General features: G+C 36.7%; 16 protein-coding genes, 1 long non-coding RNA gene and 1 pseudogene across 26 annotated transcripts; 11 read left to right on the top strand and 7 right to left on the bottom strand.

Moving 5' to 3' along the window:
- The first annotated feature begins 6750 nt into the window (after positions 1-6750).
- Positions 6751-39966, top strand: cgnl1 (cingulin-like 1). Its single transcript, XM_067401936.1, has 19 exons — positions 6751-6872; positions 9194-10840; positions 10966-11060; positions 12968-13073; positions 13514-13615; positions 13929-14077; positions 14447-14588; positions 15360-15572; positions 26784-26990; positions 27270-27374; positions 28620-28772; positions 28986-29156; positions 31863-32021; positions 32131-32220; positions 35144-35227; positions 35369-35493; positions 35604-35712; positions 35941-36104; positions 38730-39966. The coding sequence occupies exons 2-19, from the start codon at positions 9242-9244 to the stop codon at positions 38881-38883; spliced, it is 3927 nt and encodes a 1308-aa protein (XP_067258037.1). The 5' UTR covers positions 6751-6872; positions 9194-9241; the 3' UTR covers positions 38884-39966.
- Positions 38774-53000, bottom strand: LOC137031196 (uncharacterized). Its single transcript, XR_010896508.1, has 3 exons — positions 52077-53000; positions 51776-51958; positions 38774-38899 (listed from the first exon to the last, which is right to left on the bottom strand). It is a non-coding gene; the product is annotated as an uncharacterized lncRNA (long non-coding RNA).
- Positions 49361-63378, top strand: myzap (myocardial zonula adherens protein). 2 transcript variants are annotated; one of them, XM_067401938.1, is made up of 14 exons: positions 49361-49871; positions 50680-50754; positions 55607-55702; positions 57176-57334; positions 57477-57569; positions 57951-58064; positions 58311-58463; positions 59443-59568; positions 59957-60085; positions 60167-60261; positions 61385-61490; positions 61600-61683; positions 62064-62125; positions 62215-63378. In XM_067401938.1, the coding sequence occupies exons 1-14, from the start codon at positions 49803-49805 to the stop codon at positions 62561-62563; spliced, it is 1710 nt and encodes a 569-aa protein (XP_067258039.1). In that variant the 5' UTR covers positions 49361-49802; the 3' UTR covers positions 62564-63378. The 2 variants fall into 2 exon arrangements, with proteins under 2 accessions (XP_067258039.1, XP_067258038.1); XM_067401937.1 differs by having other exon boundaries at positions 62019-62125.
- Positions 63379-64963: 1585 nt separating this feature from the next.
- On the top strand, positions 64964-74197 carry wdr93 (WD repeat domain 93). The gene is given in 16 exon segments (XM_067400704.1): positions 64964-64995; positions 65595-65864; positions 65974-66175; positions 66264-66328; positions 66414-66524; positions 66526-66678; positions 66920-67004; positions 67091-67280; positions 69079-69149; positions 69258-69335; positions 69450-69581; positions 69729-69936; positions 70021-70081; positions 70757-70913; positions 72365-72554; positions 73442-74197. Coding segments are annotated over 15 exon segments (2037 nt in total). The 5' UTR covers positions 64964-64995; positions 65595-65606; the 3' UTR covers positions 73518-74197.
- Positions 74198-77237: 3040 nt separating this feature from the next.
- Positions 77238-80237, bottom strand: gnrhr2 (gonadotropin releasing hormone receptor 2). Its single transcript, XM_067401152.1, has 3 exons — positions 79704-80237; positions 77888-78092; positions 77238-77737 (listed from the first exon to the last, which is right to left on the bottom strand). Exons 1-3 carry the CDS (start codon positions 80235-80237, stop codon positions 77238-77240), a joined length of 1239 nt encoding a protein of 412 aa, XP_067257253.1.
- Positions 80238-89181: 8944 nt separating this feature from the next.
- Positions 89182-106488, top strand: slco3a1b (solute carrier organic anion transporter family member 3A1b). Its single transcript, XM_067401935.1, has 10 exons — positions 89182-89663; positions 91176-91635; positions 96311-96409; positions 96557-96817; positions 99376-99540; positions 99652-99850; positions 100071-100206; positions 100491-100663; positions 100824-100888; positions 103769-106488. Exons 1-10 carry the CDS (start codon positions 89526-89528, stop codon positions 104143-104145), a joined length of 2073 nt encoding a protein of 690 aa, XP_067258036.1. The 5' UTR covers positions 89182-89525; the 3' UTR covers positions 104146-106488.
- Positions 106489-108645: 2157 nt separating this feature from the next.
- Positions 108646-124158, bottom strand: katnb1 (katanin p80 (WD repeat containing) subunit B 1). Of its 4 annotated transcripts, none has more exons than XM_067401929.1 (20): positions 123814-124158; positions 121644-121779; positions 121404-121534; positions 121204-121321; positions 120184-120284; positions 118659-118700; positions 118064-118147; positions 117848-117963; positions 117632-117703; positions 117403-117553; positions 116945-117129; positions 116798-116833; positions 115390-115541; positions 112932-113050; positions 112628-112846; positions 111114-111263; positions 110827-110903; positions 110649-110723; positions 109395-109511; positions 108646-108965 (listed from the first exon to the last, which is right to left on the bottom strand). In XM_067401929.1, the coding sequence occupies exons 2-20, from the start codon at positions 121681-121683 to the stop codon at positions 108830-108832; spliced, it is 2121 nt and encodes a 706-aa protein (XP_067258030.1). In that variant the 5' UTR covers positions 121684-121779; positions 123814-124158; the 3' UTR covers positions 108646-108829. The 4 variants fall into 4 exon arrangements, with proteins under 4 accessions (XP_067258030.1, XP_067258032.1, XP_067258031.1 ...); XM_067401931.1 differs by having other exon boundaries at positions 110658-110723; XM_067401930.1 differs by lacking the exon at positions 123814-124158 and adding an exon at positions 123622-123750.
- Positions 124159-124297: 139 nt separating this feature from the next.
- tmem208 (transmembrane protein 208) lies at positions 124298-126865 on the bottom strand. Its single transcript, XM_067401933.1, has 6 exons — positions 126679-126865; positions 126425-126520; positions 126252-126311; positions 125530-125666; positions 125330-125414; positions 124298-125232 (listed from the first exon to the last, which is right to left on the bottom strand). Exons 1-6 carry the CDS (start codon positions 126682-126684, stop codon positions 125089-125091), a joined length of 528 nt encoding a protein of 175 aa, XP_067258034.1. The 5' UTR covers positions 126685-126865; the 3' UTR covers positions 124298-125088.
- A 723-nt stretch (positions 126866-127588) lies between these two features.
- Positions 127589-129478, top strand: LOC137030713 (cytochrome P450 2K1-like; annotated as a pseudogene).
- A 1971-nt stretch (positions 129479-131449) lies between these two features.
- Positions 131450-136521, bottom strand: si:ch211-122f10.4 (cathepsin A-like). Its single transcript, XM_067400529.1, has 11 exons — positions 136175-136521; positions 135554-135665; positions 135191-135328; positions 134950-135111; positions 134689-134780; positions 134491-134575; positions 133327-133467; positions 133099-133235; positions 132850-133012; positions 132674-132763; positions 131450-132006 (listed from the first exon to the last, which is right to left on the bottom strand). The coding sequence occupies exons 1-11, from the start codon at positions 136360-136362 to the stop codon at positions 131923-131925; spliced, it is 1392 nt and encodes a 463-aa protein (XP_067256630.1). The 5' UTR covers positions 136363-136521; the 3' UTR covers positions 131450-131922.
- Positions 136522-137951: 1430 nt separating this feature from the next.
- Positions 137952-144938, bottom strand: slc38a7 (solute carrier family 38 member 7). The gene is made up of 12 exons (XM_067400528.1): positions 144800-144938; positions 143265-143707; positions 143105-143158; positions 141639-141783; positions 141417-141561; positions 141162-141260; positions 141016-141073; positions 140538-140652; positions 140283-140430; positions 139994-140193; positions 139846-139897; positions 137952-139173 (listed from the first exon to the last, which is right to left on the bottom strand). The coding sequence occupies exons 2-12, from the start codon at positions 143526-143528 to the stop codon at positions 139065-139067; spliced, it is 1389 nt and encodes a 462-aa protein (XP_067256629.1). The 5' UTR covers positions 143529-143707; positions 144800-144938; the 3' UTR covers positions 137952-139064.
- A 1218-nt stretch (positions 144939-146156) lies between these two features.
- Positions 146157-155176, bottom strand: got2b (glutamic-oxaloacetic transaminase 2b, mitochondrial). 2 transcript variants are annotated; one of them, XM_067401928.1, is made up of 12 exons: positions 155030-155167; positions 152166-152217; positions 152004-152029; positions 151605-151761; positions 151062-151190; positions 150864-150923; positions 150489-150650; positions 149331-149435; positions 149011-149161; positions 146938-147103; positions 146705-146855; positions 146157-146581 (listed from the first exon to the last, which is right to left on the bottom strand). In XM_067401928.1, the coding sequence occupies exons 4-12, from the start codon at positions 151737-151739 to the stop codon at positions 146459-146461; spliced, it is 1182 nt and encodes a 393-aa protein (XP_067258029.1). In that variant the 5' UTR covers positions 151740-151761; positions 152004-152029; positions 152166-152217; positions 155030-155167; the 3' UTR covers positions 146157-146458. The 2 variants fall into 2 exon arrangements, with proteins under 2 accessions (XP_067258029.1, XP_067258028.1); XM_067401927.1 differs by lacking the exons at positions 152004-152029; positions 152166-152217 and having other exon boundaries at positions 155030-155176.
- A 3258-nt stretch (positions 155177-158434) lies between these two features.
- Positions 158435-161788, top strand: bmp15 (bone morphogenetic protein 15). The gene is made up of 2 exons (XM_067400661.1): positions 158435-158857; positions 160247-161788. Exons 1-2 carry the CDS (start codon positions 158512-158514, stop codon positions 161047-161049), a joined length of 1149 nt encoding a protein of 382 aa, XP_067256762.1. The 5' UTR covers positions 158435-158511; the 3' UTR covers positions 161050-161788.
- A 5873-nt stretch (positions 161789-167661) lies between these two features.
- leap2 (liver-expressed antimicrobial peptide 2) lies at positions 167662-169942 on the top strand. Its single transcript, XM_067400527.1, has 3 exons — positions 167662-167795; positions 168413-168582; positions 168909-169942. The coding sequence occupies exons 1-3, from the start codon at positions 167727-167729 to the stop codon at positions 168946-168948; spliced, it is 279 nt and encodes a 92-aa protein (XP_067256628.1). The 5' UTR covers positions 167662-167726; the 3' UTR covers positions 168949-169942.
- Positions 169943-171738: 1796 nt separating this feature from the next.
- Positions 171739-189957, top strand: phka1a (phosphorylase kinase, alpha 1a (muscle)). 4 transcript variants are annotated; one of them, XM_067401923.1, is made up of 33 exons: positions 171739-171876; positions 172187-172322; positions 173372-173530; positions 174020-174067; positions 175304-175472; positions 177395-177477; positions 177578-177658; positions 178277-178375; positions 178495-178641; positions 178742-178795; positions 179001-179123; positions 179997-180092; positions 180218-180325; positions 181010-181088; positions 181194-181328; positions 181482-181591; positions 181821-181965; positions 182069-182147; positions 182238-182407; positions 184502-184672; positions 185490-185578; positions 185671-185816; positions 185921-186074; positions 186260-186339; positions 186425-186503; positions 186898-187027; positions 187113-187214; positions 187356-187471; positions 187990-188034; positions 188159-188320; positions 188585-188638; positions 188739-188939; positions 189042-189957. In XM_067401923.1, exons 2-33 carry the CDS (start codon positions 172245-172247, stop codon positions 189213-189215), a joined length of 3666 nt encoding a protein of 1221 aa, XP_067258024.1. In that variant the 5' UTR covers positions 171739-171876; positions 172187-172244; the 3' UTR covers positions 189216-189957. The 4 variants fall into 4 exon arrangements, with proteins under 4 accessions (XP_067258024.1, XP_067258027.1, XP_067258026.1 ...); XM_067401926.1 differs by having other exon boundaries at positions 171740-172013; positions 182238-182308; XM_067401925.1 differs by having other exon boundaries at positions 171740-172013; positions 182238-182377.
- Positions 189958-190146: 189 nt separating this feature from the next.
- On the top strand, positions 190147-215739 carry hdac8 (histone deacetylase 8). 2 transcript variants are annotated; one of them, XM_067400525.1, is made up of 11 exons: positions 190147-190330; positions 190671-190723; positions 190818-190948; positions 192360-192501; positions 192758-192870; positions 194753-194830; positions 196627-196735; positions 196854-197026; positions 197885-197979; positions 209145-209250; positions 215025-215739. In XM_067400525.1, exons 1-11 carry the CDS (start codon positions 190217-190219, stop codon positions 215045-215047), a joined length of 1137 nt encoding a protein of 378 aa, XP_067256626.1. In that variant the 5' UTR covers positions 190147-190216; the 3' UTR covers positions 215048-215739. The 2 variants fall into 2 exon arrangements, with proteins under 2 accessions (XP_067256626.1, XP_067256627.1); XM_067400526.1 differs by lacking the exon at positions 190671-190723.
- A 2193-nt stretch (positions 215740-217932) lies between these two features.
- cited1 (Cbp/p300-interacting transactivator, with Glu/Asp-rich carboxy-terminal domain, 1) lies at positions 217933-221247 on the top strand. Its single transcript, XM_067400668.1, has 2 exons — positions 217933-218154; positions 219658-221247. The coding sequence occupies exon 2, from the start codon at positions 219698-219700 to the stop codon at positions 220127-220129; it is 432 nt and encodes a 143-aa protein (XP_067256769.1). The 5' UTR covers positions 217933-218154; positions 219658-219697; the 3' UTR covers positions 220130-221247.
- A 2180-nt stretch (positions 221248-223427) lies between these two features.
- Positions 223428-229408, top strand: rps4x (ribosomal protein S4 X-linked). The gene is made up of 7 exons (XM_067401921.1): positions 223428-223485; positions 223960-224037; positions 224318-224498; positions 227510-227607; positions 227716-227887; positions 227978-228135; positions 229259-229408. Exons 1-7 carry the CDS (start codon positions 223483-223485, stop codon positions 229358-229360), a joined length of 792 nt encoding a protein of 263 aa, XP_067258022.1. The 5' UTR covers positions 223428-223482; the 3' UTR covers positions 229361-229408.
- Positions 229409-230684: the final 1276 nt, after the last annotated feature.

Here is a 230684-nt window from a genome sequence, read left to right as displayed (position 1 = left end):
GAAAAATACATCGCGGAGCAAAGACGACAACACATCAACAGACAAGAGAGCAGGTTACTTTTTATATGAAACAAAGTCTCACATTTTGTAATTTTTAAAGAAATACACCTGTAGCGTGTAACGTCTCAGTTCAAGCTTCTCGTGAACAGATCATCTCTTCCTAACAGTTAATTTATACCATCAAATATGAACATCAGAAGGAATGTTTTTTCATCCAGTCCATCTACATTAAAGGGATAGTTCACCCAAAAATGAAAATTTGATGTTTATCTGCTTACCCCCAGTGCATCCAAGATGTAGGTGACTTTTTTTCTTCAGTCGATCACAAATGATGATTTTTAACTGCAACCGCTGCCGTCTGTCAGTCAAATAACAGCAGTAGATGGGAACTTCAACTATAACAGTTAATAAAACTTGCTTAGACAAATCAAAATTAAACCCTGCGGCTCGTGACGACACATTAATGTCCTAAGACACGAAATGATCGGTTTGTGCGAGAAACCGAACATTATTTATATCATTTTTACCTCTAAATCACCACTATGTCCAACTTCATTCAGCTTCCTGTTAGTGAGGTCAAAAAACGCGTTCTGTTGACGGAAGTGATGTCTCGCCCATATACTTCAATGAGCGCGAGACATCACTTCCGTTGTCAGAGCGCGATCTGACCTCACTCACCGGAAGCTGAACGGAGTTGGACATAGTGGTGTATTAGAGGTAAAAAATGATATAAATACTGTTCGGTTTCTCGCACAAACCGATCGTTTCGTGTCTTAGGACATTAATGTGCCGTCACGAGCCGCAGGGTTTCATTTGGATTTGTCTATGGAAGTTTTTTCGACTCTTATTGTTCAAGTTCCCAATCACTGCTATTATTTGACTGACAGACGGCAGCGGTTGCAGTTAAAAATCATAATTTGCGTTCGACTGAAGAAAAAAAGTCCTCTACATCTTGGATGCCCTGGGGGTAAGCAGATAAACATCAAATTTTCATTTTTGGATGAACTATCCCTTTAATCTACTAACTCCCCTGACTGCTTTGTCAGACAAAACGGCGGATTCGGCGTTATGATTGGTTAGATCGCCTGTCAATCAAACTCCCGGCGACAGGTCAGTGTGCTGGAATTTTCAAAAGATTTTTATACATATAAAAATAACGGGTTTAGTTTACCTAAAAATGAAAATTCTGTCATCATTTACTGTTTTTTCAAACCTGTATTTTTCTTTCTTCTGTGGAACATAAAAGAAGAATGTGTTTTGAAAGAAACTGTTTTGGTTCCTATTATTGTATGGCCAAAAAAATAAAATGGAACTGAAACATACAGTTTTGGAAAAACATGAGGGTGAGTAAATGATTACAGAATTATTATTTTTGGGCGGACTTTCTCTTTAAGCTAAAGAACTGCACAATTAACACTGTGTTTATTCTCATATTTTCAATGTTCTTTCAAAAGCATTATGGAGCCCTTTTTCATTTTCAGTGTAGTGTGAAAAAACTCATTGCAGTATTTGAAGTATTATTTTGACTTTTGTTTCTGAAGAATTGTCTTTGCACTGAATGAAAACCTTTTCTTTTGGGAGTATTTCAGATTCTGTTATAGAAGTTCAACATCTGTCTTCAACTTGACCAAATGACAAACATACTTTGCGTTTCTTGTGAATGATCATGGGAAAATAACATTGGAGTATAACACTCTCGACTGTCACTCGTTCATTACAGGGTGTGTCGATATTCCCACGAATTCCCAGTCTTAATTGACTTTGTTTCTTAATTAAATTATTTGTTTTTCCCATTTATATGCCAGTTATGAAATATGGGAGCACCTGTTTTGTCCCAGTAGTGGTGAATGGTTTACGAGTCTTTCTGCGCAGTGCAACTTCCACAATACCTCATGAAACTCTTATAACAGTTCGCTCTGTTTATTTCTCATTTTTCATCTCATCCGTACATTTTTATGCAATGACATCAGTCCTGGCTGTCCAATTAAAAGACTAAACTAAATCCCAGAACTCATCTCCCTGGCTTACACATCTGCCCTAAATTATGTCTCTGTACATGTGTGTGAGAGATGCTTTCTCATTGGATTTGTCCTGTGGTGACAGGTTGGGCCCCAGATCTGCTCTGAGACAGGAACGGCACTGGGGAAGAGGTTGCTAAATGCTGGAGAGACCTCGGCCAATTCCGACTCTGTCAGCCCTCCAACACGACACCTCATCTGGAGAACGCTCCAACTCCGCTGGCTGGGTGGGAAGGCTAGGCTTTGTCCCATTTCCTCCTTGTGTGTGAGTGTTTTTGTGCGACTGTGTGCATATTCCTTCCTGCCTTTATCAAAACCGTGCCCTGGAGTGTTTACTTGCAGTCAACTAGAAAAATGGGCAGTGTTTTATAAGCATGGGACCACCATGTTTGCGAGCTAACTTCCTGTGGATCTGGCTGCCTGGGACAGCCCAGAGACGGAGTGTCATGGTGGGCTTGCTGACAGGAGCATCTTGGCTTCTGCTGCTGGAGCACAATCAAGGTTTTCTCAGACTGACATGCATTTGATGATCATGTTCCTGCTGACTCTCTTCCTTTCAGTGAAATTGCTATTGGGTTTAAACTTAATGGCTTTATATTTACACTTTACCAGATTTTATATCTAGAATACTGAAATTGAATTATTCTAAATAGCTACTACTGCAATACTATTATTAACACTTTTACTTATGTTACAGTAAACCTAAGTAAAAGCTAAGGTAGTGCTAATCAAACAGAGACCAGGTCACATTCTACAAAACCAGGTCTCTTTGGTGTCCTTGGTGACTTTCTTTTACTGATGTTTTTTTCTTTTCTTTTCTTTTCTTTTCTTTTCTTTTCTTTTCTTTTCTTTTCTTTTCTTTTCTTTTCTTTTCTTTTCTTGTGAGACCTAATAAATACACTTGATAAAATCTTATCTAATATAAGATGCAACCAGAAGTAGATATATTTAAACGTTGAAATGCCCCTTAAAATGGAGATTTTGGTTTGTCCAACTTCTGAGCTCTTGACCTTCTCGAGATAGTATCCAACAATTAAAACATACATAATACTTTATAGAATTATTATTCAGTTCACTTTAAGAAAAACTATTTTTAATTATGAACTCGCTTTAATGACAAAAAAGTAGCATTTAGTTGGATCCCTAACTAGGCAAGCTGGGCATACAGTAGGCCTAGTTGTTTTTTTATGTTATTTGTTTGTTCGTATTAATTTTGGTAGTTTGAACAGTCAATACACAGCTCATAACCGTTTGAGGCTGATGATCTACACTTTCTACGCACATCGTTGACACCATGGTTGATAGAAAAGCTTTATTTTTTGAGAGTTTCAAGCCCTATTTTGAACTCTATCCAGAAAGTGCCATTAAAATGGTGGAAACGTGTCGGACTCAGAATAGGCCAATATGTCCGTTTTGCACGTTGATTGATTGATTAACTTTATTTTGCACATTGTATGTTAGGGCTCTTAGGGCCTATTTCACTTTAATGCTAAAACTCTGTAACAATTACTTCATACATTAATAAAAAAATGTATATTGTTGCTATCGGGCAGAAGCTTGTATCTCCATATATTTCGTTTAATTTTTTACTTTTTTAAAAATAAATCATTATTATTGGTCACCATTTACGACCATGTTTATGACTGTCTGTGGGTTTTGCAAATATTTAACCAATAAAAAGTATTGAAAAGAGCTTGTGATTAAACCTCATAACTCCACTGGATCCTCAAACTGTCAGTCAAACCACATAACTCTATCGTAAATGAAGAGCCCCGCATGCAGTTCTCTGCTTGTTTGCAATGGTAAATATAGAAATAAATCTTTAACCTATGTAACAATATGAGGAAAATCACAGCATCGGAATGGGAGACAACGCAGGTTTCTCGAGACGCACTTTTTTAAGGAAACTCTTTTTAAAGTTGGCTTGAAAATGGAAGTAGCTGTGGTCTATATTTAAAAACTTACCTAGTGAAACGACTTTTCAAACAAGAAAAAAAATTAGGGCGGGACTTGATTTTAGTGACAGATCCCACCCTTGCAACGGCATTCTCACAATCAAATCTGTTCTGATTATGATGCGCAGTGTGCACGGATAAACTCATTTTTACAAAAAACAATTAGGGACTCTATACATTTTTAACAAATGTGCGCTAGATGTAGCTACTTTCAATTGGACATCAGTGTGTGGACGTCAAATTGACGTCAATTTGATGGGTTTTTTGTCTACATCAATTGAATATCAGTGTGTGAACGTCAAGTTTTTTACATCAATTTGATGTTTCTTTCGACATCAATTGGGACATCAATGTGTGGACGTCAAATTGACATAAAAACATTGACGTCACTTTGATGGGTTTTTTCAACATCAATTGGACATCAGTGTGTGGATGTCAAATTGACGTCTAAAATTGACATCAATTTGATGTTTTTTTTTCGACATCTTGTGACATCTGATTTTCTATTTAAGTCTCACGCTTCGGGTTGAAGAAGCCCTTACAATTAAAGTCACCACGAAAACAATATATATATATATATATATATATATATATATATATATATATATATATATATATATATATATAATATATATAAAATAAAAGATATAGGCTATATATATATATATATATATATATATATATATATATTTTTTTTGTTTTTGTTTTTTTTTTTTTTTTGTTTTTTTTTTTGAAAATGGGTTTAGGTTTGCATTACATTCTTAAAGTGAAAAATGAAGACGGGGCCACATAATTTCTGTATAACAATCTTCAGTATAATAACAACAATAATATCTATGTGTAAAGACGTTGAAATGAATGAAGACACTTAGTCTTTTGTAGAAAATACTGCAACGCCTCCATCGCTGGATCTCTGTTCACATCAGGACCCCCGGATCCCCAAACCGGGACAGACAGCGCTCCCTGCTGAACAAGCTGCTGGGTTTTTTTCAAATGGAGCTGCTTTTGTGTTTCCTGGCAAATCCACAGTCCTCACAGCTAAGACCAAGCGCACCCACATAAAAATAAAAACAGACCCGAAACCAAGGGTGGAGTCATCAGTACTCGCACAGATCCAAGTCGTCTTGGTCCTATTTGTCTGTACTGACAAATGCAATTCGTTCTGTTCTGTTACTAATTTATTGACAGGTTTAGAAACCACATGAGGATGACAGAATTAAAGACAGAATTTTCCTTTTTGGGTGATATCCCTTTGAGGACACTAAATTTATGCACCTTAATAAATAATCAAATAAACAAACATGGTTGATAAATGATTGTTCCAGGAGTTTTCACCCTGTAATGCACCTCTAGTCGGTGACCCATTTCCTATCTCATATTACATTAGGAGGCTGAAACAGGCAGATTTTTTCCTTTCCTGTAATAAATTTAGAGATATAGGAGAAACACTTTGGAAAAGCTTTTATTTTAGCCACTGCATCTATAGTTATTTGTTGTCTGTACAACGTTATTCCTCAATGTTTTGTTGAACATTTACTTTTTCCTGTTGTATTTTACTTAAAGTAGATATTCTGTAGATCTCTTATAATCGTTAGTTTATTAACATTACTGGCACCTTTTTATGTTAATATATTTATTTTCTGTCAGTTGTCTAACTATGAAGACACTACAGTAGGATGTTTGGCATCTGCAGTGTTCTATCACTAGATGGCGCTGTCAGTCTAAAGAGCTGCCAGGCCATCATTTATCCTGTAATGCTATTAAATAGCAGTTCAGTTCGCGCAGAGAACATATGTAATTTTTCTTATGTAATTTGTCATTTTTACTACACCTGTTTTGTACATCTTTCTATTACGAGATTATCTCTAGTTCTGCCAAAGCATCAGTAAACACAAACACGTTTTAATTGTCAAAAATTTTGTTTTGGATTCCCCCATAAAAGCAGATAAGTGTAAGTGTATTTCTTGACATTATTACTAAACATAAAGAAGAGTTAATGGTTCAAGTTTTGTTCACGTTTTTATTATTTAACCTATTGCATTTCACAAGTAAAATAGCAGGTTATTATTATGCTTCATATTATTTTGTTTTGCTTTGCTTTTTACACTTGTACCGCTTAACCTGGAAAAACAAAAATAAATCAATAGATAAATGTCATAGAAGTAGCGTGCACCAGATGAAGTTAACAGGGTTTTCTTTCAGGCCCTTGACAAATTCAATTGAACAAATGTTCAAAACAAAATATCAAACCATTTCATATTAAAGACGCGCATCCTTTCGATAGATAGAAGATTTAGTCCCTGCCTTGCAACACAAAATAACGATTATGGGTGCTGTGGAAGCTGTTACGTGGATTTTAGCACGAATGAAAGGTTTTTAGGAACTATTCGATTTATAATATTTAATAAAATAATAGGTTATTCATCACTATTATCACTATTTAAAATCTTTGGGAGTCAATGGTGTGTCACCATTTTTTTTAAAAAAAATGACCCATACTCTCTCTATCCTCTTCTATACATTATCACATGAAAACCCTTGATTTCACCGATACTGGAAGCACAAGTACTTGAAAGGCCTACACCCAGTTTCTGGCTGCGCCTTTGAGTCTTGAGATCAGCTAGTATGCGAAATGAGCTCCGTTCGGCAGTGGTGTTGAGCAGATCAGCTGATCGTGAATCAGGCTGCTGCGGGTGGGTGGAGCGAGGGATGGGATGTGGGCGGGGCTTGACGCTCTTCAACAGTCCGTGTGCATGAAGTAAAACTAGTCTGAAAACAAGACGTGCAACAAGTGACTTTGACCAGCTGAGAGGAGATGGTGCTTTCTCTTTGTGTCATAGCTTTTTATAGAGCTTAATCAACAAATCAACGCAAATTGTGGGATAAACGACAGACAGCGGTAAGTGCTTCTTTTGGGTTCATTTCTATTACAAAAAAGTGTGCGAAATTACCAGGGGCATTTGGGCGACTTTGTACTAGGTGAGCTTAAACACTGAAATTAAAGTTAATAAACTAAAATGAGCACCCAAACAGGCAATGTTCGTTTTTTGGGGAAACAGGCTATATTGTTAAAAGTGCACCTAGTGCTTGGAGCATCTGTTGGGATGAAGTTTGGTATTAATTACGCAAAACATTAATTATTGCACAGAAAGCCATTGAAAAACAAACTTTTGGCTAAATCATGTGCATATTTTAGCTGTAGGGTGCATATAAATGCAACCCCAAAAATAAATTGTTGCATTATTAAATATAATCAGATGTGCATTTACAGTACAATGTAAAGCAACATGTAAATGAATGCACCTAAGTAAAAATATATGAAACTAATCTGGTCTAATAGTACCTAGACACTCTGCCTGATGTACAGTATGTAAAAGCAAAAGAAAGTTCACTGTAGTATTCCTGAATCCCTCCTGACAGAGTTCTAGTGGTCATCTAGAGAATGATGATGATCCATAAACTTCTTTGTTGAACATTTTTTTTGTTGATACTGTAGCTGTAGTCATGTTTTTGGTCTGGATCAGGGCCAAAGTTTACAAGTTGGTAGTGAGAGACCGTTTCACCAGAAAACTGTTTTGAGTTTCCCTGGAAGTGGAATGCAGGTGGAGGCCATGCTGCAAGAGCTTACACAGCCTGTGTTAGTTTCCCTGTCAGAGCTACACATTTCCAGTTGGCACAATGAGAGGAAAGGAGCTGCATTAACACAATTGAGTTCCTCTGCACATAGTACAGTTCATTTGATACAGGAGCTGAAAGAGGCTATTGTGTCATATTCTTTTTTTCAGCACCAGAGCTCTGTTTCTTATGGATAAGGGGGCTTGCCGCTTTTTAACTCGCCCTTATTGTTCTTTCTCATCCCCCTCTATGGAGCTGGAAAGTTTGAGTCCCTTCTGCTCTCTTTGAGTGTGGCGGCCGATGAGAAGGACTTTTTCTTTTGACTTGCTTTAATATGATGTTCATTTTTGTGCTTTTGTAGTAGTTTTTCTTTAGGTCTTCCAATCTTATGCTTTCAACCTTTAGTTTCTAGTGTCGCCTTCTTTCTTCACTGAACGGATTCCTTACTTGCCCATTGAAAATGAACCAATGCCGTCTTTGTCTTCTTCATTGTCAAGCCCTCGGGGATCTCACAGGTTGCATGCACCGTAATACACTGCATGCTTTGGTCATACCATTTGCTGTTGCAACAAAGACATCAATATGACTTATGCAATCTTTTGTTGGCTTTGAGGTGAAAGGATGTTATCAGTGGGGTCCAGAGGAAACTGATAATAGCCTGTTGCCTGGTGTGAAGCCTGCAGTGGGATGATATTTTTGTAGCTTTGTGTTTTGCTATTCCTGAGGCACAATACTGATGCCCATTGCATGTCACTGAAATTCTTTGGAATTAAGCTAATTGACATGTCATTACATTGACAAACACAGTATGAGAGCAACTGGGTGTTTTTGATTGTTTACTGTAAAACTTTTTGAATTAGTTGTATTTGAAGAACCAGATTACATGAAAACATCTTTGTTGCTGTAATTTGGTTATTTTCAATAAAAGATACCAGCCGTTGACAGACAATTTAGTCACCAGCTGTTTTTCAAGACGATGGAATACAAAATCTGACTTACTCTCTGTTTTTTTTTTTTCTGCTTATCTTTCTAACACAGCCCCCATACTGTACAGTGACATCATTTGCTTTTTTTCCCCTAGTGCTTGTTTTTGTTTATATAACCCACATTGCAGTCTCTTTTAGCTTTAGTCAGCAATGTCAATGTGCTTAAGATTATAAAGTCTGCGACTAGGCTGAAGCTGTCTGCATGCTTGGCGTATTTTTATGAAGTCAGTGGTCATTATTGTACTGTATCTAATTGCGTAAAATACTGTAGGTCGTCATATAACTCAAGTGTTATTAGGAAAAACTACAAAGATCTTAGCCAACATCAGTGTTTGTCTCAAAATAAATTCCAAAACCTGAGCAAAGGATTTGTTTAAAAAGCTTTTAAGGTCCTAACCTTTGCTTGTAGTGGGGGATCATACTAAACATTTTACTTTGACTTTTTTGAGTTCGGGTTTTGCCACACAAGTTTAGCCCAGTTACATTAATTCAGGTAACTATATGGCATAATTAAATTTTATCAGAAAATTTTGTCTCATTAGGATCTTTTTGAAATGGAAGATACTGTAAGCAATCACAAACTTCTTGTGTAATAATGAGATTATGGCTTTGTTTTCAGGGGTGAGCCTTATCCACAAAGAGGGATTTGGTTGTTTCAGTGTTCCTGATGGAGTCTTACAGAGTCAGCGGCATGCCAAACACTGGACTATCTCAAGGCTATACGCAGCCTTCCCGCACAAAAGGCCAGAGCAATGGGACTTACGGCCTCAGTATCAGAGTTCAAGGCATAGATGGACACCCCTATGTGGTCCTCAATAACCAGGACAGAGGTCCGAACCCCTATGCGGACCCTCAAAACAATAATGGATATATGGATTCTGAAAGACCAAACAATTATGACGAATATGATTTCAAAGGAACCAGGAAGAATCTTTCCGAAGGCCCATATGTGGATTTTATGTCTCCGAAGCTTCATGGAGGTCCTCACAATGGGACTTCTGATCCTAAGAAGCAATCCAGTCTTTTAAACTTCCAGAAGCATCCAGAGATTCTCAAGCCGTATGATCCTGAGAGCAATACTCTTGATAGCTTTCGAAGTTTACCTGTAGTTGAGACTCGAAACCCCTACCCAGGATCCCTACCCAGAGCCAACTCCCCAATTGTGAATCAAGCCAGATCCTCCAGCCTAGTTCCAGAACCATCTTTTCCAGAAGACAAGGGACACGCCCAACCTCAGGTTCGTCCCCAGACACTCCCGTTCAGTGTCCAACCTCAAACAGGTCTGACCAAAGAGCATGTTCTGGCCCAGCCTCAGGTCAAACCCCAAGTTCAAGCGCAACCTCAGGTCAAGCCTTCTTTTAAGACTCCAGTGCCCTACCAGAGTCAGTCTCAACCCTCACAACGCCTTCCAGTTCCTCAGGCATCTACAGAAGCCAATAACCCCAATGACCAGACCAAGGTCTCTTCTAGACCGCCCAGCTCAGTTAGTAGCACCAACTCCAGTCTGGAACGAAGTCGACGTGAGCCAGATGTGTTGCCCTTGCGGCGTATTGACTCCAGTGGCCCGGTGCTACAGCCTTCCTTCTCCCGTGACTCCTCTGTGGACTCTACAACACCAACAAAGGAAGACCAGTTGGACCAGCTTTATGCAGAGACTATCAACCGCCATGAGAACAGGCGCTACATCCCTTTCTTGCCTGGCACAGGGCGTGACATTGATACTGGTTCCATCCCAGGTGTGGATGAGCTTATCAAGAAGTTTGACAGCAAAGAGACACAACAACGCAGGGGTCGGTCAGGGCGGAGGAATCGACTTAACCCAGAAGACCGCAAACGTTCCCGTAGTGTTGATAGTGCCTTGCCATTTGGTCTTGGGGGTGACACTGACTACTTGGATGAGGTTAGCAAGAATCGGGGCAGATCTACAGAGCATCTTCTTCGCCCGTCACTGCTCCTGCAGAAGGGTGCTGGAGTGAAGACCTCCCCCATGTCGCCAACTTCCACTACTGGACCCAGGATAAGCCTAAGAAATGCAACACAAGTCAAAAGTGCTCCTGGCTCTCCTCAGGGGACAGTCTCCAACTCTTCAGCTGCTATTTTGGGGTACAAGAATCCTCAGAGTCATCCCTCTGTAGCACCTGTAGAGAACAAAAGTGAAGAGGCCAAAACGTCACAGACTATGAAGTGCATGTCAAGTCTGAAAACAGGATCAATTTCTCGTCCTACTGTCAACAGTAAAACGACGAGCACTGAAGTGGATGCCCAGGTAAGAAAGGATGGACTTCCTCTGTTATTCCAATATATTCCCACCATTATGGGCCAGTCATTTGTTTTTATGTATGCATACATATAATGACATTTATTTCTTTGCTTTCTTTTTTTTATGCTCAGGTGACACCTGATCTTCTGAAAGGTCAACAAGAGCTTTCACAACAAACAAATGAAGAGACTGCTAAGCAGATATTATTCAGTTACCTCAAAGATGGGTGAGTGCACTTTACAAATAATTTTGTATGGGGTTTGTAATTTCAACAACTTCAAAAAATTTGCTCTATTTTTGTTCAAATCATTTAATTTCATTGCTTTTTAAATGGTCACTTACAAATGAGATTCCATGATAAGGAAAAGGGAAAATCCATAATATAATGTATTCACGTACAATTTTCTAAAAAAGTTTAGACTTAATGTCTGTGGAAATCTAAAAATATAATTTCAGCGAAAATACTGTAGATTGGTCATTACTTTAAAAACATTATTTTTTCTTATTTTTTATTGTTAAATATATATATATATATATATATATATATATATATATATATATATATATATATTTAACAAATATCATGAATTATTAATGAATTATTAGATTACGTTTTTTTTTTTTCTTAGGAAAAAAAGTTTGAATTATTTGATCATTTAAGAGAATTAATATATTGACCTTAACAAACAGTCATGAAGGTCTGCAGGCCTCCTCTATATGATATCATTTCCTCTGTTGTTTTCTGCCACATGTTAGTTTCACCACAACTTTAATTTGGCACACTAAAATATTTAATAATGGCAAATTATAACCGTAGCCATTAGTTTTGTGTCCTTATTGGTCTAGGCTTGTTTCTTACTCAATAGTGTTCCCTCTTTTTTTCTTAGAAGTGAGATTTTACTTGGAATTTGAAGTAGTTTCCACATAGTCTGGTATATAATGATAACTGTAGAAGAATTTTACCTCCCCTACATTTCTTCTTCATTTGTGTACAGTAGAATCATCCACTCACAACTCCAATCCCCACACATCTCATTCTTTCAGGGAAAAAAAACAGGTTCTTAATGTTCCTTCTATAAACAGTCAAATGGCAGATCATTTATTTAGATAAACTTAAAAAAAAGCTGCTTGCTAGATGTTTTAGACCATTCTTGGCCCAATATAAATGGTTTAGCCCATTGCCAACAACTAAAATCTGTTATTTTACTTGAAGGTCTAAATTTCCACCCAAAGCAGTGCTGTTTCCTTCTCTCGTCTAATCCTACATGATCACTGCACAGGTTCAAAGGCATGCTGTAGGTGCCCAACAGCCCAACCTGCTCTAGTGAATAGCTGAAACCGTGCCCTCTCTGAACTCCATATTTTTGATGTCAAATGTTCCGCCCTCTCTGCATTCCTCATGTGATGCGTGGAGGGAGGTGAGCAGATTAATCGCCAGTATCTGTGAACCTTCTGAAGCCCTGCAGATCTAGGATCATATATCTTCTGGTCAATAGCAACCATTATTAACCAGCCCTACAGACAAGACTTGTCCTGAGGTAGTGGTTAGTTTCCATTCAGTGGCACGTGCCATAGGGTTGTGTTGGTTGTTTTGGAGCAAAACAATATTGTCGCCGTCAGCGTTCTGACATGGCGACATCAGCTTACGTCATGAAACCGTTAATAACAGTCTGCTCTGTGGGAAGTTGTGTATGTTTGAAGGAGAGGCGGTGCTGGTCTTTTAGTTTCTCCACTCTTTGTGAAATGTAATGATAAGCTTTAGTCTGCTGTATACGCATGGCACTAACCCAAAGTTCTGTGCTTTTCCCTGATGCATCACTCGAGCGCCCTGGGAACATGCGGGCATCCGTGTCCCTGCTCAGACGCACATTCCTAGACATGTGACTTGTTAAAAGAAGGCAATAATTAGGGTGGGCAGGTCATAAGGTGACACATCAAAGCTTGAGTACTCTGTACTCTCCACACAGGCAAAGAGCCAGGCTGATTTTTCCCAGAAATGTCAGGGATTATACTCTGATCCAGTCCACACACACACACACAGACACACACACTATCAACACACACTTTGGCTGGGAGAAAGAGACTCCTTAAACCATCCAAGTGAATTAGGAGCACTTGTGTTTTGTTTTGCAGGAGCAATGATAACGATGACACTACCAAGAGGAAGGTCAACCTGGTGTTCGAAAAAATCCAGACCTTGAAGTCACGGGCTGCTGGAAACGTGCAAGGCGACAACAAAGTGAGCCGTTGTTGTGGCATTGTAATTGAGTTCAACAAACAGCTAAGACTGTGAGCCTCTTATAAGAGGGACTTAGTCTATCTCTTGGAGAAAGTATAAAGGCTGGCTGAGGTTATTTACTTGGCGAACGGCATAGTCGTGGCTAAAGTTTAAACATTTGCGAGCAAAATCAGACCAGAACCTAGTCTTTTTCACTCTATTTATTTATTTATTTTCATTATTTTTATATACACGTCTGCAAAATCATGAAATCTTGTATATGAAAAGATAAGCATATGAATAAGCGTTACAAATTCCCATCTTTTGAAATATTTCTGATGGGAATAGAGATCATTCTTGAGAACCTGCTGTTTTTATTCTGCTAAAATGCAAAACTGTATCTAATCCTTATCATAAATTGCTGAAAAGAGCTCTGTTGCATATAAATGTTTCTCTCTCAGGTTCCAGACCTTGCAGCCCAGGCTAGAGCCCTTCAGGAGCAGAAAACCGAACTGGAAAAAGAAATTGCTGATCTTAGGAAACAGCTTGAGAATGAAAGCAAGGTAAAACTCTCTCTCTCTCTCTCTCTCTTCAATAATACCTCTACTGCTTTAACTCATCAATTGCACCTTGGACCCCTGCTCTGTCTGTTTAGTCAGTCTGTTAGAAGCTTCCGTGTTGAGCGAAAATCCCACTTCTATCACCCCTTAAGATCAATAATCAAATTAACCAATTACTGGCTTATTAGAAAGACTGGGCCTTAAATCCAAAAAAAGATGCCCAGTGTCTCAAGACAGACAATGATTTTGAAGGTTCAGTAAGGTTACTGTCATTTCATGTACTCACTGTCATTTCTTATTATGTCTCTCCCTGCAGAAGCGCACTGATCTGAGCGAGACTCAGCTGAAGGCGGGAGCAGGAATGAAAGATTTGAGGAGAGAGCTGGAACAGAGTCAAGCCGAGTGCAGCAGACTGCGGGACAAGCTTAGTAAAACAGAGGCTGACCTGCGCACTACAGTGGATGAGTAAGATACTGTCTTGTAAATCCACTCTGCAGATTTTGCACCCAAAATCAGTGCAGAAAATGCCGGTAAAGTCCGCTTGGCTCTTCTTTTGCTTATTAATTTTACTTTTGAATGAAAAAACTTCAAACTTCAGCATTAGAATCCTTCTAACGCTGTGAAAATCTACACTACCATCAGATGTGCAAGTTTCTGGGATTTCTCCATCCCATAGCTAAGGTTGTCAAAATAAGGTGTAAATTATCCTTTGTGACATCATGGTTTGAATTGGCAGGAATTTATATGGACTCAGCAGATTACCAGGCATGTCTGCTTTTGCTCTTGTTTCTCTTCAGAATGCAGGTATTCTGAGTGTATTTGTACATGTATCAGACTCTACCAGGTAAAAATGGAGAAAGAGCAGTACCAGACTGAGATCCGAGACCTGCAGGACCAGCTCTCCGAGATGCACGATGAGCTGGACGGAGCCAAGCAATCTCAAACAGACAGCACAGACAAAGAGGCCATGATGGAGGTACAGCGTCAAAACATCATCTTAATAAGTCAAAACCAATGTCAAAAGATACGTGCCATAAATACGCAACCATTCAAAAGTTTGAGGTCGGTATGATTTTTTTTTTTTAAAGAAATTAATACTTTTATTTAGCAAGGATGCATTAAATTGATCAAAAGTGACAGTAAAGTCATTTGTTACAAAATATGTCTATTTCAAATCCTGTTCTTTTGAACTTTATCTAAAATTCATTAAAATTTTTCACTGTTTCCACAAAAATATTAAGCAGCACAACTGCTTTCAACATTGATTAAAATATAAGAAATGTTTCTTGAGCAGGATATCAGCATATTATAATGATTTCTGAAGGATCATGTGACACTAAAGACTGGAGTAATGATGCTGAAAACTCAGCTTTGCCATCACAGAAAGGAATTACATTTTATGTAATGTATTGTAATATATACAAATATTTTATGTTATGTATTGAAATAGAAAAGTGGGGGAAAAAAATATTTATTTTAAATTGAAAAAATATTTCAGAATATTACTTTTTTACTGAATTTTTTATCAAATAAATGCAGCCTTGGTCAAAAATATTTAAAAAATCTTACTGACTGCAAACTTTTGAACAGTAGTGTATAACTTCTATTTCGGCTCATGAAATGGAAAGCTGTATATTTCCCATGCAAATTTTACACTGCAGTAATCTATAACATAACTTTACATATTCAAATTAATTAATACTTGAGGCTGATGACAGAACCTCTAACCATGTGCTGTTCTCTCTAGGACTTTATGCAACTGAAACTAGACCTCCAGGATCTCCTTCTTGCCAAAGAGGAGCAGGAGGATCTGCTGAGGAGGCGTGAGAGAGAGCTGACCGCCCTTAAAGGAGCTCTGAAAGAGGAGGTGGCAACTCACGATCAGGAGGTGGATAAACTTAGGGAGCAGTATGAAAAGGAGATCCGTAAGCTGCAAACGGTTGTGGATGAAGCCAAACAGGTGATATATCTGTTTTTTTACATGTGAACTGCTTACAAATACAGCTTGTGTGATGTTAGAAACCTTTTCTGAAGGTTTCTGAACCCTGCTAAAAGTGGCATATAACAAAGGAAATGTGATGTTTAAAGTATTTTTATGTACCATCATAGCATATGTTGAGACGCACATAATAAATTATACTTTAATATTATGTCACAATATTATGATTTGCATTTTGATTCGTTTTTTACAAAGTATTGGACCACTTTTTAATATAAATTCATTTCCTAGTGACTTAAAGGTGCCCTAGAATTAAAAATTGAATTTATCTTGGCATAGTTGAATAACAAGAGTTCAGTACATGGAAATGACATACAGTGAGTCTCAAACTCCATTGTTTCCTCCTTCTTATATAAATCTCATTTGTTTAAAAGACCTTCGAAGAACAGGCAAATCTCAACATAACACCGAATGTTATGTAACAGTTCGGATCATTAATATGTACGCCCCCAATATTTGCATATGCCAGCTCATGTTCAAGGCATTAGACAAGGGCAGCCAGTATTAACGTCTAGATGTGCACAGCTGAATCATCAGACTAGGTAAGCAAGCAAGAACAATAGCGAAAAATGGCAGATGGAGCAATAATAACTGACATGATCCATGATTACATGATGTTTTTAGTGATATTTGTAAACTGTCTTTCTAAATGTTTCGTTAGCATGTTGCTAATGTACTGTTAAATGTGGTTAAAGTTACCATCGTTTCTTACTGTATTCAAAGAGACAAGACTGTCGTTATTTTCATTTTTAAACACTTGCAGTCTGTATAGTTCATAAACACAACTTGGAGCACTATGAAACTCATTCAGAATCAAATGTAAACATCCAAATAAATACCATACTTACGCGATTAGACATGCTGCATGACGATAATCTTGTAAAGATAAATTTTGAGGGTTATATTAGCTGTGTGAACTTTGTTTATGCTGTTAAAGGCAAGCGCGAGCTCCATGGGCGGGGAGCGTGAGCATTTAAAGAGGACGCAGCTTAAATCGGCTCATATTTAATGATGCCCCAAATTAGGCAGTTAAAAAAATTAACAAAAAAAAATCTATGGGGTATTTTGAGCTGAAACTTCACAGACACATTTAGGGGACACCTTAGACCTATATTACATCTTTTAAAAAGACGTTCTACGGCACCTTTAAAGTAGTTGATCATGATGATTTTGTTCAGATGAGGGGAAAGGGCTCAATAGAACAGAACAATTAGGAAGAGAAGGAGTGAAAGAGCGAGTCTGAGGGCAGATAGGTGTCCACAAGTAGGTGGAACTCCTTCAGCCACCCTCTTAGTTCACTTCCTTTTTCCAACAAAGAAACTTCCTGTCCAAAGGAGGCCATTGTTGTCTCAGTTTAGATGCATTTTAAAATAGTAAACAGACAAAGAGTTTAATCTTGGTCAGGTGCCACAGTAAACCTGGTTTGTGCGCTCATTGTGCTTATTTTGAAATAGCTGCACGAACGGATGTCAGAAGAATAATGGATGGTTTTGTTGTTGGATATTTGAGAAGTGGAGAAATAGACAGATTACAGATGTTGGCTTTCTGGGTGTTTTAGTGAGCGACCAAGCTGCCAGGCTAAAGCAGTGTTATCGTGTGCATCTTCTTTATGGTGTTAGTATTGATAGAAAGGCCCCATGTGGAGGAACACTGAAGGGTGAAGCACTAAATGGAGTTTAGCACTGCTTAATTGCAGTGGCAGGCCGTCACTAATCTAATGAGGCTCTGATGGGGTGGTTAGCTGGTCTCTCACTCTTTCTTTGAAAATGAATGATGGGATTGTTTCATATGCAAATAGCTGGGGGAATTGCACATGGCCAATAAGTGGGTCACTGTGCAGACAAGGGGTCTTACAGATGAAACAATGGGAGGAGCTCTGTACAAAAGGTTAGTTTGATTTGTTTGCCTTTTTTATTCTACAAAGTTTGCATGAGAGTTTAGACTACTGATCTTAGGTTTCCCAGTGCACCTCGTGTGGATATTTCTATGCATAACCTGATATTGCTGAGTTCAACATGTTCCTGGGTCAACATTTTTGTTGTTTTCAAATCAACCAATCAGATTTGAGGGACAAGTTTACAGTCATTATGTCAAGTTTAGGCTTAAAATCATGAATTGGTGCTTCTACATCAGTGTTATTCCTCTGTCATTTCCCTCAGATTTTTCGGATAACTTATGGGTAGGGTTAGGTTTAGGGGTAGGAATAGGGTTAAGACTAAATTTTCAGACTAGAATGTTGTTTCAGGATCAACAAAATATGTTGACCCTGGAACGCATCTAACTCAGCAAAATCAGGACATGCTTATTTCTATAAGGCTTTTGCTATCAGCAATGTAAAAATGTAGATGGTCAATATAATTCTGAGTTTGTTTTTGTACACTTTTACTGCTGCATATAAAGGTATTGCTCTGCCCCAGTAGCAGGAGGGGGGACAGAAAGGGAGTGGTGGGTCACAGTGTCCCCCTCTCAGCAAGAGATTCCTGATTCTCAACGGTTTGGTGTCCTTGTGAATGGATTCTCTCCCTGCTCCAATAGCTTTCCCTGTTTTCAATTCCAATTCATACTGCACCTACAATCCCCAACCACCGGCAACTGACACTTCGTCAGGTTTTATCAGATCAGTGTTTTGCCATTGGTTGGCACTTGTTTTTCAGGTGATTGGTTTTGAAATATATGCAAAGTGACATACTGTAATATGGTGATTGTCTGTGTTGGTTGGCATCAGTCAGTGCAGTGTGAATTTGCCTTTATTCGTAACTGGATTCCTTCATAAAAACCAGACCAAAACAAACTTTTGTTTTAGATATGATTAAGCTTTTTTCCATTATAAGTTTATAATTTTTTTTTTTACTTTAAAGTGCATTTAAATGTTTCTTATATCAAAATATGGCAGGTAGTAGTTTTTTACCAAGGTTGCATTGATTTGATCAAAAAATGATGTAAAAACAGTCATGTTGTAAAAAGAAAAAAAATATGATTACAATTTAGAATAATTGTTTTTTATTTTAATATTTTTAATATATTTAATATAATTTTCAGCAGAATGATTTTAGAAATCATTCTAATATGCTGATCTCCTCCTCAGAAATGTTCCTTCCTATTATTATTAATGTGGAAAACCGTTGTGCTGCTTAATATTTTTGTGATTTTCCTTTCTCAGAATATTTTTCTAAATAAAATGATGAATAAAAACAGCATTTATTTGAAATAGAAATAGTTATAGAAATACTGTTCATTGAGCAACCCGTATCAGTCAACCACTACTGAAAATCCAAAACAGATCTTGCAACGGTTGCTGGGATCAGGATGTATAGCTTTTGGTGTATTTGAGTGCAGCGCCGTCACTGTGCTGTATTTGTTTGTTTTGTGGGCTGTGGCTGATACAGAGCGGTAACCGTCTCCTTGGGGCTGTTTGGGGAGCCGACAGTCTCACAGGACGTGGTGTGTTTCCTCAGGTGATGATAGCAAACTGTTCCGGCCTGCTCTGTGGTGATTCAGCTGGATGCCTGAGTGGGAAAGGGGAAGTGGAGGATGAGATAGAGGGACAGAGGGAAGTGTAACAAGAACGAAAACAGTGAAGAACAGCCATATGAAAGCAAATACGTTCTTCAAAGAGATTATGTTCATCTGCATTAGTCTACATCTCACCCTTTAGCCTAATAACAACAAGCTCAGTCGGCAGCATTTCAGTGTCTTGATGGACAGTGACAATGATTATAGGCGATTACTGTGACAGTTCATAGTCTACATATAAACAGCAGCTCTCATGCGTGACGCACATGTAACTAGGCCATGGCCGGGTCCTCACTACAGGCTGAGCTCAGTCCAGCACTGGCCTGGATTCTTCTGCCATTGTTCTCACTGTCCCACAGAGCCAAAGTCCCCTGCAGTCAAGAAGTGTAACGTCCTGAAACCCTACAAACCCCCCACCGTGAGCTCAGCAGAGGGGGTCTGACCCTCAGACCTCCAGTCTTTATGGGATTAAACACAGAAGCACAAAGCTAAGGATTTAGCCCGGGCTTCAAATGAGTTCAAACTTCTTGGCTGTGGTTTTAAAGATGGGAGAGAGTGGAGCATGATGGCAGATATATCTGTAATGTTCATTGAAGGTAGTGGTATGTGTCTTTGTGTGTAGAAAACAATTGATGAGTCGCTTTAAGTTACAATCACACCCAGTCTCATGACACCATCAGAAGTGTTTATAAAGTGTGTTTTGAATTTGGCTTTTATTAAGGAGGTGGCTGGGAAAGTTATTTGCCCAACCGGCTGCTGTGTCAGTTACATGGTGAAGGAGTTGTTTTATTTATTTATACTAGCATTCAATAGTTTAGAGTCAGTACAATTTTTAATTGTTTTTAATAGAAGTATCTTCTGCTCACTAAGGCTGCAATTATTTGATCAAGAATAGCGTAAAACAGTAATATTGTGAAAAATTATTACAATTTAAAATAACTGTCTGATGTTTTAATAGATTTTAAAATGTAATTTATTTTTGTAATGGCAAAGCTGAATTTTCAGCATCATTTCTCCTAGGGCTGTGCAAAATTGATTTCTCAATTTTGATTTTGGCAGTGATTATGAAAAAAAACAAGATAATCTAAGTAAAACAATTATTGTGCTGCTGTCGCATTCCACCCTGCGCATCCCATCCTTTCCTTCACAGTGGTGCGCTTTCGTTCCTCCAGCCAAACTTAAAGGGTTAGTTCACCCAAAAATGAAAATTCTGTCATTAATTATGGCTTTTTAAAAAGAAAACGATCCTCATCTACACTAGTGTTTCCACAGCGTTTCAGAAACTACACTACACGTCCGAAAACGCATGTCACGATCATTCATGCACACTAAGCATGCGTGTACAAGTGTAAACAGTTGCCTCTTGTGTATGTAGGTAGCTGCAGTATTTAGAGTTTAACTGCACAATGGCTGCTAAAAATGCCTTAAATGAATGTAAACAGTTGAGAAAGAAAATGCATGTGTAACAGTATACTGGATCTGTTTAGCTCTTAAAGTGACAGCAGCCTAATAATTCTGCAGCAGCCTATCATTAATGTTAATCAAACAACAAAAGACAAAGATAAAATCACTCACTGCTCTTGAATGAATAACTTTTGTACTTTTAATAAGGATTAATCTATATTTAATTTTAGCAGTGTTATTGTACATTTGATTACGTTATTCAATTTCTGTTGTCATTTACTTATCTTAATACCACTGTTAGTACATCTTCCTGAAAAACCTAAAGCACTGTTTATTTAATTATTATTTTTGTTCAGTTGTATTTATTTGTCAAGTTTTGTTTGTAATTAGTTTTTGTTCTTATTGTATTGCTGACTGTTGATACTAAACTAAAACTAGGTTAAATAATGTAAGTAATGGACCTCAAAACAGTTACAGAAGTTATTCATATCATGAAATAAGACTTTGAGCATATCACCCACCAGTTAAATAATCATGATTTCAATATTGACCAAAACAATCGTGATTATGATTTTTGCCATAATCGAGCAGCCCTAATTACTCCAGTCATCAGTGTCACATGATCCTTCAAAAATCATTCTAATATGCTGATCTGCTGCTCAAGAAACATTTCTTATTCTTTACTTTAAAAGGAACAATGCACATTAATTGTCATGAGCATCATGTAAATGTGGCAGATTTAGCCATACAGGCTAATTTCCATCTGTAGTCCCTAAATATTATGATTGAATACAGTTGTACAGCTATTTTTGTGGAAACTGTGATACAGTTTCCTTTTTTTCACAATTTTTGAGGAATTGCAAGAAAAAGAACAGTATTTATTTCAAATAGAAATCTTTTGTAACATTCTAAAGGTCTTTACTGTTACTTTTGATCAAGTTAATCTGTCCTTGCTGATAAAAGTATTAATTTCTTTAAAACTGACCCCAAACCTTTGGTAGCTTACAATAAGCAAATGAACATTGTAACGTGCATGAAGAGTACATAGAAACTGAATGAAATACCCTGGTTCTGCTATAAGTCTCCTGGGATATGATCCTGATATACCACATCCGCCATGTTTGCATTGTTATATGACATCTGCTGTGTTGCTGTTCCCCACCATTTGTGAATACAACGACTTTTGTCAATGGCCTCCTTAGCAGTTTTGGCAGTAGAACACATTCCAGAAAGTTGTGGGATCTGGCCACTCTGATCACCAGAAACTCATATGATTACATTTGTAGTGTAATGTGTCCTAATGCATCCCGGGCCACATACTTTTCTAACACATAATCATTTCATGGTTTTAACCTTTGCGAACAAAGCACGGCTCTACAACTGCAAAAATTTGGAGAAGTCATGCACAAGATTTAATTTGCTCTTTCTTACATTCTCTGCTTTTGAAATCTGTGTGTACTTGAGCCACCCTCCACATTCAAAGAATACAGTATGTTTTCTTATCTCCCTCCCTGAAGGACGAGAGGAGGTTATTACAGGCGTCTTATGCAGCTGGAAAGAAGCCAGTGCTTTTCAAGCAGCACTTTTTCATTTCCAGCTTGAGCACCTCTCGCCCGTCCTTAGCATTTCGTCCTGCTTCGGCACATTCATGTGTATGTGCCTCTTTGTTTAGGAGCAAATCTATTGTAACGTATACCACCAGGATGCAGAAACAGACCCGGTGTTGTTTGGAGCCAGAGTGAAGCTTGAGTCTTTGGTGTTGCTGTGGTATTCAAAGGCTGAACACTTTGTGCCTGGCTGATAAAGTTTCAAGTACCTCGGATGACCCGTCGGTTATGTTTCTATGGTTGTGTATTCTTATCTTTCTGTTGAGTCACAGCGCTTTTATTGAGAAAAAAAAGTGCCTGGCATGTAAACAGAGGTCACATTGAAAGGTTGACCATAGGAATAGATGACTAATTGGTCTTGGCTCTCACAGTGAAAACACAAACTTGGTTGTGGTAGGTAAAAACAGGGCTGAATTTTGGAAAAAAGGAAAGCAGGATTTCCTGTGGTTTTGCACATTCTGAGTACAATGTGGATGAAATCACTGCTGAGGCATCAGTTAAGTATCAGTGCAGTGATCATCTCAGAAAAAAATGCACTTCATCTGTGTGGGCATTGAAACACTGTGCACAGTTATGGTTTGTTGTAACAATTTTGATACGTTTATTAATTTGATTCATTTATGATGGTCATGTGTTTTAAGGGGAAATAACATGTTTTGTCTCGTGAAAATGTATCTCGTGTTAAATATTATTACTGTTCATAGTCAATGGAAAAATATTGTGACCTTTTTTGCAACTTTTTAAATGTTTCTATTTATAATTTTTTTTTTAATGTATATTAATATAAAGATAAATGTAAAAAATTATATATTATATGCCCCTAAAGGGACACTGTGATAGGGAGATGGGAGGAAAAAATAGATTTCAATGCTTTTGCGTTCACTCGCAAAACTTTTGTTCTTTGCGAGCGAACGCAAAGTTTCTCAGGGGAACGCAAAAAAAAAAAATTGCCAGAGAACGCAAAAGCATTGACTTATTATTTCAACTTCCTTAAAAAATATATAATATTTGAGAAATGATATTGCCTCCAGAGCATCGCAGTAGGTTATATTTGTAAATGGTGTGATGATGGCAGTCCAATTGGTGCTGCGGTTGACCTGCGATTAAATTTTGGATGGCTTTAAGATTATGTTGTACCCTACCAGATTATAAAATTGACATGTAAACTTGAATGATTTGAGAGTGGATTAGAGAGGTTTAGCTCTTTGGAAGTACTGTGCTGCATGTGAAAGAGAAAATCATGGTGAATTTAGGATGGCTTTAGGCAGGTTTATTAGTTTCACTGATGGTTTAGGCTGTGAAGATTTAGGGCCGCAAAGCATCAGGACGCACCGTGTCCTTGCTTGGAGTTCATGAACTGATTGTGATTGTCCTGCCATTGTTATTCTTGAGCTTTTAAACATTCTCACAATGCTGGTTAATGCCCAACTATACATAAACAGCCCGAGCAAGCTGGAGCGCCATTCAGAGCACATTGCTTTCTCAAATCTTTCTGAGTCTTTGTAATGCCTCTGTCAAGAAACAAACATTGCTCGTCTCTGCCCTTTCATTTCTCTCTCTTTCTGCTCTTCAAAGCCCTGACTGCGGGAACTGGGGCTTGCAGGGAAAGTGTGAATACAAAAAAAGAGTTTCAATGGTTTCCCCAATGCAACAGTTTCTCAGCACCATTCCTGTGTCCTGTAGCTTATCAGCAGTAAAATGTCTCACTCCAAGTAAAGGGAAGAGAATATTGCCACATTTAAACTGTTGTAACCTTCTCTGAAGGACACAGACATCATGACAGCCACCTCATGTCGAGCCACAGCTTTTCTGAAGATAAAAATATTAATATTTACAATTTTAAAAGTTCACTGCTTACTAAACTTTGTCAGTTTATGTTATCTTCTGCAGTTTTGCAAGCATTGAGTATGTTGTCTTACGCTAGGTACATATTAGCAAGGCACCACCTTCTGGCCTCCCTAGTTTAGGGGTGGTGGTGTGGCGTAACAGACATTTGGATTTGTTTTGGGGCGGGTGGCCATGGTTATTTTGGGAGGTATCGTAGTTAATGAGTTAAGAATTACTGACCAGTGAGGGCAGCAGAGAAAGAGAGGGGGAAGGATTCTAAGAGGGGCTTCAGGACTTTGAACTGCAAGCAGAACTGACATAAATCCACCCTGCTAATGAGTCACTGTGTTATGAGTTCCTGTGTTAGGCTTGGAATGAATTTGTTACACACTCACTCACACACACACACACACACACACACACAAAGAGCTCTGTTGTCGTCCGGATGTTCACCAATCACAGGGTTTTCAGTTGTAGTTCCACTCCATTAGGGCACAGGTATTTTAGACACTGTCTGAAGAATCTAGTGTGTCTCTTACCTATTGCATGGTACATATAATCGTGATAAAGCATTTACCTGTGTGAATTTTAAAAAGCACATTAGAAATTTGTAGGAAATAAAATGTTGACTACAGGTAACATTTATCAGACAGAACAAATTTTGTTATAGTTAACTAAAACCATATAAAAACATTTATTGAAAAACCATTTATTGAAATAAAATAAACGTAATAAAATAATATATACTAAAAATGAATAATGAATGTATATAGACATTTAAAAAAGCTAAAAATGACAAAAACAACAAAATTACTAAAACTAACTAAAATTAAAATGGAAAACATATTTATAAGAACTAAATCAAAATTTAATTAAAAAAATATATATATATATATATATTTATAATATCATCTCAGGAATAGTGAAATAACACTGACTAGGACTTGGCTTTTTGTTTAGCTATAATTGGAGGATTGTCTTTTTCCACAGTTGCTCACAGTGGATGGTTAAACCAGTTGGATGACATTCTCTCATGCGTAGCAAATGATCTACCTGCTCATCCAGTTCTGGACCCATCCGTGTTGTGTGTAATCTTTGAGCTGTCATCAACAGGATATGTTGATCCTTTGTTGCATGACAGCTGTCTTGTTTGTTAGCTGAAAACCTCACAAGGAGTTCTGTATGTGTTGTTTTAGGTGTCTTTGGCCTTGGGTGTCTAAATTGCAGAATGAGTTTAAAATGGCACAATGCATTTACACATACAGGCAGCTCTACAGGACAGTCTCGCTTATTCATCAAACTTGGCGGAGAAGAACGCAGAGTGCTCTGTAATACTGGCCGAGCAAAAGCTCAAACCAGACAAAGCAGCAGCCACCAACAGAGCACAGCCTAATTAAGGAATTCATTCACGTTCGGAGACGGCTGCTGAACCCGTAACTCGTCAAAAGGCTTAAGGAATCAGGAAACTGTATATGTGTCATTGAGAAACTGAAGGAGACGTGCTTAGCTGATTCTGAATGGATGACGCTAAAAAATTGTACAGGGTCATTCAGTTTAACCTCACCTCTGTTGGCTGTGATTCACTGCATTTATATTGGCCCACATCATTTAAGAGGGTGTCAGAGGTCAGAGGCCTGTTGCCCAACACTCACTTTTCCATTAGACACATTCAGTTGTCGGAGTTCATTGACTTGATGTGTACTGCAGCTCCTGCACTACAGTCAATATGTCTCTTTTAACCAGCTTCAAAAATTGTATAAATTCAATGGTAGCTAAACTGACAACCATCTGGCTAATGAAGCTTTATTTTGCTTTGTTTTTTATATATATATATATGTGGCAAGTTTGTTTTTTGTTTTTTCTTCCTCATATTTCATTCTGATGACTTAATGCAGGAATTTTACACATGCACTACCATTGAAATGTTTTTTTTTTTGTTTTTTTAATAAGAAATTTTTTTATTCAGCAAGGATCATTTTAATTGATCGAAAGTAGCTGTAAAGACATTTATAATGTTACATAAGATTTCTATTTCAAATGCTGTTTTTTAACTTTGAATTTATTGAAGTATCCAGAAAAAAACAGACCTCGATTTTCACAAAAATATTAAGCAGCACAAACATATTTGACATTGATGATAATAAGATTAATAATACGTTTAAGATTAATACGTTTCTTGAGCAGCAAATCAACATATTAGAATGATTTCTGAAGGATCATGTGACACTGAAGACTGGAGAAACGATCCTGAAAATTCAGCTTCGCCATCACAGGAATAAATTACAATTTAAAATATATCAAAATAGAAAACTGATAGTCTAAGTTTAGTAATATTTCACAGTATTACTGTTTTAAAACTGTATTTTTCATTAAATAAATGCAGCCTTGGTGAGCATAAGAGACTTCTTTCAAAAACATCAAAAAATGTTACCAACACCAAACTTTTGAACGGTAGTGTACGTGGCGCTACTGGAATTTCTATAGAAAAGAAAGCTTAGATAAACCTTCAATATAATATTATATTATTTTCTTAAGTATACAGTTTGTGAAACTTTGAATCATCCACCTTGCTTGCTTATATCGGGCTTCTGTTCTTACAGTCCAGTGTTAACCATGTTGTGGTGCAGTTTCTAAAAAAGTTACTGGACAACTGCAAAAGCAATTTTCCTTGTATTTGGTGTTCATTTTGGAGACTGAATGAAACTATGTAGATTTACAATTCACAATTCGCACGTTTTTTAATATATATATATATATATATATATATATATATAATATATATATATATATGTAACACTCTATCTTTGTTTGTGCTCTCTAGAACAATGTCACAGCCAATAAGGAGAAGGAGGAAGTGGAGGCAGCAAAGAAGGTATCCGAAGGCCAGGCAGGCCGACTGTCTCAAGAGGTGGATAGACTCCGCAAGAGGGCACATGAACTGGAGAACGAAGTGGCCAAACTCAACCGCATCATCGATGAAGCCAAGCTGCAGGAGAGCAGGCTGGGGGAGCGAGCTGGCCGCCTGGAGGTACTTTCAATCCTCCCTTTAGTTTGAGTGTGTAAAAGAAGCACACTTATATTTATACACATTTATATCGATTACTTTTATATTGGTATTAGTATATTTACATTCTAATGGTTAGCAGTTTCCACAGATAAAGATGAAGATTGTCCTGTCTGAAATTTCATCAGCACTGATTCCCCATTAACTCTTCCCCTTTAGTCTGAGGACTAAAAGGTTTAATCTGTGTCTAGAAAAGCAGACACAGAGAAGTAAAACATCTGTAATGTGTTTGTTTGTAACTAGAAAGAGAAAAGGCAGTTGGAGGAGTCTCTCGCTGAGGTCAGGGAACAGGAAGAGGAAATGACCCGTGCAAACCACGCGCTTACCACTCGCCTAGAGGATGTGCAGGTGAGACTCGGGAAGCCCAACTCTGAGCAGGAGCTGAGATTGCAAGAATCACGTTTGGTTGAGTTATTATGAATTTGTTGCTTTATGCACACTACCATTCAAAACTTTGGGGTCGTAAGATTTTTTAAAATGTCTTATATAATTACCATAGATATGTAACAAATGTTATAAAGAGGTCCTCTACCAACAGAAGAGGAGGTGCAACCATAAATCAAAAAAGATATGAGCTGAACAAATGTGCAACACTCACTCTTCAAAGTTTAAGCTTTATTAATTAAAACAACATGATGTTGTTTTAATTAATAAAGCTTGAATTTTGAAGAGTGAGTGTTGCACCTTTGTTCAGCTCATATACTTACCAAGGATGCATTTATTTGATTAAAGAAATTGTGAAATATTACAGTTTAAAATAACTGTTTTCTATTTTAATGTATTTTAAAATAAATCATATTCTATTATATTATATTATTGTAACACAGTTCGTAAATATGGGAAGGAGGAGGCGGGAACCGGCGAACATTCAACAAAACTTCAAAATAAACAAATACAAAACGAAAGTAATGCGGACGTCTGCCGGCCAAACAAACATAATAAAACATAAAATAAAGTCCAGGCCTGGTCCTCTCTTGTCCTTCACGGTCGTCGCTCCTCCTTTTATGCTCCCGGAGCTCCTCCGTGAGAGACTCAAGGCTGGTGCGCCTCCCAGGTGATGCTCGTTATCACTTGCGTCACCGGCCTCGCGCCGTTCCCTCGCGGCTCTCGCCCGCCCTGGTCGTCACAATTATATTATTACAATATATTATTTATTTATGTCATGACAAATTTTCCTCAAATAACATTATTATTATATTATTATTTTGTGGAAAATGTGATTTTTTTTTTTTTTTATGAATAAAAATTTTCAAAAGAACAGCATGTGTTTGAAACGGAAATGTATTTTTGTAACAATATAAAAGTTCTACTGATACAGTTTTGATCTCTTTCTTCCATTCTTCCATATCTTCCATGATCTTTCCAACCCCAAACTTTTTAAAAGTAGTGTATAAGTCTGAATTAGAGGTGAAATAATAATAATATTTCTAAATAATGTCATTTTTACTGCTTCAGAAATGTATATGTTGTTTCATTTTGGTCACACAGTGTCTTTTCATCAACCCAACAATCAGAGTACCATTACTGTTTTTTAATAATTGGGCAAAGGGTAGTCATGTTTTACTTTGTTAATTGATACTTTGCCATCCATAGAGAAACTTGACCAAAATGACTCAAGAGCACCATGAGCTGCAGGACCGACTAAAGGAGGAGAAAAGTCAGAAAGAGCAGTTTAAAAACACCAAGAATGAGATTGAAGATGAGAGGAGGCTGCTGGACCGAACTGTGGAGAAACTCCAACGGGAGGTGAGAGAATGGAGTTAACCCTGAATGATAATATGCTTTGTTTTAATCTTGCTTTCAGTACATGCTTTCTTTTGGATTCAATAGTTTTTAGGCTTTTTTTTAGTGTGATTTGTATCACAGACACCTGAGCTGCAGCCGATACATTTTTGAGGAATTGAAAATTTGTTTTCCTCTGTCCTACTAGTTTTTCAATATCTCTCTCTGTCTATGTAGATGAATGAGATAGTGGAGGCATCTCAGAGCTCAACTCAGGAGCTGCAGGAGCAGATAGACATGTATAAGGAGAAGAACCGGAGGGAGATGGCGGAGCTGCAGAAACAGCTGAGAGAGGGAGGACTGGAGCTGGAGAAATCCCGTCTTACTGCCAAGACCCTTCAGGAGGAGGTGGGTGGGGGAGAGTGGTTATATCAACAAAGTTCAGCAAAAATCACCAACCTGAAGCCAAGTCTAAAAAACAAAGCAGATCATTTCTAAATCCTGAAATGCACAAGTTCACAAACTCAACTGGACTAAACCAGCTGGTCTGAGCTACAACTGCTTTATCAAGACCCGGTCAGACCAAGAGCGATAACCATAACTAGTGTCCAAACTAATGGACAAATTAGTTTTTTTAAAGGCCACTTTAAAAGCTCAATCTCTTTAAAATCTGTGCATTCTAATTGGCTGTCAATGTTTTTAGCATTTATCAGCTGGAAAAAAAATAGTTCTGAAAGTGATTCCAATGAAATTGTACCTCTCTGTCATTAACATTATAGTTTTGATGTGGACTTCCCTCTTCTTATAGAATCAGAATAATTATTAAAAAAATTATAGTTGTCGTTATAGTTATCGTTAAAGTCCTTGGTTGACATAATCCCTTAAAAACAGTACTGTTGTGGTGTTATTGTTGATGATATTAGGTAATACCATGGTCCTTTGTTACTCAGAAAATCAGAGAATGAGAAAGAAAGAAAGAAAGAAAGAAAGAAAGAAAGAAAGAAAGAAAGAAAGAAAGAAAGAAAGAAAGAAAGAAAGAAAGAAAGAAAGAAAGAAAGAAAGAAAGAAAGAAAAAAAGAGCTTTATTGCCATATATAAAGGAGGAAAGTGCTACAAAAACATAATGTCCAAAACCGTGGTATTACCATAGTACATGTTCAGAAATGTCCCCTTATTATGCAGATTGTTTGACTTGGAATGCAGATAGGAAAATCACATTTTTCTTGTCCTCAATTTCTTTGCTAAACATTTGAAAACGAAACACGGAGGAGCCTGTCAGTGTTTAAGCCCTTATGCTCAGAGTTTATGGTCTATTTATCCAACAGCACAAAAAAAATCATGTAAATATGGGAAGAGTATCTAGCCAAAGTTAAGTTTGCATTTCTTAAAAACCATGAGTTTCTGAAGAAGCATAACAGTCAGCTTGAATTATAATTGAATGTAAAATCCATCAAATGTCATGTTAAACATTTGCATAACTTCAGTGTTATTCAGTGGATCTCTGTCTCTCTGGAGATATCATCTTATCAACTCTCTCAGTGTTAAACGTCTGGAATGTTCCTTGCCACCATTAATCATCGGCCGACATTCTTTTGGCAGATCAGTTTTTTCAGTCACTCTAGTTCCTATTCGCAGTCCCTGTCTTTCAGTTTATGTACTCAACAACTCCAAGTGGGACTGACCTTTGACCTCTGCTGTTATGCGATTTAACCCTGTCACAGCACTTTGGCATTTGAGGAATGTTATTGTTTGATATGGGAATCAGGCATTATTGGTCAGCCCTGTGAATGAGGTCCTGTGGAACAGTGGGGACTGGACCCACCCCCCCAATCTCATTAACACTTTATGAGCTGAGAACGAGAGTGTAATCTGGCCCACTTTCAGCACTCAGTCACTGACTGACTGTAATTCTGTGCTGCTGCCTGTGAAACATCAGTTCATGAGCGGAGAAGGGAAGAGAGCGTCAGAAAAGCAAACAATAAAAAGAAGAAAAGAGATGGAACAGTGAGACATCCTCCTCTGCACAGCTGTGTGTGAAGGAAGAGAAGGATGCTGTGTTCCTGTGGGGAGTGTTGGGTCTGAACGATGACCTGCTGACACCTCATCCTCCCAGAATTCCATCGTGCACATGTTCTCCTCTCTGACACACTCTCCTCATACAGATCATGACCTCACTCCTACAGCTGTTTCCTCTGGAGCGATATACCTCTGCTGCTAGCTTCTCAAATCAAACACATCAAAACGTGCTGTATGCTTCTTACATGCAGAATACACAGTAACACATTTTATTCTACTTTTCTGAGTATTTGTTACCCAGTTTCTTTAAAGCACAAGTAAAGATCAAAAATCATTTGTTCATCTTGAAGTTTACACTTCACATGTGGTTAGAGTTCACTCTAGACAAAGGCAGCATCTTGTGGCCAAAAATGTAACTGCAGCAACAGAACAGCAAAAAGTTGAACTATATATAATGGATCATCTGATATAGAGCCTTATCACACTTCTGCTTCTGTGATAGATATAAATTATAAATAAATATTGTTTATAATATCATATATTATAAATCCTTCACCACTTACACTACTGTTCAAAAGTTTGGGGGTCAATACAATTTTTTTGTTAAAGAAAATAATACATTTACTCAGCAAGGATCCATTAAATTGACCAAAAGTGGCAGAAATAATCAGCAAATAATTTTATAATGTTACAGAATATTTTTATTTCAAATAAATTCTGTTCTTTTGACATTTCTATTCCTCATTTTTTTTTTCATCAAATAAATGCAGATTTGGTGAGCATAAGATTTTAAAAACATCAAATCTTCATGAATTTTATAAAGTAATGTCTATCCATCCATCCATCCAATTATAAATCCCTCACCACTTATGTATTTGTTTATTGGCATATTTAATTATGCTTTCAGATACCAATAAGAGTGTAATTCTGTCTGATCACATTTTTACAATCCAATTAAAATCCACTACAGAATTCTGCACATTTTCTCCCTAAATCAGTTCTTAAAATGTGAAAATTGTTTCATCTAGGCCTGTTTACAGCTATCCGAGTAGAAGGGTATAACAGAGACTACAATGTGAATGTGTTTGTGTGTTTCAGCTGGCTCATGTGCAGGAGGATCTGCGGCAGTGTCAGACAGACAGAGATGAAGCGCTGGAGAGAGTGAAGGACCTGGAGCAGAAGGTTTATGAACTAGAGGTCGAGGCCGAGACCAAAGCCCACTCAAACGACAAAACCAGACAAGTTAAAGTCTTAGAGGTGCAGCACTAATGTCTTCTTTTTACTGTCATCAACTTTTTATTGAACCATTGACTACGTTGTAATGTAAATTTGTTGTAACACAGAAGGTGTTTTTATCTATCAATAGGACCGTCTGTCTGCGGTACAGGTTGAGCTGGAGGAGGAGAGACAGAGTGGAGACATGCTGATGGAGAGAATAGACCGAGGAAGAGAACAGGTGAGATTCTTTTGACACACTCACTTTAGTTGTGAATATTTTACAATAATAAATAGTGAAATTATTACAACTATGAAATGACACAAACGGAAATTATGCAGTGACCAAAACTATCTTATATTTTGGATTCTAGATTACAGCTGTTATCCCATATGTTTCTCTTTATGAGGTGTATTTACATATCTCTAAGCTTTTAAACTGAAGGATTGCATGAACGCAATTGTGAAATATGTGCTGCTCATAATGTAGATTGAAGTCTTTTCAAAATCTCCATGAGCACTTTGTTACAAGCTACACACACACACACACACACACACACTGTTCAATCCTGGTAAAATACAAGTGACGGAATTAAACTTGAACACTTGATCCACTGTTGGGTTCTTCTTTTAAAAGTCGCACTCAAGATTCAGAGTTAATTCACACCAGAGTGAGAGAAAGATGGAGTGGGAGTGCATTGTAAAAGGAGCTTGCGTAATCGTTCTCTTTGGCAGCTTGCCTCTTGGTGAAAGAGCGCCTGTCTGAATTTCAGGCATCAATTAAGAGCTCTCTCTAAAGCTCCACTCTGGACAAAATATGTGAGCGGCCAGGCATCTCAAGTCGCCAGTGGCAAAGCTCACTCAGAAATCATTTTGGTGAAACGTCCAGAATCGCCCAAACAGAGGTTTAAAGCAAGCAGTCTTAGAGCAGTCTTCCTTCCTGACCGATAAGGCCGGAAAAGGGAACATTTCGCAATTCGAGGCAAAGATGATACAAGTTTCCTGAGAAACAAGCTCTGTTCTACAATGTCAGTCTTAAAGTGTTGCTTCATTGCTTTTTATGGAAGCAAGACAGACTTTTATATGTACTTGGAAAAGTTTGTTTTTTGATTTCAGAATCATGCATCATTTGGTTGGACCCATGACTTCTTGAACTTTCTTCACAAGTAGCCCAAATTTGTCCCCTTGCTTATTGTTTCCAAAAGCTAATTTGGCACGTTGGTCCGACTGCACCTGTCGCACTACATTTAGACCCCTTAAAAAGCGACAAATCTAGACCAGGGCTGAAGACGTGATTAATAGATTATGAAGGAGAGGAGCGTGTGAGCTTTTTTTAATTGTCTGGAAATAGAGAATCGAGGCAAACATAATGACACAATAGTGTTACGCTAAGGCCGAGGTGAGTTTCCGTGGAAACAGTAGAGGGCTCTGTGGAGACGGGGTGGGTTACAGAAGTGGGAGGTGGTGTCAGGATGGGCACACCTGCGTCCATGGCAGCAGGTGCATGAGCGGCTGTCTAAATGAGAGTAATCTCCCGCTCTTTGCTCACATGCTCTCTGGCTCTCTCCCTCTCTCTCTGTCTGCATTGCTCTCGCTCGCTTTCGTGCTTTGATTAGTTTCAGTGTGTTTTCTGCTCTGCTGACGCAGCGCCCTGCAGGGTCGAGCGGCACACACAACCCATCCCTCATCCCTGAGCCCCACTGTCACACGCTAATTGGCATAAAATATCATCCACTCTAAGTGCCTGGCAGCAGACAAAAAGAGCCATCTTTTCTCCTTCGATCAATTTCTATTTCTCCTTTTCAATTTTTATCCCTTCTTTCATTTCTGTCTTCACTGTCTTAAGGCAAGCCGTCTCTATCTTTTTAACAACTTTTGTGAGGTCCATGAGAAATATCGTCTGTTTGGAGAATTTCAGGCAGGTGCTTTGTAAACGTTTTGGAGGAATTATAGAAAAATGTGAACATTCAAGTTGGGTAATGAAAAAAAAAAAAAAAATGTACAGCTGTACATGATGTTATTGCTCCAAATATTATCCATCAACATCTAATAATGTTTCAACGTTCCAATTTGAGAAAAAAAACTTTAGAAAGGTAAAACCACATACACTACCATTCAAAAGTTTGGGGACAGTGTCATTTTTTTTTTTTTTTTTTTTAAAGAATTTAATATTTTATTCAGCAAGGATCCATTAAACTGATCAAAAGTGACAGTAAAGACATTTATGATGTTACCAAAGACTTCAAAGAATCCTGAAAAAAAACTCACGGTTTCCACAAAAAAAATGTTACATTGATAATGATGTTTTTTAAGCAGCAAATCAGTATATTAGAATGATTTCTGAATGATCATGTGACTCTGAAGGCAGGAGTATAGGCATGTTCGCTCTAAGAATGATAGCTATAAAGATAACTATAGCGATAATAACTATATTAGCATCCACACCAACGCTTGATATTGTTCTGTTTATTCTAAGCATGCAGTTTTGTCATCTGCTACTTTAAATGCTAGCTCTTTAAAGCAGGATGGATTCTGATTGGCTGTCAATGTTTTTAAAGTTTATTATCGTTTATCAAAAAATCATTCTGAAAGTGATTCTAATAATATTGTTTCTCTGTGCCGTTATTTTAGTTGTGTGGACTCTGCTATTCTTTTATATTTAGAATGATTTTATCGATATAAAAATCACTATCATTTATCCTTGGTGTCAACGGGCCTTAATGGTTGGTGAATATTCCGCTTTGCCATCACAGGAATAAATGTGAATTTTTAAAATATCTTCAAATAGAAACAACTACTTTAAATTGTGATAATATTTAGCAATATTACTATTTTACTGTATTTTTGATCAAGTAAATGCAGTCCTGGTGAGCATAAGAGTTTAAATGTTTAAAAATCATATTGACCATAAACTTTTGAACAGCAGTGTGTCACCAAATTATTTAGTTTTTAAAAACTATTATAAATTATCATGAAAATATGTCTTTTAATGCCTTTTAGGGCTCCTTTTTCCAAATTATATGAAGCAAAATGTAAAGAGCAGACGAGACAGGGAAAAATTCACAAACTGGCATGTTTTTAGTTGGGGAGGAGGTTGTTATTGTTGGTGTGTTGCTTTAGGGAGGTTTGCCATTAACGTTTGTGTTGCTGTGTTTGTGTGACAGTTGGAACAGATGAGGAATGAGCTGATGCAGGAGAGAGCCAGCAGACAGGATGTGGAGTGTGACAAAATCTCCCTGGAGAGACAGGTAAAAACAAACCCGTCTGACTCTGATCGATGCCTTAAACCGACCGTCATCTGCTCCTGTTGCTTTCGACCTCTGCAACTAGCAAAGCTGTAACCTTCTTTACATATAATTATACATTCCTTTTTTCTTTTCTGTGTCAAGAATAAGGATCTGAAGAGCAGGATTGCTTATCTGGAGGGATCTCACAAGCCTAGTAAAGAGGGATTGGTGGCCCAGCTGGAGAACCGCATCCAGGAACTGGAGGAAAGACTAGAAGGAGAGGAGAGGTAAACGAGGAAACAAATGCAACTGGTGTACTAGACATCAAATCAGTTAATTTGTGTAAAATGTTTGGTATTAAGTAAAAAAAAAAGTAACTTCATTAAATATTTAATAGGGAACGAGCTAACTTGCAGCTGGCGAATCGTCGGCTAGAGCGTAAAGTGAAGGAGATGATGATGCAAGTAGATGAAGAGCATCATTCACTGCAGGATCAGAAAGATCAGGTCAGTAAACATCCCTCCACTGAGAGGAAAACATAAAAAAAGACTTTTTAACCCACTTTCTTTAAAAGAGTCAATTTTCTTGCATAGATGGATTGCTAAAATCTAAAACTAACTTTGGAAATAATATTCAGTGGGTCTTTTAGGTATGTTGCAACACTGTGCAACAACGTTGAATTGTGATGAATCTGTACTCAATATTGTACTTATCTGATGTGTGTATGTGTGTAGTTGAACTTGCGCCTGAAGGCTCTGAAGAGGCAGATGGATGAGGCGGAGGAAGAGATCGACCGCCTGGAACACAACAAGAAGAAACTGCAGAGAGACTTGGAGGAGCAGCAGGAGGCCAACGAACAACTCCAGAGTCAGCTCAAAGCACTGCGCAGTGAGATGAGGTAACGATTCAAACCTTGCTGAGATAAATACAGTAATGCTGATCTGGGTTTAACTCTGAACACCAGGATGTCAGCTAAAGCAATTCATTACCACTGATGGAATGGCATCTCACAGACTATGTGCAGTAGAAATCAAGCTGTACTCTTTATGTCTGTCCAGGTATATGATACAATGGCTACTTTCATACTGTCAGTTTGAGATTTGGGTCTCCAAATGTCCTGTTCACACAGCAAATTATAGTAGCATCACGAATACTGTCTGTATGAATGTGCAATGGGCGTCAAGTACATATTCTCTTATCAGTAACCATACAATACACACAAATTCTGACCCTTATGGTTTTCAAGACATATCTCCATCACTGTAAGTTACGTATCGAAACTACACATGAAAACACTAGGTAGACATGCATTTGTGCAACGCAAAGCATCTCTCTCGCACCGTGTGACGTGAGAAGACAACTACTTGTCCAGTCTGGTTCCGTTCAGAGCGTAGGTTTTCCAAAAATGCAGTTGCGAGTCCTGAAAATTTCCGGATGTCACTCCCGTAAATAACTGAACTGGGTGTGAATGTAACTGTATTAACACTCTGCTGCTGTTCGGGTCTTTTTGACCCCAAATGATGATTTCTGAAATGTAAAAAAAAATTCTTTGTCCAAATGGCATGAGACTTTGTATGGTTGTCAACACTTTCTAGATCTACAAATAAAAAAATTAATTGGAATGATATATGTTTTTATGTTAGTGTGAAAAAAAAAAAAAAGTAACACTCCTGCTGTTCGGGGTCTCTGGAGACCCCAGGCAACAAAATGTAATTTTGTAAGAAAATACTTGTTTTTTTTTAAACAAATGTAATTTTACTCTGTTTATTAATGTTTTTACTCAACATGTATGCAGTTTTTGGAGGATTTATGGTATATTTTAAATTTATATAAATAAGTTAAAAAATATTTTCTACAAAAGCAGCTTTTTATGTAAAATTCACTTTATAAAAGACCCACATTTCTAACTTTCATTCATGGGGATAACATGGATAATTTGACATGGTTAGGTGTAAAATTTTGCCCATCTTTTGAAAAATGCAGTTTTAAAAATAAAAAAAAAATTATTACTTTATCCAGTAGGCAGCTACAGAGCTCCACTATTTGCTATGTGCTATTTGACTAACTAAAAGGCATCTTTCACAAGTTTTTTTCAGTTGGATTCATATCTAAATATTATGAAATCACAATTATAACAATAAAATTTTTTTGTACTGAAGAAAATCAGTTTTTCAATAATGTTACATTACATGATGTCTCCAGAGATCCCGCTTAGAAAATGGACAAAATTCATCCTCGAAATCAGAAACGATGCAACCTCCACAATGCAAAATGATCATGCTCACACGCACATGCACACACACACACACACACACATAGAATCCATGTGCTTTATTTGCTAATTTGTTATTGCTGTTCAGTTCATTGCATTTTGATGTTCATGTCATGTATTTGTACTTAATATGTAATATAACTGATTTTATTTTCAGTACAAAAAAATGCTAAACTTTGACGAAAAGAATTTTTTTTTTGTTATAAGTGTGATTTTATAATATGTAGATATAAATCCAACTGCAAAAAAACTTGTGAAAAGATGTATTTTAGTTAGTCAAATAGCACATAGCAAATAGTGGACCTCTGCAGCTGTCTACTGGATAAAGTGATCATTTTTTATTTTTAAAAGTGCATTTTCCAAAAGATGGGCAAAAATCTTACACTAAACCATGTCAAATTATCCATGTTATCCCTATGAATGAAAGTAAGAAATGTGGGTCTTTTATAAAGTGAATTTTACATAAAAAGCTGCTTTTGTATAACAAATAAAATATTTTTTAATTTATTTATATAAATTTTAAAAAATATCATAAATTCTCCAAAAATTGCACAAATGTTGAGTAAAAACATTAATAAACTGAGTAAAATTACATTTGTTAAAAAAAATACTTATTTTGTTACAAAATTACATTTTGCTGCCTGGGGTCTCCAAAGACCCCGAACAGCACGAGTGTTGACCCCAAACGAACAGCGCCAGAGGGTTAAGGACACAAATACAGGACTGACATCCGTATTCTGCTCTTGTGTGAATGTGGCCAATGTATTATAGAATATTTGAAGGATTAAATACAGAGCAACCACATAATGAAAGCCAATTGTAGTCTGTTTAACATTGGACGTCGGACTAATATCACAATATCCCCTTACAAATAACCGTGAGTTTCAACACACTACTAACACGACTCAACCAGGCCTTGCTCCTTTTTTCCATATTCCTTGTGCGGAATTACGTTGTATGTTGGAATTATGTTGAATTACGATGTGTACGTTCCTGGAAAAAACGCAAGACTACAATCGAGGCATTTCAGGGAGTTCAGAAACTGTGCTTACTGATATAGAGAATCACTCCCTTTGGTGCATACTTTGTGCTTTGTAACTTTCCAGACCATTTTCATGCTCAAACAGCAGCATTTCACACTAAAGAAAAGTTGAACATGTAAAAAAGCATAATAAGATACTTTAATACATAGAAAATTATACTTGCGTCCTTTAGACTAACTAAAAATGGCCATTTGTGTTAACCCACAAGGCGTAAGAACAACTCTGCACCAGTCCTGAACGCCGATGATGATGATGATGACGACGATGATGATATCAGCACTGATGGCGAGACATACTTCAGCTCTTCATCTGGCTACAAGCGCTCCAGCAGTCCTGCCTTCATCTCCAATTTCTCTCGGTGAAAACACGATTGAAAACCTGGGAAGGACATATAAAGAAAGATGGAAATATATATTTGTTATAAACTATTTGCCACAATTTCATGTAACCATGAGCCCAATCCCTTTTCCCCATGATTATATATTTTTGCTAGATTTTTGTACAAGTAATCTTTTATGTGTTCAACCCTATTGGAAGTTGTATAGCACTGTATATCTGCGTTAAATACAATGTTTCTCAAGTTTTTTTTTTTTTTTTTTTTTTTACTGTTAAACATCTTCACAGTTCCACTGAATACACTGACATAAACAGCCTTTTAATGATGCAGAAATGCCATTTGTTATTTAACTATCCGGAATGTGAAGGACTGATGGATCTTTTTCAAGGAAATTCATACAATACATAGTAAGGGAAGTATGTATGAGGGACTTTTTATACATAAAAACATACAGTTATGGCCAACAGTTTTTTGTTTGTTTGTTTTTTAATGAACATTCAGATATGTTATTTTTCTATTCATATGAAGCTGCTTTCACTTCTGTAAATTTTCAATTCATTTTCAACAATATTCCAGACATAAGCGCCTTGAAAATGTGCAGAGGTGCTCTGTTGCAACTGGCTGCACCAATCCGTACACCTGAAATGTTACATTGTGCTGAAACATTATGTTTCCAGGAGTTATCATTGCTTTCTGAAACACAAAACAGTGTTATGAATCAAATCGTATGAGCCTGTTGTATTATAGAAATCATTTAGAACTGGTTTCACTAAACCTTTATGCCACTAATGGGATGCTGCCATGTACCTGCTCAAATGTGAAAGCATCTGTGTGCCTGTTGTTTGAGAGGTGGAAGAGATGTCCTTCCTTATGCAAACATTGTATATTACTGTTCTGACAATCACCCTTTGGAGAACACTGTGATGATTTGCACTGTATGTTGAAGTGAACTCTTTGTGTGTCTGGTGCTTAAATGTTGTTTAATGGAACAAAAAGCACTATTATTAGACATTAGTGCATCTTTTTTAAGGTTGAAAAATGAATCCTGCTTCTACCTCTTTGTAAACATCTACATTTTAAAAAAAACAAATAAACTCCACAGTTATTCCCATGATGCTCGGTGTTTGTTTTACATTCCTTGCTTGTCTTATTTGTCCATTTGTGTACAGGGCGTATTGTTTAAAATATAATGGAAGTAAATCACCATCAAGAGTGTCATTAATGTGTATAAAATGAATTTCTGTCCATTGCGTATTTTGTCATTCCTCTAGTCCAGACGTTCTCAACCATGGGCCTCTGCAAACTTCAAAGGTGTACCAATAAGTCTTAAAATTATTTAAAATAATGTAGTTATTTATTTTACAATCTTAAAGTGTAAACACTAAAAAATAAATATATTTATTACAGCAGAAGTACCACAGGTAATTATCAGTATAGATTGGCAGGCCCTGAAATATTGAGAAAAGGGATCCTTGGAGTCAATAAGTTGAGAAGAACCACTGCTCAAGTCTAGATCTTGGTCCACTTGTGTCTTGAGCCAGAGAAAACAAACTTTTATAGTTCTTCTAGAAGAGCTGAGAAAAAGAGAAATGCCTCCCCCAGTGTTGAGAGAGGACTGCATATGTGTGCTGCTGTGCTGTCAATGTCTTTGAATGTCTCAGCTGAGCACCAGAGAAGAGGCCTGAGCCCCTCAACAAATCTACTAGGCTATTGTCTTTAGGTCTGATCTGTACTGTTGCAGCACAAAACAATCTAACCTCCTGAATGTGAGAGGAGCATCTTAGTCTAACGAGCAGAGATTCTTGGAAAAACCAAGACTCGTCAGGGTGGGGCTGTACAGTGAAGATCCATTCCTGACATTCCAAGCCCACTCCTCACACAAACAAATACACACACACACACACACACACACACACACACACACACACACACACACACACACACACACACACACACACACACATACATACAGTGCTTTGGTAATAAAAACGGGTTCTTTGGTAAACTATTATTATTATACAATTATATCTGTGGTAAATTATTTTAGGTCAGGAATTTTAGAAACAATTTACTTTTTGAACGTTGAGTTTTGGTGATTTACAGCTCTCTACTGCCCTCTTCCGTTTAGTTAGAGGTACTGCAGGTTTGAAAAATGTAAACAATGTCAACACAGTACCGAAGCAATTTTTATTAACTAAATCGTATAAATTGAATTAGGACTTATTATCTTTCGGAATAAACAAAACAAAAAAAAGTGCTAAAACATGTAGCCTAATGTTTTCAAAGCACTCAAATTTATGTAACTGATTTTTTTTTATTTTTTTTTCTAGCAGCTAATGTTGTAAATACTGTAACTATGTAATATCTCTTGTTCTTTTGGCATTGAATTAAAAATTTACAACCCTGCTGCCCAGACTATGACCTCAGCTACTGGCCATTAATCACAGTATAATTCAGGAACTGACTCCAACAAACAAACAAACAAACAGATTATAATGACACCATCTGGTAGTCAGAAAACCTTCCAAAATACATACTTACATAGCTTTCATGAACATTTCATGATAGTTTCACAAGCAGATGTACACCTTTTAAAATTATACAAAAAAAAGTCAATTGTGCTTTTTCAGGAATCTCACTGCCACAGTTCTGTGTTGTGAGGGATGTTTTAAAAGGTAAAGTGTCTTTGAAAAGTAATGTCTCCTCAGCAAGCCACACAATTTTATATATCATTTGTGTCAATTGTGCACCAAACATAAAGAAAAGGTATGCATATATAAGTTTACTAGGATTTGAATAGTGGTTTTCAAACATCTTAACTTGAAGCTGTCGAACATAATATAAAAAGACCTTCTTCTGGAATTTATGCTATAATTAAGGCAATGCTGCTATAAAATGAGCATTGATGTATTCAATTAATTAATTTAAACACAATTAATTTTCTGATTCTGTGTTTTTTTTTTTTTCAATAATAATAGTTATTGAGAGGGGAAAAAGGAAATATGATTTCAGAACTGAAATCATAAGAAACTTTACCCTAAGAATGAGCTATTTCAATTGTATGCATACTATATCAAACATTACTAATAAATAGACTTGAGATAAACAGGATTAGTGATGCTTGATTGAACAGTCATCTGGGGCATGTTTGTTCCTGTAGCGGGAGTGAAATTTTATGATGAGCAGACTAATGAATCCTAATGGTGCAGTGACCCCTAACAGACAGGCTCTATTAGGGGCTGGACCATCACCAGTCTGAATGAGAACAGGAAGTTGTTTGGCTGCCAGAGCTCGTTTTATATTTTAAACTCATCTATTCACATCACTGTTTTCTCATTCTGGGGGATGTCCTTTTCTTTATTGAAAGTCTTGAGAGTCACAAAGAGAGAGTTAACAGGGCACAGGATTTTCTCTTGCCATTTATGTTGTTTCTGTGGTTTTCCATTTTCCCCTCACTATCATGTTTTCACCACATTCATTCTTATTTGTCTTTAATGCAGTCTTCTTGAACTATTTTATTACTTCTGTATTTGTATACCAACACGTTTTGCTATATCTGCGCTTCTGTAAGAGATCTTGGCTTTTTCTGGGAGACTTGTTTGTTTCATTGCATTTGATGTGAGTTTATCTAATGCCATTATCCTTTATAACTTTTGTTTTATACCCTTAAATGCCCTTGAGATACTCTGGACTTCATGCTGGTTAATTAAACCCAATAATCCAGTTAATTTTAAGGAAATCCATAAATTCTTAGTTGATTTTAAACTGTTGAGAGTAGTAAAATACACAGTAAAAATGGTAAGTACACTACCGTTCAATCGTTTGGAGTTGGTATGATGGTATGGTTTTATATAATAATAGTCTTTAAGAATATTTTACAATATTATGAAAATATTACTCCAATTTAAAATTAAAATTTGAATATATTTTAAAACGTAGTTTACTCCAGTCTTCAGTGTCACAAGATCCTTCAGAAATCATTCTAATATACTGATTTGCTGAAAAATTTAATACAGTTGTGCTCCTTAAAATGTTTGTGGAAACCGTGATATATTTTTTCAGAATTCTTTTGATACTTTGATATCCAAAAGAGCAGCATTGATTTGAAATAGAAATCTTTTGTAACACGATGAATGTCTTTACTCTAACTTTTGATCATTTTAATGCATCATAGCTGAATAAAAGTATTAAATTCCTTTAAAAAAAAACGTACTGATCCCAACAGTAGTGTTTGTCAAACTGACTTTGTGTAGGCAGACTCAAAAAAAACATCTGCTGTGACAAAAAACACAAGTGGGTGTTCATCTAAAACACTACAGTCACAGACAACATTTTCCTAAGTGTTACTTATAAATGTCAAATAACCAGTTCTCAGAGCTTAGTCTTTGTCTCCTGTGTGGACATCATCACAGAGTATGATGTTGTTAGACAGTCAATCTGCTGTAATGACTCACCTGTCAGCCGCAGGTGAAACTGCTGTACAGGTCATGGCAAATGACAACAAGGCAATTATTCCAAGACGCCAGTGCTGGCTAAACAATACATGTTGTTGCTTATAACACCATGGAGATCTTTCAGGTGCCTTCTGAGATGTGTTGTTTTTAGTTTACTTTTTTAATATATATATATATATATATAATGTGGGTTTGAAAGTGAATTTAATGCCGCATTACATAACATCCATGACTATGTTTAGCTACTAATACAGCTCAGCCAACCATGTGCTGTTCACAGTCCATGTTAAAACCCACAGGAACACTATAATAAGGCAAAGCATTTTGCCATTATTACAGGCAGGATTTGCCATTTGTGTTGAACTGCAAAAAAAAAAAAAAAAAAGTATGGCAAAATTGAATTGTACCAACTTACAGCTCACCCGCCAAACCAAAGTGTTGGAATCAGCCTCAACAGAACAGAACAGAATTACTCCTATACAGATTTAGACCTCTTTCTATGGTTAAATGTCATGCCTTTTATTTGTCAGTATATTTGTTGATTGACTTTGTCTCTCTGAATAAGAAGCCTTAAAAATGTAAACGTTTCTGTAATAAGTAAGTCCACTCCCCTTCTCTGTACATAACCTCTACAAACAAACAGTTTATTTGCAGACTGTATTTCTGCCAGTTTATCTAGTCATCTCTTTTTCCCACTCTCTGTTTTTCTTCCTTTTCCTGTTGTCACTCCTCATCTCATCTCATCTCAGAAATGTGCCTGATCTGCACCTCAGAGAATCCAGCCCGTCTAGTAAGACCAGGTAAGAAAGGTGACAATACAGAAATAACACTATGAGGGAGCTGTATGTAGGCTCCTAGCTCACTTTTTCTTTTCCTTGTTAACTGGGTGCAGTCAGGCATAACTGTAGGTGAGGTGAGCTGGATGGATGGATGTAACAGTGTTTAATGTGTTGTGACTGAGTAATGATGGATTTGAACTTGAATAATATGTCACATAAGGAAGACAAAGCAGCTGTGTTTTATCTTCAGATCAGACTGAGAGAGAATTCATCTGACATATGCTACATCCTGTTTTAACATTAATGTGGAGAAGCTCCACAGCCAGTAAAATGGTCTAATGTGTTGTTCTTTAAAAACATCAATAGTTCCTTCGCATAATTGATGCAGTTACTGTAAAGCCATTCAATTTTATGCAGGTGTGCTTTAGTAGTACCTACATGAGCACTGTTTACAAGCCTGCGGATAGTAAAGCATTCAGTGGTCTAAATCTTAAACATGCCTGACAAATTATTGCTGTATCAAAATAAAACATAAATAGTAAATTAAATAATTTGTAACCAGTAATTTGTTTATATTGTGTTGATTTTTCTTGGACTTATAGACTTAGACTGACACCTAGTTTTCAAGCATATACTATATAAATCGAGCAGTATTGCACAAAAAAAAAGGTTGTCAGGGTGGTTAATTTAGTTTTTTATTCACGTTTTTAGATTGACGTGTGATTCCTTTTATTTTTAATCAGTTCAAGATCGGTCATACAAGACTACAGTTAACTTATCACACTACATCCAGCCTACTGTAAAAGTCACCATGAAATCAAAATGGACAATTTTATTTTAAAGGGATAGTTCACCCAAAAATGAAAATTTGATGTTTATCTGCTTACCCCCAGTGCATTCAAGATGTAGGTGACTTTGTTTCTTCAGTAGAACACAAATGATGATTTTTAACTGCAACCGTTGCTGTCTGTCAGTCATATAATGCGAGTGAATGGGAACACAATCAATAAGAGTCGAAAAACCTTGTATAGACAAATCCAAATTAAACCCTGCGGCTCGTGACGACACATTGATGTCCTAAGACACAAAACGATCAGTTTCTGTGAGAAAACGAACAGTATTTATATAATTTTTACCTCTTAAACACCACTATGTCCCGCTGCGTTCAGCACTCGGTTAGTGAGGTCTGATCGCACTCTGACAACGGCAGTGATGTCTCGCGCTTATACTTCAATGAGTAACCTGAACGCAGTTGGACTTAGTGTGTATTAGAGGTATTCTCGCACAAACCGATCATTTTGTGTCTTAGGACATCAATGTGTCGTCACGAGCCGCAGGGTTTAATTTGGATTTGTCTATGCAAGGTTTTTCGACTCTTATTGATCCAAGTTCCCATCCACTCGCATTATATGACTGACAGTCTGCAATGGTTGCAGTTAAAAATCATCATTTGTGTTCTACTGATGAAACAGAAGAAGTCACCAATGTCACCAAAGTCATCAAATTTTCATTTTTGGGTGAACTATCCCTTTAAGGAATATTGCAGTATTGTCACAACAGGGAAGAAAAAAACTATCAGAAAGTTTGTTTCATGCTGACTTTAAAAGGGGTTGTCACAAGAAACAGCTGGGTCAAGAAAAAAATATATTTCATTGTCCAATAAGAAGTAGAGACATCTTGAATATCCATGAAGCCAGGAACAATTTGTCAGCAAAGCATCACAGCAGTTAATCTGGACTAAACAGAGTGTCCCACCCACCCACATGGTTTGCCATCTCAGGTAGGAACGCAAATTCACTGGTTTAGCCAATCATCATTCTTTTCAGATATAGTCGTTATAACAAAAGAATCGATGAGAGCGATTGGAGAGCAGAAGGCTCCTTTCGAATCGCTCTCGCGGTACTTTGAAGTCATACACCGCTGTGCCGCTTCGCTTCAAGTCGAACACGCATGGCTTTCGGAGTCGACTCCCCAATTGTTTTCAGGTAACGTTACTAATACCATTCGAGAAATTCGCTCACACACTGTCCGAAATAATGAATTTATTTAATGAGCGAAAGTGTCCGATAATAGGGCGGTGATAGCTGGTCAGGACCCCACGACGCATTCAGCGTGGCCCAACTTTGTTAAATAACCCAGCGTTTATCTCCTAATACGACTGGAGTCATTTCATGTGAGTGAAGATGATTTTAAACTTATATCCAAGTCCAACAAACAAACACGTTCAGGTGTGAGAACAGCATAATCCATCCTCCTACATATTAGGCACACATTATTCTGCAGGTCATGTCATCTCAACAAGAGGCTCACACGACGCATTTAATGTAGCCCAACTCAGTAAAATAACCCAACATTTGTCTCCTAATATGACTGGAGTCATTTCATGTGAGTGAACATGATTTTCTGCTAAATGACTAAATAATAATAATAATAAAAAAAAATGATTTCAGGGATCCAAACCACAAAATATTATTTCAAATAAAGACAAATATGGGCCTACCGCCTGTAGCCATACACAGAAATTGTTGGCATGAGAACAGCATAATCGATCCCCCTACATATTAGCGCACGATTTAAAGGGGCCGCAGCCTGAATCGGTGCATAAAACGTGAACTTGCGATGGCTGACAGTGGACAAAACCAGCTTTTCTGACAAAATGGATTTAGGGTACAGAACGTGCTATATATGGAGAATAATGCTCAGCACTTAGTTCTTTTTTTAAAAAATGGCGTTTATCGGTTTTTGCAAATTAACTCTTCACTTGCAGTCTGTATAATGCATAAACACAACTTCATTCTTTATAAATCTCTCCAACAGTATAGCATTAGCCGTTAGCCACGGAGCATTCAGAATCAATGTAAACATCAAAATAAACACTGTACTTACGCGATTAGACATGCTGCATGACGAACACTTTGTAAAGATCTATTTTGAGGGTTATATTAGCTGTTTGAACTTTTTTTTATATTGTTTAAGACAAGTGCGAGCTCTTGGGGCGTGGAGCATGGGATTTAAAGGGCCACACACCCTGAATCGGCTCATTTCTAATGATGCCCCAAAATAGGCAGTTAAAAAAAATTAATAAAAAAAAATCGATGGGGTATTTTGAGCCGAAACTTCACAGACACATTCAGGGCACACCTTAGACTTATATTACATATTTAAAAAAAAGTTCTAGGACACCTTTAAGTCCTAAATTGCATCTCATGTTCATAGACTGCAGCAGATTTACCAGCTATTGCTGTGAGATGTTACTTCACTTTTCCACCAAGGGACTTCCAAGTTCTTGACCATCTCTGGGAGGAATATATACTTATATGTGGTTTGGCATTGCAAGGATGATAAGCTGTCCTCCCTGCCTCCCTGTAGCACTGTCTCAGGTGTCTTACATTAAAAACATTGTAGTTTATTGCTCTGTTCACACCTGAGGTCCTCATACCTCCTGCAGAATAGCTAAAGGCATTCACACAGGTGATCAGGGAACCTGGGCATCTTTCTTCTGTTTTTTTTTTTTTTTTTTTTTTCCCCCACAGTCAGTAGAAAGGTCTTAGTGTCTTAAGGACTTTTCCACAGGTGCATGTGCAATAATTGTTTACGGTTCATTGATCAAACATAAAAAAACATTGTTTAAACACTTTCAAAAATTATCTTTAAAATACAGTATATCCTGAAAAAAGGGATGTTTTTTTTTTGTTTGTTTTTTGCTTAGTTTATATATATATGTTCATTCATACATTCATTCCATTCAGTGTTCGAGTCATAAAAACACCAGCACAAAAATGTAGGCAGAGTTCACTCACAGAAACAGTGATGAACACAATGCTGAATGGTTGTATAATTATACCTTTTCAGTGCCTTATTGAGCATTATAGGACCGAATGGGACTAGCAAACCTTCTCCAGAAGGATACCACTCCAACAGGGATCCTATTTTCCCATCATGAAAGGCATGAAACATAATCTCTCTGACCTTTCACATGCAGCTTGATCTGATCGTCTTGCTTGTGGATTTCTAGATAGTCAAGACCTTTACCATATTCAAAAGGCTGATTGGCACTAAAATTACCCAATTATCCCTGTGATGAAGATTAAACTGAGTCAAGGTCTGAAGAAAACCCATTAAACATGAGATTTACAGCCTGTATGTGTTTTCCAAGGGGTGAATCTCACAAATATGGAGGGTTAATGATTACACTGGGTCATGTAGTAGACTATCTGCTTCCTAAATTAATGATTGACCTACAACTTGCGCACTTTGAAATATGTTAAGCAAACAAAATCACACAGATTAAAGATTTCGTCAAGCAAAGTTCAAGGCGTCTGCAGGGCAGTTTGTTAGTCTGTGCCATCAATTGGTGTCTGGACAATATTAGAAAAGAATTTAAAAAAATTAAAAGGTTCACCCAAAAATGAACATTTTCCCCACATCAGAAAATGCCAGCTTCCTTACTATACAGTAGGTGTAAAAAACAATGCGAGAAGAGTAGTTTTCATAGTATTTATAAAACAGTAGGTGAAAAGTACTATTTACGGCAGGATTCTGAAGTGAGCATATGATGAACACTTTACAATCTCATGCCACAGGAGAGGAGTTGTAAATGGTAATGAAGCGACACAACTGTTGCTGGTAGGTCACATGACAACATGGTCCATGTAGTAGTATGAATTTCAGTCACACTACCCATATTTATACTATATTGAACATACTTTTTACGGTCGCAAAGTAAGTTTCGAACCAAATGTACCTACTAGACTCACCTGCAAACCCGTATGACTTTTTTTTCTCCTGCAAGAAACAAGAGTAGAAATTTTGAACAATGTTGGTGATGAATGACTTCCACTGTACACTGGACAAAAATAAAAAGAAGACATTTCTCAAAATATGTTCCACAGACAAAGAAAGTCAGGTTTGGAATGACATGAGGATAGTCAATTTTCATTTTTGTGTTACCTATTACTTTAAAAATGTTAGTTGTGACTTCATGAATCAAAATAATACCACATTATTTCAATTATACAATGCTTTTTTTTTTCGTTTTGCTTCCATTTCTCACTGTTATGATCCAATTATTAAATTCAATTAAAATCCATCACTATCATTCTAAGTATAATAACACAAGACAAACTACAATTAAAAGTGGTGTAACCCGACTAAGGTGTGACACCATCCCGTGTAGAAATGGAGAGGACTCCACCCCAGTGCTATTAACCCCACCCTATGAAAGCAGCTGGCTACAGGTACTGTAGGTGGGAGCTGGAGAACGCATACAGGTGAAATGTGGCTCGACGGGTCTGATGGGAAACAAGGCTTACGTAGCAAGCTCAGATACTGAAAGACTGACAGCTCTCTCTCTCTCTCGCTCTCTCTCTCTCTCTCTCTCTCTCTCTCTCTCTCAGTCAGGAGGAGTCTGTATGGGACGCTGTCACTCTGGAGTTGTCTGCACACTGGAGGGCTGTGTTTCTACTGACCTCTGCACATTGGAATACTGAGCCTCTTTTTCCCCCTGATTCTCCTCTCTCACTCTCTCTGTTCTCATCCGGGGGAAGGAATTCTGGCAAAGCTGTTGAAGGGAACTTTTTCCATTCTTCCTCTCTTTCACACACACGCACACACCACGTTTATCCTCTTTTGGTGTGTCGCCTGCAGTGGTGGGTGCAGACGTTGCTAGTGTTTGTTGTGTGGATGTGTGACTTGGACAGTGAAAAGGAGATATGCTGCAAAATGGCATGGCCGGTGCCATTAGGACCACAACCACTACAGAGATACCAGACCTTAATGAGGTAGGAAACTGTAATGAATAGTACATACAGCTCACTCACGTTTTCTTGTTCTTTTGAACTTTGTTTCCTTGTGAATGTTTGACTATAACTGATTCTCAATGAGGTGTTTATGTTTGTCTGTGTTTTGTTCATTCTCAGTCCTCTGTGTCCCTCACTCTTCCTCTCTCATGCTCTGGACTGTGCCCTAAAGGCTCGTCCATATCCAGGCTAATCGTTCACTGTTGACGTATGTGAGGCAGCCTTGTGTTGTTCAGAGAGGGGCCTGTAATAAGAGCCACCGTCCTGGGAGGCAGGGCCCTGTCATGTTTATTTTATCAGGGCCTGGCGCTCAGCCGCTGTTGCTGCGGTCAGCTGCCATTCAGAGACATTCTTACAGCTAATCAACTGACACCCTCTCAGATGGTGCTAACCAGTGGAGAGGGCATCAAACCGCTGAGAACCACATTTTTGACTGTAGTAATTATTGATTTGAATCGAATAGACGGCCACATCTGAAGTGGTTAACCATTGAAGCATCTATAAGGACAGTTAGATTTTATTACAGTATTGTTATTCTATCAATCTTAGAGCAGCCTGTTTTTTTTTCTTTTTCATGCGTGACATTTGTCGTATCAGATAAGCGTTATCTTTGACTTGAAGTTTTTGTTTTGGTTTCAGTGAAATTGCTGTGTGTTTAATCTTGAGATAACAGTCATCAGATTGGCTGCATAATTAAACCCAGATTGTGACTAATCATTGTTTGTTTGTCTGTCCATTTTTTGCGTCCTGCTGTGTGTTTGTCTGTGTATCTGTGACGAATGTCCACCAGAGGAGAATCAGACGTCTCAGATTAACCCTCCGGCCTGAGGACAGTGCTAAAACTCAGAATGAAACTGCCAACTCTGTAAGTATCATTTCAGCATCTTTCAGTAAACTTCTTGCAGCCAGACAGATTGGCGCTAGTTTTCTCTTTACGTCATAATAAAACACTTCCTCTTTTCACTGACTTTGACATCTTCAGTCTGTTTGCATAGCCCCACAAATGGCATGATGGCCTGATAGTAAAATAAGCTCAACAAGATAACATAAATGACTGATTTCTTCAGATTATGACACATCAGTTGGAGATAGTCTAGATCTAGGGTTTATAGCTCGGGGGTCTATGGTCCCATAATAGTCCCTGAAGGCAAGTTGTATAAAACATTGTCTTTCATTTGCATGATATTCTTAATAATTTTAAAATATTAAACTTTTTTTTTTACATTTTATTTTGTGTTTTTCACATTATATACAAAGTAAGGAATACAATCAAAGCAACTACAACTGTAGACATGTACTATGAAAAATTAATATACACTACCTTTCAAAAGTTTGTGATCAGTAGGATTTTTTTGAAAGAAATTAATACTTTTATTCAGCAAGGATACATTAAATTGATCAAAAGTGACAGTAAAGACTTAAATTGTTACAAAAGATTTCTTTTGAATTATATTCTTTTGACTGTCTATTTATCAAAGAAATCTAAAAAATGTTTCATGCTTTCAACATAATATCAATAAATGTTTTTTTTTTTTTTTGAGTGGCAAATCAGCATATTAGAATGATTTCTGAAAGATCATGTGACACTGAAAACTGGAGTAATGATACTGAAAATTCAGCTTTGCCATCACAGCAATAAATTACATTTTAAAATATATTTTAAAAAAAACAAACAAAAAAAACAGTTATTTTAAATTGTATTTATATTTCACAATATTACTGTTTTTTACAGTATTTTTGATCAAATGCTGCCTTGGTAAGCATAAATCTTAACAAAAATATATATAAGATATATTGGATAAATATAGAAAAAGACGATTGACAAAAAGGGGACAAAAAGTGAATAGAAAATAATTATGGTGTAAAGGATTTACCTTTAGGCTTACCTTTTAAGGTTGTGACAGATTGAATTTCAGAGAGGGGAAATTTTCAACATTGTTTTGTCTGTGAATGTGGGGTCAGTGTTTCAGAGAGATAAATCAGAGACTGTGTCCTTTCTCTGGGCTCATCATTTCCTTTGTGCGTCACAGATCCATACTGCCTTGTCAGTAGCACGCCACATACCTATACTGATAAAAACACATGGAGATATGCACACAAACATGAGAATCCACAAACAATTTGCCACTTACTCCCATTCTTGGAACTACATGCAAAGATTTCATAAGTAAACGACACTTTACTTACCAAGCTAATATGTTTAGAAACAAGTTAGGCTTATAAATGTCCTTGAGCTGCTCCCAAAGTTCAGAGTCACATGAAACAAAGCTTATGAAATTGAAACACCTATTTACCAAGGGAGGTGAAGTTAATTTTGAGCTTGTTTACAGATACAGGTGTGTGACAAATTAAAATGTGCATTTGACAGTACGTGCTGTAAGCCTTCTACAGACAGTGGTGTACTGAGGAAGAAGTCAAGAGAGGTGTGTCTGCATGTACGAGAGTTTTTATCTGTACCTTGGCCTGGAACTTGCTCCCTGCAGCTCTTAGTCCTTGAAGTTCAACTGATATCCGCCCTGTTTGGTCTCTGATAGGAGCTGCTTTGGGAACATCAAGCACTTTCGTTAGCCAGACACTCATGAGAAATAGAAATCCAGGAGCTAAGCCAACCCAAACCTGTTTATGGTCTTATCAGTGTCTGTCTCATGGGAAGGGCCAGCTGTGGCATTTGTGTTGTGAGCAGCATCAATACACAAAACCCAGGCCTGCCTGATGGGTTGCCAATGGCTAGTTTGTATGGGAATTTGGCAATTACAAATTTCAAGTGAGGGCAAAAGATTTCCCCACGCAGATTTTGCATTGTGTTCAAGTTGGTCACGGCGGCCAACATAAAGCTACTTTTTTTGCCATTTTGCTAGTGTGACTGCACTTTTATTCATAAAGATGAGCTTTCAAGGTGCTTTCATTGTCAAAATATTGAAGAATATTAAACTTTTATTTAGCCTTTATGTTAATATTAACCAGTTATAGGTAGTATCTGGGTGAGGTCAGGTTTTACATCCGGATTTTGCCATTGACTTTCAATATAAAGCCTTTCTAAATGTAATCCTTTACAACATAATTGATGACATAACTGTACCAAAGTGAAACAAGGTCAAAAAAAGACTAAATGAGGAGAAGGAAGAGGACAGTCAGGAATCGGGATAGTTAAGTATAAAGACAAGAGGACATTTAATTTAAGTGAGATATTCTATTACTGCTGTAACAAAGAACCAAGACAAGAATCCACTGCAAAATTAAGATGGGTGTGTGTGGTAATCCTATCCTCCATTGGATACCTGTTTAGCTGTGGCCTGGATTGCCCGAGTTACAGCTGTTGGATTACAGAAAAGCCTGAAATTTACACTGATCCAGGACCAGTATTACTCATAAAAACAGTTAGCTAAACAACAAAGAATGACAACATGGGTAGCTGTACACCAACACCACCCACTGCATGCAAACAGATACAGTGTGAAACACAGAGGCTAGACTTGAGTTTACACCCTCCAGCACTTCGTTATACAACAACAATAGACCTCAGTGAATAGTGTTCAGTTCAATCATTAAGATTACGTGAGCAAAACAGAATATGAAACAGGGAAAACACAGGCTAAGATGGCAGATATAAATGACTATATTAGTATTAATATTAATATTCTGCTCAGAAATGTTGTCAAAAAGAGCATGACAGTTTAATGAAACGGAAATTTGTTAGTGTTGTCTGCCATTATATTTTTAGATGCTTTTAGTAGAAATATCTCTGTGAAATGTTAAATTATTCGTGGATTGTTTACACTATTTTCTAGTGTTTTATTATTAAATTTAGATGGATCAGTTCACTCAAAAATTGAAATTCTGTTTTATTTACTCACCCTTATGTAATTCCAAATCCATAAGACTTTAAATCACAAATGTCTTTATTTTCCGATGCCTTTGTGATTTTTTTTTTTTCTTACAATTTTATGATCTTTTTGAAGCATCAGAGTTTTAATGGAGTATATTTTTAATGAGACAGAAATCTCTCTGGTTTGATTAATTTGTGTTTTAAAGATGAATGAAAGTCTATGGGTTTGGAACAACATGAGGATGAATAATTGATGACAGTTGTAATTTTTAGGAGAACAATCCCTTTAATACTTTATGAAGTAATCATTTTATGAAAGGACTAAGGCTATCGAGGCTGCACTGTATCATGATGGCCACCTCAAAAGATGAATTCCTCTGTTAAATTTATTAGACTTTATTAAATCCATCAAATGATTCACAAAGATATTTACACATAACTCATACCACTATATATAAGGCCAAAAATAGGAGGTTCTGTGTTCAACTATTTAAAGCATTAGTTCACTTCAGAATTAAAATTTCCTGATAATTTCCTAACCCCTCATGTCATCCAAGATGTTTATGTCTTTCTTTCTTCAGTCGAAAAGAAATGGTTTTTGAGGAAAATATTCCAGGATTTTTCTCCATATAGTGGACTTCAATGGGTTGAAGGTCCAAATTGCAGTTTCATTGCAGCTTCAAAGGGCTCTACACAATCCCAGCTGAGGAAGAAGGGTCTTATGTAGCGAAATCTAATTTTGTCAAACTTCAAAATCATTCGACATCATTGTTTTACCTGTTTGTCTTAGTCTTTGCATGTTCGCTTTGTAAACAGTTGCTCGGTATACGTCACACATGACCTTTCCAATGTGGTTGAGTAATGCGTGGCGCATCGCAGAGCTAGTGAAAGTCGAGCATTTGTGGTTAAAAAGTATGTAATTTTTATTTGTTTTAGAAAATGAAAGATTGTTTTGCTAGATAAGACCCTTATTCCTCGGATGGGATCCTTTGAAGCTGCACTTAAACTGCAATTTCAACCCGTTGGTAGCCATTGATGTCCACTATATGGAGAAAAATCCTGGAATGCTTTCCTCAAAAAAACTTAATTTCTTTTCGACTGAAGAAAGAAAGACATAAACATCTTGAACTAATCCTTTAAATTTCTCTCCCGTCTCGGAGTATCTCATATTTACTCTCATGGGCTTGTGTTTTTTCTATGAAGTCCTGTGCAGAAAGCCATGAACAACACTGGCATCATTATTTTATCTTATCTCCATGCACTCCCACACATCTCTCCCCTTCAGTCAGAATCAGAAGGAAAACATTAATCCTGCATTCTCAACATCTTATCCTTTTTGCTAATGAAGAAGTTCTCATGTTCGCCCTTAAAATTGAAACAGAATTCAGTCTCTGTCAGTGAGGAGGCTGAAGCTATGTGCTTTGTTTTGGAGAGGAGCTGTGAGGAGGTGTGGCCATGACATGAATGAGATTACAGTTCTAAGAAAATATGTCCTGAAAAAAAGCAAGGGGAACACCACACCCTGAGAGTGTGATTACAGCTGGAATTCATTAGTGTTGTTTCATCTCAATACAATGTGAAAATAGCACCATGTAAACGATAGAAAATTGTTTCTTATAAACCAGAAGACAGAGCCTTCGCACAAAAACCTGTGATGACCTCTGATAAGGCCTTTTCCTCAACATCCAGACAGCAACATAGGGTGGCCCAGATCCGGCCCACATCTGGTACATGTGGGTTACACGCGGACCAGATGTGGGTCGGATCTGGGCCGACACTATGTTGCTGTCTGGGTGTGAACACAATATTGGTTTGTTAAATATAGACCCAAGCAACAATATATCTAAAACATTTGATAAAACATATAAAGATACAATGTGTTACATCGCAGGGGGAGAAACTGGTCAATGGTTCCTGGAAGAAGAAAAATGGGCTCATGCAGAGAGAAAGACCGCCTGGGAGAGAATCACCTCAGCAAGAAGACAAGGTAAGACAGCTTCAAACACAAACAAACCCAAATGTCTATTAACCACACTTATGTAAAGACTAATCATATGATTTTTTTTAGTATTTTAATCGATGATCATCATAAGTTGTTCAGACACTTGGGGTCAGTAATATTTTTACTTTTATTCAACAAGGACACATTCAGTTGATCAAAAGTGACAGTAAAAAAATAATGTTTTTTTTTTTTAATGTTCTTTTGAACATTCATAAAAGAATCCTGAAAAAAAGATTCACATTTTCCACAAAAAAATTTTTTTTAAAAAGCACAACTGTTTATTAGAATGATTTCTGAAAGATCATGTGACACTGAAGACTGGAGTAATGATGCTGAAAATGTAGCTTTGTCATTACAGGAATAAATTACATTTGAAAATATATTAGAAAACAGACATTTTAAATTGTAGTCATATTTCCCAATATTTCTGTTTTTATTGTAATTTTGTTCAAATAAATGCAGCCTTAGTGATCATAATAATTGTCTTTTGAAAACTCTTACCAACCCCAAACATTTGAAAAGTATAGATACAGTATTTTCCCACTGGATCCAGTAAATAAATGTGCTTTTCAAACACAATAAGCTACATATGTTTGCTACATATGTTTGAATGTCTTTGTACCACCTGATAATATAATGTGAGTAATTTTATCTATGATGGTGATGGAGTTCAAAACACAGGTGCTAGTTTCCCAAAAGATATTTGAGTTTGGTGCGTTATTGTTTGCGAAGCAAGCATGAGCTGAAGTGTATCTGTACAATATGGCTTCAGGGCTTTCTTTGCACAGTAAAATGCTTGTTCACTTATTAAACATATCACAAAAGGAGCTTTCTTAAGGCATGCAAAACATGAAATATGACTCCTTTAGACACTAAATCTTAGAGACATAAAGACCCAGTCTGAAAAGTTCCCAGAACCCAGATTCAGAATGAAATGCAAGGTCATTGATTGCTAGCACTTTGCGCTTTAGCGAGAGCTTCTCAATTGTAGTTTGCCCAAGGGTTTGCTATTATGCATTTTCCTTTCCCTTGTCACTGTCATGAAAGAAATGTTTTCTCTATGTACTTTCACTGGATAATGTTAACACAACAGCCTTCCAAGTTTCAGTTCCTTTTCATATTACTGGTGAAACTGCAGTTAAAAAAAAGGACTTGGGTTTTTAATTCTTTCGGACTAGCATGCAGAAATACGACACCCTCACCTAGGACTATTCTGACTGTCTGCATCCCAACCTCTTATAGTGAACACTCAGCAGCAATGCTTAAATATCACAAATATATACCCATAACAGCCAAAGTCTCGCTCTAATTTGTTAACCAGGATGCCCCAGTAGTCATACATACACTCAGATACACAGCGATGACATTGGTCTTCACGCCTGTAAACACATCAGAGACACTCTCTCTTTTTAAACATCCACAAGCTGAAATCTGACCCCTGTGGTCCTGTTCCCCCAGCACCTTGTGACCAATGGCATCGGTAGGGAACAGCTCGCTCAGCACGGGCCCAGAGTTTATGGTGTGGTGCACAGCACAGGCACCAACCACCAACAGGAAGTGATAGCACGAGAGTGGTCTGTCAGTCACCTGAGGGATGAAATGAAGTACATCAGAGAGGTAAGCACAGTGACTTTTCTTCTGGTACCTAGCTAACTGTAAGGTTAACTAGTTATTAGCAGATACTTGATATTCTTCAGGAATGTACATTCAAGCAGATAATGTATTTATTCTACTCAAAACCATCCTTCTGTTCTCAAAGGTACGTGACTCTTTGGAAAAAGTCAGAGAGCGGATGTATGGCCAGTTTGGAGGGATGCAACAATCAGTGCAAAAATTATCTCAGGAATTAAAGGTGAGCAAAATGCAACATGACAAGGGATTAAGGAAAGGATTATAATGTACCAATAAAATAAACCCCTTTAGAGTGATACAATCTCCCTGATTTTACAGTGCATAAGTTTGTTTTCTAAACAACTTCAGCAAGTGCTTGATGACTAGTGTCATAAAATCAGTTTCAAAAGTTGTGTATTCCAGTCTTAAGCGGTTAGTCGTGATTTGAGAGAGCTAGGGCCTTATTTCAGTTACCTGATGTCACGATTAACCAAACAGTATTCCAGAGAGCTGTGTAATAATACCCAGGAATATTATCTACCACAAAGCCTTGCTCTTTCAGACTTAAATACATTTTATAGTGGTATGACAAGTTCTCAATGTGCTGACTGTGTTTGTACAGGCGGCCAACTCTCATAAGCGTTTCCTAGAGTCAGAGGTGAGGACGAGAAGGGCAGCTATGGACAGCTTTGACCAGATGAACAGCTCCCTTATATCAGCAAACATTGATCTGCAGGTACACGATCAATGTGGTCATTGCCATTTGACAAAGGCTTGTTCTGTTCAGAGAAAGCTCTTGACGTTGTTTTTGTAGTCAAACTGCTTAGACTGTTCAACATTTAAATTTCAGTGTCACATTAGAAAAAAACTTTGCTGCCAGCAGAAATGCATGCTTTTAGAATCTACCTTTTTATCCATCCATATGTTTGTTATAATGCTTATGAGTTGCTGCTGCTGCTTTTGTTGATGATGGCTGTTTTAGAAATCAGTGTTGGAAAGCTGTCAAAACCGTGTGGGGAACAGGGATGAGATGAGATCTCTGCGCAGCTCGTTGGAGAAGACAGAAGAGAAACTCAAGGAAACAGAGAGACAACTAGCAGCAGCACAGGCTGAAAACCACTCTCTCAAACATCAGGTACACTTGCAAGCACACACAAACAGCTATTATACAATGCTATTATTGTCAGGCAGACCCTTAATGGTATGAGCATCATAATACCATGGACTTTGCCTCTCTTTTGTTAGTGAAACATTACATAATAGATTATTGAGAACACCTACTGGCTAGTATGCAATCTTGAGCACAAATTACAACAGGAATAAATACTGCAGGAGATAATGTTGACATGACAAGCGGTGACATGCCATATTTTATCAAAAACTCTTCAAAAGATTTTCCAGATTATCATTTTTGTAATTATTGCATATACAGTTTTTAAACCTTGTACATGGAATAATAGTAAACTGTAAAAAAAAAAAAAATCCACCTATTTTAACTGTTATATATATTAAACTGATTTAAATATCGAGATAAATCTTGTATAAAAAGTTTAAATTTCTTAAATGATTTTGATGAGTTAATGTAAAAACATAAGTTCATTTTTTTTTACAGTGTAGTTAAAACACCAAAATTAATGTGTCATACTACCGGACCGTTTATGTTAACCTCACTGCTAAAAGATTATTTAAAATGGTTCAGAAATCTTAGATATACACTTTTACATACTGTATATACAGTGGGGTCTTTGTGTTATCCATTGTACTTGGATGTTTTCATTTTCTGCATGATGTATTTCATATAATGTCAAAAAGTAAAATTGTACTCTGTTTTATGAAGTGTATAGGTTCAAATTAAAAATATAGTTTTAAAAAAAGGAATAATTTGAGAGGAATGAAAAGGGTAGATGAAAAAATGTCCATTTTGTTTTAATGGCTCAACAAGTGTTTGTAAAACTTGATGATAATGTTCTACAGCATGATTCAAAGAGAATCTCTTGTGCTTCATTGAAAACATGAGCATCAGATTTTTTTTTTAATGCTTAATGTCACTTTTTTACAAGTTAGTATCCATGCTGTTTGACAACTAAATAGTTTTTGTGTGTGTGGGTGTGTAGGTGGAGACTTCTCAAGAGGCAAAGACTCAAGCGCTGAAAGAATTGAGTGCTAAGCTACAGAGGGAATATGAGGAACAGCTGCAGGAACAGCAGAGGCAGTACAGAGATGAGATCGAGGCATTGCAGGTACAGATATAACCAAACAAACAGACACTCTCACAATGCCTTACTGTCCAACTAGTTTTAGCAAGAACTGCACTGCATGATAATGTGAAAAATGCATCAGTTTATATGTGTGACTTTTTAAAGACTTATCGACAGACTCATTGTAAAAAGGCTACTTTTGTATTAAACTTCACTAGCAGTGCATGAGGATTCCAATCTCATAACAGGAAACATCTGTAGTTATTCACCAGGGAGGAGAGAAAAATGTCCATTTGTTTTTTCTAAGTAAGGGTGCCACCTAGTGACGATAGAGAAGATTTCAGAGCGGATGATGGTAACTGACTGATGGACGGAGGCAAATAAGTAACTGTCATTCTGAGTGTAAAATGTATGACCTGTATGTCCACAGGCACAGCTTGATGACTACATGAGGAGACTTGAGGAGGCAGAGAGGAATGCTCAGATAGCTGAGGCAAAGATTGCTGAAAGGGACCAAAGAATTACAGAGGTGGAAAGGCTACTAAACTGTATGGCTCAGGTAAATAATATCAGTTAGCTCAGTCTTTGCCTGTTACCCCTGAAGGAAACTATTTATACAACACTTCTCTCTTTATAACAGGAGAAGGGTGACCTGACGAAAAAACTTGTTGAATGTGAGCAACGCTTGCGTGGTTTGGACCAAACTGACCATGCAGACAAAGCTGTGGCCAAACAGTAAGACATCTAATGTATACTTATAATGAGTTTGCAGCTGAGAAGAGTGGTGATGTCATGTTTTCTTAATTCGGAATGGTTTCAGTGGACAGACTAAGATCTATAACAACAAGATACCATAACTATAATGATAATTATATATCAAGTAGGCCTGGGAAAAAGAATGCATTCATTTCTGCAATTAATATTTGCTTTTTAATGCATTAAATAGTTAAACCAATTCATGCAGCATCTAAAGGAGCTATGCTAATGTCTTTTTCCTACATCCTTGATAACTGATAGGAGTATTGACAGAGACAGAAACACCACCAAACACACTTTATAAAAGGCACAGCTAAATACGACATTTATTATAATGGGTTTATGTGACTTGTTTAAGATTCACTTAAATTAAAAGTTTATAAAATATTTTTAATGATCTGTAATTTTTAATAAACAAGGTCTTCAATTATACTGTTATTAAAGGGTTAGTTCACCAAAAAATGAAATTTCTGTCATTAATTACTCACCCTCATGTTGTCCCCAACCCATAAGACTTCGTTCATCTTCAGAATACAAATTAAGATATTTTTGATGAAATCCAAGGGTATCTGATCCACGCATTGGCAGCAACGACATTGCACCTTTTGAGGTCCAGAAAGGTATTAAAAACATTGTTAAAACCGTCATCATCACTACAGTGGATCAACCTTAATGTTATGAAGTGGCGAAAATTTCTTTTGCGCAAAAACCCCCAAAAAATGAATGACTTTATTCAACAAATTCGTCTGTCCCTTGTCATACTACTACGTTATTTTCGTTGCAGAGCTTTAGTGTTTATGTCTGAATGTGGCTCAGTATTGGCCGGCTCCTGCGTCAGTATCACACGCATGTACTTAGTTAAATTATGATATTAAAAAAATATTTAAAATATCATTTAAAATCTTTATGTTGGGGACTCAGTGTGAAAATGTATTGATTACAATTTTTTATGTTAGTTATGTTAATTAATTAGTCAAAAATTGTCTTAATTTTGCTCTCTCAGAGAAAAAAAAATGCTACTAGTAATTCTAATGGTATAATTTTATTTGAGTTTTTGTATTGCATATATTATATCTCTCATAAGCCACGTGTTCCCTGCCAGGTCCGAGCAGCTGAAAGGGGAAGCGGCAGAACTGCGAGAGAGAATAAAGCACCTCAACGACATGGTGTTCTCTCAACAGAGGAAGGTCAAGGCCATGATAGAGGAGGTGAGGATTTACAAAGGCTTTCTTCCATGTACATAAAATAAACTAAAACCAAACATCATGACACCATTATTGTTTTAGTTATAAAACAAACAAACCAACAATTCTGCAGGTTGAAACCTTGAGAGCAAAAGTTGCACAGAAGGATATGTTCATCGCTGAGCTGCTGGACAGGATTGCCATTGTGGAGTGTGAGGTAAATGCAACGTTTTCCATGCAGCAAATTGTGATTTTTTTATTTATTTATTTATTTATTTATTTATTTATTTTTTGCCTGTCCCTCGCATTTACCAATCTAGAAACCGCAGATTGGTTGGAATAAGCATGATGAATATGATTATTCCAGAAACCATTGCTATTCTTTCAGCTGGACTCTTTGAGTCTCTTTGGTTGTCATTCAAATTTCTCATACATCTCATTTGAATCAGTCTTTTTCCTGTGTCATCTTTATATATCTGTGAAATCAATTCTCTACTTAATTTCCTATTGCCTCTTGTCTGACTCTGTCCTGTGCTTTGCTTCTTTTCCTAGAATAATGAGTTAGAAGACAAGTTGAAGTATTTTATGTCTGTACAGAGAGCATCTGAGACTAAAGTAGTCACCAGGGATATTGGAGTTGGCTGTGACCTGCCTGTTAGGTAATGAGCACAAGTTCACCTTGCCATAAGAAAATTAAAACTGCTTTCGAGGCCACGTCTTTACCCACATGCTCTCCCTGATTTCATAGATCCGAGGAGCTGCCGTATGTCGCTCCTGTCCAACCCAGCCCTGTCTTATCAACCCCGAGATCTTCTAGCAGACTGAGCAATAGTCTACTTAAATACACTCCTGGCCAGTACACCACAATGCTGCGGTCCAATGTAGTACATACACAAGAAACTACGACCAGTACCACACAAACTGCACCTCTATCTTCAAGTTACGTTCAGACAAGCAATGAAGATGGGACGTCCGAATCTCCAACAGCCCCAGAACTGTCCTCTGCCACCAGTCCTAGAGCGAGAACCAGCCCGTCACAGATCTACACTCCTTTTATGAAGCTGATGGAGATGAGCTCGAAGATGAGCATTGATTGAATGAAATTCTACTGAAATGGAGGCTGATGGAACATGAAGTATTTTTGTTTTGTTACTGCTCATGTAACGTATATATGTAAATAACCAAAAGATCTGTGAATAACTTATTTTAGTGATGCACTCTATTTTGCCTTGTTTACCAAATATCTGGTGATTTTATGTGATAGCCCTTTATATTTTACAGTTATCTATTTATATTTCCATTTTTCTGAGCCCATTTTTGTTTGGATTATTTTCTAAAGTGTATTACCCAGATATCATCTTGTTATATATATAAAAACTCAATAATAGGGTCTTTGTATAATCAGCTGTGATCAAAACTCAACACTTGAGCTATAATAGATGTTTTTTTCACTTCAGTGTGTATTAACATGTTTAATGGATCCATTTGTTTGTACAAAGAGAGTTGTGGACATCAGGGGCCTCATACTCTTTTGCACTTTCCACCTGGAGCAGACTCCAGCTTATTCACCGTTAACAGCTCAACTAAACTTATTTGGAATGCCAGTTTAAAAAAAATGTGTTGGTTATAGATCCCCGTTGTTCTAGACATTACCCAAACACAGAGTGAAGATTGCTGAGAGCAAACAGGGCTCTGTGGATTGTTCACAGCGTTAATGTGTTAATGCACTTTTCTGAAGACTCGCTTCAGTTGCCAAAATCACATCATGATTTATGATGTGTGCAAATGAAGTTTTATAATGTACATTTGAGTCTTTACCTGTCGTACAAAACTTTGGTATTAAATATTTTTCACTGACTGAGCACTATATTTACACAGAACTGGGTATATTGTTCAATAAATAAAATGTTTAAACCTCCCTCTCACTGGACTTTTTTTAAACTAAGGTTATAGGCCTGATCTGTGAGAAATCGCTGTTAAAATCTTCCTTTATAATGGTCAGCTGAGCATGTTCTTGCATGTTAAGTCTCTTTCTTATGTCTCAGGCTTTACTGAGTGGAATTTGAAAAACAAAAAAGCTTACTGAACAGCACACTAATAATAATAATAGTATTAGAATAGAATTATTAACATGAATGTATTGGGGCAGATTTCATGGTGCTGTAGGTATTGTTTACTGTATTTATTTGCTTGGTCAGAGTCGTGGGTTTTGTTTCTTTTGCTGTTGTACCTTTGAAATAACTGAAATAACATTTGGCGAAGTGATATCGACATGCAATGCGGTCAATATCTGCCTGGAACTACTTTAGCTGTGCGTTTCCCTGAAAACAAAGAGCATACTGATACTTTTTTGGTAACAGCCACTAGATGCTCCGGTAGCGCGGCCGCCATGATGGGGTGAAAATACCAACTGGACCATAGAATCCTTCACATCTTACGCACCCCAAATCGGTGAATTTCACTGCCAAATCAGAAGCACAATAGAACAGTTTTTTTTAATTAAGTCACCAGTAAATTGTATGGCTCCTGCAGTACATTTTGTATTGTCTTATATGTTTTATTTTACCAGCTGTTGAATCCAACCTTCATCCATCTGAGGTAACGTAGTTAACCTACTTTATTGAGCATTCCCATTTTATGCAACTTTTTACATTTATTAATTGTAAATTAATAATTAATACATTTTAAGATCATCATGTTTGCAATGAACAGTATAGATCAGACCTAGTGGAATAATAATAGTATTACTCCACTAGGTCTGAATTGAAATATTCAGTTGAAAATATTCAGTTGAAATATTCATAAACAATTGTATGTTTTAATGGATCACGCTACAAACATAATGATCTTATAATACATGATGCATTGCTGTGTCCGTTATCCCATAATTCTCACTTTTGGGCACTTTTGCTTTAACGGACATTATCAACACTGCAAAATCAAACTGTTATTGTCCAACATTCCCAATTTTTCTGATGCATGTCCTTAATTTAATTTCATATGTTGGTATTAATTCAGTGTTTATAATGCTAATACTAGATTTTTTTAAAGAATTTTAACCCAAACTTACTGGGTTTCTAAAGAGCAAAGGTTTTGTGAAAAAGTGGAAGAACAAAAAGTATGTAAAATAAACTGTTAAAAGGATTTGATGATCACTAGTGATAGTATTTTATTCTGTATTATCGTCATTCAGGTTGGATTTTAGCTTTAATGTATGTTTTGTTTTAACAAAGCAGCTGATGTTGCCATAGAAACCAACGGACTGCCGACTCGCTTTCACCCCACAATGGCGGAAACGCAGGGCTGCTGCTGGGCGCCGGTGCTCCAATGGAACTTTCTATTGAGTGTCGCTTCTTGTTAGTGTATATTCTTTGCTGAAAATGACACACCTTAGAACGTTCGCCAACCTATCAGATTCAAGCATTCAACAGCCCCCCACCCATACCCCCACCCCACTCAAAGCAACCACAGAGTGTACTGTAGTCATGACAACCTAACAATCCGGAAGAACTCCACAAGCGCGTCAGCGGTGAGCGTTTGTGTTAATGAAATCGTTATTCATTCAGATCACTGTTGTGTTACAGCATGATTATATATTAAGTATTCACAAAAATATCTTGTTGACCACCCAAATCAACAGATTTCATACATTTTATCGCCAATTTTATGGAGGTCAAGAGGTCCGACCAACACAGTGAAATAGCAAACTAGCAAACAACTATAAAATTCACTTGCTGCTAAAACGAATTGTTGTCCTGGTAATTTACTCTTGCAGTAACGTTAGTAATATAGCCTACACTATTATGGAGGTGCCATGCTATGTAACTTTGATATATAGGCTACCATGGTACAGTTTGATTATCGCATTTATTCGCCATTGCTGTTTACTTGGTACACCTGTAAATCCAAAATACCATGGTATTATTATGTTACATGACCAAAAAACATATTACAGTAGTATGTAAAATAACAACATAGTACTTTAAGGTTTTATCATTTTTATTTCTGTTACTGTTTGGATGTTTTTCTCAGGTCCATTTTATATAACTGACACTTTTTTAGGTATGTGTATAAGTGTGATTTGACAAATGGGAAATTCAGTTCAATTCTTTTTTTTCCCCCCTCCAGAAATAACACAACATGGCTGTGAATGTCACACCAGGTTTAGTGATCCCAGAGCCGTCAGACTACAGCAGCTGTGAAGATGATCATGTGACTTATTTCACAGATCTGCATCAGCCTGATAATAATCTGCCGGAGCCTGCGAGAACGATCGATAAGCTGTTAAATAACCTTGTTGACAGAGCATGGGAAGTTATATCAAAGCAGGAGAAGACTGAGAAGAATGCACAAGCACCAAGACAAATTCCTGTGCTGAATGCTACTAAAGAAATGAAGGTATGTTTACATGTACAATACAATCATAAAGTCCCATCATATTCCTGTGCTTTGGGTGCATTTGTCCAAGATGCTCATTTTACACTTTTTTTGTTTTTTTGGTTCTTAGCTTCCAGCCAGAACTAACTGTATTGTGTGCTCTGAGGATGGACTTTACCTGTTTGTGGGTCATGCTCATGGTCTGTCAGTCATCAGTACATCCACTCTCACCTGTGTAAAAACGTGGCAGAATGAAAGAGTGGAGCTTACCAGCATCTCTTGTGCCTCTCTGGGAAACATCACACACCTGTTATGCTCAGTGGATGACATGGGTAATTTCCTGAGACAGTTTGCATTCATATCTCTCCAATTTATATGTTTTTGTATTTATTTATACATTATTATTCTCTGTCTCATAAGGTATTGCACGGCTTTTTGTGCATCACATGGAGAATATTTATTTAATAAAAATCATCAATGAAACTGTGAGTTCATAATAGTGTTATTTTTATGTTTGCTGTTGGTTTTAAATGGCTTTAAAATAATTGCGTTGTGTTATATTTCTCACAGGAAGATATAAACCATAGAAACATCTGTGCAAAATTTGAAGTGTCTAGAAGAGGGGACTTTGGAGCTGCAGTCATGATGTGTAAATTTTGTATTGAAATATGGGTTTTTATAATATAAAAATAAAATTATAGTTAGTTGTGAAAGCACTGATTTATTAATGCTGTTGTTATATATTTTCAATGTCACTGAAGCCAGTGGTTCTGTTTGGTTGGATGTCTATCGCTTCCCACAAGATGTGTGGTTCAAAGAGCTGGAAACGAAACGGGTAACTGTTATGTTGCATTGGAAAGTTACTTGGGAAAACCATTTATTTTATTTACGGTTTACGTTTTAAAACTGATATCAATTCGAAATGCACATACTTTTCTTGGAGGCACAAATGTTATCTGTTTATTTCAGGATAAAATATATTGTTTGTTTGTACTATGTGTAAGTTTGCTTTTTTCTGGCAATGTTTGCTAATTTGCTGCAATGAGACGTCATATTCTGTCCTGTCTCTTCTCTAGGCTACACAATCCCCAGGCGCCACAGAAGCCAAATTGTCTCCAATAGTTTTACTCATGAAGATCAAACCTCCAGAAATCCCTGCAGGTATCCAGTTTAAAGCATTGCAGCAAATATGTTTCTTTTAGAAGTGTGTTATGTATTTCTTTCACTGAAGTGTTCATGTCTTTCAGGATCCTCTCTGAAAAGTCCATCTGAGGTCCTGCAGAAGACAGAGGAAGGCACTATAATAGGATCAGGCCAAAATCACCTCATTAGTAGTCATCAATGGGAAAACCAGAATGTGGCATTTAGGAAAATGTTTGTGAAGTACCTCAGCTCCAGCTCTATGAGACCATCACAGCAGAAAGCGGAAGGTCCCAGGTAGTCTTGAGATATATATATATATATATATATATATATATATATATATATATATATACACACACACACATATATGTGTGTGTAAGCAATAAGGTAATCAAGGCTAAAGCACGTATTGTGAATAAGTCACGGCTGAAGGGTGTCCAACACCTTCAGCTGTGACTTATTCGCAATACAGCACTAGCCCCAAGTACCTTATTGCTTTTATAAAACGGTTACCACACAATACAAATATTAAAGCCAGAAATATGTATCAATGCAACTTTCATTAAGTAAACTTTAACTAAAAGCCTTCCTTCTGCCGGAAAAATAGCCCCTGACCGTGAACAGCAACAGAAGTTACATTATTACGCCATTAGATGGCAGCAAAGACTGTCTTTATGAGTGTGTCAGTCAGTAGCGAAGACTTTTACATTGAAAAACCTGAATTGTTGTGAACACGGAACAAGATGCAACTGACAAATGCTTTGACTAGCGCTGTCAGTCACGGGAAAACCCCTTAACTGTTAAAAGGACAAGATAATACATCAGATTTTTTATTATGAACATAGGACTGACCTGAAGGAAAATGCTAAATCTGAACGCAGGTAATAAACTCGCTCAATCGATCTCTTTATCACAATACTCTTCAAGTTCTACGTAATACAGTAAGCTTCAATTCAGTTTATGTTGCTAAGAGTGGTTGAGTGGCCACCACCAGCTTTGTTGTTTTAGCAATGTTTTAATGACCATCCATATAAATTTTTTGGTCTTGATACAAACAGAAAATACAATAAATATGTACACAAAATGTGTACATTAAAAAAAAAAAAAAAAAAAAAATAGAACAAAATGGCTTCCTTAAGCAAAAATCTATATTTAGTGTGACCTCCTGGACTTTTTTCATTTTACATTTTTGCACAGTACTGTATTTGTACTGTACTTGTGTATCTTATATATATATATAGATACACAAACACACTATCAACCAAAATATTTTACTCAAGAAATTTGCTAGGTTTATAGAGGTGTTGTTCAAAATTAAAGGTCTAAGGAGTTTGGAAGTTGTACTTGTGTACATGAATTGAGTAAAAAGAATGTTTTCTGTAATAAATGCATAAATGTGATCATATTTAACTTGCATTTATGTAAAAAAGTATGTATAGTGTTGCACATCTGCATGGCCATGCAAGTCAAGCTTAATCTGATTTGTCTCATGAATATTAATTAAGTAGAGTCCAAAAAGGTTATATTTCAAAGTCAGTATGGCCTCATAAATATTAATAAGATAAGCCTGATGTTACAAACAATCCATTAAATCATACAAATCTTGTTCTGGCGCAATTCATTAGATAACATAAACTAAGAATACAGTGAGAGTTATACTTACAACTTGCAAATAAACTTTTTAGATTTGTCAAAAATAAATCTAAAGATAAATTCCTTATTTCTGCACTCATATATAACAACAAATTAATATGGAGCCCCACACATGACATGCAAAATAAAAACAAATTAAGCCACAAATTAAGAATTCATTCCCACAATTTATTAATTTGTGGCCACATTTTATTAATTCATTCCATTGTTTTAGTTAAAGACATGTTTGATTCATTTATTCCCTTGTTTTAGGTATATCATGGCCATGTTGTACTAATTCATTCACTCATTTTAAGTTGATTAATATGTGGCCACGATTTAAGTAAAACAAGGGATTAAATTAAAAAGATGCATGTAGGGAACAACAGTACTGAGCACATGTGAAAGGATTTGGTGTGGTGTAAATTTGTTACAGTGTGTCAGACTTTTTTTATTACAGCAACTGCACTTGTCACTTCTTACTGCATGAGGGGTTTTATTCAATCCCTGGGGAAATTAAGGCAGCTAAAGGTGAGCCATGAATTTAAGAGATTATTTTACATGCAAGTTTTTCAATGATAAATATACGCCTTCTTTCAGAATGTGCATTTATGATATTTCTTCGGATTATCTTTGAAGATATTCCCATTGCCATGTGCCTGTGGTGGAATGGCAGTCATAATCTCTTACAGTATCTTCTGTTGAAGAAAGAGAAAGGTACTCCAGCCACTAACTCTTACATTTATAATGCAAAATACAGTATATTCATAACATTACATGGACAAATTTGTTCATGTTTATAAATGATATTTGAATCTGTTCCTGAATCAGACAGTGAACCCAGACCGGATGTTTTGTGGCCCAATTCTCAGGAAATCCTTTGCTCTGCTGTCAGTGCCTGCACACGGTTCATTGTTCTAGGGCTTGACGGCCAGCTGGTTACTATATGGGACAGACGGTTTGGTAAGTTTCCTTCAGTGTGTAGTCATTTCAGATTTTATGATAGATATTGTGTGGTTCCCAGTGATTAAATGATACAATAGCATGATACCATACTGATATCATACTAAGAGAAAGAATCTTAACCCTGATTGTGTTCTGGTGGTGCAGGGTGTCCATATGCCAATATTGTGATCCCAGGAGACAGTGCCATTTGCAGGATGAAGCTCCTTTTGCAGAGTCAACTACCGGTCACTCCTCTTCTTCAGGGTCCCTTTTTACCCACACTCCAGTTAGTGCTCACCTGCAGAAGTGGGGAGTGCTACAGTGTGACTGCGAGCAGAGGAGAAGACATGTGCACTGTTCCACTTATTGAGAGGTACTAAACACCCCCAGTTATTATAAAGGATTTAGAAATACTGAACATGGTGTATAAAAAAATACAATGACTGTCTCCCATCAGACCCGCAGACCCAAGCTGTGCTGTCTCTGTTGCTGTACCTGTGCCCTTCCTGAAGTGTCTGGTATAGAAGCATAATTCTGTGTTACAGCTCATTCACAGCAAGGACGATAATGATAACTGTACAGTTTTAATAATCACTCTCATTTTATGAGATTAGGGAAGTGCACACCATAACGTGATCGATAAATGTTAGGATGTTTTCACACTTGGTCCTTTTCAGGGGCCTTTCAGTACAAGAATATGGATGTCGCAACAAAATTTATATTTTGGTGCTCAAGATAAACAACTTGAGCTCATTCAAGAGCATATGTAGCAATGTCTGTTTACAAAATAATAATAATAATAATAATAATCTTTACAAACAAATTTCTTGGTTAGTGAGGCACATACTATGTAAGTGAATGGGATCAAATTTTGAAGGCCATCAAACACTGAAATGGACTAGATCCAAAAAGCAACAGTATGAACACAAAGAGGTCTGAGACCACATTCCTATTTAAGTGAGCCGAAAAAGGATCTGAGTCCTCTTTCAGGGACAGTGTGAATGTAAAGAGAACTGGGTCCTTTTTCACCTCTTGGTCACCTCTTTAAAGGGGTCAGTTTGGTTCTTTTAAAGAGGACTCAAGTGTGAAAACACCCTTTAGATTCTGTATAAAATAGATTAGATAGACTAGATTTTTTTATTTATTTTTTGCTCTATATGTGACTATATGGTAATACCTGAAGTTGTTTACAGATTTTGTTGATGCAGAGAAATGGGCAAGTATCTATATGGGAAATGGAGGATGGAGCACCAGTGTTCATCTTAAATCTGCCTCACACTCATGTGCTCAGCTCACTCAGGGAACCTGTGTATGTGCTCGAGCCAACCCAACAAAATCTGTATATTACAGGTAAACTGAAAAACAACAAACCATTCTATTATGCTTTTATGCTATTATTTGATTGACACTTTTTGCAGCATTCTACTGCACTGCTTTCCCTTTGTTTGTCTGTGTAAATATGCATCTCGTCTTTTGCAGTATCTCACGTATGACGCAGCATTCTAAAAATGCAATGGGTCAAGTTAAAAAAACTTTAAAAAAAAAATCAAGTCTCTTTGCATTGGGTGGTTATTTCCCTCCACGTCATGCATTAAAACGGTTTAAAGGTGCCCTAGAACTTTTTTTAAAAAGATGTAATATAAGTCTAAGGTGTCCCCTGAATGTGTCTGTGAAGTTTCAGCTCAAAATATTTTTTTAATTAATTTTTTTTAACTGCCTGTTTTGGGGCATAATTAGAAATGAGCCGATTCAGGGTGTGTGGCCCTTTAATTCTCGTGCTCCACGCCCCAAGAGCTTGCGCTTGCCTTAAACAACATAAAAAAAAGTTCAAACAGCTAATATAACCCTCAAAATGGATCTTTACAAAGTGTTCGTCATGCAGCATGTCTCATTGCGTAAGTACAGTGTTTATTTTGATGTTTACATTGATTCTGAATGAATTTGAGGCTGGGCTCCGTGGCTAAAGGCTAATGCTACACTGTTGGGGAGATTTATAAAGAATGAAGTTGTGTTTATGCATTATACAGACTGCAAGTGTTTAATAATGAAAATAGCAACAGCTCTTGTCTCTGTGAATACAGTAATAAACTATGGTAACTTTAACCACATTTAACAGTACATTAGCAACATGCTAACGAAACATTTAGAAAGACAATTTAAAATTATCACTAAAAATATCATGATATCATGGATCACGTCAGTTATTATTGCTCCATCTGCCATCTTTCGCTATTGTCCTTGCTTGTTTACCTAGTCTGATGATTCAGCTGTGCACAGATCCAGACGTTAATACTGGCTGCCCTTGTCTAATGCCTCGATTATGAGCTGGCATATGCAAATATTGGGGGCGTACATATTAATGATCCCGACTGTTACATAACAGTCGGTGTTATGTTGAGATTTGCCTGTTCTTCAGAGGTCTTTTAAACAAATGAGATTTACATAAGAAGGAGGAAACAATGGAGTTTGAGACTCACTGTATGTCTTTTCCATGTACTGAACTCTTGTTATTCAACTATGCTGAAGTAATTTCAATTTTAGAATCTAGGGCACCTTTAATGCATAGCAAGCCATGGATTATCCGGTATATAAAAAAAACCCTATGTCTCTAGATCTTGATTTTTTTTTTTTTTTTATTCCATTGCCCTGCATCTCATGTTCTTCAACACAAAAACACGTTCTGTGTGAATGACGTCTTATGATGTTCAAGTTGTGATGAAATGTGTCTAAGGTGGCACATACTGTTTTTGAGTGTCAGCTACAGAGGCATTGTGTGGTGATGCACATGATTTGTGTTATAGGTAACAGAAAAACACCTTTAGCAAAGGTGACTGATAGGGGAGAGGATGAGAGCTCCCTCTTCATCTTCAGCTTTTCAGAATGTTCATTGATGGATCTCTACCATGTCAAAAGGCCTGCTGTAGCTGAAAAAGAGACCAGAGCCGCACTTTCAGATTTGGAGGAGGCCTGCAACTTTTACTTCCAGGAAAGGTTTGTGAACTGTTCAGTATTAAATGATTGAACTAAAAACAATTTTATGTGTACACAACTAAAAGAAATTTTCACCACATGAAAGTAAGAACACTCGTACGCAATTAGTGAATGAGACCCTATTTGAGACTGCACTGCAACCTATTCATCAAATGTAAAAATTATTCTATAAAATTACTGCTATGGTATTGTAACAGATCATGCAAACATTTATGATGCATAAAGCGTGCTTTCGCTTATGGTCATATTTGCAGCATGTGCTTTAAAATAGGAAAGATTTTGGCTGTTTTTATCATTCATCAGTTAAAAAAAACAATTCCAACAATATCGAACCTCTGTGTTGTTATTGTCACAGTTGTGGTGTGGACTCTGCTTTTAAACTTTTTTAAACTTGATGTTCATAGTTGTTGTTCTAGCAATCAGTCTTAGTGTGAATGGGCTTTAAATTCAACATGAAATCAAATGGACAATTATTGTTTTTTTTTTTTTAATGGAATATTTCAGTGTTTATTATAAAAATGCTCAACATATTTTTTTTTTTTTTTTTTAAATCATGTGATCTCGTAATCCCTATTCAAAATAACTTCCCCTCCTTCTTGCAACAAAATCTCTTGATGTTTACCCGCGCAAGGGTGGGACAACATGTCACATGACACAAAATCACAGCAATAGCAAACAACAACAATCCATTCAGTTCCTGATGGACAACATCAAGTCCCGCACTTCATTTTTTTGTCATTCAAGAAGCTGTTTCACTCAGATATTCATTATAATAGGGAAGACAATACAATCGCAACTTCCATTGCATGCCGATTTTAACAGTGATTTGGCCTCTAACCTAAAACACAGAGTATACTTTATATGTGCAATGTTTTTTTTGTGTGTAGAGCTGACTCTTGGAAAGAGAGGAACAGAAATTTACCTTTCCAGTGGGAGCAGTTACCAAAGCATGCTATTAAATGAAACTTCACACAATAAGAAGAGAATCAGACACAACATGCTGACAGACAAAGAGAGCATTTTGTTTCTTTTTTTGTATTTATGTGGATCAAAAACATGCATGCATTCATTCATTTATCTTTGGTGATGTTGATCCCATCAGCTAGAGAAAACAGTATATTTGAACCTTTTATGTCATCTTTTTTTTTTTTTTTTTTTGAAAGTTCTTTTCAGGTTGGGGTTTTGAGGAGGGTGCACATCAGTTTTTGCTTAAATGTGTTATATCTGCACATGCCTTAATATATGTGTTTATATATGCATGAGCAATCTGTGCATTTGATTGTTTATTCTGACTTGATTTACAGCTCAAATGCAGTTAGTTGTTATCTACATAACAAAAGGTCAAGTAAACAAAATTCAGTATATTTGTTGGCTGGGCAGTGCACAAATTCAGAGACCATAACAAACTGACTGTTCTGCACAATCTCATGGCCTGTTCTGATGTACATAGCATCACAGCTAATGATATCTCCCACACATTATTATACTGAATGTCAGCACCATTTCCTGGTTGTATTGTTCTTTTTCATTTCATATGACAGGCCATAGGCACTGGCTTTCAGCTTTGCTCCACTTAAGTCTTTTCCAGTAAGCAGATCTTTTCATTATTACTGTCGTTTGTACTGAACATCAACTTAATTGAACTTGAGCTGCAATATTAATCAATGTAGCTAGTTATTTTATTCCTCTGGCTTATTAAAAACTCATTCAAAGTTATTAATGTGATTTTGTTTATTCAGATTTTTTAGTCACATTTACTTCTTTAATTGGACCAGCCATGGGCAGTTGAGAGGCTATAACATGGTTTTTGTGAGTTAATGGAACTTAACATGATCTGAGTCACAGCCCATATCCACATTGAGTTATATTAATTTAATGATCTGTGCCAAACCCCTCAAGCCATTGATTCCAAATTCATTTTATTGTGATTTCAACATTTAGACCACAAGACAAAACAATGAATACTCAATATCAACCCTTATAGTTACAATTTTAAATCACTGTGCACATAAAAAAGAGCTCTGCTCATTTTGCAGCTTTGATCATAATTACAATAAAAATAGAAATATTATAAAATATATATAAAATAGAAAACAGTTATTTTAAATTGGAAAAATATGTTAAAATGTAATTTATTCCTGTGATCAAAGCTGAATTTTCAGCATCATTACTCCAGTCTTCAGTGTCACATGATCCTTCAGAAATCATTCTAATATGCTAATTTGCTGCTCAAGAAACATTTCTTATGATTATCAAAGTTGAAAACAGTTGTATTGCTTAGTATGTCTGTAGAAACCCTGATACACTCTTTAATGACTTTTTGATAACTATAAACTTTAAAAGCATTTATTTAAAATAGATTTTTTGTAACCATGTAAAAGTTTCTATTGTCACTTTTGATCAATTTAATGTGTCCTTGCTGTATAAAATTATTACTGAAAAGAATCTTACTGATTTTGTCCATATAATGAAATTCATTGCCCAGACTCTCATTGTCTGGGTATCTGAAGGCTCAGCGTGCAAAAGCGTTACCTAATTAGCGAGTATTAATATACTAATTACAGTAAATAACACATTATTAAAGGTGCCGTAGAACGTCTTTTTAAAAGATGTAATATAAGTCTAAGGCAGGGGTCTCAAACTCAAATTGGCAGGGGGCCGTTTCTGTGATTGACACCTCATAGGAGGGCCATATTTACAACCAAGCGCAAGAAAGTGCAACATTTTAGAAAATTTACTTTCCTTTGCATTATTTCTCATTTACATCAAATTTGCCTACTAAAATATCTTTATACCTATACTATAAATATTTTATTTAACCATACTAAATGTAAACAGCAGTGTTTCTCTCATTGTTACAGAGTGTAATATAACTATATAATACTATTAAACATATAATACTACTAATATACTATTAATTGCAATAGTCTGGTGCAACTTCTCACATCCAACAAAGTGCATGGAATAAAAAAAATTACAGTAATTTAGGAACAAAACCATCAACACTTGTGGCGTGGAGGGGTCAGAAAAAAAAAATAAAAAAAAATGGAGCTATATCAACTTTATTTTGCCAAAAAATAAAAATCTCTCATTGTTACATACACTATTAATTTTTAATATTTAGTGGAAGTATTTTCCCTTACTTTATGTTAGCTTAAATAACATTACATTTTGCACTGTCCAACACTGTACTGAACAAATACAATACCTGAATACATTTGTACACTCTTCTGTTTCTTGACAGACACCTGGCAGCGCATTTGTCCAAGATGCCGTTTGAGCATCGGTAACGTTTAATGGCTGCATCGGACGCGTTTCGGTGGTTGACTCAAAGTCGAGTGCTTTTACTGTAATTTGGGCAAGCGCGCTCATAATAGAAGCGACGCGGTTGAGAGCGCGGCTCATGGTTGCATAGCAACGACAGATGCCACTGGAGCGAAAGCGCATTGGAAAGAATGAGAATGCGGCTCGGCCTCTTATGTGACGCGATATGTGAATGCCCCCATAGAACGGCGACTTTTTCTTTGCATATCAGACAGGTAGCAACTACAGAATAATAATAATAATAATTTAGCGGGCCGGATTATGTTTTATTTTTGAGATCAGTTGCGGGCCGGGTAGAGGGGGAGGGCGGGCCGTAAATGGCCCACGGGCCGGCAGTTTGAGACCACTGGTCTAAGGTGTCCCCTGAATGTGTCTGTGAAGTTTCAGCTCAAAATACCCCATAGATTTTTTTTAATTAATTTTTTTAACTGCCTATTTTGGGGCATCATTAAATATGAGCCGATTCAGCGCGGCCCCTTTAAATGCTCACGCTCTCCGCCCACGGAGCTCGCGCTTGCCTTTAACAGCATAAACAAAGTTCAAACAGCTAATATAACCCTCAAAATGGATCTTTACAAAGTGTTCGTCATGCAGCATGTCTCATTGCGTAAGTACAGTGTTTATTTTGATGTTTACATTTGATTCTGAATGAATTTGAGGCTGGGCTCCGTGGCTAAAGGCTAATGCTACACTGTTGGGGAGATTTATAAAGAATGAAGTTGTGTTTATGAATTATACAAACTGCAAGTGTTTAAAAATGAAAATAACGACAGTCTTGTCTCCGTGAATACAGTAAGAAACGATGGTAACTTTAACCACATTTAACAGTACATTAGCAACATGCTAACGAAACATTTAGAAAGACAATTTACAAATATCACTAAACATATCATGATATCGTGGATCATGTCAGTTATTATTGCTCCATCTGCCATTTTTCGCTATTGTTCTTGCTTGCTTACCTATTCTGATGATTCAGCTGTGCACAGATCCAGACGTTAATACTGGCTGCCCTTGTCTAATGCCTTGATCATGGGCTGGCATATGCAAATATTGTGGGTGTGTATATTAATGATCCCGACTATTACGTAACAGTCGGAGTTATGTTGAGATTTTTTTCAGAGGTCTTTTAAACAAATGAGATTTACATAAGAAGGAGGAAACAATGGAGTTTGAGGCTCACTGTATGTCATTTCCATGTACTGAACTCTTGTTATTTAACTATGCCAAGGTAAATTCAATTTTTAATTCTAGGGCACCTTTAAATCATTGTAATTATATTACACTTGCCCACAATGGCTTTAATGGTTAAATGCAAAGCTATCATACATATAGACAACTCGTGTTTTGGCCTTTAGTCTATACCGTGGAATAACTTGTAAAAGCCACACCATTCTTTGGCCCATCATCTCCAATCCTGTGCACATACTCTCCGTCCCATTCTAGCTTTTCTCTAGAAGTCTGCTGAACTGTCAGCCTCTTTAAAGTGAGAGAGGAGGTGGAAGTTCTGATGGAAGTCATCAAAGAGTTATTAGTGTTCTCCAGCTCAAAAGCTACAACGCTATGTTCACGCCGTCGGTGCCTCATGCCTCTGCACAGTGGAATGGTGAAGAGACCGTAGATGATGGGGTCCAAACAAGCATTTAATAGGCCAAAGATAAAAAGGATGTGTGAGAGGGACTGGGACACTGTTTCCACTAGGCCAGCGGGACAGAACCAGTACCACAGGCCAAGCATGTAGTAGGGTGTCCAACAAACCATGAATGACAGGACGATGACCACAGTCATCTTCAGTGTGCGCATGCGTGCCTTAGGGATGTTGTTTTTTGACCTGCGCAGCTGCACTTTGTTAGACAGCACTGTATGTGACAAAGATCACAACAAAAGCAAGACGCTTAACAGAGCAAAAACACCTCAGGGTAATGTCACATGCAAACTGATCAAGACACACTACTGTTGATTCAATAAGGTACTTTCTTTTTTTAATGAAAAAAAAAAAAAGAACTTACAGCTGTCTTCGGTCATTTTCCTGGAGATCTCAAACAGTATCCTGGTGTAACAGGAGATCATGATGAAGAGTGGGAAGAGGAAGAGGAAGGTGAAGGTAAGCATGTTGTAAAGTGTCTCGTGCCAGCGTGAGCTAAAGCTGCCGTAGGTCGTACACTGGATAAACTGCTTGGGGGAATCAATCACCACAACGTGGAAAATAAACACCTGGAAAAAGAAGATATTACAGGCATAGATATTACAGATATTCTGTTGCAAGGTTACAGGTTACTACAGGTTATTTTTCCTTTTGTTTTGAGATATGTGAGTAGTTTAATATATTTAATACATATATATTTAATACATATATTAAATATATATAAATACACACACTATATGTATGATCGGTATGATTTTGTAATTTTTTTTTTTTTTTTTTTTAAAGAAATCTCATGCTAATATTATTACAACTTGAAATAACTTTTCTTTTTGGATATATGTTCAAATGTAATTTCTTCCTGTGATCACAAACTGAATTTTCAGCATTACATCACATGATCCTTCAGAAATCATTCTAATATGCTGATTTGCTGCTCAAGAAACATTTCTTATTATTATCAATGGTGTAAACAGTTGTGCAAACTTATAAATGATATTGTAGGTTATATATTTACATTTTTTTTAGTCTATAAATATATTTACAAACATAAATTACAATAGCTGATAAACAAAAAAGAATTGGAATACATTAAGGTTTTTATGAATCTAGATTTAATAAGTTGGGTTTTTTTTTTAATAAATGTCAAGTCAGGACATGTTTGTTTTACTTTAGATGGCATTTCATATGTCACATCTTACACCATACAGTGAGATGACAGTTAATTGAACAGCTTAAACTAGCTTTTCAACTATTTGGGCTTCTAGGCCAGCTTAAACCAGCTCAGACCAGCAGGTTAGGCAGTTCTTTTAGCAGGGAAAGGCATTATGACTTTAATATGTAGAAAAAAATAATGAATATCCAGAACATCACTTTCATACATGGTAAGATAGAGGTGCAATTACTTTTAAATTGTGCATATTTGGATATAAATTTAGTATGTGCAGGATAAAGATGCATCAGCCAATGTGTCATTAAGGAAAATATATAGAAACATTTGCTTATAGCACAAAATGTAAAATTATTCAAAGAGGCCACTACTGAGGCAAGATGACCCTCTACCTAGGGCAAGAAGCCCAAGGTTAAATTTTACAGAATGTATAAGTGACTTTGATATCATTCATATTATATAGCCCAATATTGTCATTAAAGAGTTATTAATGTAAAATACTAAATCAACAATTCCGTTCCTTTTAAACGGTTTAACAATGTAGTTGATTAATTCAATAAACGACAGACAAAGCAGAATCCCAGTAAATGAGATTTATTTGAAAGGTAAATTTATTCTATGATTTGTATGAACATAGTCTACATATTTAATTGCATACATTTTTAATTGAAGATATGCCATAGAAGTAACAATATGAATTCACATATGATTTAACTCAGCCAGCCTATTTAGGTTATATATATATATATATATATATATATATATATATATATATATATATATATACATACATATAACCTAATTTGATATATAATTTGATATATATATATATATATATATATATATATATATATATATATATATATTTATATATTTATTTTTTTTTTTTTTTTTTTTTTTTTTTTTTTAGATTATTTTTATTATTTTTTTTTCAAGGAAAAAAAAAAAAGCTGTGGGTCATCTTGGGGACGATACATACCTCAAAATTTCTCTCCCAGTACACCTCACTTACCTGTGGAATGGATAGCACGACACTCATGGTCCATGCTACACTCAGCAGAACTTTATTTCTCCTCCTCGCTTTGTTGATGGACAGAGGACTGAGAATGGCAGCCTGCCGGTCCAGACTAATCACCACGGTCACGAAAGCGCACGAGTACATGGCCACGAGTTTGAGGAACATCAGCGTCCGGCACGCGAGATCCCCCGCGAGCCACTGCACAGTTATATTCCACACCGCGTCCAGCGGCATGACGATGATCGTCACCAGTAAATCCGCCACAGCCAGATTAGTGATGATCAACCGAATGTGGGACCGTTTTCTGTGGTTGTGGTTGGCTGAATAAAGCACGGCGAGATTGCAGCAGGCGGACAACGCGCACAGGATCAGGGTGAGCGTCACTCGGACCTGAGCCGCGGTGGTGAAGCGCGGAAGATGAGGAGGGTGAGGAACATCTTCAGTGCTGCTCGAGTTAAAGTTTTCGACATCATACTTACAGGTGGAATTCCTCTGAAAAAGATCCTCGATGTGATGAGTTGAGTTCATGCTGCTTCTTTTGTGCTTTAATGGCCAGATCAGTAGTTAAAGTAATGTACAGACCTGATAAACACGTGGAAGCGGGAAAAGAATCCCAAAAGGGTCATTCCAGAAACTGTATATGCCTACATAAACTCATTTTTTTTCTAGACTTTTCAATTAGGCTACAAGTAACGTAAATAAATAATTATCTTAATGTTCTCCCCTTGCTTAGGTGGTGATGGCTCGTTGGTGACCCCAGAGATCTGTTGTCATTTGAATGTGCTGACCATCAGTTGTAAGTGTCCAAGTGAATAGCATCATCACCGGGGGCGTGGTTAATGAAGATATAGCCAAATGTGGTCAAAGGACCCCTCCTCTCGTGTTTAATTGAAAGCTTAAGGTTAATTTGCTGATGCATTTTAAAGAAGGGATTGAAGTAAGATAAAAGCGTAGGGTGAATTCAGGTTGATTAGGACACTTTTTTGTCATTGACTGGGAAAAAGTGTCCCAATCAACCTGAATTCACCCCTGTGTCATTTAAAGGTCTATAAACTGTGCAAGAAAAGCGTGATAGAGATTAAGATGAGCTGTTTTGGTAGTTTGATGCTTCTTTAAAACAAAACGTGAAGGTTAGGCTACTTTTAGTCACTTTTATCATAAAGTGTGAGTGTGTGTGTGTGTGTGTGTGTGTGTGTGTGTGTGTGTGTGTGTGTGTGTGTGTGTGTGTGTGTGTGTGTACAGGTTTGGCTATACTTGTGAGGGCCAAATGTGCTTTACTGGTCCTCCCTAGATTAAGAGGCATATAAATCGTCCAAAACATTTTTATGTAAATCTAGTTTTATGTAAATCTAAGTTTCTGTGAGGGTTATGTTTGGGTATGGGTTGGGTTTGGCGATAGAAAATATCATTAACTTGATATAAAAACAATGGAAGTCTATGCATTGTCCTCACTAATATAGTGAAACAAGCGTGTGTGTGTGTTTGTGTGTGATTTTGTTTTTGGTTTGTGATGTGCTTAGTAATATCATGCTCAGAGGCAATAGAGACACATGTGATGTGAAAGAGTGTTGTCAGGAAGGTCAATGTGTCCCACAGCAGGACAAACGCTAAGCTCAGAAGTGCTATTGATTCCACTCTGAAAGCCTAACTAGCCTTAAAACGGTTTCAGTTTCAGGGACGTGAACATTGAGCATCTTTATGAAATCCAAGTCCTTTTTTTTTTTTTATCTAAATGTTCCAACACTGGTTTTGTCATGCCTCCTTTTGTCATCTTTTTTAATTTATTTACTGTAATTATGAAATTAATTTAGAAAAGTTTAAAGTTAATTTAAAAACATTTATTGACAATTTAACACCTTTTTAAACATTTCCCAAAACATGTCGTAAAAAATCGAATTACCGCAAGAGTCTAAAAATATTAGAACCGCTAGAAAAACAAATACATGTTCACATTTTTAAAAATGGGTTATTAAAGGTGCCCTAGAACTAGTTTTAACAAGATGTACTATAAGTAAGTAAGTTGAAATTAATTATTTTAACTGCCTATTTTCAGCCATAATTACATATGCACCGATTTAGCGCGCGGCCCCTTTAAATCTGGTGCTCCCCCGCCCACGGAGCTCGCGCTTGCCTTAAACAGCATTTAAACAAAGTCTACACAGCTAATATGGGTTATATTAGCTGTAATAAAACCCATGGATCTTTACAAAGTGTTCGTCATTCATGTTGCATGCATGCATCGATTCCAGTGAGTATAGTATTTATTTGGATGTTTACATTTGATTCTGAATGAGTTTGATAGTGCTCAGTGGCTTAAGCTAACATTACACACTGTTGGAGAGATTTATAAAGAATGACGTTGTGTTTATGAATTATACAGACTGCAAGTGTTTAAAAAATGAAAATAACGACAGTCTTGTCTCCGTGAATACAGTAAGAAAGATGCTAACTTTAACCAGATTTAACAGTACATTAGCAACATGCTAACGAAACATTTAGAAAGACAATTTACAAATATCACTAAAAATATCATGTTATCATGGATCATGTCAGTTATTATCGCTCCATCTGCCATTTTTCACTGTTGTTCTTGCTTGCTTACCTGGACTGATGATTCAGCTGTGCACAGATCCAGACGTTAATACTGGCTTGTGTAATGCCTTGAACATGAGCTGGCATATGCAAATATTGGGGCGTACACCCCGACTGTTACGTAACAGTTGGTGTCATGTTGAGATTCGCCTGTTCTTCTGAGGTCTTTTAAACAAATGAGATTTATATAAGAAGGAGGAAACAATGGAGTTTGAGACTCACTGTATGTCATTTCCATGTACTGAACTCTTGATATTCAACTACACCAATAAAGGTAAAGTACTATTTTCTCATTTATTAATTTAACATTCACTGAAAACCTGTAGCAGTAATGACACATAGGTTACGGAATTGATGATTTCATATAAGTAGGCGTGGTTAAAAATAAAATTTAATGTAGAAAATAAATTAGATAATATTTGCACAATCATGGATTCAAGTTCAATAAATGTTATTTTGCAGTGCTTCAAAAATACATAACACGTAAAAAACTGAGAATACAGAATTCCATAACCATATTCATAATGTATTTGTAACACCTGGTTCTATTTCAAATATGTTACTTTTCACTGTCTGTAAACAGGCTGTCAGTGTGCGCTATGAACGTGGAGATTTTTCAGTGAATATTTTGAATGCCAATATTTTGAATTAACCAATTTGTTCAACGAACAAGTGACTGCTCTTAAAGGGATACCCCACCCAAAAATTAAAATGTTACTCTGTTGATAACCAGTTTCTGTTCATTGACTTGTATTGTATTTTTGTCCATATAGTGAAAATCTGTTTGAAACTGTCTAGTTGTCAAAATATCTTTTTTGTTCAGCAGAAGAAAGAAAGTCATACAGGAGGTTTGGAACAAAATTTGACAATTTAAATGTTTGGTTGGACTATATCCCTTTGAATCATTAACTCATTTGATTCATTTGAAACACTGATTCATTCAGGAAGGAAACATACAATGCACTGCTCAGAGATGAGTACATTCACGCCTTTGGACTCATTTGAAACTTTTCGTTAACAGAGAAATTATGACAATTTTGTATAAAATTGTTACACACAGAAGGGGACGGAGACACTGGTAATAGTTAAGATATGTTTATTAAACAACCAGAGGCTGAATTGCAGAATGCAGGTGAGTAAATGGCAGGATTAGTTCGTGACTGGAGCAGTGACTGGATGATGATTCTTATCTTTTCCCAGGGAACGTGGATGCAAGCAATCGTGGAGCAGACGACAGGACACGATGACACTCACTGGAGACACGGAGAACACTGGCAACAGGTAAGCAGGCGTTAAAGGAGTCCTTAAGGTAAGCATAACAGGTAGATATCCGTTAACGAGACCGGACAATGACTGAGTGATCTGGAGTGTCTTATGTAGTGCTGCTGATGGTGACTGTGATGAGTGTCAGGTGGAGCTTGTTAATACTCAGGGGTGGGAGTGCGTTGTGATTGGGTGAGTGAAGAGCTGGCGTGTCTGTGACAAAAATGTATCTATTTACTTCTTGTATAAACTGTATCACACATTGGTCAGATCAAAAATCGGTACACCTGCAGACACATTCGTGCTGATATTCAGAACAGCATTGGAGCGATTTATGGCAAGCCAAATTAGCTTTTAATGTTCTCAGCGTCACTTGTCGTTATTGCATTTTTACTAGAATTGGATAATAGAGCTCTCTAGTAACAATTACAATGAGACCGCCATATTTGTTTTTAGTAAGAATTGAATTACAGAGCTCTCTAATCGTAATTGTTACTTGTAAGAATTGCAGTTCAAGTGCTCTCTAATTTAGTTCTTTGTAAAAAATTAATTGTAGAGCTTTAATTAAAAATGAATGACCACATTCTTAATGTCAGAGATATTTCAGTTACTCTCTCTCTCTCTCTCTCTCTCTCCCTCCTCCCTTCTGCAGGCATGAGCAGTGAGAAGCTTGAAAACAGTTTTTTTTTTTTTTTTTAAGTAAAAACAAAACAAATCTTGGCAATACAATGATTTAGACTTCTTTCTTACAATGTATTGAATATATAAATGTTAAAATAAATGTTTTAATCATAGTATCCGGATTTTATGTGATTTTTATGTTTTAAAGCAGCACTAGTGTAATAATGATATACTAATAAAAGCTCCAGTAGTGAAACTGATCAAAATTTATATGATCCATTTATGATCCAAGTCTGTGAAAGCTTACAGCTTTGAAAGCTAAGTGAACATAGCTCAAACAGTTGTACAATATGAACGAACTAGATTATCTTACAATGTCAAATTTATAGAAATTGTTCAAAGATAAATCATTTGATTCTTCTGTTATTAACTTTGTGATGTTTGTATTCATTCACTAAGTGCAGTGCACTACACCACTAGACCACTAGATGTCCCCCTGCACTGTAGATCCCATAGGTGAACGTGATTACACAAAGTACATCATGTTCCTGGAACAACATTCCAATCAACTAATCAGATTTGATGGATATGTTTACAGTTTGTCAAGTTTAGGCCTACAATCAGGTTTAGGTGCTTCTACATCATGTTATTCACCTATCATTTCACTCTGAATTTAGGGATAAGTTATGGGTAGAAACAGGGTTAGGACTACATTTTCCAACAGTAATTTTGTTTCTAGGATCAATAAAATATTTTGATCCAGGAACATGTCTTACTTGGCAAAATCACAATGACCATTACACATACAGAGAGCATTTATCCATACTTCCCTAAGCTCAGTAATAACCCAAAGTGCACTTTTATCGCTCATCATATCGTTTGACAATTTGTAGCTTACTGTTTTTATATATTAGCAAATATAGTTACTATAGCCTATTCATTGAATATTTGTAGTCTTAGAATGTAAATACAAACTTGCACAAAGCAGCAGTGTTTACTGTTTAGAGTATGTCAGTCTCTAATTTTTTAATGTAGCTTACGAAAAATTAATGAGAGCAAAGATTATTGGAGCCATTAAGTTGACCATAAAAGGTTGCTGAATATTGTAGTCAAGACCAAGACCAGTGGATGGCCATTATATTAATACTTTACATGATTAACACTTTACTTGTGTATAAAACATATTTTCTTACTAAAGTAACAGTACACCATAACCAGCATGCTGCATTTTTGTTTATTTTGTGGGATTATAATAGTTAATTAATAGTAAATAGTTATTGTTGTTTAAAAGGTCATTTTTGGAGACCACTTCTGTGGAGTTCCCTTGGGTCTCTATGTACAATAGTATAACCTGTCTGTTTTATTGACATTCAGTGTCAAGATTGTTCCTGCAGCAACTTTCATACATTGCCTCATGCCTTTTTTCACCATTGTGATGGATCAACCCACTACAGCAAATTAAAAACTGTCTAGTTGAAACTGTCTAGTTGTCAAAATTCTTCAAAATATCTTCTTTTTTGTTCAGCAGAAGAAAGATTTAATTTAACCCAAATTAAAGGGTTAGTTCACCCAAAAATTAAAATTCTGTCATTAATTACTCACCCTCATGTCTTCCCAAACCTGTAAGACCTTCGTTCATTTTCAAAACACAAATAATTTTTTTTGAAGAAATCCAAGGTTATCTGAACCACGCATAGGCAGCAACGACATTGCACCTTTTGAGGTCCAGAAAGTTAGTAAAGTCATCGTTAAAATAGTCAGTGTGATTACAGTGGTTCAACCTTAATGTTGTGAAGCAACGAGAATATTTTTTGTGCGCAAAAACAAAACAAAAATAATGACTTTATTTAACAATTTAAACTGTTGTCATATGCAGTTGACATAGTGAATGCAGTGCAGGCTTCCGCATTTACGTCCGAACACATGCGTGTGATGCTGACGCAGAAGCCGGCTAAGAATGATTCGCCGTTCTGACGTGGAACACGGAAGCGCTGCACTGTGTTTACTACGTCAACTGCGTATGACAACAGTTCAAATTGAATAAAGTCATTATTTTGGTTTGGTTTTTGCGCCCAAAAAGTATTCTCATCACATTAAAGTTGAACCACTGTAGTCACATTGACTATTTTATCGATGTCTTTACTACTTTTCTGGATCTCAAAATGTGCTGCCTATATGTGTGGTTCAGAAACCATCAGATTTCATCAAAAATATCTTACTTTGTGTTCCGAAGATGAACAAAGGTCTTACGGGTTTGGAATGACATGAGGGTGAATACTTTAATTTAATTTTTGGGTGAACTAACCCTTTAATTATGGATTATATCTTATCAAATGATGAATATTAGTGTTTGGTATTATTTAAAATAAAGCATAAAATGTGATTCAGTAAATGGCCTTGATCGAACTTATACAAAACTGAATTATAATCAGAAACACCAGATACATTTTAAATGGTGCTTTTACGTACTAGCTGAATTGTTTAATTTAATTGTAAAAGACAAAAAGATGGTGGGATGATGCAAGTGCTGGAAAAAGAGAGGGGTCTATGATGCTATAATTGAGTACAGCGCTGTTTGGCTCAATATGAATCACTGTAAGAGTCCAGCAGAGCCATAGACAGATGGGAAAACACAAGGAGTGGTGAGTCTTGCTCTGTAGGATGGATAAAAAAAAGAAAAAACAACCAGTCAATACTGTGTGTGTGTGTGTGTGTGTGTGTGTGTGTGTGTGTGTGTGTGTGTGTGTGTGTGTGTGTGTGTGTGTGTGTGTGTGTGTAAATCAACCCTGCCTCCAAAGACAGTCTGAGATATACTGTTATGCTATTGCTGAGTCCATTCTCCAGGCAGCAGTAAATTGTCTTTGCCTCAGAGTATTGAAGTACAGAGACCGTGTGATTACCTACAATCACACTTGCTGTGAATATAGCCACACTAAATGACTGTTGCATGATGCAGTCAACAGTATTGTCTTTTATCTGAAAGACTGAAATAATTATAGTGTGTATTTTGACTATTTTAGGTATTCCAAATGCAGCAAAAACATACTAATTATAGAACTACAGTGCAGTGGCTTATACGATGATTCCATACTGATATATGATTAATATTTAACCTTCATTTTTTACTAGGGGAGATAAAGAAGAATGTAATTTTATGAACAGTGACCAAGAACTTACACATCAATACATCAAACACTTTATTTAAATCATGTAACAACACTCCATTGCAAAAGCTTAAAATGAAAGTGGTATTTCACTCAAAAATAAAAGTTCTGTCCTAATTTACCTAACTTTTTGATCATTTTTTCCTTATTCATACATACAGGCATACGGTGACATACGGGTTTAGAACAACATGAGTAAATGATAACAGAAGTTTAAAAGGTTAGTTCACCCAAAAATGAAAATAATGTCATTTATTATTCACCCTCATGTCGTTCTTACAGCCATAAGATTTTTGTTCATCTTCGAACACAAATTAAGATATTGTTGATGAAATCCGATGGCTCAGTGAGGCCTCTATTGAGAGCAAAGCCATTTACGAAATGAATCAGTGAATCGGAGCACCAAAGTCACATGATTTCAGCAGTTTAGCTGTTTGATAGGAGATCCGAATCTCTGGCTGCGTCCGAAAACTGGAAAATGCTGCCTTCCGAGGACACATTTCAAGGTAAGAAAGCATCAAGGCACGTCCGAATCCAATGTTAGCTTCACTTCCTCTCTCATGAGATACCTTCCTCAGATCGATTTTTGAAGGAAGCATAGATGTATCCTTAGCTGCCTTTGATATCCCACAATCCTTTGCTTTCCATTCTGTGACAGTTGAGCTAGAAAAGTAAAGATGGTGTCCGAAGGTTGCGTTTGCTGCTCAGTTTGTGTATAAATGTACGATTTTGATCAACATATTTCAATTTTGATATCATTTCTATCAAGAAATTACTACTGTAGTAATTAAATATTTGTTTAGTTCTCACCAAAGCTTGTGCTATATTGCTGTAGTCCATTACACTGTTACGCTGCCTCAGAAGTCTGTCCGAAATCAATTTTGTGAGGTGCCTTCACGCACAAACGCTGCCATACAAGTCATTCTCTCATAAGATAGCAAGACAGCTACCTAGGTTTTCGGACGCAGCCTCTGATTTGACACAAAAGATTCATAAAGCTCAGAAGCTTCATGAAGCAGTGTTTTGAAATCAGCCCATATAGATATTGTTGAAAAGTCGTTATTTCGTTTTTTGGCGCACAAAAAGTATTCTTGTCGCTTTATAACATTAAGATAGAACCACTGAACTCACATGAACTGTTTAAAATATTTTTTTAGTACATTTATGGACCTTGAGAGTTTGAATGGCTTTGCTCTCAATAGAGGCCTCACTGAGCCATCAGATTTCATCAACAATATCCTAATTTGTGTTCAGAAAATGAATGAAGGTCTTATGGGTGTAGAACGACATGAGGGTGAGAAATAATGACATTATTTTCATTTTTGGGTGAAGTAACCCCTTAATTTAGGTTTGAACTGTACCTTTAATAAAGGCCAGTGTGATCATTCGGTCAGCAGCTCATACATCCCTAGTTTGGCACATTTCTCTCAGAGGACACATATTGAGGGTTATTTTTAGTCTGGGAATAAAATTCACTTTGACAATTCAGAAACAACTGCACTAAGTCTCACACAAAAGCAATTTTTTTCTCTTGATTGAGCCCTTTTATTATTGATAAAATAATTAAGTCTGTAGTTCTGTCCATCTATCCATCTATCTATCTATCTATCTATCTATCTATCTATCTATCTATCTATCTATCTATCTATCTATCTATCTATCTATCTATCTATCTATCTATCTATCTAATAAGATGTGTTTGTGGGGAGGAGGAGGAAATAAAGAGAGGCAGTAGAAAGGAAAAGGAGAGAGAGAGGTCATCATTTGGTGCAGGCTGTTGTGTAGATGAGGACACGCATGAGCTGAGTCCTCCACACCGGCAAACTCTCCTCACGGAAGAGCAGCGGACTCACTGTAACCGCCTCACGTAATACTGTATCGCAGTTTCCGCGTGTCGGTGATGTTCATGGTTATTAATAGGCTGCATTGGTCTTCCGTCAGTTTCTTTGGACCATTCAGATCACCGGATCAGATGCGAGTGCGCAGTTTTTGAGGTGACAGTAGCACTAAGAACGCTCAAGATTCATTTCATACGGCTCAATTTGAAAGCGGACCGGAACCGGAGGCGATATTAATGGAGCCGTGCACGTCTTGTTGAGGATCCATCTGCACTCGTCCTCAATGGTCACCTTCTGTCCGAGCCTGTCTTTCTGCTTGCTGCAGTCCGCATCAGAGGATGTACGCGGAGGGAAGCACGCCAGACACTGAGCCAGACGCGTGCCAGAAGAAGACATCATGCTTCTCCAACATCAAAATATTCCTCATATCAGAATGTGCCTTAATGTTGGCACAGGGCACTGTAGGAGCCTATCTGGTAAGTCGAGCCGTTAACACGGGCAGCTCATATACTACGTACGTAATGTATGTGGTGGATGACATTGAATGGTGTCCGGTGCGCATCGCTTACCTTTTCCCTAAAGCAAAATAAATAACATCATGAGGTAGGGGTTCTTGCGCGCGCTATTGCGACTGCTTTATTTCCACATGATTTAGAGGCGCTATAATGGAAAATGATCATCAGTCTAGTGAGTGGCCCAGTGGTCGATTACCTGATTTTGTCTTGAGCCACTCGTGCACATAAGGTTGGAAGCAAAAATATGTGGGAATGATCAGATATTCTATGGAAAGCTGTTTTATTCCTTAAAATAAAATATTATTTTTTTATGTTACTGTAGTAGTACTAATTACTAAAAGTTATCTAATAGTGACTGGTACTTTTTCAGTTTCACTATTAACTTTTCAATAAATAGCCTACTATTCATTAGATGGTGGTACTTATTCCAGTAGTGACTAGTAGGCCCTATCTTTTCACTTGTATTCATTACATACTAGTAATTCTTTTGCAGCTGGCCAGTACATAGAGACAACTAGTCCATATTTACTCATAATATGAGTACTTATTTTTTTGCATGCTTAGTTAATATATAATTTTAATAATTTTGTCATTTCAGTTTTGTTTTGTTTTTAGGGTGACTGTAACATTCTCTCCAAGGATGATGAAAAAAAAAACTTGGGCTACTCTGGCGCATTTACCGTAGTGTTTATTAATGTGCACTATCCCTGTTAAGTGAATTAATAATAAAAAATAAATAAATAAAAAAAGGAAAAGAAAAGGATTGCCATTAAATTTGATGGTTATTTCTAATTCCATCTAATTACTAGATCCATTTCAGTTGTTGCTGGTAGGCCTACTTATTTCAGTTGCACTAGTAACAAGTTATTCTTTACTTATTTAACTATTAAAGTACATTAGGTAGTAAAGACATCATTAAAGTACTCCATTAGTAGTTTAACCTTGATTTTATGAAGTGATGCAAGTGCTTTGTTTGCACACACACAAAAAAACATAATTTACCACTTTATTTACAACTATTTATTATTATTATTATTTAACTATTAAAGTAGCTACTGGTATTCCCAGTTATTACAAGTAACATTTTTAATTACCTATTGATTGATGTGTTATGTTCCCTAGCGATGACTTGTGAAAGTGCCGATGAACAAACCTTCCTTGTGCTTTATCTGAGGTATTTAACATATGTTGTGAGGTTGTGACCTGAATGGCACATGTATAAATCACTTAAATAATTACATAGTCTGTCAGCTCTCATATGAATATATGATTTATACCTTCAATACTGTGTAGATGAGTTCTTCAGGACGGTACACAGCATCCATGTTCTCAACAATACCTCATCAATCTATTCTGTTGCTTAAGATCTTCAAGCCGTGAAAGCAGAAACAACATATTTTCAGTTTGAAAATGGCACGTGGTCATTGCTCATCTCACAGCTTTGTAACAGTGTATTGTTTCTTTATATTTTAGGTCAGTGTCCTCACCACGCTGGAGCGACGTTTCAACTTGCAGAGCGCTGACGTGGGTGTGATCGCCAGCAGCTTTGAGATTGGCAACCTTGCCCTCATCCTATTCGTCAGCTATTTTGGGGCCAGGGCCCATCGGCCGCGGCTGATTGGTTGTGGGGGCATAGTGATGGCTCTGGGTGCGTTACTGTCAGCACTGCCTGAGTTCTTGACCCACCAGTATGAATATCAGTCTGGAGAATCACGACCTGTGGGACAGGGACAGAACGTGTGCTCCAATAACAGTCGAGCAGATCTCTCTGATCCTAGTTATATCTGTGGGAATAGAACAAATACCAACATGATGTATCTGCTGCTGATCGGAGCTCAAATGCTTCTGGGGATTGGAGCGACACCCCTGCAGCCGCTGGGCGTGTCTTACATCGATGATCATGTCAGGCGTGAAGACTCCTCCCTTTATATTGGTGAGAGTGATCTACACAACCATTATTCCAGGCCCATCAATATCAGAGAACTTTTTTTTTTTTTACTACAAATATATGAAACAGACACACATTATACTGTTCTCTTTCCTAATAATGAAACAGAATAGTAATAGTAATAGAAATAATAGTAAAATAAAGGGGTGACCAGGGGTACCTAGATTTTATAGACAAATTTTATAGATAGATTATGATTTTACTTTATTAAACCTATTGTTAAAAACCTTTATTAAAATAATAAAAATGCTGAGTAATTATTATTGTAAATTATTATTATTACTTTTGATTATTTTAAGTGGTTGTTTTAATTAAGTAATAATTTATTATTATCTTGATTTTATGAAGATACACAAAAAAAAAACATAATTTACCACTTTATTTACAAAATATTAATCTCCAACACGAGTTCATGAGAGTACCACAACGCATACGTGTTGAATTAAAAGTAAAATTTTATAAAATAAAAAATAATAATTATTACTATTATTATTTTAATTGGTTCAGTTTTGAGTAATGGGTAAAACTTTACAATAAGATTAGTCAATGCATTAACTAACAATGAGCAATACATTTGTTACACTTTAGTATAGGGAACACATATAAACTATTAACTATGACTTTTCCCTCAATAAACTCCTAATTTACTGCTTATCAATAGTTAGTAAGGTAGTTGTTATGTTTAGGTTTTGGGTAGGATTAAGAATATAGAATAAAGTCATCCAGAATATGTGCTTAATACGTACTAATAAATAGCCAATATTCTAGTTATATGCATGCTAATAATAAGCAACTAGTTAAAAGACACTAAAATAAAGTGTTACGGTATTTATTAATCTTTGCTATCAACAACTGTGCATTGTTAGTTGTTTAATAATGTATTAATAAACATTGAAATTGACATTAAATAAGATTATTAAGTAGTTTAGAAGTATTTTTAATTGTTAGTTCATGTTCACTAATGCAGTCAACTAAATTTATAAAAATATAACCTTATTGTAAAATTTTACCAGTGAATGTAAAAGTATTGTTCATTGTTGGTTTATAATACCTAACATAGAACATTATTGTGAAATGTTACAGATTATTTGTTTTGAACAGATTTTTTTTTGCCTTAATCTATTCTAATCCACTTCAGGAGAGAACAACAGCGTCTGGTTTAAATGCTCCCCTTTTGCATTTGAACCAGGTGCCATGGCAATGCTACACATTCACTATGGTCTACTACAGCAAATAATAGGAAACAGTGAACGAGACTCTGGACCTAGAAAGTTTCTGCTTGTTACCACAATATCCTGAGAAAAGCTCATTTTATAACTCACTCAGTGTGTTTTAGACACTATTTTGCTGTATTTTAGAATGTAAGGCAAGTTAATGATAAATACTGCATTTTAAATGTACTCAAATGGCAGTACTTGAATCCTAGAAAAACATCTGTAAAACATGCTGGTCAGGCACTAAAGAAACTACAGAGTGTTGTTGTTATTTTATGGCATATCGTGTTGCAGTACCGTCAATATCCTGCCGTTGAAAAAATTACAGCACTTATTAATATTAATGATTTATAAGCCACAAAATGTTGTATGCTTAGCACATCAATTTTTTACTACTTCCTGGAGGACTCTCTACTAACAGAAAGCTTTTGTATGAAGGTACACAAAAGAATAGTTATTGTATGTGACTGGTTTAGGTTTGCGGTGAACTCACTTGGGAAATTTCCAAGAATTGAGCTTAAACCCACTGGTTTAGCGTAGTGCACCACTGTCTTAATCTCCTGTTGCTATGTTTTTAAGGGGTAAACAAGAGGCAATGATGGCCTTCAGTGCCTGTTATTTCTGCTGTGAAGTTAATGTGTGCTGGCTGCTCTGTCATCCCTCAGGCAGCTCACTCTTTCTCACTATTCTTCTCACTCTCTCTGTTCTTCTCACTCTCTTTCTCTCGCTCTACGACAATGATTCTCCATATATTTGATACAAAGTCTAGATCATCTACCCCAGACTTAAATGACTTAAGACAGCTCCCGAAATATAATCCTAGCATGGAAATTTATCAGTGTGTGACTATTGTAATTAAGTAGCGTTCCACAGGATGTGAGTTTCAAGGTCCGGATGTGAAGATTCCTTGTGAATGTCATTGGGTTTGTTTGTTTGTGTGTGTGCTTCACATCATTTCTGCTGTGTCTCCTTCTCTGCAGTGTGTTTGACGTCCTTGCATTGAGCTGACTTGTCTGTCTATGAGCATTAATGTCTGTGCAACCCATGCAAAGCTTCTTTCTCTCTCCCTCTTGCGTGTTTTAATCCTCTGTAACCTTTAAAACTGGACCCATCTCTCATTTATGCATAATGTAAACTAGCACAGACATAAACATCCTCTTTGGAGGCAGTCACTGCTGGTGGGCATAATGAAATCAGTCATTTAGCTGTTTGATCACAGAAGCTCTGGTTAACAGAAATGCATTTGGCATCACAAAGGCACAAGCAGAAAGGCCTATCTGTTTAAAGTGAATTATCCAGGGTTTGTATTCATACAGAACTCTAGGGTAAGAGAACTGATCTAGGATTACATTCTCCTGTGAGTGGTAACATTAGGATTGACATGCTTAATCAATTTCATCCAGGATAATGGATAAAACTATATAAACACTTTTTAAAGGTGCCATCGAATGTTTTTTTACAAGATGTAATATAAGTCTAAGGTGTCCCCTGAATGTGTCTGTGAAGTTTCAGCTCAAAATTCCCCATAGATTTTTTTAACTGCCTATTTTAGGGCATAATTAGAAATGCGCCGATTCAGGCTGCGGCCCCTTTAATTGCTTGCGCTCTCCGCCCCCTCTCGAGCTCTCGACTCTATCATTGCATAAACAAAGTTCACACAGCTAATATAACCCTCAAAATGGATCTTTAAAAGTGTTCGTCATGCATGCTGCATGCATACATCGAATTATGTGAGTATAGTATTTATTTGGATGTTTACTTTTTATTCTGAATGAGTTTGATATGCTCCGTATCTAACGGCTAATGCTACACTGTTGGAGAGATTTATAAAGAATGAAGTTGTGTTTATGCATTATACAGACTGCAAGTGTTTAATAATGAAAATAGTTACGGCTCTTGTCTCCGTGAATACAGTAAGAAACAATGGTAACTTTAACCACATTTAACAGTACATTAGCAACATGCTAACGAAACATTTAGAAAGACAATTCACAAATATCACAAAAAATATCATGATATCATGGATCATGTCAGTTATTATCGCTCCATCTGCCATTTTTCGCTGTTGTTCTTGCTTGCTTACCTAGTCTGATGATTCAGCTGTGCACAGATCCAGACGTTAATACTGGCTGCCCTCGTCTAATGCCTTAATCATGGGCTGGCATATGCAAATATTGGGGGCGTACATATTAAAGATCCCGACTGTTACGTAACAGTCGGTGTTATGTTGAGATTCTCCTGTTCTTCGGAGGTCTTTTAAACAAATGAGATTTACATAAGAAGGAGGAAACAATGGAGTTTGAGACTCACTGTATGTCATTTCCATGTACTGAACTCTTATTTAACTGTGCCGAGGTAAATTCAATTTTTAATTCTAAGGCACCTTTAAAGATCAGAGCAAATATAACATTAAAGGTCATGTTACAGACCTTTCTGCCCCTTCCCTTTACAGCAATTAGGTGAGGTTCATTCTTTCCATAGTAAAGGCTCGTTCACACCAAGGACAATATATATAATAATACAATATAATAATCATTGTAATTCCATGAGAATAGGGAAGTCCAGTCCACTAAACCCTAACCCAATTCAAACCAATATTTCATGTCCATGCAGATTTCTTTCTGAAAGACAGAAAATTCAGCTTTGTCATCACAGGAGTAAATTATATTTTAAAAATATTATATATTATATATTATAAATTATATATATAAAAATAAAAGATTTATAAATTAGAAAATAGGTATTTTAAATTGTAATTTTCCACATTGTTACTGTTTTTACTGTATTTTTGATCAAATAAATGCAGCTGTATAATGTACATTTAGTCTGTCATAAACCCCTTCAGGATGATACATGATCACCCCGTCGGCTGCGTCTGACTGTACATTATCTTTTACCTGTTCATTTATAGTTGTATATGGTTATTTGTGGTTTATTGATAATGATTATGCTGCGTCACTCACCGAATGGTAAAATAGCTGATAGGACAGCATTTACTCACACATGCACAATCTACTACCCTTTTAGTATTCCAGATATAATAATCAACACAGAAATGTGTGTACTCGTCAGCTTTATCAGGTCCTAGTTATTGCAGTGATGATGTAGATTATGCAAATTTGCAATTCTCCCCAGAGAAAATATAAAATGTACATAATCACTAAGGAAACAGCTTCTTTACTTTGGGCTACTTTAGGTTGTCTCAGAAGGGAATATGTTATAATTCCCCTTCTGCAATAATAATAATAATAATAAACTAAAACTTTGCCCTAAAAAGAGGCTGTTTACATAAAAACCTAGATCATTAGCGCAAGTGCCGCCTTAATAACTTGTGAAGAATTTACATGAACCTCATTTAAGTGAATTGACAACAATCTAGGCAAAACTCTGCATGAATGAATATAATTTTCCTACACAACTATCGTGTCTTTTGTATTGCATTACAGGTATCTTATTCTCTACATTGGTCTTTGGACCAGCCTGTGGTTTTATTCTTGGCTCTCTGTGCACCAAAGTTTATGTTGATGCAGTCTTCATTGACACAAGTGAGTACCGGTATCAAAAATCAATCACTTTATTTTTTATTTTTCCTCATTTGTAAACGGCTTTGGAAAAAAGCATCGGTAAATGAATGCATGTAATGAAACACTGTTTCAGTAATATGTCATCAGATTTCTGTTTACTCCTAACAGGCACGCTGGACATCACTCCTGACGATCCACGCTGGATCGGTGCCTGGTGGGGCGGCTTTATCATATGTGGCCTTTTCCTCTTCCTCTCCTCGTTTTTCATGTTTGGGTTCCCGCAGTCGCTGAACGAGCCTGGGGAGGGTCCGGGGGGTGAAAGTGAACAGGCCATGCTGCCTGCTGAGCTGGTGCAGGAGTATGAAGGAGTCAAAACCTCAGATGACCCAGAGATCAGCACTGGCCTCACCTGCTGCCAGCACCTGCAGGGTGAGACACACAGAGGTTTTATAAGCATGAAATAATCATTTTGTTGGATTCATCATTGTTGTCAGCTCATTGCTTGTAATAGTTTTAGATTTTGTTTCAGTGTGGAGAACAAGACTCATCTCTCAAAACGCTCTTAAAGGGATACTTCACTCCAAAAAAAAATTCAACATTTTTTTTATCCTTTACTCACCCTTATGTCGTTCCAAACCTGTAAGACTTCATCTTCAAAACACAAATGAAGATATTTTTAATGAAATCTGAGAGATATTTGTCCTTCCATTGACAGTTTATGCAACTACCACTTTGACGCTTCAGAAAGTTCATAAAGAGATCGTAAAACTAATCCATATGAATTGAGTGGTTTAGTCCAAATTTACTGAAGAGTCTCGATCACTTTATATGATGAACAGATTGAATTTAGGCTTTTATTCACATATAACCCTTAATCAATGCACACATCAGTTGAGGTAAATGGAAGCTCAAGCATGTTTGCTTGACATACGAGAACCAGTGAGGTTCATTCTCATGTATTACACAGCACTTTTTATCTTTTGTTTATGTTTGTTGATCAGTGTTTATATGTGAATAAAAGCCTAACTTCATGGTGGAGAATGCTGAAGAAAAAATTTATATTTTATAAATGTATCTGTCAAACTTAGCGTGTTAACTCAGGATATTAATATGTGTAACAATATTCTTAGCACAACCACATTTTATATTCCTTTTTTATTCTGCTTTCTAACGAATGGTTAGAAATTAATCACAAGGCAATTATAATGAAATAAGACACTATTAAACACAAAGCTTATTTGAAAGCTCAAATGAACAATGTAAACTGAATTAAAAAAATAAATATATATCTATGTTGCAGTCTTATGCTAAAATGCTTTAAATTTTGTTTTACATACTTTCACAAGGCACTATATATATAAAATACAGTGCCTTGCAAAAGTACAGTATGTAAATTAATAATTACAAAAAACAAATAATTTAAAATAATACAGTCAACTTTACATATCTTATATCACCCAAAAATGAAAATTCTGTCATTGAGTACTCTCACCCTCATGTCGTTCTACACCCGTAAGACCTTCATTCATCTTTGGAACACAAATTAAGATATTTTTGATAAAAATCCGATGGCTCAGTGAGGCATGACTTTGGCAGTTTGATACGCACTCCGAACCACTGATTTGAAACAAAAGATTCATAAAGCTTCATGAAGCAGTGTTTTGAATTTGCCCATCACTAGATTTTGTTGAATAAAGTCGTTATTTAGTTTTTTTGGTGCACAAAAAGTATTCTCGTCACTTCATAACATTAAGGTTGAACCACTGTAGTCACATAAACTGTTTTAAATATGTCTTTAGTAGCTTTCTGGGCATCTGAAAGTGTTAAAGGTGCAATATGTAAGAATTTTGCAGTAAAATATAAGATTTATATAAGAAGGAGGAAACAATGGTGTTTGAAACTCAAAGTATGTCTTTTCCATGTACTGAACTCTTGTTATTCAACTATGCCAAGGTAAATTCAATTTTTGATTCTAGGGCACCTTTAATAAATTACATGTTTTAATAGGCAAGAGAACAACTGTTTTGATATATTTATAGACTGAAAACTAACTATTGTTATATAGCTCAACACGTTTAGTTTTATTGTTTAAATAAATTTTTTTTTGTTTTTATGTGAGTACCATGCTTTACCATGCCTCAGAGAAAAACTCTATTTTGTCAAGTAGCTAACATAGCATAATCAGTTGCAGCTTTATTTTTAGTAACAGTAATACAGCATTTTCTCCATCATACAATACGTTTTAAAATTAATTGCATGCCATTTATCAACACAAGCCATCCAGCATTTAATATGATATTCTAAAATCGATCTAGCTTACTGCAGTGTGCAACAAGCATAATAAAAGTTCCACTGCTTGCAGCGCGTGTTGTGCAGTCGCTAAAGTGGCTTCGTTCAGCTCCCACAACACTCGGCTGTGAGGTGAAGACCACATGTCCCAAGATTCCGCGCTCAAACGTCATCAAGCTATGCCTTTGTTTTGAATAGGCCTCTAGCGACCTCTGGCGGACAGAAAATATTACATATTGCACCTTTAATTGTTTTGCTGGCAATAGAGGCCTCACTGAGCCATCGGATTTTATCAAAAATATCTTAATGTGTGTTCCGAAGATGAACGAAAGTCTTACGGGTGTGGAACAGCATGAGGGTGAGTAATAAATGACAGAATTTTCATTTTTGGGTGAACTAACCCTTTAATCATTTCTTTTGGCTTTAATTACAATATGAATGAATTATTTAATTTTAGAAATGTGTTGTCTTTATAAAACCATGCTTAATATTTTTCTTACACAGTATAAATGGATATTTACACAAAAAAATAAACACCTGTCTTTATATTTTAGTAAGAGGACCCTTCAAAGGGGGGAGGGGCATCATAGTTTATGATCCTTGACATCAAAAAGTTTAAAAACACCTTGATTACATCATTCTCTTCAACAACATTTTCATATGAGCATCCATTTAATATCAGTTTAATGTCGTCTCAGTTATCCCTAAGGTGACTAAGCATCTGCTGTCCAACCCGGTTTTCACCTGTGTCATTCTCGCTGCCTGTATGGAAATCGGCGTGGTGGCTGGATTTGCTGCCTTCCTAGGGAAATATCTCGAACAGCAGTTCAACCTCTCAACGTCCTCTGCCAATCAACTCCTAGGTTGGCAAGTCCACAAAAACATCCAAGCCATAAAACACAGTTTCAAATAAAATCACTGCACGTACCTGAAATCTGCTTGTCTGCTTGTTTTTTTTATGCTTGTATTTAAAGGTATGACAGCAATCCCCTGTGCTTGTCTGGGTATTTTCCTGGGTGGCCTCCTGGTGAAAAAGTTGGATCTGTCTGCATTAGGGGCTATTCGTCTGGCCATGCTAGTCAATATCATCTCTACGGCCTGCTACGTCTCCTTCCTTTTCCTTGGCTGTGATACAGGCCCAGTCGCCGGGGTTACTGTTGCCTATGGCAACGAGTGAGTAGAGTGCTACAGCATAACAGCCTCAAACTAATTTTTAATGATCCACAACAACTGGCAATAAATACAATCACTTAGAGTATAAAGACTTTTGTGTTCACAAGATGTTTGTAGCATTAATTTTTACAGAGAATAACATTTATAACTCGGCTCACTAAACTGAATTTGAAAGGAACGTGTCGTCTTTACTCATCCCATAATTGTTCTCTCCTTTTAGGAGTCTAGGTTCATGGGAGCGGACGGAGGCCGCATGTCTGTCAGGCTGTAATTGTTACACGTCTTCTCTAAGCCCCGTCTGCGGTTCCAATGGCATCACCTACCTCTCAGCCTGCCTGGCTGGCTGTACTAAAGGCGTGAGTTTAGTTCCACAAACATTTATAAGACACAATCCCCAGTTCATACAGATCAATAAACTCAGGCACACATCTGCTTAAATATTTCCTAAAGTCATAAGCGTAAGAGTTCTTTTGGGAATGCTCATTTTTTCCCCTCTTTTAGATACATCAGTGCCCTTTGTCTCAAATCTTCGGTTTTTTTATACTCTGGATGGTCGCCTGGAAATCCCCAGAGCAGCACTTAAGATCCATCATGAAATATGCACTCAGCTCTGCTCTCCCCCTCCCTCTCCCTTTCTCAGAATCTGACAGGCTGTAAGTGCATCGCCCAAGGCGACGGGCCCGGTACAGCCACACCGGGGAAGTGTTCCAGCCCAGGCTGTCAGCAGGCCTTCCTCACGTTCCTAGCAGTCGTGTGCTTGTGCAGCATGATTGGAGCCATGGCTCAGACTCCATCCGTCATCATCCTGATCAGGTAATTCTGCTGACACCGTTCAAATCTTCCAAAAAAAAAAAAAAAAAAAGACAGTCAATTTAGGTCCATGTCACTGATTTCATGAGTCTTAATCAGTCATGGCTGTCATCAGCACATCATAATGAATGAGTACTAAACTATAACTCATTGGTGTCTGCAGAACTGTGAGCCCAGAGCTGAAGTCTTATGCCCTTGGAGTTCTTTTCCTGTTGCTCCGGCTGCTAGGTAAGATTTTTGCATGACACGTGATACAAACCCGATTCCAAAAAAGTTGGGACACTGTACAAATTGTGAATAAAAACAGAATGCAATGGCATTGGCATCATGGCAACATGGCATCAACACATCTCAAAAAAGTTGGGACAAGGCCATGTTTACCACTATGTGGCATCCCTTTTCTTTTTATAACAGTCTGCAAACGTCTGGGGACTGAGGAGACAAGTTGCTCAAGTTTAGGAATAGGAATGTTGTCCCATTCTTGTCTAATACAGGCTTCTAGTTGCTCAACGGTCTTAGGTCTTCTTTGTCGCATCTTCCTATTTATGATGTGCCAAATGTTTTCTCTGGGTGAAAGATCTGGACTGCAGGCTGGCCATTTCAGTACCCGGATCCTTCTTCTACGCAGCCATGGTGTTGTAATTGATGCAGTATGTGGTCTGGCATTGTCATGTTGGAAAATGCAAGGTCTTCTCTGAAAGAGACGATGTCTGGATGGGAGCATATGTTGTTCTAGAACTTGGATATACCTTTCAGCATTGATGGTGCCTTTCCAGATGTGTAAGCTGCCCATGCCACACGCACTCATGCAACCCCATACCATCAGAGATGCAGGCTTCTGAACTGAGCGCTGATAACAACTTGGGTTGTCCTTGTCCTCTTTAGTCTGGATGACATGGCGTCCCTTCAAATTTTGATTCGTCTGACCACAGAACAGTTTTCCACTTTGCCACAGTCCATTTTTAATGAGCCTTGGCCCAGCGAAAACGCCTGCGCTTCTGGATCATGTTTAGATACGGCTTCTTTTTTGACCTATAGAGTTTTAGCCGGCAACGGCGAATGGCACGGTGGATTGTGTTCAACGACAATGTTTTCTGGAAGTATTCCTGAGCCCATGTCATGATTTCCATTACAGTAGCATTCCTGTATTCCTAATAAGTTGCAAATTGGTCCTCCAGCTGTTCCTTATGTGTACATTTAACTTTTCCAGCCTCTTACTGCTACCTGTCCCAACTTTTTTGGAATGTGTAGATCTCCTGAAATCCGAAATGAGCCAATATTTGGCATGACATTTCAAAATGTCTCACTTTCAACATTTGATATGTTATCTATATTCTATTGTGAATAAAATATAAGTTTATGAGATTTGTAAATTATTGCATTCTTTTTTTATTCACAATTTGTACAGTGTCCCAACTTTTTTTGGAATCGGGTTTGTATATACAGCATCTCTGGAGCTATCATTTTACAATTTGTCCAAGTATTTTAAACATGCATCTTTATAATATGGTTTGGTGGATGTCAGTTAGCTTATATATCTTAAATGTACATTATTGTTCAAAAATTTAGATTTTTTTAAATGTTTTTTATGCTCACCAAGGCTGCATTTATTCATTAAAAAATACAGTAAAAACAACACTGTGAAATATGATTGCAATTTAAAGTGACTATTTTGTATTATAATGCATTTTCAAATGTAATTTATTTCTGGGATGGCAAAGCTGAATTTTCAGCATCATTACTCCAGTCTTCAGTGTCAGACGATCCTTCAGAAATTATTCTAATATGCTGATTTGCTGCACAAGACAAATTTCGTATTATTATCAATGTTGAAGATAGTTTTGCTGCCTTAAGGTTTATTTCACCCAAAAATGAAAATTCTATCATTAATTACTCACCCTCATGTCGTTCCAAACCCATAAGACCTTCGTTCATCTTCGGAACACAAATTAAGACGGTCTGATTCTTCCATAGACAGCAATTTAACCAGCACTTTCAAGGTCCAGAAAGGTACTAAAGACATTGTTAAAATAGTCCAAGTAACTACAATGGTTCAACCTTAATTTTATGAAGCGACAATAATACTTTTTGTGTGCAAAAACAAAACAAAAATAATAGGGCTGCATGATTTATTGTGAATAAACCACATGCAATTTGGCAAAGGCTGTGATTATTTTATGCGTAGCTTGTCAGAGCTGTACGGCTCTGTGATCAGTAGTAAATGCTTCTCATCTAAAAGCCAGAGGGCGCTCTTGTGCAGAAACTCAAAATACGTCCTGCAGTAGAAGAAGATAACACGCATCATATGGCTGTAGCAAAAATAAACAGAAGTTTGAAACACTTTGATTAAACATGACTAATAAACACATGACTGCCTTATTCTGTGCAAGAAGCCACATCATCTCACAGAGGGATGCTCAACTGTCATTAAGAAGTGAGTTTGGAGTAAAAACATGTTATTAAATGTGGTCTTTTGTTGGACAAGATGTTAATAAATGCTTCTCATGTCTGGGAAAATGTTTGACGCATGTTGCTTTTTCAAATGTACATTATAAATAAATCGTGCTGCCCATAATTACTTTATTCAACAATATCTTCTCTTCTGTGTCATTCTACTACGCTGTTTACATTCAGAACCTTCCAGGTTCTATGCTTACCAGGTTCGTTATTTTTGTTTTGGCACACAAAAAGTATTCTCGTTGCTTCATAAAATTAAGGTTGAACCACTGTAGTCAGGTGGACTATTTTAATGAGCTTTTTAGTACCTTTCTGGACCTTAAAAAGTGGTGGTTAAATTGCTGTCTATGGAGGAGTCCGACACCTCTTGGATTTAATAAAAAAACATCTTAATTTGTGTTCTGAAGATGAACGAAGGTCTTACGGGTTTGGAACGACATGAGGGTGAGTACTTAATGAAAGAATTTTCATTTTTGGGTGAACTAACCCTTTAAAGTTTTAAATTAAATAAATTTGTTGTCTACAAATTTGTGAAGCACATAAAGGCAAATTCATATATAAAAGGAATGAAAAAATCTTATTTGGACATTAGAAATAAGTATTAAAAACAAAGACTGTACGATTATACTGACCTCCGTTTTCACGTCCCAGGTTTCATTCCTCCACCTCTGATCTTCGGCATTGGGATTGACTCCACCTGCCTACTGTGGAGCTCCGTGTGTGGCATTAAAGGGGCCTGCATGCTTTACGACAACATCACCTACCGCTACCTTTACGTCAGCATCGCCATCGTTCTCAAATCCAGCGCCTTCATTCTCTACACCGTCACCTGGCAGTGTCTGCGTCAGAACTACTCCAGGTACATTAAGAACAGTGAGGACTATCTGACCCCAAGCCAGCTGTTTGCCTCCAACCTCACCCTGGACAACCTGGGCAAGGACATTGTACAGAATCCTTCCAACCGCACCAAGTTCATTTACAACCTAGATGACCATGCCTGGAGTGAGAACATGGAGTCAGCCATATAGTCCCACCCCAAAGAGGGCCAGCTGGCCTATATGCACATGCTAATTTAGTCTCATAATGCTTTTATTCAAAAGGAAGTCCATGTAAGCCGATTTCAGCACATTCCCGATTGGGAGAAATGGGCACTCTTTTAGCATATCCAGGGTGTTTTAACTAAACAGAGCCAAATGAATTTGACTGTTACTGTAGTCAGGACTTGTATATGCTGGATATATGATATGCGGAGATGAAATGCATTTATCATATTAGGGGACGTATTAGGTTGCAGTTCTGAAACCGAACAATTAAGGCCCGTTCACACCAAGGATAACTATAACGAAAAAGACATTGTTCTAAAAATCGTTAGCAGAGAAAAGCAGAGTCCACACCACAACTACAACATTAACAGCACAGAGAAATGATATCGCTGGAATCACTGTCAGAACGATTGTTTTCTAGCTGATGAATGATAAAAACATTGACATCCATCCTGCTTCAAAGAGCTTAAACGTTTAAAGTGCAGCCTGCGCTTAGAATAAACAGAACGATATTGTGCGTTGGTGTGGATGCTAAAATAGTATTATCATTATAGTTATCGTTCTTGGCGCGAACGAGCCTTTAATCTTCCATCAGTCGAAACTAGCCCCAGCTTACATAAATAAGCACCTTTTTTAGGTTTCATTTTGGATGGTCTTTTTAGTATTTTTTTAAAAAATGTAAAGAATATTAGCATATGAGTTCTATGAATATTAGCTAATTTGTTTACTTGAATATTGTGAGGCTCTAATCAGTCTATTTTTATGGAGGGTCTTAGAAAGCTTGATGTTATTATTCAATCTCTCCTCTGTACAGTCATTAGACTATAAAAGACATAGATACAAGTGCAGAGTTCACACAAGTCATGTAACCTATTAATCAACCTAAATGCATAATAGTGAACATATTAGGCCCGTGTCTGTGAAAATGTATAGCTTGAATAGACAAAAGGTTCATTAGTTTTGTGATGCCTTGTTATTTGTCATCTGAAGTGGTCCTGGAGCAACATCTAAAGCAACATGTAACATTAATCTGTAGTTGTTATCAAGCAAAGGACACTGAAGTACGGAAGGATGGATGGATTTATTTCAATGCATGCAGGTTGCATTGCATGTTGATGCATCAGAGTAGGCGCATGGGAATTTTAGGGGATACGCTGTTTTGGAGAAGGTAGACATTTCCCTTCTATTACTCCAGCATCTTCTTAAATGGTGTTTTATACAATGTGCGCAGAGTTATTAATGGTATTATGGCGCCTTGTGTACGTTTTTTCTTCCAATCTGTTCAATATGTTTAAAGAATTCGCTCGGAAGACCACATACAAGGATTAACAAAGTTTTACAACATTAAGTTGTAAAACATGTTTTTTTTTTTTTTTTCCTTTAGCAAATGTTGCAATGTATAAAACAAGGAAATAAACATAAGGAAATTATTTGTGAACTACTAAAATATCAATCTGAGCGACACTAAATAATAATAATATGAACAAATATTTAAAAATAGTTAATTCATACATTTTTGTATGGCATTGGACCTATGAATTTGTTTCATATACTTATGAATTATTTTCTATGCTTTTTCTAAAAAAATAAATAAAAAAAAAACCTTAAAAAAAAAATGCAGGATGGGAAGGTGGTGGATCCATGGTAATGTAACAAAGCTAAATGCTTTTTATAGAGAAAATTTATTTGTTTCTGCTGCTTTTCAAAGATGGTTTACTGAATGCAAGTACACTGGAGACCCACATAGGGCAAAACCCAAACCCATTATCACCCTTCATGTAAATGGCTTCCCAAGCACATTATTTTAATGCATTGCAATATGCGCCGAAACGCTTGATTGCTTGAATGTTGAAGCTGGTGTCAATACAAATGGGATGATACAAGAATGATGTCATTGTTTATATAATCATTCCTCTCTATAGATAATTCATTGCCGTAAAAGTGCCAAAGTGATGCCATTTAAGTGTTCTGAGTTCTCTCTGAGAGGCAGTTCTTCATAATGCTGGAATTGTATATGACCGCAAGATGCTTTATTGTATTGTATGTAGACATATGTGAAATCTTAAGCCACCATTACACCTTGTACATAGCGACATTTAAGTCTATTCTCTCCAGAATGTAGAATATAGCGATGCTTTAGGCTTTTACAGGTGATGTTACAAGTCTTAACTTCGGACAAAATATATATATTATTGTTAAATGCAGATGGAGATTATGTTATGCTTACAGAGGAATGTTGTGGTATATTTTTCTACCCATGTCTGTATTACGAAGCTTATGTGTAATGACCATAAAAGGTGTAAAAAAAAAAAAAAAAAAAATTACATGAACGACTATCTGCACTAAAACATTGTCCTTGCATTTTTATTATGAAGCTCAAATTTATCTTCCTCTATTGACCAAGTAAAGGTCTCTACACAAAGCATTCATCACAAAGCATGATTATAGATGAATGTGAAACTGAATTTAGCACCTTTGCTCTTCATTTCAAACTTACCATAAAATTATTTGAAGACATCAGTGTTTAGTATGCATCACAACATGTTAAGATGCATTTTACATTTGTTATCCTTCAAGGCAAATAGGACTTTCTCAGTACCATATGCTGTACACTAGCATCAGTACGTTGTTCACATTTATGCAGCTCCACCTTTTAGCCTCTTATTAAATAGTACATATTTTGATTGAAAACATTACAACTGATGTTTACGCAGTCTGTGTTGAGTTTAAAAAGCTTGATCTGAAATATCTGCAGTCACCAAAAAACCTTTAAAGCTTTACATGCAGCCGAGTTGCATATAAAAGAATTTAAAATGGCTTTTAAAAGATACATGAGATATTTGGGTCTCTAAAACACCTTCCAATTATTCATTACATTTTCATTATGTGTCCTTACTTATACATTATGTGCTTCGGCATGGAAAATGTGTAGCAATGTTGATTTTGATTACAGACAGTAAAAATATTTTTGATTTTTATTGTCTGGATTTTACGGAAGAGGATTAGGGCCAAGCAATAAAAAAAATAAAAATAAAACCATCTCGAGATTAAAGTTGTTAAATTTCTAGAAAAAAGTCAAGATAAAATGTTGAGAATAAATTTACGAGAAAAAAAGTCATTAAATTACGAGAACAAATTCGTTAAATTATGAGAAAAATTTCGTTAAATTTCAAGAAAAATGTAGAGATAAAAATGTTGAGAATAAAGTCATTAAATTATGAGAAAAAAGTCGTTAAATTACGTGAACAAATTCGTTAAATTACGAATTTTTTCTCATAATTTAATGACTTTCTCGTAATTTAATGACTTTATTCTCAACATTTTAGACTTTTTTTCTCGAAAATTTAACAACTTTAATCTCAAGATGGTTTATTTTTTTATTATTGCTTGGCCCTAATCCTCTTACGTAGGATTCCTTATCTTAAAGGAACACTCCACTTTTTTTGAAAATAGGCTCATTTTCCAGCTCCTCTAGAGTTAAACAGTCGAGTTTTACCGTTTTTGAATCCATTCTGCCGATCTACTATATTCTCATTCCGGCGTAATCAAGGAACTTTGCTGCCGTACCATGGGTGCAGCAGGCGCAATGATATTACTCACCTGTGAGCCCCTGTTTGCACATGGAGCGTGCCTTGCAACCATGGAGACATTTGTGAGAGACGCTGCGTAATATTGCGCCTGCACCCATGGTACGGCCTATGGGTACAGCAGCAAAATTCCTTGATTATTACGACGGAATGAGAGTATAGTTCCTAGCTGTATCGGCCTAAAAAAAAAACAACAAAAAAAAACGCAACCTTTATTTTCCGTCGGTCCTAGTACACGATGTAACTACAGAAGAGTCAAGTTTTTAAAATAGGAAAAATATTGAAACTCTTTGGTCATTTTTGAGCGAGATGCTAACGGTCTAATCAGATTCAATGAACTATGCTAAGCTATGCTAGAAGTAGTACCGCCAGACCCGGAGGTTGGCTGAATGGAGTTGAAAACTGTAAAACTCAACTGTTTAACTCTAGAAGAGTTGGAAAATTAGCCTATTTTCAAAAAAACGGAGTGTTCCTTTAAGGCTTAAAGTCACATTGGCAAAATTTTAGCAAAAGTTCACAGGGGAAACCCTGTTCATTGTCACTAGTGCAGCGATCCATGAAGCACTGCTTACTCAAAAGTCACTTACAAACCAAAAAGCTTTAGGTTGACCAATGGGGCGAATTTGAATGACCAACTTGAACAAGTAAAATCAGACTGACACTTTCGCCCTCACACAGAACTATTCCCCCCACCATAAGTGATTCACTTTCAAAGTAATTCTATGAATGAAAAAGCAGTTATTAGATACTAAAGCATACTAAGCATATAAGAGTTGTCCAAAGACCACAAAAATATTTTTGGGAATCTCTTTCATATGAAAGTTCATCTTTATTGTTGACAGTGTTTAGAAAAACAACTTGTGCATAAAAAAAAAAAAAAAAAAAAAAAAAAGGATCCACTTAAACAACCAAAAGCCTATATAAATACTTCACTCCAAAGTGTGCTTGTTTGAGCACACACGTAAGTGAATTGTTCAGTCATGGAGCTCAGTCATGGTACTTTTACCATTCTCCAACTGAGGTTTGTGTTTGGAGATTGAGGAGTGTTTCTCTGTATGTGTGTGTGTCCATGTGTATCAGTGTCAGTAGTCCAATGGGGCCATAAGTAGTTGTAGCTCTTTGAAAGTGCTGCCATGACGACCAACCTGCTCCGCCCGGTTCTTCACTACATTACTGAGGTTCTTTAACTGCTTATAGCACGCTTTACATTTTCGATGCCTAAAAAACACATTACAACACATTCCAGTCGTATGAACATTTACAAGAAAAAGAAAAAACAAAAAATTGTTTGACTTGAACTTGTTTGGTTAAACTGTTGGTCATGTCAAGAATGTTTGAATAAATTGAGGATAATCAGCATATCAGCCAGAATTTTTAACTAAACTTTAGAGTGCGTTTAAGTTCTTTTAACAAACAGTCACTGCAGCGCACAAATTGTAAATTATAATAGATTCTGAATTATCACCATGCATTTTGCACCATGAACTTTATATGGAAACAAAACAAAAATAAATAAATAATTAATAATAATAATAATAATAATTATTATTATTATTATTATATCATCATAAAAATGTTGAATCAATAGAAGTGTATAACTGAGACAGAGATTTAAGGTAAATCACAGCACAAGTGTTAGGTACTTACCTCTCCTCTCGAGTAATGTCCACCCCTACAGACGGAGGAGCAGTCAGTGTGTCTGAGATTAACGGCCAAAAACGCTTCAGAATCAGCTTCAAAGACATACAACCAGTCTGTACATAACTGTAGAAGGAAAAGTGAGCCTGTGATACTTGATCGCTGTGTCTGTACATGGCTATGACTTTGATAAATGGCCATCTCAAACACTTGTAAACTGGCTCGCTGTTTACTGCCTTAATGTGCTGCTGCCCAAGCAATCAAAATGGATCCTCTTAAGCAACTGATTTGAAATGCTCTTCATAAGCAGAAAATTCATTAACAGCCACTCAAGCACTCCTCATGAGCTGCACAAGAGACATAACGCTCACTTGATTCTGATGTTAACGAAGCATTTAAAAACACACACACAAATTTTTTTTATATATTTTACCCATGTGATGGAACAATTTCCCATTTAATGTCTATTATTATAAAATTGTTTTGTTAAATTAATAAAGCACATTTTTAAATGTTATGATTTTCATTAAAAACACTACATTATTAATAATATTATTATTATTATTATTATTATTAATATAATAACATTCATAAGTAATGCTCTTAAATCGCTTGTTTCTGCTTTTTTTCCATTTTAAAGAGATACAGAGATTCTCTAGTTGCCCTCCTACCATATTACAAAAAAAAAAATAATAATCCAGAAAATTCCAATAATGGCAGGTAAACAGTTAAAAGCCATTTAAAATTCAAAACATAACAGTGCTATTTTGAAATCACAAAAGCGGAGATTGTCAAATGAATATTGTTTTGCACTTCACCATGAAACTGGCAGAGCATATATTTACATTATTGTAGCATTTCTTTCAAAAAGAAGTGGCCAGATATTAAAGATTAAGTGGAATTTTGAATTAAATGTTGTTTGGCCAATATTAAGCAAGGATTTAATCATGCTGTGAAGAACAACCAATCAACAAGTTGATCATATTTATATTGCTTATATTATTCTGATTCTGATTACAATATGAATTTTAACAGTGTTGTTCAAGCTTTTGATACTTTATCTGAACCAATTATTATTGCCTCATTGTTATTATACCAATGTATTTTATTGGTTAGTTCACTTGGGTCTATTTTTATTCCCACAAAATTACTTGATTACCAAAATAATCATTAGTGACACACTGATGCACACAATCAAAATCTTAGCAGACAGCTCACCAAGTTTTTGCAGCACAGTCAATGTCATAAGCATGAATGAGTCACCTTTCATACTTGCTCTGCAGTAATTCCTCAATCTGTGGCAAGATGGATGTACAGAGGTCCAATTTCCACAGTGATCTAAAAGATAATTAAAACTTCACTTTTTAGTGAATTCAGCTAAAATGAAGCTAGTTGGGACAAAAGCATTCAATGTGACTGACAATGTATGTGGAATGCTTACGGTTTTAGGTTGATTATGTTAAGGATGTCCACTACAATAGACAGATCATTCATAGACACAGCTGAATCCAGGGAAGTCTGGGCAACATGAAGGGAAATGCAAACACTGCTTTTAGTGTACTGCTGCTTTCAATAATAGCCCATTATAGCATTTACTAGATTACATTAGAAATACATTTTCGATGTGTAGCAGTAAATGTATCCATCAGCCAGTAACAGATCTCTCATTACAATCGGTCTGTCCCACAATTTATCAAAGCTCATCAGCTTGAGTGCTATTGCACTTACCTTGACATCACCACTAGCCCAGACGGAGCGTACTGTGTCCAGGTTTTTATATCGACTGGTCAGCATTACGCACATGGTGTCATGCCCTTTCCTGATCTGCGCTAACGCCTCTTCATCTCCCATCACGCTGGCTTTAGTATTTCGTGCATGCTATTAAAACATACAGACAAATTATTCAACAAATCATTCAGCATTTTACATACTTGTACAAAAGCTGTGACTGGGGCAGTACCCTTTCAAAAGATGATAATATGTACCATTCAAAGTGCCCTATTATGCTATTTTAAAGGGATAGGTCACCAAAAAAAATTAAAAAAAATTACAATTCTGTCATTTACTCCCCATCAAGCCGTTCCAAACCTGTACAAATTTCTTTGTTCTTCTGTACACAAAAAATATTTGGAAGAATGTTTGTAACCAAGCAGATCTCGCCCCCATTGAATACCATAGTAGGAAAAAAAAATAATAAATACTATGGCAGTCAATGGGGCGAGATCTGCTTGGTTACAAACATTCTTCCAAATATCTTCCTGTGTGTATAGCAGAACAAAGACATTTATACAGGTTTGGAACAAAATGAGGGGGGAGTAAATAACAGAATTTTCATTTTTGGGTGAACTATCCCTTGAAGTTTCCCAATTTTTTTTTGGAGGACTCCTACAATAGGTTTACATGCATCCAAGCACAAAAAAAAACACTTTAAATATTCTTTGATATTTCTTTAAAATAATTCGCAGCATTACCTCTTTTCGCACAGTGTCTTAAACGACTCGAACAAGGATCTGATCTCTCTAAACCCCTCCTTTCCGAGAGCCTACTCTGCTCTGATTGATCAGATGGCCCAGTCTACCACTAACAGCACGTGTCTGAAACGAAATGTCCATTACTATATCAGAATTTCAGCTCCAAAGTAGATGTTTGTGGGCAGCCAATGAAGACCATAGGTTAGCAATTATGCAAATTTAAAACCTACATAGGTTTATGCAGGAAGTAAGACTAGAATTGCAGACGAGTCATTTCAGGCAGTTCAGAATCAGTTCTTTTGGGAGACCAAAAAACAAAAAAAAGAATTCCATTTATCATGAATTTTGATCTTTGCTTTTTTGGATCTTATCTCTCATGTAGCGTGTAATATAACTGTTTGTGAATGTTAAAGGTCTGCAAAGTTTCAGTTTAAAGGGGTACCACCCTGGTGACAGCTGTTGTATCACTTTTTTCTGTGAGTGTAGCAGTTTCTGGCTATAATAACAGAAATGTCTGTCTTTGTTCATTCTAAAGTTAATTAGTATGATGAAGTATTTTGCTATCTTTATCAACAAAGCAACTCATGGATCCATTTAGGGTTATGAACATTGCCATAGAAACAGAAAAATCACCATAAGAACAGCTCCAAGAATCTCCAGCTAATAATTACAGCAATTCCGACATGACATGAATGCAGCATAATACAAAAGTGAATCATCTTAAGGAAACAATAGTGCTAGACAGTAATGTTAAACATCCATTGAACTCACAGAAAGGAAGTCCCCTGCATTGAGGCCAATTGGTTCGTTGCGTGTTGAGAGAATGATTCCTGTAGAAGGTTTAGGTTTGGTGGTAGTAACCACAGGACGAGAAGGAGAGGTCACTGATGTGGTCACCACAGCAACTGGACGGGGAGCAGCAGCGATCACAGTTGGCTCCACTCTTTGTACTGGAGTAGAGGTGGTAAAAGGAGGTTTCAACTGTCCTGCCTGAAAATACACAAACATTCATTATACACAAATCACAGCCTACACGTACTCTATCAAAAGACACTTAAGAAATGGGAAAACCTACCCTGTCTATTACTGGAGTTACAATCTTAACCGCTGGGCTAGGTTTCTCTAGCACAGTCTCTGAGAAAGAGTGCTCTAGCGGTGCTGGGAAAGGTTCGGTACTTTTAGGTGGCGTACGTGCTGCATGCACAGAATGGAAAAAAGGAAAAGGAAACACCCAGACACAAAAGAGAAAATATGTTCATGAGAAAGATTATATACCATGGTACAGGTGAAGCATCATGTGTGAACAAAATTGCTTAGTTCACCCAAAAATGAAAATTGTCATTAAATCACCCACACCCACATGTCGTTCCAAACCCGTAAGACTTTTGTTCATCTTCTGAACACAAAGATCTTTTTGATGAAATCTGAGAGCTTTCTGTCCCTCCATAGACAGCTATGCAACTGAAACTTTGACGCTTCAAAAAGTTTGTAAAACTAATCCATGAATTGAGTGGTTTAATCCAAATTTTCTGAAGAGACATGAGTGCTTTATATGATGAACAGATAAAATTTATGCTTTTATTTGGGTCAATGACGTGACGGGTCATTTTCTTTTGTCCCAAGGCCTTAATAATAAAAAACAAAGATATGACATCCAAGGTAGTACAACTAGATCTCTTATTAAATCCAAAAGGTTTTAATTATATTTTGCTACATATAAAAAGGTATTTAAAGGCTTTGAAGTGTCAAAAGATTATTCGGTTTAACTGTCCAAAAGCCAATACAGCCAATTCAATTGTGATTAAAATATCTTAAAATTTAATAAATGTATTATTTTTGTATTCTGGCATGATTTTATGACATCATACATGAACAGTGCAAAATGGTATTAAAATAATTTGTAGAAGTTGTTGCTTTGTTATGAGAAAGAATGTCTGGAAAAATGAATTTCATTAATGTCATTCGGAGTAACCAATATAAAGGGACCAGATTTGGATCAAGTCATGCGGTCAGTATCATGTGACAGGATGTGACATCAGACACCTGTAAAGGACAAGATGGTCATGAAGCAAAGTAACCAACCCTCTCTTAACTATTTGAAAATTTCTTCACTTGATCATATGACCTGATGTTTCGGGACATGCATTCGGTACAACCACTGTAAAATCTCATTAACAACACTTAAAACATGAATTAAATATCTAAAAATTATATTATAAAAAATACAATTAATCATAAATAATAAATAAAAAAATTTAATATTATTATAAAAAATATTTTTTTTACACTTTTAAAAACCTTATTCATCAATGACCACTGACATAAACATTCATCAACTCACACATCAGTTTTGGTAAACGGAAGCTCAAGCATGTTTGTTTGACATGTGCGATAACCAATGAGGTTCATTATCATGTGTCACGCAGCACATTTGTGCTTCCACGAGTGGTTTGTTCTTGGGCAATCAATCAGATTTGTTTGAGCTTCTGTTTATGCTCGTTGATCAATTTGTGTGTTAATATTTGCCCAATATACAGTACAGTCCAAAAGTTTGGAACCACTAAGATCTTTTTAAAAGAAGTTTCGTCTGCTCACCAAGGCTACATTTATTTAATTAAAAATACAGTAAAAACAGTAATATTGTGAAATATTACAATTTAAAATAACTGTTTTCTATTTGAATATATTTCACAAAGTAATTTATTCCTGTGATGCAAAGCTGAATTTTCAGCATCATTACTCCAGTCTTCAGTGTCACATGATCCTTCAGAAATCATTCTAATATGCTGATCTGCCGCTCAAGAAACATTTAATGTGTACAATTGTACAAAATATTTGTGTACAATATTTATTTTCAGGATTATTTGATGAATAGAAAGTTCAAAAGAACAGTGTTTATCTGAAATCTAATCTTTTGTAACATTATAAATGTCTTTACTGCCACTTTTGATTGATTTAATGCATCCTTGCTGAATAAAAGTATTAATTTCTTTTCTTTAAATAAAAATAAAAATTCTTACTGACCCCAAACTTTTGAACGGTAGTGTATAATGCTACAGAAGCTTTGCATTTCAGATAAATGCTGCTTTTTTGAACTCTCTATTCATCAAGGAATCCTGAAAAAAAAGTACACAACTGTTTAACATTGAAAATAATCATAAATGTTTATTGAGCAGCAAATCAGCATATTAGAATGATTTCTGAAGGATCATGTGACACTGAAGACTGGAGTAACGATGCTGAAAATTCAGCTTTGCATCACAGGAATAAATTACTTTGTCAAATATATTTAAATAGTACACAGTTATTTTAAATTGTAATTAGTTAGAACTTTTTGAAGCGTCAAAACTTCATAGTTGCATAGCTGTTTATGGAGGGACAGAAAGCTCTCAGACTTCATCAAAAAGATCTTCATTTGCATTTTGAAGATGAACGTGAGTTTGGAAAGGGTTTGCAACGACATGACAGTAATTCATAATTTTCATTTTTCGGTGAACTAACCCTTTAACTTAATTTGTTCAACTATAACTCACAGATGACACTGCGGGGCTGAAAGATCTCTTTATAATCTTCTGGGTTTGTGATTTCTGCACTGCTTTCTTTGTCTTCTTTCTCATCCTCACTGCTGGGACTTCTCCGCTCTCCTTCTGGACTTCGGCGATCAGCCTCTGAACTCTGCTTCATCCTACACAAGCACAAAAGATCAGCATGTTTAAATGCATATAAAAACATCTATATCACACAAAATCCTCACATAAGCTGGTTGTTGCACTGGGACCGTTATTCACAAAACATCTTAAGGCTAAAAATAGCTAACTTGCTGATTAAAGGAGAAACTCTTAAAAATAAATGGTCCAAATTGTGTCAGTCCTAATTTTAGGACTTCTAAATTTTTGCTCTAAAAGTACTTCACAAAGTGTTTCAGCACTAACACTAGCTCCTAAATCTGTGAAAAGTTAGGGGTCAACAAGAGGACTCCTAAGTCACCAAGACCAAAATCACAAACAATCCTAAAATGCCCAAAGACACTGTACGCCATTGAGGCAATAGGCCATTGAGCCTTGGGTGCTGAGCCTTCTCCCCTTATAAATGCAATAAATATCTTGACTTACAGATTTTAATCTGCGATGACAAATGTTCATTTATGTACAGGCAATATGCATTGAATGATTGAGAATAAAACATTGCAATCAAGTTGAAAATAATGTCCCATCGTCTGCTCTGATAGCCTTGTGGGCAGCTTGGGTGACCCTTCCCAATACCATCCCCCCCTTTCTTTCTTCCACTTCGCTTCCTGCCTACTTACTTTCCTATCATATTAAAAGGCAAAACAACCCAAAATAAATCTTTAATAAATAAATAAAAAAATAATGTCCTATTAGCTGTGGCAATTGTTTCACAAGTTCACACACACACACACACACACAGATCCTCTCAAGCTGATTGGATAGAATTTAAACGTATTCCTCTGGAACTGTTTATAAAACATTTGTCACTTGAATTCTACAATCTCTCGAGATGCAGACATGTAAGAGGCTTACAATTAGCTGAACATATACTTGTTTAGTGACACGGCCTGCATTTTAAAACCTTTATTTGAATATGGCAACATGATGCCTCATTCTACAATATTTCTATGATTAAATCAATGACAGAAACCCCTCCCCCATCAGCCAATCACTGTGTGCATAGTAAGTGTGTTGACATCACCCATAGCAATGAGGTCAACCCCACCCTTTCTCTTAGCTTAAGACTTCTCTCTATTCCTTAGTAAAAGTTGTCTCGGCAGCTTTAAGAGGAAATGTTTTGTGAATACGGCCCATGGTATCATATGGTGTAAAGATGCAGTACTGTTTTTTTATTTTTTTGAAAGTCTCTTATGCCAGTGTATCCCAGCCCTGTTCCGGGAGGCACACATTTTGGATGCTTCCCTTATCTCACCCATCATTTTCTGGTCTTGGAGTCTCCGCTAAAGAGCTGATGAGTTGATTCAGGTGTGTTTGGTTAGGAAGAGTTCAAAAATGTATACATTACACTTTATGAAGTGCAAGTTGTAAATGTGTGAGACAAAGACAGAAAGAATCTCACTCTTGTCCCGTGCAGGATGTAGTGGGCCGCTCGTAATTCCGCCGTAGTGTTGTTCCAAGTGCAGATGTGGGAGCTGGGATCGGCTTGTCCTGAATCAACCCTTGAATCACAGATCCTGACTTCTTCACTCGGTTGAGATCCACAACATACCAGCTCACGTTAGTTTGACTGTATGTCACCGCAATCTATTCAAGAGACAGATAAAAATTGTTGAAAGGCATTTTAATAGTTACCACATTTATCTTCTATGTTCTCAGAAAGTGTTTCTGGTCAGATGGCCCCTGTGCATGTCTTCACACATCAGAGTGGAAATGGTCACTACAGGACCTCTCCCACCAAACAGGTTCATTTAATCATCCCAGAAAGCAAGAGGAATGCTAGTTCACCAAATAGTACAGCACCCACTCATGTCTGCATGTAGAAAGAAAAAGAAAAGATTTTATGTATGAAGTACAAACCATTTGGTTGTTGCTGATGGCCAGGTCAGACACTTTGCCCCAGCCTACATGGACTACATCAAAGCAGCGGTCAGGCTCCCAGCCATATACTCGTAGTGTGTTCTCTGAGCCGCTGTACAAGCAGCCACCATCAGGATTAAACAATATACTTCTGCAAAAAAGGCAGAGAATTCAGCTAACGGTCAAACTAGAAAAACAAACACATCCAGACTGGAAAACTGATAACCACCTCACAACTCCTGTCTCGCCCTCTGACGAGCCAATCATGTTGAATTTCTCCAGGTCCCACAGCTTAACAGTCCTGCAGCAAATATACAAAATACAGAAGGTGCCAGAAGTAACAAATCTGGACAAAAGCAGCACCGAACACATTCAATTCAAGCCTCATTATGAATACACTGACACCAACCCTTCATTCACTCAGACACACAAAAACATTCAGTACCGATCTGCACTCCCAGAGGCGAGCAGGTACTCATTGGGGTGGAATTGCACAACATTGACTGCTGATGTGTGTGATGTGAATTCAGTGATCATCTTGCCTGCTATGAGATCCCACAGCTAGATAGAGAGCAGAATAAGAGTTTTACTAAATTTCTCTCTTCATTTAACAAAAAGGCAACAGAATTTCCAAAAGTGAGATGTAAAGGATAGCGCTTACCTTTACTGTGCTGTCATCACTGGCTGAAGCAAGCCATTTCCCATCAGGACTGAAGGCTAGGCAGCGCACAGCCTGAGTGTGACCCTGAAATAAAATACACTTCATTATAATCAAATAAACAAGTCCACCATATCACATTCATTGAGTGTTTGTGTACCAGATAGATGCAAAATAAAGTGCTTTAAATGGCAATAAACTCAAAACATCTTGCCAAGTGCCATTAAACAAAATTAATATCCAGATATTTAAACAAAATAATTAAAAAAAGTAAATAAACCAATGACTGAATCTTACAACAAGAGACAAAAATACACCATTTCACAACACAGAAGAGTAAAATAGATTGAGAGCACCTCACTAATCCACAGATTAATCATGTACTCAGACACAACTGAGTGTTCAGGGTGATTAGCCTGGCTTCTGATTGTACAGACACACACACACACACACACACACACACACACACACACACACACACACACACACACACACACACACACACACACACACACACACACACACACACACACACACACACACACACACACACACACACACACACACACACACTACTTTAGTCTAGTACAGTACTTACCTTGTATCTGAACACACATCCTTTCCTTCTCACATCCCACAACTAGAAAAAGAATAAGACAAGAAAATGAAATGTTCAAGATAGACATACAAACATAGCTACATAGCTACAGTCGGTCTCATTCACTAACCATGTTTAAATGTGTGTGAAATCTGTGTACGAACATTTTCACAAGTCAGTCTTGATTTATCAAATTCGTACTAAAATTTGTTCTAAATGTACAAAAACAAAAAATAGGAACAATTAAAAAAAAAAAAAAAAATGAAATAAAACAAATGTATCACATTCACAGCTCATCTTAAAGCTGCCGACCATAAGATTTGCCTCCTAGTCACCATCTCTGTATGAAACCTGCAATTGCAGTTATGTGGAAATATTATCTTTATGTGCATTGGCACGGCTCCTCAGTGTGGATGAATCAAATGTTTGCTGTCAGTCACCACATCGGTGTGGATACTGTACTTCAGAAACACAGATTGTAGTCTTGAAGTATGACCAAAGTAGGAATTTGTCACCGGAAAATGTCATCTAAATAAGCAAGTAACATGTCAGCCACTTTTGTTCTGACCAACTGAGGGAAAAAGCATTAGGCCTACAATAAATCACACTGCCAATGGTGATTAAATCTAATGATCGCTTAGCTCATATGGCATCAAACCGTGCAAATTATTGTTGTTGTTATACTTTGTTCTCAAAATGTTAATGTTAACAACATCAGCATTGTGTGACTGTATTTAGTGTGTATTAGCGTTACCTGGAGATTTCAATTTCTGTAGCCACTCGGCAGTCTTTTGCTTATTGACCACAGCTAAATCTCCAGTTGTCACTGAAGATTGTCATTTGGACCTTTTTGGATTACAATCCACCATCAAAATAAGTAGTTTAATTATTGTAGCTGCTGTGATGATCCGCTACCAGCAGCATCCTATATGCAAGGACTCCTTTCTTTCTGTTTAAAGATGTGACGTAAACCCACCAGTATCAATTTATTATAAAACATTATTACAAGCTTACTGTTGTGAATCGGGCTAAGGTAAGGAAATAGTTTTGATCAATGGCTGGTTACGTACTTAAATTGATTTTGGATCATTTTTAACCTAAAGTGTTACAGACTGCAGCTTTAAATAAGATATGATTTATGTATATATATAAGTTTTTGGTTTTGAGGACTTTGTTGCTCAAGGATCTTGCTGCTATGAGGCGAGAGTCCATCTTTTGAGAGCATATGGAGATGGTTTAAGCGCATTTATGCAAATTACTAACCTCGAGCATATAATGGTCGCTTCTTCAGAATACTGAACAACAAGGTTAAAAACAAATTCATATGCATACACGAGTGTAATGAATTAGGTGGACAACTTTCATGAGAAATTCTCCTGTGTGAATGAGACCCAGTGTTTGGGACTGACTCAAGCCTAACTGAGGCATAAGTTTATTCATCAAATCTTAACCAACATAAATTTCCAATTCTTTGATTTTTCTATAAAACTTATGAAGACCTTCAAGGAAAATGCACTTAACTGACCTTAATATTGCTATCCACGGAGCCAGATGCCAGGTATTCTCCCATGGGGTGAAAGTCCAGACTGCAGATACTGGCCTTGTGCCCCATCAAAGTACGCAGAACTTAAATCAAAGAAACCAATTCAGCTGTCGATAACAAATATACTTTGAACAATCTGTCCATCCAAGAAAGTGTTTCTGGTCAGATGGCCCCTGTGCATGTCTTCAGGGTTCAGAGTGGAAGTGGTCACTACAGGACCTCTCCCACCAAACAGGTTCATTTAATCATCCCAGAAAGCATGAGGAATGCTAGTTCACAACATGATTTTTCTTCTACATCATCCAGCTCTACATGAATTTTTGGCCTGGTGCCCCATCAGTGTGCAGAACACCAATCCAAAAATAGGCAGGCATATTTTTAACCATGACTTGTCAATTAAGATTGATTGGGTGAAAATCATAAAGCCTGTCAAGAAATTAATCGTATTGCATCCCATATTCCTAAAGAAATGGCACCATTTTCCTAGTTTAGGACCATTCAAATGTATTATATTTTTTATCAATATGGTAATGAGTTTTTTTTTTTTTTTTTCACACATTGTGGTAATCAGCTAAAAATTGCCTTCAAAATATAATTTGTAACTTTGGACCCACATTTTATCAAGTGTCTTTAACAATCATGTACTTACATTTAATCAATGGATACAACACACTGATTGTGTCCATGTGTTTCATTGTACTTACACCTATCCTTAAATCAACACTTAAATCTAACCTTACCTTAACCATAACCATTTCCCACCTCTATAACAGCAAACATGTTTTGCAAAGCAACATGAACTCAATAAGTACATGGCATCTTAATTTTGACAAGTACATGGGATCCCACTTTAAATTTGGTGTCTTGAGCTACTAATTTTCTTTCTCTTGATTTTGGTGATCAACTTAACCTGAACGTTTTCTTTACAGGTTTCAAAAGAAAAAATCTGAACTAACACGATTTATCAACCAAAATGAAAAAGGCGCAACACAAACCACTCACTTTTAGCAGCCTCCAAATCCCAAAGCCGAAGAGAGCCGGACTGAGAACCAGCCACCACACGCTCTTCAGAACCGTTGAACTGGATACACTCCACAGGGCTGGTGTGGCCCGTCAGACTCTACAGAACAGACAATGAACACTTTATTAAAATGTCTTGAGACACTTATTTCTCAAAAAAAAGATAACTGAGAGGGTTCTACCATAATGCAGTTCGGTTTGCTGACAGCCCAGATATTGACTCTGCAGTCTTCGCCGCCGGTGGCCAGTAGACGACCGGATGATTTCCCCAACACCAGTGAAGACACATTGCTGGAGTGAGCTACAATCTCCTCTGAACAATACATATGACAAAATAAAAGCCAGTCACATCTCCCACAACTTCAGAGATCTTGACTACTAAAAACATTCTGCAGTGTCATGACCAGGGGCTTTGTACTCACGCAGTTTCCATGCTATTATAGTGGTGTTGGTGAGAGCCATCGTGATGATCGTGCGATTGAGTCAACTCACTCTGCTCATTTCACCAACACATAAATGTTAGGGATTCGATGATATTAGTTTATCTTCTCTGTCCATCTGTCAAAATGAAAAAAGTTTATTCAAATACAGAGACAGACAGCAGAGTACATATAATGAACATAAGAAGATTACTCTCTAAACAACTGCAGGAGCTGGACACAGAACTATGACAAAAGGTATCCCGTTTTAAAATCACATTTTTGCATTACATAATATCTCATGTTCTGTTAAAAATGGATGGTCCATTTCTTAAAGCTTCAATTATAGTTGTATTATGCTCACATTGCCTTTATTGTTTTAGGAGAAAGTTACAGACATTGGACTTCAATGTGTGTGAGGAGCTAAATCTAAGAAAAATAATGAATACATGCAGATTAAAAAAAAAAAAAAAAAAAAAAAAAAAAAACACTTCACCTTTGACTTTTTATGACTAGTTCTTAAAATACAGGTCAAATATCGATACAAATGGAAAATTTAAGTCATTATTATTATTTTTTTTTTTAAATCATAAAAGGAAAACCTGCTTTAATTGCATTTTAGACATTCTTGATAATGTCACAAAGCCTCGTTCAAATACAAAACACTTATATGGTATTTATAGCCTATTCTTTATCAAACTAAAAATGACAACAGAAGGGTTGAGTAAACAGAACTATTTTTTTCTCTTGACCATAGATGGCACAAAATCTCAAAACATTTAATGAATAGCTAGGCTCTTCTTAATTTTGTAATTTCATCCGAATATCAACATTTTTGAAGTTTACCTAATGTATCCAGTTTATTTAATTTTGTCTCTGATCTGTAACAATATTTTTTGTCTATTTGTTAATGAGGGATTTGTGGTCACAGTGTTTTTGCATTTGTTTAAAATGCTGTTTGTTGAAGATTAAAGTCTTTATATTTTTTTAAAAAAAAAAAAACTTTCCCTAGTAGTGGCCAGCAGGCCTCTTTGAATAATTTTAAATGTGGTGCTGTGACAACTAAATTAGTAAATGTTTCTGTTTGTTTTCCTTAATGACACATTGGCTGATGCATCTTCAACTACACAGGCTAAAACTCTATTCCCTAGTTTCACAGACAAGGCTTAAGCTAATCCTAGACTAAAATGCATGTTTGAGCTGTTTTAACTGAAAGCATCTTATACTGACATATATTAAAATATGTCAGTGCCATTGTTTTGTCTCAAGATGCACGCCAGTAATGTTTTTTCAAGTGTACGTTTACAAAAGATACTTAAAAATCCTAATTGAACTAAGGCCTAATTAAGCCTCGTCTGTGAAACCGGGCCTATATGTTTAAATCTACAGGCTAAACTCTAGGTATATAAACAAATATACATTACAATTTAAAGGTAAATGCACCTTGTTCTTAAAGGGGCATCTTCCCTATTTTACCCTAATCTTGTGAAACCCTTGTACCACCAGTTGAAGCAGGTATTGGATGTCAAGGCAGTTGTTAGGGAGAGCATAGATATCGGTTCAAAGTGAAGACGTTTATAAACAAAGAGCAGCCAGGTATCACCGTTTCAAGCGGTAATATTTTACGTCTGACTGAAACTTTACCTTTTTAGTCTAACTAACAACACACACACATATATATTCTATCACTTACGTGATGTCGATTAAATCATCGAGGTATTTTCAGTTCAAATCACTTTACCACGCGAGGCTGTATAGCACAGCTAACCGTTTATTTGCGAAAATGACCAATTCGCAAGCGATAAAATCAACTTTGTCTTTATTTTTCTCTGTTAAAGCCTTCTAACAACTAACCATACTAATAAACAGTTAACTGTTACAGGCTAGGGTCTTAAACTTGTTGTTGCTGTATAACTTTTAGCTAGCATTGCAAGGTAGCAAGCAAACTCATCTGCACTGTTAACAAATCTCTTTCATTTACCTCATTGTCTTATCTGTTCTGTGCTGCTCTTAAAGTCCACGAAACGTTGGCGTGCATTTATATGACTAAAGTTGATAACACACTCGACCAACAAACATCGACCCACTTAAGTTACACGCTTAAATTTTGCTGTTGTCATGTTGTTTCTGATTGGTTGCTAACTTGTTGTAGCTTAGCAACAGTTCCTCTTACCTTCATTTGTTCTGGTGACGGTCAGTGTGGGTTAAATGGGGACTCTCATGATGAAGTCTGCCGTTTAGACAGATCAGATCAGCACTAATGAGAAAAAGATTAGTTTAGGACAAGAAAAGATCCGTGTGCGCGCATTTTTCAGAGTGCGCATGCGCGTTGGAACTATGTCTGCCTATTACAGTTGTTCTCAATCCTGGTTCTGCTGCAGCCCTCAATTAACACATCTAATTTAGTCCATGTCATCAGTAGCGGTTCCAAGACCCAACCTGAAGGTCAGACAAGGCAAATTGTGCAGCATTATGGGCTTTTAGGAACAGGATTAAGAAGACCCCCAATCTAAAACATCCATTTCAGGTCTTGAAGTACCCTACTAAAAAGCTCATGAGTTGAGTCAGGTGCGTTTGACATCCATAATGTACTGTTGGGAGGGTCTTCTTCGGAAACAGGGTTGGGACACAGTTTTATTTTTAAGAAGAAAACTCACCATTTTATAATAGTTTATTTATAATCATTGGGTATTCATAAATTTCACCTGAAGCAACTTATTTTTACAAGGTTGTCGCGACGCAGTTAGTCCAATGAAATGTTAAACGGACATTGGGGGCCAGTCAATACTGTGACGTAATGTGTGTTATACTAACCCATCCAACTTTTTACAAACAGTATAGTTTCATTTGAACAGTTCATAGAAAATGTATGTAACCAGAAAGTCCTTTGTTTCCACACAAGGTGAATTATCTTACAATCCCTCAAAGCAGCACCAGGCTGCAGCTGTAGCTTCAGCAGAACACATCTCACAGGCTTGATCTGATACAGGCTCAGCACATGATTTTCTGAAAGGCCTAAAGAAGGAATTCTAAACGCTGGACTCAAGTGCTGTGAAATTTCATGTGGTTGAAGCTCATGCAGTCTAAATTGCTGAGGGCGATGGGCCATGTAGCTGCATCTGAGAGGTCCTCAACTGAAACTATAGTAAGCAAAGACATTTTGTGTGTGTTTAACTCACTTTATGACAAAAATAAAAAGCAAAAAAACAAAAACAAAGGCAAATTTGTGACTGTGGTGCACCTGAGCTAGAGATTTTAAGACGGACATTAAGAAAGAAAAAGGATCCAGAGTTCTGAAAAAGACGGAGCAGTTCATGAGAAAAACGTCAAAGACACTTTACAGTGCCAAATCTATTGTCTGGACTAACCCATCATTATCAAATATCTCAGAATAATTTAGATTGCATGTTCTTTGTAATTGTACAATAAAAAAAATTAAACACAGTGTCTAGAATCTCTTCATCTGTCGTCTTTCCTGTCGCCTCTGTTTCTTGTCATTTTTCTCGTTCTCTTCAGGGGCTGCCTGTGACTCGGCAGAAAACCAGGGGCCCAGGAAGTTCGCCCACAATAAATGCAAAGCCCTTGCAGGTGCCTGGTGTAAAGAGAGATCAAATAGTATTACTATTACAGTACAAATGGAATTGGGAAACTTCCATGATGTTACAATCAGAGCAATTCCACAGTCTCACCAAGAGCCAGAAGTACCAGAAGTAGGACGACAGAGTGCTGAGGACCTGAACAATAGCAGTAAGGATAATCACATCCTTTAGGTGTCTGCAAGTCAATATAAGAAAAAAAAAGTCACTTATAAATATTACCATCAGGAATATTTATCACCAACTGGAAATATAATGAGGAAATAAATACACAGATAAAACACCCAACTCACTCTGCCATGCCCTGCTCCATATTAAGGTCAATCCCTCCATCCAGCAAGCTACCATCTTCAGCAAATGCAGGTTTGGCCATTGCTGACATAGATCTGTAGCTGCCAAAGTAGACCGCCACGGCAAACAATAGCAAAAACTGGAACAAAAGAGACAAAGAGGGATTCAGCACCAGACTGGAAGGGGAGTTATGAGTGAATAACATTTACCAAAAAGCTGGAAACTGCCAACAGTTCATTATCTCACTGTTGAATAAAACCCCCGCATATGGTAATCTAGAGGCTAAGCAAATATGGAAAGATATATATTATTGTCTACATCAGGGTTTTTCAAACTGGGGTCCACAACGGAGAGCTAGAGGGTCTGTGGACAAGTTTAGAGCAAAGCAGTTTAAAATAAAGAAATAAAAAAAGAAAAAAAATTTAAAAGTGAATCTAACAGTACAGTACTATAGTGAGTCTTAAAAGAAAATTAACAAATGTATTCCAAACAATACTTTACACATAATACTATTTTTCACTGTATAAATTGGGTCTTCATACATGAAAATATATAGCTGCCTGCCGTATAAATTTTAGGGCAGGGGCCCCTTGCATGAGGATGATCATAACTGGTCATATTTTGGGGGTCCATGGCATCTGAGAGATTGAAAACCACTGGTTCATTTGCAACCGACACGCGTAGATATGCATACAACAGTTATACACATCATACTGTGACTTACCCATGTCCAAAATGTCGATGAGTCGTAAAAGAGCAAGAAATTGACTGCTGCATAAATAGCCTGAAAAGAACACCAAAAATCAGATGAGTGTTTAAAAAAGATAGAAAGACAGACAGACAGTTACTTAGTTAGCTAGTTAAAAAGGCACACTTAAACACAGATGCATGCCTTACGTTTGCTCCCAGGATGATTCTGCTATAGAACTTTAGAGTATCCTGATTTTCCTCGTGGATTTGTTTTTTGCCTTTGGTTCCAACTTTTCCTTTCGGCTAACGAGAAATATATTACTTTAAAGGACAGCACTGACACACAGAAAACCACAATCTAGCCAGTCATAATTTGCAATTATCATATGAATAAATTTAAGAGCACACAGTTATTAATAATGTTTCTTTTTGAATAGCTAGTTGTTAAGCTTGACTCATACCGGCATCTTCCCTGAGTCCTCCTTCTCGTGTGACTGTTTTCTTTTCACCCGGTAAAGCCTTTCCCTTTAGGCATCTAAAAAAACTAACAGTATCAATTTTTTAAGCAATAATATTCAAAACTAAACAACTACCATATATTGCAAAATAACACATCAGCATTCGCGAGCGCGTTTCCGGCGCTTTGAAAATGCGTCACAGATGCAGCAAACTGAACTTGACGCCACCTCGTGCTAATTTCATGCAAAAACAAATTTAGGGCATTTATTTTAAAATTGATTTATTCTGTACAATATTAAATGTGAGGATTCTTGAGAGCAATAAAAACGTAACAATAGCTCACAGCAACCGAGACTATTAGACCTTAAAAGGGGTTGTATTTTTTCTCCTCCAAAATACCAGTTAGCCTACCACAATTATTTTTTAGGTAGGCTACAACAGGACTAAAGGCCCCTCAGGGTAAAAGGACCTCTTAAGATTTTTGTTTCTCCAAAAACACACGAAACTACCAGTAACACTTGTTTGTTTGTCACTATGCATTGCATAATTGTCCTGATCCAAGAGGTCATTTACAATGTCTAAAGATTGTTTTGAGGTAAGGTGATTTAATGTGTAGCTTAATTTTTAAAATATTGCAGAATTAACTAATGAGGATTCTTGAAATGGCTTCATTTGAGACAAAAGACTTAATGGTATGATTAAATCAATAGTTTTTCAAGCTACTGCCCAGTATGTAAAAGGATGTTTGGGGTAAAAAGGAGGACATAACGCCAAAGACCAAGAGTCCAATTTTCGTGTGTGTGTGTGTGTGTGTGTGAATGAAGTGCAAAATGGGCCCACACTGACCGCATCAATCACAACGGAGTGGTCATTGTTCATTTGCGAAATATGCTTGCTCTATTAAATTTTGTCAGTTCATTTTGTCTTCAAAATAACTGATGTTGAAAACGAAACATGGGCTTAATCCCATAGTGATTGAGGCTGCGCCTCGACTGAGGTGAGTCACTGAATAAAAAAGGAAAGAAACAAATAAGCATACTAATTTCATTTTTAGTAGGATACTATGAAAAGACAATTGAGTTTAAGATCTGTTGTGCATTTCGACGAGTTGTGGACGAGCACAGGAAGTCACATGTTACCGGGGAGCCCAGAGACGTGATTGACTGTTACTTGGAGGAGATGGAGAAGGTAAGATACTCACAAGTGTTTGTGTGTGTTATGTATTTTTATTGCATTTATCAGCAGCATATAAGTTTTAAAATTCTTTGATTTAAAATGGTTTGGGAGTATATCATTTTATTTTCAGAGAGCAGGTCAACACACAACATTTGATGACTCACAATTGGTCACTTTGCTGTTTGACCTGTTTATGGCTGGAACTGATACAACCTCTAACACACTCAGAACTTTAACTCTCTATTTGATGACGCACACTCATATACAGGGTAAGGAATGTGGGTGTCTAATTGAGAGTTTTTATGCTAAAAACTTTTGCATGTCAAAGTAAATTATCTAAATGGCAAAAAGTTTATCCAGGTCAAAAATATATATTATACATGTTGTAGAAATTGCCATGTATTTTTTTTTTTTTTTTTTTTTTTGGCTAAGATTAGTCATGAAATATTTAAATATTTATGCATTTTACCATTAGCTCCATGGAAAGTCCCATAAAAAATTAAAACCCAACTTGTGTGTGTATTTTATTCTGAATTTATTTTTCTAAAAATGAAAAAGCAAAATTCTTCTTTAATTCATCTGTTTATAATTTATTTTGGTGAATTATCTGTAGCATATGTAGTCTTTCAATGTCTACTTGTGCCTTTTAATGTCTATTTATACATCTTCAGAGCAATGTCAGCGGGAGATTGATGAAGTCCTTGGTACTCGTGAACATGTCACATATGAGGATAGAAACGCCAAGCCTTACGTACAAGCAGTGATTCATGAGGGTCAGCGTGTTGGTGACATCGTTCCTCTTAGTATGTTTCACGCTGCCAGAACCACCACTCAGCTCCAGGGCTACAGCATTTACTATAATTACTGTATGGCAACAATTCTTTCTTTAGACCAGAGTTGCAGAGTTACTATGGCACATAAAACTGACATAAATGAAGAGTAACTAAGAACAACTATCCTTTATTTAATCTTATCAAAACTGTCCATCACCCAAACTGTTATTAATGCAACTCCTAAACAGCATCTTTACTATGAAAGGAAGGATTGCTAATCTTGTTAAAAACATCTTCTCTTACAGGGAACAGTTATCATCCCCTATCTGTCATCTGCTCTCAGAGAGGAGAGTCAGTGGAAGTTTCCACATGAATTCAACCCTCAAAACTTCTTGAACGAAAAGGGGAAGTTTGTGAAGCCTGATGCATTCATGCCTTTTTCTGCTGGTATGTTCTAATTAGACAGTAATGACATCTTTTAATCATAAGAGACAGAAGTTCCTGAGCTGTTTAATTACATACACTATACAGACAAGGTCATTATATTGATTAAAACAATACATGGTTTAAACAGAAAGCACGTTTGTGTGGTAGAATGTGAACAAATTGTGTTTGCATTATGTATTCACTTTTCTGTTTCCTAGGATCTCGTGTGTGCTTAGGAGAAAATCTAGCTCGAATGGAGCTCTTCCTCATCCTGGTCACAGTGCTGCGACAATTCCGTCTGACCTGGCCGAAGGATGCAGGAGAGCCGGACTTCAAATATATATATGGTGGAACACAGTCAGTGAAACCTTACCGTCTGACTGTACAACTACGCACACCTGGGGAGAATTGTGAAACTGTTCATTGAACATATGTTGCCCTTCAGTGACAACATGCCCCAGTAGCAGGTTATCACATCATAATATCACCTGCCATTAACTTTAAAAAAAAATTTTAGCTTTTCAAGCGCATTTAAACGCACAATGTATAAACACGCAAATGTATAAACGCACAAGACAAATATTCTAACATATTCTATTTAAACAAATATTCTAAGTTACTAAATTGTAATTACAACATATAAGGCAAGGTAAGGCAATTTTATTTGTATAGCACATTTCATACACAATGGTAATTCAAAGTGCTTTACATAAAGAAGAAGAATAAAAATAAAACATAAGGAATAGAAATAACAGTGAAAACAGAATTTTTCTATCTGGATAGAAGAGCTAGGAAGTCTTAGGGAGTTTTGTTGTTGTTGTTATATAAAGCACAAGTGACAACTTGCACTGACATTTATGAAAAATACCTTTGTCCTAAGATGTTAAACCGTGTGGTTTTATTGTATTTGCTTATTTACCCAATGCCTGCAGCAAACATATATTGTAATTTTAATGGAGTTTAAAGCAATATAGGCCTTTAACTAAACTAATTACTGAGACTGTAGTTCTTGTGACAACTAGCCCCAGTCTCTTGGCAGCTTTATTGCATTTTAACAATTCTTTACAACTGTTCTATTGTGTAATGAATCATGACACTTCAAGTGGTAGTGTTTTAATATTTTTATTTTGCTTTTAAAACGCACTTTAATAGCTACCATTAAAAAAATAACCCAAATACAATACTGTGTATTGTGTAGAAATCTCGGCATTCATACCGAGTACGATGTTAACTGACTAAAAAACAAACAAAAAACAATGTTGGGACTATGAATTATATATACAATTTATCACAAAACATCCAAGGGCAAAGTCCCTCTTCTTGTACATTGATGTGTCCTTCCAGCTGCTGTTCGGCATGAAAAAAAAAAAAAAAAAAAACACCACATGAGTGAAAAGTTGGAAATTTAAGCAACACATAAGCTTGTATTTCAAGCTCATATTCAGAACATACAATATTTTGTTTCTCTTTTAACAAGGGCAGAACTAGCAGTAAGATAAGGCCCAAACGATAGAGAAAGAGAGGTACTGTTGCACCGCAGCGTAGCTCCCAGAGTCACACACAGACACGGAAGCTTAAAAACGGTGCACTTCCGATACACTCTACAGACTAGTAAAATAGCTCTTTGCCTAAACCGACAATAACAAATTCGTTACCTGCTTATTAGCCTCATTTACTGCTGCATCACCACACTGCTGGCGTTGTTTTTCTCCTTCGTCTGCCTTGGGTGAGTACGACGAAGTGAAAGTGGCATATTCCGCCCCCTATTGAACTGTCCTCAATTTTCTGTTCCCTTTCTATAGTCTACCCAATACATAATCTCCATACACTCATTTAAGTTTTACACACAACCAGGGGTAGAAATTATGGCTGTGATTCACTAGGGGACCGGTGGGCATACTTTCAATGATCTTTCGGATGTAATTAAATATGAACATTTCTATTATCTATAATAACATTACGCTTTGAACTGCACACAACAGGAAAATTACTTAATTTCATTTTCACTTTTCATGTCACTTCTCCAGATTCTTTTGTAGATTAAAAAGCTACCATATCATTCATCAAATCATTAGCAGGTACATTGTTTTCCAGATAAATTACACTACAAAAGGGTTTTATTATTCCTCAGTTTTTGTTTCTAATTCCATGTGGATACTTTAAAATTTGAAACTTTGTTTTAGGTTGAATTTCCACATAGTATTATATTGTCATCCATATAACAATTCTTAGATTTAGATTAGAGAATCAGGTGGGTTGGTAAACTATTTACAACCATAGATACAGATTAATTAAGAATAGTATAATTTTGCTTTCAGTTTTCAGTTTTTATTGTACCTGGCAGTTTCAATGTCTCAAGGGTATAAACAAAATGAAGACAATCTTTTTTTTTTCTTAGTAGTTTATTTGACAACTTACAAAAGAGCATCTAAGCACACATTTAATTATCAGAAATCTCATAATAGTAACTAATAATGCAAAGACATCATTTGAGCATTTTAAAACCATGTGATATCCTTCAATACTGTTTTTAAAAAATCTCTAGTGTGTATCTGTAACTGTGATTATGTGATTTTTAAAAGTGCATGTTTTTAGAAATCTTATGATAAGAACCACCCCTGTGTTAAAGGAAAAAGGCATACAAAGATTCAAACAATTAACAAAATAAAAACCATTTAACTAAATTTCCAAACATATGCTAATACACATCCACCCAACAGTCCCTGAGAATATTGTCTTACAGCTGCATGTAAAATTTCAAAAGTTAAGGATAAAAAAAATAAAAAAAATCTCACTTTCTTAAAATCCATCCAGGTCGACTTCAAAAACTCAGATTTGGTGCTTTAAGACAGGACACGGTCTCAAAGAAGATCAGTAAGGCTTATTGGACAGGAAACTCTGTAGCATTTGTAGAGATGGACCAGGAGCCCACTGAGGAACCATGTGACCTGCACCCTGGAAGAGCAGAGATGTATGTCATAACAGCTTTGGTAAAAATGTTTATACCCACACACACACACACACACACTTAAAAGTTTGGAGTGTGCAAGATTAGTTTATTTTAAAAATAATCTATTATGCTCACCAAGACTGTTCCAAAATACAGTAAAACAGTTATACTGTAAAATATTACAATTTAAAAATCACTGTTATTACTGTTTTAAATGTAATTTATTCCTGCAATGTCAAAGCTTAATTTTTAGCATCTGTTTTCATAGCATTTCAGATTTGTAAGATAAATCTTGTATTATCCCTAAATCACTAGAAAAACTGCCACAAATACATGTTTCCTCTCTTCTTATTTATTCAATTCTCAGCTGATTTTCACGTTTGACATTATTTTATGCTAAATCCTGATTTCAAGTGACAAAAAAGCAAACATGTCCCAGATGTTTTCTGCTTCTATACATTTGTGGGTGTTTTAATACATTAAAAAAGGAACAGAAAATTGCAGATTTCACAAAAAAAAAGTATTGATTTCTTTCAAATAATAATATAAACTTTTAAAAATAGGTTGCATATCAATGGATCTTATTGAAGCTGGAAGTAAGTAAAGTACTACTACACCTCAGAAAAGGGCAACACAGGCTGCATGGACTCCAACAACATGCCTGAAACTTACCTTGACTGTGAGGAAAGTGATGTTGCCAAATTGTTGGTAGAATCCGGCAATCTGCTTATCATAAATCCAGGGCTTGTACTGTGTGCTTGCCTTGAAGAAGAAAAACTCAACATTAACCCTAGGCGGTGCTATAAATTCTGCTGAACATCTCAAAGATCTTAAAAAAAAAAACGTACCTTCTGTCCAAGCTGCTCAACAAACCACTGGTCTCCAAGGAAGTTACAAGCCATATCGGTATCTCCATTATAGACCAAAGCTCTAAGACCCAAAGCCAGCAGCTTCTCATATACGTCCTTCACAGTTTCGTAAATGGTGTGATACTGGCTTCCCACAACATCACTGCATAAAAGAGGAAGAACACTGTATGCACACATGATCTCATGCACACACACTGAAACCATAAGCGAGGCCAGGCATCATTATACCTGCAGATGTCCCATGGTGGTAGGACATCAGGAATGTGCAGCGCCTTTCTTACATCTCCTCGGTTGAGCCAGTTTAGCTGAGCAGTACTATTGATGCATGGAGGAACACCCTGAACACTCGGGGTACTTTCTACTAACTAAACAAACAAGCAAACAATTCACCTTTTAGTTCTCTCTAGTTTATTAAAGTGAATGTTGGAAGGCTGCATGAGAGCACACAGGCCTCACCTGATTAGCTTCCCAATGTTTCCTGAAGTTTCTGAAAAGGTGCTTCATGGCTCTCTGAGATGTGACTCCACCAGCACAGTCAAGATATAGCGCATACATATTCAACCCAGAGCCATAGACTATTTTAAATGCATGTGATACCTGCAAAACACAGAAGACTAGTCACAAAGTCAGCATGAAACGGAAGTTGCGATAGTCTTTTATTCCTTTTTGTGACGTATATCCGATTGAAACGTTTTCTCGAACAAGGAAAAAAAAAAAAGTAGGGCGGGATTTTATCCATCGGGAATTTATTGGATTATTGTGGTTTGCTATGGCTGTGATCTCATGATTTTAAGAGAATAGAAGTCACTGAAAGTGGGAGGGGAAGTTATTTTTTAATTAAAGATTATGAAGGGCACAAGTATTTTTTTTTTCCACATATGATGCACGAGTAAATAATTTGTAATAAAAATTGTAATATTCCATTAAAAACAAGAAAAATAGAGATTGCGATTCTCCCATGATTCTGAATGGACAACTAAACAAAATAACATGTAATTTACTACAGATTCTGACAAAATGTTTATTGCTGCAGTCTATTTCAAACATTTAATTAACTTTAAAAATCAGTTTGAATGAACGATTCAATGACTCACTCATAAAGACTTCACTGGTTTCATTACCAGATGAATCAGCATTTGATTTTTTTTAACAGTCCCTTGTCGCCACCTGCTGGTGTAAAAAATGTAATTGATACAATCTTTATTTGAGGCACCAAGTTACATGCAAAAGGTTATCTTTATTTTGATCGCTACCGTAGACGTCAGTGTTTATTCGAATTATCCCAGTACTTCTGTGATATTTTGAATTCTTGTAACAAAAATAACGATACTGTGTGGTTGAAAAGACTGTTTGTGAAGCCGTTTCATACCTATACATGATAACTGTTCTCTCTGGGTCAACGGCAGCGCAAACTCAGATTTGAGTATTCTGGTGTGATTTTGTCAAAGGTTTAATAGACATAGCCGAATCATTCTCATTTAGGAATAAGATCGAGTGTGTGTTTGAATCGAGATTATGATCTTTTAACGATTAATTGTGCAGCTCTATCTCATGGTGACTTTAATTAACCATTTGCAGGGTTGTACAACAGCAACAAGCATTTGGATGTATTCACGTTACCATAACAGAGCAGGACTCTTTAGAATTGTTGTAGAAGTTACAGACTCCATTTTGACAGCAGTTGTCATTCAGATCCTTCCACAACCTACAAGCAAAATAACAGAAAAAACACATTTATCAAAATATTCATTGTCAGTATTGTAATATAAATGCACACACGAGTGGCCACATATTGTAAGAGTAATTGATTTAGCTTACTGTTCTCCGAACAGGCCGTGGTAGTTACCAAAGTAGATTAGTGATTGGTCATTTAGTGCAAAGCTACTAATGCCATTTCCAACAGCAAAGCCCTGCAAAAGAAACCAAAAAAAAAAAGAATAAAAATAAATAAATAAATGAGAAATAAAAAAAATTAACCTTTCAACAGACAAAATAATGATTTTAAATATAATTTGTCTACAAATATTAGAACATAAATAAATTACATTTTATAAATGCATCAAGCATACTTTAACTTACCTTAAAGTTCACTTTAAGCTGACCTCCAGTGGCAACTCTCAGACTGAGTGTGGGTGCATAGATGCCTCCGTAACTCTCACCAAAAATGAAAAACTCATTCTGGGTGAAATTTGGGAACTTGGTGAAAAAGCTTTGCAAAGCCATGTAGTTATTGTCTGCCACCTAAAGAAAAGTACACATTCTTTCAGGCATTCAGAAGTCTTTACAGGTTATGAATGTCAATGAGTGTTTACATACTTACCTCATCATCATTGGTTTCATATTTTTGGTCATCTGAGTAGGAGTAACCCACTCCAGCAGGCGACTCAAGATATAGAACATTGGCAATTTTATTCCAGCTGAATTCGTTCTCGTAAAGGGTGGCTCCATTATCATTGACCTAAGGACCACATATACATAAACACACACACACAGAGAGAGGAAACACAATGTTTATGGTTTTGTATTGTATGGAAAACAACTTAGAACTCAACAAAAGTGATTAAGTGAATGTTTTTCCCCTCTCTAATCTTTACAGCTCTGTATTTCTTAGTCCTTTTGAGATTAAATCAGCTCGAGTGACGCATTGTCATTTTTAAAATGAATGGAAGTTATATCAACCCACATGAAAGGGGCCATTCTCTGATAGAAATCCATCTAAAGAGCTGCAGCCAGGACCTCCATTCAGCCACAGCACGACTGGATCCTTGAGCGGGTCCCTCTGAGACGTCACAAACCTGTAACATATGCACACTATCTTTAATGCAATAATTAATACACAAAAATTCTCTTTAATATGCGTTACTGAGAAATGCTGAATAGTACGCAGACTGAACTCAAGAGTTTAATACCAAAACGTATTTACAATCATGTGCAAAATTGTAATATCATGCTTTTTTTAGACCGCACAATACATGATATGGTAAATGAATATGGTAATATACACTATTGCGTCTTAGTTTATATCACAGTACATTCAATGGACCATGATGTCAGAATAGTTTATTAAAAAAATAAAAATAGTACTTAAATAAAACTTGAACGACTTAAAACAAACAAACAAAAAAAGATTAAAATGTCATTTTTATTTTGCATTTAAAACGTCTTAATTTGTTCATTTGGTGTGAAAGCGGAAACGCCATTCGCCTAAACACATCCTCATCACAAACAAAGCATGCTGCATGTTCAGGTCTGATAAAACGCAGACACAAAGACAAACAAACAAACAAAGCCTAATAAAACTCACCAATAATGCAAAAACTTCCCAGAACTGGCCTTCAGATATCCTGACCACTGACGGTAATTGGGTTTGAAAGACATGCCCGGCAGATCCAGCACCTCATCTGGATCATACGCGCTCACGACATGCACGGACACGGACAGAAGACAGAAGACGACACTCAGAGAAAACATTTTACATAGTCTGATGGACATGGACCTGCACACAAGACCCAAAGACTCCGGCGAACCTGCTGGGGGCTTTGAGTTTCCCTTCCTCTGACGGTCATATGACTTTTACAGTCGTCAGGTGATGCTGACAAACATCAACTAGGCTCAGCACTTCCGCCTAACCAAACTCTTTCGCCGTCTGTGAGTAAATTATTACCTTGTTCTGTTTTCCAACCTCAGATTATCGATTATTATCAGATTATAGTATTAAGGACCATCATAGCAAATTCACTGACATCTTTGCTGGATTTGTATGAAATATTATTGCTTTTTATTTTTTATATTTTATTAAAAACATGCTTAAGCTGAGTGTAGAAAGATCAAATCTACCCCTCATTAACCGAGGATAAAAAGATAAAGATAAAAATCTTTTTCAACATATTTCATGTGAATAATTATCAAAGAAATAAAGGTCGGAGCTGAATTTAAAAAAAAAAAAAAATAGAATTAAAATAAAAAAATATTGATTGATGTACCTACTTTATCTCTCTCATAGCTTAAAACAGTACTTTTAATTGCAGATATTTTGCGTGTCTTCAAAACAACAAACTATATGCATGGGGAAATGGACAGGTATCAGCATTTTTTTTTGTTTTTCACTAGTCTTAAAGGGTTGGTTCACCCAAAAATGAAAATTCTGTCATTTATTACTCACCCTCATGCCGTTCCACAACCGTAAAACCTTCGTTAATCTTCGGAACACAAATTAAGATATTTTAGTTGAAATCCGATGGCTCCGTGAGGCCTCCATAGGGAGCAATGACATTTCCTCTCTCAAGATCCATAAAGGTACTAAAAACATATTTAAATCGGTTCATGTGAGTACAGTGGTTCAATATTAATATTATAAAGCGACGAGAATATTTTTGGAGCACCAAAAAAACAAAATAACGACTTATTTAGTGATGGCCGATTTCAAAACACTGCTTCATGAAGCATCAGAGCATAAATGAATCAGTGTGTCAAAGAAATATGTTATGATGTTACTGTATACTGTATTATTCTTACTTTTTTTGTTGTTGTTGAATATACTTCCCTTTCAGATTTCTATGCATTTTCAATGTCATGGTCTATCAATAAAGTGCAGTACGAATTTTGTTTTAAGTTTTAATTTTAACTTTTTTCCCCCATGGAATTTAGTATTGTTTATCGATTATTTAGAATTTAGCAATCCAAACTGACCAAGCATGATCAAGATGTATAGACAGACACAAACAAAAAAAGTGTCTTGGATAATTTACAGATCTGTAGTTGGATGAGTTCTTTTCACCACAAAATGTATCATTAAACATAAATCTAATTCATCCTGATGAAGTGTTGCAGAAGAAACTTGGAAAAATCCATCTCTTACCCCCAAATGACATGAATAAGTCTTTAAATGTAGTTTTTGTCACTATAGTATGTACAATAGACTAATTTAAACAGAGCCTTCATTATTTGGCCAACTATTTATATTTTCTGTGTATTTAAATTTATATTTTTTGTATTCTTTGTTTGAATGCCTGAGAGTTTAACAGTGTCTTGCAGTTGAAGAGAAGAAAAGAGCACAACAGCAGTATAACTTGAAACATCCCTTTAGTCATTGCACTGAAACAGTAAAGTGAAACATGCACGCTAGTGTTACTGATTAAATCCATGAGATATGACATAACTTTCCTAATATGCATACACAATTTACAACTGGACCATGTGGTGCAAAAGGGGTCACCAGCACACCAATGTGACTTACACAGTTCAACTGTTTGGAGAATGGTTCAAAGGAATTTACTAGAGAAAAGCTTATTTTCAATACCAATGATTCCCACCTAAAACAAAATTAAATGCAAATTAATCCTGAAGTTTTCAAGTCAATCATTAACTCTTCACTACACTTACTCAAGTATCAGTGAACTTATAAAACCAGAGATTGTTGCATCCTTGGCCAAAGCAACTCCTTTATGAAAAACACATTTAGAAAATCTAGCTAAAACAACAACAAATCAAATTAAAATAAAAAAAAAAAAACATTTTTCAAGAATATTCTGAAATTCTTCTTAAATAATTGTCACTTCCGGTCTAAAGTGGTACAGTATATACACACACACACACACACACACACACACACACACACACACACACACACACACACACTATCAGTCTTCTCAGTTCTTATGGAATTGTAGAATTACATGTTTGGCAGTGCAAGTAATCAAGAAAAACAAAGTTTTCAATAAGATTTTAAGGTTAAACATTATGAATACTGACCATATTTGTAATGTCAAGTATATAAGGCCCTCATAAAATCAGTTTCTTTAAAAAAAAAAAAATGTATAAAAATTAAAAAGGGAATGGGCAAAAAGTTACATTTAAGAGAAACAGACTATATTTGGAAGATCTAACATTGGAGGATTTAACATAATGTCCACATCCATATAGAATAGAGAAGTACAGCGTCTTTTACAGGGGTCCTCCATTCACAAACAGCCAGAGCAGAGAGGTTGATGTTGCATGCTGGTGGTTGATCCACTACATCAAGAGGTACAGACTTCTGTGGGACTGCATGCTTTGCAATATGAGACATTTAAAAGAGTTTCCTGAAGACATAATAGAGGTCAGTGGTAGACATGATTTGGACAGTCTTCATTCCCATGTTTTAATGGTCTCTATTGGTTCATAGCCATATATTCATAAGGTCACAACAATCCCCCCTATGGGCTGTTGATGATATCTTTGTAGATAGCATTCGTGGTGGTCTGGCCAAAGATGAATGCGCCAAGTGTAACCATGACGACTCCATAGGCCACCATTCCATTCCAACTACAGAGAAAAATTAGGTTATCAGTTTTATCATTCAATACACAAAACTTTAGGCATTGCTGAATATTGTTTAAAAGGTTAGTTCACCCAAAGATGAAAATACTCTCATCATTTTCTTACCCTCATGTTGTACCAAAAAGTCTTTTGTTCATATTTGAAATACAAATTAAGATATTTTAATAAAACCTGAGAGATTTCCCATTGAAAAATGGGCAACAAAATTCTATCTAGAGACTTCAGATCGAAATTTGTTGACCATTCTCAATGGGAAAGTGCCCAAGCAACATCGCTCAAAAAGTTGCCCCGTGTATCATCACCTTTAGGCTTTTATTCACATAGAAACATTGATAAAGTACATAGAGCACATCAAATGTGGTAAACAGAAGCTCAAAGGTCAAGCAAGAAAGTAGGGAAGTATGTTTGAGCATCAGTTTACCGTATTTGATGTGATTTATATGTGTGTGTAGTTTATATGGATTACTTTTACAATCTCTTTATAAACTTTTGGTAAAATTGTCCTTCATTTGAGGTCTAGAAATCTCTCAGGTTTCATTAAACATCTATTTCGAAGATGAACAAAAGACTTATGGGTTTGGAACAACATGAGGGTGAGTAATTAATGACAATTTTCATTTTTGGGTGAACTAACCCTTTAATAAGTAATGAGTTTACCTGGCTGATCTGACATCATGCTCCGAAAGCTTTGCCTGAATCAAACACAACCCTATAGACAAACATTAGAAGAATGAATATGATCACTGTTTGGAAAAAAAATTGAGATACAAGAAAGTACAGTCTGAGAATATTTTAATTTTAATACCTGGAAAAACAAAAATGAAGCATGCAGCCAAACCACCAATTAGTGAAATGACTCGTCCAATATCAGGAATGAAGAGAGCAAGAATTAGTGTGAGACAAAACCAGATGAGTGTCTGCAGTATCCTTCGTCTCTGTTCCTTAGCCACATCTGTCTCAACCTCCTCTCCTTTAAAACGCAACCACAAACCTTCCAGCACTGCCCTAAAGCACAAACAAATACACATATCCTTTTAGACTCACTATATGTATCTTTCACTGACACACATCAATAGACCACAAAAGCCTGTTACCTTCCACAGAAGTGCAGAATTGGATATGAGGTAACAACACAGATGATGATGAAGGCTCGAGCAATGGCCACCGCAACATCATTAGATGGATATGACATTAATACATCCTGGCTCACGCTTGAGCCGAATGACAGGAACCCACAGACTCCTGTGGAGAAGAACAAGCCCAAAGCTTATACAACCAGCTCATATTAGATCTCTTGATCAGCCTGCTTTATCATTAGAATATTTTGGATATAATTCAAGCTCACACACCTGTGCCTGTATACACAAAGAGGCAGATGATCATGCTGATTGTAACAACTGACCACCAAGGACGGATTTCTGGCTTCTTCATGCTGTTGAAAACAGGAACGCTGCTTACATGACACTGGGAAAAAGAGTACGAGGAGAATGAAGAGTTGCTAGTTTTTAAAAGTAGAATGATTTCAGACTTTATTGACTGAGACAGATACACTACCATTTAAAGTTTGGGGTCTCTTTTTTTTTTTTTTTTTTGAAAGAAACTAATACTCTTATATAGCAAGGATGCATTAAATTGATCAAATGTGATAATTTAGACAAATGTTGCAAGAGTTTTATTTCAAACAAATGCAGCTGTTTTCAAGTTTCTATTCATCAAAAAATCCTGAAAATAATGCATCAGTTTCCACAAAATATTTCAACATTTCTAATAATAAGAAATTTGTTTGTTTGTTTAGTCTAAAAGATTTAGTAAAGTCTACTTACACACCTGGAAACCAAAGCAGATTGTAGGCATGGCATTAAACACATCGGTCCAGGATGCAGGGCTGAAAGACACCAACATCACATTATAATAGTGATCACAATTTCTTCTGTATTGTGTCCCTCAAATAACCATTTAAAAAATATACTGACCTGATTGGGATGTTTCCTGGAGAAACTTCTTTGTCAGGCCAGATGTACTTGATGATGACTATGATTGTCACATACCAGGTGCCGATAACACTCAGGGTGCTACAGATCAATTAGTGTAAATGTGCATGAATGATTTAACCAGCAAATACTTTTTTAAATAATAAAATGGTAATTACGTTTAAACAAAAACATTTGCACTAATCACAGCTGTGATATAACACTGCAATGTAGAAAACAAAACTACACAGTTTCTACCTGGCATACTTCTGGAAGCCAATCTCTTTGGGTATGGACAGAGGCAGAATGATCAGCACTGAGGTCAAAGTGATGGTGAACTTACGATCTGTGTACCAGTGTGAAATAATCATTGTCTCTGACTCATGATCTATTGCACCAATCACTGTAGCAAGAAAGAAAGAATATCAGACAACTCTATTCAGACTATTTTGACATATCTGTGTATGTAAATATACTTACGCTTATCCAACTGATCTCCTATAATAATAAGGAAGGCTATGCAGGTGCCAAAAGTGTAAACAGCAATGGCCAGCTCACATATGACACCGAGAACCTTCCCACACACTGCTCGGATCACCTCCTGATAAGTTGTTTCATTGCTCACCTAAAAAAAGAAGTGTGTAAACAGAGAACTCCATTGTCAGACGTTCCACCTGAAAGTAATTCTGAGGTCAAAGTTTAGGGCTGCCAATGCATTAAAGTAGCAGCTAGATAAGAAAACTTGACTGATATAATAAAGCTGATAAATAATGGATTATTTCCTTTAGCTGATACATTTCAGATGCACACTGTTCGCAATGATGGTTTTTTATTGGCTTGAAATATGATTGGAATCACTTCAAAAAGTAAAATACAGTTCAGTGCAACATGTGAAGTGCAAGTCTGTCATATAGGCTACATAAAATTAAAATGAGAACATTATAATTGTGTGCTTGGGACATGGCTTTTAATGGTGAGACTTGTTTTTGTAATCAGGATCTCAAAAATTATATAAAAAATGGATTTAGATTTATCGGCCAATATATCGATTATCAGCTTGCAAATATAAAGAATTATCAGTTATCAGTACTGGCCAAAATGTTTATATCCATATAAATACACTACCGATCAAAAGTTTGGGTGTAGTATGTAACAGATTGGTAAGATTTTTTTTTAATGTTTAAATCTCATATGCTCACCAAGGCTGCATTTATTTAATCAAAAATACAGTAAAAACAGTGACATTAATAAAAACAGTAATAAAAATATTACAATTTAAAAGAAGTGTCTTCTATTTAAATATATATTTAAAGTGTAATATATTCCTGTGATGACAAAGCAGAATTGTCAGCATCATTATTCTAGTCTTAAAGGGTTAGTTCACCCAAAAATGAAAATTCTGTCATTTATTACTCACCCTCGTGCCGTTTTACACCCGTAAGACCTCATGAAGCTTCGGAGCGTTATGAATCAGCATATCGAATCATGATTCGGATCGCGTGTCAAACCGCCAAACTGCTGAAATCACGTGACTTTGGCACTCCGAACTGAGGATTCGACACGCTGATTCATAACGCTCCGAAGCTTCATGAAGCAGTGTTTTGAAATCGGACATCACTATATAAGTCGTTATTTTGTTTTTTGGCGCACCAAAAATATTCCTGTCGCTTTATAATATTAATATTGAACCACTGTACTCACATGAACTGATTTAAATATGTTTTTAGTACCTTTATGGATCTTGAGAGAGGAAGTGTTCATTGCTCCCTATGGAGGCCTCACAGAGCTATTGGATTTCAACTAAAATATCTCAATTTGCGATTAACGAAGGTCTTACGGGTGTGGAACGGCATGAGGGTGAGTAATAAATTACATTATTTTCATTTTTGGGTGAACTAACCCTTTAAGAGTCACATGATCCTTCATGATACTTTCTTTGTGCTTACCTGAGAACAATAAGCCAAGATCACCAGCCCAGTGATGATGAAGACCATCATGCACTGCAAAAGAATAAGGAAAACTTTTAATTTTACAACATTTAACTTCAAAAAGGACAAAGTGAACACTTTATGGTTTTATTCACAATAGTCTGCAAGTCTGTCTCACCATTTGAAGAGTCACTCCAGCTGTGACGCCTCCAGCCATGTTGAAAGCAGCAGGAAAATTGAGAAGTCCGGCTCCCAGAGCAGCATTCACCACAATAAAAACAGCCCCAAGTGAAGATGTCCCTTCCCTTCTGTTGTCTGATTGGTTAGGCAGTTGGATGGAGTCCACGCTGGGACTTTGCAGCAGCCACGCCCTTTCACCAGCATCCTCACTGTAGCCCCAATCACCCACTTCACTGTTAATCGCCCTGTCCGCCCTCGACATGACGCTTTCTTTTCTCACACACCCTCAGATAAACTTACAAGAACACCATAGGGTAAAAGCAGAGGTAAACACACTTGTGCCGTCAGTCAGAGCTGCCACCACTGAGGCGGAAAAGGTGCAAGCACACCTCCACAGGGTCCATACAGTTACAGAGAGTCGTGGTTTGTGTTCAATGTCATCTGTGAGCAGAGAGGGACAAATATCACATGGCAGTTTTCACAAATTGACTTAAACAGTTTATGAGCATCATAAAATGACTTTAAAGTCTGGGAGTCACAGGACATGATTGTATTTCTCAGCTGATTGATTTAAAATAACCGTTTTCTATTTAAATACATTTTAAAATCTAATTTATTTTCTGTAAAGGCCAAGCTGAATTTTCAGCATCAGTTACTCCAGTTCTAACATGTTGATTTGCTGCTTGAGAAACATTTCCTATTATTATCACAGTTGAAAGTTGTGCTGCCCCATATTTTTTTGTGGAAACCATTTTTTTTTATTTATTTATTTATTTTTAGGATTTTTGATTAATAGAAAGTACAGCATTTATTTGAAATACAAATCTTTTGTTACATTATAAATGTCTTTACCCTCACTTTCCTTGCTCAATAAAAGTATTAATTTATTTCAGTCTTTTTGAATGGTAGTGTATTTCTGCATTTATTTCTGCTTACTAGAGAACAAAACGCAAAGATCACCAGTCCACATGGTAGTTTTGATGACGGACTGGTTTGCACTTGACAAGTCTGGGAGTCACGGGACATAACTATTTCTCAGCTGATCAGTAAGCAGAAATCACAGACAAGATGAGGAAATGAAACATGCTGTCTGTCGCAAGCACTGTCTGAACCTTATCTTTTAAAGCAGCTCGATTAAAAGCTGATCAATAGCGTATCGATTATTTCATTAAATCTCTAACCTAAATGAAAATACAGTGGTGTGGTGGTAGTTTAGGACATTGTTGTTGGACATTATAGCAGTGGCATCATCACACACTGTGATGTGATTATATTGACAATGAAATGAAATCAAAACATCGGGCCAAATCAAAGCAACTGACACCGATCAGACATTACTATTAGAAGGCACGACTTCGTTCAATCATAAACATAATGAGCTCTACATTCACTACTCTAAGAGAGCAAAAACACAATTCAGAAAGGCACAAAACATGTCATGACACGAACACTCGTGACTCACATAACAACTGAAATGGTTTAGCTAATAAACACTCCAGATATGAGAGAGATGTGATAAAGCAGATGTCCCACCTCAGTGTATGTTCTCCGCTAATCCCGCACCGTGATGAAGATCATAGGTAAGATGTTTTCCAGCGAGGAACTGAAATAAAGATGAAGCTGCTGCCTCCACTGAATTTTCTGTCTACTGGTTTATCTATTAGCTGCTGACACACATGAAGTCACATGACGTTATTCAGCGCATTATGGGTAATGTAGTCGATTCCATTGTATTCACCGACTTTACCCTGTCGAACTTTATTTATAAAAAGCTGCTCCCTGATAAGGATCCACTTTGTGCCTTGTGAGTCTGGAACAATTTGTATTGTTTTGTTGTTTTTTTACAATCTATGGTATAAAGCGCTAATGCCGAGGATGAATCTGCCCCCACCTTTTTTAGGAATACCTTTTTTAAATAGTTTGTCTTTTTATAGTAACATGTCTTATTTATTTTAAAGATAAATATTTTCTGACAAATGTATTTATTTTTCTAGCTACGTTTTCTTACAGCATATAATACTTTCTCTAAAGATTTGAAATAAGTATACTTTTGTACAACCAGCAACTCTAAAGCTTTCAAATCTATCACAGTCTAAAATGTATAATATTTTTGCATTCTTATATTGTATAAAATAATGTGGGAAAAAAAAGGTATTCATAAACTATAGACCAACAGCCTGTTTTACTGTTTCTAATAATACAAAAGAAAAATCTATTTTTATATTGAATTGACATGCAATTCCTTGTAGCAAAAGCTGTTTTTTTATTTATTAACTTATTTTAATTATAAATATCGTCTCATATTTTTTGCACAATCCCATCACGTTTTTCTCCCAACACACAAAATATTCCTTTAAATTGACACACAAGTCAAAACTTTATTTAGATCCTTATCAGTCATTAGATCCTTACAAAATACAACTTTGATTATAATGTAAACAGTGCATATACTTTTACATTTAAGTTTACAAGCTTTCAAAATTAAATTTTTTTTAAATAATTATTTACAGTTTTAAATGAAATAGCCCAGATTTTTAGTGTGAGCTCAGATTTTGCACTACAATTTATATAAATATATAATTCTGTTTTCTTTTTCCTCACTCATAATATTAGACAGGAGACTGAATATAAATGTCATGTACGGTATGCTTTATCTTCTGTAATTTTTTCCATTAAGAGGCCATTTTCTGTCATTTCTGATGTCTGTCTCTCTGTACTGATGTTTACCAGAAGTTATAAAAAAAAATGATGTTTGAATTCAGATTTTTCTACTGATACTGATCTGATTGATATTCAGGCTTTACTGTCTATATGTGGTTAACAATATGTTGTTCTGTCCCTAACCATGAAGAAAATAAATAAATAAATCACAGAAACAATTAAATGGACACAATACCCTTTATTATTGTTGTTCATTTTACTTCACTCATACAATAAATAAAATTCATACAGAATTTTAACAGGATGAAAAATGTTCTCCGATGTGCTTATTATTCACAGAACCACAAGATAACCTGTGAGATGACTTATAAGTTACCGTTAGACACCCTGATAACATGTTCAGGATCCATGTTGACCTATAAAAACAGCCAAATGAAGTGAAGCCGAGATCTGAGTTCAAAGAGGAACAGTGGGGTGGACTAACAGAAATAGGACCAGTAGACAGGACTCCTGACTCAGCATCATTTTGTTCTACTTAGTGACCTGGTGAATGGCATGTGCAAGGTATCCCACATTTCCAGAGGTCACACCAGCAACGCTGATACGGCCATCTTTAGTCATGTAAACAGAGAACTCCTTTGTCAGACGTTCCACCTGAAATATAGTACAATTGCTACCATTAGAGCTTATACCTATATACAACTAGATAATGCAACACTTAATTAAACACACTACATTTAGTTAATTATACTAGTTTGAGTATGTAAAGGGATGTACCTGCTCAGGTTTGAGTCCAGTGAAGCAGAACATGCCAATTTGGTCAGTCACGTGTTGCCAGTTGTGAGTGGAGCCCTCCTTCTTCAGATTAGTCACCAGCATTTCTCTCATTTTAATGATACGGTCTGCCATACCCTTCACCTCCTCCAGCCTACAGGAATACAGTTAAGTATTAAAAAAGAAAAGAAAATAAGTATGAAGCTCTATGAAGGGAGTATGCAAGGATGTCTCACCATGTACAACGCAGCTCTGGTGTTGTGAGGATCGTGGAAGCGATGCGTGCTCCATTCATGGGTGGGTTGGAGTAAATGGGGCGAATCAGGATCTTAAGCTGGGACTCCACCCTTTTAGCCTCCTCAGCATCTGCGCACACCACCGTAAACCCTCCAACCCGCTCACCTACAATACAAACAGTCGTACGATTATGACTGTGTAGGACCTTCTGTTAGTCGTACATTAAAGAATCTGCCAAAGACAATCTACATTAACTACACTACTGTTCAAAAGTTTGGAGTCAGTATTTCTTTATTTTTTTCCCTTTTATTCAGCAAAGATGAAAATTGATCAAATGTGACAGTAAAGACAAATGTTACAAACACTTTTCTATTTCAAATAAAAATATTATTTTTAACTCTTTATTGATTAAAGAAGCCTGAGGAAATAAGTGTTACCGTTTCCATAAAAATATTTTTACTGTATTTTTGATCAAATAAATGCAGTCTTGCCGAGCATAAAAGAATGTTAAAATACAAAGAATTCAAATAAAAACACTATAATATCTTATCGACCCCAAAAACAGTGCATATAAGGTCTTTTATTGATTTTTGTTCATTGACTTGTTTTCTTAGGACACTGGCCCGGTTGCACAGACAGGGCTTAGCCTAAGCCAGGAATAAACCTTAGTTCAATTAGGGCATTTAAGTAGCTTTCATAAATGTTCACTAGAAAAAAAACATTACTGGTGTGCATCTTGAGACAAAACAATGGCACTGACATATTTTAAGATCTGTCAGTACAAGTTACTTTCAGTTCAAACAGCTCAAACATGCATTTTAATCTAGGACAAGCTAAAACCTTGGGCCTGTACCATGAAGCTGGATTAGCTGGCTAGCCAGGTAAGTTTCAGATTAGTTTGCACCAATCCTGGGTTTTAGGTACCATGAAAGTAACTTGACTTTTAGCGGTGTTCATCACCATAGTAACTTACACTGCACAGCTAACCTGCTCCGGGGCAGGTTATGTTCTGGTTTAGAGATCTCAAACTGAAATTGGACCAATCAGATGTGAGCAAAGTGAAACTGACACACTCAACACAATACAGTCACTCCCCCAGTTTCTCTTCCTCCAAATTAATAGGAACTATATGGTAAAAACCAATATTTAATGATGAAATTGTCTGATTTTAATGATAATTACTATTTTATGATTTATATATGGATTTGTATAATTATATGATCTATATTTTTATTAAATCCATTACACACACACGTTTAGTTTAACAGTTGTTAAGCATTTAGTTTCAATGCATATTTATATAGATCATATGTAATATAAATAAGGTGTAAATATTAAATATGACTACATGTGACCTTGTATGTTTGAGTTTGATGTCACTCATTCATGTGCACACACTCTATGGACTCAGGATCAAAGCCTGAGTTGACAGAGAAAGTTGATGATCAGCATCATGGTACCAACAAAGCCAGATTGGAGTGGTTTGGTTTTGTCAACTCAAAACTAATCCTATAACCCTGAGTTTGTTCAACTACCATCATGGTACAGGCCCCTTGTCTGTGAAACCGGGGTTTGTGTGTTATTTTTTGGCATAAATGGTCATTAGATGTTTTTGCTCTGCCATTAGAACAAGCTGCGTCTCACTAGCCTAAACAAAAGATAATATTCTCAATTCTGGCATGTATTTAAGGGACACACTGTGGTAAACTTTATTGACATGCTTTGTATCTTTGATATTAATTACATGCATGTTGTATTAATAATTCAGTGTCCAGTATGTAGATGTTTTATTTAAATACATTTTTAACTTGTAAAAAAATCTTTAGTGTTCTACTTTTTAATATTACTTTTGAACGAAAGAAAGAACATTTCAAATTTAGAATAGGTCAGATGACCAAATATTACATACATATTAGATTTTCACATTTGGAAGTAGCTCATATGAGACGTGAAAATTGATTTATTGCAATTTACATGTATACATCAGGATCTAATCTGTGCTGTATATTAGGTGGGGGTGAAAGGAAATGGTTTACGGTGTAACTGCAGCCTCTGACACACAATATACTCACCATAGAGTCCCATGTTCTTAGCAAAGGACTGAGACAGGAGGACATTGTGACCCTGCTCAATAAAATATCTCACAGCCCAGGCATCACGATCAATATCTCCACTAGCAAAGCCCTGGTAAGCCATGTCAAAGAACACCAGAAGTTTCCTCTTCTGCACATGTATATATAGAGAGAGAGAGAGAGAGAAAGTGAGAACAAGTGTGAACAAGGCTTTTTCTTACAGAATTCAAAAAAACAATATTTTTTGCTGTGCTTTTGAAGTAATGCCTCTGTAAAGTGAAAAAGAAGGTAAGAAGGATACAAACAAAACACACACGCACCTTAATGACGGCCGAGAGCTCCTTCCACTGCTCTGGTCGGGGATCGACACCAGTGGGGTTATGAGCACAAGCATGGAGCATGATTACACTGTGCTCTGGAATTTGCTGTAGGAAGAGAAAAAAATGAGTAAACATTTGGCCTATCTTAGATAGGTTCAAACTTTAGTAGCCTAATCATGTCAGTGGGGCTGTAAGCCGGGGACACACTTAATGACTAGCTGAAACACTCTAAGACTGAGCTTCCTTCGACCGAAGCATATTTAAATACTTACACATGGAACTTAAACACCAACTGAACGCAACTGGCTCTGACTCAGCACATTTATAATCGGTCTTACAACCATGAAGTGTGTCCCTGGCTTTAACCAAAATTATGTGAAAAATAGACCTAGAAAGGATTTTCAAAGGGTCAGGGTTGGAAAGATTTTTCCATGTTTGGGTTTTTTTTTTGCTCACCAAGGCTGCATTCATTTGATAAAATATAGAGTAAAAACAGTAATACTGTGAATCATCATTTTATCATTTATCATTTTTACATATTTTAAATTTTATTTATTCCTGTGATGGGAAAGCTGAATTTCCATCAGCCATTCCTCCAGTCTTCAGTGTCACATGATCCTTCAGAAATCATTCTAATATGCTGATCTGCTGCTCAAGTAACATCTTATTATCATCACTTTTAAAACAGCTATTTTTACCAATAAGTAGTAAGACAGTGATATTACCAAATTCACTATACACCTTATTGATATTGCATAGTAGATACAGGCAACCAGATAAACCCAGAATATAAAAGCAACATGCAGTTTCTCTTTAACCATTTTTCCATTATAAAAGGAAACACTTAACCATTTAGTGTGTTGTGTTCATATTCTGGTCTTATTAATTGGGTGAATATTGAATTTGATCTTTTAACATCACTGTTTTAGTACATTAAAGGCACTTTTAAGTGTTTTTCATGTTAAGTATTTTAGAATATCCCACTGTTTTTTGGACTAAAATATTGCAGCATTAGCTGTATATGGATTGTGAGTTGCCAAAGCTCAATTTTGATCAACTGAATGTGTCCTTGCTGAATAAAAGTGAATATTTAAAAAAAAAACCTTATTGACCAAAAACTGACTGTGTGGGGAAGTGTACTGTGTGGTGCTGGCTCACCGAGATGTCATCAAGTGCCCCAGTAAAATCAAAGCCGCAGGTAGCAGGATCATAGTAACGGTACGCTTTCAGCTGCATACCAGCATCACGGAAAATAGGGGTGTGATTTCCCCAGGATGGCTTCGGCAAGTATACATCCTTTGCTACTGAGTGGAACCGTGACTAATGTACAAAAATAAAGAAAAAGGTGCAAGACACTATAAGCAAATTGTCATTTGACAGAAGAGTTCTATTTATTTTTGCCTCTTCTAAGATGCATAATTCTACTGCTTGCCATCTGACCTTGATGCCAATAAAATCTCTTTCTCCTTAACGTGGAGATAATAAACATCTACAAACTTTTTGAGCTGAAGTAATTAAGAGAAAATAAAATACCAGGAAGTTGGCTCCAACCCGCAGAGAGCCAGTGCCTGAGATTGTCTGGACAGTGATGCTCTAAGAGAAGGGAAAAAAACAACAACAACATATTAAGTGTTTTGCTAAATAAACATTAATATGGTAGATAAAAATGATCCATGATGTAAAAGTAAAAACAAAAATGAAAGACACTGGGAACTAGAGACACATACTCACCCTCTTGCTTTTGAGAACCTCACTGTCTGGCCCCAGTGCAAGCTCAGCACAAGCCTTATTAAAATCACCCAGACCCCCAATGGGCAGATATTCTTTATCCAGCATCTTAGACGCAATCAGAGCCTCTGCCTAAACAAAAAAACTGCTTGATTTAAAAATGATTTGTAAAATTTTTTTACACAAAATGTCTTTCACAGAAAAACTACACAGTTACATATCTGAGAGTCATGAATGTAATTGGTGGATGCTGCTTAAACAGAGACAGCCTCTCAAATCACTGAGTTCAGGATGACTTTGCAGAAATACAGAAAACCAAATGCACATGTTAACACACACACCACCCCCAACATTTTGGCAATACCGTTGGAGCACACTGACACTAATGCAAAAACATCTGCACCCTTGAAAACTATTGGTCAATCGCTGACAAGCCCTCTATAAACTCTGATAAACGATTTAACTCTGGATCAAAGATAAGACCATGTTTAAACTCTCCCCCACGCGCTCATGCATGTGATGGCACAGAAAAAGGTGCATGCATACCTTGCGGACACAGTTGAGAACATATGGCTTGCCACTGTCGTCCCTGTATGCCCCCACACCCAGGTTCATTTTCTTAGAGTTTGAGTCACGTTTGAAGGCCTCTGTCACCCCAAGGATGGGATCAGGTGGTCCCATCTGCACCCCAGTCCACCATGAGCTAAAGAAAAAACAAAGCACAAAAAAAACATGAGAAAAGAGATCATGTTTACTTTAACCAAATATAATGCTAAGATCAACTGTTCAGCCTTGCCTATGGTGATCAAAATTCATGTTGCTAATATACTATTTACCCAGCTCAATTAGTGTAACTCTGAAACAATACACAAACTTCACTCCAAAAATCACCAGCCAGACTGAATGAAATTATCATTTTCAAACAAGAAATATAAATTTGAATACCTTAAAAGGCATCAATTAGATGAAGTCTAAGTGACCAAAATAAACAAACAAAAAACAGGGTATATGATTATTAGTTTTTTTAAGTTATTATAGTTTTTTTTTAAATTACAATAGGTTGACATGTTTTAATGTATATATTAAAAAAAATAATAATTCACATACTGTAGCTCCTCTATTCCTAGTCTGTCTCTATTCCTAACAGATACATTACACACTAAAGGAAAGGGAAAACATTAAAAAGCATTATATGACACCGTTAATACAATATACAGTGATAATGAACATGCACAGTGCGCACTGATGTAAACAACCAGTGAAGGAAACATGATGAATGAAAATGCACTTATTCTCAGAGTAGATGTGCATCATAAAGCTTCAACAATTATTGTAATATCATCACTTGCCTAAAAGGGGCAATAACCCCCACCCTCCCTCCTCACAAACCCTGTCCTATCCTTGCCGCTGCTCTGCTGCACTCCATTACGCACCGCAGTAATGCAAACAACTCAAATTTCACCTTTTTTAATAGAAAATAGACTTTATGAATCTTTTCAGTGATTCATAATTAAATAAATAATATAATGAATTCAAATGATTAATTCAGAATAAATTCACAGTTAAATGTGATAATTATTAGCAGTCATTTTTATGATTAAGAGTGAATGTTTGCATATTTAAAAAGTATTAAAGTAGTAAAAATATTATTTGTTAAGTTCAAATGAAGTGCTTTACATTAAATTCTGGTTATTTTACTGCTATTCTTTATTCTGTTAAATCCCTTTATATCCTTGAATTATTTAATTCCTTTAAATAAAAAGGACCGTTACTACTCATCCTCCCCATAAAAAAATTGGTTTGTTCTCTAATGTTCACAAAAAAAATGTTGGGGGAAACGCATTACAAGTAACATGAGTTACGTAATAAGATTACTTTTTTCAAGTAGCTAGTAACGTAACATTACTTTTTCACATTTATTGACTGACAGCTCTCCGGTCCCCATGTTGAGAGAAATAAAAAGCAGAGGGGTTGTGTGCACTGTGTGAATATGATGGTTATTGTAGTTCAAGACTAAACGTGAACATGCATTTACTCGTCTCACTTGCACGAAAACATTCAGTATTCCTCAAAACGAATAAAAACAGTGAAATGCAATCTCAGAATTTTACACAAAGCTGTAATTAAATATTTTAAATTACACAAATATACTTTATGTATTTAATCTCACTTTATTAACCAATATCTTTGCTGCCGACCTTCAATGATCCAATTCAACCATGATAAAGCAAAAATGACATTATATTAAATTTAGAAATTAGAGTGTTGAACTTCCTTCTGTATCCTATAATGGCAGCACAGCTGGAAAATTAGTTTGAGCTGCGCCCTCTGCTGTACAGGTGTAAATATGCATTTCCTTCAGCCTGAGGCTTATTCATTTCACTTTTGGTGTCAAAGGGCCTCAACATTTGCCGAAAATAAAACATTTTTGTTGTTATTAAAAAAACAAACAAAAAAGCAAGCCCAGCCCAGGTGAGAAAAAGTAACGCAAATGTAACAATTCTTTTCATAAAAAGTAATGCAATTAGTTAGTTTTTTAGGGAGTAACAATATTTTTGTTTAAGTTTTTTTAAAAGTAACTTTCCCCAACACTGTTCACAACATACTTGATTACGTCCTTGCAATAAAACATGCACATTAATGGCTACATTACAAAGCAAAAGTGATTTTTTTCTAACTTGTATTCCAAACAAAGATGTGCAATAAATTCACTACTTTGTTGCTAAATATGAAAAAAACTATTAATGCCATTTATGATAGCATCAGTATGCTCTACTACATCTTTGTATGTGCAGTAAAGTATGCATTTGAGGCCATGCACAGCCATGAGGAGTCAAAAGTCAGTCCTGGAGTCAAGTTGCAAAAACTCCTACTGCATAGCTAGTGTGTCACCAAGGTTATTTAGTCTGTGTGTTTTACAACACACTATAACTTGGGATCTGACATTACTTGGGAGCTTTGTTTGTTGCGTAAATTCCATACTTTAAAAAGATAATAACACAAAATTGTACAAAATGTCAGTTTATAATGGACAATGGGAAATGTAACATCAATGTAAAAATGGCAGCAAGGCCTCATTACTCAACAGCCCTATCAAATACGTGGACATGAGGCTGCTGGAGTGGCATAAGTGGCTGTCCCTTAGGAAAAACTTTAAATTGTACTAAATAAGGGTTATTGATCTCCATTCGCATCAGCTCTGCTTTGCCCTCCAAATGCGGTACAAAAGGACACAGACTACCATGATTTCTTGACGGAAGAATCCGGAAGCAACAGGGCCAATCAGAAAGCTAAACCTGATCGTTTCACCCAATGAGCGCTCAGGAAACCTGTACGTACGGTCTCCTAGTGAGATCAAAAAGAGTTGTGCACGCAATCGCGCAGAAGAATGCGAGTCATTTATCCAGTATACAAGATACAAAAAGTATTATCCCGTATCCATTCGGTCAGTATAGATGGACAGTTCCTAACAAAAATCAATGTAGAATATGGGAAATTTATGTTGAGCCTTTTTCGAGCTGAAGGTCAGAGGGATGCTTAAAGATTCGTTTAGTAATCATGGTAGAGATGCGCTGCACGTTATTTTTGTTCAATCTGATCCATTAGCTGCTGGAAATTGGCTCTAAGATGATATTATAAGAAGTACAATACAGACATAAGGCAACACCCACATGGTCTAATATCGTGAGCTGTATGAATCATTTCTCTGCCTATGAACGGATGTGAATGCATGCGCGCGTGATCGTGAGCACAAATCTGATGGCGTGAGTTAAAACAATGAATTTACTCCTTTTATATTATTCTGTTGGACTAAAAGCGGTCAAAAACATATTTTCTATACCGCATGTATTAAACTTCCACTTAAAGTACTTCCGTGTAATCCATTCTCTTTAAATGTTAACATAATTGTCACAGAACAGCACAAACAAGAAGAAAGAATGAAGAAAGACAGATTATTTTAAGTTTCTTACTTGGCTCGAATGGGAATGGCAGCCAAAGACGGCGTCAAACTCCCAACAGAGGATATGAACTTGGTCGTTTTGAGGAGAGCCATTGCTGCTGCTGCTGCTGTCGGCTGATGCACAGAGTGGGAAGCAAGCGGGCACGCGGTTGTCAGCGTGCAAGAGTGCGCGTTCATGAAGAAAAGTGCCGACTAGAGACAGCTCCATCTAGCGGTGGATGATGAGTACAGAATGATTGATTAGAACCAGAGCTTTTCATTTGGTTTTGTAAATAACAAACCGAGGCACTCAGATAGGGGTTACTTTTCTATATGTGTATATTTTGTCTGCGTATTTCTCTTCAGGGCACTTAAACACTGTTTTAAAAGGTGCAGTATAAATAAAGCTTTACTTAAGTACTTACTCTGCTCTGACATTGAATTACAGGGAATTTGTTGAAAAAAATATTTTTACGTTTGAATTGTCCTGGGCTGGGTTTCCCAATAACGATGTATCTTAGCTCTTAAGAGCGCTTTCTAAGTGCGAGGTTACGAACGCTCGCTGCAATTCCACGTGCTTTTCCCAAAATGCCCTTAACATGAACGCGCGAGAACGCGCTCTACGTGCTACTTAAGAGTCGCTGTCCGTTTCTCAAGTGCTGAATATTACCTTATAAAATCGTATCCTTTAACGTTTAACCTAATAATCGTCACCTGACGTGGTTTAAAATAAATAAATAAATAAAGATACCTTTCAAAAAGATTAAATTAATGTTCTTCTGGAGGAGGTAGAGCTAAACAAAGATGTAATTTTCAGACGATTTCTTTAAGCTATATATATATATATATATATATATATATATATATATATATATATATATATATATATATATATATATATATATATATATATGTGAAGACTTCAGAAGCAAAAACCAAAAAGTGCCGTCTGAAATGTTCTTCTAAAATGAGCATTTTTATCAAGCTTGTATGTTTAGATTCAGTAATTTCACTTTAATGGCAATTAATAGGTCATTTTCTTTTCCATTAATGTGAAATAACTGAACATAAACATAGGCCTACAAGCTTGATAAAACTGTTCATTTTATAAGAAAATTTCAGATGGCACTTAGAGGCTTTTGCATCTGAAGTCTTCATATATATACACACACAGTCAAACCACAATTTATTCAGACACCTTGAACATTTCATTCATTATTACAGATTATTCACTATAGTTTTTTTTTTTATTTATTTTTTTTAATGGTAGTAAAATATGACAAGATCTCAAATAACACTTTAGCAAAACATGTTCAGGTCAAAGTGTCTGAATAATTTTTGGTTCCAAATTTGTATCAATTTTACTGGTAGTCCACTGTATGAAGAATTTTTGGGCATAATATGTCACAGTTTACTTTATTGTGTCATTCTCACTTACATAAATTAACTATAGTGTCTATATTTAACTTAAATTAATTATAGTTTATATATATATATATATATATATATATATATATATATATATATATATATATATGTATATATATGTGTATATGTGTGTGTGTGTGTGTGTGTGTGTGTGTGAAATCAATCAAACTGTGATTCAGTGTTTTTGAAGTTAATATCTAAACTTGTTTATGTTTTAAAATTTAGTTTATAGTTGAAAAATGTCAGTCACTTCAGAAACATTTGGAAGAACTCCTATAGTATTTCATAGAGCTTTAGGCCATGGGTGGTAGGCCTATATAAAGCCTATATAAAGGGTATATAGGGTGACAGTAGTACAAATTATGTACTTCATCTAGCCAATTTCTACAGGTGTACAGACAATTTTTTTATTGCAGACATGTTTTATCAGCACTATTTATGACATCATGTGTATTTTTATTTTTTTATTTTCTTCCGTTTTCTTTTCATATTAAACAACAAAGAGGATTTAAGAGGAATACAGTCAAAACCTTAGCTATGTTATACACATTGCACTTGAATAAAGGTGTAATCTGCCGGTTGTCCTGTAGGTGACCTCATAACTCTGTCTTCTTACGATGCACTTAGGGCTTAACGATTACTCCTGAGCACTCGTAGATCTACGATCATTTTCAAGTGCAACTTAAGTTACGATGCTTTTGGGAAACAGACCTTAATATTAAGATCACTCGTACGATCGTTTTTACGATCAACTTAGGCTTACGATGCTTTTGGGAAACGCAGCCCAGAAAGACTTAAAGGGTTAATTCGCTATAAATAAAGGTGACTTGACTTGACCTAAAAATGAAAATAATGTCAAGTACTCACCCTCATGTTGTTCCATACCTGTAAGAGCTTCGTTCATCTTCAGTACACAAATTAAGATATTTTTGATGAAATCCAATGGCTTAGTGAGGCCTCCATTGTCAGCAGGATCATTTCCTTTTTCAGTGCCCATAAAGGTACTAAAGACATATTTAAAACAGTTCATGTGAGTTCAGTGGTTCAACCTTAATATTATAAAGCGATGAGAATACTTTTTGTGCGCCAAAAAAACAAAAACAAAATAACTTTATTCCACAATATCTAGTGATGGGCGATTTCAAGACACTTCTTCATGAAGCTTTGAAGCTTTACGAATCTTTTGTTTCAAATCAGTGGTTCGGAGCATGAATCAAAGTCTCTGATTTGAAACAAAAGATTCTTAAAGCTTCGAAGCTTCATGAAGAAGTGTCTTGAAATCGCCCATCACTAGATATTGTGGAATAAAGTCGTTATTTTTTACATTTTTAAAAAAATATTTTTTAATGTTTTTAGTACCTTTGTGGGCATTGAAAAAGGAAATGATCTTGCTGACAATCCATCAGATTTTATCAAAAATATCTTAATTCGTGTTCTGAAGATGAACAAAGGTCTTACGGGTGTGGAACGGCATGAGGGTGAGAAATAAATGACAGAATTTTCATATTTGGTTGAACTAACACTTTAACGATGTATTTCACACATACACACACACATGAAATACTATTACAAATTAAAAGAACTATTTCCTATTTGAATATATTTTAAAATGTAATTAATTCCTGTGATCCCTCATTAACAAACAGACACAAAAACACGTTGTCTATTTATACTCACATTATAAATGACAAAATTAAGACGAGCACAGAAATCCATTAAATGTGTTGAGATGAGATTTGGTGGCTTTTATATCTTCTCAAGACAGCTGATTGAATAACAAACTCATCTGTATTTGCTGTTATTGTCATTTGTGGAGGTCAGTGCTTCAATACATGTTTTTACGTGAATTTAATGTCTGTGTTTTAAATAGCTCTTACGTGTCCTGCATGTCTTGCACTGCATTTCAACACAGGATATAAATGACACGAAACTTGACTTTTGATAGGTAATTGAGGATGACGTCACACGATTAGCGGCGCAACAAAAAGTTTGTCATCGTCAGGTGATGTTTAGGTTGAATTCCGCCCGCTGATTGTCTTAGACGATGGTGGCCTTCCTGGCACTCGTCCATACGAGGGGCTGAACATGAAGGCTACCAGCAGTCACAACTGTCTGAGACTCTGCGTACTGTCGTGTTTGTTTGTGCTGTACTTATCTACGCGCGTGGCCGGAAACATGGCCTCTCCGTCACATTTTGGCGTCGCCAGTAAAGAAGTTCGCCGAAATCGACACCCAAAACAGAGGAACTCTCATTTTAAACCTCTAGTAGAAAGCCAAACTGAAGATGAAGGTATGAGACTTATGATAAGTCTATACAGGATAGCGGCGGATGCAGATGGACGACCAAAGCAGCACAAGTTATTTGGGTCCAACACTATAAGGCTGCTCAAAGCGTCCAACACGGAAAAGCACTTTCTCCCAACCTCAAGTGGTAAAGCACTCTTACCTTCTACACATCCTTTACAAGCACATCTAGAGCACATTATGACTTAGGTTATAGAACAGATGCTTATTTTGTCCTTTTTTGAACCCTTAAAATAAAAGTTCTTTGTTACCCTCTATTGTTCCATGAAGAACATTTAGCATCAATGGAACATTTTCATTGCAAGGTTCTTTATAGTTAAAAAGTGTTGTAAAAGATTATTAAAATATTCTTCACACTACACTCTTAAAAATAAAAGGTTCTGCATTGGCATATATGGTTCCATGAAGATCATCCATGGAACCTTTCCATTCCACAAAAGTTTCTTTATTGTTGAAAAAGATTCTTTGGAATTTTAAAATATTATTATTTTTTTAATTAACAATTCCTATAACTGATTGCTGAAAAGTTCTTTGATTAATCAAAGATGGTTGTTTTATGGCATTGCTGTGAGAGAAAAAAAAGCCCTGCTAGAACCTTTATTTTTAAAGGGTTAGTTCACCCAAAATGAAATGAAAATTCTGTCATTTATTACTCACCCTCATGCCGTTTCACACCCGTAAGACCTTCGTTAATCTTCAGAACACAAATTAAGATATTTTAGTTGAAATCCGATGGCTCCATGAGGCCTCCATAGGGAGCAATGGACATTTCCTCTCTGAAAATCCATAAAGGTACTAAAAACATATTTAAATCAGTTCATGTGAGTACAGTGGTTCAATATTAATATTATAAAGTGACAGGAATATTTTTGGTGCGCCAAAAAAAAACAAAATAACGACTTATATAGTGATGGCCGGTTTCAAAACACTGCTTCAGAAAGCATCGGAGCATAATGAATCAGCGTGTCGAATCTGCTGTTCGGAGCTCCAAAGTCACAGGACATCAGCCGTTTGACACACGATCCGGATCATGATTCGACACAGAAGAATCATAACACTCCGAAGCTTCCTGAAGCAGTGTTTTGAAATCGGCCATCACTATATAAGTTTTTTTGGCACACCAAAAATATTCTCGTCACTTTATAATATTAATATTGAACCACTGTACTCACATGAACCGATTTAAACATGTTTTTAGTACCTTTATGGATCTTGAGAGAGGAAGTGTCCATTGCTCCCTATGGAGGCCTCACGGAGCCATCGGATTTCAACTAAAATATCTTAATTTGTGTTCCGAAGATTAACGAAGGTCTTACGGGTGTGGAACGGCATGAGGGTGAGTAATAAATGACAGAATTTTCATTTTTGGGTGAACTAACCCTTTAAGAGCATGTTGTGCATTGTAGCCCTTGAAGTATTAAAAGAACTACTAGATGTGTATTTTTGAAATCTGTGCCCATTGTCTGATTATTTATTTTCATTTTCTCTCTCCTATCTGCAAAACCTGCGGTACTAGACCTTCAGTATAACTACACAGTGAAATATGAACTGAAAAACCTCTTGTTGGACAAACTAGTGAAGGCGTCTTTTTTGCACCTGAGGTCTCCTGTGTCATCCCGTCATCCTTTCATTTGTGAGGCAAGGGTCACGTCTCTTGAAGATCTTCCTGAATGTGGCTCTGTCACTATGGGTCCTCGAAGCCTGTGGACCGAATCGGATGTCACAAACCATGTGTCTGAGTCAAAAGATGGCCAGGTGTCCCTCTTTGCCCATTATCGATGCATTAAACCAAAGCATGCCAGGTCCATTACACATCGAAAATTCTTCCCACCTCAACACCATCTTCGAGCTCCTGTTTTGCTGCTCTTCTTGGAGGAGCAGCCTGTGGAATGGGGGAAGTACTTGACGCCCCTTTCCCTCCCCAGGACCCGTCGATCTCCGGAGCCCGGGAGCATTGTCTCTGACATCCCCAACTACAGGCAAGGACTGAACAGCGTGGCCAAAAACCAGTGCAAGCTGCACTCCTACCCTGTGACCTTCAAAGATTTGGGATGGGATCACTGGATCATTGCACCCCACAAGTACAACCCTCATTACTGTATGGGAGATTGCCCTCGTATCCTGTCTTATGGCTACAATTCGCCCAACCACGCAATCATGCAGACTTTGATCAGCGAGCTTGGAGTGGCAGATATCCCAATGCCCTCTTGCGTTCCTTATAAATACAAACCTATCAGCGTGCTGATGATGGAGAGGAATGGAAACATAGTTTATAAAGAATATGAAGATATGATTGCAGACTCCTGCACCTGCAGATGACTTTGGGCTTGGGGTCAGATCGGGAAAAGAACTGAATGGTGCTAAAGGACAATGTGAATTTGAACCAGCACAACTGAAGAACTCGACTGAAAGGAATGGTTATGTTTGGTTTGATTTGCCTTGTGCATTAGTAACAACATTCACACAGTGAGGTTTGTGTCAGACTTGAATTGTGGAGAGTGATCAATTCAGTCTCATCTCTCGCAGTACAGACTTTTTGGGGATGGAGGTATGAATTACTGGATTCTGATTATTGAATGAGTGACTATCATGTAATATTTCTTTTCTGTTCACTCTTTGTCTATGTATTTTCTTTGGTTTCTGTCTAGTGTGTATTAATGTGTCATCTTTTGTAATGTATTTATGGAGGGGGAATGAAGTAGGAGAATTTTGGCACTTTATTGAAGACACTGTACTGAAAAAGAAGAAAAAAAAGAAGCATGAAGGAGCCCTGTCAGTTGTTGCTGTTTCTCTTGTGTCTGCTGCATTTGTAACCTTTTTCTAAAAGCACGTATTGTGCCCATCATTGACAAAGGGCGCAGCCTTCGAAAGCAAGTGGAGAAAAGATGCTAATTTTGCACAACCTCAGTAAAGACATATGCAGTAAGTGTATGAAAGAGACTTTCATAGATGTATTTCTTAGAGGTGAAATTAAATTCCATGCACTGCACCTAAATGAATGTTTTAATGTCATGATGAAAGATGTTGAAATAAAGAAGTAATTTTGTAAAAGAAAAAAAGAAAAGAAAGCTTACTTACGTGTTTGTGTGGTCATTTGATTCTCTTTTGTTTGGTAATTCTCTTATGTTTAGATTTGGTCAGTAGGGGACACTCGCTCAGCTGTGTTTCCCAGTTATTAGTGAATGCAGGAATGCTGGTCTGAACTGGCTTTTTTGATGTTATAGAGCTGTCTGGTGTAAAATGTGGGTGAAAGTTCATTCAGAACCTTATGCAAGTGTTCAGACTCTATGCAATATCAGGACAAGATATGGAAGAATGTTTTGAAAATCCTTGTGTCAGGCTTTACATGTTATAATCCTCAGAATATGGTGTCTTCCAAGTGACAGGGAAATGTAAACTCTATAAGACTACCAGAGTACCAGAGACGCAGAAATTTAAAAGAAAGAGGTATAAAGGAAATATTTACTTTATTTAGCATTTTGGGCATGGAAGATATGTATGTTTTTATTTGCTGAGGAGAGTAGATATATAGTAAAGTTCAAAGGTTTGGGGTCAGTAAGATTTGTTTGAATTTATTTTAAAGTCTCTTATGCTCAAGGCTGCAAAATGTTCTCTATTTTAATATATTTTAAAATGTAATTTATTCCTGTGATGACAAATGAATTTTCAGCATCATTACTCCAGTTTTCAGTGTCACATGATCCTTTAGAAATCATTCTAATATGCTGATTTGCTGCTCAAGAAACATTTCTTACTGTCATCATCAGTATTGTGCTGCTTAATATTTTTGTTAAAACATTTTTTCCCTCAGGATTTTATGATTTATATAAAGTTCAAGAGAACAGCATTTATTTGAAATAGAAATCTTTTGTAATATTATAAATGTCTTTATTGTCACTGATTAAGGACCTTCCTGAAGAAAATTTTGTTAAAAAAAAAATCTTACTGACCCACATTTTTGAACAGTAGTGTATATATATATATATATATATATATATATATATATAATAAAAATCTAAAATGTATCAATATTTGACACTTCCTCGTTGTAGCATCCAAGTGTTCCATTTTCAGTACTCTGCTAGACTATGGCTTTTACAGTGATATATAATGGCATCTTTAGAGAGGAATTAACATACAGTAGTCATTCCAGCTGAATACATCAACTACATCTAACATTTTTTTTTTTGACAACATATTGGGAAAATGATGGCCAAACGAATCCCTGTGATTTTCAGTTAGAGCTCCTAGACAAAATTGTTTATATACACTATTTTATTTTTGTAGTAGACCAATGTAACGTTTTTTCATATTTAGAAAAGTTAGCAAATTCTATGAAAATGAGGAAGCCACAAGGGTATTCCGACCACAATAATTCCTTTTAAACATCCCACAATGTAAAAATGATGTAGATCTGGAAAAAGGTATTTCATATTATTAAAAATGGTCAGAAGCACAGTGGCCTCTGTCATTGACGTATTATGTTGAACAAGCATAGCAAACCCAGCACAATAAAAAAACCTATAAACTAAGGCATAACATAACTAAAGCAAACATTAAGTCAGAAAAGCTAACTTGAAGGAATGGGGACGACATCAATGCACCACAGAACATAAATGTAAAAATGGCTGAAAAATCTGAGACAGAGAGCTCAGATAACCCGAGAAGGACATAAGAACTAAATCTCCACAGCGCCACACAGTGTCCCAATGGTAGAACAACCAGCGAAAACAATCGAGAAATCAGAGGACCAGTTAGTGCAGCTCTGTCCAAATTTCTCCAATAAGATAAAGGAAGATGCACAGTGGTAGCCAAGGTTCTCAAAGACATGAAGACATGAAACCTAAAACTGAAAAAGGTTATGTCCTCAATAACTTGAGCAGGTAAAGCCATCAGCCCAACCCTCAGCAATTACAGGGAATGTACTCCTTGTTTATATGGAGCTGCCCTTAAAGGGAAAGTACACCCGGTAATGAAAATGTTGTCATCATTTACTCCCCATCATGTTGTTTCAAAACCGTAAGCTTTCTTGCAACGCAAGAACGCTTGAACACGCAAGAAAATATTTTGAGAAATGTCTGTACAATGGAAGTCAATGGTAATTAAAACAGTTTGGTTTAAATTGACAGTAAAAATGACATATTATTCATGTTTGGGTAAACTGTTTCTTTAACCGTGAGAATACAGCACGTACAACATTGCTAACAACACTTTTATCAGTTCGATCAGAAATATGGATTAAGGACTTTGTGTATGAGGTTTGGGATCACAAGCCAGATATGAAGGAAACCATTCACTTGCATTGAAACTGGATGAATCTGCAGAGGCCTTTTTCTCCACTTTGGTAACTGATAATTGTTCCCAGCAGAAACTGAAAAAATGTTTTTGTCTAAGTGCCAAAACTGACAAACATGCCAAATGGGTACAGCAACTGCTGTCCTTGACCCTGGAGCTCTGAGGGAATACTCTGATGAATTGTCATAATTTGATTCATATGGATAGATATATTGTTAAGGGAAAGGATATATACAGTGGTTCTTCCCCTGAAGTCGAACTCCGAAAAGTCTTCTTAAGGCTACTGGTGGAAGGAATTTAGTTTCTTATCTTTTTCAAATGATGGAATGTTCTATTGCTCCGTAATCCGTTGTTCAGTAGAAAGAACATTATCTCCAAAAACGCCTTAGGGTTTGTTCATTAAATCTACAGTGCCCTCCACTAATATTGGCACCCTTGGTAAATATGAGTAAAGGCGGCTGTGAAAATAAATCTGCACTGATTATCCTTTGATCTTTCATTAAAAAAAATTACTTCTAAATAAATTCTAACCTTTGGGAGAAAAAGCTCATTATGAAATATATGTTTTTCTCTAGTTCACGTTGGCCACAATTATTGGCTCCCAATTATTGCAATGTCCTTTTAACAGCTCTGATGCCTGATGAGTTTGGAGAACACCTGACAAGATATCAGAGACCATTCCTTCATAAGAATCTTTCCAGATCATTCAGATTCCCAGCTCCATGTTGGTGCTTCTTCTCTTCAGTTCACTCCACTCATTTTCTTTAGGGTTCAGGTCAGGGGACTGGGACGGCCATGGCAGAAGCTTGGTTTTGTGCTCAGTGACACATTTTTGTGTTGGTTTTGATGTTTGTTTTGGATCATTGTCCTGATAAAAGATCCAACAATGGCCCATTATAAGATTTCTAGCAGAAGCGGTCAGATTTTGATTTTTTTATCTGTTAGTATTTGAGAATCCATGATGCCATGTATCTGAACAAGATGTCCAGGACCTCCAGCAGAAAAATAGGCCCACGATTTCGAAGATCCAGCAGTATATTAAACCGTGGGCATGGGGTACTTTTTATCCCTGTTTGCACCAAACTCATCTGGTGGGTTTTAGGTGCCAGAAAGCTCTTTTTTCAGTTTCATCTGACCATAGAAGCCTTGTCAGACAACTGAATATGCTGGAGATTGTTTCTGGATGAGTGAGGAGGATTTTTCTTTAAACCCTCTCAAACAATTTTTGGTGATGTAGGTGCTGTTTGGTCATTTTTTTTTCTGACCCCAAGACTCAACTAATCTCTGCAATTCTCCAGCTGTGATCCTTGGAGAGACTTTGTCCACTCAAACTCTCCTCCTCACTTCACATTAGGACGATTTAGACACATGTCCTCTTCCAGCAGATTTGTACCATCTTTAGTTGATTGGAACTTCTTAATTATTGTCCTGATGGTGGAAATGGATATTTTCAATGCGTCAGCTTTTTTCTTACAGCCACTTTCTATTTTGTGAAGCCCAACAATCTTTTTCTGCACATCAGAACTACATTCTTTGGTTTTACTCATTGTGATGAATGATTAAGGAAACTTGGTCTCTGTGTTTCCTCATGTTTATTCTCCTGTGGAACAGGAAGTCATGGCTGAACAATTTCATGCTCCTAGTCACCCTGGTGTGCTAAAAAAAAATTTAATATGAATGGGAATATACTTCAGAGATATTTTACTCATAAGAAATTCTTGGGGTGTCAATAACTGTGGCCAATATGTATTGGAGAAAAACATTTATTTCATAATGTGAGTTTCCCCCCCACTTTCAATTGTTTTACTTCAATGAAAGGTTCAAAATTTGTGAATTTTTTGAATGAAAGATCAAAAGGATAAACAGTGCAGATTTATTTTCACAGCCGCCTTTGCTCATATTTACTAAGGGTGCCAATATTAGTGGAGGGCACTGTATGTAAATTGATTTCACTTGCATTTCATACTGCTAAATCTATGCATTCTTTCTTTTTTCCAGTGTTCATATGAACAGTGACCCTCAGAAGAGTCACGTCTGTGCAGATAGTGTTGGATAGAGATTTCCTGGTAGAATTGCACTGAAAAGCTCCCATGAACTTTGGAAACACATGATTCTGTTCACCTCATTTAAAGCTGATTACCCAACGCTGTTCAATGGCTAAAGGCATTTTTTTGTCAAGCTAGTTTTACATTTCAAATACATTAATCTATATATTTCAGTGGCCTAAAATAAGCCACACACTCAGTGTCCTTATTGACTATACAAGTGTCTTAACCTGCATCTTTGATGTGTGAATAAAATGAGTAATTTTCTGATCTTTTCAGCTTTTCATTAAATATGTTCAAAATTTGGGATCGGTAAGATTTTTTTAATGCTTTTAAAAGAAATGTCTTATTCTCACCAATGCAGCATTTATTTGATCACAAATACAGGAAAAACAGTAATATTGTAAAATATTATTACTACGTCTTATTATTAATGATGAAATCAGTTGCACTGCTTAATGTTTTTCTGAAAACCATGATACTTATCTTAGCAGGATTCTTTGATGAATAGAAAGACCATGTGAAATAGAACACCTTTATAACATTTTAAATGTCTTTATTGTAACTTTTGATCAATTTATTTAGTGTCCTTACTAAATAAAAGTATTAATTTCTTTCAGAAAAAGTGACCCCAAACTTTTGAATGTTACTGTAACTACCACAAGCATAAAGGGGAAAGGCCAGTCCTCAAAGAGTATAGTGAGCAATATGCTGTTTGACCTCAATAAACACTTAACCTGTATAAATTTAATGCAACATTGATCTGAACAAATCATGTTTGCCTCGCACTCAAGAAGAAACTTGCTTAACCTTGAGCTCTATCACAATATGACCAACACAACGAGCATGCTAGAAATGTTTAAAACAAGGCCACCAGCTTAGGAAATACTGGGTATTATTTATGTGAACTGATAATCCCAAGATGATAAGCATCATATCCAGTAAACACCATGAGTTAGTGTGGAACCTTTGTGATGAGCTGGATCAGAGGCCCGACTCATGTCTGACCCGCTGTCATCTTTGCTGTGACTTTTCTTTCAGTCTTTTTTCTTTCCTTGTTTTTGTCCATTTGTTATTCTTCATTAAAACGCAATCAGTCATTGTTCTTTTTCAAGGTCCCTGTGCATGTGTATATGATAAAAGGGAGCCAGAAGAACTCTGTCAAAGGAACTTTGAAGAAAAAGGATGTGAAAATTAAAATTAAAGCCTTAGGTTTTAAATCAGTGAATACCATTGCATAACTGTGTACATTGTACAGTTCAACAAACTGTGGTGAAACTGCAGATTTACATCATTGAACTCTAAAATGCTGATATGCACATGTCTAAAATATGGCTGATTTTTGTTCTTATCCTTCATTCTTCTCGTTCTTTCTTATCTTTTGCTTCTCTCAACTTTGGCTGCGTTTTCTCCTAGAGTCCCAGAGGACACATTATTCCAGTCACAAACATTAAGCAAATATGTGCCACATCTGGTAATGAAAAAGCAGAGAGACAGAGAAAGAAAGAGAGAGAGAGAAAGAAGAGAGAGAGAGAGAGAGAGAGGAATGAGGGAGAGGCAGTTGGTTTCTCTTTTGCTGACTGGAAGGTATATAAGGCAGTACATCGTCTCTGTGGTCAGTGTCACTGTTACAGCAACTGAACCTATTCACTCAGCATGCAGGATCACAGTCACAGAGGGGCTCTTCTAGCCTGGTGCCTGGTGTTTTTGGTGCTTTTCCAGCAGGTAATTATGATCAAGTTTTTTCATTTTTAATATTGACAAAAAAATAAAATTGGTTAATGGCTCTCTAAATTATTGACTTTTACACCGTCACAGTTTGTTGATATTTCTGTTAGTTCAATTTTTATTAAGTGTTACTTATTATAAGTGTCTCAACCTCATCTCAAGATTTCCAAGCATAATTTTAATACTGATTTACTTATTTATTGTTTTTCTCTTTTCCTTTTGTATGACTCAACAGTTCATCTAAAGCTCTTTTTTATGTATCTGACGATATATCTCTATAAGACTAATATGTTATATTTACTGTACTGTAACTTGATATTTGCATGTCTTATATGAGTGAACTTTGGGGTCCTGAAATTAAAATGTGTTCTGAGAAAATTATCTGTATTTCACAAGCTCCATTTATTGCCTTCACAGTTGCAAAGATCACTGCAGTTCACCATCATATTTCTTAGCAGTGATTTCTTCCAATAGTTAAACTCCTGAAACATAACTACATAAATACAGAATATGCAGAAAAAAAATGCAGAAATGGTTGTATAATTGTATCTTTATTATAAAATGGATATTAAGTTTTATTAGTGTAGAGCTCATTGACACATTGTGTGTTTCAGGTAACCTGCAGTCCTATGCCACAGTCGGACACACCCTCAACTTCTGTGCAGGAAATTCAAAGGTCACTGAAGAGAACAGCTCGAATGACCCCATTATGGAGGATCATGGGTACTAAACCTCACGGTGCCTACTGCCAGAACAATTATGAGTGCTCAACAGCAATATGCAGGTGAATGCACCACTTAAAGTCACCTTGAAATCAAAATTGAGAACTGTAATTTTTTTTTTATATATATATATATATATATATATATATATATATATATATATATATATATATATATATATATATATATATATATCTGTGTACATTATTATTATTTTTTAAAATCCAACTCCCCCTTCCTCTTGTAACGACATCTCTTCTCTTCTCTGATGATGTGTTTACTGACGCGAGGTTTTTTTTTTTTTGTCTTGCTGGCAGTATTTTCAGACTTTTAAACAAGAAATGCAAGAACTAATTCACTGATTCTTAATGTTTCTTTTCATCCACAGGAGAGGCCACTGTTCCTACAGCCAACCGATTAATTCCTAAAATGAAGACTCCGTCTTTGCTCTCTGACCTGATGTTTTTACACCATCATGCATGACAAGAGCTTGATTCAGTGAACAACAGGGCCAGCTGAATGTGCAATGCAGTTAATAATCAGTTAGACATATAGTCAAGGCTAGGGCTGACTCCTCTAAAGCCACAAAGGAGGCAATAGGCAATAGGTAATGTTCTGAGTATTGGGCTTATCATAAGGTACATAACTTGTGGACTTTTTTGAGAGTGCAAAGAAAAATCAACATAATCCTTGTAACCTACATGCACAGTGTAGGCTATTGCTATATCGAATGACATTTTTGATGGACTGATTTCAGGTGGTGCTGGGAAGGTGATACAGTGTATGTCAATGAAGAATGTCATTTTGGGCCAGTTTCCCTGAACCAGATTATATAGTCCATGTCCTGGATGTACCTGGAGTACAGTATGGCCCTTGCCACTAACAGCTCATCTCAGGACTAAGCTCAGTCTAAACATGGAAACTGGTCTGTAGTACTAGATCATGTTACTTGAAAGCTATATGCAAGTGAAGGCAAATGTAAACCATGCAGTGCCTTAGATCAACCCAAAAGTCTTTGAACAAAGACTAGACTAGAGAAAGTTAGACTACAGAAAAGGGACAGAGAAAGTGCAAAGGTTGCCATTATTGATTGTGCCTAGATATTATTAACCATTTGCCTCCATCTTTTGTGTGCTCACGTTTGTAGTATTTAATTTAAGACTCTTTTACCTGTCACTATTTATGTTGTTATAAGTGTGTCAACCTCATCTCAAGATTTCCAAGCATCATTTTAATACTGGTATACTTATTTATTGTTTTTCTCTTTTCCTTTTGTATGACTCAACAGTTCATCTAAAGCTCTTTTTTATGTATCTGACGATATATCTCTATAAGACTAATATGTTATATTTACTGTACTGTAACTTGATATTTGCATGTCTTATATGAGTGAACTTTGGGGTCATGAAATTAAAATGTGCCCTGACAAAATTATCTATATGTCACAAACTCCATTTATTGCCTTCACAGTTGCAAAGATCACTGCAGTTCACCATCATATTTCTTAGCAGTTGTTCCAGTAAAATTGTGCATTTAAAAATGTAAAGTTTTGTGACCTGAATAGACATCAGTCATTGTTTCACGCAGCACACAGCATCCATTTGGCTGATATGGCAGACTTAGAATTCAAAAAGGTTAGTCAAGCATGTGCAGTGCAGATTGGAGACTAGTGTTCAGAGACGTATAAATGCTAATTTTCAAATGACATTTTTTTTCTTTTCTTTTTGTTGTTTCTTATCATTGTCTCTGCGTGCCTTTCACGCACATTCTGAGTGACAAAGAACTCATAAAGACAAAGAATTTATACAGTCCCAGTTAAGTACATAACTAGTGAACTTTGTAATTCTTCCCGACTGTTAGAGTGCAAGTGCTAAACGCTAGTAGACCCATACCACATTCACGAGGAACACTAAAAAATGATTTTTTTTCTACATTCAAAATTAAGTCAACTATCTTATACGTCCCAACATAACTATTACTTTTCATTAATAAGGTATATATTAAATATAAAAATCCCCTGTACACATCAAAATAACAACATTAGCTGGGATAGAGCAATGATAAGCAAGAGGGAAATTATGTGGCCAAATCACTGCCCAGAAGCTGAGAGGCAGGAAGGTGAGATGATAAGATGATTATGGGAGCAGACAGAAAAAACTCAATTTTTTTAAAAAAATTCATAGGACACGAGATGAGATGTAAGGACCATAACAACTATTCCTTTAATCAAATGAATGGTCATTGAAATCTGACCCAGATTGAAACATGTTAGGGTGTGACTATACTGCCACTTAGTGGGACAGGAGCGAGACTATGAAATCACTGATTGAAAAAAAGACAAGAAGCCTATGCAGGGTTGTTGGTAACTTGTGCAAAAGGAAATAACTGAGCCTTCGTCTAAATGTTTATGCATGCTACACAACACTGATTCCTAAGGAGCCCTTAAAGGGACATGGTGGTAGAAAAAAAATGGGAAGGAAGGAAATTTTACTTGGTGGTGGAAAAAAATTTGGGATGGGAGGAATATTTTTTTTTTTTAATCTTTTGCATTCCCTCGCAAAGATTGCGTTCCTTGCGTTCCCTCGCAAAGATGTTTTGCGTTCCCACAAAGTGTACTCACTGTTATAATCATGATATCACTAAAGAAAATAATCAACAAACAAATTATGTTTTACAGCTTAAAGGGAGAGTTCACCCAAAAATTTAAATTCTTCATTTACTAACCCTCAGGTTGTTCCAAACCTGTACAATTTCTTTGTTCTGTTGAACACATAGAAAGATATTTTGAAGAAAGTTTGTAACCAGGCAGCTTTGGGGCATCGTTGACTTCCATAGTAGGAAAAATAATACTATGGAAGTCAATGGTGCCCCAAAACTGTTCAGTTTCCCACATTCTTCAAAATATCTTCCTTTGTGTTCAGCAGAACAAAGAAATTCATACAGGTTTGGAACAACATGAGGTTGAGTAAATGATGACCGAATTTTCATTTTTTGGGTGAACTATCCCTTTAAAACAAGTGTTTTCTGCAGATTTTTGTTCATTTTCTTTGTGTATATGGTAGGCTACTTTCCATAGGCTACATAATAGCTACAAAATAATTCATCAAATTTTGTTGGTTCATTCATACATACACTGTATATAAAAAAATTGCAATCCCCCCCAAAATGGGTGCACGTGATTCAAACGCAGGTCCAGCGTGACGTCAGGAATATGACGTCTTCTTTATTTTAACAAGAGGTGTAAGAACAAGCTTTGAAGTCAAAGTTTTTACAACCTTACTCCATGATCCTAAACATGTTCAGACTTGTTCACAAACTGTCGTCCTTTTAAAAGTGTGTCGCTATGTATACATTATGTAAGTTGAGCTCACTGGTGTTATTTTGAAAAGTCGGAAGATCCTCCCAACTGATCGTAACTAGCTTCAGTATAATCGCGAGTGTGCACGACCGATTTAGGCTACTTTCCTTCCGGATTTTGCCTTTACGTGATCAGGTTTGTTTATGTTTACGGAATCTACGCAAGTTTTTTGTCGGAAAAACTCGTTTTCTAGTTTGGTCATGCAGCGCGAGCGTTTCTAAGCACCATGCGTGCAGCCCTTTGACAGCTTGGTTTCAAATTCGTTCAGCTCGCCTCCCCTTCGTAATGTCCATATTGTTTTATTGCAGGAGGATGTTGGCGGTTCTTGAAGCATAAAGGTTTTTCGCAAACTTGCTTGGCATTAAAATGAGGAGTCGCAGCAATTCTGGAGTTAAACTTGACAACTACGCGCGGATAGTTCATCAGACTATTCTGCGTCACCAAGTGAGTGTTGTAGTTCATCACATCTGTTGATGCTTCACTAAATAGTTTGTGATTTCACTCAACATGCCTTCATTCACTTAAGTTCTTATAACTTGACATTTTCTATCTGCCATAGTTCTTGAATTCGTACTCCTGTACATTATAGAAAGTATTGCAGTTTAGTGTTTTGTCACTATAAATATATTAAATAACTTAGGTATTTTATGGGCCAGAGTTTGACCAGGGCTTGGTGCAAAAATGGACACTGAAAGTAACAAAATGGAACATTTCTAATCCTGTAAATCTGTTAATTACTAATTTATTTGTCAGTGCTAGTGTACTAATTTATTTATTATTTAATTCAGATGAATATTTGACATGTTCTGTGTTTTATATGGTTACAAATAATAAACCTTCATAAAAAACACCCATGAAAATAAATTCCAAAAAACAAAAAGAAACCAACACAAAAACAACAACTTTGACAGATGACACTGTATTTTTCAAAACATTTTTAAGATTTTTATTGTTTTTAAATAGTCTCTAATGCTCACCAAGGTGGCATTTATTTGATCAAAAATGCTGTAAAAATAGTTATATCATCATTACTCCAGTCTTCAGTGTCACATGATACTTCAGAAATCATTCTAATATGCTGATTTGCTGCTCAATAAACATTTCTTATTATATTCAGTGTTGAAAGTTGTGCTCTTTAATATTTTTGTGGAAACTTATACATTTTTCAGGATTATTTGATGAATAAAAAGTAAAAAAAAAACTGCTTTTATTTGACATAGAAACCTTTTATACATCATAAATGTCTTTACTGTCACTTTGATTTAATGCATCCTTTATAAATGAATGAATTAATTTCCTTAATTTATTTCTTACTGATCCCAAACTTTGAACAATAGTTTACATAATACATAATTTTACATATATATATATTTTTTATTAAATGTATAAAAGTAATGCTTGCATATTTCATATGTAGTTTGAAATGACAATGGCAGAGCAAATTAATCATGTAGCTATTAATTATTTTAACTAGCTGTATTGCTAACTTGTAGGACCCAGTGACAGGTCTGTTACCAGCAAGCAAAGAGCAGCCTGATGCCTGGGTGAGAGACAATGTCTACAGCATCCTGTCTGTCTGGGGTCTTAGTCTGGCTTACAGGAAGAACGCAGACCGCGATGAAGACAAGGCTAAAGCCTACGAGCTTGAGCAGGTACAAACTGTGATGAAATGTGTTTGTTTTGATTTTTTTTTTTTTTTCACCAATCAAGTACAACTTTTAAGATATTTGTTCAGTAACAACATTTGTTCATGATGATTTATATGTTAGAGAACCTAGAATGGTTAACAAAACCAACAAACTCAATATGTTCGACTGGATGACAATCTGTGATCACTTGAGCAACTGTAACAACTGTTCAATCAAATGATCTCACATTAGACGCCATACCAAAATATTCAGCAGTGTAGTGTACTATTTTATATCTGTGCATGTTTTTTTAAAGAAAGGTCAGTTGTCATTTCTTTCCCCATGTGCGTATGTATCAGTGTACCTATGCTGTCTCTTCCCAGTGGGCTCAGAAGTGTCATGTTACTCTTGCCTGTGCTATTAAATGATGAGCTGAAAGGTCACAGTTGAGCCTGTTCCAAGTGTTGTTTTTGGAGGTAGTCTGTTTGCCCTGATCTTTTCTTCTTCTTTCAGAGTGTGGTAAAGTTAATGAGGGGACTTCTTCAATGCATTATGCGACAGGTACCATCCACTATTAATACTGAAGACTGGAGTAATGGCTGCTGAAAATCCAGCTTTGCAATCAATACTGGAATACATTTTCAAGTATTAAATATTACAGTTGTAATAAATTACAGCTACATATTACTTGCAAAGTTACTTATAGTCAGTAGAATCTCTGTTTGGGGATCATCAAAATAAAGTGTTGCCTAATTTATAATATTAATGTTTTTACTGTATTTTGGATCTTATAAAGGAAGTCTTAGTGAGCATAGGAGACTTCTTTCAGAAACATTAAAGGATTAGTTCACTTTCAAATTAAAATTTCCTGATAATTTACTCACCCCCATGTCATCCAAGATGTCCAGATGTCTTTTTTCAGTCGAAAAAAATTAAGATTTTTAATGAAAACATTCCAGGATTTTTCTCTATAGTGGACTTCAATGGCCTCCAAACGGTTGAAGGTCAAAATTACAATTTCATTGCAGCTTCAAAGTGTTCTACACAATCTCAGACGGAGGAATAAGGGTCTTATCTAGAGAAACCATCACTCATTTTCTAAAAAAATTATATACGTTTTAACCATAAATGCTCATCTTGAACTAGCTCTCTTCTTCTCCTCTATTTGAATTCCGGTAGTGTAGACACTGCTAAGTGTATTACTGCCCTCCACAGGTCAAAGTTTGAACTAAATTGTCATATACAATATGCTTGTGCAAGTGGAGGGCAGTAATACACTTAGCAGTGTCTACACTGCCGGAATTCTAATAGAGAAGAAGAGGAAGAAGAGAGCTAGTTCAAGATGAGCATTTATGGTTAAAACGTATATAATTTTAAAAAACATTTTAGAAAATGAGCGATGGTTTGTCCAGATAAGACCCATATTCCACGTCTTAGATTGTGTAGAACACTTTGAAGCTGCAATGAAATTGTAATTTTGACCTTCAACCGTTTGGAGGCCATTGAAGTCCACTATATGGAGAGAAATCCTGGAATGTTTTCATCAAAAACCTCATTTTCTTTTCGACTGAAGAAAGAAGGACATGGACATCTTGGATGACATGGGGGTGAGTAAATTATCAGGAAATTTTAATTTGAAAGTGAACTAATCCTTTAAAAAAATATTACAGACACCAAACTTATGAATGGTAGTGAACATAAAGAAAGCCCCCAATCTATGGTTAAGATTAATTGAGCATAACACAAATTACCACTTGTCTGAAGTGATCTGAAGAGCTCTCTCTTGTCCCCCCGCAGCTGGACAAAGTGGAGAAGTTCAAATACAGTAAGAGCACTTTAGACAGCCTCCATGCCAAGTATAACACTCAGACCTGTGCTGCTGTGGTGGGTGACCGGGAATGGGGGCATCTCCAGCTCGATGCTACCTCCCTCTACCTGCTCTTCCTGGCTCAGATGACTGCCTCAGGTACTTTAGAGCTTTCATAACGTGACATTAGACACATCAAGATACCTGAGACTCTTAAGGGCACTCAGCTCTTCCTCTGAAAGTGTCCAAGCATCCTTGTGAGCCCTAATTGTGTACAAAGTGTTTTATTTTGTAATGTGTTTTTTTGTTGCAGTGTTTGAGCATTGTAGACAATCACAGACAAAAATAAGACACACTGTTACCACAGACAAAATATTTTCATGTTTAAAGGATAGTTCACTCAAATATTATAATTCTGTCATCATTTACTAACCTTAATGTTGTCCCATAAGACTTTCATTCATCTTCACAACATGAATGAAGATAATTGAAATTTAAGAGATTTCTGTCCCTCCATTACATAAAAAATTTCACACTTCAAATTCAAAAAGTTAATTGAAACATTGTAAAAGTAATCAATATGAATTGAATGGTTTAATTCATGTCTTCTGAAGAGACACAAATCACACAATTGCAATGTGCTTGCTTAATGTTTAAGAACTGACAAGAGGTTTTGGCAGAGGTTTGCTCTGGCATTTTAAACAAGCTCATTTGAGCTTCCATTTACCATATTTGATGTGCTCTATGTATGTGCATTGATCAGTGTTTATATGTGAGTAGCCTAAATTAAATCTGTTCATAAGACTTGGATTAAACTGCTCAATTCGTATGGATTACTTGTACAAAGTCTTAATGAAGTTTTTGAAGCTTGAAAATTTTGGTTGCGTGGACTTTCAATGGATGGACAAAAATGATAAAAGAGTATTAAATATATCTTTATTTGAATTCCGAAGATTAACCAAAGAGTTATGGGTTTGTAACACCATGATGGTCAGTAATTAATGTCAGAATTTTAATTTTTGAGTCACCTATCACTTTAATTCTATTAATTAAAATTACAAAAAAGTAAAATAACCAACAATTGTGTTTTTTGCCATAATCATTCAGCCCTGCGCTTTTGTACATGTATAACTAGAGCAGGGGTAGGCATGTTCGGTCCTAGAGAGCCGCTGTCCTGCAGAGTTTAGCTCCAACCTTAATCAAACACACCTGAACAAGCTAATCAAGCTCTTCAGGATTACTTACGGTGCGTTCCAAACGGGATATATCGTATAATCATGGCCGCCATATTGAAGGGTCGTTCCAAACCGAAGTGCTCAAAACTGGCCACTTCAAAGGGCCCTTCGGAATGAAGAATTTCGAAGGGTACAACTGATGGACACTTCGGGCCCCCATGATCCTTTGCACAAGGAAGCTGTTTGACGTCACAGAATGGATACAGGAGGTTAGGAATTCGATTTTACCTATAAATGTATGTATAGTATTTTTCTATACTGCTGTAATATTTATACGATTATATTTGCTACATTATTATGGTCAAAACGACATTGTACTTCAACAAAAATACTTTACAGCTCTCTTTATCAGTCCATTCAAATGTTTAAAATACATAGACACAGTATAAATGGTGCGATAAACCTAAAATAAAAAAAGAAACTAACGTTAAACAAAGGGCGCAGCTTGCACAATCTAACGTTACTCCTCTTTGATTGTCTCGTTAAGATGAAGCTGAAGTGCGTTCCAAAAGAAGAGGTTTTTTTGACCCCGACACCCTTCATCCCTTCGAAGCTCTCGCTTCGGAGGGTAAACCCTTTGAAGGGATTTGGGCATAGGGATGAGCCGTTCCGAATGGAACGCAGGATAAGGCTATAGGCAGCTGAAGGTTTTTTTTTCAGGGTTCGAGCTAAACTCTGCAGGACGTCGGCTCTCTAGGACCGAACTTGCCTACCCCTGAACTATACTAACAGGTCATTGACAAAACAGCAGGGGAATATATAGAATCTGATTGGCTGCTGTCAGTTTACTGTAGCCCAGCATTAACTTCTCATGCATATGCTTTGCTTTGTCTTGTGTCCTTTTAGGGCTGCACATAGTGTACACTCAGGATGAGGTGGATGTGGTCCAAAACCTGATGTTTTACATTGAAGCTGCATATAAAGTGGCTGTAAGTCTCTCAGTATTGATCATATAGGCCTTATATGTATATGCTTTAGCTGTGAGGCGCCGTGTGTCTGTAACTGACATTTTCTCCCATGACTGTTCAGGACTATGGGATGTGGGAGAGAGGAGACAAAACCAATCAGGGAATCCCTGAGCTCAATGCCAGCTCAATTGGGATGGCTAAAGTGAGTCTGATGAAACAAAATATACAAACAAACAAACTCTCTTTCTCTTTCTTTCTCTCACACTCATTCCACACAATGTTATCAGTCCTTCTCTGAGCAGCTGAGAATTCTCAGGCTGGCATGGGGAGGGGGTTCACACTGTGTACTCATGAACACTGCCTATTAACGTCTCTGATGAACATGACCCAATGTAACCTCAACATGGCCTCTCTGGTATTAATGTTCCTTCACAACTTCCAAAACTCCCTGCAAGCTTGTGTCAGTTCTGTTTGTTCCTCTTGCGACACTATGCTCAGAGAAAAAAATGTTTCTGGTTGTTCTCTGTCAGAGAAGACAGAGTACCATTTTAAGGACAGGGAACTAGCCCTTAACCTCATTTTAATACAATGTACCCATTTGAATCCAGAAAATCTGTATTAAAAATTAAATTGTGGCAACCTCAATGATCATAACACTAAACATGAGAGTGTAATCATCTCTGGAAGAGCAGGCTGTGGCTAATTTGTAGTCTGTGGCCCTGAATTTCAGTGCTCAGTGAATAAATATAGGCTTTGTTCTGACCATTGAAATGAGACAAAGTACTATAACAGCCCCTGAATGGACCCTTTGTAACTTCAGGCAGCACTCGAAGCCCTAGATGACTTGAATTTATTTGGGGCCAAAGGAGGACCTGACTCTGTGGTTCATGCCTTAGCAGATGATATCCAGCACTGTCAGGTGAGGCTGTAGAGATTCTAGTGCTTTGGATTTTCCTATGCTTGTTTTTCAGCATCAGCATGCTTAATAAAAAAGATTAAAATGATTACCATCTCCCTTCTACCACATATTTATCTCAGTCCATTCTGAGCTCCCTGTTGCCCAGAGCTTCAACATCTAAAGAGGTGGATGCTGGGCTCCTGTCCATCATTTCATATCCAGCCTTTGCTGTTGAAGACATGGAGTTAGTCAATATCACTAAAGAGGAAATCATCTCAAAGCTCCAGGTCAGAACTTGATCTCTAACATGAGGAACTTGTTTAACAGCTGTCTGTCCCTTACACTAGGGTGGTTTATTTCCTTTACTTGCATTTCTTATGTCTGTAGGGAAGATATGGCTGTTGTCGTTTCCTTAGAGATGGCCACAAAACTCCTAAAGAGGTCAGTATATCCAATACACAGGCAAATTAGGTTACACGTTGCATCTTATTGGATTATTTTCTGTTCATTCAACGTACAAATACTTTATAATATGTAGCAGCAAATACATTCAATACTACATTGAATATTAAGAATTATTACAGAGATGTAAATATGTAGTTAATTGATCAGACTTTTTTAAATGCATAACCTCTTTTTTCAATAGGACCCCAACAGGCTGTACTATGAATCTGCTGAGCTGAAGCTTTTTGAAAACATTGAATGTGAGTGGCCACTTTTTTGGACCTACCTGATCTTGGATGGCATCTTTATCAACAGTCGAGAGCAGGTAAAATTATGATTTTACCAGCATTCATCATTTTTAAACTGGTCTCATTCTGGAAATATGAAGGTTGAAAATGTTCATGTTTAAGGGTATTTCTACCCTACATTTCTACCAGGGTTAGCTAAAAGAGAGCTTTGTGTGATTTATGTTGTTAAATTGTCAATTGCCTAAATATTATACTGAAATCACCAAAATACTAAGACTCAGTGGCAAGAGCTATACAGATGATAATGTGGTTTCAAACATAGTGTGGATACTGTTACAGAAAGGTTAAAGTTACATTTAGTTAGTTAGTTAGTTAGTTATGCTAGTAAAGGCTGGAATATTCTACACAACTTTTGCACAGATTTTTGCCCCAATTTGCACTTTGGACGAATCAACGCTAGTCTGCAGATTTTAGGCAGTATGAGTTTAAGATTTCACAGGAAGCTGCGTAATGTAGTGTATGTTGAGTACAGACAGTCATAGGATATCAAACATTTTTGATATTTTAATCCAATTTTAAAATCGTTTTCAATTGTCATGTGTCTTCTAGCAATGAAGCACAGGTTTCTTTGTTAGTGTGTTGTAATTTGAATGACTTTATGTGACTTGTATGTGACCTTCAGTCATTTAGTGTATGATTCACATCTTTGTAACCATTTACAGTCACATGTAGGGTGCCTAGTGTTTTAAAATCTTTTCAGATTATAAAAGTTGTGTAGTTTATTTAAATCTTAAGTGGAGTGAATTCTTGTGGCTTCTGGCAGCTACTGTAAATATTTGAGCAAAGCTTATGAGAGACTTTCTAGGGGTTAAAAATATTTCAAACAGGATGTATTTAAGGTTGTGTTGCAGATACAGGCAGGCTGCATTTCCACATTTATGTCCTCTCAGGTTCAGGAGTATCAAGAAGCTCTGGAAGGTATCATGATCAAACAGAAGGATGGGATACGGCTGCTGCCTGAGCTCTATAGTGTTCCTCCTGATAAGGTAAGACACAATTAAATTGTTGATTTTTTTTTTTTATTATATATAAATCTGAATATTCAGATTAAATTCAGATGAAATTTGCTTCTCATAGTTTTGATAACATAATTTTTTTCCCATTATTTCAGGTTGATGAAGAGTATGTTAATCCTCACACGGTGGAGAGGATCCCAATGGGAAAGTGCCCTCTGAAGTGGGGCCAGTCCCTTTACGTCATGGGGAACCTTTTGGCAGAGGTGAGAGGTTATAGATCATGTCTTTCCTATACTTCTCCTTTGATAGCTTTGTATCAAGCAGTGGTTACATTAGACTTTCTCATTGGCCGTCATTTTGATGGACAGGGTTGTAAAAACTCTGTCATAACCTATTATTACCTGTCATTTTAATTTTTATATATTAATGATAATAAGACATTTAATAATATTTTTTTTCATTCACATTTTTTATAATTTTTAATCATGAACTTACAGAATGAGCATATATGCACGGTTATTCATTTATTTATTTATTAAGAGAACAGATAAACAGAGACTGTGTGTCACTTTTCTTGTTCAACACCACACAAAGTAGATGAATGTTTGTTTTTTTTAATTTCACATCCTGCCCAATATTTTCCTACAAACAATGTTCATATTGAAGGCTATGAAAACAAACATGAATGTAACCATGTAGTCTGTTATATTATGCGCAAAAAAGGGTAAAATTACATGAGGCCTACATTCTAACATTGCGACACTACAATCTAAAAACAAAATAATGCTTTGTCAAAATGATGGACAGTCTTCAGATTTTCCATCACTGTTAAAAAAAAAAATTCAGTCAATGATGTAAAATATTCAGTTAATGCGGCCTTTGGTACCAATTTATATCTGGGGAAGTATGACGAACACCTTAAAATTCTCCTTTCCTTTATATTTCAGGGTTTTTTAGCTCCTGGAGAGATAGACCCTTTAAACCGCAGATTCTCTACCATCCCTAAACCAGATGTTGTTGTACAAGGTATCTTTCATTATTAACCAGTTGCACTCAGTTCTTAATGGCACATGTGTGATGCACTGCATATGGTTGAAAATCACCCTGATGTTTGAATTTTGTTCTGATAAGTGTCCATCCTTGCTGAGAATGAGGATATTAAGGCACTCTTGCAGAAGAATGGGATTGATGTGGAGACAGTAGCAGACATCCACCCCATCAGAGTGCAGCCTTCTCGAGTTCTCAGCCATATTTACGCAAGACTAGGTAAGAAGTGCTACACCATAGTCCAAGTCTCACTTGATAGTAGTATGAAGAAATACAAAGCAAGCTATTGTTTTTGACAGTCGACTATGTTTTTAGTAGACATAAATGTTTATATCATGTAATTAGGGTGCAAGTGTGTTTCCTTTCTCTAAGGGCGTAATGAGAGACTGGGGCTGACTGGCAGACCTTACCGTAGGATTGGTGTGTTGGGAACCTCCAAGCTGTACATCATCCGCAACACCATCTTTAGCTTCACACCTCAGGTTCATAATAATGAGCTGAAATAGGCATGTTTGAACCTTATGCTGTCTTAAGAGAGCCACTACTTGTCACCCAGCAGAAGTTAAATAAAAATAAGTTGAAATGACCCACAGAAAGATATTTACAGCTTTAAAAATATACCCTAAAGACCAAATGTTATTTTGTCTTCTTTCTTTTTTTTCACATTATTTCACATTACTTCATGTCTCTGGGTTTGTCATGTTGCTGTAGTTCATAGATCATCAGCAGTTCTATCTGGCCCTGGACAACAAGATGATTGTGGAAATGCTGCGCACTGACCTGTCTTACCTGTCTTCTCGCTGGAGGATGACTGGACGTCCTACCGTCACCTTTCCTGTTTCCCAGACCATGCTTAGTGAGTGAAAACTTGTGCCTCTGATAATGTAGGGTCAACGGAAAACAATTCTAAAGATTTTGAATGTGTAGGTTTTCCTAATTTTATGTATGTTACTTCTTAGACCATGACCACACAGACTTGGAACCTGCTGTGCTGGCCACACTTAAGAAGCTACAGGATGGCTACTTTGGAGGGGCAAGGTCAGATAATGAGGATATAAGTAAATATCATGTCATCAACAATACATATTTGAGGGCAGTCTTAGCTCACTTAGCTCTCAATTTTGCTAGGATCCAGACTGGCAAGTTATCTGAGTTTCTGACCACGTCTTGTTGTGCTCGTCTGAGCTTCCTCGATAGTGGTAAGACACGCTCCATGACATCCCATGGTTTGGATGAAGATGATGATGTTGAGGACAGCTACTTTAGAGGTGCTATGCATGACCTGAACTTCAGTGATGGTAAGGGGAAAGAATATTCTGACAAAGAGATTATGTTTGACAATGACTTCTGAAATGGGCAGATTCTGTGAGTTGAAGTACTTGATGTAGGGATTTATGATTTGAATACTGTAGCTCACATTGGTAAACTCATTGTTCTTTGTGTTTTCTAATTTTTTTTTTTTTCTATTCCCTCATTTTGCATTGACTTTATGCCTAGGCTACATTTTAGCATAAAAGTTCCCATATTTATTTATTTTGTTGTTTTGAGTCTGATTTTTAGGGAGAGTTTGTGTAATGCATTTTAAGTACATTAAGGCCTGGTTTCACCATCAGGGCTTAGATTAAGCCAGGATTAGGCCTTCAATTAGGACATTTAAGACCTTTTTATAAACATGCAATAGAAAAATAACATTAATGGTGTGCATTTTGAGACAAAGCATTGTGGCATTGACATATTTTAAGATATGTCAGTGAAAGTTGCTTTTAGTTAAAACAGCTCAAACTTGCTTTTTAGTCTCGGACTAGGCTTAAGCCTTGTCTGTGAAACCAGGGGAAAATAGCCTAAACAGTTGCTGGACAAAGCATTTAAACATCTCTGACCTTTAACTCTTCTGGTTTAATTTGGAATCTTAGCCTTTTCTCTCTACCATCATTGCAAGATGTATTGATATGTTTTATGTTGAACATTTGCAGTAAGCATGTGAACACCATATCTTGTTAAAGATTCTTGCATTTTTTTATAACTTTCGGTAGCAACTTTATTTTACAGTGTCCTTGTTACATTGTTGCATGTACAGTAATAACAGTAATTTAAGCATATTTACATGCAAATAACAAACCCCACCCCTATAGTAAGTACGTTGTTAATTAACAGTACTCCATACTTAAAGCTGTAGTCTGTAACATTTTTTGGTTAAAAAAAAAATTTTTGAGCTAGTATATAATCAGCCAGTGTTCAAAACTATCTCCTTACCTTAGCCCAGGGGTTCTCAAACATGTTCCTGGAGTCCCCCAACACTGCATGTTTTCCATGTCTCCTCAATCAAACACACCTGATACAGATCATCAGCTCATTAGTTGAGACTCCAAGACCTGAAATGGGTGTGTCAGACAAAGGAGATATGCAAAATGTGCAATGTTGGGGGGGCTCCAGGAACGTGGTTCGGAACCGATTCACAACGGTAAGCTTGTAATAATGTTTTCTAATAAGAGCGGTGCTGGTAAGTTTCTGTAAAAATTTGAGCATGCAGCCTTTGCGTTCATCTTTGCGTCATTTCGTCATGTCTTTTTACATAAAGGAGTCCCAGCTAGTAGGCTCTATAGCAAGTGGAGGATGCTGCAGGTGACCGATCCTTTATAGCCTTTTCTCACAGCAAAATTGTTGAAAATTCTTATTTTGGTCATACATCCAAGACATAGAATCTGTGATTCTGAAGTACAGTATCCACCGGTGCAGTGACCAGGGCTTGACATTAAAATTTTTGCTCACCAAATGACACAGGTATTTAATTGGGCTGCTGAATGCATGGACGTAATATACTGACACATGTCCAGTTTTTACCCACCTGTTAACGTCCATTTAAGCCATAACCAGCTGTATTCACGTGATAGCCTACTCCACACAATGGGCATTTTGACATCTGTGTGTGCGTGTATTTGACTATTCAGGCGCAAGGAGATCTAATCGTGCACGAGAGCGCTTCTGTTGTGTGTCATTCAGCGTGATTCCGCCTATCCCGCCTTCACTAACAGCAAGTTAATCAATAAAGAATTCTGATTGAATTGTAATTTTATGATACGATGAGCTTGGCTACCTTTCATTTGGCTGTAGGCTGAAATTATATTCAACTGCCAAAGTGGCTAGTGGTAGTGGCTGTCTTACATGTTAAAGCATGAAGCATAAAAAATTAATAATCTTGGTTATCAAGCTTGAATGATTCTGCAAGGAATGCATTTACTTTTAGAATGCAGGCTGTAATGTCACACATAATGTTTTTGAGGATTGCACACAGTTTTACTTGAGTCTTGCTGCTCATTGTTACCTTTAGCCCAACAACCTCTCATGTCTCCTCATGTCTTTCTAATCCTGACTTCTAAACTTTCCTTTCCCAGATACAGATGATCTAGCACAATACCTGGACCAGCTGTTGACTGCAGCCGTGCCTCAGCGGGGACTCAGAGTTGAGGCAGAGGCAAAAGGACTGAGTCGCTTCAAGGCTGCAGCCACTAAGACACGTGAGATGGTGTCTCTTGTGAACAAAGCCAAGGAGCTCCAAATCCACAGTGAGCTGAACTAATATCAACTCAAACCGAACTCTTACATGTTAAAGGGTAGTCTTTAGGGATGCAACAGCCAATCGATTAGCAAATAGTCAACAATTAATCACAAAATTGATTAGTTGAGTCTGCGCAAAATAATTGCAGTAGTAATTTTTTTAACATTTGAAAAAGCAGAGGCCACAGGGAAAGATGCAGTGGATATAAAGGGCAGAATGCTATCATGCAAGGATGTTATATTAAAAGTATTAAAAGCTTAATTGGTAACACATTAGTATGGGCAACACATGTTTACTATTAACAATCACTTTTGCCTCAATTAACTCCTAATTTACTGCTTATTAATTGTAAGGTAGATGTTAAAGGATGTAGAATAAGGTCATGCAGAATAAGGCATTAATATGTGCTTTATAAGTACCAATAAAGAGCCAGTATTCTAGTAATATGCAAACTAATAAGAAACTAGAGTTTAAATGGAAAGTTAAAAGTGAGAATTGTTCCCCATACTAAAGTGTAACCGCTTAAGTGTGTAGTTTTTGTATGGAGAAAAAAACAAGACATTTCTTAAAATATTGTCTTTTATGTTCCACAGAAGAAAGAAAGTCATACAGGTTTAGAATGACAGGAGGGGGATCAAATGATGACAAACATGTTATTTTTGGGTGAACAAGCAACAATGGAGGCTTAAGAAAAACCTGCTTTGGAGGCAAAACAAAATCAATTGGGCATTTGTCTAACAACACAAAGAGAACACCATTTGTCTGTGTACATTCCTATTCATTTTTGCCTTGTCTTTTTTTGTTCCTCGTCTGTTTTTTTTTAGATTTGCACATGTATCTTCCCAATAAGCTTTTCCGCTCCCCTCAGCCGGCGCTTAATCTAAAAGATTTCCCGGGACCACGGACCAGTCATGTATGTATATGCAGACATGCAAAGGATCTTTTAATAATGCAAAACTGAGGTGACAGAAAACAATATTTAATATATTTAATTGAACTCTGTAGAGTCCAGATGTGCCCATGTCCTCCGAGTGTAACCTGCCTCGGGACTCTCGCGGCGGCACTGACCACAGTGGTCTAGTCCAAGTGCTTAAAGACACTGAGAGCCTTCATGATCAGGCAGACATCCTCTACATCCTTTTTAAAGACAAGTAAGTCCCTTACCACATTTGAATCCGAGTTATATAAGTGTGTAAACCTCTATAGATTTGTTTTATTTTGTATTGAATCTAACGTGTTGTGTGTTTTCTTACAGGGGAATGGATTGGGATACTCAGCTGCATGGGAAATGCACCACTGTCAAGAGTTTACTGGTGGAGCTCTATGAGAAGGCAGGAGATCTACGCTGCTGGGATCTCATCCGTATGATTTCAGGCATGCTCCGCAAGAAAGTGGAGGAACTGGACTGGGTAGAGATCTAAATGCAAGCTTGTGATAAAAGAAACCATAACATCGGCTATATGCATTTCTCACATCCAAGAAATGTTACATATGCTCTTTCTGTTACATTGGCAGTCTTACTTCAAAGGATGAGATTATATTGTACGGTATGTACTTAATTGTTCTATATTTTGCTTGATGGTTGTGTTTGTAGGCCTGCTCAGATTTGCTGGCCCATCAGAAGCACTTGACAGTCGGTTTACCTCCGGAGCCCAGAGAGAAGACCATTACTGCGTGAGTTTTCATAGTTATTCAGATGACACTAAAACGCTGCACTGTATTGTTAGCATTTGTGTGTGATCTGGATGTTTCTCTGCAGGCCTTTGCCTCTTGACCAGCTGGCCTTACTTATTGATCAAGCCAGCGAGAACAACATCACTATCGCCATCCTCACCCAGGTTACACGCAAACATATGCTGATTTTACACTACTGTTCAAAAGTTTGCGGTCAGTAAGATTTTTTTTTAAATAAATTCATAGCAAGTATGGTATCATGGTTTCCACAAAAATATTAAGCAGATCAACTGTTCAACATTGATAATAATAACATAAACACATTTTAACAATAAAAACATTTGAATTGAGGACCAGTTCAGTATATTAGCAAATCATGTGACACTGAAGACTGGAGTAATGGCTGCTAAAATTCAGCTTTGCCATCACAGGAATACATTACATTTTAAAATATATTAATTAGAATAACTTATTTTAAAATGTAGTAATATTTCACAATATTACAGTTTATTATTTACAAAATTTACAGTTTTTACTGTATTTTTGTTTATGTGTTAGGAGATCATAGTGTACCTGGCAATGATCATCAGAACACAGCCCAGTTTGTTCAGTGAGATGTTTCGCCTGAGGATTGGCCTCATCATTCAGGTTATGGCAACTGAGCTGGCCCAATCTCTAAACTGCTCAGGTACTGCATTTATCATTCATTGTGTGTTCATAGTGCAATTTAGGAGATTTGATGACAAGTTTGTATATGTTTTTGTGTGTTGTAGGTGAGGAGGCCACTGAGAGTCTAATGAAACTGAGTCCCTCTGAGTTGAAGAATCTTCTCCACCACATTCTGAGTGGCAAAGAATTTGGTGTTCAGAGAAGTGGTGAGTGACTTCATGAGATTTTTTTTTTTTGTATTTTTGAGCAATAATAATTGGAAAACTTAAAACACATCAAAATGTCAGTACATTTAGTATTTAGTACATTGGTTAGGTTGTCTGAATGAGTGTATGTTGGCTGTTCAGTTCGCTCAGTTGAGCCCGGCGCCAGTCCCGTCATCTCCATCCATGAGGTTGGCAATGTTGGTGCCACCAAGAGTGAGCGTGCAGGCATCAGCAAACTGAAGAGTGACATGAAGATGGTAAGTGACTGCTCATCCAGAACAAAAACATACATAGGCCAGATATACATATAACAAAAGCACAGTTTTAAGATGGAAAAATGTAATTGTGTATACACTACAGCCCCCATATATGTCATGTCTCTATATATTTAATAATGCTTAAATGTTTTCAGCTGGAAGAGCACCGATTATCTTGGTCGATCCAAAGTAAGGTGATGTGTCTAATGAGCTGTGACTTATGTAATGTGGTCTAATCTCAAATTAAGTTCAAAGAACTCAAAAATGTCAAGATACAAACTGACATCAGCTGCTCAATTTGGTGGGTTAATGGTCTGTGAAGGAAATACACAAATCTATATTTAACGTTTAAATCTGGATATCGAGAAATGTACGGGGAAATGTACGGGTCTGAAGGTGCATGACGTTTAATTCCACTGGTGATGTGAACGTAATTGTTGAAGAAGGCTCAAATGTGTTTTGTCATGTAGGAAGTTTGTAAAACTGTCCATCCCCTTGTCTGTCTTTTCCCTTTGTAGACATTTTCAGGTCAGTCCTTCGACACTGAGCACATGGAGTCAGGGGTAAGTTCTTGGTTCTTCAAAGCCATGCTAACGTTTCACTCATATTTTTTGAAGGGTAAGATTAGGCTGCTAAGAGTTGCAAAAAATGTTTACTTGTTGACTTGTGCTAAAATGTGACTTACAGAGGTCCCGGATGCCTTCAATTGATGGATTTGACAGCTCAGTGAGTGTTGGTGCATCCCGGGACAGTCGGCAGGGCCAGTGGCTGCGCAGAAGAAGGCTTGATGGAGCTCTCAACAGAGTTCCTGTAGGCTTCTATCAAAAAGTCTGGAAGATTCTACAGAAGGTTAGAAGAATTAAAGCAGTGTTATATTAATAACATATGAAATGGAAAAATACTTGACCTTTCATCCCATAAGCTATTTTCTGTGATTGTGTGAGACCTAGAAGAATGACAAAGTGCACACATTCAACCTCAGAATTCAGCATCACACATTCAAGTTACAAATGGTCTCGTCCGGTCTTATGCTAAAAATAATGATTAGGAAAATATTTTTATGCAAATTAGTGGAAGGTATTAATTTGTTTTGTTTCGTTTTTCTCCTGACAGTGTCATGGCCTTTCAATAGAAGGCTTTGTGCTCCCATCTTCCACTACAAGAGAGGTTTGGGCCCTTTTAAAAATCCTTTTACATGTTCCCCTAATTGCCTTCTGGTGCTGGTGTTCATTTCTTTCCCCATCTCTATATGTCTCCCTCTCTCCAGATGACCCCAGGTGAGATTAAGTTTGCAGTACATGTGGAAAGGGTGCTGAACCGCGTCCCTCAGCCTGAATATAGGCAGCTGCTGGTGGAAGGGATCCTTGTACTGACCATGCTGGCTGATGTGGACATAAAAAGCATTGGCAGCATCATCCACATAGAGAAGGTTGTTCACATCGCCAATGACATGTTCTTCAAGGACCAGGTAAGGGTATTTAACTAAAATTTTTATGGTGTGTATATATAATGGTATATGTTATCAACTATATATTATCAACAAAAAATCTCCTCTCACTCCCTCCTGCAGAAGGATCTTGGTGCAGAGGACAGTATTTTAGAAAAGGATCATTCTACGGGCATCTGCCGGCTCCTGTATGATACTGCACCCAGTGGCCGCTTTGGCACCATGACTTACCTCACTAAAGCTGTGGCTACCTACGTCCAGGACTTTCTACCTAGTGGCGCCTGTACTGTACAGTGATAACCTGAAGTTTTTAAATAGTATTGTTTTTATTGTATAGTGAAGAGACCACTGTTTTAGAGCAGTTAATGTGATATTTGTGTGAGTTTGATTATTAAAGCAAAATCTGCAACAGTTTTGAACAAGACTGAATAAACTTGTTGACCACATGCTTTGGTAGTTCAGAGTTTGATGGTGTTGTTACTCAGTAGTCCTTGAATAGATTCTCCATAGACCTTAGTCAGAGTCAGGGTAGCAACATATTTAATTTTCGACAGGAATGAAAATGAGCCAGTGAGGAGCCAGTGTGTTCAATGCATTGTATTGAACAAAATGTTGATTATTTAGCTGCTGAAAGTAAAAGTGGTGCATTTTGAAAATTGTATGTGATCTAGGATGTTTATACAATGTAAAGACTGTAAGTGTATCCCTCACAGCCTCGTTTTCATCCATGTAAAATGTAATATTATGTCTATCCTGACTTAGGTCTGTTAAGCATAAAACTCAGTTTTGTTGTTTTTGGTTTTTATTTGCCAGCATATAAATGAAGAGCTACTGCGAATGAGAATGTAGTGTATGTTTACAATCTAATGGGGAGGTGTGACTACTTGTGTATAGTAATTAGCTTCAGTTGTGTTTTAGACTTAGCATTTATGGTCTTCACAGCTGAGTTACAAGTCAGTAGTAGATGTTTGCTTATATAGAGAAGCCATTATGGGATAGTAACTTTTATTTATTTTGCTTACAATATAATACATTACAACTGAATAAAAATTAAATTTAAATAAACTTATTTTACTTATTTAATTATTCCGACATTTGTCATTTTTGCTGTTTCCTGTCAGAAGCCAAAATCAGCACGTTATCCTGACAAACATTATCTTGAAAAGAACAAATCGGGACTTTTATTTTGGAATAACGGACGATTGTTGTTGTAACCTTCATTGTCAGGACAGCCAGAGCGCACAGAAAGGCTCTGTATCGGTTTAAGAGGAGCTTTGATATTAATAGTTTCTTTTTAAATGAGTGATAAAAGCGACAGTAAAAATGACAAAAGCAGAAATCGCAGTGTGGTGTATGTTTACAGTCCGGAATATATCCAGACATGTGACTCACTGTCTAAAGTGCCAAACCGGGTGAGATGAACTGCACTTCACACACTCCCAAACACAACACAACTCACACACACCTTTGGCTTCAGACTAACATACAGAGACTTAAATAATTCAAATGGAGTCGCGTTTGACTGGGTACTAACAAAAAAGTACTATGTTTTAGACATCGTCGTGGTATTCTTTGAAGTAACGTTACTTTGGAGTATCATGTAAATACCATAGTAACGTTACATGAATGTGTCAATTGATTCGTACCATGAATTTCTTTCTTTCTTTCTTTCTTTCTTTCTTTCTTTCTTTCTTTCTTTCTTTCTTTCTTTCTTTCTTTCTTTCTTTCTTTCTTTCTTTCTTTCTTTCACAGGCGAGTATGGTGCATTCACTGATTGAGGCGTATGACTTATTGAAATACATGAGGTGCAACTGACATCTTCTTTTAAATATGTATTTTCTAATACGTAAATAATGTTAACTGATGTTTATGTTGTTAAAAATGTTTTGGGTGTTGTAGAGTGGTTAAGCCACATGTGGCCTCAATAGAGGAGATGTCTGTGTTTCACACAGACTCTTACTTGCAGCACCTGCACAAGATCAGCCAGGATGGGGACAATGATGACCCTCAGTCTGCTGACTTTGGACTGGGTGAGACTTGTTTCAATAGACCTGAATTAAGATGATCAAGCATATTTTTTTAAACCAATATGGACACCTTTTGCTGTCAGCTTTTACTCTTCTGAGAAGATATTCCACGGGATGTTGGCTGTAGGAATTGGCTCACTTATGCTTGGAATTGACAAGCATTAGTGAGGTCAGGGACTGATGTTGGGCAGATAGGCAGTTACGCGCCATTTGTCTTCATCTTCATAAACTGGTTTTCATAAACCTTTTTTGTTTTCAAACAATTTGATTCCAAGGACCCAAAAATATAACCCGTTCCTAAATATATAAAGGCAGCTATATATTTTCATGTGAAAAGATACAATACTATATACTGATACAATACTATATACTAATATACTATGCTATTAAAAAATGTGATAGAAATACAACATGATTTTTGCAAAATTAAATAATTGTATTTTATTTTTTAAAATATCTGGATTATACAGTACATTACATTATATTTTTAACCCATTATTAATGTTAATAAACCTAATAATGTGATATTTTCAGTTCACTGTTAAATGCATGAATTAGTTTCTCAGCAGTTTGCAGAGATTATTGTCATAAAACAGTGGTTCTCAACTAGGGGGTCTCAACAAACTTCCATGGGGCTTCAAGATGACAATATATTGATGCTCCTAGTTTCTGCTAATAAGTACAAGCAGCTTTGTCATCATTACACCAGAAATACCAGGGAAAGTCTCAGATTCAAGAACTGCTGCCATAACTGCATTTTTTAGTTTGTTCGCTGAAGGTTTATCATATAAAATTATATTCAGGTTTTTTTTTTCTTACGGCAAAAAACTATTAACATGTTTAATTAGACATCCCTAAAAATGTTTTTCTCTTAAATTTTTTGCGGACTACCTAACACCCCCTCATGTTCCCCTTGGGGTTCCCAGAACCCATTTTAAACCCCTCTGAATTAAAAGTAGGTTTCCATACACTTTTGGTCATACAGTCAACCAAGCCAGTAGTGTCCCTTGTGTTTAAAAAAAAAAAAAAAAAAAAAGTGCATGCAGTGCCCTTTTGCCTACAGCAGTGGGCAGTATTATACTTAAATCTTTCTCAGAATTTCCAGTTATTATAATCAGTGTTTAATTTGTGCACTGGATCATGGCCATGTGTAATTTAAATGCCTGACAGCTGACACTTCATACTAATCTCCAGGGAGAGAGAACAGTGTTATTGTTTTTGAAGGGGAAACAAGGCTCTTGCCAAAAGATCTATTTTAATGTAGCTCAGTGTTTATTGTTCTTTCTCACCCTCCCTCCCCGTCACAGTCTATCTTTCCTCTCACTTTCCTCTCTACACCCCATCCCATTGTCTCTCTCTGTTATCAAACCCCCCTCTTGACGCTCTTTTTTTTTTTTTTTTTTTTTTTTCTCAGGGTATGACTGTCCGGTGGTGGAAGGCATTTTTGATTACGCAGCTGCCGTTGGAGGAGCCACTCTGACTGCTGCCCAGAATCTGCTGGATGGAAAGTGTGATGTGGCCATCAACTGGGCCGGAGGGTGGCATCACGCCAAGAAGTAATACCGCACAACAGGCCTTGTGCCCACTCTCTTTTGTTTCACCTCCACATCAATCACTGAGATGCCAGTGTCATCTTTAGCCTGTTTACTGTTTAAACCAAGTTCACATTTTTGTCACAGTTTGTTTGCGGAAGAGATTGAAAGTGTTTAGTTTTTGTAAAACGTGTTTATTATAGATGAATGTTTATATATGCTTATGACATTGTTCAGTGGGTCACTGGAGCAGCTGATTGAATATGTGTTGTTATATAAGGGATGAAGCATCTGGGTTCTGTTATGTGAATGACGCTGTTCTTGGAATCCTCAAATTGCGGGAGAAGTATGAGAGAGTTCTCTATGTGGATGTGGACCTTCACCATGGAGATGGTAATAACACTTCCTAAACAATAACCATAACAACCTGTTAATGTCGTTAATAGCATTTAACATCCTTCTTTTCCACAAATAATTCACAAATTGGCTTTAGATTTATATCTGACTTCCAAATCCACATTAACGGCAAGTGTGAATGTTAGGTGGTAGATGGGTCAGTGACATGACACACTTTGGGGGGGGGAATTAGGATATTCATAAATTAATACACTCAATGGCTTGAATATACAACTTTTCTACAATAAGCGTTTCTTAAATTTCTAAAGGTGGGGTATGTATTTTTTCAACAACGCTGTTTGGAAGTTAGTCGGGCCAACACCAACAACAAATGTCTAATCAATTAGCGCTAGGGAGCGTATGACGAGATTTGAAGAAAAAGACAGTAAAAAAAAAACAGAAATCGAGATGATGAGACACAATACAAAACAGCTCAAAAGATTATCACTGGAATTAAGGCTTATGACTGGGCAAGCGCTCTTTAGGCCCCATGTTGATTTTAGAAAAGCTTTCCAGCGCTGGAGAGAGCTAAATGGGAAGGCCTGAAAACAGACGCAGAGTTTGCTTTGATTCCGCTTCACATGTGAGTAAAACTGGGTTAGAGTGTCATTGATTTTCAGGAGCTGCTGTGCTGTTTGCGACTAACAACAAACTCTTTGTATTTACTCTTGTACAAGTTAACTACTGCGCACTGACGACTGCGCTGAATACAGTGTTTAGCATCATTGTCAGTGCACTCGCCTTGCCTGCCAGCAGCGGACGGGCCGGGGTTCGCGACCAGCTCAAAACAGGGTGGTTAGGATTGGAGGGTGAGTTTTGGAGGCAGAGCACTGAAGAGAGGGGTAGGTTTATTTGGGTTGATTTCAAATATCAACAATGTCCAACAGCGTTGTTGAAAAAATACATACCCCACCTTGAAACACTGGGTCAGGGTGATACAACAGTCTTATATTACAAACAAAAAGCATCTTTTTTTTTTTTTTTCCAAGTTTTAAGAAAAAGAAAAATGCATTTTTAACAAAACTGCTAATAAATATTAAAAAAACCTTTGCCCACCAATTTAAAGTCATGTGTTTCCGCCAATGCAGGAAAAAAAACATACTCACCCTCAAGCCATCCTAGGTGTATATAACTTTCTTCTTTCTGATGAACACAATCGGAATATCCTGACGCATCCGAGTTTTATAATGGCAGTGAGCGATACCAACGAGTATGAAGCTGAAGAAACTGCATCCATCCACATCCATCCATCATAAACATACTCCACACGGTTCCCTGGGGTTAATAAAGGCCTTCTGAAGTGAATCGATGCATTTGTGTAAAAAATAAAATAAATTAAAAAAAATATTTAACAAGTTATGAAGTGAAATATCTAGCTTCCGCCAGACCGCCTTCTGTATTCAAGTAACGAAAAAAAAAACAGAACTGGCATCGTGTCAGTTAATCTTTTTCCGTAAGTTGAATAGGGAAGGCATAGGACGTAGCATAAGCTTTTTTAACTGCGAGAGGCATTGCGCTTTCTTCCTAAGTTGAATATGGAAGGCGGTCTGGTGGAAGCTAGATATTTTACTTCATAACTTGTTAAATATGGATATTTTTTTTACACAAATGCATAGTTTTGTTTCAGAAGGCCTTTATTAATCCCCGGAACAAATTTACAATAGGTTAAAAGTTCTTGATTGTAGAATATTTAATTTGTCATTGACCCAGATGTTTAGATAGTAGTAGGTCATATTCCTTGTTTGTATTAAACTATTACCGGTTCTGGTTATTTCTTTATTAGAACACAAATCCATCAGTGCAAAAAGGCACTTCCTCTGTGCTTTTACTTGGACCTGATTTAATATCCTTTCATTATACATCCTTGTTTCCTCTCCAGGTGTGGAGGATGCTTTCAGCTTCACCTCTAAAGTCATGACAGTGTCTCTGCACAAGTTCTCCCCTGGCTTCTTTCCAGGTTAGTTCTGCATGCCTCTACGCCTCAGTGAAGACCAGCACGTCTTTTAATTCCCTTAATTGACAGTCATGTTTCAAGCCATGCCAGAGCTGGAGCTGCAGGCTCCACTCCAGTGCCCAGAGTCTGATTACCCAGCTGATAACGGAGACTGGAGCTCTGTGGCTTCTTGGAGACTCTGAGAGCCCCTTCAGTAGTTTAACAATAGCACTTGGAAAGGTAACTGAGCAAATGCATATGATGGCAAGATATTTAAGTATTACAAGATAATTATTATTATTATTAATAACAATTATTAATGATAATAATTATTATTTACTTAATGATTTTTATTGGCTTGTTTTTGCCACACATTTTCCAATTGATCTTCACAAAAATGACACATTCAAAACATTAATTCACATGTGGACACACTTGGAATAGATTTTCATAATGAAATGAAATTATGAACTGCTCCAGATACTTGTAGTGGAAATCTGACTGAATTGAGTAAAATGCAATAAAATTAGACTGTCAAAATTACCCAACTGAATCTCTTAACTTGCTAATATAGTTTAGTGACATGTGAAGGCCAAGTATGATGGTAACCCATACTTGGAATTTGTCCTCTGCCATCCAAGTTAGTGCACACACATGGGGAGTAATGAGTAGTGAACACACACACTGCAAACTGGGGGGTTAGGTGCCTTGCTCAAGGGCACCTCAGTCATTTCTTTAGTCAGTATTGAGAATCGAACCCCCAACCTTTGGGTTACCAGACTGACTCTCTAAAAATTAGGCCACAACTGCCCCAATTGTGCACATACTTTTATTCAACCATACTGTAGTCATGCAAGGAGGAAGAGTCTAATACTGCACTTGCATCTGCACAGTAATTGCTCTTTGAGTAAAGCTTAGTCATACACATACATTATTCATATACATTAACGCTTAGCAGATGCTCCACTCTTCACCGCAGTGGTAACCCCTGAAAATCCAATCCTAAACATAACAGAACATTAAGTTCCTCCCAATTTTTCATCATCAAAAACAACACATAAAATAACACTTCATTTCATGATTTTTTTCTCATAGTCCAGTTCCATGCATAGCATGCTGGGAACTGGAAATCCCCTGCACAGTTTCACCAATGGTATGGAAATAGCAGTGAAATATGTTCATGCAGTCCCAACAAAATTGGTTTAAGTAAGCGTCTGTTTTACAAACTGCACACCATGAAATTACCTTATGACAAAGTGTTCAAGAATTCTAGAAAAAATAAGCAAGCAGCAAAAAAAAAAAGCAAAAAAAAAAAGAATCCTTTGCAACAGCTTCATCTGAAAGTACACTACCTTTAAAAGTTAAGATATATCTTAAGTTTATGAAAGAAGTCTCTTATGCTCACCAAGGCTGCAACAATACAGTAAAAACAGTAATATTGTGAAATATTATTACAATTAAAATAACTGTTGTCTTTTTAAATATATTTTAAAAATTATTATATTCCTGTGATAGCAAAGATAGATGGCATTTTTTTCAGGATTCTTTGATGAATAGAAATTTCAATAGAACCACATTTATGTAAAGTAGAATTTTTTTATAACATTATAAATGTATTTGCTGTGACATTAAGCAAATGAATCCATCCTTGCTGAATAAAATTATTAAATGAAAACAACAACAACAAAAACTTACTGATTCAAAACTTTCTCAGTAAAGCGTGATGTAGATAATTCATACTGGCCCAGACATCAGTTTTATCAATGATATGAATGACCAAAGAGACTAACTTTTGGCTAACATAATTATTTATTTTACAGGCACAGGTGATGTGACTGACACTGGGCTGGGTAAAGGACGCTGGTACGCTGTTAACGTCCCCTTTGAGGATGGCATACGTGATGATCGGTACTGCCAGACCTTCACCAGGTCTGTAAAGATCCAATAACCAGCCAATCCAATCAAGTTCCTTGCAATGTTTTGTTTTTACCTGTGGTTCAGTGTCATTGAAACATAGGCATTATTTCTTTTTTTGTTTTTCTCTCAGTGTGATGCAGGAAGTAAAAGCTTTATTTAACCCTGAAGCAGTTGTGATGCAACTAGGAGCGGACACAATGGCAGGAGACCCCATGTGCTCTTTCAATATGACTCCTGTTGGAGTTGGAAAGTGTCTAAACTATATACTGTGCTGGGAGTTACCAACTCTGCTACTAGGAGGAGGTGTGTGTCATTGTTTTTGTTGAACTACATTATGCTCTTAATCTCTTAAAATCTAAAAATGAAAATTGTCATCAATTACTTACCGTCATGACATTCCAATCACATAAGACTTTTGTTCATCTTCGAAACACACATCCATATGAATCAACCAGTTTCATCCATGTCTTCTGAAGAGACATTTTCGCTTAGTTATTATGATGACCAGATTTCATTTAGTCTTCTAATTATGTGTTGTGCAATGTTATATGTAAATAAAAGCCTAAATTAAATTAGTTCATTCTGTTAAACCACTCCATTCACAAGAATTACTTTGACAATGTCCTTTTGTACTTTCTGAAGCATGTAAATTTTGGCTGCGTAGACTTTCAGTGGATGGGCAAAAATGATGAGAGATTGTAAAATTATCTATTTATTAGATTTTTAGATTATCTTCATTTGTGTTTAGATGTTATGGGTTTTGAACGTCATGAGGGTGAGTAAACGATGACAGAATTTTTATTTTTGAAGCTAACCCTCTTAAAACATAAATCAACAGACGGTGTCAGCAATGTTGCCTCAGTTTATTCTTCCTCTATGTCTTAACACGGACAACTCCATCTTCTGTCCTTGTTGCCAGCTTTCTGACTCGGCCAAAAAGTTTATTAGTGTGTTGTTACGGCCAGGGGGGGTTGGGCTGAGAGAAGAAAGTGAACTTTTGTGATTTTAGCCCATTTTGAAATGAGCTCTAAGCTGCAGACCTGCCTAGCCAAGCTCTAGATGAAAGGTAGTAATTACACTAGTACAATGAAGCCTTTTTGCTGACTTCAATCCTGCTTCTCTCTCTTTTTCTCTCTGCATATACAAATCTGCCTCTCTCAGGCGGTTATAACCTTGCCAATACTGCCCGCTGCTGGACCTATCTAACGGGGACCGTCCTAGGACAGACTCTGTCTTCTGAGATCCCAGACCATGAGGTGAGACCCTGTCCCTCTCTTCTTTCAGCAGCTGTCTAAAACCCCACTCTCTCCTCCTCTTCCTCTTCCATTCCTGCTGAGTCACCCGGTCTAATCAAATATGTCCAAGCACCTCTCAATAACCGGGTTTGTTTTCATGGAGTGGGGGGGGCGTGCGTGTGCACACCAGTGAAGGGGTCTTAACAATACTACTCTGTCCCTACCGGTTGACTGAGAGGGACTTGTGCTTTTCTTTCCTCAACTGTTTATGCCCCCTCTCTCCTCTTTCTCATTCCTTAGAGAAAGAGAAAGTGTGTACCCAATTCTGAGCAAGTCTTTTTAAGAGCATTTTCCATTCTTTTTGAGAAGCTTCTGAGGAGAGATGAAGGGATGGAAAGGCCTTCTGGTTGGTCTGAGAGAGTTTGATATCTCTCTTTTATTCTTACTCACAAAGAAGGACTTTTAATGTTTATAGAGAGCGCTTTCATGGTCACCGCAATAAAAGATGCCCTTGTTTCAGCTGACATGACCTCCTGCATCATGTTGTCCTTTGAACTCTCCACAACCAAATAAGGCAGTGTAGGTAGTTGTCATGGTGTTCGTTAATGACAGTGATGGTTGTGAGGATGATTAATACAATTGAAGAGATTTGAGCTGTCTGGAATACTTGATTCAGATGGGTAAATCAGGGATTTTCTTTGTTCTGTAGGATATAAAGTATTGCACAGTAATGATGGCTAAACTGTAATTGACTCTAGAGATCAATAGCTCCTGCTGGGAGTAATCTCACCATTTAGTTCTGTAAAGCATTCTCCTCCATTGAGAGCAGTTGTAATTCAAAATTTTTTTAAAAATGTATTAGATGTTTTACTAGTGCCATTTTTTTGAAAGACTCTTAAATGCGTGAAATGGACTTCTCTTGTACACTACCATTCCGAAGCTTGGGGTCAGTAATTATTTTTAATGTTTTTTAAAGGGTTACTTCACCCCAAAAAGAAAATTCTGTCATTAATTACTCGCCCTCATGTCATTCTACACCCGTAAGACTTTCATTCATCTTCAGAAAACAAATGAAGATCTTTTTGATGAGAGAATGCTGTCAGATTTACTTCCATAGAATGCATTTGAAACTGCCACTTTGATGCTTCAAAAAGTTCATAAAGAGATCGGAAAACGAATTCGTATTGAGTGGTTTAGTCCCAATTTTCTGAAGAGAATCAATCACTTGTTATGATAAACAGGTTTAATTTAGGCTTTTACTCATGTAAACATTGATCAGCAAACATAAGCAGAAGCTCAGCCGAACATCAACATCAATAACGCACAAGAACAAACCTCTTCTGGAAGCTCAAACGTGCTGCGTGACATACGAGAATGAACCTCATTGGTTACGCTTTATGTCCGTTTGAACTTCCGGAACTTGTGTGTTATTCAGGTTCTGTCAAAATTTAAAAAAAAAATTAATCTGTTAATCATAACAAGCGATCGATTCTCTTCAGAAAATTTGTACTAAACCACTTGATTCATATGGATTCGTTTTCCAAACTCTTTATGAAGTTTTTGAAGCATCAAGCATTGCAAAGGCATTCTATAGAAGGAAATCTGACACATTTCTGTCATCAAAAAGATCTTCATTTGTGTTGTGAATATGAATGAAAGTCTTATGGGTTTGGAACGACATGAGGGTGAGTAAATCATGACAATTTTCATTTCGGGGTGAACTAACCCTTTAAAGAAGTCATGTATGCTTACCAAGGCTGCATTTATTTGATTGCATTGCATTGATTGATGGATTGATTGCTGTAAAATGCATGTGAAAAAATACAGTAATAACCTAGTCGTATATTATATGACTTTTGTGAGATGCTTTGTAACCTTTAAAAACCTTGTAGGGACATGGTCAGTGCTCTTCATATTCTTTGGGTGATTTGGAGTTCATTCACGTCTGTTTGTCAGTGTTGTCCATATTGCTTATCACCCATTGTGACTTTTATTGAAAACTATTTACTACTCCTTCCAGAAGAAAGCTTGTCCAGTGTTCACACAATTCAGCTCAAATAATCTTCTGTCAGTACCTTACAAAAAGTAAAGTACCTTACTTTTGAAAATTGTTGGCCCATAAGACCATAAAAAATAAATTCTATATTAACTTGACAAATGGGCAGTAACATTGTATCTTGGCAACATTTTCTGCCAAATAGTTTTGAAAAACATTTTGTAATTTAAAACTTTTGTATTTTAAACCCTAAAACTTGAGTTATTTTTATTTCAGCTTGTAGTGTACATGGTCTATTCTATTCTATTCTATTCTATTCTATTCTATTCTATTCTATTCTATTCACTATAATGTTGAAATCATTTATTTAGTCCCAGACGTGCATATGATGACCATATAAACCAGCCTTCCCTAAGAACTCCAGTCTGCCGCTCCCCAACACATTTTGAGTTTTAGGACCACCATTCTTTCTCCCCGTTCTCCTCATCTCTTTCTTATTCCTCTTTCTCTATAGCTTCTCTTCCGTTATTGTTCCTTCCATCGGCTTTTCAAAGCATGAAACTCTCTCCTCCCTTCTTAGAGAGAGGAACCCCCATCTCCTCACCAGCACTATTATTGTGTGTCCATCCCAGCCAAACAAAACACCATTTAACTCTAGTGTGAGTCCATAAAGACAAAGAAGGGAGGGAGAGAGACAGAGAGAGAGCGATAAGGCTGTTAAAAGACAGAGAGGCATCCACCAATGGGGGTATAAAAAAAGATAGAAGAGTATTGCAGCATAGAAGAAGCTGGGAAACGAGAGGTGGAACAAGAAGCACTTTGTACCTGTGCAGTCTCGCTCTCTCTCTCTCCTCGAACCAGTCCAGCTGCTGAGACTCAGAGGCGGCTCAGTCTGGGTTCTGCCCTGCCAGGACTGCAAACAATGAAGACAGACTGGAGTGGAGGCATACAACGAGCTCATTCAGGCCCTGTCACAGACACAGAGAGATGAAAAAGTGAGGCTAATATAGACAGTCCTCTCACAAGGGAGAGATCCAGGAAAAAAATGCAGGGCCTTTTATTTAGACCTGAATTGTTTCTCTTTAAGAAGCTGATGAATTGGAAAAGCTTGTGCTGTGCTTGGTCCAAGACAGCCCTGATGTTGGTTTAAATAAACTCCATTGTTGGCATTATAGGCACCATCTTCTCTTTTTAATGCAAGACAGCAGTGTGTCAATACAGATTTATTTAAACCCATTTGCACAAAATGTCTCTCTTCAGTGTCTCAATCAATTTGATCAGACCATGTCACAAGACTTATACCCAGGCAAGATTTAGCTTATTGAGATGTGATTAGCATCTCTAGATAAAGAGACTCAGGATTTTCTCCTCCTTCTTTTTTTTTTTTTATAAATAGAATAGAAAGTTAGCAACAGAAGTAGTGAAGGTCTCCATACAGCATGAGACACAAGATCCTGAGATTTGTAACTTGTTGTGGAATTAAAGATGTGTCACTGGTGAAGTATGTAATTGAAGTTGTTGTGTAAACGTGAAGTGTGTAATTTTTGTGCCACTAATGACACCGAATAGAATTCCAGAGAGGATTGCCAGACACTTCTTTTGCCTGAAATTATTCAATAAACAGTCACTCCTGCCCTAATTTCACAGCATTGATTGAGGTAGAACTAGGCATATCAAATTTTCACATCTCGATAATTGCTGAAACTTTATCATGATATATTATCACGGTACTAAATTACATTACAAACACAGGTTAAGAAGATAAACTTAAACAAACAGTATTGTCCTTTTAATAACAAGTTTAATAACCTTTTTCAAATAATAAAAAAAAACCTTAAACATTTAAATACAATAAAATAATACACAATAAAAATGTATCAAGTAAATGTTTCAAACAGATTAAAGTGCAAAAGAACAATAATAACAAATCAGAACATTTTTTAACCAATATCTAGATATCTTTCTTGGGCTGGCATATTATAGTCCAGATTCAAATGTAAACATGTATAAGTGTAAAAAAAATGTTAGATGATATATATTGAGTCTTTTGGTATTTGGGGGTTGTTTGATAAGCACCATTGTGGGAAAAAATGGCTGTTTTATATATGTAAACTGTTTGACTTCCTTCTCTGTGTCGAACAGAAAACTTTGTTTACAGGGGTTACAGTGATATTTCTGTTTTTCTTTAAGCTCCACCTACTGTCAGAGATTAATTTTTCATTTGGCCCCATTATGCAGCATTTCGGCCTCTTTATGCAGCATAGCAACAGTAATAGAAGTATTTTAACACCTTAATAGGTGAACCATTGTTGCAGACATTCTCAGTATGACTAAAGCTGTATTTTATTCTAAGGCAAAACTCTGAAATCAGAATAAAGATGGCACAGTTGGGAACTTGTCATTGTTGTTTACTGACAAAATAAAAATAGCTGCATTATACAGTGGGTACAGAAAGTATTCAGACCCTTACATTTTTCACTCTTTGTTATATTGCAGCCATTTGCTAAAATCATTTAAGTTCATTTTTCCTCATTAATGTACACACAGCACCCCATATTGACAGAAAAATACAGAATTGTTGACATTTTTGCAGATTTATTAAAAAAGAACAACTGAAATATCACATGGTCCTAAGTGTTCAGACCCTTTGCTCAGTATTTAGCAGAAGCACCCTTTTGGTCTAATACAGCTATGAGTCTTTTGGGGAAAGATGCAACAAGTTTTTCACACCTGGATTTGGGGATCCTCTGCCATTCCTCCTTGCAGATCCTCTCCAGTTCTGTCAGGTTGGATGGCAAACGTTGGTGTACAGCCATTTTTAGGTCTCTCCAGAGATGCTCAATTGGGTTTAAGTCAGGGCTCTGGCTGGGCCATTCAAGAACAGTCACGGAGTTGTTGTGAAGCCACTCCTTCGTTATTTTAGCTGTGTGCTTAGGGTCATTGTCTTGTTGGAAGGTAAACCTTCGGCCCAGTCTGAGGTCCTGAGCACTCTGGAGAAGGTTTTCATCCAGGATATCCCTGTACTTGGCCGCATTTTATCTTTCCCTTGATTGCAACCGGTCGTCCTGTCCCTGCAGCTGAAAAACACCCCCACAGCATGATGCTGCCACCACCATGCTTCACTGTTTGGACTGTTTGGACAGGTGATGAGCAGTGCCTGTTTTCTCCACACATGCCACTTAGAATTAAGGCCAAAAAGTTCTATCTTGGTCTCATCAGACCAGAGAATCTTATTCCTCACCATCTTGGAGTCCTTCAGGTGTTTTTTAGCAAACTCCATGCAGGCTTTCATGTGTCTTGCACTGAGGAGAGGCTTCCGTTGGGCCACTCTGCCATAAAGCCCCGACTGGTGGAGGGCTGCAGTGATGGTTGACTTTCTACAACTTTCTCCCATCTCCCGACTGCATCTCTGGAGCTCAGCAACAGTGATCTTTGGGTTCTTCTTTACCTCTCTCACCAAGGTTCTTCTCCCCGATAGCTCAGTTTGGCCGGACGGCCAGCTCTAGGAAGGGTTCTGGTCGTCCCAAACGTCTTCCATTTAAGGATTATGGAGGCCACTGTGCTCTTAGGAACCTTAAGTGCAGCAGAATTTTTTTTGTAACCTTGGCCAGATCTGTGCCTTGCCACAATTCTGTCTCTGAGCTCTTCAGGCAGTTCCTTTGACCTCATGATTCTCATTTGCTCTGACATGCACTGTGAGCTGTAAGGTCTTATATAGACAGGTGTGTGGCTTTCCTAATCAAGTCCAATCAGTATAATCAAACACAGCTGGACTCAAATGAAGGTGTAGAACCATCTCAAGGATGATCAGATGAAATGGACAGCACCTGAGTTAAATATATGAGTGTCACAGCAAAAGGTCTGAATACTTAGGACCATGTGATATTTCAGTTTTTCTTTTTTAACAAATCTGCAAAAATATCAACAATTCTGTGTTTTTCTGTCAATATGGGGTGCTGTGTGTACATTAATGAGGAAAAAATGAACTTAAATGATTTTAGCAAATGGCTGCAATATAACAAAGATGTAAGGGGGTCTGAATACTTTCCGTACCCACTGTATAAACTGTAAAGAGATAGATAGTTCCCTCAAAAATGAAAATATTGTTCCAAACATGTTTGACTTTCCATTTTCAGTGGAAAATTAAATATATTTTGAGAAACTGCATTTTTCTCCATACAAATTTAAGTAAATGGTCACCAAAACTTCAAAACATCTTGTGTTTCGCAGATTAAGAAAAAAAAAAGTCATACAAGTTTGGAAGAACATGAGGGTGAATGGTGACAAAAGTTTTGGGTGAACTATCCTTTTAACATTATCTGTACTGGTTAAAAGGACAAAAAAGGGTTAAATCTACAAAAAAGTCCCTGTTGATGGCCAGTTTGGCTAGACTGGGAACGTGTGGCTTTGTTCTGGTCAAATCTTATCAGCGAGTGGTAGGAAATTTGCTGTGTTTTTGTTTGAGTGCTGTCAGGGACTCGGCTCAGCCTGCGGGTGGAAACAGCCCTCACCGCTCTGTGGCCAGTCAACATCTGTACATCCTCTGCTTTTTTAAAACTTCTTTTCACTTGTTTCTGGAAAGTTATTTTCAGCACAGCCCAGTGAAATAACAAACACCCAGAGCTCTGTTTCCCCCCTGCAGTCAGTCAGCCAGATAGACGTCTTTTCCCCTCTCTCTCTTTCATGTTCTTCTTTTATTTAAAGACCCCCTGTGGTGAAAATCAAGTTTTTAATGTTGTTTATGTCTGTGTTGTGTTTTTAGTATTCATAATGAACATGGTATTTGTGACATTAGCAACACATTATTAGCTGTTTGATAACATAAAGCAAATGGCTTATCATATTAATTACTGTTATGTGTCCGATGTTGAAAAGAGCGATACCATTGTGTAGCGTTTACCTCAGTTAAACAGTTAGACTAGTTTATCTCTGAGCTGGTGTGAGTGAGTGGAGGCGGGGTTAATTTGCATATTCATTGATCAATGCATTCTAAATGAGGCAAGGGTGTAGAGTTACATTCAAGCTATTTTAAGGCATAAAGATTTTTTTTTCACAGGAAAAAGTGTTTAAATATGTCATTTTGGTGATCAAAGAAGAGTTTTAAGGGATAAGATTATTGACTTTAGGGGGACTTTAAGTTACAAGAAATGGACAATCTGCATCACTTCCCCCTATTGTACAAGCAGTGGCTCTTACAGACAAACTTCAACATACCAGTGAGTAACTGAGGTACCCCACCCATGATCTCAAACTCACAGAGTTTACATGTTCATTCATAGATGACTGCTGTGGTTACGCTAGTCAAACAGTGCTAAAGGGTTTGTAAGGTCTTCTGTCCTGTCTGAATGACTTGAGAAAGGGGTAAATACCCCACTGGGCAGAACCGGGACAGGCAGCACAGAGCCTTTAGAGGAGCTGTGAGTGGATTGAGAAAAGTAAAGATGTGTGAATGTGGAAACGTTTTATACAAGCAAGTTCCCCATGCAAATTGATTTGTATGGACCTATAATGCACAGCAGGATAGTTTGCCATCACAGTTCAGCTGGTTTACCTCAAGTTGTGATGTTACTACATATAGAATTTGTGAAATGTTCTTTCAGAAATCTTTTTTTGATGCACGTACACATGCTCTCATTGGCTGCCAGCTTTTTCATGCCGAGTTCAACAGGATGTTGTGAGTGCCAGTAGTGTTATGTTTGCATTGTCTGTAGTTTTGCCCTTTGAACCAGGTCTTGTACTTCACTGTAATGTGCGAGACAGACAGACTGTCAGCGCTGGCTTGGCTCATTACCGCCTGCACGTACTGACTGTTCTAGAAGGGAAGCGTTTCAGACAGCGCAGATGCTGTATATCCAAGTTATTTACTTTAGATAATAATAAAATACACCCTGTGTTCGGTGCTTCAGTGAATGTTATGACAGCTTATGATTTCATAATACTTACTGTATTTTTTTCAAGATTACAGACTTTAAAATCAGGTGTTAGGAAATGTCTCCAGTCTCATCTGTCTTGAACAAAGCATGTGATGCCACAACAGTACTAATTAGTGTGGCCTCTGTATCTCCTTCTGTGGGTGGGACTTTTTGTGCTGTTGCGTCTGGGAAGTAGCTGGCTCCCAGAACTCCGGAGTGGAATAAATGCTGGAAATGAGCTTTGGGGAAGTCCATAATGGATGCTGGGTGGTGTTGATGGTTAAGGGGTCAAAGTTCAAAAGGTCAGGAGATGAAACCTAAACTCACCTTTATGATGAGCCAATCAAGCAGACAATGAAGTGCTGGTCATATTTTGACTCTGAGCACATCATTGTTTTTTGTTCCTTTTCTTCTTAGTCTGCTCTGTTGAGGAGGGAGTTATTGACCTTATTCTTGTTGAGTCTAATTTTGTCTCAACTTTATCTTTATCTAAACAAAATTCTGCCATCAGTTACTCAGCTTCAAGTAATTTCAAACCCATAAGACTTTTGTTCATCTTTGAAACTCAGATGATGAGATTTCTGTCTCTCCATTTAATGGCCATTTTTCTAAAACTTTGATGCTTTAGAAAGTTCATAAAGACATTTGCTGCTTTTCCACCGTCGGGCCGAACGGTTCTTAGAATGGTACGGAACGGTTCCAGTTGTGTTTCCGCTTGAGCTTGGTACGGCACGGCATGATTACAAACCGTTCTCCGCACAGTTGTCTAACCACGCTGAATCATGCTGGTAGAATCCGTGAAGTGACGTCGCCACACAGGATTGGTCACTTGTCTGTTGCCTGGCTACCAGTTTCTCCGTAGCTGGATAAGTTCAATTTGAGCGACATAAACACAAATTAATAATAAAATTAAAAGAAATATCTAATCATCCTCCATAATGCGGTCACTATTTACATCTCATATCATAAGTAAACCGTTGCGTTACCAATGCAATGACAGATGCTTTTATATTACGTTACAAAGAGCGGCCATTATCAGCGCCACAGTGGAAAATTATACCGTAACCATACCAGCTGGCCCAGATCGGCATGGAATGGCATGCAATGAGAACTGTTCAGCCCGTCAGTGGAAAAGCAGCTATTGTAAACGTAACCCATATAAATCAAGTGTCTTCTGAAGAGACACATAGGCTTGTATACACATTTAAACAATGATCAACGCACATACATAGAGCACATCAAATATGGTATACGGAAGCTAAACCTGTACTTTCTTTACACGTGAGTACAAACCTCATTGGTTTTCGCATGTCAAGCACGTTTGAGCTTCCTTGGTGTAAATCATTCAATTCATATGGATAATGTTTCAAATGTCTTTATGAACTTTATGAAGCATAAGAGTTATGGTGAAATTGACTCAATGGAAGGACAGAAATCTCTCAGGTTTCATTAAAATATCTTCATTTGTGTTTCAAAGATGAGCTAAAGTCTTATAGGTTGTATTTGGAACAACATGAATGTGAATAGTTGATGACAGAATTTTCATTTTTGGGTGAACTAACCCTTTATATAAAAAAGTTCCAATGTGATCTTACTGTGGTCCAAACTAAATAATGCAACAGAGATGTGAACACTGCTGTTTCAGATTAGGTTGAGTTCATGGGAAAATAAGTCGCACGCTGTGGTGTCGCGTGTGGGAATCCTTACTGAAAGTATTGTAACTAATAAAGTATTGTAACTATATGCGAAACTCAAAAAATTAGATATACAAAAAATAAAAAATATACAATGAAAGTCAAGGGGGGCCCATCAACCCATATTCTTCAAAATGTCTTCTTTTTTGTTCAGCATAATGGTTTGGAACAACTTGAGTGTAAGTAAATTATGACAGAATTTTCATTTTTGGGTGAACTATCGCTTTAAGGATTTGAGTTTTGAGCTGTTTTTGGATCTACGCACCTAAAGCCGTTTTTTCATTAACTTTTCCTGGACGAGTATTTGGCGCTACACTATTTCTTTTTTCTAATTTTTTTTGTAATTAATTATGTGCACACATGCACAAATCATTGTGCATCCTATTTACACATTTTTTGAGTGTGTATGTAAAAATGCGTAAAAAGCTGCACACATTCACATGCATATGTTGTATAATCCCTAGCATGTTGGAGCACATTGGGACCGGAGGTAAGCCGGATAAACAAAAGAGAGGTAATTGAAAGCAGAGTTGAGCTAATGCATGTAACACACATACAACCAAATCTGATCTTTATCCAGTTTAAACACCAGACACCCCACCAACACAATACAGACAGTGTTTTTCGAATAAGCAAGCCAATATGTCTTTTTTGCCAGTCCCTAAAGTTTCCATTCAAAAATCATAATGCCTCACTAACTAATTGTAGTTCGGATGCAATTCATGATTAGGAAAACTTTAACTGCTTTTGGCTTGCCTTCTCCATCTAAAGGATCAGAACACTGTGATAGACTGAGTATAGCTATCCGGCATTGATAGTTGATGTATATGTGTGTGTGTGTTTGGAAGAAAGTGGAAGTATGACTAAACTTTTCCAAATTTACTCAAGTATATGCTACTTCCTTGCTGAGAAAAATCTCAAAAAACAGGACTTGTTTTATTGAAGGAAACCTTGATCACATTATAAGGTCATTAGTGAAATGATTAGGAGATCTGTCCTACCCTGTGTAATGTTGGCTTGCAGCATACACATAATGTATTTTTGATTGATAGCAAAATTTCTGTAATAAATAATTATTTAAAGGGATAGTTTGCCCAAAAATGAACATTGTGTCATAATTTTCTCACCTTAATGTTGTTCCAAAAATCCATTTGACTTTCTTTCTTCTGTGCAACATATAGTCAAAGAAGATATTTAGAAGAATGTTTTAACTGTTTTTGCTTATTATCAATGTGGTCTTAACTCTGGACCCTAATGACTTTGATTATATGGATGAAAAACATTTTTTAAAATATCTTCATTTGTGTTCCGATGGTTTGGAAAGCCATGAGAATTTTCATCTTTGGGAGAGCTATCCCTGTAAGGAAATTCATGGTGCAGCAAGACCGTGCTCACAAATTTGCATTTAAAGTCTTTTATAACACACAAATAAAAAAAAGAAAAAGAATAAAAGATGGCAATGAATAAATTGTTTATAATATACACTGCAGTCTTCCATTTAAAAAAAAAAAAAAAAAAAAAAAATCATTTTGATTTCATGCTGACTTTAAATGGAATTATTTATTTTTTTTATCTCTAATCCAGTACTTCACTGAATACGGCCCAGATTATTCCCTGGAGATCAGCCCGAGCTGCCGAACCGACCGCAACGAGAGCCAGCATCTGGAGCGGGTCATCAGCACCATCAAAGGTAATTACCATGACAACAACCAGAACCTCACCATACACAACACCGGACCTGAATATCACTCTTTCTCCACACTTAGAATATTTTAACCATCTTAGAAATGGACAAAAGTAATTCCAAGTAATGGTCTGTTTATTTGGAAAACCGTTGATGATGGGTATGATGGGGTGTCAGTCATTCATTCATTCCTCCAGCTGTCTCTCTAGCCTCCTCAAGAACTTTGTGTCCCTCCCCCCTCCAGTGACCAGGAAGACCTTTAAACGAACCACAGTTGTCCCCTGTGACTGGCTCTCCTCAGCTGTAGAGAAACATGTCTGTTTGATGTTCCCAGTCATCAGTAAACAAATAAGCAAAGCATTCTTAGGAACTTGAAGCTGAAGTCTCAAGAGAGAGGCTGGGATGAGAATGAGAACAGGCTAAACTAGGAACATTTGCACACATGTGCATGCAGGGCCCCCAGACACGCACTTATCCAAACTTTTTTGAGATGTTCCTTGACGAAGTGTCTATTTAATCCCTTTTGTCACAAGGTTTTGTTTTTATGTTCTTTAAGTTATCACTTAGTGTATTTTTATTGTGCAATTGTGCGTGAACACCCTCTCTCTCTCTCTCTCTCTCTCTCTCTCTCTCTCTCTCTCTCTGTGTTTATTCATGTTTATTTGAGGTTTTGGCAAACTCTTGCCTTTTCACCTTCTTCAGGGACAAAAGTCTTATGACTCAAAACATGTTTCAAAGCTATGTTGAGAACATTTCAAATGCCCTTTGGATGTAATAAAATAAAGTTTTTTCCTCTTGAGCTCATTCAAACATCTGTGTGAATGGGCAAAAATCTGGCAGCGAAAAAGGAAAAGCAGTGTTCAGAATTGTAACACATTGGCATTGTTTGTGAATAAGAAGAAATATAATTTAGGGAAGCTAACCTATTTTTTACACAGTCCTTCACAGAGATGCACCGACACTAAATTTCTCTGTCAATACCAATAGCCGATTATTCAGAATGATATCTGCCAATAGCGATAGTCAGTTTTTTCTTAAGGACAAAAACCTAACCTCTTGTCGTTACAAATTTTTATTGATTTATTCTTCTGGAGTACATAAATTAATCTTGGTGTTAAACTTGGTTTAGCTTGCAAGGTCAATGCTATTTGTTTGTTCTTAATGATTTTACATCACCTAATTTTATTTCAGCTATATTTCAGTTACTGAGAAGTGAGGTTTTTAATTGTATTATTTTTAGTTTACAATAACACCGTGATCTGGTGTGTGATTAAGCATAGTTCATCCAAAAGACAAAAGAAGCCCAAAACAAAATTGGGCCCACTGATTTTCATAGTATAGACAATCATCTTTTGTGTTTGTGGGTAAACGATGACAGAATGTTCATTTTTTGATGAACTATCCCTTTAAAGCAATAAGTGCCCCTCTTGTGTTTATGAGACAGACATGAGTGACGGTTTGTGTTCTTATCACCTCACTCCTTATGGGATGAAGTTGACCTGTTTAATCACCCTTGACTTGTGTTCAACCCATGGGTTTTAATGCTCATCAACAAGCTGCAGAAACAGACAGCATGTGTCCGTACTCTTAGTCACATCTGCTCCACCTTAGCTTCAGTCTACTTGGGGGTGTTGCAACTATGACTAAACATTTCTCTCGCCATTTAGATCTTATCGCTTCAGCCCCTGCTCTGGTTAACGTCTTCTCCACTTACTCTTCTTGAAAAAAGGCATCAGATCTTTGCTGCTGACCTGAAGGTCCCTCAGATGTCACCATCTCACCGTATGTGGAATCAGTACTGTCTGATAACTGACAGCCTCATTTCTGACACCTTCAGTTCAGCTTATTTCGAATCACACTTGGTTAGAATACCATTTGTTGCTTTACACATTTGTCCCCTTTCACAAATATACTCTTTACTGGTAAATGACCATTTAGAGAAATGCAGTACTATAGCCTATAACTTCTGTACTATAACTACAATATTGTGCATCTTGTTTTTTAAGAGCAAATCTGCATGCTGTGTGATCATCCTTTTAAGACTTGCGTGCTCCACTGTGTATGATGCAGAGGAGAACATAGACAATGAAGTATACCTGGCCATTTAGTGTGTTACATGAACTTTAAAAGCTCCATTTTTTTTTACACTTACCATTGCTCATGGGCAATATCCAGTCAATTAAATAGGAATGTGTGCAATGGGAGTTTCGCATGAGGCCGAAAAAGTTCCCCACTCAGATTTTACTTGTGTAAAAGTTGGTCTCTCAAAGTTGCCATGTTGACCAACAGAAAGCTGCTTGTTTTGAAAATGACTTCTGTTTGAGCAGCAGTTTATGCATCACTACACTATTGACAATAGAAAGTGTTCCTTTTTTTGCGATCAAATTTTAATTTGAAATGTCACTAATAAATAAGTGTTAAAGAGATTTAAAGGCCCACTGAAGTGCCTTGGAACATCCAGCATTATTCAACGTGTTGACATAATTTCCACTGAAACAGGAAGACAGGGCGAGACATATTGAACAGCTCCTCCCCTTTTTAAAATAGCCAATAGTGTTTCGTTTATATCGCAGCTCACATACCCGCAGTTTCCTTATAATCTCGTCGATATCGCTTTAAAATATAGCATTTTGTGCAGACTTCAAACAGGTCCAATACATTTTCTGGTCTGCACTGATTCGCGCATATAATCCATATTGGCGGAATGGAGAGACTGCAAGTTTTGAATGCTTATATCTTCTAAATGCAAATTTTGTCATTGGTTTGGAGCACACTAGCTTATAGATAACAGTAAGGCTAACATTTGCATACTAAAAGCCAAAAAACTTCCATTATGATTTCATGGGGACTTCAAGAGCTATGGCACAGGGGAAGATTTTTTTTGTGTATGACAACACAGATTTCAGTCTTTTAACACTAAATAACTGATATCAGTTTTCAAAAGATTAATTCATGAGCAAACTTCACTTATACTCTTTTTACATCAGCATTATTTATTTATATTTGCAATATGGGTGTTCTGTCTATTTCTTAAATGGTATGGGACAAACATGCTTATTTTCTGCGCCCATGCAGTATGTGTAGCATGTGCTACGTGTTTGCTTTGTCCCGCAGCTCCAGGGACTAATTAAAAAGGGCTTAAGGCACAGACTGCTAAACTTCAATTTTAGGGTTTCCACCCATCTCTTAAGACCGCTGTATGCCAAGCTGTCACACATGAGCACAGATTCCAGATCAGTTTTGATTTTAAGACATTCTGTTTACAGAGGGTCATTCGAGAGCGAAATATTGTACTGAGGTCAGCTTTCGAGCTATGTTAAGTGTCCTGTGCTGCACGCAACACAACACATCCTTAGTTTTATGGGAACTGACAAACTTCTCTACTTAGATTCTGTATGGCTTCTTTAGATTAACCAATGTGTTTATATAGGCATATTTGACTTTTCAGTGGCATCTGTTCTGCCATGTTGAAACAGGATTTACGTGTGGCATGTGAAATGCTATGCAAAACCTCATGTCTCAGATATAATTGTTTTTGGGTGTTTTTAGTTTAAAATGCATTTTGTTGGAGCAATTATCTGTCTGTCATGTTACTTGCACGAGGCAAATCTTATGTAAGGTATCCAGAGTAGATTCCTGCAATTGAATGAGTACAAAGACAAGAATCTACACAGCAAGTGTTCAAAAGTTTGGAGCCAGTAAGATTTTTTTTTTTTTTTAAAGAAATGAACAGTTTAATTCAGCAAGGATGAATTAAAACAATCAAAAGTGAAAGATGACAATCTACAATGTCTTTAAATGAATGCTGTTCTTTTGGAAGTTTCTATTGAACAAAGAATCCTAAAGAAAATTTGTTTTCATAAATTTTAAGCAGCACAACCATTTTGAATGATAATAAGTGTTTCTTGAGCAGCAAATCAGCATATTAGAATGATTTCTGAAGGATCACGTGACACTGAAGACTGAAGTAATAATGCTGAAAATTCAGCTTTGCCATGACATGAATAAGTTACATTTTAAAATATATTGAAATTCACTGTACCAGGTAAATGTGGTGTTCTACTTGCCCAGTGGATCGGAGTAGGTTGGCATTGTTTGCATGCCAGTTATTTTTTGGTAATTAGATAGGTCAATGGAGCACATTGGTTGACTGAAGTCAAACGGTTGGGTTTATATTAGGAGGAAGTAATTGTTTGTGATGAGATTTTATTAGGCACTAAATTACACAGTGCAGGGTTTTCTAAAGACTCCCCTATCGTTTTTCAACTTGCTCGCACACCACCATGTTGCTCAAATGAGTTGCTCACATTAATTAAACGGTTTAATTAGGATTTTCAGTAGTGCTCGCTGGTTGTTTACGGTCTTATTTATGTCACGTAAGCATTGCGTTTATGAGGGAAGGAAATCATGCGGATGAGGGGAAGCAAGCGATTGCTAACCTGTGTGATGAGAGGTACCTTAAGTCTCTGTTTCTGACCTTCCCAAACATGCGCCGTTCTGATAATGTCTGCAACCATTTCTCTGTGAAGAACTGTGATTGATTAATGCAGGTAATAAATAGAGAGGCTTGCAGTTGTTACACATTACCGGAGTTTCCAAGCACATCTGGGTAACATTTACGACACTCAGCCTTGCGTTATAAAACGCTGAGAGAAAAAGCAGCAAAAATGGGTAAACACCATACATGGTTGTTTTCAGTGGTTCTGATCAGCAAATAATGCAGAGTTTATCCATCTCTGCTTGAAGGCCATATAATTTTAAACAGTGGGTGTTAATAGAGAACGTACTGTTTGTGCACATTGTGGCCGACTACAAACAACTGGACATTTTTGTTGATTCCATCACTGAAAACAATCAATATTTAAAAAAACATGCATATGTCTGCTAAATACTGAATGTACATGGATTCATAAACATTTACTGTTTCCTTAATGCGAAACCGCTTGAGTTTTAGGATAGGAAAAGCTTGCTCATTTCAAATCACAACTGAAGATAATTAGTTCCAAGGGCCTCGGAACCACAACCTTCAAAGTCAATGGAACATGTTGTGCTTAGAAATGGTGTTAAAAGTCTCTGTAAATGTATGGCTTTTGATTAAATGTCTCAAAATGAACTTTTTTTTTAATGCAGTTTTGAATGAGTCATGACTTCATTTCCTTGAATGGTTCTCTGCTTCAGCAGTTAATGCAGATCAAATTTAAAGGATGTGATTTTATTAAAACTTCTGAGATGAAACTACATTTTTGTTTTGATTATAAAGCTTGCCTTGTAAAGTATGGATTCCTATTGATTTCTTTTTTAAAACCAGGATTTCCTTCAGTGCCTTAAATTCAAATTCATTAGCCAGCCATAATGTTATCAAAACACCAGCTGGGGAGAACAAAAGGGACATCCTGTTTCAGCTCAACTGTATAGTGTTTGTGTGAATGGAAGGCACAATTCCAATGCAAATTGCGGTTTGTAAATCCATGTAAATTGATTTAAATGTGGAAATATTTGAATAACTTGTGCTTCTGTAAGAGACGTCATAGGAAATCCTGTTTTTTCCTGATTGGCAGACTGTCTGCTTCATTGCGCCATTAGGTTCTTGTATAGATGTTCAGGTGGACAGCCCAGGTTTTTGTAGATATTTAGGTTTGACACTGATTTTTCAACCTCCCTCATTACACCACATGTCTCCATCACTGTATTAATAGTTCTCAATATGTTTTCTGAAATTCATTTTGACCTGTTTTTATTTGTCTTTATCCCTCTCTATCTCCTCCCCTGCTTGTTTACAGGGAATCTGAAGAATGTAGTTTAGGAGTGAGCTCCCAGCTCATGTTTCCAAATCAGGCCCTGCTCCTCTAATGAAGACAGTATGTCGGAGCCATCGCCAGAAGGGAGCTTGGAAAACATTACTTGAATGTTTCCAGGGAACATTTTTTTAAATGCAGAGATGGGCCAGTGTTGCTGCATTTGAACGGTTTGAGTCAATGTTGGATCTGGGGCAAATGTATAATTTTTTACAAAAAAAACAAATCCATTTTCAGATAAAACAAAGCGTAAGTGCTGTATGTAAAAAAAAAAAAAAAGTCCTGCCCTTTGTTTTTAAACTATGTGGGATCATTTGTAAATGAGAAATAATAAAAAGCTAATTTTTTTTTCTGATGATTGTGTCTTGTCAAAGATGCATCCCAAAACCATGTCTAACCCATGGTTCAGACGGAATGGACATGGCAAGTCACTCAGATCTTTACGGTCTGGCTACATCCCCCTTAATGAAATCATTCTGAACTTAACTGCAACATCTTGTCCAGTTATGGATTGGATAAGTGAAATTTAATGGGCAGACTGACCAATTTCCAAGTCATGTTGGCTTCATTCATTAACTGTTTTATGTTGCCTATGGCATGCTTTTTACCACAATGTTTGTTTTCTTGTGTTTGAGTCAAAAATTGAAAATGTTTCAAGCTGTCTGTCAACTTGTTTTTATAAATGCTTTTCAGTTATATATTAAAATACAAAAAAGTAATTGTGTGCGTTTTATTTTTTTTCCATCTTTTTCTTCCAGCAAGTGTTGTCCTTGTGTTTCAGTGGGGGCTGCCACATGTGGAAGTCCTATTCTTTTCGGTATGATCTTTATGGATTTCTTGGTTGCAGAGGTTTCTCTGAATGGCACACCAAGTGCGATTCATTAAGTCCTTTATTAGCTTTGAGAGATGGGGCTTATTGCATTTTAGTCCAATAAACGGATCCATGCTACCAAAAGAGTGCCGTAAACTTGCAGAATTAACTGGAGAGACTGAACTGATTTTCAACGGCTTACCCTATAAAAACCCTAATGTGTGTAGAACCAAACAGTCTACTTAATGCTTCCTGATCCTGCTTTTCATTTTCTTCTGCGTTTTCTGAAGCAGGTTGCTATTGAAAGACTAAAAACAAACAAAGGATTGAACACATTTCTTTTGTTTGCAGCGAAACGTGACACCCTAATATCCTGTTATATTATTTTTAATAGTTTAAAATATGCAGCTGTGTTTTGTTCTGTATTTTTTGGTCAATGACATGCTAATTTTTTTTTTATTTCATTTAATTTTTAGGTTATTCAAATGCATTAAAAATGCAGTGCATACACAAAATGACTGGATTATACCATCTATGAATGTTTTCAATTTCTGAATTAAATTTCATAAGTCTTAAAAAAAATTTTTTTTAATTATTCCTTATAAATTTACCAGTATTGTTTTAAAATATTAATATCTGAAAAACTATGTGTAGCCTTGAAAAATGTGTTGAAGTCATCTCAGGCACTTTATTTGCCATTGAGCCATGACTGCCTAAAATAAGTTTAGGTTGTTGATGGTGCCTGGACAGTTTGATGTTCATACTGACACCTGCTCATCTAGTTGTATGTTTGACATCCCAACGAATTTTATGCAAAGTGTTCATCTGTCGACGTGTTCAACCTTTCACTCAGTCTGATCTTCTATTCACTCCATTAATCACAAACAGATTCATACAGATTTTGTGTCAGCACTGGACCAAAATGAAGTAGGCCTACTTGAGGAGTGTGTGACCCATTACTCCTTACAAAATGGCCTTTATGACATTAGTTCTTGAGTTGTGACAAACAAAGGGCATGTCAAAACCGTTTGTCTTCATTTGCATAACGTTTCCCACAGGAGCAGAGCAAATCCCTGCTCCTTTACCCGTCACTTCCCTCCTAATCTACATGTGAAGTGTCTTCATGAATGACGACAGATGCGGTCTTTAAACCCGTTAAAACGGAAAAGAAGGAAGCCGTTTGGCTGCTTCTCATCTCTCGTCAATACCGAGACGAGTAGCTCACGTGCATTGGTTTCGGTCGGAACAGGTTTTAACGCTGTTCAATTTAATTTCTGATTCTGTGAAGAATGACAGATGTGACAAGATCTCATTTTGTCCGTTCACATTTTCCAGCAGTATTTTGCTAGGGGAAATTATCATGAAGTACTTTACTTTGAAGGGAAAAAACAAACAATTTATGGTCTGATATCCATATTTTGTTTAAAATACCGTTACAACTCAGGGTTAATTGTCTTACCGACGTTGTTTTATTACTGCCTGTGGTGTGTCTGTGATAATTAAGTGAGCTATTATGGCAACAGTGATTGAGGTGTGTGAATAGCGAGTGAGCATCTGCCCCGTCCGCGCACTTTAACAGGCTGAATAGAAAACACGGAAAATATTCCACTCTGGCACACGGAGCCCATATTAATTTGTACTGTGTAAACGATGGCTACTCCAGACTTCGATGTCATATGAAACACATTATCGTGTTTCCATGAAGCCTCTGAAGCATATTTTGACATTTAAAAAAAATATCATTATGTTAATACAAATAAACAGGCCTATTCTTAACAGCAAAGCTTCAACAACATGTGCAGTAACGGATTTTGTTTACTTTTTGGTGCCAGTAGAGTGAAGAAAATCTGGTTTTGGAACAACATGAGGGTGAAAAATATTAATTTCGTTTAAATTAATCAATCAAATGCTGTAACTTGTAAATTATTGGCGCATACTTGACCCTTCGTCGTCTTTTCTCAGTCCGGTTCCGCAGTCGCTCCATCCCATGTTTGTGCGCGGACTCGGATCCCTCTTGAGAGCGTCGAGTGTGTGTATTTAGGCTAATGCCTTTGATTCAGTAACAGTTCATTGAGGGTTCTCTCCTGCAGCAGGACTGGAAACATTTCTCAAACTTCACGTCCAGCGTCGACTTCGGATCTGTTCTTGCCAAATACAGCAGTACCTTTTTTCAACAGCTTTATTTTCATGCAGTATTAAGTTTACGCATATAGACTTTTTTTTTTTTTTTTAAATATAGCCTATACATAAAAATTCGTACTGGATTAGCACCTCGAACGCAAGTTGACATTTACTCATATAAAGGTAAGTTATTAAATAAATACAGAAAATTAAGAAATGATTTATTTAGCACTCTATTTATATATTTTCATTCTGCAAGTTGCACACATTCCAATAGCCTGATTTTAAACAACTTTTAAATTATCTTCCATTTTTACTGTTTAAATGATGAACGTACACGAGTTAGCCTAATAAATATTCTGGAATATGTTGATAAATTTAGCTTTTATCATTTTTGTTTATAATATTATCTATATTTTCCACATCCGTTAATGAATACTAAATATGGACATTTATTACGCAACAAATTCTTGGTCTAAGCCAGTAACTGGTTGTAATCCAGCTTGTTTAGATCAGTGAGGTGAATGTGATCAACTAATGTTATAATCTTGTGTGTGTCATAATTGACAGTTTAACTGACACCACTGATCTCATTGGCTATTGATAGTAGTTATCTAGTTCACTAGACAGATTGTGACATAAGATTGATATTGTATGGTTATATTTTTTTATTGTTATATTGATATTGTATGGTTATAAATATAACCATTACTTAATATCAATATAAGTAATGGTTATATATATATATATATATATATATTAGTATTATACTTTTTTTTTTTTTGACAACTTTTAAAGTAATGTTATGTAGCTAGATCAACTCTTTTTATGAGGCTTTCTCACAGGATATGCTAAACAATCCTATAGTCAAATATTGAAGTTTGGCTTCTATCAGATAACCGCAATGTTCGGTTTTACATTTGTCTTGGTCTAATTAAGTTGTAGGCTTCACCGTGTTGTATGTGACTGCTTCCAGGCCATGAATAATGAATACAATGAGCTAAACACAAAGATGTGGAGATGAATGCCCTACAGCTGTCAATGTCTGGGAGGGGCGCTGAGATGAGCCTGTGTGTTACTCATTGCTGGAGGTCCATTGCAGCTGCATGCCAGCTTTCAGCAATTATGCCTTCCCTCAAAAGAATGGCTTTAAGTGGGGATTGAGGAGAGCGGAGCAGCACATATGATTAAGTGCCTCATTACTTGACCTCCGTGTGTAAGAGCACATGTGAGACGCATGAGGATATAGAGTCACAGGACGCCGTAACGTACTCCATAATTAACCCCACGTCTGAGCGGATTATGAATGGCTCATCTCTACAAATGGTCTTGGAAAGTCATATGACTTGCTGCCCTTCTGAGCCATTGATAAACTCTTGCCTTGTGATCTCAGTTAAAGGCATAGTTCACCCAAAATTCATCATCATTTCAGGCTGCTTTTGTTTGCTGCTATTAGCTTTTCATCAATCCACGAGCCCCTTGCAGTTCCCTCATGAACCTCAATTTGGGAAACTTTGGTATATATTGTATGATGTCCAGGTTTATTCTGGAATATGTTAAAATCTGCTCATATTTTAAAAGTCGTGTAGTGTTTTCCAGCAGTCGTCCCAAACCTGTATAACGGTCTTTCTAACGTACTTTCTACATTTTAAGAAATGTTCATGTTGTTGTCATCTTTTCCTTCAGGTGTGTCCATCTAAAGAGCCTGCTGTGTTCTAGTGCCACTATGAAGGACCGCGACTCTCTCTCCCTCCTGCACTACTCTGGTTCAGGCAAGACGAGCCCTCAGTTTGCTTCTGCTTCTCTCCATCCCAGCTCCCCCGTGTTGGGAAAGCCCCAACCTTTCTGCCTGCAGTCGGGCCAGCACCTCATAGCCTCCATGCAGCTCCAGAAACTCAACAGTCACTATCAAAATCTATCCTCTGCAGCTACAACCGGACCCGGCCGAGGGTACGGAGCCACCATGCTGGGCACGGGACAGATTGCCACTCCTGGGGCGGCACAGACACCTGGGATCATTGATTCTGATCCGGTCGATGAGGAAGTTCTGATGTCGCTAGTGGTGGAGCTGGGTTTAGACCGTGCCAATGAGCTTCCAGAGCTATGGCTGGGTCAGAACGAGTTTGACTTCATCGCAGACGTGCCGGCTGGCTGCTGACCCTCTTGGTTGCTACCAAATCTCCTGTCTTTAAAATCAAAGTGTCAAATGAATGGCAATTAAATTTGCCTATAAAAAGAGTGTTTAACTGTCAGATTTGAACTGTCAAGAGCTGTTATTTGCAGACTGATGTAGGTTTGCTCGAGACCTCTGTTTGTGAGACTCTATGTAGTCTTTTCTGTGGAGAAGTGTTCTAAAGTCAGAGGACTGAGCAGGCTTACCAAAACGGCCATCCTTAAGATGTTTTCCGCAGCCTTAGGGACATCTATATTTCCAAAGCTCATTCACACCCTTATAAAAGCCACATCGTGATATGTGGAAAGGATTTGAAAAGTCACCTCAATGTGAGGTTGGAGGAGGGGAGATATACAGCATACATGATTTATAGAGAACAAAGGCTACTTTTGCCTGGCTGCCTATTGTTCTAACTTGTTCCGACCCTATCCAGACAAACAGTGGGATGGTATTACATGTGTGTAATGGAAGGTGATCGTGAAACTGGTGCGCTCAGCTGAGCCCCTCTATCATTCGTGAGATTCCCTTGAGAAGCCGTGTCATCGCAAGCCTCGCTGGTCACAGAGGAACTCAACCTGGCCAAAGGTTTTCCATGGTTAAATATATTAATGAGACGTGTCTGTTTACCCCACAAGTCAGCCTGCATGGTGTGATAGCCTTATATTTATATTTTTGTCTAGAGATGATTGGTTTATGCACTTATCAATGTTCATCCAAAAAATGTATTGCCTACTTTTTTCCCCCTCTAAATTTACTTATACAGTTAATTTTTTTTTTTTTTTGTCTTGTAGGCTATATAAATAAAATAAGTTAATTGTAATGTAGATATATGCAGGCCTTGTCCAAAATCCACAAATATGTTAGACATTTTTGTTAGCATGCATGCTTAAAATGCATTTGGTTACACATTGAAAGAGAATTTTCTGTCAGATAGTCATTTTACTGTTTGTGAAATTTGTGACTTACTGAAACTTAATCAAAGATTTTTCGTTTAGCACTTTTCTTTCATCCATTTATTTTTCTACATAAGAGAGTTATTACCTATATTTAAAAGTGTGTACTTTTTCTGTTTTTTTTTTTTTTTGTGAGAAAATAAAGTAACAAAGCACAACACTTTGTCTTTTTCTTTCCAATAAAAACACTTTTAACTGAATTACACATTTAACAGGCAAAAAGAAATCACACTGCTTAATGATTTAGGATGAATTAAGAAACAAGTGCTAAGTATTTAATTAAGACAATATTTAAAATGCACATTGGTAACAACTGAGCTCAGATTGTCTGGAATATAAGCATGTTTAGCAAAGCTAAACTCACATTATCACACAGCTCACACAGTGAAGATCACTAACTGGTTAGTACTGGCATCTAGTGGCCAGCGCAATAAATACACCAAACTTTAGCTAAATGTAGAAACATCTTCACACAAGTTTGTTGAATTTATTACTACATTTGATAGCCATATCTTTGCGTATGAAGCGCACTACTCATGAAGAAATGCAAAAAAAAAAAAAAAAAGGAATAAATAAAATTAAATGAAAAGCATTTATAAAGCAAAAGGACAAGGACAAATAAAAAAACAGCATTATTGAACGAGAGGGAAAACGGCACAAAGGGATAGTTCAACCAAAAATGAAAATTCTGTCATTTACTCACCCTCAAGTTGTTCCAAACCTGTATGAATTTGTTTCTTCTGCTGAACACAAAAGATATTTTGCAACCAAACAGTTGATGGGCCCCATTGACTTCCATTGTATGGAAAAGCATACTACTTCTTTTGTGTTCAGCAGAAGAAAGAAAATTCTTGGAACGTGAAACAACTTGAAGGTGAGTAAATGCTGAGAGAATTTTCATTTTTGGTGAACTATCCCTTTAAGGCATTCATTGTTTAGTGATCAGTGGATGACTATCATTTATCTAATAACACAGTGGCCCTGATTCACATCCTGGAATTTTCAAGCACTTGTTTCTTGAACAATTAAAATATAAAGTTTTAAATGGGCTTACTAACACTGTTTTTCTCTAGATGCAATGTTTTAGATTAAAGAGTAAGTTCACCCAAAAATGCAAATAATGTCATTCATTACTCACCCTCATGTCGTTCTACACCTGTAAGACCTTCGTTCATCTTCGGAACACAAATTAAAATATTGTTGATGAAATCTGATGGCTCAGTGAGGCCTCTATTGAGAGCAAAGCCATTCAAACTCTCATGGTCCATAAATGTACTAAAAACATATTTGAAACAGTTCATGTGAGTTCAGTGGTTCAATATTAATATTATAAAGCGACGATAATACTTTTTGTGCGCCAAAAAAACTAAATAATGACTTTATTCAACAATATCTATATCGGCCGATTTCAAAACACTGCTTCATGAAGCTTCTGAGCTTTATGAATCTTTTGTGTCGAATCAGTGATTCGGATCTCCTATCAAACGGTTAAACTGCTGAAATCACGTGATCACGATTCACTGATTCGATTCGTAAAGCTCTGAAGCAGTGTTTTGAAATCGGCCCATATAGATATTGTTGAATGAAGTCATTATTTAGTTTTTTTGGCGTACAAAAAGTATTCTCGTCGCTTTATAACATTAAGAGAGCTTTGCTCTCAATGGAGGCCTCGCTGAGCCATCGGATTTGAGGGTGGGTAATAAATTACATTATTTTAATTTTTGGGTGAACTAACCCTTTAGGAAATGTGAAATCCTACTATAAAACATCACAAATGATCAAACCCACTGATAATCCTATAGGATAATGTCAATCATGTAAATTCAAGGAACTGGCTTTTCTTGGTCAAAGGGATATTAAAAATACACACAGAAAAAGTTACAAATTAAAATAATATTCCCAAACATTGGGAAATATTTTGATTAGAGAAAGGGGGAAATAAAGTTACAGCTGTATTTTCCTAATAAATTTCCAGTTTGTTATGAATAGCACCAGAATCCAAAGCAGCCAAATTAGTTACACTCAGTTGTGATAAAAGCATATTATGAACTGAACGTCTCTACAAATGTAGCTGATTTTTTTTATTCAATACAATAGGAAGTAGAAATACTTTCATGACACTGTGCGTAACAGTAATGAGGCAGTAGCTATAGGCTACATGAAGAAACATACAAACTCGATTCGATAAAGGCTCAAGATAAAACAAAAACATCTGCACTTCTCAGTAAAAATGCTGTGTTTAGAGTGTGATCACAGACCTCCCCACTTGATGGCACACGCTCGTACAGCTTCTAGCAGAAGCTCCGACTGTCCTTCTTCGGCACCGGTAGTTCAGCTTATCTTCCGCTGACAGGAAGTCGCTGGTCCTTTTCCCCAGACTCCAACATGGTGAGTGCATTTCTGTAGCGAGACCCGTCCAAAATAATCCACAATCATCAACGCTTTAGAAGAGCAAAGTTTTCCATTTGTGTTCCAATTACTGCTCTTTTACCCCGTGTACAATGAACAACACACAAATTGTCATGATAAAAAGCAGATGTAATGTTTAAAAGGTAAACGGAAAATGCTTGGCTCAACCGCGGTCTCTCTTTAGCGGTAGAGGGGATTTCGCTGTTACATGATGGAGAAATGCCATTTATATACACATTTTTACTGGTTTAATATTATTTTAATCAATAGAAAGTGAAGTTTACAGTAAGCTTACACTTTTTAAACAGCACGGTTTACGTTTTTAAATAGCAGGAAGGACTCTATAGGCCTCGCCTGACCGAGTTTGTGTCCATATTGCAGGACAATGTCATGCATTGATGTATGAACTGATTTTCTTTTTGTGTTGATTGAATTGTTTCTGTTCTTTTTCAGGCCCGAGGACCGAAGAAGCATCTGAAGCGCGTCGCAGCTCCTAAACACTGGATGCTGGACAAACTCACCGGAGTATTTGTAAGTTATGCTTGCTTTCATCAAGATGCACTCACTGCTTTTGTTACAGTTTTACATACAGAGAAATGTAGAATGTTTAAAATGATATACTGTACTCGCATCAGATGAATATTAAGTTCACGTTGGACATACGTGACCAGTTTCATTTCAATGTGTCATGCAATTGAGATATTACTGGTAACAATAATAATCTGTATTTTCATATGGTACTAAATAAGATCTGTGACGCATACATACTAATTCAAGTGGATGTGGGTTGAATTTGTTTTGGTTTATATAGGCTCCTCGTCCTTCCACCGGTCCCCACAAACTGAGGGAGTGCCTGCCCCTCATCATCTTCCTGAGGAACCGCCTCAAGTACGCTCTGACCGGAGATGAGGTCAAGAAGATCTGCATGCAGAGGTTCATCAAAATCGATGGCAAGGTCCGCACTGATGTCACCTACCCCACTGGATTCATGGGTGAGTTCTGCTGCACTCTGTTTGGATACCTTCACTGAACTGCTATTTTAGTCATCTATACACCACCTCAGGGTTACTGTAGGTCTTAAAGTCTTAATTCACCCCTACACAACTTAAGACCTTAAAAATCTTTAAATTTATATATTTACTTGAGATGCAAATGTTAAAGTCCTAAAAAAAATTAACAAAATTGTGAGTTTGCTTCAACAAATCTCGCTTCCCACTACCTTAAGTTGATTTTTCTGAGCCCGTTGGCAGATTTGTTCTACAGTAGTCAACATTGAAGTGGATCAAAAAAGTTAATCAAAGGTGTCCTAAGAACTAAGTTTGGTGAAAGCTTTGATCCACTTCAAATGTTGACTATTATAGTTTTAATCAAACTCCCTTCACTTAAATCAATTTCTCAGGAATGCATCTTAATTTTAGAATCTTTAGACATTTGCCTGGGAAAAATTAATGATCTTAATGAACCTTGACCTTCAAATTGATTGGAAGCAACCTGTAAGACCAAAAAATATTGTTGTAATACAACTAAACTGTAAAATAAAAGTATTTAGTAATTTTACGTTATAGTAAATTACACTTTTCCTTCACTTTCAAGTGTTAAACCTTAAATCTTGCTGCAGGGAAACCTTTAAGTTTCTGTTTCAACAGGATTATGAACGTTGTAGTACAAATCCAGTGAAATGCTCCAATTATTGGTACCAAGTAAATTTGGAAATTATGCAAATGGAGAAATGGGGATGGGCATTTGTCAGTTTTCATTTCAAATATTGATAGATTCTGTGGTGGGGCGTGTGCAGGGGCTGGGCATCTCCGTCATGGCAATATAAATATTTAAATTTAAAATGCTTATGAAAAATGTTGACCAATAAAAATGACATGAAATTGTCAAAATATTCATGTATGACTAGAAAAATAACACTGCTATATCAATAATGCATCTATGTTAGGGCTGCACGATATATCGCATGAGATTGTCACGCGCATTTCGTCAGTAAAGCCGGTTCCCTGATTACCGTTAAATCTCCATCACCTGCTTTCAAATGGAGCGGCATTTAATAGACATAGCCGTAGATCACTGAAAAGCCACGCAATATCGCGTTCATTATCGAAGGCGATTCATCTGCGATATGAACGCGATATTGCGTGGCTTTTCATTGAACTACGGCTCTGTCTATTAAATGCCACTGCATTTGAAAGCAGGTGATGGAGATTTAGCGGTAATCAGGGAACCGGCTTTATTGATGAATTGCGCGTGACAATCTCATGCGATATATCGTGCAGCCCTAATCTATGTGTTCGAAAAAGAAACTTCTAAAAGGAATAACTGAAATTAGGTGAAATTGAAGAGTGAAAGAATACCAATAAACTACAGTCTGTTCTATATGATATGCATCCTCTATGATTAATCAGATGTCCCAGATGCACAATATAAGTATAGAATTACAACTTGTATCTGCACAAAAAGACGCAAGTAAACCTGAACCAAGTTACTAGCCAGAAAGTGTTAATCTTGTTGTGGATGTGCTCTTCCCGTAACAACACGCTGAAACACGGGCAACCATAGCACAAAGAATTCACAATATGCTAAAGTGTTCTCAGTCATTATGCATATGGCAGATTGCTGCTGCACATCTGGCACTTAACTGTATTTCATGATAAAGTGGTTCAAGGCATCACTCTGCACTTTCAAATTTATAGTTTCACACTTTTGCCAGCCTGGACGGCATGCTGTCCTAACCCTAACCAATCAGACCTGTCATGATCGATCGTTGCTGTCACGTTTGAGTACCGGTATGCGAGTACCCATACACATCCCTATGTGTAAAGTGTAATAGCTGCATGTTGCATTTCCAAGTCCCAAGTGTTGCCAAGTTTGAGGTTTTTTCCCATGGAATTGGGCTATTTTAAATTGTTAAAAATCCACTGATGTACAAATTTGGTGCTCTGACTGAGAAGTATAAAAATATTTTAGGTTCACTATGAAACTGATTGTGCCAGGGTGCCACAGTCCAAATAACTGAACTTTTGTAAGCTACCTTTTTAGAGCTTAAATATTCAAAAATAATTTTGCATGAAATACTGTGAACTTTAATTAGTGATGTCTAAATGTGCTATTCAAGGCTTCTACTACTTTAATATTCCCAATGCTCAAGTGTCCCAGATGCATAATCCTGAAATGCTACACAAACGCCTTTGTTGCTCTTTAGCTTGAGTTTTTAATGTTTTTGAACTTTCAAAAACCTGTTGATTGCACAATTTCAGCTAGAAACCTATGCAGCTATTTAGGCATTCTCAGTATTTGGGCATTGGGCAGAGGTTAGTCAGTGTTTAGGATGTTGAACCCAATATGTTGGTCAGGGGATCTCAACTCCTGAAGTCCTCTTTCCTGCAGAGTTTAGCTAATCAAACACGCCTGAATAAAATAATCACGGTATTCAAGATTACTAGAAAGCTGCAGGTAGGTGAGTTTAATAAAGGTTGGCGGTGAACTGCAGGAAAGTGGCCCTCTAGGGCCAGAGTTGAGAACTCCAGTTCTTTTTCACCAAATTCATCTCATTGTGATTAGAAATGTGCTTTATCATGCAGCCACAATCTGGCACTGTAGTGTATGTGAGGTGATTCACTAGGCCACACAACTAATTTATATTTTCCGGAAATATCAGTCATATAGTTGGCTGCTTATTTTATTGCATTCAATTATACAATAAGACAAGGCACTCACAATTGAGTATGTGAGCTGTAGCTTACCAGATGGTTGAACTGCGAATGTCACATCGAGTGACTAATCCCTCAGTGTTGTTATAACACACTCCTTCACATAGCGTTTCCACTGTGCACTCATACTTGCCTAGTAAGTGCCAACAGGATATTAATCTGCTGTGACTGATTTTCCAGCTCAAGTGATGCGGCAGGTTGTTTATCAGAATGTTGTTTTAAAACATAAGCTGAGTTGACAATCTGATGGTCATGTGTTAATAAAATTTGTTGTGCTGCCGTTCTTTCAGATGTGGTCAGCATTGAGAAGACCGGAGAGAACTTCAGGCTGATCTATGATGTCAAGGGACGTTTTACAGTTCACCGCATCACAAATGAGGAGGCCAAGGTGAGCTTAATGTCCTTGTATATTACATAAATCAAATTAACATGATCTTGTCACTTCATTTATTCTTTTTGAGAGATCTTTTGAGCTAATGCTGTTGTCCTGTTGTAGTACAAATTGTGCAAGGTGAGGAAAATCCTCATTGGCACAAAGGGAATCCCACATCTGGTGACCCATGATGCCCGCACCATCCGTTACCCTGATCCTCTTATCAAGGTCAACGACACCATCCGTATTGACCTGGACACAGGCAAAATTACAGATTTCATCAAGTTTGAAACAGGTTGGTGAGCAAATGATATTCAACTTTAAGTCTTTGTCCTTTTGTTTTGGTATTTGGGTTGCCCATATTTTCTTTTTTCTGTGTAAATAGGCAACATGTGCATGGTGACCGGAGGTGCTAACTTGGGGCGTATTGGTGTGATCACCAATAGAGAGAAGCATCCTGGCTCTTTTGATGTGGTGCATGTTAAAGACAGCACTGGGAACAGCTTTGCCACCAGGCTCACCAACATTTTTGTCATTGGCAAGGTGAGCACAGGATTCAGAAAGTTTGCTGTGCGTTGTTTAAAATGGGATGATTAAGCTGTTAGCAAGCAGCTGACTGGGCTTAGTATGTGCTGTACTGATCAAAATGAAGACTTGTGACTTTCTGCATACATTTCTACATGTGACATTGTGTCACATGATGTTGGGGAAAGTTAATTTTAAAAGTAACATGTTACAATATTGCGTTACCCCCTAAAGTAACAAATTACATGGTTACTTTTTAATGGAAAGTAATGTGGTGTTACTTTTGTGACTGCTTTTTATTGTTATTTTTTTATATAATGACAAGTTCTATTTTGGGCAAACATAAAGGCCATTTTATGGTAAAAGTGGAATGCAAATGTACACCTGTACAACTAATGCAAACAAACCTTTTGGCTGTGCTGCTATTCTGGATTGAAGCAGAAGAAATGTCCAGCGCTCTTTCTTCAGCAGTAAAAACAAAAAAATGAAATGTGACATTCATCTCAAGCTGTTTGCTTATTGGTGTGGTTAAATTGGATCATCAAATGTCAGCAACAAAGACATTGGTTGATAAAGTGAGATTTAAATACATCAAGTATATTTGTATTTAACGTTTAATTATTGCAGATTTGCATAATATTCCAAGTTTGCATTTCACTGTTTTTATTGATGAATAGTGAATCTGGATTTGTGCAAGTGAGATGAGTAAATGCATGGACACATTTAGTCTAGAACTACAATAGGCATCATGTTTTCACAGCGCACACAACTCCTCTGCACCTCACTCCCGATTTCTCTCAACATGAGGGCAGGAGAGGTGTTAAAAAACAAAAACTTTCACCACTTGTTTTAAAATGTAACTCGGATAATTTTTAGTGTTTTTTTTTTTTTTTTTTTTTTTAAGTAAATGTTACTTGGAAAAAAGCAATCTGATTATGTAACTCTTTCTTGAGTTACCCCCCAACACTGCACATGATAATCTTGAAGTTTGTTAGTAGTACACACATGATCCCTGAAAAACATTACCATTCATAATGCGCCAAGAGGTTTTTTTGTTTTGTTTCTAAGCAGTTTTGTGGATTTAAACGCATCTTGCTGCAGTATTACATGTTTATTGTACTAATACTGTTTCTGTCATCAGGGCAACAAGCCATGGATTTCCCTGCCACGTGGAAAGGGTATCCGCCTGACCATTGCTGAGGAGAGAGACAAGAGATTGGCTGCCAAACAGAGCAGCAGCTAAGTCAACTGGACTAGCACACTTGATTTCAAAATAAAAAATTATTTACAACAGTGAATCATGTCTTTATTTATTATTATTATTATTATTATTATTACATAGATTATAAGTGTATGGCCTACAGCAATGGTTCTTGACCCTTTTTGACTCTATGGCCCCCTGTCTTACAGAATTAATATTTTTCAATAAAATCTTCAAATCTTCATATTCTTTTCTATTTAGTTATCTTGTACAAATATTATTGTATTGATTTTAGATCATTTTTAGAATTCTTATGGCCCCTTGGCCAGTTTTTACAGGATTTCTGCTAGGCTGTCCCAGGTCTGATAAATTCCAAAGCTCAGGGCCATTAATGCACACTAAATTCAGTGTCAAAGCCAAGTGCATATCCCATTCATTGTTCAGTTACTTGTGCCTCAATTACTTGATGAGAATCTCCCCAGTGTAAATTATATTAATTAGATATTACATATAATTTGGTAGTAAGATTTGAAGTGTTGCATACTGCTTGAAAAGACATTTAGAAGTTTATTTTGAAGTACAAAGTATTGAAAATAAAAATGTGTATATAAAGAGCTGTCAAAACTTTACTTGCATTTTTACACTATATTGTGTGTCTTATCAAAAGTGCTACACAGACTTAGGGTGCATCTCAATCAGCTCCCTAGTTCAGTAGTCAGGGCACAGACAAGGGAATCAGCCACATTTATTTACATGATATACTGATTCACGACCTAGGGAGCTGATTGAGACGCGGGGTTAGTCTTAATGCCCACTTGGACCAAATACAGGAAATATTTCATGCAAGTCAAGCGCAAATACCGGAAGTGCTACTATTGGGGACAGGTGTACTCTTGATTAGCTTGAATGGCTGAGTTGGCATTTGTAATCTTACTGACACCTGGTGGTGTGGTTTCGGTATCACACCAAGGTAAGCCTTTCAGTCATGATGGTGAATAAAATGCTAACAGGTTACTGACATGTAGGCCTACTGTTGGGCTGATCATGTAATCTCCATGTTTCCCCCCCATGTATAAAGCTACTTGTAGATTTTTTTATGTAGTATATATAGAAAATCAAAATTATGAGATTTAGACCCTATTAATATACACCTTCCTGTTTATTAATGGGAATGGGAATGTTTTAATCTAATATTTAATTCAAAATGCAGAAAATGCCACTTAATGCATTTTCTTTGATCGGATAAAAAATGCATTGAGTGACAAGTACAAATAGGCCCATAGTTTGTGGAAAAGCTGTAACTGAGGTGTTCAGTTTTTAAACTAAAGTTTATCTTTGATTAAAAATGAGTCTAAGAGTTAAATGA

This window comes from Chanodichthys erythropterus, chromosome 11 (genome assembly GCF_024489055.1).
Source record: "Chanodichthys erythropterus isolate Z2021 chromosome 11, ASM2448905v1, whole genome shotgun sequence".
NCBI lineage: Eukaryota > Metazoa > Chordata > Actinopteri > Cypriniformes > Xenocyprididae > Chanodichthys > Chanodichthys erythropterus.
The sequence above is the reverse complement of the archived record's forward strand: the minus strand, read 5'-3'. Positions and strand labels throughout refer to the sequence as shown.

Bases quoted from the DNA above. Each gene is read 5' to 3' on its own strand.
- katnb1 (XM_067401929.1), bottom strand. From the start codon at position 121,683: ATGGCTCTCACCAACACCACTATAATAGCATGGAAACTGC. The intron at 120,285-121,203 runs GTGAGTGGTTTG...CTTTGATTTAAG, and splicing joins GGATTTGGAGGCTGCTAAAA to TTCTGCGTACTTTGATGGGG. The intron at 112,847-112,931 runs GTAGGTTTTCCC...GTGTATTTTCAG, and splicing joins TAACTCCAGTAATAGACAGG to GCAGGACAGTTGAAACCTCC.
- phka1a (XM_067401923.1), top strand. From the start codon at position 172,245: ATGAGGAGTCGCAGCAATTCTGGAGTTAAACTTGACAACTACGCGCGG. The intron at 181,966-182,068 runs GTGAGTGAAAAC...GTTACTTCTTAG, and splicing joins TGTTTCCCAGACCATGCTTA to ACCATGACCACACAGACTTG. The intron at 182,408-184,501 runs GTAAGGGGAAAG...TTCCTTTCCCAG, and splicing joins TGACCTGAACTTCAGTGATG to ATACAGATGATCTAGCACAA.
- rps4x (XM_067401921.1), top strand. The intron at 224,038-224,317 runs GTAAGTTATGCT...TGGTTTATATAG, and splicing joins ACAAACTCACCGGAGTATTT to GCTCCTCGTCCTTCCACCGG. The intron at 224,499-227,509 runs GTGAGTTCTGCT...CCGTTCTTTCAG, and splicing joins CTACCCCACTGGATTCATGG to ATGTGGTCAGCATTGAGAAG.
- si:ch211-122f10.4 (XM_067400529.1), bottom strand. From the start codon at position 136,362: ATGTCCATCAGACTATGTAAAATGTTTTCTCTGAGTGTCGTCTTCTGT. The intron at 133,236-133,326 runs GTGAGGCCTGTG...TTGTTTGTTTAG, and splicing joins AACATTGGGAAGCTAATCAG to TTAGTAGAAAGTACCCCGAG. The intron at 132,007-132,673 runs GTAAGTTTCAGG...CTGCTCTTCCAG, and splicing joins TCACTTTCCTCACAGTCAAG to GGTGCAGGTCACATGGTTCC.
- leap2 (XM_067400527.1), top strand. From the start codon at position 167,727: ATGCAGGATCACAGTCACAGAGGGGCTCTTCTAGCCTGGTGCCTGGTG. The intron at 167,796-168,412 runs GTAATTATGATC...TGTGTGTTTCAG, and splicing joins TTTTGGTGCTTTTCCAGCAG to GTAACCTGCAGTCCTATGCC. The intron at 168,583-168,908 runs GTGAATGCACCA...TTTCATCCACAG, and splicing joins TGCTCAACAGCAATATGCAG to GAGAGGCCACTGTTCCTACA.
- cited1 (XM_067400668.1), top strand. From the start codon at position 219,698: ATGAAGGACCGCGACTCTCTCTCCCTCCTGCACTACTCTGGTTCAGGC.
- cgnl1 (XM_067401936.1), top strand. From the start codon at position 9,242: ATGGAGTCTTACAGAGTCAGCGGCATGCCAAACACTGGACTATCTCAA. The intron at 14,078-14,446 runs GTAAGATACTGT...TACATGTATCAG, and splicing joins CTGCGCACTACAGTGGATGA to ACTCTACCAGGTAAAAATGG. The intron at 35,713-35,940 runs GTCAGTAAACAT...GTATGTGTGTAG, and splicing joins TGCAGGATCAGAAAGATCAG to TTGAACTTGCGCCTGAAGGC.
- slco3a1b (XM_067401935.1), top strand. From the start codon at position 89,526: ATGTACGCGGAGGGAAGCACGCCAGACACTGAGCCAGACGCGTGCCAG. The intron at 100,207-100,490 runs GTGAGTTTAGTT...TCCCTTTCTCAG, and splicing joins TGGCTGGCTGTACTAAAGGC to AATCTGACAGGCTGTAAGTG. The intron at 100,664-100,823 runs GTAATTCTGCTG...TGGTGTCTGCAG, and splicing joins TCCGTCATCATCCTGATCAG to AACTGTGAGCCCAGAGCTGA.
- bmp15 (XM_067400661.1), top strand. From the start codon at position 158,512: ATGAAGGCTACCAGCAGTCACAACTGTCTGAGACTCTGCGTACTGTCG. The intron at 158,858-160,246 runs GTAAAGCACTCT...CTGCGGTACTAG, and splicing joins CTTTCTCCCAACCTCAAGTG to ACCTTCAGTATAACTACACA.
- got2b (XM_067401927.1), bottom strand. From the start codon at position 155,112: ATGGCTCTCCTCAAAACGACCAAGTTCATATCCTCTGTTGGGAGTTTG. The intron at 151,762-155,029 runs GTAAGAAACTTA...TTTTTTCTTTAG, and splicing joins GCCATTCCCATTCGAGCCAA to CTCATGGTGGACTGGGGTGC. The intron at 150,924-151,061 runs GTGAGTATGTGT...CCCTTCTCTTAG, and splicing joins AGGTTCTCAAAAGCAAGAGG to AGCATCACTGTCCAGACAAT.
- myzap (XM_067401937.1), top strand. From the start codon at position 49,803: ATGCTGCAAAATGGCATGGCCGGTGCCATTAGGACCACAACCACTACA. The intron at 57,335-57,476 runs GTAAGCACAGTG...CTGTTCTCAAAG, and splicing joins AAATGAAGTACATCAGAGAG to GTACGTGACTCTTTGGAAAA. The intron at 60,262-61,384 runs GTAAGACATCTA...GTTCCCTGCCAG, and splicing joins GACAAAGCTGTGGCCAAACA to GTCCGAGCAGCTGAAAGGGG.
- hdac8 (XM_067400525.1), top strand. From the start codon at position 190,217: ATGAGTGATAAAAGCGACAGTAAAAATGACAAAAGCAGAAATCGCAGT. The intron at 190,331-190,670 runs GTGAGATGAACT...TTTCTTTCACAG, and splicing joins TGTCTAAAGTGCCAAACCGG to GCGAGTATGGTGCATTCACT. The intron at 197,027-197,884 runs GTGTGTGTCATT...TGCCTCTCTCAG, and splicing joins AACTCTGCTACTAGGAGGAG to GCGGTTATAACCTTGCCAAT.
- tmem208 (XM_067401933.1), bottom strand. The intron at 126,312-126,424 runs GTAAGGCATGCA...TGTTCTTTTCAG, and splicing joins GAATCATCCTGGGAGCAAAC to GCTATTTATGCAGCAGTCAA. The intron at 125,233-125,329 runs GTGAGACTGTGG...TCTTTACACCAG, and splicing joins TCTGGTACTTCTGGCTCTTG to GCACCTGCAAGGGCTTTGCA.
- gnrhr2 (XM_067401152.1), bottom strand. From the start codon at position 80,237: ATGAACTCAACTCATCACATCGAGGATCTTTTTCAGAGGAATTCCACC. The intron at 78,093-79,703 runs GTAAGTGAGGTG...TTCTTTTTCCAG, and splicing joins TCGTGCTATCCATTCCACAG to GTGTTTATTTTCCACGTTGT. The intron at 77,738-77,887 runs GTAAGTTCTTTT...TGTCACATACAG, and splicing joins GAAAATGACCGAAGACAGCT to TGCTGTCTAACAAAGTGCAG.
- slc38a7 (XM_067400528.1), bottom strand. From the start codon at position 143,528: ATGTCGAGGGCGGACAGGGCGATTAACAGTGAAGTGGGTGATTGGGGC. The intron at 140,431-140,537 runs GTGTGTGAGCTT...TCTTCTCCACAG, and splicing joins CTTTGTGTATACAGGCACAG to GAGTCTGTGGGTTCCTGTCA. The intron at 139,898-139,993 runs GTATTAAAATTA...GTTTGTCTATAG, and splicing joins CTTCATTTTTGTTTTTCCAG to GGTTGTGTTTGATTCAGGCA.